Below are 288358 nucleotides of genomic sequence, written 5' to 3'. Positions count from 1 at the left end.
TTCCCAAAGGAAAATTAAGCAGTTGAGAGACAGAGAAAGAGAGAAAACTGATTTTCAAGGGTGGGCAGGGTGCAGACTCTTGTTTTCCTCCCTGCACTCCTCTGCTTTGACAAACCCAATCTCTCCCCCCTGAACATAACGATCCCATAACAGATCCCATAACTCCAGTTGGAAAAGGCTGCTGTTCCCAGCATGGGAGAAGGTGAAGAAAAAATGACACCCCAGCCTGCTCTGTCACCACACAGAGATGATAAATCCTGGCTGGGGTGATCCGAGACATTTCATACGGTCTCCAGCAAATTCAGCTGGATCCCTGGGCCCTCACTGGCACTTGCAATGTGTCCCAAGCAAATAAATTGAATACTGCCAGCATGGCCTCTCACCCAGCAGATGTGCAGCTCTCACTGCTGCTGCAGATACAATATAATCCATGTGCAGGGGATGACTACAATTTAATTTACACCAGTTGTAGCACAGAAATCTAAGCCACCACACAGAGCTGAAATCATGGGATGGTGCCATCTGTATGTAATTGTCAGGGTTACGTTTTCCATTACATTTTCTTCTGGAGGAAGGGGAGGATATACAACTGGGTAGCAATCATAACAGTCAGGGCTTGCAAAATATCAGTCAGAAATCACACTTTGGTTTGCTAAAGGGGTGATTTGCATTTCATTCTGACACGTCAGAACGGTCTATTTCTAAACAATGTCAGAGAAAATGAGATGAAATTCAATTTTTATTCCAAATATTGTAAAGCAATAGGCCAAACAGATGGACAGGTATGGCATTACTTCATCTGTGGCATGCTAAGCTTGGCCACGGGCCTACAGAGCACAAATGTTTCAGCAGTCCTCAGGGGTTAACAGGCAGCACGTTCAGTGAGGCCCAGAAATTAAAAGATCTAGCAATTGTTGCTTTTTTACTTTAACCCTGCAAGAGGCTGCTAGGCTGGGAAAGCAGCTAGCTAGACTAATCTGCTTGGCATTTTTAAAGGAAAACTTCATAAAATGTAATTGTAACAACTGAAAAACAACCCAAAATACGTTAAGCCTGAAATGATTTCTTCTGCTGCATGTATTTTCTTAGAAAGTGAATACTTAAAAAGACACTGAATACTCCATATAGAAAGATAATTATTATATAAAGACCCTGCCAAGTCTTTAATCTGTTTGCATGCCCTAAAGAATGCTCTGGGAGATTACAACTGGAACCTGAGGATGCAGTTCCATGTATATTTTCTGTAGCATCAAAGGCACCTAAAAACGATCCTGATGGACTCCACAGCATCTTCCCCTTCACACCCTACATGCCCTTGTCCTGCAGTTCACTTCTGAAGCACCAAGCTCCGTGAAGCTCTGCTAAAACCCATCCTTGAACAGAGTATTTTCCTTCCAGAATCCCTGATGGCATCAATTCCTGCAAGAGAGTTCTACACAGGGATGTGCAGAGAAAAATAATTTTTAAGTACACTTCTGCTGTGTATATTTACATAACGGTCATAAGTTATGCTGATAAAGCCAATAATTTTTCAGCCCCTTCTAAAGTTTGCCCAGGTCTTGTGAGGACAATTTTTTTCCTGTGAGCACGTTTCTGTAAAACCTGCATCTGCTCTTTGCATTCGTAGCCAGAAAAGGGGGAAAAGGAAAAACTACCCAAGTGCACAAACCATGTGCTACAAACTGTCTGTGCTGTTTGACATAAAGACTCTGGGATAGTCCAAAACAGGGATTAATTTCTTCAAAACTCTGACCTCTGACAATCCCTTCAGGTCTGGAAATACCAACACTCCAGGAGAGAAAAATTCTGCAAAGCATTCCCAGCCCAAAATCACAATATACCTGTCCTGCACGGCCACTCTCCAACATCTGTCAAGATAAACATCGTGGCCAATGTGCTCTTGGAGTTAGAAAAGTCTCCAATAAACACTTTAACAAACATTTGCCCATCCATCACTCTTCAGAACAAAATCTCTGGCAAAACTGTTGGCAACAAGACCTTGATGGATAGAGACAGGATGCCCTTCCAGTGAAATCCAAGAATTTCAGCTTAATTCTTTTAACTGTTGAAGTGGCTGTTTAAGCAAATGATGCTCATGAGATACTACAGAAAAATAATTTTTGTTATGTTTAGGTTAAAAAACTATTAAACACCCTTCTAGACTCATACATTCAGGTAGAAAACTCTAAACTACTCAGGCCTCCAGCACGTAAGGGTTAAGCTCCTGTCCCCTTAATGTTTGGTTGTTAAATGCTTCCAGAGAGCCTGGAACTACAACTGGGCACTAGACACTCCAAGCCAACTGGCAGACAAGTGTTGCTTTAGGCTTAGAAATGCTGTCTTTTCACTCCTGGGACCTGGGTTTGTTCCAGCTTAATCCAGATACAAATTGTTGTCTTCTAAAGTCTTCAGCTTCTTTTAAGTGCCTCCCTCCTCCTCGCAGCCTATAATTACCAGCAATTACCATTCTTGTTTACATGGGGCCATCTCTGAGTGGTGTCAGTGCGTGTGTGTTTGTGGAAGAGATGGAGCCTTTATGAAAGGCTGCATGAACTGACCCAATGCTCTTGGGAAGGATAAGACAAATTGGCATGGAAAACTGAGAGATCTGAATCATCCAAAGGGGAGTTAAGTACTAAAACAAAGCACAAAAATAAAATATCTGGGTTTGCTTCATTTCTTTTCAAGACCTACCACAGAGTTATTTCCACCACCTGATGTAAATAATTGCTTCTGCAATGCTCAGCCATTCAGAGGCTGTTGTGCTGGAGCAGTTGCTGGATGATAAAGTACTTTGGAGATAAGTTTATATAAAGAGAAATTAGACCTATCCTGCCAGAACAGTGACTCAGCCTAATGTGTGAGTTTATAGGCTGCCCTGGTCTTAAAAATCATCTTTCAAATCTTGGCAGCAAGCACCAGGTGAACATTGTGTTCTTCACATGGAGCATCAAATTTCTGGGGCTTTGGCTGTCTGGAGCACGTGCTTGGAGAGGCGCTGCTGCACGGGCAATTAAACCCTGCTCTGCACCTCTGGTGCCTTCAGCAGCTGCAAAGATCCTTCAGAAACAACCCCAGACTCTGAGGAGATGCTGCATTTCCCAGGAGCACGATGCTCTGGTCTGCAAGAGGAGCTGGGAGTGCTGCCAGACAAGAGCAGGATGGAAGGAGGGTGTCTCTGACACACACCAAGCACGGCCCACAGAAGTGAGCTGGCTGTGCTGTGAAGCCAGAGGAGCTGGCTGGCACCAGGAGCTTCTGGGGACACCTGGCCATCACCTCTTGCTGTGAAACCAGCAAAACATTAGTGCAGGAGGGGACCAGAGCAGATGCTGCAGAGCCAGAGCAGTCCTGTTAATGCTTGTGACACACTCACAATCCTGTTTCCTCAGTGAACTGCTGCCTCATAGATTTTCTGTTGTCAGACAGTAAAATGTGCCCTCTGCTCATGGCTCAGCATCTCCTGCAGGCCAACAGGGTGACTTCTGTGTCAAGAAGGAAAACAGGCAGTGACAGAAGAGAATTCTCAAATTAATGAGTAGAAGAAGGTGAAGCAACTTTTCTGCTACGTGAATTTATATCTGTCCTATATTTAAATTCCTATTTGTCTTTCAAGTAACAAACCAGAGGCTGATAAAACCATTTTAGGAGTGTGGCAATAAATTGTTTTCTGTGAGCCTCTATATTGAGATTTTTTCCTTCTGTAAAATCTCAGTACTTGAGACACCAAAACTCTTGTGACTGAAAAAAGAGGGAATAAATCCAGCCTCATGGGACTGGAGACAGTGCACAGGTACATTAAATTTGTGCCCCAGCAGCTCCCCACTGTCCCTCATGATGGCTCTGGGATGCTCAGACCCATCTCCAGCCATTGGCACCTTCCTGGCATTAGTCTATTGCTTTTTTAAACATTCCCTTTTTCCTAAAGGCCTAGGAGCCCCTTTTCAGTGCTCTTCTGCCCCTACTGCTTCTGGAAAAGACAATAATAAATTAGACCATGGTGAACTACAGAAATACTTTACTTACAAACTCAAGGAGCAGCTTTTAACTTCTCCTGCATATCCATTCCTGCTATTGCTCCTAATTTCCTTCCTTTTCTCCTCACCTATGAGCTCCATGTAATCCTGCCAGTGCCAGTTCTTTAACCCCTTCTGAGCGAGCTTCCCTGAGCTGCAGAAAGGCAGAAATGCAGCAACTGCTCCCACTGGAAGATCACAAGTCAAAGCAGCAGGTGCTGAACCCCCTCTGACTATGATTAATGCCCACACTGAGAACAACTGAGCTCTTTTCCAATCTTAGTGCATATTATCAATACTAATATTTATTTTCAATTGACAGTAATCCAGAAAAAAACCCTCACATCCCTTTAATGTGCACAACAAGACAAAAACATCCAAAATAAGAGAGAAAAGCAGCAATTTGGATCTGCAGTATTTCAGAGCCTGCTTCAACACCCTTTGCTCACATGACATGGGACTCATTTGCAAGAATACTTGACATGATTAAGCAGTCAGGTTGTGAAGCTCTTTAAAAAGTTTGAATCTTTGCAAAATAAAAAAAAAAAATTGGGTTCTGCTACAAATTTTGAATGAATCCATGCATTGTGCCCACACCAAAGGCACACCATGATTTAAAAGTCCATGAGAATTCCTTTGTCCTTTATTATTTCTACTTGTCTTGAAGTACAACCAAAGGTCAGTTTGAGAGGAACTGTTTGTCTACAGTTTGGTTTGGGGTTTGAGCCATGGGAGTGTTTTCAGACATGGAGGTATAAAGAAAGCTCTGAAGGAAATACTTCATTCAAGTCATGAGGGGAGATAAGGTAATGGGTTTAAAAATGTTGCACTGCAATTTAAAGATTAGAAAAATGCAGCTGTGAGGCATTCACTGAAATAACAACAGGAACACTAATAATAACAAACAATAAGAAGAAGAAGGACACAAATGGGAATGCCAGTGTGCATGTAGGAAAACATTACCAAGCCGTGAAGTAGCGACCCAAAACTTCGAAACAGAAGAAGAAAAAAAGCTCTAGATCTGTAGCAATATTTGGCAGGCAGAATTTGGCACTTAGGACTCAACATGCTTTTCTAGTTAAGAGTGCAAACGACACTATTTGTACCAGAGGGGGATGACTCTTTGGGATGCAGCTGGAGGGAGACTCAGACTCCCCTGAACAGCCCTAAGGGTTTTCAAGTCTGCCTTGAGAAAAAAGCATTTTCCTGTGTCTTAAATCATCTCATGTCCCCTCTCTCCTGCCACTGCCCCTTCCCTGAATCTTCCCTACTGCTCTTTTTCTCTTGGCTACAGGGAGAACACTGGGGTGAGTTCGAGATAACAGCTTGGCCCAGTTGTTGCCACTTGGCCACTCAGAGAGTGGCAGTGCCTTCCAGACACTCCTGCTCCAAAAGCACAGGCGGCTGTTGTCTCACAAAGAGTTATTGCAACACAGCACTTTCCTCACCCAGAGTTCACTGACTCCCATCCATCTCTCAGAGGCCACCAATCACATAACCATGAAAATATCCCATGTTCCAGTTATTAAGTGCCCCAGAACTGTGGTTTTGTCTTTTGAGGTTGGAGTACATTACAGGTTGTAAAGAGCTTTTTAAGCTGTAGGTGGACGATGCAATAGAAGGTGAAGTAATTCTATTTTTCAAGTGTGAGGTGTAGGTGAATCCAATTACAAAGCAGAAAATTCAGCTGTGATTTAGTCATTACAAAACCCTACTGCAAATGCAGAAGAGGGGACTCACCAGCATTGTGGTGAAAGCATGAAACACCCCAAGAAACAAACCAGGAAACTGCTCCAATCATAAAAAGAAAAACCTAATGGGAATTGAATAAAATAACATAATCTCAGCAGCAAAAGGCCCGAGGTGTTTCATAGGCGAGCGTAATGCTGAAACCACCCTTCCCCAGCCTCCAGAAAAGCCATGCGCTGCAGCAGAGCTGAGAACTCGCTGCAGTGGATTTTCCAGAGTGCAGAGAGCCAAGAATAATATAACATCACCAGGCAGACTTCAAAGCCCTGCTCCTCCACTCACTCGCTGCTCCTGTGCATCCCCCCGGTGCCAAAGCACACAGGGATCGCAGGGCTCTGCTCAGCAGCTGCTCGGGATGTTTGACACATTTCCCAAACTCTTACAGCACTTGTAAAAGAAGTTTCCAATAGAGGCAGTGCTTTGACCGTAGCATTTACAAGAACCAAAGATAAAAACAAGAGGGAGTTTTGTTTATTGATTGACTGACACAATTTGCAGATATTTCAAGGAAAAAGGCATCACTGTAATTGTGCAGAATCTTTTCCTGTGGGACTGCAGATGGTTCACAGAAGTACAAGGGAAGAGTTATTGCTCTAGTAGGGAGCAAAGTCATTTTGGGAACCATCTACAGATAATGACAACAAAGACTCACTAACTCAGTGCGTTAATTACGTTATGAGCTTCAGGTTGGCAAAGCTGAAAGCATCCTAATTTAGGATCAACTCTGTTTTCAGAGACAATAAATTCATACTCCAGCTACAAAGACTTTCAGAAGTGAGAACACTTGGTATCATGCTGTGTGAGCAGCAAGCATATTGGCAGAATAAAGATTTCCAGTCAAAACTGAAGACCCAAACATACAGAAGCATAACTTAAATCCTCAACTTCTGTGCTAGACCTGTAAGTACCAAATTTTCCCGAGGTTTAATGGTGTGGGGTGTGGAGGGCTGGGGAAGTGTGGCAGTGGCCGTGCAGAAGGGTCACAGGGCTCTGGGGGCTGCCCTGGCAGCCAGGATTTCACAGTGAGGTCACTGCAAACCCACAAATATGAAGGTTTTGATTTGCAGATTTTTAACAAAGCCTAAAACCTAAACCAGATCTCAGTTAAGATCATCAATTTTCATCTGGGTTGTTATTACTATTTTTAGTTTATCAAATTTTAGAAATGTGTCTGAAACTGTGTGGGAAAGAAAAGGGAAAGAAACCCCTAACCTAAAAAAGCACCATGAGCACTTCCAGGGCCAAGTGATGTTTTGCAGCTGCCTAATGAATCAGGGCTGAATTCACAATCAGGAGCAGATATCACAACCAGGTCACTGCCACAGAGTTTGGATGGACATAACAAAACAATGTGCCTCATCACCCCCATCACCCAACCCCAAATATCCCATTGCACTGCCCACGCAGATACCTGGATGGGAAGCAGCTTGCGTTAGACTGGAGCTGATTTTTTTTTCCAGTTTCATAAAAGGTAGCATCAAAAACTCATTCTCACCCACAAATGCCACATGTAGCCAGCAGCATGAGCTGGCAGGGAGGCTGGAGATTAGCTGTGCCCCCAGAAGGCACTTCCAAATATTCCATTTAGGCCATTGAGGCCACATCAGTCCTTATGCTCCCTGACAACAAAACTGGGGTGAGGGAAATTGATCTTGGATTTCCTTTTGGTGCATTTTGGTAATTTTGCCCATTTTCATAGGGGTTTATAACTTGGCAGTAACCTTGGGAGCTCTGGGTTGCATGTAACAGATTAAAGGCAGAAAGCACATTTGCTGAACAGAAGTTCACCAAGGATAACATCTTTTTATATTAAAGCCACCGATAAAAAAGTGAAATGCAATAAATAATAGAAGCCATATGAGCTGAGGTTAAAAAATCAGGGTCCTTGAAGGTGCCCTGATGTTCAACACTTGAGAGTTTTCCCACCAGCTCTGCCACTGGTGTTTTTTATTCATCAGTTTCCCTCAGCTGTAAAACACAAAGTGGTTCTCATGCTCCAAAACTGTTCTGTATTTAATAGGTTACAGGGTTTAAAATGCTTTAAACTTGTAAGCCATATGCATCCACCACTGAGGCACATTCAGCTTTAAATAGACAATAACTGAAATTAATTTAATGTGTGACAATTTCCAGTGGCATTTTAGAGAAACCAAACCACCGAAGGCATCAAGCCTTGAGGGACAACTAAAAGCTTGTAGCATGAACCAGTGCTATTAGGAATAAGCATCTGGCCTCTGCTCCATTGTTAGGGGTTTTCTGAAAACAAATATTTTTATCAAGCACAGGAGAAGGCAGTTGTGCGGCTAAAATTCACATGGATCCTTCAGCTCGCTCAGACAAGTGATGGCCCAGGTCCTGTTTGCAGCTTTTGCTCCTGAAAGACCTTTGAAGGACCTGGTCAAGTGCTAAAAGGTTTCCCACTCACATAAAGAGGGCAAGAGAAGAGGAGAAGCTCCAGACAAGAGGATTTTGAACTTTAGAACATGCCTTCAAAAACCACAGGAGCTGTGATCATTCTTTCCTATGAGTGGGACCCCAGAGTGCACCACCAGGATGTCCTCACTACTGACCCTGTTCTTTCCATGCTGTGATCTCCTCCTCAGAACCCTGAAATCTCAAAACCCTGCTCTCAGTCTAACAAATAACTCCAAGTGATCCCAGAGCCCTTTTGACACTTGTCCTTTAAAGCCTTCCTTTCTCTTTAGGCACTTTGGTGTTGATAATTTATAGCTTTCCCTGCCCTAAACATCTCATGGGTGTCCGGCTTCTCTGTTTATTTCAAATTCACCTGTTCTGAAGTGTGTTTTTAGTGGCATTCCTTCAGCAAATACACATTAGTGCCTTGTGTGTAGACAAAATAATGGTTTTACTTCAAACAGAAAATTCAAACCCTGTATACTTGAGATACAATTTGCTCCCAAAATTAATTATCTACACATGTCCAGCTGGAATTTCACTTTCTTCACACAGTGTGCTTAAGCATAATAGACACTAAAACAATTCTTTATACCACAGACTGGAATTGCTTGGGTAGAACATTGAGAATCTTTTAAAAAACATGTTTATAAAGATAAAGCCAACTAGCTTTTCGGCTTCAAATTTAGGTTTTGCAATAAAAGACATTCTACAAAACATTATACCTTTGGAAATGCTTTAAAGAAATAAATTTAATTTAGAAAGTTCATAGTTATTTTTGTGAAGGGAAATGTGGTGGGGAGTTTGGATTCAAGATCGCACGACATTGTAAGTCTTGGAATACTTGGAATTCTTGAAAGAAAGTGGAATTTCCAGAGGACTAAAAGAAAGCTGGTGGTGTGCCAGTTTTCTAAAAAGGGTAGGTTGGACAGTCTGGCAAAGACAGCCTGGTCAGCCTCGCTTCCCAGACAAGAAAATATAGAGGAAACAGCACATGTTTCAACACATGCAGCTCAAAGAGGATTTGTAATTAATCCAAATCAATAGAGGTTTACAGAAAACTGTTTTGGCTGAACGTCAGCAAAAGCTGTTTATTGAGAAGGGAGAAAGACAAAATCAACATGGTAGATATTAAGAGGATTTAAAATTGGTTATAAATGGCATTTGTCTGCATTTAAATGGGGAGTCAGAAATGTACCTGCCTACTGAATCCCAAAGTAATTTTGAGAATGCATGAACATATTCTGTTGTTAACTGGAAGAAACAAACAATAAACATTGGCCAAAGGTGGGTGCAAAGAACATCGTGGGAGGAGAAAGCAGGAAGAGACTGGTCACTGATTGTGATCTGCAGCACGTGGGAAGCTGAGCAACAGCAGCAGCCCTGGAGCAGCCAAATCCCATGTCAGACACAGCCTCAGCCCTGCTGCAGCCACTTCCTTCTGCTCCACAGCCACTCCACACCCTCTGCAGGGATCCCACTGCATGACCCAGTAACCAAGAATGCCCAAAGATGGAACATCCCATATGGGAAGTGTGGTTACACCATCCCTGGGTATGGTACTGGTGCAGGTACCACCCCAACATTTGGTATTGACAGAATCTGCCTTGATCTTAATTTGATTTGATTCAGGATTAAAACCAAAATTTGTTCTGGGTAAAGAAGTCTAGGAGCAACACTGGCTTAACTTATTAAGGAGGGGATTCTGTGCTAACTTTTAAGGTACCTAAAAAAATAGAAGAAATCCAAGAAGAGGAACATTTCAGTCTAGAGAAAAGAATGCTTTTAAGTCCAGTGGGCACAAACACAGAGTAGGAGTTAAGGAGCAAATTTAGACGCTCTGGTTACCAACCATTGGAATAAGTGGAGACAGACTGTGATGAATCAGTGGAAACTGTAAGATCAGGATTCTTCCTGCTCAACGGGGATTAAGCCTAGTGATCCATAACTGCTGTATGTGACCACAGGAGTTCACTTCTGACTACAACCTTGATGATCTCTAAGTCCCCAGATATTATCACCTTCCCAAATCTAACAAAGGGCAGTAATGCACAATCCAGCCACATCAGAGGAGCAGGGTAAACAGAGCAGAGGCATCAAGACTGGCACGCTTATACTGCATTAATGTGTAACCTGGCCTGTGCCTCCCTGTGTCTACATGGAACTGCTCTGTGCCATCAAAGCAAACCCGCTCAGAACAGTTTTTATTGTCAACATTTGAGCAAAATTTGATATCACTTTCAAGAAAAACCAATACAACATGATTTAAATATTCGTATTTTAGTAATGCGGAATGTTTTTATTACTAACACATGCAAAAAAAAAAAATATTGCAATGTTTATGTGAATATCACATGCTTTAATAAACAGTGATAGAAGTTTGTATTTGTGTTCATTCTTGTCTCTAGAACAAACCTTCTGTGACCTTTCTGAGACGCAGAGCATTTTAGACTAGTGTTTATAAAGTTCATAGTTACCTAACAGCTTTGAGCTGGTATGAAGGCACATGGTGCAGAACAGGGACTTTATACATTTTTGTGAAAGATCAAAAGAAAAGAGGAAAACAGCCAGCACCAAACAGGCACACACATAATGGCAAAGAACAAGGCTGAAGCTGTTGTGACCAACACTAACCCAAGGGCTTGGACATTGAACTCTTATTCTGAGTGCCCAGAGAGGATGGAGTGAGGACCCGAACTTGGAATTTCCTGGCTGTCGTCAGTTCTCTTACAACCGTAACTTGTTTCAACATGTTTTCAGCTTTTAAATTTTTTCCCTCCTCCTTAATATAGTCTAAACTAGACATAAAATGGAAAAAATGTACTATTTCCACTGAGAACTGATGCCTTTGACATCTGCTTCCAAGTGTTATTCATCACCACACAGTGCAACAATCTTAGAGCAAGCACAAGGTACCTTTTGGAAAAAGTGAGTCCCTGGGATTGCTTCTCATAACAAAGCCTCCCTTTCCCCAAGGAATTGCAGCTCTTGGATGTCCACAAAAGAAAAGCACCACAGCCCACCTGCAGTCCTAGCAAGCAGCAGCATTAGCACTGCTGATTTTAGGGTCAACCCTCCCACCTCACAGATGGCAAAAGGGATGTTCCTTACTCCCTTTTCTCAAGCATAGTTTCCAGTATGATTTTTTTAATCCCATCTCACAGTGGCATAATTTTATGCTCATGACAATTTTTACATACAAAGGAAAACAGCAAAGAGAATTTCTGAAAGGATGAAGGTCCTGATGGGCATCTCTGTCATGAACCCGATGGCCTTGGAAATCCACTTTGTGTGTCAGCAGCTGGCAGCTGGCTGCAAATACTACAGAAGACATCTACAATTGTGAGTTTGGGCTCCATCCCTACGGAATAGGGTTACCAATGCCTACAGCGTCAAACTCTTCACATGGAAACTACTGATGAAAACGCAGTAAGAAAAAATTTGGGGTTAATCTCACCAGCAGATTCCCATCTAAGTCACTGGGCTGAGTTACAAAGACTCCAGATAACTGCCAGGCTATTGCTATAAAAAATTAAGGGGAAAAAAATGCCAGTTTTACTGGGAACAGAGGAACAATGGCTGAGCAAAATCACAATTACAATTAATTATTTTCTGTATCAAAAACTCTATGCAAAGTATAACAAGATGGGTATTAATGGGTCCCTTTCCAGGTCTTTTCTGTTTTGCTAGACAAATTTGAAATAACCAGCAGCTGGAATTGGCTCTGTTGATATTGGTCCATCACAGCTCCATCAAGAAGGAACTGTTTATAGCTAGCACTATTCTCCCTTGGAAATCTCCTCCATTTCCATACAAACTGAATTGTCCTTTGTTGAATACAGGCAATTAAGGATGATTCACGTAAAAAAAGAAAGATCTGACTCTGCACAACTATTTTTTCTCTTGAAGATAATACTTGATTGCATGCTAATTCTAAGCATCATTTCAAATGGGTAAATGACAGGAAAATTAAGGTTACAGTGATGTTTGTCCTTGATTTTTACTCTCTGTACAGAGTTGTGATTACATGAAGTTTCTGCCTTCATACTTTGACAGCAAAAGCAGGGAAGTGCAGGAAGAGATGTGGAGCTCCTTTGTCATAGGCAGCACACAAGGATGGTCAGGAGGATTTTTATTTATCTTTTAAACACAAAGTATCACAAACAACGAATGGCAATTACCACTGGTAATTTCACAGCTCTTCACTTGCTGATGTGCACAGCAGTGAAATGAATTTGGACAATTTCTGAGACTAGTCATAAGTCAAGCCCAAGTCTGTGAACAGCTCACTGCTCTGGTTTCACACCGGTCCTGTGCGGGACACTCACACAAACTCTGCTGCCAAGGGCTACAGAAATCCAACCAGTCATGCTCAATGTCACTCTTTTGAAAGAATCTGGGCTCTGACCTGGGGTGCAAATTAACTTCAGCATGCTCTCTACAAAGTGTTGACATGGAGACATTACTTAATTCTTGTACAGCAAGGGTGACTTGTATGGATCATTTAGGACTGTCAAAACAAAGTGCTCTGTGACTAAGGGCTTGCTCCATGTGAGCTGTGCTTGCAGGATTAAGTTCTTGGGGAAGAAACCACGAGCCTGTTGCTCATATGTCTGGGGAACAGGTCAATTTCAAGTCCTCTAACACAAAAATAGTGGGTTTTTTTCAAGAAGAAAATGTTGCATAAATATTTTAAAAAGAAAAAAAGTGAGGGCGTTATAACAAAATGGTTTTAGCAGCACTCTGAGGTGAACAGACTGGTCAAACAGAACAACAGCAACCACCTGTGCCAGTGGGGATTCATTGTAAGGATCCATTCTCCTTTGGATTAATTTTGAAAGGAAGCAGTTTATTTATCTGTATTTGCTCTCCACTCAGGAATAACAACTCCCTGTGCTGACAAATCCAAGTGCATTCCATTAGTGCTGGTGCTCTACTGACAGAGTGGCTGAATTCAGAACAAGCTGCCTGCCAGGGACAGGTGCTTAAGGACAAGTACTGGAGTCAACACTGAAAATTTTGATATTTTAAAGGGCAGAAACAGGAGAATTTAATGTTTTGCAGTGAGCAGCAGAAGGTTTCTCTTCTTCCATAGTAAGCACAACTCTCCTGCTGACAGTTTCCAGGCAAACACCTATGAGTAAAGCTCATTCTGAAACACTGATAAAAGATTTTTCTAGAAGACCTTATCAGATTTTAATAGAAGAAAGAAGGTGCTTGGCAAGATGACTAAACATGGCAGCACATAGAACAGACTGGGAATTGGCATATTTAGTGAATACCAACAAAAATTTTGGATCTAAACCCCCAAATAACTCACTTTGGTCCAAGGCACATTTCAACGAGTAGGGGGAAAATTCAAATAAATAAGTAAATAAAAAATTTGGACCAGACTAGCTGTTTGATGGGATGTTTTGGTTTTTCTCCCAAGAGACCCAGGTTGATGACCCTTTGACAGTGGAAGTACCTCATCTCAAACAGGGCTCTGCATTGAATCCTCCAAACAAGACATTGCAGTGGCTTGAAATGCCCCTTGGCACACATGTATGTATCACACCCTGGGCCAGCCTGCAAAGGCCAAAATTCCTCTCTAGCTGTAGACAAAGAGTAGAGAGACACTTGCTAGAAACAATTGTATTTTGCTTAATTGTATTAAGTCAGGTGTCCTCCTGTTTTTGATACCTTTAAGATATCCACCCCTACTGAACAGTTTAAGTTCTACAGGGCAGTGACTTCCTAATGGCTATAGCACAACTCTAACAATAGTCTTTGCTTCCTGTCCTAAGACAAAGTGAACATCATTCTGGACTATTAAGTTTCCTAAAAAGCATAGCTGGACAAAAAGGAAAACTTTCTTCATGTTGCCTTTTAATGGAAATGTGATGTTTCATTTCAGCACAGACTCATTATATAATCCACAGAAAATGGAGCTCACCCCCAGATGTGGTGCTAGAACAGCCCTACACAATTTTAGCAGGTGTTTATCCCAACAGGATTTTGCAATCCACAACAATAGAGACTCTCCTTAAAGAATGTCTTCTGGTGAGCAATTATCAGCATTTTAACAAGTTTCAAAAATGTCTAACTCTGGAATTCTCTTGCCTGCTGGCTTTTATTCTGTTTCTTTGCTTAGAGCAGTGTGTGTCCAGCCCTCCCGTTACCAACAGCCCAGCATTGCCTGCCCTCAGCCATCACACATCCCACAGTGCCTCAGTAGCTCCTCAGATGTCACTCATACCCAGATTTCTGTGCTCTTTGCTGGTCCCTATTTTTTTTTTTTTTTTTTGTCAAGGATATTTTTCATATTTATGACAATTCTTTGCCAGAGACAAATGTCAAAACAGCAGTAAACCTGCTGCGTGTCTATTAAATAGCTCTGCTGTTGATAAATCCCCAGTTTAATCTGCTCCTTTCTTGCAATAGACTAAAGATCATTTAACTTGCACAAATCAGTGTCTTACTATCATCCTTTCTGTCTTTGCTTCATGCTTTGTTAGGGACCTGCAAGTTCTCCATCACTCACTATTCTGAATTTGTTGAAGTCCTTGTCTACTCCAGCAGCCCAGGGGTCAGAAGGTCTCCATCTTTCCTTTTACTCTGGAATATGGTGTCAAAAAGAGCCCTGTGACCAAACTGCCCCTTACACCTCCCACAGAGCAGCTCTGCAGAGAGCAGGACCAAACCCATGGTCTATTTTTCACACCGGCAATGATAACTCTGCTACTCATGGCTCCAAAATACTCTCGAGTGCATTGGAAGAAACTTTGTTGTTCACTGTTTGTGAACCACAGTGTCAAGGACTAAGTTTCTGTGCTTTTGAAAAGATCTGGGACATTAGGAACAGGAGCACCACCATCTCCAAAACCCTTTCCAAAGTTTTCTGAACAGTTTTGTTCTGTCTTTAAATAGAAAAAGAAAAAAGAAAGAATTTCACTGTTCCTTTGCCCAGTACATAGTGTGAGTATTACTGTGTTTCTGTCCCCTTCCCCTGGAGTGGGCACAGCAACATTCTGGGATGCAAAAAGGCAAAACCAAATGTGTCATTTCAGCTGCACCTATCACTGCTGCTAGACAGCAAAAAATCCTTTGTTGAGGTTCTGCCTGGGATGACATTAGAGGGATAAACAAAAGGCAAACCATCCCCAGGCGCAGCTGAACAGCTCTCTTAAATTCATGGTGCAGCCATTTAATCAGAAAACAGCTGGGATGGAAAATCTGATATTTCTTGGCAGTCTGTGTGACATTTTCTTCTCACTGGTGAAAGTTATGACCCTGAGGGTTTATAATTAAGCAATAATTAATCAGGCATACAAGCACCTCAGCAAATGACACAAAGCTTCAACATCTCTAGACATTCCTTCTTTCTGCTTTATCCAAAATACACTGAAAATCAGACTCCAGAGTTAGAGATGGAGAGGCTGCCAGGTGAGCCAGGGAAGTCCACAGCACCAGTCAACAATAAATCTGCCACATGTGAGCATTTCTGCTCTCCAGCCCATCCACGAGGGGAAGGCTCACACATACAATGGCTTTGTAAGATTTTGCAGTGTGAAGGAGGATTTGACAAGGACACTGACAAAGAGAGGTGCCCCAGAAACCAAATTTGAGCTCAGATTCAAATGGAGCACCTTTGTTCAAGCTTTAATTCAGTCTGCAATGAAGGAAGAGCTGCCTGCACAGTCTGGAGCTGAACTTTTCCAGAGATTAAAAGGGCCCAATATTCAGTTCTAGCTCTTGGAACAAGTTGCCAAAAAAGAGCCCCAAAACCTTCAGCTCTTCACTCAGACTAACCATTGCTTTGGATGATACAATATTCAAACTCTTGAAAATCCCTGCTCCGTTTCTTGGCACAGTATCCCTACCCTACTTAGAGCTGTGACAGTTGGAACTTTTTTGTAGCATTGTCTTTTCTACCTTTTCCTATAACATTTCTTGTTACCTTTTACTAGAGAGACCCACAGGCAGAGAAGGAGAGTGCAGGTGCACTTAAACCCTCCATGGTTCTGTTGTGCAGGGAGTTTCCATTACCTCTAATTTCCATTGTTCTGCAGTGAAAACAGGCAGGCCCAGCTGGAATGGGCAGCCTGGGAGCTGGAGCAGTGGCCTGAGGTTGGACTGTTTTCAAGTACAAAGTCAGATCTTTTCTAGCAATTGCTGTTTCCAACTGTTAAGTGGCTTTTGCCACCTCTCAAAAGTTTTGGTGATCTCCTCTGGTGACAGGCAGGTGATTTGTTTATGATTTTGATACTTTCTTTTTGGAGGTGAGGACACATAGCCTGAAACAAACATTTTTCATTCCTGAGTCCTGATGAGATTTGAAATCACTGAAAGACTGTGATATATAATGATCCAGATAATTATTTGGATTTCAGCTTTTGCAAGGAAATTCTGTATTGCCATTTGCATCCCAAGAGGAGCAGCTGGGAAACAGAAGTGACAGAGATTGTCCTTGCTCTGTTTCCCAGATTTTCTGGCTCCCACACAGCATGGGACCAGGCTCTTAAATTAGTTGGCATCCACTAAAAATGGTTTAAGAGTTGTCTGTTTTTCTGGCAGATTATCAGTGAAATATTGACAATCACAGAACTTTATCTTCAGGCTTTTTGTCTGTAATTACCAGTTCTTCAGAATCAATGCTAATGCTGGTGTGGTCTCACTCTTTATTCACAGTAATGAGCAAAGAGAGCAGGGGGGGCACCAAGCTCCCTCCTATACACGGGATCCCAGGGAAAGCTCTGACTGCAAAAACCCCTTCGTGGAAAATCTTTTGGGTCATGTTCACGTAATAAATACCACCAGGCAAAGTGCACTGAAAAACATCTCTGGAGGCACAAACACCTCCTGTAAACCCTGTGTCTATAGAGCTGGTACCACACTGGTAACCAGCTGCTCTCTGGAGCGTCTTGGATGATCATCTTTCAAGCCAGACACAGATATCAGCTGTTGGGCTTGCCAGCTAAAGCGAGGGAGTTTGAAAATGAAACTCTTCCTTCATCTACAGGTGTTACAGGACAATTCAGCCAAAATAAAGGGGGTTAGGCAAGGTACCCCACCCTCCCAAACTCATATAAATACTTAAACCACACAATTTCCTCACTAGAACTGCCTAGAGAACAACACAACAATTTCTATGGGATATTTACAGAAAATGTCCTCATTTTATGCAGGTCAGGTGGCACGAGAATAGCTTTGCTAAAACTCAGATTATCCTTGTCAAAACAGCCAGGAAATTCCCAGTTCCATGCAGTCAGGACCAGCTCAGGGGTTGTTTCACATTGGTGAAGTGTTGGGCACTACAGAGGCATTTTCTGCCTGTGCCCTGAGTGAGCAGCAATAATCACACTCCAAACAAGGGGTGACGAATTTGATGGATGTCAAATCTTGTTTTTACATCAAACATTTCATTCCAACACTCACAAATGACTCCAGTGCCACTGAAACAGAACCACGCTCGTGGCAGACGGTGGCAACTAAAAACACATCGTACAACGTCTGAGGGAAATCAAACGTTGGCAAAGATAATGTTGTCAAAACTCCATTTCTGTGAAAACTGCTCTGGGAACTCTCAAGTGCATTTCAAACACACACAAGTATTTTCAATTTATGTAGTTTCAACTACATAAAGCAGAGACAAGACCTCAAGATTCAAGTTTAAAATTTCCTTTCACTCCTCATCCTAATAAGCCACACTTTCCTTGGAATAAAAGGAGTAATATTAAATTTATACTTTATCTTCTCCAATTCAGTGTTGTGACCAGCTGTATATCAAGCTGAGGAGGAACTAATAGTATTTTCTAAATATTTGATTAACTGCAGGTAGGATTTATCCCAGAGAGAGGTGGGAATAAGAAAATTGTCTCTTGGTCACTGATGGGAATACATAGGCAGGAGCACTGAAGCAGATGTGTGCAATCACCCTTTTGGACAAAGCTCTGATATAAGGAACTGCACACCCAGGTGTGTACAGAAATGAAAATATAACCTTGTCATCTGAAAATTAATCAAAGTATATAATTATGCTGTAGGCTGGATCTGGAGAGAGATTTAGGAACAAAAAACAAATTGGCTGAAAGATGCATCTTTAAAGGAAAAGAGGAGGGAGTGACAGGATAACAAAATAAAGTGTTGTGAGTTTTTATTGTCATACTTTTGCTTTGAGCTCGACAAAAGGAGGATTAGGTCACTTAGGAATAAAACATTTATTGTGAGTTTCTTGGAAAACAACTTAAGATGCCCAAGAATTCTTCAATTCTTCTGTTCAATCATCCCATCCACTGCACCCAGTGGAGTCAAATCTGGGTATCAGGGAGCACATCTGTGGGTGATAATTAGCCAATAATTCTCTTTTTAGTGAGGAAAAAACCTGCTGACAAAGCCTTTTGGAGAATATGGAAAAGGGGAATTAATAATCATTGAGTAAAAATCTCCAGCTCTTTCCTAGTGCACATTCTGTTGGAAGAAGTAATGTTGAATTACTATCTCTACTTGGTCACAAAAGAGCATAAACAAAAACTAAACAGACTCCAGGAAACAAGATCCCCCTTTTCCATGTGCTGGATGTTTTGGGATTGCACTGGGGCTGCTGCTTTGCACAGCTGGGAACACTCTGCAGGAGGGCTGAGACTTCTCACCCTCAGCTCCTTGGTGATCAGGGCAGAAAACTACGGCCAAAAATGTTTCTTTGGGGGGGGGGGGGGGGGGTATCTCTGAAGATATCAAAAATAAACAACATCTACAGGCATTACAGTGTGCCTCTTGCAACTTCAGCCTTATCCAGTTTCCCCAAGTTGCCAAGAAATGCCATTAGAATTTGGCAGAGGCAGTGAAGAAGCACTATAGTGCCATGCCTTGTGTTCATGGCTCTTGGAGAGTGCACTGGGGCTCCTCTGCCCTGCTTTGTGATGACAGAAATCCACTGGCAGCAGGGAAATTCTTCCTCGCTTGCACTGAGTCAAAACGGGCTTCAATTTACACCAAAAGCAAATTTCCCCCTTTCCATGGTGGGATCACCCCTTAGAAGTTTTGTTGATTACTTTGAAGAAACATTAGAAGCAGAAAAATCAATTCCTTAATGCAAAACGGGGTGCTACCAGCAGTCTTTTTGTCTTTTTCACCATAAAATCAAAGATATTAAAAAATTTTGGTGCCCCCTGTGCAGGTTTCAGCAGATTTTAGGGGCCTGACCATTGTAAGCAGCCTGTTCTCATCCATCTGCAGTCTCTGCAATAGCAGAGCTGTGGGAAGGGATTTAAACACGAGCCCACACAGCAGCAATGAAGGTGGCACTTATGGAATAAACAGAAATTCATCATCAGAAATGAGAGGAAATTCTATCTCAATACCTTTTCTAATCAGTTCAAGACTATTACAGACTAGGAATTAAATGCTGCTGGCTGAAATATGTGTTTTCTGTAGCTAAAATCAAGGAGTTTTCAATATAAATCAAAATATAGCAACTTATCTGTAGTAAATAACTTCTATAAAGCAAGATATACAAATCAGAATGTAGCAAGGTGACACAATAAAATCCCAGATCTACAGAAACACAGATGTTAGCAACAGAAACACAGATTTGGGTTAAAATAGTGAAAAAGTAACCATAAACCATGAAGCATTTAATGAGAGATGCAACTGGAATTGTTAAAAAGAGAAGATGATGAAGAGTTAATATTGGTATTAGATGTAAAAGAACAGCAAAAATGCATTTGAAATTTGGTAATTTGGATAGGCAATAATTTTATTAATGATATAATATCTACCTGCTGGTTTGTTCTATGATGGGAGTTCAGTTAAAAAATAACTATATTCATGGTAACAATCCATTGTATTTGATTAGATTAATATAAGGTTATTATTAAATTAGACAGACTTTGTAAAAAATGTAAAAGTTAAAATTTTATAAATAGTAGAATCTATTTTTCCTGCTGAATTTCTCCTCTGTCCCTCCAGGAGTTTAATATTGTTTGTGACTAATCAGACAGATGTAACATACCCTATAAATATATATATTTACATGAATATGCTAGCCAATTTCTGTGTTTTACAGAAATAAACTTATGGTATCTTGCAAATTGTTTCATTCCTTACTAAGGAAGAATTTGATATGAGGACAAATCCAGACAAAAAGCTGTGAAAAGATGAAACAACTCTGTTAAACTTTGAATAATGGTATGACCTCAGAAAAACATCTGTGATAGACATCTCTCTAGAAAGAATGATTTAACACCTGGTAATTAAAACATTCCACTATTTCCCTTCCTACCCCTTTAGCTGGTAAGATTATCAGTCCTCTGATGCCCTCCACCACCAATTTCCTCCTTCACACTGCTCTTTATTTTAGTAACCTAAGCAGAACAACACTGAGGATTCGTGTGATTTTTAAGAACTGGTGTGGCACACGAGCAGATGTGCCAGCAAAGTTAACAGCAACATCTCCACCGGACAGAATGATTTGTAAAAGGTGTGTGAAGACACTGCTGCTCATGGTTCCACCTGTGTATGTCCTTAATTAAAACCAGGGATGTGCAACAAAAGAATGGAGCTCACTGTAAAGCCAAATTTTATCTGAGTTGGTCTTCCCTCAGAGATACCTGGGAGCCAGTGAGAGACATGAGCTGAACCCTCAGTTCCATGGCCTTGGAGGGAGCGTGGTTTTCTGGAAGATCCCCTCAGAAATGTTTTCCTTAAGTTTGTTAAAGCAAGTGAGGCCTGCCCACCCCTCGTGCCTTGTGTGACTGGTTCCTCTCCAAGCATGACACCATCCCAGTGCATGTGGTTCAAATTAGGGTGAGGCACTTTGCAAGGCTGTGACAAAAGAGAGGAAAGTCACAACAAGGCCAAGCAAGTGCAGGAAGATGTTCAGCAAGACCACAGTGAGGATTCCTGATTCCTACAGACCGGAGCCATGGGAAGTGCACTCATGGATCACACGCAGCAGTGGCTTTTCCTCCCCCATCCCAGCACCATCCATGGGATTCCTTTGCTTCTGTTGAAGGCCTCATCTGCCTTCCCAGTCATTTAAATCCCAATTTACACTCAAATTCAGTGAACATCTTTGATGCTGCCTCTTAGTCGATGAAACTCCAAACGGTGTGGCAAACCCAGAGGTGTTTGGTCACTTCTGTGCTGTAATCAACCTTCAAACCACCTCAGCTTTCATGGCTCAAGCTCTGAAATCATTAAGGTGTGATACCTTTTACAGATGGCTCCAAGGTCACATAAACTTAAATTAAGATGGGTTACAACTCAGGCAGCCAGGCTCTGTAGAGCAGCACAGAAATTAGTCAATGAATATATGGAAATAAAACAAATGAATTGAACATTGTCTCAAGACAATAGCAATAGCAGTTGAAGAATAATTTGAAAATGTGATTAACAAAATAAAAGGGACACTCCCCCATTCAAGTATCCAAAGACCCAGCTCCCCAAATGCAACAGCCACAGGAAGCCCTCACAAAACTGAATTCTCACGGAAGCCCACAACAAACTTGAGCTGTGAGGGAATGGGAACATTCTCCAAAAGCATAACTTCTCCCAGCATGGTTTTGGGGAAAGGCAGACATTTCTTAGCTCTATCTACACTGTCATCAATAAGTATCTGGGATGGACATGAGATGGTCCCCAGATGGATTTGGGAGCCTTGATCCTAACTGAGCACAGGCTGCCAGGGTTTGTGCCAAGGGGAGCCCTGGGGAAGTTCCCTGGTTGGGGTTTGCCTCTGGACAATCTGCCAGCTACCAGCTTCCCAGGCAGCAAGAACCTGGGGCAGCAAGGCCAGACTGAGCAGGAGCTACAGGCTGATCAAGGACTGCACTTCTTGCTTAGTCCCTGAGAACACAAACCCAGCAGTTATTCACTGTGCATCCCCACATTAAGGTAGCAGTGTCCCTTGGCTGTTTGTCCAAACCTGCCGCCTGCTCTAAGAGACCAAACTTACACCGGTTTCCCTCCATGTGCTCTTGTTTCTGCTGGTGGGATTTCCTGGTTTCCTAATCTCTGTGCAGCCACTCACAGCACTCCTGGGAAATCACACTTTAGTGCAAACATCAGTATTTTGCTTCCTAGTGATGGCTCCCTTTCCTTGGGTCATGTGCCCCCAGTCTGACACCACATAGCCCATTTTTCAGTTTCCCTTTCCAGGACATCACCAAGCATTTCCAGTTGCCTGCACTGCAGCAGCAGCAGCATTTGAGCAGGACAGAGGAACTGAACCCACCAGAGACTCCTCAGCCACTCCTCAATAGGTCCAGCCACATCCCAGGCCCACAGCTGGGTTTTGCAGGGCCAGCAGAACTCCGTGTGACTGCTAGGGGAGGCCGGCCACCAGCACTGGAATGGATCTTTACAGCTTGGCACTGCTGCTGCCCTCTGAGGAAGAACAGGATGATGAGGTGGGAGAACAGAGCCACAGCCTCTTTTGGACTAATAGGTAAAAAATGCAGGCAAACTATTTTTAGATGAAAGCATGAAAACATTCTGCTTGAATTAATTTCAGAACCAACTTGAAAAAGCAAGAACAGATGCAAAAATACTTTTAGTAGAAAAATATGTTTAAAATTCTCTAAAAAGAGTTTGGAAGATGCACTTCCTTACAGAGTTAGACAAAGTTTAAAAATGAACCAACAACCACTACTCTCTAACCTTCAAACACTCCTTAAGGCTGTCTGCACTCCCACAGGAGTGTTGGGAATGCTTTGAGTGGGCACAGCAATGCCATGAAGCAGCATCCATGTAAATGAAAATAGCAACCAGACATTTGGCAAACTGGAGCAAATGAGTGAAGAGCTTGTCACAGCAAGAATAGACATTTGTCAGCTGCAGTCCTTTCTTTCAATGTATTTTCCTAGGCTTTATTCAGGGTAAAGGTCTTAAAACCTGAAGCTGGGCAGCAGAGCAGAGAGGGGAGGGCTGGCAGGGAGTCAGCCTGTGCTTTCTCACAAAGGTTTTAGCCGAAAACAACTGGCTGTGCCAGAGATCCCCCTCCTGCCACCTTTGCTTCTGGTGCCTACAACTGAGTTTCACATTGAGTTAGGGATAAAAATTTCATTTAAAATAAAAAATGATGGCTACATGACACCCTGCGGAGACAAAGGCTGATAAACTGGTGAGAAGTTAAAGTATGGATAACTGCTGGGACTGTATGAGTTATCTACAGGAACTTTGTTTAAATAATGCTATTCTTCAGCTCAGAAAATGTAACAGTGCTGCTATTTCATCCTGTGCAAGATCCTTTACATGTAAATGCTTGTGGAGTTGTTTTCAGGAGAGAAACCACTATCAGTCTGAGCGTACCAGGTTCATCTCCAGGTTATTCAAACTTACACCAGCACCAACACCAGGTCATGCACTACCAGATCACCCTGTGGCACAGTTTGATTCAGATCAGGTGTGGGCACGGGATCAGATGTTTCTAAAATTAGCCAGAACCCCCAAAGTGCAGTTTGTGCCAGTTTTCCATGGCTCCCTGCCAGCAGCAGACCAAGCATAAAAGCACAGCAGTACCACAGAGAAACCCTGAACCAGAATAAAGTCAATCAGCATGAATTTAACCTCCTCTGATATTTTGAACACAGTGATCTAAACTAGGAGAATACTGAATTCTTATCAGCTACCAGGAATCTGAAAGCCAGATTTATTTTATTTCTAAGCTATGGCACAACTGCAAAGCAGAAAGGCCAACCTGATAAACATCTATAAACATCTACAAACATCTATTTTGGTGTTTGGCAACAGCTGGAAACCAAATCCACGGCAGGGCTGGAAATGCAGCTCAGCAGAGAAAGCATTGAGCAGAAAGCTATAATAAAGCAGAACTTCCCACCACAAAGCAGTGCTCCTCACATCTACAAGATTCCTGGAAAGAGATGATCTATGAAGCCAGAGGGAATAACACTCTATAGAAGGAGGCCAGTTATGTTTATTTTACACACTGCTGAGTGCATTCACTTTAGTCTGAGTAAAGAAGTGTTAGCAGCAACATTTTTGGTTGGCAAATAAAGCTGATGCCAAAAGGTCCCACCTAGGACAGGCTGCTGCACTCAAGTCAGGAGCTGTTTACCCTCCCTTGCCCTGGACCTTTCACTCACAAACTCCTTGGCAATGGAACAGGAGCTTCTTGCTCTGAGGCAACTGACATCCGTTGGTGTGGATAGGCTTAGCAGCTGCTCTGCAGGGCAAACAACTGAGTTAGCAGAAGTAGAAATTGATAAAATAGGGCTTTATCCATGGCAAGGAAGAAAGCAAGGCTGTTAGCATGGGTACTGATAAAATAGACACACAAGGGATATTTGCAGTTAGAGGATATGTGCCTTAATAATTTGTTGTAAACTCTTACCAATTAATTATTGATGTTAATTGCTTTGTGCCAATGAAATACAATGAGCTATTGCTTTGTCCAATGAATAGAATGAGCTGTTTTGATGTAACTAATGACTTAAGATCATGCTTTGTTAAGGGTATAAAACTTGAGAACAGCTTGTAATAAAGTAGTAGCCCTTGTTGTCTCTTCACAACTGTGTGTGTGTATGCTGTGTGACCATCTTAACAGTGACACATTGGGAAAAGGAGAAAAATTATCCTTCCTTTTTGAATCAAAAGGATTTTTTTTTTTTTTTTTTTGGATAGCCGGAGCTTATTAATGAAAATACTGGGAAGAATGTAAGATGAAGCATCATTTCACTCCAGTTTCTTCCCTGGGCATTGTATTTTGGGCCCTGGATGTAGTGAAGTCACTCTTGTTTTCTTATTATACATACATATATTTTTATACACAGTCTCAGGATAAAAGAGATGTCCCAGAATCTCTACAGGCAGCAATGGACAGAAGTAGGTTATAGGCAGGAATAACATAAAGCTCAGCTCTGGCTGGGGAGCTTATGGAAATAGCCTGCATTTTCTTCTAGTGAGTTTTGAATTAAAGTTTTGCTTTCTTTTTTCTTTCCTTAAATCTGTTTTCAATAAGTGTGGAGCAAAAAAGTATGATGATAATTATAGCTGTCTGTGCAAAACAGAAATGTCAGACCTCACATTTCCCAACTGACCTTTCATCAGATGAAAATTCCCACAGCAACATTCCCCAAGCACAGAGTTGGGAACTATGAAAATTTGCAAAACAGCTTTCTGTCCAATAACTTTGTTCATGTGGCAGATGCACAGGTGGGTGTTACTGTGATTTACATGGGAGGAATAGCTTGAAGGTAATAAAAAAGTAATCAAACCTTAAAAGCTGTTCTATGAGAAAGCTTGTGCTGAGCAATCAGAGCACAGCCATGCTGAGGGACTGCTGGTGAAATCTGGTGTGCTGCTGCTCTGACTGCAGGAGAGTGAATGACAAAGGCAGATAAAAATGAAAAGGGAATATTTGTACAACGTATCTTGTCTTGTCTGGCTCCTTCCATTGATTCTCAAGTGCTGCACTGAAAGTCTCCTACGGGGGGATCATCCCCAGGAAAGATGGAAGGATGAAGGGATGAAAGGGTTCTCAGGAACTAACACTGGGATAGGAGACTTGGCTTCAATCAATAAAAAATGAGAGAAAGTCACACAAAATCTCAGACTAGCTGGAATCAGCCGAGTACTGGATATCATAAAATCAATGCTTTTTGTTCCCAAAGTGCTCCACTGGCGAGATGTGCAGATAGCACATGGTTCATGCACTGCAGGAACAGAGCATAGACAAATGTGTGCAAGTATTTTCAGCTGGCTTGGGAAGAGTTTTGGAGACTCCCAAGCTGCCTCGTGCCTGACACAACTCACCCTGCAGCCACAGCTCTATCATCCCATTTTTCCCAGATGGGTGCACAGAATCCCAGAATTGTTTGCGTTGGGATGGACTTTAAAGGCAATCTCATTCCTGCCATGGGCAGGGACACCTTCCACCAGACAAGGCTGTTCCAAGCCCTGGTGAATTTGTCCTTGAACACTTCCAGGGATGGGGAATTCACAACTTCTCTGCGCAGTAAGAGTTCCCTCCATAAAATACTCCAGGCAGGAATCAGTCACAACTGCAGCGCCTTTTCCCTAGAGCACGCTGAGCCTCCCAGAGCAGTTTAGGGAGCTGCCAGGCGAGCCAAGGTGTCCTTCACCCCTCTGTGCTGTCCCTCACAGCAGCACAGCCCCAACACCATCCTCACTGCCCATCCCACACCACAGCCTGCCCAGCAGCACTGGGGAGCACTTCAGAGCAAACTCAGAGCCAGTTCCAGTCCTTCAGCCATTTCAATCTCTGTTACTCATTGCTTTTTTATGAGAGGGCTGGGGCAATTCCTAAGCCTTTCTCTTGTTGTAACAGATTCTCAGCTGCTCAGGACACAGCTCCCCTGAGCCAAGGGCAGTAACTCTTTGCAGCTGAGCACTGGGCCCACTTTGTAAGGAAAACATTCCTGGTTTCCTCTAAGAGTCAGCCTTCAGATCCAGAAGTCTTTTTCCTATTTAGTGTGTAAGAAATTAAGTTCTGTTGGGCACTGTGTGACTGCAGCAGTGCAGTCTGAAGGGCCACATGTCCTCCTTCTCCTTCAAACCCAACTTGTCCTGCAGTCCCCTGCCACTCTAACACAGCCATAACACTCTAACTCCATCACAGACCTCCTTAGCACAATTCCAGCAACAAACACAGGCAGCTTGGGCCTTTCCACACACATTGACATGTTACTGATGCTCCTAATTGCTGAATTAAAAGTGTAACGTGAATGTGTTTTCTTCTACCTGTAGAGGTGCTCTCCAAAAAATTACCATCTCTTTTATGGAAGTGTTTAGTTGTCATGGAGTCAATTATTCAGATTAGTTCTGATAGAAAAGTTCTTTGTGAATTTGTCTTAAGCAGTTAAAAGGCAAGATATATTTTTAAAAAGCACCAGATCTAACCAGAAATGGACAAAGTAAGAAAAAAAATCAGATAAGAAAGTTAATGCCTCTCACTCTCTCTCTAGAGAAAAATATGTGATTTAAGTGGGTTTTTTACTAATTTTAGCTTCTGCACAAGCTTACCCAATCATTACATTTTAAGGGTAGCAAAACACATTTTAATTATTATTTTTTACTCTTTATTTTTATTACTATAGCATGGAAAAAGTATTTTAATATAATCTATAAAGTCTTTACAACAGAACAAGAAAATAAAGATAGGTAATGGGGTTTGAAAAAAAAAAAAAAAATTAAAATATTAATTCATTATTATCAGTTTTGCCCACCACATTTTCTAACACTCCCCAGCCCATTTTCAGGTACATCACAAGCCTAGGAAGATTCTGAAACCAGAATTTAAAATCCAAACTTCAAGTGAAACAACTGCAGCTGCACTTTGTATCCACATCTTTCTAATTTGTTTTGGTTAATCCTGCTCCTAGAGGTAATTCACTGAAATCAGATGGAGCACTGGCCCAAACCTGTTGCCTGAAAATAACAAAACCAAAATGTAGCACTTATTCTCTACTTAGTAATCAAACTTTCTCCTCCCCATTTCTTACAGAGCAACGTAACTTCCAATGCAAAAAAAATGTCAATTTTTCAAACAAAGTGTTGAGTTCTGGAAAGGTTTTACTGTTAAAGAAAAAGCTCTGCCAAATTGTTTTGGCTGACAGCTGGGGCTAAGGAAAACCAGGCTGCAGAATTTTTTTGCAGGACTCTGATAAAATTTTTAAATTCCTGCCATTTTCTGATAATCGCAGTGAAAGCTTCCACCACTTCCAGCAATCCTTCTGCTCAGAGTGTGATAGAACTCCTGTGAGCATTCCTTGGGAAAGCTCCCAGTGGGAGTCAGAGACACCCTGAGTGTTCAGGATCACCCATCACCATGGGTTCAAATGAGCCATGGCTGCTGCCACAGCCAGAGCACCCCTTTTTCTTGGGTTATACTGGGATAAAGTTATTCCTGTAGGTTTTTCTGGGTCCACAAGCCACTTCTGTAGCACTAAACATGGGCTCCATCAGAAACATTCATGGAATGGGGAATGATAATTAAAAACCCCCTGCACTTGCCCACTTGTGTAGCATTGTTTTCATTAGACAAGGTACAAATCTGCTCAGAAGTAGCAAAATAAGAGGTGATAGATGCTGGAGATAAAAAGCAAATGAGGTCCTTAACCTCTGAAAGGGGTTCCTAATGCTCCCTCATCCTGCCAAAGTCCAAGTCTTAATAATCCCATGGCTGTGATTTATTATCCGTGTATGGCCACATTCTGAAAGAAGTCCCAGGGGGTCTGTAAATTGCAGATGTAACCACAGATTAATGCTCATAATCCCTGGTAAAAACTCTGCAATAACACTGCTATAGCCTAAAGAAATTCTCCCACTAATATTCCTAATCCTTTCCCATTGGACTTTATGATCCTTCTGTGATTTTCAGGCAGTCCAGCAGTGACTAAACAATATTTATGATTTAATTCTCCTGGTTTTCATTTCCAGACCAGAGGACTTTTAAAAAATTTTATTTTAAGGTACACCCACACACATAAATGCTCCCTCCTATAAATCCAGGAAATGACCAAAAGAAAAAATGATAAGAAACAAGAAGATGTTCTATGTCCTTTATTGCCTCTCCTAACATTGCAAACCCATTTGGAAACTTGTTTTTCTTGTCAGGCTCTGGAAAACACACCTGGGAGCATTAGTGACCTTCCAAAGCTGCTGCTGTAGCATCACACCTTCAACTCCAAACTCACAAACAGCAGGACAAGAAGAAGGAAGAGCTTTCTATTTTTCCCTTTTTTATTACATCATACTTAGTCCGATTCTTTCTTCTGAGACTGAAAAGCTGCCAGTTTTCAAGTGTCCCTCATTAACTTTTAAAACCTAAGCTCTGCTAAAGTCGAGTTATTAGTTTTTTCCTGGCACTGCCTGAAATTGCAGTACCCACATAAGAGCACTAAATCCTAATAGCTACTCAAGGCATACCAGGAAACACTGCCTAGTGCGAGACGTGACATTAAATATTTGTACACAATGGGTTCTAGGGGCAGGAATTGGAGCTGGAGGTGATTATGGGTGCTTTTGGAAAGACAGTGGTCAAGCTGTCTCAAAAGAAAATTACCTTTAAAGGTCAAACTATAAGAGAATGTAGTCAATAAATAACATTTCTGTTATTTACAGACATGCAGATATCTTGTAGAGATACAGAGAATGAGTTTCATGCTAGAGAGAGGCTGAATTAAGGGGATTCCAGGAATGAAGGTTGTTAAGCACAGGGTTGAACATGTCTTTAAGGTGAATCCTAAATAACAATAGAAACATAAACAGAATGCCACAAGCCAGATTCTGATCCTCCACAAACCACTCAAGGGCTCTGCAGCACCATCAGTTTGATCAGTTTGACATCTGTACTCTCCTACTCTACCAGGAACCTGGGATTTAATTAATAATTGTCTGGAGGAATCAGATTGAAAGATGCCAAGTCAAATATATTGAAATCTCTCTTTGACAGAATATAAGACTAAAATATTCTAAACAACTTCTACTGATTTGCTCTTCCTTTTATAGTGGAATTACAGCCACCAAAGCTCAGACTTTCTGATATCTACAGATCTGCAGTTTCAGTACAACAAGAACAGTATGAAACTTAGTAAGCATCTTGTTTTGAAGGTGTCTAAATGCAATAACACAGGAAGCAAGCAGCACAAAACAACACAAAAAGCCCTGCTTTCAAAGAAAAGGTCTGGCCATCAGCTTTTTAAGAAGCTGGACCTCATTAGAGTCAACCATCTCTAGTCCTTGTGCTTGTAAATGCCACTTTGTGGACACATCTCTCCAATAACTACTCTGCTAGTCTTGGAAATCATTCTGTGCTTCTCTTCAGTTAGAAGGTGGCTGTTAAAATGTGCAGCCAAAGAATGGTCATGCTGAAAGGTTCTTACCCACCTTCCACCCAGCCATGTGGAATATCACCAAGACAGACTTGCAAAGGATGTATTAAAAACAAACTATTATAAGTGCAAAATCCAGGAATTTATGTTGCTGCTGAATGAAGCCACATAAATAATTCAGTATTAATAGGACTTTAAACCTTCCTAGATGTACTGAACCTGATAAAAAATAAACTTCAGCACCTGACTTTTACTACCAAAAAAGTAACATATCTTTTTTCTTCCTTTCCTCTTGAAATTGATTCTCTTACCTTCCTTTTACTAAACTGGTAAACTGCCAAAATCCCCAGACTGGAGTCCTAGATCAATAGTCTATAACCAGTTCCCCAGCAGTGATGTCCTTAAGCAGAAGGAAGGATCTTTCACTGCTTTCACAGTGCTTTCATTTCAAATATCCTGAAACCTGCAGCAGACACCTTCTGACCAAGCCAGATCCAAGCACATTCTCCAGATGAAGGTTGCACTTCAGTTCTGGAGAACACTGGGGATGTTTGAGAAAATAAAAGTCAAGTTGAATGTCTCAAAATACCTCCTTCTACACCTGCAACATAAAAATTTCACACTTCTCCCTGTGACACCTGCTAAATAAAGGAGGGTCAAAGATTCATGAGCACGCAGACAGAAGCTTGGAGTTACAAGAAAATACAGGATATTCTTGGAAAATTAACTTGGGTTTAGTTCTGTGTCACAGTCAGAGGCAGCACAAAGCCAGGTGAGGATCTGCCCTTTCAACCACTGTCTGTGACGTACAAAGAGATCCCAAACAACCCCAGAACTTGCTACCCCTTAGAATTTCACACTTACATGTACACCCACACACTTTTTATGAATAGATTTTTTATTTCTGGAAAGTTGCTAGAGAAGCCTGATGGGGCGTGCTGGCAGACGGCGACCCACAGGATCATCAGGCTTTGGAGAAATCCCAGATGGGTCAACCCAATCCATCATCTTCCTTCAGAGCAGAAGGGAGCTCACCAGCCCTAAACTCCCCCCAAGAAGTGGTGTCAATCTCTCACCTGCTGGGGCTTGTCACCTCCCCTGGAACCTCATTGCACTGACCCTTCTCACATGGTTTTTCCTAAGCCTTCGCTGGCCTTATAACCTAATCAAAATAATTGGTCTCTGTCCTTTCCCTAACAGTCCTTAAATATGTTTGCAGACACTTAGAGTTTTCTTTTGGTCTAGACTGAGCACGACCCTTGAGTTTTCCACAGAGATTCCAAAGGCTGATGATCTCCCTGGGGCTGAGAGCAGGGCCTGGCCTTGGCAGGTAACAGCTGCTGGGAGGACTCAGCCATCAACACAGCCCTGCCACTCACACAAACAGGTTCAAACATTCCTCACATTAGGGGGAAATTTCAGTTTCTCCAGACCCACAACCATAACTTATTTATTGCTGCTTTGCCTCTGGAAGCCGTCTGCTCTTAAGAGAAGTGCATTTGATTCTGCTGTAGTACGTGGGTTAGAATGTGCATCCATACTTAAAAGGAGTTTGAACAAAGAGAAAAACTTCAGGGAAATGTACCTACTAAAGGACCTGAAAGAGCCTGATGTATTCAGTTTGTCAATTAAAAAAAAAAAAAAAAAAGTAAAAAATTTGAGTGCAGACTTTCAGAATTACTTTATAAGGAAAGAGTAACTCATCCTGAACTTAGCAAAGATATAACAAGAGCAAGTGCTCAAGTCCCTACCTTCAAACTAGAAATGAGATGGAAATTTTTCACAGACAGGTTACCAAGGAATGTGTCAAGATCTCAGTCACACAGGGTTCCTTAGTCTAGACCAAGGTCCTTCTAAAAGAGGCCACTTAACCACACGTGCAATATTAAGAACTGTTTATGCACGAGAGATCATAATATTAATTTCTGGGAATCAAGTCCCTGTTACACAATTTGCAGGTTTCCTTATGGGAAATCAGCTACAGAATATTTGAAGGCAGACTAGACTGCTGAGCTGTGAATTAGCTTAGAAGAAAACACCAAACTGCAATTCTATAAAATTTTATGAAAGGTATTGCAATCTTTTCTTCTCCCATTGGTAACTGAATATCCTGCAGTTCTGGTAGGCAGACAGAAAAGGGAGGAGAGGAAATGGCTTTCTTAGTAAAATGTAGCCTGAAAGAAGAAAAGCCCATGGCATATTTAGAAACTTTTCCCAGATCTTTCTGCTCTCTTTTTCTCCCCTAATTTTTCTGTAATCCTTGAGGAAGGCCTGCTGTAACATGTTATGATCCTTTCTCTAGAATCATAGAAGTAATACACTAATTAGAACTCTCATTTGATTAAGCACAAGAGCTTCCACTTCCCTTCTATTGTTTTGTCTCACTTATTCCCTTCTCCCATCCCACTCTCCCTGCAGTTTTCCTCTCAAAGTCCATTTTTTGGTTTCATGGGTTATTGGTTGGCAATTAGACATCTCTGTTATTAGAAAGGTTTTCCCAATTCTTGAATGAACACTTCAGGCAATGGAATTCTTTCCTTTACCTTATTAATATCAAATACTACAGTTGTTGTGGTGACCACAAGGCAAATTAAATCAGATGTTTTTGGGATCTAAAAGTGGTTTATAGTCTAACTACCTGTTAGCAATGGAGGGCAATAAATAAATAAATAATGCCCCACAGCTGGAGTAATTTACAAAACATAATAGGGAAAGATTGGCCTTGGCTGTTAGAGCATTAAAAGGGTGTCACGCAGCACAAGGTTAAGGCCTATTAAAACATTGCAATTTCTCAGCCTTTAATGTTATCAGTATTTTCCACTCGACGCTGCCAGATAACAACTAAGAGTGGACAACAAATATCGTGCCTTTACTGTCAGGGTATGTGCAGAGAATATCCCCAGCCTGAACAAAAGAATCCATTCCCTACATGTAGGTAAGTGCAAGTGATGCCAGCTCCGTGCTGAGGTGACTCTTGCCGTGCTCAGGCAGGTGCTGTCAGTGCTCCCTGCCCTGGCAGCCAGGCACAGGGCAGACCCCAGGAACTGCCTCAGTTTGTCTCCTCCTTTGAGCCTTGCTGAGCAAAGAAACAGCAGCATGGATTTCAAAGTCAAACAAGAATCCATAGGTTGACATTTGGCAGTTGGGATTCTTTTTTTCTCCTTGAAAAGATCTTGTATTTGTCCTTATCTTTAATTGAATGTTGGCTTTGTTTAGTTCACACACTGCTCCATTGGCTGGGGAATAATTTTGGTGGATGTTTTCCTCCACAAACTCTGAGAGCAGAGGTGCAGCAGACTTCCCAACAGCCAGGGAAGCTGAGCAGCACCCTCTGACAAACCAGAAAAACCAAGAGTTTCATGTTCTAAGGGGTTATTCCTAGGGCTGGGCAGTAACGTCAGCAGCCCCTGTGCTCAGAGCTGTAGGACAGCAGAGCACAATGTACAGAGGCATTGTCATGGCACAGCACAATATACAAGAGACATCAAGCCACTAGGGAGTGTCCAAAGGAGGCTACGAGGATGGGGGAGGGTCTGGAGGGGTGTTCTGAGGAACAGCTGAGGGCACTTGGTTTGTTCACCTTAGAAAAGAGGAGGCTGAGGGGAGACCCCAGTGCACTCTTCAGCATCCTCCTGGGGGGAAGTAGAGGGGCAGGTGCTGATCTCTGCACTCATGGCCTGTGACAGGACTCAAGGAATCAGCATGAAGGAGAGCTTTAGGTTGGAGATCAGGAAAGGTTCCTCCCCCAGAGGGTGCTGGCACTGCCCAGGCTCCCCAGGGAATGGGCACGGCCCCGAGGCTGCCAGAGCTCCAGGAGTGTTTGGATAATGCTCTCAGGGGTGGCCAGGGTGGGATCGCTGGGGTGTAGGAGTTGGACTGAGTGATCCTGAGGGGTCCCTTCCAACTCAGGATATTTTATGATTCTAGGATAGAGCCAACACTCTGCAGAAGACCCAGCCAGACTTGCCTACCCTGCCCACAGCCGTGCTTGCTGGGGCTGGTACTTGGCTTTGTTCAAGATTTCTGGTCTCGGGGATCCCTGCCCTGTTCTTGGGACCTCCACACATCAGGTGGAGCTCCTGCAGGACATGAGCACTTTATTCTCCCCCACAGCCTCTTCCTACAGCACAATGGTGCAGTTTAGGTAAAGAATCAGTGAAATTTTTCCTGTTATTGACATCAGTAAATAAGAATAGAAGAGCACTTCCCAAAGGAAGCAGGATACATAAAGAAATCTATTAAAAGTTCTTCTACCTTTATAAATTTTTGCCTTTATCTCTTTCCTCAGAGTTCTGTGAATCACTTAAACTATGTAACACCATAGAAGATGGAAATATTTATCACGAGAAAAGTGATATGGTTGTTAAACAATATCAAGGACTAATAAGGAAAAAAATATCAATAATGAGTCAGTGCTTTAAGGACCAGGCAACATTGCATCTGTATTAGATGGATGAAGCTGTTGCAGCACTGGGTAGGGAGGGGCTGTTCCTTGGCAGGGAAAGGCAGCAGAGGGTGTAATGCTCAGGAACTCCACTATCCCTTGCCCAGCACAACACCATAGTTAAGAAAAAAAAAAAAAAGGGATGGAAAAACAAGGCAAGAAAAGATGATCTTGGCTGAGCACATAAAGGGTATCTTGAATAAGTGATATTTAAGTCATGCTCTTGTTTATTCTTTTAAACATGCTTGTGGTGAACAATCATTCACCTGCTATAAATTACAAGCAACTGATAAGTCTCCATTTATGAGTCTCCAGTCAACAGTGTTCATACTAAAAAAAAAAACAACCAAAAAAACAAACGCAAAAGCAAAGCCATCCAGAACCAACAGCATTTTTCCAGAGCTGGACCACATAGAAAAGTTTCCAAAGCAGATATGTAGCAGATTTCTTACAACTTAGTAGCTCAAAAGAGTCCCAAAGGGTCAGGAAAATTTCACTCTCTGACCGTTCTGTTGTGGTTCTTTGCTAGATGTAAGTTTAATACTAAAAATAAATTAATCTGTATGCTTGAAGCCTGTTCTTTTTAATCTTAATGAGTTATGATTTTACACAGTGTAGAACCTTATCCAGAATAGCTTTAAAAATTGAAAGGAGTAAGATCAGAGAGCTGAGAATATGAAGTGGGGTTTTATCCAACATATGACTTGATGTTTCCAACTAGTATTCCGTGCTAAGAAGGGGAAAATGAGCCATTAAAAAAGAAGTATTTTCATAGGAGATCGTCACAAATATGTTACCTCTGCTGACCTTTAGATAAAGGTAAAAAGGTTAATGCAATAGTTGGGAAATTATTAGCCTGAAAAAGGACCAACGACCTTCTCAGGGTTCTTCCCAGATTTCTCAGTATAGCTTCTAATTCCTGGGAGATCACTTGAGCCATGCAGAGACCTTTCTTAGTCAGAGTCAAAATATTTTTCTGCCTTTGTAGTGGCTCTCCGAATCTATAAAATGTGGAGTTTCCTTTTGTTCCACCTCCACCCCTAGCTGGGGAGGGTGCCAGTGCAGGCTTTCATTCATGGGGCTGCAGATTTTCCGACCTTACGCCGTACCAGAAAGAACAACAGCTGGGATTGACTTCTCCCTGACACGTCCTCTCACTTCTCAGGGTTTGTCCACTGAACCATCAGCTCCCTGGGTGCATCAAACAATGCAAGTTCATTTCATCCATTTACATCACTGCTCAGTTTGGCCAAGAGTTAGGAAACTCCTGATTTAAATCATGGCAGTATTGATAATGGAGACCCAAACTAGGAGTGTGGAAGAAATGCAGAGTTCTGGGTTCTTTCCCAGCTCCTTCAATAACCTGTAATCCAGCTTGAGCAAACAATTAGATTTATTTATACCACAATTTGCTTTTAAAGTTGATGTTGGAAAATAAAATATATCTGGGATGGATGCAAGTCTCAGACACTTTCACAAAAACACCTTTAGAAGTTGGACTGGGCAGTGCCAACTGTAAAGAAACATGGAATGACACCTGAATGAGGCAAATTTCAAAGCAGGACCTTCAGAAATGGCAGCAATACTATTTTGAAGCAGAAATTCTTTACTATTCCAGCCCCTTAGTTTTTCAGATCTAGATTCCTCTCAACCCAAGTTCTTTCAACTTGTCATTCTGCAAAACACACAAATACAAACCCCAAGAGAAATCTCAGTTTTGATGCACCGTGAAACGCTGTCATTTAATCCTTCAGTCCAGCCCTGGAAACTGAAATTTCCTTTAAAATAAAAACTACAGCAAAGCAGTATTACTACATACATCACACACAGTGTACCCTGTGCAGAAGGAAAAGCTGACACAACCTGCACAATCACCTCTGAAGGGAGGGGCTTTTGTGAAGATTTATTTTTCACAGTCTCATCACAGCAGAGCTGGTTCCTGGTCTCTGCCACGCCGTGGTAGTGGCAGTAACCCACCACAGCCACAGGCTGCCACCAGCCTTTTAAAAGCTTTTCCTGCTGATGCTGTTCTTTCCCTGGGAGCCAGAGGAAGGCTGAGGGCAGGATTTAGCCCCAAGTGCTCTGCCAGCCCTGACAGGGGAAATCAGGAGCTCCCACCAGGACAAGGATTGTCTAGAAATGAGACACACCAATAATGGTGACACACACACACCAGCTTCAGGAGCTCAGATGATTTCTTTGCTCTCCCTCTTGCCTGTGTGATTCCCAGTACTAACCACAGTTCATTGGTGTAATAGTGCAAACTCTTTTCCATCTGAGCTCTGGTAAAAAGGCAAATGGTATCTCAAGGAGCGAGTTGACCCCATTATCAGAGCCTTTGGGAGTTAAGAGAGCAGCCAGCAGTGGAGCCAGCCAAAATGCCTGAGCTGAGGCCAGCTAAGAAGCCAGCCAGGCAAATCCACGGCTGCTGGAAAAATACATTCTGGAGCTCAGTGTCTGGGACCCCGAGCTACTATGCACACCCTGCTTTAGTGGATATGGGTGTTGGCTTGAACAGAGCAGCACAGAAGAGAGGGTGAACAGGAGAAGCAAATTAGATTGGAGTTACATAAAAGGCCTATTGACTTTTTAATGACTTTGTTACTTGGAAGTAGCAGGTATATTTACCAGAACATCATCTCCTCTTTTACAGTAAAAGGTTTTTTTACAGGGAAAAAATATGTAAAAAGGGATCTTACAATATATTGTTACAGAAGTGTAGAGGGATAGAAAAGCACAAGAGAAGTGGCATGAACCTATTTACAGTCTTTCCAAGCTTTGGAAAGTGTATTTTTCAGTCACTGTTGAGCATAATTGCTCTTTAAAGCCAACTGAGAGAAGACCTTTGCCACTAAAAGCAGCAGAAAGCAAGAAGATCTATTAGGTTCACAAATAATTATTCACTCACATCCAGATCTTTATTTTAATAATAAAGAAAATTGTGTATGATTTTTCAAATGCAGTGTAGATGACAGGACACAAGATAACTCAGAGACACAGGGTCTGTCCTCCCACTAATTCCAGGAACTGCATTTTGAGGCACTTCTGTTGGTGGGATCCCTGCTTCAAGCTTAGCCAAACACCAGGACAGTGTCATGGCAATCTGTGAGCACTGTGGAACAAGTTGATATCCAACTACAATCAGTGGATCAATCACTTACCTTGCTGTACTGAAGTGCTGACCTGTCCTAAGGTTAGACCACCGAATGCACAGAGCCTGGCAACCTCTAAGAAATCACTGATGAAATTAAAAAGTCTCAATCCTAGATGACATTAAAGCTATTTCTAAAAACACTGTTCTGTTTTTACCTCTGCCATCAGGTCTCAGCTCATCACTGGAAAGCTGTATTTTCATGAAATTATTAAAGTCTTGAAAAATGTTTGTTCCAGGGATCTCTGCTCCCTTTTCTGGGGAAGCATTTTGCTGAAGCACTGTGTAAGAGGAAAAACACTATGCCTAGAGCTGCTACAGAAATGAGAATCCCATAAGAATCTTGGGAAACTGAAAAGTAGGTGGAAATATCTGATACAGCTTGGGACTAAACCACAGTGTTAAGTCCATGGCCACTTTTTAGAGCATATAGCTTTTCACTCCTGTGCCATCTGAAGCTCAGGCATAACACCTGTCCAAGAGCTCAGGCTGAGGTTTGGACTCAGCCCCTGGCCTATGGGAACAAAAGATGATTAAGACACGAGACAGAAGGCCTCACGCAGAAAGAAAATAGCCTGAGTTAGAAGCCTACAGCAAAACAGAGCATAAGGTGCTCAGAAATGTTTCCGAAGATTGTCAGTGCTTGCAGTGCTTCAGGTTGGAGTGAGACTGCTACACAAAAATATCCTGTAACACAAAACTTTCCTGCTGTCAGAAATGCTCTTTTTAATCATTAGTACTTTAGCAAGAAAACACATGTGCACATACACACAAGTTTAACGTTTCTCTGAAAGTCTGATCTCTTGTACTTTAGACCAAATAGAAAACACAGAGCAGGCCAAATTCTGACCAGAATCTGCAGCAAAGTTCAGCTGATCTGTGGTGTTGAAAGCCCATTGCTGCTTAAAACAAGTATTTTACAAGGCAGTGAAATAAACTTTAGATAAACACAGGCAACTGTTGCTTTGGCATGGAGGAGACCGACACGCTGAAGAAATATTACTCCTGTTTTCTGCTCCCAAGACCAAGGAGAGAACACCACTGTGCAGAGGACACTGAGACTTCTGGTAGGAGAATCTTACACATCCACAAATGTCAGAACAGAGCTACAGCAGCCTTGAGTGAGCAGGAAGATGAGAGGCCACTGGAGAAATGGTCAGCAAAAAGTCATTGAGAGTGTTTGTCACGAATATTGCTGCTTTCCCTGGAGGATGGAGGGTTTCCAAAGACAGGAAATGTGGGGATGTTTCCTCTGGCACCTGGGGAAGTCCCATATAGGGCTGGAAGCTGCACAAGCCTGGAGGAGTGTCTGGGAATGTGGCAGTGCCATCAGGGAGGTCACCACTGAATTATGCACTCAGAACACACTCAGCATCGTTTGCACATTTTGCTGCTAAAAAGGAAGGGTGTCAGCCCTGCCTCCAATTTCCAAATTCCTCCTTTATGGTAACACTCAAGAGTGGAAGAATCTCCATAAAGATACAAAATGAACTGAAGCAATGGAGCAATTCAAGGTGCAACCATTAATTTCCTTCTGCTGAAGCAATAACCTCTGCCCCAAAGACAGCCAAGAGACCCAGGTACAATGACTTCAAATACTTTGGAAAATATTTCCTATTATTTCTTTTGCTAAAGCCTTGAAATTGCCTTTGCAATGGCCCTCTGGGGATATATGGGATGTTTCAGGGCTTGAAAGCACCCACTTTTAGCTTAAGTAAGAGAACAGATGTTTGGCATTGAACTTGTGCTTCCCATATTGCCTGTGCCACATGATCCAGGGCAATGTGCATGAGAAGCAAGGCAGGGCACTGGGTTTTCACTTCAACTAACTTTCACTTAATCAAGGAAAAAAATCAAACCAGCAAATGCTGCAAAATATAGGGCACATTCATTCACAAGGAAAATCTGGTTAATCTTTGCAGTATTTACCTCGATAAAATTACACTTTTAAACTAAAAGGGCAAGAAAGAGGGAAGAGAAGCCATTTTTTTCAAGTTTGAATCTTCCTCGTGCAATGCCAGAAGTCACAGATGATCACTGCTCATCTCCCATCTTTTTTATTTGGAGGTTACCATTAACAACAGACAGTCACATCAAGACCTGGATAAGTACTTTTCTAACTTTAAAACCAAACAAAATACACTCAGATGTAGTTCACCTCCATATTACTGTGAGGAACAAAACACAAGAGGCTTGCCAAGCAGAGTGTTGAGGCAATTGGACAGCAAAAAGGCATTTATCAGCATAACTTTCCAGGCTGATAACCTCAGAGCCAATCTAACAGCTTTCTGGTAAAAAAATAACCAATTTGCATTTATTGATAGTATTTTCAATGGTGAATAAACATTAGGCATTTACTTTTATGATTGCATAATCCATGTATGTAAGCATAAAGTGTCCCTTTTACTCATTTTATTTTTCTCACTGTGGGTGACCAAAAATTTAAAAGCAACATTATCATACATCATTTGATCAAATGGACTTGACACATTTTTGCCTTCCAGATAAAATATTCAAATTTATATCTATCCATTCTATCTCCGTCTCTCTATATAAATACATATATATATATATATATGGAACAAACAAACACTCAAAATTTTTCATGGATCCTGTAAGTAATGCATTTTTTTAACCAGCTGTCTATTTTAAGTAGGAACTCCCTAGAATGGGCAACACATGAAGTTATGCTAAACACACATTTAAGAAAAAAAGGGATTAGCCACTGAGTCTGGGCCACAAAAAAGTGACCATGAACTTCTTAGGTAACCATGTTCTAAAAAGTGTGTCCAAGCCTCTCTGGACACACTGGATCTCATTATCAACCATTTCACAGTTGTATGAGACATGAGTCAATATGAAAACACTGGTGTAAAAGCAGAGCAAAGAAGTTATTTATTATCATAGAATCACAGAATGGTTTGGGTTGGAAGGGACCTTTAAGCTCATCTCATTCCATTCTCCCTGCTGTGGGCAGGAACCTTCCACTGCCCCAGGGTGCTCCAAGCATCCTGGCCTTGGATACTTCCAGGGATCCAGGAGCAGCCACAGCTTCTCTGGGCACCTGTGCCAGGGCCTCCCCACCCTCACAGGGAAGGATTTCTACTCAATATCCCACCTAACCCTGCCCTCTGGCAGTCTAAAACCATTTCTCCTTGTTCTATGAGTACAGATCCCAGTCCAAGTCCCTCTCCAGCTCTCTTGGAGCCCCTTTAGGTACCAAAAAGTTGCCATAAAGTACCCTGGGGCCTTCTCCAGGCTGAACACCCCCAGCTCTCACAGCCTTTCCCCACAGGAGAGGTGTTCCAATCCCTCAGTGGCACTCAGAATGTTTCAGCTGGCTTTTCGCTGACCAAACCAATCAGAGTTTGGCAGAAAAGGAAACAGATTCTCCCATTTTACCCAGGCAATCAAACCCTACCCATCAGCAGTGCTAGGAGCAGGACACCACCAGCTTTACCTTCCTTTAAAAGGGTTTTTGCACATTTCCATGCACATCTAATGATCCTGCTTCAACAATGACAGCCAAAATAAAAATTGGAAGGCTCCACTCCCTTGCAAGGAAGCTGCAGTTGTGTGTGGAGACATCAGGACAGCTTTGGGTGTTCATCTGGCCCTCAGATCTGCCCAGCTGGACAGAGGGATCATGGAAAAGCAGAGATCCACCCGGACACGTACACCAGCATTGAATGGGCCCTGAAGGATTTGATGAATGAAAAATGCTCAGGATTGTGAAGTTTCATTTGATTTCCACTGCTGAAGGAATAAGGCTGACCTTTTGGTTACCATGCAACCTTGGAAAGTGGGAGCTGGGAGAGCGTGTGTCACCCCAACGAAGGGCTTGAGTCAGCTCTTGCTCAGCATCTTATGGACCAGCTGCTGTCTGGACACATGTCCTCATTTAAAGCTGGTCCCCTGCCAAGGAAACAAAAGGCAGTCAGAACTACTTCTTCCTGAAAATCCGATTAAGGAACCTTGGAAGAAAGGAAAGATTGTATCATCTTGCTACACTACAAAAATCAGCTGAAACCCAAGAAATAACACTTAGATAACAAAGACAAATGAACTGTAAGCACAAAGGGCCATCAGAGAATTAGATTCTCACCTCAGATTCTCCAGGGGATAAATTCCCATCAAAATTCAGGAATCAGAGCCTGATATCAAATGAAAAGTGTTGATGCAGCTTTATAACCCCCTAAGATGAGAAAATCAGGCATTTCATCATCCAGAAGAGACAGCCATTTCATACTACATAAAACAGTTGAGGTCTGATGGTAAAAACTCTGATGCAACTTCAAGGTAACCGATGTCCTCAGCTAGGAGAACATCACTCCCAGTATTAAAAAGCAGTTTTTAATGAAAAAGCCTCCCATTTTTAGTATCTACTTCACCTCAAGCGCCATTTAACATGCAAATGAATACATGGGCAGTGAAAGACTGCAGGAGAATCTCCAGTAACAATTGTCAACTTTTCAGCAATTCAGTTGAATTTCAGCATTTGATGTCCTCAAACAGGAGAACAGGATTGCAGCCAGAAGCCTCTAAATAGTACAAACATTTGTGCACTTTTACAAGGCAGGTAAAAACCTAAATTATGTTGCTAATTAATTTTATATTTCCTTTGGGTAGCCAAAGAAACCTGGAGCTGCTCAGCAATCATCAAATGATGGGGTTTTGCCAAGTATTCAGGTATGTTATTAACAGAACAAGCCAGAAGAACTGAGATCATGCTTTTTGCAATACCTACAGGGAAAAAAGTCAAATTCAAAGCAAGCTCATGCAAAGCAAATATCTACATGAGGCAAAAAGGGAGAAAGGAGCACCAAAGCACCCAAGACATTTAAATACAAGTAAAAAAGCCCTTTAAAACATTTCTCTAAAACTAAGTCAACAAAGCCAAGCCTATAATTCAATGGCAGTGAGTGCCAACTAGTCCAAAGAAAAATATTTACAAGAAATTGAGAACAAAATGCTAACTTGATCAACTTGCAAGAGATATAAGATCTGATTTGCAGTATGCACACATTGTCCAAATAGGCTACATCAGACTTAATTGATTTTTGTAATTGAGCATGGCACGATAAGCCAAACTTTCCTACATACCTGCACTGTGTAGGTGTGATTCCCTGGAGAGAAATAGGCAGGACATTAAATAGAATATTTTTACCTTCAAAGCCCCTTCCCTGTCTCCTTTTAACCTGCACAGTCTTATTTGTTTTCCTTACAAAGATTTTTGTAATTCAATTGAGGAACATCTGTGTTCATATCAGCTTTTAAGATAGTTAAACCCTGATCACCATACACAAATATTCACTTCCCTCTGCACCCACCAGTGTAAAGCAACAGCTTCTCTTCATTCCCAGGGCACAAATTAAAGCCAATTCTCTTTTCTTCTTAACAAGTTCATCTGTTCAGTTGATGTTAAAAGGCTATCAGCTATTAACCACAATATGAGTGGTTAATAAATAACACTTAAAAAATAGATTTTAAAAATATGTAAATAAATAATAATTTTTCTCCCCCACAGAGCCTTCAATCACCAGTCCTCTTGAATCTATTGTGTGGATCTATTGCATATAAAGGTATATCCTGACAGGATTTCGAGATTTCCCATCCTAAATCACTCCCCAGATGAATCCCAGAGTCTTCACTCTTTTCATCAGTACAAGTGCTATAGTGGAACATTTGGCTTTGTTAAGCAGCGAAGGAAATCCTTACAGAGGCAGATACACAGATAACAACTTTGTCTGTAATTCACAACCAGTTCCCCTTTCTCTGCTGGGAAGGGGATTAATATGGCAAATCCACCTCACCATTCCATTATGTTTCAAAAGGGCCAGAATTTCAAACTGCATTCTCTAAAGGAAAATTTAACAATTTATCTCAATCTCTGATGCAGCATATTTTCGTAAATATCTTTGCGATTTCCTTCAAAGGAAAGAAAAACATACCAAACACCTTGCTCCACCTACTCTCCAACAGTTGAATTTCAAAGGTTTTGGCTCCTTCAACATCAGCAATTCAAGAGTTAGCACCAGCCAAACATTTTGAATCACTGTTTTAAGACTGGATCGATCACAATCATATATTGCCAAAATTGTTTTTAACTGATACAATTCCATTCCACTGAAAGATCTTAATTCTTGATCAGGTTCCACTACCTTCATCTCCAGGTTTTATGAACTAAGAAATCTCTCTTAATTGCTGAGAGACTGCTGCAGGGATGAGGTTCCCCATGTCTCTGCATCCTCTGCCTCCTCTCCAGCCTTGCAGCAGTCCCAGATTCTGGAGGAGAGGCCATTGTTAACAAGGTGCAATCCAACCCCACGTGTCCAGAGACACCAATAACCAGCTGAGACAAACGGCCTGGAAATGCTTACGGGAAAAAGTGGAGCTGTGCATTAAACCCCAGCAGCTCCTGCTTTATGGGCCCTGAAGAAATGGATATAAACGTGCAAGTGCACAGAACATTAGCGGCGCTCTCCTGCCCGGGATCTGCCGCGCTGCAACGCGCGTCTGGGCTGGAGGCAGCTCTGTTCCCATGCCAAAAGCGTGTGGAATGCACTGAGAGGTCAGCCCTAGGAATTTATGTGTTTTGCAGTTATTTAGAAATTACGGGAAAGAGAACTTGGCTGCTCGTGCCCCTGCACAGGTGTAGTTAACTCAGAGTGCTCGGCGGGTCAGGCTTTTTCAATCAAAATTCCACTTGGGCAGAAGCAATGGCTCCGTGCGTGTGAAAAGATGGCTCAGTCTGGGGAGACAAACTGAGGGATCACCTTCAAAAGGCTTTCTGTGAACCATCTTTCCATCTCACCAAAAGCCAAGTCCAGGCTTTAAGTTAAAGGACAATTATCTCAAAGGTAATGATAAAATATTAAGTCTATGCATGTCAAAAAAACCCCTGAAAATATTACTCTAAGTTTTCATTTGGTTATACTCTTCAGTGGAACAAAACCACTCAAAAATCATCACAGGAAATGTTATTTCAGCTTTTAGCTGAATAATGAGTGAAATGTTTCATAAGCTGAATGGAAGAGCTCACTGGCTGCTCTATCCATGAGCAAACCTGCACTCCCAAACCTTTATGGCTTTGTGCATCTACAAAGAGCCTTACTGATTTACTCTTACACTTACTGAAGGGAATACAGGTGTTGTAGAAATGCAGAATCGTTGGGGTTTTTTTTGCCAAAAGAAAAAGAATAGGAAGACAAAAATACAACAAGAAGCAAAATAGATGATGGAGGGAATGAAGGAAATGTGAGAAAATGCAGTAAGAAAATAGAAAAGGTAAAACACACAAAAACCACAGCAAAAACCAGCCCAGACAATTCTCCCAGGGGTGTGTTAAGGTGGCCCTGACCATCTGTCGCCTATGTGGAACTGTCAATTTTTTGTGCTCTCAATATTGAATCTGTAAGAAACACTACTCCACATGACAGTTTCTCAGGAAATAAACACAGTAACAAAAGCTATAACATTGAAATTCAGGAATTAATTTTTCCTTCTGAACACAATAAACACCTAAGAAAACCTTCTGGGTTGGTGGCAGCTCCTGAGGAGTGTCCCAAGGTGGCTTTCCAAAGCAGCACACAGCTTGGCTTGTGGGCACAGCAGCAATCTTTCCACAAGACAGAGTGTGCTACTCCAGTAGGAATCTGTCAGTGCATGGAAAGTTAAGAGTGTCTGGACAGCACAGTGCTGGGTAATGTGATACAGATGATTTCACCTTTAGGTCTCCAGTTCAAAAAAACTCAGCCCAAAAAGTGTCATCACCTGATAGATTTTACTACTTCTATTTACAGTACAAAATTTCCCAGGGGGCCAAACTGAGATCAAGCCTCTCCCCACTCCCTCCATGCTCTAGGGATTGTGTCTAAACTGAGGAACAGACTTTCTCTGCAGATCCCATGGTGTAAACAGACTGCAGATACGAAGGGAAAAAAGCACAGAAGACTGAAATGTGTTGTCAAAATTCAGTAAGTCAGACATAAAAGCGAGTCTGACTCCAGACCTGATGACATTTTTACTCTGCTTTTTGTGTCAGGAGAGTTTCTCTGCCCTGCCCCAAAGGCAAAAATGCACATGTGCAGCAAGATCTTAGCTCCAGGATGCATCAAACTTCCTAGACAAGGATATATTTTTGTTTCATCCCATGTGGATTAGGGCTGATACCTCCCAGGAGCGCTGGGCTGACTCCACACAGGCTGCAGAGGTGATCAGTGAAAAACACATCCAGGATTCCCAGACATCCAGCAACATGGTCTGAGCCACCTCTCTGAGTGCCTGGGAATCCTCAGCAAAGGCTTAAAAAAAAAATAAATAAAAAAAGCAACAACAAAAAAAACCACCAAACCTCAAAGTTCACTTTTACCCAGATAAAGTATCCATATCCAAGGTATAATAACCTGAGAAAGCAGTTTATCTTAATTTGAATAAAAGGAACAAGAATCCGTGATTCTACTTTCCTCCCTAAAAACAGGGATTATTACTAAATATTACTATGATTATTACTAAATATGAGATCAGAAAAGCAACTTTTGCATGAATTCTCTTCTAGCTCTAAAGATGGCCTTTTCAGGTCAGGCTGGCAGGGTGGGCAGGAATCCTGCTGAAGCTTAGATCACAGTATGCATCAAACTCATTCACTCTAGAAAGTTACACCTATTTCTCAGCAGCATAATAATTTTAAAAAGTATTATAAAAAAATTTAAAGCCACAAAAATGAGGGAGCCCATTCAGAGTAAAGCACCAACAGCATCAAAGAGTTATCTCTCCACAAAAATATATAAATGTATCTCACCATATTTTATCTCTATACAATCAACCACCTCCTCTCACCATTCTGCAATAACAAGCAGTAATTCTATTTCCAATGTAAATCATTTCTATTCTGACATCCTCATTGGGGACTAAATAACATGTGACCTTATCTAACTTAAATCTGGTATTAATTTTAACAAGGAAAAAAATGCTTTATGAAATTCAGGAGCTTAAGGGTAACTGGGGGGATACAGGTCTGCCTCAAAGGGTAGCATATGGATTTCATTTTCCCTACATTTTTCACCAAATTCTAGGAACTACAGTAATGTTTTACTATAGGGTGCCACAAAACTAACTCTGAATCTTGCCCAGAAGAATCAGGGTCTGAATGCTGCACTGGGCAAGGGAAATTTGGAATATTTGAACAATTGCTAAACCTTACATAGATTTGATTTCTTTTCAAGCTTTTTCCACGTAACTTGCAGAACCTTAAAAAAAAAAAAAAATTGCCGTCTTTGAAAAGTAGGAGTATGACCCTATTATGAAATACAAAAAAGCCTGGTTCTGCTTCCAGTTATGCTTTTAAGTGGGGAATGAAATTCAGTTAAGCTGCTATGATCACAAGTCTAAAAACTGATCCTTCAGAAGACCTTTGATATAATTTGCCAAAAAACTTCCTGATTCTTCAACACCAACTTTCTGAACTTCAGTGGGAAAGACTTCTCCATCCTGAAGATCTTTTCATCTCTCTGTACACATAGTTTTCTATTGCTTGTTTTCTCCTAAATGCTTTCATACCACCAAGAGAACCTGCTGTCTGTCCATACCTTTAGAAGCAGGGAAATCTTCACTTGATTTGGCATCTGGTGAGGACAACCTGGACACCCACATGCTCTACTACATATTTCAGAGGTACTTGACTCAGGGATCTCATTATTCCATTGATTTTACTTGTGTTATTGAAAAAGTGTCTTCATTGTCTCATTTTAAAGTTTTCACGCAAGTTGTCTAAAAAGCACTTGGTTTTGTTTGTCTTAACACCTCACCTATTAATTTTCTTGCACATCCCCCAATTCTTGTACTGTGAAAACCCCCCAGACAATAACCATGCACTGGGGCTCCTCCCTGCTCTCCCTCCAAACACCTTTCCCAATCCAGACAGACTGAGGCTGCTCCAGCTCTGCTCCATTCTGCACCCCTCAGTATCACTGGCCCTTTTCTAGATTTTTCTAGTTCTGTTCCATGCCAGGACAGAGGAAACCAATCTGCTAGAGCTACAAGTGCAGCTGGCACTTACAGAACTGTGCTGCTTCCATGCTTTGTTCTGATTCCTACCACCACAATTCTTACCTGCCCTTTGTGGGTTTGATGACCAAAAGTAGGTTCTCCCTTTGTAGTTTGAATGGAAGACACAAAATAACACATTGATATGGGTCAGAACTGATTATCATGACAGACATCATTGAAACTCCTGTGGGGAAGAGAGGAGGAACCTCAAAATAGCAAGGTTTGGTTTGCAGGTCTTTTCCTGTGCTTCTTTCTGTTCATCAGGTGCAACACCTAAAAAAGTCTCACTGTGGGACTTCAAAAAATGTTCAAGGCCAGGCTGGGGCTTGGAGCAACCTGAGACAGTGGAAGATGTCCCAAGGTGGGAGGAATAAGATGAGCTTTTAGGTACCTTCCAACCCAAGCCATTCTTCTATTCTGATAAATGTAGTGAGTGTTAAAATTATAATGCTAATAAAATACAGAAATTCATCAACAACTGCAAGTTGAAATCTCTCAATAAAACAGTGCTTTTCAAAATGGTTATTAACTTATTTATTAAATCTGGGAAGAATTGAAGCAGAGTTCACATTCTTCCTTCCCACTAGAAGGTCAGGCTTCATTTTGCGGCTTCATCAGCTGCCACAGAATGGGCTGTGACAGCTTCCATCAGGAGCTGCACTGTCTCCCAGGTCATGGGTTTCTATAGGTAGGAAAAAGGATGAGACCTGGAGCACCTCCCCTCCCACAACAAACCCTGCACCATGCCAAAGCCAAGACAAGCACTTTTTCCCACTGCAAGCAGACACAGCTCTCCTTCAATTCATGATGCATCAAAAAACTCAGCTGAAAAGAGTACCAAACATAGGCCTCTAGAAGGAAAGACTCCTTACACAGCATCTCTCCCCTGTGCCCACCAAAAAAACCTCAAACAAGTTCAGGAAAGGCATCCTGCTGGACTATTAAAGAGCTTGGAGCCAACAGTCAACACATTAGGTAACCTCATTATGCACTGCCTAGTGCCAAAGGCAAAACAGGTGTGAGGATACCAAAGCAAGAGGAAAGCACAGCCTGTTAAGAGAAATCTGCAGTTTTAAGGGCATTAAAATATTTCCAAATGTTCAGAGAAAAGCCTCACAGTGGAGCAGACATTCACTAATGGAAAATTAAAGAAAAATGGGAACTGCTGGAAAGGTGCATCACCTTTAAGACACAGCTTGTTTTTCCCCTTTTTTGGTTCAGATTATCCCTGAGATTTAAGGACTTGACTTTTCTTTTGTTCTCCAAAGTGTGGGACAGCAAAGAACAATCACTATCTTTGTGTCACATTATTGAGTTTACCACTTCATGGGGATGGAGCACTATGGCTTTTTCTGAGACTCAATAAATGAGACCATTCCACAGGAGAGGTCATTTCACACTCACCACCTTGTCCCTCCAACTTCCACTCATCCACCATTCCCAGTTCAGACCTGGAAGTTACTGCTCTCAGAAATAGCTGCTAAGCAGTAGCAAGTTCTGGTGAAGTTAGTGGAACTACACGACTGCAGAGACAAAGTGAGAATCAAACTCTTTTTCTTCAGCCACCACAATAATCAGATCCTGGAATCTGTCTCTACTGTATAGAAATATCTGGGCAAGAAAATCAAGTCTAGCAGAATTCCAGAAGTCAGAAGTTTACATCACTTTGAGTCTCTGATGCATTTCCTGAGGCATTTAATGTCACAATTTAGCTGAATTTAGTTTTGTCCGTTCCCTCAATCTCCACACTCAAACTACACAATTCCCTTCCCTTCACTACCAGGTACATAAATGCCTTAACATGGTTCCTAAGGAGTAGTGCTCTTATGAGACTGAAGGCCTCAGACTCTGCTATTAATAACCACCTTCATGAAGAAAACCCAGTAAGTTCCAGAATCATGATGTAAATATATTCTTCTATTTCCACTCTGTATTCAAAGTACAGCTTATTTTCACCAAAATTTGCTTCCACACACCTCCTGCAGATGCTGCAGGACACACTGATGAAATTTTACTGTCAAAGGATACCTGATGCCCAGAGCTTGCAGGTTGAAGACCACATGGGTTTCATTTATAAATGTTACTTATTTATTTCAGTGAAGCCATAGGATTTGCAGAGGAGACTTAAGCTGGAGAGGATGATGCCTGTATGTGAGAGGAACATTGCACCACCTGAGAGTTAAAATCCCATAAGAATCATTTACTAGCACTTTAGATACTCTTCACCTTCAAAACACGATAACAAGGTTTAATTAGTCTTTAACAGCCATGATAAATCGGTTGACAAGGATAGACAGAGAATGTGAAGGACAGAAGGGGAAAAATAGTTTTGACAGCATATTTACTTGCAAGCTGTCCTCAAAGTGTGGTTTAGTGGTTTAAATGGAAAACTCAGCCCAGTGGAGTCTGGTCCCTGACCTCAGCCATGCCATGGCTGGGTTTCTTGGGATTGTTTGCCAAAATAATTTAGCAACACATTTTGTCCATTCTTTCCTTACCTGTGAAAAATGTGACAAAAAGTCTAAAGTTCCTTATAAACTCTTCAATGGGCCAGTGGGAAAGGCTGTGCTAGCAGGACATGGGTGACACAAAATCCCCCAGGGCCAGGGGTTCTTACACAGCCACTCAGGAAAAAATTCACCTTGCAGGGAACAACTCTGAGCTCCAGCCTGTGGATCTCCTCACGGAGCTGCTTCCAGCAGGTACCTCTGCTCTTTAACAGGCCAGCAACAAAATCTCATTTACCATTTAACAAGAACAAAGTTTCCTACACTTTTTCTACCCTTCCACCATCAATCTGCTCCAGCACCAACCTCTGTGTCATTATTTCCACAGAGGCATGTGGACTGTTTTATTGAAAAAATCTTTCCAGAAGTTTTTGTTGAAACATCACTTTGAAGACAATCAATGTAAAACTCAAATGCCACATTTGGGGTTTTTTTTCAGCTGTCACTGTTTTTCTCCTGGCTTTTAAGAACTCATGAACATTCTTTTAATTAAATCTCTGGTCAATCCAAAAACGTAGAGTCTCAAGAAGCATCTGAAGCAAATTCTAGGTTTCCAATCATGTTAACCTGTACTTGTGTGTTTCAAAACAGCTCCTTCAGAAGCTGTAAAATCAGGAAATAAATAGTGAGAAAAAATATATAAAACCATTACTGAGGAAAGAAGCATAATATGTTACTGAGCTTTCCAATGTGGATTCAGTGCAGTAATTCAACTTCTCTTATCCTGCTGGACAAAGGGGAAGGAATGGATTAAATAGGAACTTTGAAAGGGACCATCAAAAGATGGCAGAGGCAACAACATTGTAGGAACATGACAATGCCCATGGCTGTTGACATGCTGGGAACCTGCACACTAAATAATGCTCACTAAACCTAAACTGGAATTTGAGCCATTTAGGAGGAAATTCTCTCAAAACAGAAAGTGCAATGGAAACCACAGATGAACAAAATGACTGCAAGTAAATCCTGGCAGTAAGTCCCCCCTTTGCACACACACTTCTCTCATGTTTCTCTTGACTGACTCTTGTGCTGAAATGAGTTCATATGACAAGTCTGATTTTTTCCTCTACAGATCACCACACTTTTCCAGCACAAATAACCCTGAGTATAAATCATATACTTGCTGAAATGCTTAGATTGGCATGTTATCTCATGTAAGAGCAAGGTACCAAGATCTCAGTTGTAGAGACATAGTATTTTTTTGTTAGGCAAATTGCACTGGTTTTTCCTTTATATAATGCTTCTGTAGGATATTCAACATTTTTCCCTCCTCTGATAAAAGATACAGACTGATAACTCAGTATGTCTGTGCTGTTCTTCACTCATGTATTTCAAAATGCAGATAATTATCACCAATTTAATAATGAAAATCCTGATAAAAAGATCTTTCTTCTCATTCCAGCAGTAAAACATGGAACAAAAATTGTGAGTCTGAACACTCAGTTCAATATGTTTTCCAAATAATTTACATCCCATTATAAAATAATTAGACTGGCTCAGACTACAAAATGACCTTAAGGAAAGTTCAGGAATTTTGGGTCCTAGGATGTGTACCAGACTCCCACGCCTCCTCAAAACAAGTCTTAACATCAACAGCTCAGCAAACATTGAAACTAAAAATTTCTGTATTTAGTCCTATTCACTCCAATCTCAGCACTTATTTTCTCCAAGACAGTCCTTGTTTCAGCATCCCCTTTCCTTTCTTCCCCCAGTCACATCTCCCAGGCTTTCCAGCTCCCACCCTTTCCTATCTGTCTGGAGAACAGGCAGCCATTGACACTGGGAGCCAGCTCATTGGCAGGATGATGCCTCAGAATGGGTAACATTTGATTTCTCTATATATGTCTTTTTGTAAAAGCACCAGTTCCCTCATCTTTCCTTTATTCAACTCTTCTTTTCCACAAAACTTGCACAAATGTAACTCCCTGGAGATGCCAAGCTGAAAAAGAGTACATGATATCATTCTGTCTGGAGACAGGGGTGGAGGCAGATGGGTAACTGTCTTCAGACACATCCCTGCAAAAAGGATGAGTGTTCCATGAGTAGGATGAGAAGAAAGAAGGCTGAATTTCATCACAAAACATTCAGCTTAGGCATGTAAGGAATTACCCAACACTTGTAGCTTAATTAACTAAATTGCCCATAGAAGTTTGGAATGGCATCACTGGGGCTTTCAAGAACAGGTGAGTTGAAAGTGCTGGAAGGAAACCAGGTATAGGTTGGTTGTACTCACTTGGTGGGCAAAACACCTTAAGAAGCCACCCATCCTTATGTGCTGGGCCTCAGCTCACAGCAGGAGACCAGGACAGACATAGGCAGGGTACAAACCAGCACCAGACACAGCACGAAAAGAGACAGGGATCTCTTGGGGCAGGTGCAGAGGAGGCCACGGAGATGCCCCATGGGCTGGGGCCCCTCTGCTCTGGAGCCAGGCTGGGACACCTGGAGGTGTTCAGCCTGAACAGTCTGGGGACAACTTCTTGTGATCTTTCAGGACTTAAAGGTGGCCTACAAGAAACATGGGGACTGTAGCTCTGACACCAAATGAAAAATTTAAGTTTCTAAATCTGTGAGGAAGAAAATAATCAATATAATTAGCTTGTGAAAATTAACTTGATTCATGTCTGGCAGTCTTTATTCAGAACTGCCCACCTTATTCATTACTGTCCACTCTCACTCAAAGTCACTGAATATTTAGCCAGGAGTTTCTTTTGTTACCTTACCAGTACTGGGCTTTTTCCTCCCCATTTGTGTGAAATTATTAAATGAATCAGTTTCCCTTTAAGAGCTGGATGGCCCTGCCAGCTTAGCCAACATGAAGCATTTCCAAAGAGGTTTCTTGCTCATCGCAGTATGGAACAGAATATTTTAAAACCCCAAACTTCAAAATCCCAGATGGTCTTGAAGCCCTTTTAAAATAAACTGTGTGAGTTTACAGTCAGATCTGCCCAAGAAAATCTTCTAATGGAGACTGAAAACTATAAATGCTCTCAGTTTATTAAAAAATGATTTGACACCAGCACAGACTATTTCAATTTTTTTCCTCACATTGCAGAACTAGACACACTTTTCAAAATATTTGCTTTCAACAATGTGACAGCAGCCCCTCAAGAAGTGTTATGTATGAGCCAGCATTTGATTTTTTTTTGTTATATTTCATATTATATTGTCTGTTGAATAAGATGTTTTAAAAACATTAATGTAATATAGAATTTCAGACTCTTAATCATTTTGACAGGTTTTCTGAAACTCTTCAGAGCAACATTTGAGTAACGACCCCGTGCAATACGCGACACTGAAACGGGCAGGACTGGGGGAAGGGGAGAGGAGGGCTGGAAAGGTCTCTGCTCTAAAACACATGCATTCATTAGAAGAGAAAAATGCCTAGAAATTTGGCAGTAGGAAGAGTGTTTAAATGAAGTCTGCCTGAGGGGATAGCCCTGACTTGCACTCTTACCAACGGGATGGATATCATGTGAACGTTAACAAGAATTACGTACCAGGTTAAAAATCTCCCCGTAAGAAACCACAGCGCCGTGCCACGCTCTGCACCGCTGCACAGACAATGCCTTCTGCAGGGAAATGACTCCAGACCCAGGCACAGGCTACAACAAACTCATCCAGACCAAAATGGCAACAAGCTAAAACCAAAATTCACTGTATTCTGTACTTGTGGGATGTTTGCTACGAGTGAATTTGGATCAAAGCTTATTAACAAATAGTCAGGGTTTAAGGTCAGCTTATTTTGAATGCTGATTATTTTACACCTTAACTCCAGTTTTTCACTGTGTCTTCATCCCAATTTTTTAACTTTTAGATGTGCATTCAAGTCTTGCATTGCAGCTCTCTGGAGGGGCTATTTAAATGCCAAAGTCCATGTGCCAGTCTATATGCTCCCATCTGAAAAATCAAATCCACAGCTGAAACACAGCAATGGACTCAACATGTACTTGGTTTTCCAAACCACAATTATTCAAGAAATACTTGGGGACCAAAACAAAGCAACCTTCATTCACACTACAGAAAAATCCTGTATTGGCCTGGAGCTTTTGGTATTCATTTTACCCCATAACTAATTTCAAATATCTATAAATAAAACATATAGTCTTTCATACAAGCATCTATTATAGCTCAAACACCACAATAGGGGACATACATGGAGCTGTCAAATGGAAAGGATTTATAGTTCTTTGCTCTATATCCTTCCCCTTTTGGAGAAAGTTTGAATGAAAAGGACCTCATGATTTGCTTTTCAAAATAATACAATTCACAAAACAAACTAAAAGTTTAATACACATTTTTAGTGCACGTTGCAATCTAACGTTACATTTAGGAGGAGACAATTCCCTAACAAACTACAAGTTAACCAGCCACCTTCACCCTTTTTTAATTTATGATGGATATTAATATTCTGTATGAGCTGCTTCCCCAAGCAAACTCCAGTCCGATTCAGCATCTGGAGGCTGATGAAATTTCACTTTTGCCCATTTTCACAGCTGCAGCAGAGCAGCCAGAGAAGGTCGAGCGATTAACCTGAGGCTGCCGAGTGAGTCAGTGCAGCAGGATTACAATCATTAGCACTCCTGGCTGCCAGGCTCGGCCCTGCTTCTTCTACTACCACATGCACAGCCCTCACCAGCTTTGGCACACAAAAATGATGGACTAGTCAGTGCCAGCACTGAGAAAAAGGGCAGTTTTCCCTGGACACAGCAGTGTCAGTCCACTCAGCCTTGATCTGTGAACACCTTCCAACCCCAGCACAGCTCTGCCAACACATCTCACTGCTGGCCTGTCAAACCCCAGGGTTTGTGCCCTGGGCCCCTGTTGAACAGGGACTGCCTGCTGAGCCAGATGGAGAGATGGCTGTGGAACCAGACAATTAATTGGAAAATTCAACACCAACTTGCACCTGCAGCTAGCAGTTCACTGACACTGCAGGAAGCAAAGGGAGTATAAGCAAGCTAAGCCAGAAATGGATAGTGTACTCACCTCCTGCCCACAGCAGCACCTGACTGCAAATACTCACCCGTGGTGCAGCTAGAATGACAAGCACAACTTCACAGAAAGGTTGCTTCCATGGTGGAGATGACAGCAGCTCCACATCAAGATTTGGGCAATCTTACTTTCTCAAATCAAGGTTTAGATCATACACACAGCTCTGGCTGTCCCTTGCCCTGCACCACAGGGCTTTAATCAGATTGGTGCCATCATCCTGCACACAGCAGGGCAGAGGCTTTGCCCACTGAGCCACCAACAGTGCATCCACAGCTCCTGGTGACCATCACCTGCAGGCTGGAGTTTGCTTAGCTGAGTGTCTGTGGGATTACAGGCAAGGGCTCATAGTATGTGAATCCAAAATCTCACAAAAAAATCTTCTCATAACCCAGTTTTGTACATCCAAGGACCTGGAGAACCTTAGAACTGTCATCTTTTGTCAGATTTGTGAGTGCTTTTCTGAAACAAAACTCCAAAGCCTCCCCTACTGATGGTTTGTAATATTAATCAATCACATCTAATACACCTGACTTCCTGCACAAAAGCCTGGAATTGGTTTCACTGCATTGATTCACTACCAAAATCCTGCAGCAGGTGTCACAGGGTGGTGGCATTTGTCACGTCACAGCACTGCGTAGGAGGCAGATTTAACAGCCAACTTACTCTGGTCTTCAGCCAATGGCACAGGATAGAGGTGGAAGACTTGAGAACCACTAACAGATGGGAAATATATCTAACTCTAGAAAGGATAACATTTATCTTATACCAGGGTTTAATTAATTTCAGGTTTCGCTCAGGATGCCAGAGCTCAGAACAACACAGAGAGAGTGACTCTCAACAACATGCAGAGATGTGACTACAGGAATCCTAAGCCCTGTCTGTGTTTTTAAGTATCACCCCAGGAATCCTGGACATCAGCAGCAAAGGGGAAGAGTCAGGTGCAGGCCAAGATAGCCAGAGTCACTGACGCCATCCCAAGGCCACTGTCTCTCTTCACTCTCACGTTTACTGTCTCTTGAAGATGGGACTTTTCCAGAGAGATCATTATTCCTGCTGCAGCCCCAAGGAGTATTTCCAGAGAGTCCAGAACTCAAATGAACCCCAAGACAGCCAAACATGCACAAACCAAGGGAGAATAGCTGTACTTGTTTATCACATTTTATAGTAGGATTCTTCAATAAAACTATTGAATAAACCAAATAATGCCTTTTATTTGAATACACATCCCTCAGTCATTAAAAGAATAATAAAACAACAAAAAGAAAATGAGCACAGTGCATAGGCCATTATTTACAAGCCATATGTCCCCATTTCAGTTCTGGGTTAATCTTTTAAGCCAGATAAATCTGCTACTTTGCCACACTGGCACACTGGCAAGTACTTTGAATTCCTTGGGTCCCAAGCATTCAGTAGACCTCAGATTTCTTAAAATTCCAACTGCACACAGAGCAGCATGATCACATCTACAAACTCTATGTTCTTCACTCAGCCACCCCCTTTTGGAAGGTTCTGCATGGGGAAGAGAACTAAGCACAGTCTAACCAGCAGAAGGAATGCTACAGCCAAGCAGAAACATCCAACTCTTCACCAGCTCCAGACCAAACACTCCCAGGAAGGGACCTCATTCCCAAGTAACAGAGCCCACACAACAAAGCCCTTAGTCCTTAATTAGTATATAATTTAGGAAGATATAGATTCTAAATCAAGTGCTTAGATGGCAGTGAAAGGCAGGTGCGCATTTGTAATAACAGGTTTTTACAGAGGAAAACCCAAAGGTTTTTCTCTAAGTTGCACAAGGAGTGGACATTCCACCTGCTCCCAGGTGTCAGCAGTGACCCAACCCCAGCCCAGCCAGTCTCTCGTCTGAGGGAATGTGAGCCTGAGCCCACCAGGGACATTAGGGACACAGGGCAGGAACAAACACCTTGCAGCCCCTGCTGGGACTGATCTGGACACATGGAAGGAGGCAGGGATGCCTGGGTTCTTTTTGGCCCAGGAAATGCTATCTGTGATACCTTGTCCCATCTGGGTTGCCAGGAGTGATGCCTTGTGAAGGCTGACCTAGAACAGAGGCTGGATAGAATTAAAGAATAAAGCAGGGATTTATTAAAAGGATCTCCTCCATGGATCCACCTTGGGCAGCACAAGAGCCCAGCCAAGGTTACACCCAAGATGAACCAAAATGGTCCCAAAATGCATGACTGGTCACAGGGTCTCTCACTTTGATCAGTTCTGCTCCATTTGCATGTTGGAGTTCATTGTCCAATTCCAGCTTTAGGTCATGAAGTCCCGTCCTAATTGTTTTTCTCTCTTCAGTCCACGTTGTTTATGCTCTCGGGCCTGAAATTTGGGTGGTTGTGCCTGGTCCCAAGCTAGGAAAGGAATTGTTTTGTCTCCCTGCTCTGTGCAGAGAGCTCACCATCCCTTAATATGAAGCTTAGACCCACACACTAAAGCAGCACAGAATCTGAAAAATAGAAAAGCTGAAACCTGAGGCATCATTTGCAGCTGTGAAATTCACTGAGTGGGTGAAGGAAACAGGTGGCAAACAGGAGCAAATGGTTAAAATGTTCCCCTCAGTGCAACACATGTGAAATCCCTTATTCCAATGGGCTGCAACAAACCTACCACTGTCAGTACACATAAAATGGGTTGAAGAATTTTTCTTCACAAGGAAGTAAATCTGATTTTTATCTAAGCTGGCAGTAAACAGGGTCAAATATTTAACTGTTTCTGTGGCAACTTCCCCACTGCTTTTCAAGCTTTAATTTTTTTTAATGATGCCAACAAGGCCAGAATGCTGCACAGCTACAGATCACAAGGATGTGAACAAAGGTGAAGGGGGTCCATGGCAAACACCAAATGAAGAAAGTAAATGTTGATTGTAAAGAGCAAACAGTGCTACCAGATAGAGGAACTCAGCTTCACCAACACTGGATTTATTGTGCATGGTTCAGTCAAGTGATTTATATGGATTACACCACATTTTCCCTTTTTGTAGCTTGCCTTGGTAATCAAAAAGTCTTTTTGTAATTTACATTAATAGCTTTGCAACATTGTGGAAAATATTAAAAAAGACCTTTATATTTCTGGCACCTCCTACTTCAGAGGACTGCACACAATCAAAGCTCTTTTGAACTGTTCCAAAGGGTTTGGCAAGAATTTGAGGTACACCCAAAATGTCATGAAAGACCCTGTACAGAATCCTCAGAAAAGCTGGTCAGTGAATGTCCAGGTCAATAGTTTTCTTAGGCCTGAGTCCGCAGCACGTCCCTGCCAGCAAGAAAAAACATTACACATCCAAGGCACTTCCATTATCTTAAATCACCGGGTTTGAATAATAATAATAAGACATGCTATGGAAGTGTTATTTCCACAGTCAGTGCATCCCAAGCTGGGGAATACTTTCAGGCTATAAAAGGATGTCACCACAGAAGATTTCTTAATTAAATCAATTAAGAACTACCACTTGTTGCTGCCTCAACAACACAAGAAAACAAAGCACAACCAAGTGTAGTGCAGTGACCCAAGGATGGAACTCAAAAGCCTGAGTTTTTGATTGTATCCACTATTCTGGACAACCATGCCCTTATTTTCATATCTATATTTTCCTATCCATAAAAAGATCCTATCTCAGAACGGGGTGGAGAGAGTGAAAGGATAAAATGGAAGTTTTGTAAACACAAAGATGTTAATTGTTGTTGAATTTGTGTCGATGCACCGTGCAGTGCTGGTAGTGATCTGTCACTCACAGTTCAGCCTAGTGAAAACTGTCACAAAACTGCCATCAAGAGTGTGATGCTGGAAAGAAAACAAGGAGAGTTTTGGTGCATCTTACCTGTCAATTCATAAAATATTACTTTATTACTGCTCCTCCAAAGAATAGCATAAAATGCTGGATTAAATGCATGGTAAGAAAGAACAGGAGGCATGTGAAGCTGAATTCATGGCCCCAAATTCCAGCTAAAGACAATTTTTTTCCAAAACTTCCCATCAGGATTATGTGTTTCTATCACTTCTGTAAATGTAATTATCTTTTTCTTCCACCTCTTCCCTGCTGTCTTCATGAGCTTGAGGAAAATGTGAATCAGAACAAGATCGGTGCCAGTGCTGGGCACTAAGCAGAGACACTAAAAGGCATCTGCCCATACACTGCATATTTGGAACTGTTTAACAAATTGCAAAGATATTTTAAAAAGAAGTAAAATCTATTAGTACAAGAGAATGCAGATATAACAACTAATGTAAAATGCACCAAGAAATACCCAACAAAACTCTGGTTCCCAGAAGAACTGGGGATTTCCCACGTGATTCCCAAACCAGTGAGGAGGCTTTGGAACACCAGTTCAGTTTCCTAAAGAAGATGAACTGAGAAGAGCCACAAAGCAATCCCTTTCTGCTTTCCAAGCTGTCAGTCTCCACACAGGGAGAAGAACAACATCTGAGCTCAGAGCTCCTGCTCCTCCGTGCTCAGCCAGGGCTGTCCACGCCACAGGAGGATGAGGTAGAGCTTGCAGCAAATATTTGCTATCACTAAGGTACCAGGCCTACACACAACCAATGCCTACATTTTCTGGTTTAAGAACATAAAATGAGAGCTTTCATTATTAAGCTAGAGCCAAACCTTGTTCTAAAGATATGCAAGGCCTATAGCAGCTTCTCCCAGGGCCAGGATTCAGTAACTCTAGGCGAAAGCTAGGGACGTCTAGAATTTCCCCATATACATATTTCATTTTACACACAGTGAATCATCCTAGAAAAAATGCCTTCCAAACACTTCGAGACAAGCTGGATATGTGGTATTTGGATAAAACAGTATTTGAACATCATGGAATAAGAGAAACAAAAAGGATTTTTACAGACTAACCCAGACGAAAAGTTTTAAAAAAACCAAACCCTTCGTATCTTAAAGAGGGACCTGTTTCCCTTGCATTGAATATTAAGCAGAAATAATCAGGAAAGAGAATAAACCTATGTGTTTAAAAATCAAGCCACAGACAGCAGTTCCCCTCCAGCAGGGTGACAGTGATCAGATTTGTAATTCCAGGCAGCAGATAAAAGCTGTGATGAATTAGGCACTGAATTTTCCCTGGTTCTCACTGTTCTGCATCACTGGATTCCAGGAGTTAGTTAAAATCTCACTACATATGAACAGGATTGACTTCCAAATTTTTGCAGCTTTTAAGACACCAGTTACTGCTAACATCTGGATCAGCCCAGCTTCAGAATCCACCCAAGCCTGAGCTAATTCCATATTTAATCATGTTGATTCCAGCTTTAACAGTGACAATATGTAAACCTTGTCCACATGCTGAACAAGAAAGGGAGACAGGAATTTATCTCTTAAAATAAAATAGCAGTGATTAATAAATCACATGTTTATATCTCTTTGGAGGAGCACTCCTAATACAAAGCAATTCCAGCCAGAGCATTCCATGCCAAATCAAATTCTCATATGAAAAGACAATTTCTGCCAGTTTCTATGTCCAAAAAAACTTTAAAAATTGTAAAAATGAAAGCATTTGCCCTCTTTCCATGAAAACCCAGAGTCCTGGGCACCAGGAAACAATGTTCCCACCAACCTCCAGGAAGTGAGGTGAATAATAATTCCAGAGTTGAGAAGTAATTTGATGCATTCCACTGTGTGGAAAAAGCAAAAAAAAAAAAAAAAAAACCCAACACAACCAAAAAAGAGGCAACTCCTTTTGATGCTGCAAAAATTTCCCTACAAAGATATCTGCATTGTGCAAAAATTCAGATTTCTTTTCCCCCTGTATTGTCCAGCTGAGGAGAAGATACGTTCCCCTCCCAGAGGATTTGGAAAAGCTGTCAGAGGCACAATGAAAAGAAAGCATGAGCTGTTTGCTTATTTATTTTTTAAAATTAAGTATTGTTCTCCCTTACTCTATAGGAAGCTGATAAATATGACCAAGTTAAAAAGTTCGGGCAAGAAGAGGAGCAAGCAGTTGCAGAAACCCTTTAGGCCCTTTAGAAACAGAGCTAGTGGAAATTGTATCTTTCTTCCCAAGAAAACATACAAGTATTTTCCAGAAATACTAAAAAAACTTTGAGTCAATTTGAAATTTAAACAAAGCAAACCAAACATCCAACAACCATCAAAAAAAAGCCCAACTAAACAAACCCACAAAGGCACGCAGAAACAAAAACAAGCGACTGTGAAAATAAAATGGACCATAACTGACAACCAGCGTTTTTAGTTCCATCTGCATTTATCATCAACCTTAGAATCTGCCAGCCCATATGATTTCTGACATAAATACAGATAATATTGATAAGGACAGCCTTAACAAAGAATAAGAAACATTTAGAGGGTTTTCAATGAGGAAGTCAGATCCAGCCTCATATGCCAGTGAAGTAAAGGGCTCTGGAAATACATCTTATGTTGTTTAGAGTATCTCCATCTCAGGTATATAATTTATCTCAAATTTTATTTTTCCATTTAAAGTTTCATAGCCCCCTGGTTAAGTCCTCGTGTCCATGCCTTATTTTACAACAGCAGCACCGGTATATAACATTTGGGGAGCCATTCCCAAATAACTCCTCTGACTTTGGGGAACTGGAAAGAGATGCAAACCCTTCAATTTTTTTTTTTTTTTTTTTAAACCAATGCATGTAATTCTCCTGAAAAAGCATCTCCAATATTGGTTCTCAGACAACCTTCACCAGTCATGGGGAATCTGAGCTATTTCAAAGTTTGCCTCTGCTCTTCAAGGATGAAGCTATCTGATAACACTGCCTCAGCTCCAGCCCATTCTTTACTTGCTGAATTACCCCTGCTTCTCAATGTTTGTTTTTACCCATTTTTCCTCCACTATGGCAACTTTGAGTTTATAAACTATACTTTGATATCAAAAGCAGAGATCACACTCAAAAACTAAAGCCCAGACTGAGCACCCAAATAGTGAACATTAAGTTCCTGACAAAATTATCTCATTGAGACAAACTTGGACTTTTTAAGCCAAATGACTCTGAACAGAGAACCTGGCAAAATATTCAACTGAGAAACATCAGAAGTCTCATAATTAAAAAAATTTTTCAAATATTCTGTTGCCTGACTAATTTCGAATCCTCTAGAAAAAAACTCCACCATGCCATAAGTTCCACTGCATGAAACACGAGCCATATTGAGTCAGTCCTGGCAAAATCTGCAGGAAATGCCAAGAATAAGTTTTGATGGAAACGTTGTTTAACAGAATTACTGAGAACTCTCTAATGGTACAGAGCAAAGAGGCCAAACAGAGGTAAGAAAATGCTAGTGTCTCCTCTCCGTTGTAAGGCTTCAGAATCTGCTGCAGCAGCAGAGTCAGCAGCTGTGCTGAGATCTTCGCTTCAGAAGGACAACCAGCAAAGAGAGGTGGCATCTTCCTCTGAGGGGGAAAAAGCCACCTGGAAATGATACCTGCAAGAAGGAGACCTTTCCTTTGCAGGTGTAGGTGTCACATCTCTTCCAGGTGTGTTCCTGCTCTCCTGGCTGCCCAGGGCAGCCTGAGGTGCAGCCAGGTGGGTGTTTTTTAACATCTCTGCAGACAGAACAACTCTGATCCTTCCAATGGAACAGGAAGCTTTTTAGTCCGCTCTCCCCAGCTGTACACAATGTACAGGCACTGTCCAGAGAAGGGACACGTGTCAGATTGCACATCAGAGCAGCTCCAAGGTCCATCCAGCCTATCTCAAGTACTTGTGTTAATTGGAACATGTATATTACACTTCCCTTCCAACCTCAACCTATTTTCCATTCCAAATTGCTAATCCTCAATAGGCTTCTCCTCCATGAGCTTCCTCTGTCTGTTCTGAAACCTCTGAAGTTTGGAGCATCCACAGTGCCCTTTAGCAGGCTCGACAGGTCTGCTCCTCATCCCATGAAGACCTTTCCCTTGCTCCCATTTTGAGTGAGCCCCAACAGCTTCATGAGATACCCCTTAGTTCTTGTATCAAGAGAAGTAATAAATACTTGACCCACTCTGTGCCATTGAGACTGTGCAAATACCCATTTTATTTGTTTCCTTCCAGACTGAAGGCCTTACTCATTTCTAATACTGAATTGGCTCCACCTATCATTTTTTTCACCTGTTTTGTCCTTCCCCATTACATATTCACTTTTATGTCCTTTTAGAGATACAGGTAGCACACAAGAAGCAGGCTAGGCAGATTTTCTAATCCAATACTACCAATGCACAAAAAGCCACAATTGGATTTTCTAATCCAATACTACCAATGGACAATTTCCTTTCTTCCTCCTGCTGTTGCCAGGGACTAAGGAGATTTTCCCTTGGAACTGTTCTCATCACCCCCAAGATCCTGCCTCACATTTTATATGTGAAGGTACTATTGTCATTTCCCCACATGCATAACACGCACAACATTCATTTAAGCTGAATTACATCAGCCGTCTCATTGCTAAGTCAGTCTCAAAGTCTTTCTGAAATTTGTCCTAACCTATGTCATTTCTCTAGTAACACATAATCCTAAACAGTGTGATACAGGCTTGAACTTTTAAGGACAGGGTTCATCTGGGGTGATTGAGTATATTTTTAGAAAGATATTATAATGAATTATTCCAGAGAGAGAATACATTATTACAGGAGGATATTCAATTCCACTCACTACTAGAAAAATACATCACAATACAAATTTCCAAGAGTTCTCCAAGGTTCATTGCTGTATTTCAAAAGCAAGTCAGCTGCAACTCCCCTTCCCACTGAGCACATAGAGCTTTTTTTCTGTAGAACAGTTTAAACAGTTGTACAGGAAACTGAAGCAGAACGTTTTGAGTCCCTCTATCCTACATTCCCTAAGGCAGACAAACGAGCCTTGTAACTAAACCCAAACCGAGCTGCTCTGTGGGGCTGGAATGTCCCTCTCGCCTCTCGTGAGAGCTCAGAGACAGAACCAGAGCCTCTCTCATTCCACCTTTACACAACACAGGGAATTGTCAGCTTTTCTGCCAAGTGGAGCAGCTTCAATAGGTGAGGAACTGTTCCCCTGCTTTTCCCATGTTCCATATATAAGGGAGAGGAACAGATGCTTTTCCTGTTTTACTCACAATGAAGACACCAGGGTTACCAAAGCAGGTAACCTTAAGCATGGTTAACTCTTAAATATTCTCTCAGCACAGCTGTAGGTCAAAACCAGAATCTCACACCACTTTTTTTTTCTCAAAAAGGAATTTTTTTTTTTTTTTTGCCAAAAAGGAATTTAGGCTTCTGTTGAAAATATTTGAATGTATCTGAATTTTACACAGCTCCTCAGTTTCACAGTACAGAACCTACAGAGTGGAACACTTGGCTCAGAGAGACTTGTCTGTGCTGGAAGTTTACAGAGTTCAAGGGAAGATCAAACAAGATAATGAAAGAAATTCAGAGGGGTTTAAGGCACAATCAGTCTGAAGCAGTTCTTGAATTCAGAATTCTTGGGAGAAAGTTTGGGAAAACATCCCTAAAATAATATTGTAATATTTTGCCCTAGACTTATCACTAGGTAAAATGAGGTCCTGTTCTATAAGGCCTCACACCTTATCTAGAGTAATTAATTCCTGTGTCAGCAGCAAGGCAGACAAATAATATAGATAAATAAATAATCCTGTGGCATTTCCATCCCTGAGCAGGCAATGCAGCCTGGAAGATGATTTAGGGTTCAAGTCCTGCAGCTGATTGGTTGGACCAGCCTGCTCTCAGGCTGCACAGTTATCTGCTGGTGATTACACAAAGGGCCTGGAATGTCTAGGTTGCCCTCCCAGCCTGTCCCAACAGTTCTGTGTCTTACAGGACCAGTCAGGTTATTTGTTCATGCCTCACTTTCCTCAGTGGGATAAGCTTCCACCTTTAAAGCAGCCATGCATTAAAATAAAAGTTGCAATCACAACACACGATCTGTTTCCTGCAGCTATTAAAAAAGATGGATGTATTTTCTCCCTGTGTTATTCTGGATTCTTCTTTACCAATTCTGAAAACCCAAAGCCATGTGGTAGCAGTTGTGCCTTGACTGCACACCTGTGCTCAAGCTGAAACGGGGTAAAGTTCAGTAAGGATTAGACTGTAGGTGCCAGAACGTCTCATTTATTCCAGAAATATCTCACAGATTTAGTATTTCCCCCCATTTCCCCCTGCACTGGTTTGTGCGTTACCCAGAACACAGATTAGAAGGACAAAGCAATTTCTGGAGCGCATGGAGCCCTCGCTGCTGGGAGCACTGCAAGAGTTTCCATGGATCTCTGTTGATCCTGGACCTGTGCTTGCAGAGCTCTATTGATTCAGGACAAAAATAGGTCTCTGGCTGGGCACCGTGGCTTTCCATGGATATCTGCTCACCAGCAAGCCAAAGCAAACTGCACTAGCAGAGAAAAAACACCGTGCTGGGGAATTAGACAACACCAAGCCTGGAAACAACTGTGGCCTCAGGGACAGCAGGGGCAAGTGCATTTAGAGAATACTCTCAAGACAGCATCTCTATCTCCTCATCTAGTCATGACTTTAAATTCAATAAAATAACAAAATTGTGTATGCAGGACACAGAAAGAAGAACCTGCCAACCTACAGAAGAGTTCAGGACAGGACAAGACAAACAGGCCATTAATGATTCTTTTTCTATAGCCCAGCACCACTTCACTGCTGGTGATTCCCTCGCTTTAGTTGCTCTTGCAAGGACACACATTTCTGTAGTACTCTCCAGAGTTAGGCAGTTTGAAGTGTGAGCTCTGCCCCAGACTTTCATCCTGTGACACCAGTGCTACTTGCCCTAATCTAGCACTGGCTTTAAACCACTGACTTGAGCTTCAATCCCTTCCCCAAGCACCTCCCACCTTGTCCCCATCCCTTCTTTGTCAAAGCAATGCCCTGCAGTTTCTCCTCCAACTCAGTGCCCAGCCAATGCCCGAGCTTGGCTCTAAGAATGCTGTACTGTTATGACATTATCGTTCAAATTATTCTCCCCCAAGCTATCCGCAGGTAATTATTTATGAACCTATGGCATTCCCTGCTCCATCCATCTTTTCATCCCCAGAATCACCAGTAAGGCTCTGGAACCAGCAGCATCCTCTCAAATGGCAACTTGCAGAAACTGAGCAAAAACCCCAAGGTTTTTTTTTTTGTTTGGTTTTTTTTTTTTTAATGCTAAACCTTACAACATTTCAAGTTAGGCAACTATTTTACCTCTAATAGTATTTGTGAGTCTTGTACTTAATCATTGTATAGATTTCATGAGTGTTCAACAGCTGGACAAAGTGCTGTGGGATTTTTCAGCATTAAATCTCTGTGAGATACAATTTCCTTCTACCCCCTTTTGTCTTTATTAATCCATCAAAATGAAGCAATGCAGTATCTAATCTAAGTTTAGCTGCTCTCAAAACCCTTCACTAGAAAACATTAGTCACACTTAGATGCCCTCTCTGTAAAATCCATGGGCACTTCCATTCTCTCCAGGAGTGATAATGAATCACTCGCATGAGTGAAGTAAAAAGCATTCCCTGATAAGAACAAAACCTTTAATAGAATGCAGTTTTCCAGAAGTGGAAAAAAGCTTTCTTCCAAAAACCCCTCAATGTACAACCAAGAGCAAGTTTCAATATCTAGAGCAGCTTTCAATAGGAAGTTGTGGAATACAGAATTCATAATTTCTATATCTTCCTTGAAAATCGGTCTAAATTCAATTGCTTTGCTAAAAGAGACAGAAAGGAGGTAAAGTATTTCTCATCATGAAATTTAAATCAAACAAGAGTCTTGGTTTTGGACAAAGATGAAGAAAAGTAGAGTCTCCCTTGAAGGACAGAATGCACTGAATGAACTTCCAAGAAAACCAGATGGCACTTCCATTCCCTGTCAAGTGAAATATTGTATTATAGAATCACCCAATGGTTTGGGTTGGAAGGGACTTTAAAGATTATCTAGTTCCAACCCCCTGCCATGGACAGGGATGCCATTCTCCAGATCACATTACTCAGGGCCCCATCCAACCCAGCCTTGAGCACTTCCTGGGATGGGGAATCCACAACCTCTCTGGGTAACAATTAAAAACCACCTCCTAGAATGAAAACTGCAAGGTTATAAATGCTTCTCATTATCTACAGAGGAGCTCAGGCCAAACCCCAGTGTTCCACCTCCTCTACCAAAGGCAGCTGGTTAAAGTCCAAGCCCAGACTCACAAACTGAGCGTGTTTTAATGGCCAGCTTGGCGTGTAACATCACCTTGGAACACAAGCATCCTTCAATTAATGCAAGCTCTTCTACAGAAGAAGTTTAAAGCAAAAGTATTTTATATGCATTATCTCATTCTGTTCCAATAATTTTGATGATGCTCCATCATGACATCCAAGAAGGAATCACTCAGCAGCACTGATAAAGGCAGCAGTGGCTGGGCTGTGGTAGCACTTTGGGACCCAGTCTAGAATTGCACCCCTGCTGTGCTACTCTTGTAGAATGGAACAAAAGACAGACTTGGGCCAAAGAAATTATCATCCAAGTACTCTAATTCCTATTTTGCATTTGTGGGAAGTGATTCACTTGTAATCACTCAGTAAGTTAACAACACAAAGTGGGATTCAGCCAAGCACATGGCTTAATCCACCAGGGCTTGCAAGATACTGTGAGATCCTGTAATAAGGAATTTCTAAGGAGGACAAGAGATTAAAGCAAAAGCTTTAAGACTGTCAAAATGCAACAGTTGCCATTTGCTTCCACACAGCTCTACTTGGGAAACAGTTCCCAAGCCAGAGTTGTAAGGGCTCACATAGTATAGTTTTTTCAAAAGCCATTAGAGCCTTAGAAATCCCTTCATGGTTATTTCTCATGGCTGGAAAACTTCCATGCCAGAAAAACATTCTGCTCACCAGCCTGAGGTAGGGGAGGCTCCTCTGTAATTGGGCTGGTGACCAGTTCTCCTTAAGGAAAGACTTTTGCTTTGTTATTTGAAACTGCTTCCTTCTCCTTCCTTGAGGGTAAGGAGAAAATTCATCATGTGAGCAGCCTGGTCAAAAAGCAAATGCACAGCAATGCAGTAGCAGATCAGAGGGGAGTTTTCCATCCAGCTTTCAGAGACCACTTATTGAACAGCTGTGGGGAAAGCAGCTATGGATTTTTTACTATTTTGAAAAGCTCTGTTATAAAGAGAGACAAAAAACACATTGAAGAGGTGTCAGGGGTACTTACAGATATTTCTTCCATTTTAATTTCCTTTCAAAAACAATGCAGTTATCTTGATGGTACAGAAAGAACGGTTGTGCCCATATTTATAAAGTTGCTTACAAGATTCTTCTTTAAATGCACATTTGCCCCCACTTCCAACATTACCTACAGTCAAGTAAGTTTTAAGAAGTTCTATGTTCATTGAAATCTCTTACCATGGTGCAATCACATTCTGATGCAGCTCAAAACTGACACCTGTGATGGTTCAGCTCTTATATTGTACCCTTAAATCACATTTAGCAATTCATGCCCCCTTAAAAAAAAAAAAAAAAAACAAAAAAAACCAAACCACCCAGTAAGAGTGTGAACAAATTTAAAGAGCTGCTAAACTGCCACCAACCTGCAATGTGCCCTAAGTTTAAAAGAAATAAACTAAATCTGCCCCTTTCCTTATTTTCTCAGTTCAGTAGGGTTCTTGCATGGAGCTCATGAATGAAAGAACCAAAACAGTGAAAGAAGTTGCAAAACTTGGAAATCCAGATTACACTGAAGCCTCAAGAGATTCCTCTACATTTGGATTAGCTCCCAAACTCCTAGATGCTTACTTTAATTGAAGCATGATGAGTTTATTCTTTTTTTTCTCACACTGCTCTCATCAGTAAATGTGTCTTAATCTCTTAATTTTCAAACAACGTTATGAGGTAAAGAATCAGCTCCTTTAAGTTCAACCTGTTGTGATGTCGTGTGTGTGTATATAAAATGTGTATATAAATGTGTATATATATATATACACGTGCATATATATATATATATTACATATTCCTCTTGCAACTCCAACCCAGAGTTTCTCAGCAATTCATTCAAATCATGTAAAGTTCAGGGGGAAATGGGTTCATGGTGCATTTCCAGTCAGCTCATTCATCTTCCACGCCTGCCCGGAGCTTTCCCGAGGAAGCCCCGGAGCAGAGGGGTGACAGGAGCCGCGGAGGCTGCAGCCATCCCCGGGTCCTGCAGCACTAGGTGGCACCCGAGCATTCAGCTCTTCAGAGCTTGTACAGCCCTCTGCTCACCCCCTTTTCCAAATACAGGCACCTGAATTTTAGTCGGGTCAAGAATGGGGATTTTTAATTCTTTACATGGGAATGTGTCCTAGAAAATACCGTCTAATATAGCAGTGCCTTGTTATAAATAAAAAATTAGAGCATTCTTTTGTTCTACATGGGTAAACATTAGTTATTCTATTTTTTAAAAAAAATTAAAAATGGACAAGCAGTATCATTCACTGCAAGCAACTTTAGAACAACCTTTAAATTACAGGGAAAATATTATGCTGACATGTTTCTTTACTTGGTGCCACTAAGCAGTCAAGAAAAAGTTGTGATTAATTTCTGAAAATCTGATTGCCTCTGTAAACACTGGACGAGTCAACAGAGTTGATGGCATGCAAAGATTTAGCTGCCCTGGAACAGCAAGGTCTTTGTGCGTTCTGCCAAACAAGTTGGCATGCACCTATTTCCAGAGCTGTTGGGATGCAAGGGGGCTCTGTTATCTCTAGACAGCACACTGATAAGGAAATCCAGCCTTCAAGCAATTAAAATATATGGTCAGAACCACAGAGGAAATCTGTGTCAGAGGTAGGAAATGAAGCCATTCCAGGTCAGTGACTTACCCAGGAGGTAAGAACTTGCTCAAAAGTTCTCACATCCAACTGGGAATAGGCAAATTCCCTTCAGGACTCATACAGAGCATCCAAGGATTTGAAATACAGTAGCTAGTTCTGAACAGGATGCCATGACCCTCCTGCAGACCATCCTATACAACCAATATTCTCGAGTTCTGAAGCAATGACAAAACAGGGTGCTCTATCCAGTCTCTGAATTATTGCCATGAAACTTTACAAAGGCAGAGAAAAGGCAATACCAAGACAACACACACATTTTAGGTACATTCCATACCACTAAAAGAAGAAAGGCTCACAGAAGACAAACACAAAGCTATTTTATGGCGGTATTATGAAAAGCAAGACCAGCAGAAAATTGATGGCTTAGAAAACTGAGAAATTGGAAAGAAACAAAGGTTATACAAACAAAAAACAAATGTGCTATGGTTTTATTTAAAATAATAAAGAGCAGAGAGGTCTAGGCTAGCTAAAGTTTAAATCAAACAATTGAAACTGATTTTTCAAATCCATGTAAGTTACACCAGGGCACATGAGGTCAGAATTGGACCCAAAGTGCCCAATCTCTCACCTTATCAACAAGTTAGCAGGTGTCAAGACAGTCCAGCTGGAGAATGGGCTCAAATTTTCAGTGAGCTAATACACACTAATCTTTCACTTCTGCAGACCTGGATTCAAAACTTCAGATCATGAACTAAAATTACTCTGCTGGTTTCATTCTGGTCCCCATTGGTGCACAGCACAAAACCACCATAAAAAGTGTCATGACTGGCAATCCCTGAGCCAGCCCCAGCTCTGGAAGAGCAGGAAATGTTGTAAGTTAGGACTGAAGCACATTGGCACAGCTGTGTTTGCAATTTTATACTCTCTACCCACACTATGCTTGCCAAAGCTAAATGGTTTTTTCTCCTTGATTTCTGCAAGTGTCACATTTATGCTAAAAAAATAAAGCAAGGAAAGAAAAAACTGCAGGATGAATCACTGCAGTCACTGATTCACACTGTTCATCTGTGGTAAAGGCAGTGATACTGCATGGGATAGAAATTTGCAGGGCTTGTTTACAATAAGTAGAAGTGGTTTGGTTATTTTGGATTCTTTTTCTTTAGCATAGTAAATGCCTTCTTTTTGTCCCATAATAATGGTGCAGACTGCTAGGCTGGGTTTGTAACTTTTGAACTCAACTAGGTCTAACCACTGTAAAGACAGAAGATGCTCCTCCTCAAGTGACTATCCCAGCTCAACTGCCTAATTGACCCAAGCTGGAAACACGCTTCAGTTTAGTAACACAAAATATTCATAGTTACCCATGACAGTTCACTGTACAAACTCCAGCCACATAAACCAATCAGCCACAGGTCAATAAGGAAAAAACACATCCAACTTCTAGGTCTAAGATAACATCATGTATTCACACTGGATCCCAGATTCATGAGTTAGACTCTAAAGGAAGGACTCCTGAGCTATGCCCTGTCCCTCTGAAACCTTTTATTGCTGAGACAGGTTTTTGTAAGTAAAATTTCTTGGTGGAATCACAAAACTCCCAGTCAAAGCTGGCAGTGAAAACAAAGTCTTCAGTAACACAGAAGGGTTACAGAAATATGAACAGCTTTGGGCAGCTATGATATCTTTAAGATAGCAATAAGGGAACACACTAGACTGAGTTAAAAGGGAATAAGCAGGACTCAACAGATTTAGGGACTTAATGAATTGTTTTGTTTGACAATTGTGGGCCATAAACCACATGGCTTCACCACATCACAGCATTAAATGGGACTGACTGTAATTAACCAAAGCAGGACCATCACTTGCCAGGAAAAACACAAACACCAGATAACAGTAGCAGCAGGAATTGCTGCTAATCCCAGGAAACACTTTTCCCCTTTTGCCAAAGCCCTTCTCCATGGGAGCAATTCTCACTCCGAGGCCAAGGTGGTGCTCAAATATAATAACAACCTCTGGTAGCAACCACCTGCTTCAACTCCACCCCTCCCCACAACCTCCAGAGGGGCAAGAACCAAGAAAACCTCTTCTTTTCCTTTTCAGAGGAGGACTTGGACTTGGTACAAAGGAGCTCATCCACACAGCTACAAATGTAACAATGCACACAGATTCAAAATTCCTCATTCCATGAATTTACCCACTCACCCAGAGAGCACATTTCCTAAACACACGTCACGTTCTTTATCTCAGCTTTGAGAATAACTTCTATTTAAGATTTGTCAGCTCCTGGATAAACATGGCAACTACCCCAACTGGGTCCTCACTCACCTGGTTTTGGTCTGTATAACCATCACCAGAGTTGGCTTCAAACACAACAAGGAACCTGAAATTTCCCTCCCTTTATTGTGTGAATACACCGAGTAGTCCTTGCTAATTGGGTGGACTTAACTGGTTTTTAGATCTTGTAGGCTCAATGCCTCTAGAAACTCCCTCCTCAGGAAGGGGAAAACCCAAGGTGGATACCCAGGACTGCAGAGCAGAAAGAGAGCAGTTCTATTTCTGCAGCAACAAACCCCAAGGAATAAACATTAAATACAACGTGAAACCAGCCACAGAATCGAGATGCTTAAGCTGTGCATTTGCAACAGGCTCACTGTTCCCATTGCTCACAGAAAACATGGAAATCTAAGTATGCTCTCTGCACATTGAGCAGGTTGGACAGCGGAAGGTGATTTTCAGTGGCCCAATCTAAGTGGGCATGGGAACACTTGGGTTCTCAAATGTTTACAAGGCAAAAGTCAAGAGAATTTTTTTTAAAAATAAAACTCGCAATGATAAAAATGGTCAATCCCTTTCTTGAAAGTTCAGTTTTTATTTCATGTTCCCAATTGTTACTGATGTTCATGCAATACACAAATATGTAAAAGCAACAAAGCCTCCAAGGGCAGAGACCAGAGAGTCCAGTTGATTTCCTAACTGGACAATGAAACAAAAATCTCACATAAAGAGCCCTGAATATACACAACATAGCCAAAGCAAAAAACCAGAGACCCACATTTATAAAAATTATTTTAGTTTAGAAGGCAGGAAACTGTTCCTGGTAGCAGCTCCCTCCTCAGCCTCCTCAGTGCACAACAGTTTGAGCTGAGCAGTTTTTGGCTAATTCACACCACTCTACCTCAAGTGCTTACACAGGTGGGAGCTGCCAAACCTGGCGCTTTTGCAGGCAGCTGTGGCAAGAAAAAAAAAAAAAACCTTAGACTACAGCCCAAAAGCAAAGTAAGGAAGAAAGGAAAAAATCAATTGACTTCTGCTACCAAGTAAAAACTTTACAGCTGTTTTAAAAGGTACTGAGCTACCAATTTGCTTTTCTATCACACCAGTTATTAGGCACTCCTGGCTTTCGTGACCATTTTCTGCTCCAACCATTTGTGTAATACAAAAGGAGCACAAGGGCAAGCACAACACGTTTAATTAGAAATGCTGTTTGCTAAGCTTTCAGAGGAAGTTACTGAGTAGTGTGTTTCACCATAATGATATTGAATATAATGAAATTTAAAAGTGTCTTTAAAACAGGTTTTGTCTCCTTTACATGACATAAACATGTTGTTCATGGTTATTACAGCTGATTCACACAATAAAGCAGCCACTAGAAGACTAAAACAGAGATAGATGAGCAAATCGGCACAGAGTAAGCTGCATTATGAACCTTTAGGGTGCATCACCTGTGCTGTGGGAACATCATGTAAATATTTTCATCTCATGGTAAATTAAAAGTAGCTGATCCTTACTCAAAGAACTGTTGAAAGAATTCCTGCTCCTTTGCCAGCAAGTCTTCTAGCTTTGAGCAGATGTGGTCAGAGTGCATGAGACCAAGCCCTGGCAAGAACTACAAATTAAGATACAGCCATTAAGCAAGAAGCAAACACCAGCCCTGCGTAAAACATTGTAAAGCTATCACAGGCTTCAGTGAAAACTCAATTTTGCCTGCTCTTTCTGGGTTTGTTTCTTAGAAACTACCTATTCAAAATGCTTAGAGAAACAACCTGGCCCTTGATTCAACAATTTAGTGGTTACAATATACATTTTAGAAAGCTCTGGTCTGACAGTGCATCAACTCACATTGTTCCTTTACCAAAATCTTTACATGTGGGAGCATCATCTGGCAGCTCATGAGGACCTCTGGTCCACAGGATTTGCTCTTTTAACATATATAGTTCAAAAGGCAAAGTCAAGAGCAGCTTGTGTGTATGCAGAGGCATGGGTGAGTTTCCAAGAGTCTCTAGGGAATTCTGACATACAATATAAAGAACTATAATGAGCAACAGAATTATCTGAATCTTCCTAGACTCCCCAATAAAGTGTTTCTCCTCATATATGTAACATTTTGGATAATAGCAGTAGCACTTAACAGAATGAAGAATTCCTTCTATAAGACTGGGATTGTGTCTAATAAATACAAACACAAAGGCTCTGGAACAAACCAACTGATAACTGACAGAATATTATCTACTATTGATCCAAGAACTGAGCTGAAATTTGGAAATTTGAGTTATTGCAGTTTGAATAGAAAATATTTTAACTTCCACAGCCATGATTTCAGATTTCAAAATAAGTGTCAGATATTCCCTTTATCTTCTTAGAAGTAGGTTATGGTGACATTGGATCCCTTGATCTGAATCACATTATTAAAACCTTTAATGCCTGAATGTGTCTGGCATTTCAATAAAGATATTAGTCATAATAAAATACTAGTTCATTCATTCATTTTCATATCTACAAAGATTTTTTTTTTTTTAAATCCAGAAGTCCATTTTTTAAAAACAGTTCAGGTTTTGGATGGGCATAAGTCTCCAGTTAGTGCCTATATCTAATGCCAATTTGACAACTGAGATCTGGAATTTATCTTCTCATGTGTCATAAGCTGGGTTAGGATCAAGTGATAAAAGACAAAATTGCACAAAAATAGTTTCCAACTTCCAGTCTCCTCATTAAAGACATTTTCTTTTAACTTCTCCAGTAAATGATTAGGATTCACTGATGAACTCAATGGTCTCCTGAGGGCATCCTTGGTCTCCCTTTCCTGATCTTGCTCTGGAAGTCCAAATTGTGTGATTCTGTACAGCCATTCAATTGAGATGTTATAAATCTGAATCAAATATATCAAGTCAGTTTTGCATTATTTGGACTTGACCACTTTGGCCTCCCCCCTTTGGAAATCCCTCCATTACCAAGAAGGCTCAATTAATGTTCCATCACATTTAAGTCCTTTTTCTTTCTTAGCCCTTTGCCATGGCAGGGCTCAGGGAGACTGGAAGCTCAGACCCCAAGGCAGCCCCATTGCAGCAAGTGTGTTAATTCACCCCTCTGCCACAAGAGTTTCACCACAGGCAGTGCTGCCCTGACTTTCTGACACTCCCCATCCATGGCAGGTTGTAATTTTTGCTCACATAACACAGCTTGATCAAATTTCCTTGGCTGAGCACGTGCCCCAGAACGAGGTCTGTCCTCAACTACTGACCACTGCCACGTCCCTCAGGAGGAAAAGGAATCCAGAGCTCCTCCCTGGGCTGCTCAGGCTGAACACCACATCCCCAGGCCTCCATAACCCTCTGCACAAGACTCAGCTTCCCTCAAAGGAAAAATCAATAATGGAGAACAAAATTCTAACAAAAGTATTATTTTTTAAGTGCTTGAGAAAGTGAGCATCTCTTTAGCTGTCAGCTCAATTATTCTGTTAAGAATTAATTTGTTGGTGTTTCCACAACTCTGGCTTTCCAAAGACCACACAAGTGGGGTGGGAGAAAAAAGGGGGAAAGGTTTTGTTTGGTTTTACTGAGAGTTTAGAGTAGGGTTCAACAATTGGGAAATATGGAGTGTATAAGGACTAGTGCAAAGTGATAACCATTAACATGTTATTCTATAGAACTCTTAGATAATGGGAATATTTTCCAGCTGAAATCCATCCAAGTTTTCTGCTATCCAATGCTCCATGTTTAGTCCAAGAACATTAATGCTGAAAATCTAGACAGCGTTACACAGTGTGAACTATTAGATGTACACTGATGATACCTGATTTTATATTGCCTTTGGCTGAGCCAGTCCATAGAATTTAAATGAGCTGAATTCTGGCCTGCATCTGCTGTTGAATGAGTAAACAGTAAATCAAACTTAAGACTTCATTACAGAGTTGAAAGTCTGTTTTCCTCCAGACCTGGTGTACCACATGATGCAATCAAACACATTATTATCTGTCAAGCATCCAAAAATGAACTAAATGACTCATAAAAGCAATAAATAAGACACGGTCTCTGCCCCTGTAATTCTTTACATTGTAAAATTAAAACAAGACTCCCAGAAAGTCCAAATCCTGAGGAATTAATCCTACAACGGAAAGGGAGGATATGGGTTATACAACATGATAAAGCAGTTTTTCCCTGGATGAAGGTGCCTCTCCTCCCTCATATTTAGTGTAACCTACATGTCTATGAGGTTGTTGTAGGACACTCCTGAGTGCAGATGTGTCTGTTGGATTTCTCAGTCCATAGGTACTGCCAGCAAATGGTGCTGAATCTCCCCCAGCTGCTGTTCACTCACAAATAACGCAATACAATCGAGCTCCTGAATCTTTAAAACACCAAAATCCTAGTCCAGAGCAGCAATAACCAAAAATCCCACCTCAGCAGGCATCTATCCCTCTGATTTACAATCCAGCCTAATAAAATCTTGGCTCAGGAAGAGGGGCGAGAATCCTCCTGTACCCCAGCAAGCCCAGCCCAGGAAGCAGCTGCTCCCAAGAGATTTTGCAGAGGCACAGCAGGTTTCAATGACACATTTAAACATCCAAACACAGCCAGACATGCCCAAGACCACAAGCACAATAAAAATATTGAATAATTACAGAAATCTCCATTATAGTTATTTACATTTTGCAATTAGATGCTAAGCCTATTATATTTCAAATATTCATTGATTATTTCTTTTTATTAGGAAGGTCTTGTAGTCATAACAAAAATGCTTTTGCATTTTGTTAATGAAGACTTACTAAAATTACCAACTTTTAAGTGAAATTATTTGGTCAACACCAGGCACAAAGCTCCAAATTTCAGCTTTGGTTATGACAGCCAAGAAGTCCTACAGTGACAGCGGATCCTGAGCCTGCTGGTAGTGACTTTTTAAAATGAAATTAGACCTTCAGCACCTGGCAAGTATACTGGATGTTAAATAGTTCATGGTACCAATGAAGAGCATTAATAACTACTTTGAAACAGAATCAGATACAATTTTGCACTGCATTTTATGAACTCTGAAACTTTCACTACTGCCAAGTAACTTCTATATGGATAGACATTTTTAAACTTTGGTTCTCAGACGGCTTTAAAAATTCTTCATCCAGGGCTCATGTGGGGAATGAGGAGAAGAACTTTTTGAATTTTTGTCTTACCTCCATTCTTCCAATGCTGCCACACCCTTCCTCTGCTGTAACCTACCTGAAATCTTTCTTTGGGACAAAAACTGAGGTCCTGATGCACTCCCCACCATTAATGCAGGTGTGCCTATAAGGGGTGCTACTCTTTTGGGATCCCACAGCCAAAGAGTTGCTATAATCTATCTACAGGCAGAAATCTTCCAAAATGCTGGTTTTGAATACTCAACGTTATAAAATGACAGTCTTATAATAAAAGGTGCCCACCAAGCTTAGAACAAATATATGCATTTTTTAAATGTCAATAAGACTTGATAAAGCTTGAGAGGCCTCGGTGGATTTTCTTTCCAAACCTTTACCAAACAGATTTTCCTCAATGGACATAGAAAGTCCTTGAATCACAAAGTACCAAATCAATATTTTCATGCTAGCAAACAGAATAAAGGTGTATCATCATTCCTTTATTCTGTTTGCTAGCATGAAAATATTGATTTGGCACTTTGTGATATAAATCACATTGATTTATAATAGGGATTATATTCCCAATATCATAAGGAATAAACCTGCTCATGAGAACTGGTATCTTGATTGATATAACGTTATTTCAATATACACCTAGTAACAAAAATTTTACTCAGACTGTTGCCATGGTATTTGTCACTAGAAGTAAAACAAGGAAAAGTATGCAGCAGTTTTCCTTTCAGATGCAATAACCACAAGGCCAGTCTACCTTGGGACAAGAAACACCTAATTCCATTAGTAGTCCACAGAATTTCTCCAGAATCAGGCCCTGAGTATTCCCTGCTACCTGCTGTATTCTTTACAATTTTTATTTTAAAGTACCTATTCCACACTACTGGGCCCAGTGGTTCAAATTGATGGAGTAAAAGTAATAATATAAAATGCAACAAATCCAAGTATTGGCTGTGTTTTCACACAAGTGATCTACATTTATTAGCCCTTAGTAGGACAATCCTTAAAGGCCCCCAAAATTACTGGATCTGTGCTCCCTCTTGGATAATTTACACAGGTTCCAATCAGTTTAACAATTAACACAGAAGGCAAAGAATACCCAACACTGGCATTGAGCAGATCCTCAGCCAAGAGACAAACCCACACAATGAAAAGTGTGCAAAGGATTTCAAGCATGTAAAGCTCCATGTGAGTGTGCTTACACACTAAAATGAAGCCTCTGAGTGCCATGTTTACAAGTGTGCATGGTTTATTACATCAAACAGGGTGTAAAAATGCACAGATCTTGGCTGGCTGAAGTTGAGAGCAACACCAAGTACCCGCAGACGCTGCCTGCCTTGAGAAATCAGTTCTTGCTGTAAAATACCAGACTTTGGCACATTTGGGAGAGCGACATCACCCAAAGTAGCCTGCCAAAAATGATACTTTCACATTTCTTCAACGAGAAGATTTCCTTTCACCACGCATGTTAATTTTTTTTTCAATTATGCAATCGTTCAAAAACCTGAATGTTCCAAGTATTTCCTATAGGTGAGCAGCTTTTAACACGAGCCAGTGACTATGCCTTTTAAAAATGTTGGTGTAAATGTACCTTTTCTCCTGGTTCTTTTTAGGAGATTTATATTTGTAACCACGCTCAGCTAAAACAATACCATTTGCTGCACTTACCATACTGAAATGACATTTTTTTGCTTTAGATTTATCCCTATTGCACTGAATAACATTTTATGAAATTATGTCTGCCTGCTTAGTGAGCTGTAGATAACCCACTGGAAATACTGAACATGAATAATACGATAAACCAGGGAAACCAGAATATTTTTTCATTTTCAAGAAAGCTTTTTAAAGGTGACAAGTGCAAGTACTGCATTCCACTCCTCCAAACAGTGTAAATAAACAACAAAAATCACTCAGTTGCAGAAATTACAGTTCTGTCACTGCAATATTCAAGATAAGCTCCTCCTTTTAGCAGTTCTGATGAAAGTTTTGCATTTTACCTTGGTGGAAGCCACAGCTGAAGTACACAGGAGCTTTCAACCAGTGCTCACTAGTCTCAGGTGTTTCTCCTTTCTCTGTCAGTGTTATCAAGTCAACACCCAGCTCCTCACTGCAGAAATTGCATCTTCATTGCTAGGTTTGAACCTAAATAAGATAATTCCATTATAGCTTGTGCTGTAAACATTGGGATCATTTCCCTTTTGAAGAAAAGGGGATAAACTGCAGCATGGTCAAGGTAGGTAGATAAATTAAAAGCTGTCTATGCAACCCAATGGCATTTCTTTGGTGCAAAGGAATGCTCTGTATTCATCTTTTGTAGCCCTTGTTATTAAACAAATGACTAGAAATACTACTGAAATTCAGATGCCTTTTTTTTTTTTGACAGAAGATGAGCTAGTCCTAAATATAAGCATTTTGTCTGGTACAGAAAATAAAGCAGCTTTCAGAAAAGAATCCAGTGTTATCAAGGGGGAAGACACGAGAATTCAACACAATTTCCTAATGTAATAATCCTGTGCTAGAATGTCTTCAAAGTTTTGTCACCAAAATTGTCATACTTCACATAAACATTTATATGCTCAATAGCTACACAGTATCTTTCAAAGATACCTGCGGAGGAAACATTACCCTTTGGTTCTTTTTCTTAATGCTTCCACAATGATTTTTTAAGTGTAGATTGATAACTTTAGAAAAAAAGTAGGGCAGACAATGAAGGCAGCTGGTTTGATTTGGTTGTAAAGTCATAGCTAATGTTCTCCAAGAGCAGGTTGCAGTGCTTATGTAAGAAACATTAAAATAAGTTACCGCTTCGTTATTTTTTGTTAGAGTCTAGACCATAGTAAATTAAGAACCCCAAATTTGTGCTGAACTGTCATCCATAGCCACATTTTAATGTAACCCTTAAGAAGCTTCCAGAGTTATTTTGGATTATAAGTGAAGGAGAACAAGGTTTTAAGCCTAATTTCATGACTCGCTGCTCTTCCCTCTGCATAGCACCCAGTTACAATTCCTCTAGGGATGCTTTCTACTGCCTGGTCTCAGATGACTGAGGAAAGGCTGATACCACCCAAGTCATTCTGCTCCCTTGGGACAAGAAAAACTGCATTAATTCTCCTCATATTCAAATATACTGGTCTCAGGATGGTTCTGTGAAGTGAATGGAGACTTAAGCAGTAATAAAATGAATTCTTGTTTGCTCTATTAACTCAGCAATTCCAGGCATCAGAGGATCCATTTAGATTAAGTGTGTTTATACAATGAAAGGTATTTTTAAAATGCAGAAGGGGAGGAAAAAAAAAACAAAACCTCAACACACTGGCCTACAGCAGAGAATGGGAGATTTGATTCAGCTGTGTATGTGATATAATATTCTTGTGAAGTTAAAATACTTTTATTTACAGTGGCTTTACTTGCAGATTGTAGTTCTCTTTCTGCAGAGGGCATCACTGCAAGATGAGATTAAAGATAAACTTTACAACTCCCCATTTGGTGGCATTAAGAGAAGAAAACAGAGGAACTTTCCCCTTCAGTGCTTGTCAGGGCTGCCCTGAGAAGTGCAGTGCTGGGTGCTCGGGTTACACATAATCCCCCAGCTTCGAGGGACAATTAGCACCACAATCTCCAGAAAAGCTTTCAGCTCTCGACAGGTGCCTGAGCATTGTGTTCAGGTTTAAATCAAAATCTGGCAGAGGGAATGACCCACCTCCTGCCACCCCTCCTCTTTGAAACAACTCTTATTACAGTCCAGCCAGAGCAGCTCCACTCTCATTTTCTCCAAAAAGACCAAACATGACTTTCACCCCTTTGTTTGTGTGCTTTTTTCCCCTTTATCTTCCTTCATCTCTCTGACTGAGAGATCTGAAGGCAGGAAGTGGAATTTATTGGTTGCATATTATGAGTCTACTACTTCTCTCCTGACTGGTGAAAATAGGAGCAAATCCTTTGAGATCTGTATAATTATGTTGACAAAAATCAGAAAGCCTGTCCCTCTCTCCGGGCAGTTTCAGAAATTAGAGTCCAGAAAAATGCACCAGTACATCAGTCTAACATTAATATTCTGTCTGCATTAAGGTGTGAATTATAGATCTGAGGGGGTTTTTTTGTAATATTGTGCATTATAAAATCTCCTTCCCAATCAAAAATATTTTTTGAGATTAAAGATTTATTCTGTCTTTCAGAACATCTTCTCAAGGTAGGAATGGCAAAGTGCCTCTTACAACTCCAGCTTGTACAGTAAGTAAAACAACTCTGAACACTTCTCAGAAATATTCTCTTTTTTCCAATGTAGAGTCATGCTCACCCAGAAGAAGCATTTATAAGGAAGAATTCCCTCCTTAGCAGTCAGTCAAGCTTTTCTGATCCAGTAACAAATATTTTCTGGCAAAATAAGCAATTTAGAGCTGTGCAATACTCAAGGGAGGCCGGCTGCCTAGTGAATTAATCATTTATGGTGAATAAAAAGAAAAACGTTATGAGAGATATCAAAAGATGCAGTAAAACACAATGGCACTTAAAAGAGTAAGAAATCTTGACATTTGATCTGACTTGTTTCCATATGGAGACAAGATTGATAATATAAACCAGATATTCCTTTGGCACAATTCAGATTATAAACTCAAGTCTCCACAACACAACGAGAAAACAGTGAGTAGATTAATCATGCACAATTTCCAGTTTGCTTTCTTCTCTGCAACTTGTGGAGTCCTATCACCATTATCCTGGGCCATGCTCATGATGGTTTCTCCCAGTTTTTTTGCTGTCCTCTGGTTCCTCTGCTCCTCCTGTGGGCAGATCCCAGGGCTCACACTCTGTACCTGGCAATCAGTCCCCAAGGAGTCCCCAAGTCCTCCAGCATCCTAAATGGTTGGACTTGCTAAACCTTTAATAGCAGTTTTAATTAGTATTTTCCTCCATCAATCTAAATTTAGTTTCAACTAATTCTTAATTACATATCTCCTTCCTCCCTTGGATCTGAAACCTCCCCTGGATCAGAAGTGATGAATACGTTGAAAAGGAAGGTCACAAATATAAATTTGCACATACAACTGAAGCCACACATGACCAATCCTAGCAGCCACTATCTCACGGCCAGAACATGGAAATAGCTCCCAGTTATGCTGCAACATCCTTCCATTCCTGTAGGATAGCTACAGAAAGAATTCATCTCCTGAATTGAAGCTGGCAGCTAAAACAATGGGAACCCTGAAAGTCAAGACCCTCTGAGTGGGGCCTCACCCAAAACCAGAAGGGCAGAGAGGTCTGCTGGGCCCAAGAGACAGCTTGGGTACAGCAGGTTTGGAAAAGAGGTGCAGATGAGAAAAAATGGTCTGAGAAAATTAAGTCAAGACAAGAACAGAGAAGAAAAATCAATGTTCCTGGCAGTTTGCCTTTAGCATGATAAGCTCTGTATTGACATCAGTATATTTCTGTAATTGCAACAAAAGTAATTTTTACAGCTCTGTCCAGTAGAATTCATAAGCTACCACTAAGTAGCAGAATTAAACTCTTGTTTTTAAAAAAAAAATCAGTCTCAAGTTTAATATTTCAAAATTGAATAAGACAAAAAATGGCAAAACCACTGCAGTGTAAAGAGCTTATTCTCTTTAACTGAGTTTGTGCAACTACCATGGCTTGCAAGAAGAAAGTTCAGAGTCTTTTAGTCTATCATTAACATTCTTATGCTTTTACAAAACAGAAAATCTATACTAAAATAAAAGTCTTCACCTAAATGTTTCCAACCCACTTTCCCAGAGAGAGGTTTCATGAACAGATGTTGCAGGATGACAAAAAGCTCATCTTGCCTATTTATTTCATTAGTCAGGTAATCAGCAGAACACACACAAAGCCAAAATGACAGGATTTGGACTCCCAGCCATGCTGGATTTCATGCCAGTTACAAAGATAAGTAGACAACTTGAGGTCATCAGTATGTTTCACGTTCCACTGGAAAATATTCATCTTTTTTATGGATTCTCAATGACTGTAGAAAATACCTTACATAGAAAGATGAGTTTCACTCTGCTGAATTATTTTGATATCAGCAGAATTCACTGTGAATCTTAAGGACAAGCCAAAAATTAATCATGCTAGTTTTCAATAATTGTAATAAAAAGACAAGACCCTGTTCCAATTTATATACAACCAAAACAAGACTGAAAATAGCAAGGACACACCAAAGAAGTATTGGTAACAATAAACAGGAGTAATCTCAGGAAACCAGAAGCTTATTGCAGTTGATTTTTGTTAGTGTGAAAACAGGAAGTTTGGTTTATTTTGAGGTGCTTCTAAGGAGCCTCTCCAAAAATGTGAAGGAAGCAAAAGCAAGAACATAAATTTACTTTACCTGGAATATCACTGAACAAACAGCAGAGCCATAGCTCTAAAAGAGGGGCAAAAAACTAAGGAAGAGACATTAGAAATCAAGACACTAAAAAGCAAAAAAAAATTAGCAAGCAGCTGTATGGGGAAAGAAGTGGATAAAGGAGAAAAGGACATTTAAGGCATGAACTGGAAGTGCAAGGATTGCTGGACTTCAGATGGGCAACTCTGCTCATTTCCAGAACTTCAGCTCTTCTGCTGAGGAGAGAGCAGGAGTGATGGATGCATCCCAGTGTGGGATAATTCTGAAGTCAGAGAACATATGCTTTGAGTTTAATCCAACTGCAGAGTTCTGGCAAACATGCTGCATTTAGAGAGGCAAATACATCAACTCCAATTTTTTAGCAGCTGTGCTGCCCTTTAATTCCTCACACCCTGAAGTGTGCACTTGTACCCCTCTCCCTCACCTCCAAAAAGCTGATCACTTACAACAGCCCAGCCTTTCTATCTGAAGCCAACTAACAGCTCTTGCCCACTGGAATTTTCTTTGAGACATACTGTTATTTTCCACTTGTTCTGCCCATTTTCTTCTTAATTAAACACACATTGAAGTGTCTTCTTAGGAAGGCTGAGCCATACCAGCAGGAACCAAGACTCCGTAGTTCAGCTGGCAAGCTCCTCCCTAGAAATCCCAAATTATCTCAGATCCAGATAGTCTTCCCTCTTTCACAAATTGGTTCTCCTCACAGAGCCACCAGCTCTGCTCCATAACTCCAAGCCATTCAGCATTAATTCTACCCAGTGTATCAGACCCAACTAAAGTCAGCAGCAGTATGAGAGCCCCTCTAACTCCCCTTTTCCTTCAGCCCTCGGTGGGGTTGTACTCACACACTTCAAGTCACCTCTACAACCTCTCCTCAGCAAAGCCAAGCTGCCTTCCAGCAGAGGTGAAGAGCAGGAAGCAACCTCTATATCTCTCCTCACAACCAATCAGGCTCTGGCACCAATCATTGGCACCAGGTTTTTTACATTCCCTCCTAATTATAGCAAGCACTCTTTTAAAGCTACAAACCTTTAAATGCGAGCAGGCACCAGGTGCCAGGAGTTAAAGGGGTGATGGCAGTCAAGGTTGGAACAGTCCCCTTGAGGCCAAAGGGGAGAAAAGGACGGTGCAAGAGAGCTATAGAAAAGGAAAAAGTGTTAATTTTGTACCTGTTTTTTCCTTGCCCTGGAAGCTGAGGGACAGGAGGCGCTGCTCAGAGGGGAGAGGAGCAGAAGGAGGGGGATGCTTTATTTTAAGGCCACTGGGGGAATGAAAGGAGCCTCTGGCAGAAGCAGCAAATGCAGAGGGTGAACCCTGCTCCCCTCGTGGCCCATTCCTCCAGAGCCCCTCTGACTGCTCACCCCCAGCCCTGCCTGTGCTGCAGTGGGTAGGGAGGAAGATCCCACAGGGAATGGGAAGGGACAATAATCCAGAGTCTGGGCTCCCCACCACCACACACAATGAGGAGAGAGGCAACCCTGGCTGCTTCCTGCTCCTCAGGTTTCCATTTTGCTTTTGCCACCAGTTAATACCTTGCTGTGGCAAAGCCCTTCTGTAAGCATGACTGGTAGCTGATTATGGAGGTGTTTCCCAGGGCTAGCCTCTTGTATAAATGCATTTATTCCCTATATCATACTCAGGACAGGAATGAACTGCTGTGCTTGCACTGCAGGCACCTATAAATCTCACCTGCAGGCCTTGGGGTTTTGTTGGTTTGTTTGTTCTTAGCTGCTGGAACTCATAGCACCCCCCTGGCCATGGCTGGGTGCAGGAGCTCAGCAGCCCTGGGCTCCAAAGCACAGGTACAACTCATCAGCTCCTCGGTAGCTCAAAGCAGATGTCCCCAGCACTGTCCCACATGCTCATCCCTGCCTGAGATGCCTTTGGAGAACAGAACAATCTCAGCTGAGGCACATCCTGTGAGTGCACCACATTCCTGTCCACCTCCAGTACCCGGAGGAAGTTCAGCTGGCACGGAGTGTCGGAAACGGCCGCGGTGCAGCACGACAAACAGGCTCCCAGCACTGCTCCATGAGACACAAACTCAATCTTGTTTGTTCAGAACCCTCTGCTCTTGCTGTCGCCAAGAAAACCCAGCTCCCCGTAACACAGAAACTAATTATCTATTAACATCTTGTTTGGCTCCTCTCAAGCTTTGTATTTTATTTTCATTTGTCAGATTGAGTACTGCTTGGCTGTATACTGAACTACACTATGACCCCTGATTCACTTTTCCACCAATTCTCTTCATATCTCTTAATTGTCTTGAAATAGCCAGACTTCTACATGGTAATTAATGTTACTGGACGCTGGAAAGTTGAAAATTATTAGATTTCTGGAGGCCCTGAATGAACCAGTGTCTGTCACTGTAATGGTGTGTAGTGATCTGAGCACAGAACTTGGAACTGTGAACTGCTGACTCCAGAACCTGGGTCTACCTTGTTATTCCACCTCTGACCTTCCCTCTGCAGAAGGAGAATCTCTCTCTTTATTTACCTACATCCCAAATTTGGGAATAAATTTGGAATGTGACATAAGTGTTAACACTGTAATTAGTAGGAAAAACTTTCCCTGTTCATCTCAACATATTCAACAACAGATGCCTATCACTTAAAAAAAAGACTAATCAAAATTCTGGGCAGAATATTTTTAAAACAGAAAGTATTCAATATGGAATTATCTGGACAGTGCCTGCTGTAGACAGACTCAGGACAGCTCATTTTGTTTAAAAAAACTATTGAAGGGTTGTGGGATTTGCTTTTGTATTTTTCTGTTTTAAATTTTAAAATGTGCTATAAACAAAGAGATAAAAATGAATTTTCTTAGTGCTGGTAGATTAAGACATCATTTGTAATGCCCAGGAGGGGGAAACTTGGGATTTACTGCTTTTGGATCCAAAGTGTCATGGAGCATTAAGAAGAATCCTGCAAAGCTGCCTGCCCTCAAGCTTTGTGGAATTCCCTGTTCCACAGCACAGTGAGGCTACAGACCTGCTGCTCTGCCTTGTAGTAGCATCCTGAAAATGGATCCCACATGATTTTGGATAGAGGGTGGAAAGGTGGCTGCTGTTTTGATCATCTAATCTTCAGTTATTGTACTTCAATTCATGCAGAAGAGAAGAAAGGCAAAGATCATTGCCAAGGAAATAAGGATGAACATTTTCTGTAATATACAGACAGGTCACATATAGAGAAGAAAAAACCTGAAACACTCACAAAACTTCCAAGGTAAATTCCAACAAGCTTCTGGAGAAACAGAAAATAGCCCATGCTGTTCTCATTGCAAAGGTGAAATTGTCAGATTTAATCAGGATTTCTTTTCTTTTTGCTGTGAGACTGTAGATGCAGGCTGTAAGACAATAAATATTGGACAACAGGAAGAATAAATATTCCATAATGTCCTATTCCAAGAAAATGACATTTCAAGTTTCAGGATTGTTAAAGGCTTACTTTAAAAATAAAATATAAAGAGAATCTGGGTATTCTATAAATACATATGCTGGAGCCAGGCTAAAAATGTTCTTCAGACTTCCAGTTTCAAGCAAACAACTAAACAGCTCTTGCACATGCACCTGGTGTCAGCCTGTCTCTCAAAACTTAGCAATAATAGAGCTGGGCCTCACCCATCATTTTCCAGGAGATGAGATCCCTAAATCCCAGTATCACATTTTCTAGAGTTACTGATACAATACAAAACCAAAATTTTCCATCCATAAAGACATCAGCACCCAGCTCTGCCAAAACGAGGATCCTCCCCTACTGAGCAATGTGAAATAATGCATGAGCACAGTCTTATACTCAGACAGATACACAAAACAAAATTATTAAATGTTTTAAGGTCATCCTAGGAAAATTATATGACTGGAAGGTCATGACTGAGAAATTATTAAATAATTTCTAATCTTTTCATGCACATTATGGAAAACTGAATGCAGAGTTATTCAAGATGATTTGGCACTCTGAGAAATCCGTGTTGCTCTTTCATGTTGCTATTCTATGTTGCTATTGAACAGCAGACAGCCAAGTCTACAGGACCAAAACTTTTAAGATAACTGGTCTGTCAGCCACCCCTCTGATTATAAGGCAATGACTTTGGAGAACTGAAAATCAGCAATTGCCATATCAGCTATCTGTGAAGGAAAACTAAAATTTTTGATTTAGGCGAATAGTCACAGGATGAATATTTAAATTTCATAACATGACTGCCTACATCAAGAGTAGATAAGAGTAGAGATAGTGATTAAAATGTTTGATTTTTAGAGAATATTCAACAGTTCCAAGGTTTCACCTTTAAAGAGGTAACATCTCCTGGTTTGCAGAGCACAGCCAGAGTGCGTGCGACTCCTGATCCACTTCAGATAAAAACACTTACATAAGTGCCAGGTCTGGAGGAAACAAATGAGTTACAGCTCTGGCCCTGTGCCAGATCTCCAGGGTTCAAGCTCTGGGTGAAATGGGAACGTGAATATGTTACAATATAAATCTTGTGGTGGTGGATGTGAAATCACTTTAGTGATCACAGAGCAGTTTCTGGTGAACAAGCCCCTGCTGTACAACTGCACTGCTGGCTCTGACTGTCCTTTTTTTGCTGACAGTCTTGGCAGAACTAGCGAGGACTCACTGATAAGAAGGGAGTCTTATCTCCAGAGGTGGTCCTCAGGTCAGAGTTGAGGAATGTTGGCTGGATAGCACTGGAGCATGTGCTGCTGCTGCTGCTGCTGCCTGCAGTGTTTATCTGTTCCTTCCATGAGCACCTAATGCTCCATGACATAATTAGGATGAAGAGTAAAGCTACGTACCAAAGAACCAAATATTTCATCAATGACAACACCACTAAGAACTACGTTACTAAGAAATAAAACATTTTTGAACCTCGGGAGAGAATTAGAATGGAAATAAACCCTAAGACACAATTTTTTAATTACCAGATATCAGGAAAGAATGTTTTCTTTGGGGAAGTTTTTCTGAAACTAGCAGCTGTCATATTCCTTGTGCCTTTATCTCAGTTTTGGAGGCACAGCACCAGCCTGGATGAATAAAGGCAACACTTGCCACTGCAAAACTCACCTGTAAGCAGCTTATACCTAGAGATCATTTGGAAGTTTCTTACTGTCAAAGCTATTTGAGCAGCAGAAAAGAAATACAGCAGAAAAAAAAAAAAAAAAAGCTTAGCAATTACAAACATCATTTAATCCAGAAAGATAGAACAGGGAAACCCAAGCTGTTTTTAAGCCAAGGCTGAGCCATCCAGTGTAACCATGTGAGTGCCATGAATATGAGAGGAGCTGGAAGGGTCAGAATCAAAACCCACACATGAAGTGTCCCCTGCAGCAGGGACTGTGCTCATGGCAAAAAGGGATTGCCCAGGATATCCTGATGTGAGGTCACTGAGATAAAATATACTTAACTATAAAAATTTGTATATCTTTTTAGTCATCTGTAGAAAATCTAAACTGAAATCTTCCTGATTTTTAAGTTTTTGGCAATGTTGCTTCTCCCTTTTTCTCCTTGACTGAGCACAAACTAACCATACACTGTGTCAGTTAAGGTCAGGCTTATCTGAGCCGTCTCTGAACTCCTAATTCTTCTCTCTCCCAAAAGTGAAATCCAAACCTGTTGAAACTGGCCTCTCTTTTCACAAAACAGGATGTGAAATGAAGGCTGATAGCCCTGAGAGTAATGAAAAAAAAAAAAAGAAAAGAACTTTGCTTTTGTAATAGTGTTAACAGTCTAAATATCACAAGCTTTAATATATCAAATAGTCACAGAATATTACAAGATAATATTAATCAGGGACAAAAAAAATCAGAAATGCATATTTGAGTCAAATGTTGTACTTCTATATAATACATATGTATATACATAGACAAATAGAGTGTGTTTGTGTGTGTCTGTGTGTGTATCAGGACCACTTCTAGCCACCTGCATAGAAATGAGTTAAGTATTCACTTTGTGCACAAAAATAACCTGCTGCCAGGTCCTTAGAAGAAACTGTCCCCAGAGAACATTATTTAACAAAATTATTCTTATCATAGAAACCTATGGCCTGTATCAGGTTATATGCAAACAGTTATTAGCTTTGTAGTAGAACTTTGATCAATGCTTTTGGAATTTGATTGTAAAATTTCAAAATGCTGGAAAAGTTTGGTGGACCACACTTAGCATTGTCATTAAACTACAAAATTCAACATACTCTACATATGTGAATGAAAAGGCTAATGGGGCTATAGTTATGATTTCCTGTCCTCTATTCCCTTGTTTGTTCTTCTGTCCAGTGTTTGCTCTCTGATCTACAAAGCAAATGTTCGTCAAGGAACATGAGTGTCCTGACAAGTGCAATGTTCAATTTGTAAACCACTTGCATCCAATTTTCTGCAGGTGTTTAGCTCTGGGGATACGGAAACACACCCAGGGATGGTTTCAGACACTCACATCACTCCCAGGCCATGTCATGCACACAGATAAAAAGTTCAGAACAAGCAGGTGCAGCCTGAAGGTGCTGCCTGCTGCCCCTGCAGCTGAGCTTGACACAATTTACAAATCTCCTGCATATTCCCTGGATGTTCCATGAATCCTATTGCAAATAAACAAACACAAATAGCCAGGGTGGCCTTTAATTTGAGATGAAAATATTTTTATCTATTTAAATATGCATTATTCTGTGCTTCAGATAGCTCATCTCTTAACTTTGGCATACCACGGTGGTAGTTCGTGATGAAATTGTGTAAATAACTGTAATGAATTTTGTATTGTGGATATCTGACTTATGCAGGCTCTTTGCATTTGCCCAATCCCATTTTTCATTCAGAGGGACAGTTGAGTGTCCCAGAAAAGGAATGCCTGTTGTCTTACTCAAAATCAGGCTCACAGATAACAAAGACACTATTGTTTTGGACGTAGAACATGAAGTGATGATTAATCGTTTCCCCATGCATTCCTGTCAAGTGCTTACTTCACCTCCCACTTTAGTCAGCTCTCAAAAACCATCTGGCCTAGAGTTCTTTTCTTTTTTGGTTGTTTTTCTGTTTTGTTTTGGTTTTGGAATATGTTGCCTAATTTTTGTTAGTCATGATGAAAAGCTGAAACCAACGGTGATGAGTCTGCACCAGGTGCCTGGTATTACATCATGCTGGACATTATCTTGCAAAACAGTCAAATACTTATTTTGGCTGAAGGGTTTTTTTCCAGAGCAGGACTGGATATTCTTCCCACCCACAAGTATTATTTTATATTCTACTACCTAGAGGGCCATGAAAGAGAATGCCACTTTATAAACAGACAAAAAAATAGACAGTTGTGCTCTCCTGAAAATGTAAAGTTCATTCTTTCACTTGGACCTTCACGTACCAAAACCAAGTAAAGAATTCCCTAATTTTGTACATAATACACTGAATTGCAATTGACATAATCTTGTAGAATGACAAGCACAAGCATGGGTCAAGGTAGAGAGGGACAAACAAGAAATGTTATGTTCAAACCCATCACCCCATACAAAACAGAATGTCTTGAGGCTCTTAAGCACAGGGAGCCATCTGGCCACAGCCAAGAAATGCTCTTTTCAGGAAAGGCAACACTTTGCCTTGATATATAGACTTGTCCCACAGCTAAAATGTTATTCATTACACAGATGTTGAGTTAAACCATTACAAATAAACAAGCCCATTTCCCTATCTGGGCATTCTTCTACCAAATAAAAAATGGTTTGCTTTGTTTCAGGTGAAATCCCCTCCAAAGTGACTTGCCCAGATAAGAGTGTTTACTTGAATTATTTTACCATGCAATTATGTTGTTTTCCATCCACAGTCTAGCTGAGATCCAAGATTCAAGATCATTCTGTTGCCATTGGATTGTGATGTTGGACCAGCACTTGCAAAGGACACTTTATCCCACCGGGGCACAATATCTTGAATATCTGAGCCATCTCTGTGTAGTGTGATGGATCATCCCTGTCTTTCCTTTTTGGCTACACAGGGAACCCTGACAAACAGAAATCTAATTTTTTTATCTGGAACTCTGGCTGATTGCCTGATCTCTTTTAAACTGGCTGCTGACATTAGAGAAAGCCATCCTTCTCTGAAAAAAAGGTTAAAACCCATCACCAGGAGTTATCTTCAGTGTTAAGGACCTTTTATTTTCAACTAAAAGCTCTTGGCTCTTTCTTTTTTGAGACCTTTGATGTTTGTGTGTTTGTGTTGCACATTTTCACAAAATTCTTAGTTAATTGTTCTGCTCTGGGACTATATAGGAGTTGAGACATCCTTTTTGTTATTCATTCGCCTTCCCAACAAACTGATTAAATTAGGCCTAAGCCCACACATTTTTGTAAACCAACAGCTTTGATATCAAATTGTCACAATAGGTACACCACTTTTACAGCATTATTTTTATGTTTCTCTTCAAATTAAATATCTCTTTCTTTCTAAAACATTAATGAAAATCTTTGCAGTAATAAGCACCTTTAGCAAGGCAACTTTCAAAGGACTGTGCAGCGACAGGATCAAGTTTCACTGTGACATTTGGGACTCTGGAGCCATGACAGACACAGTTACACAGTAGATTAGATCCTAGATGACAATCCAGGACAGATAAAAAGTAATTCTTCCTCTGTCTTTCTGCACCTTCTTTCTCCTCTTTTCTGTTTTTTTTTTTTAATTTTATAATGACCTGATCATACATAAATCCAGACTATTGCACTTCCTCACAAACGTTGCTAGATTCGTACTATGCCATTATTAGAAAAGTGACATTGATTTCAGGACTTTCAAACCCTGTGTAAAATGAGAAAGTAGCCCAAAGTCAGAGAAACTAGTTCCCAAGCAAAAAGAAAAAAAAAAAAAAAAAAGAAAAAAAAAACCCTAAAAATAAAATAAAATACATAACAACATAATACATGTAGCAAAAATTACTATTATAAAAATTACAGATTTACAGCCCCAGTTTGTGATCAAAGGTTTTTAAGTTTCTCTCACATAAAAGCTCTGCTCTGTCGTGGAGGAACAGCTCCTCTATTGTTCTCAAAAACAGCTCAGGTCAAAGAAGTAGCATAGCAAATCAATTAATGTCCTACCTGCCTCGCTCACTAATTAGAGACTCAGCCTCTCTCTCTGCTCTTGATATTTGAAACTTCTCAGAAGATGAAGATTAAAGTAGCAGCTCTCAGGCTTTTCCAGAGGGTTTCCTTTTTAAGCCTTACCTTCCCTGACAAGTATGGATTCAGATGAGGTGAAAGAGCATTAGGAAATTTTACCATGTCTACTGCTTTTATTTATTTTTATTCACCCCCGTAAACACAGTCTGTTAAACACTTACACAAAAGAACATCTTTATTATCTTACCTCCAATTCTGGTTCTAAATATATTCAGATAATCCAGAATATTGAACCTAATTGCTGTTAAACCTAATTATTCATGTTCCTCCCTTTTCCAGGAAATGTGGCCACGGTACACCTACAGTAAAGGTCCCATCAACATCCCTAGTGGTTGTAATCACCTTTCAGATATAAACCAACATTGTCCTTCTTTTTTTTTCCATAAGAGAAATTCTTCAGTCCATGTGTCTGAATTCCCACTGGACCATTCAGACATATGTTTTCTACTCCTTCTCCTGGTCATTCCACTCTGATCAACGAGGACATGGACATTCTGTCATTGTTATTTGGCTTCCTATATTTTCCATATCCAAGGCTATGGTCTAGAAAAACTTTCAAATGCCTTTCCTTTTACTCTCCCTTTTTCAGGCATGGGGACCATCCACCAGCACTTGGGACTAATCCAATGTAATTATCAAATACGCAGGTTTTTGCTTCCATTACACAACTTGTCTGTGTGTAATAGAAGAATTTGCTCAGCTTCTTGGACAAGCACATGATTTGCATATTCACACACAATTAAATGCAATTAAATGGACTGAACCCTGCAAATATGTGTATCACACATGAGTGAGGCTTCTGAGCACGTGAAAACTGCTCTGGAGTGATCAGAGCATGATGACACCTGGTAAATCCTTGGATATACAAACCTGAGACAAGAAAGCAGGAGTGTTTTTGCAGGAATTCTGGGTTTGGAAGGGTTAATCCAGGGCTTCAATCTCCTTCGAACGCAGCATTTACGAGCCCTATCACACACCAGACTGTGCACTTGCAGCGTTCACCGAAGCCACTGGGAGCCACGGCTTCTTCCAGCAGCGAGCCATACACACAGAAACTGAGTTAAAATACATCGTTTACATACTGCAAACCTAATAATTCACAGAACTGCTGGCATGGCACTGCAGGACTTTCCCGCAGACACAGCCACTTCTCCAGAGCTGGTTTTGCACGTCTTGGTAGCAGCTGACCCTCGAACCATTTTCAGACGTAAGTCAGTGTTTTCTTAACCTGCCCGCGCCCTGCTGTAAGCGGCCAGGGGGCAGCTGCACTCCGAGCCAGAGCCCGGGGAAGGAGCCGCGATCCCGGCGTGGCCGCGGGGATTTGGGCGCTGTCAGTGCAGTGCTCCCTGCTGGGCTCCACGGAGCTCTGCCCGGCCCCAGAACGTGCCCAGCGCAGCCCAGGGAAGGGCAGAGCTGCCTCTTCTCTCTGTACTCATCGTTTCAGGCTGTTCATCAAGAAGCTGAGCAAGAATAGCAAGCAGAGCCCAGCAGGGTGAGGATTAGTCCTGACAAGTCCCAAATGAGCTGCTTTCTTTTTCTTTTTTCTCAGTTTAGGTAATTTTTAATGTATTTTATTACTATAGGTTTCTTCATTCCTTCCTGATTTCCAACTATCTAGAAGTTAAAAAATTTAAAAGTACATTTGATTGAGTCAATCCCCCACACCCAATTTATCTTGGCCTCAAACATCTTAACAAGTTCCAATTACCATATTGGTTGACTGCTTCATTTTACCTGGACCCTTACTCACAGCAGCCTTTAGGTTAGGAAGGAATTGTTCCCTGGGAGGGTGGGGAGGCACAGGGTGCCCAGAGCAGCTCTGGCTGCCCCTGGATCCCTGAAGTGCCCAAGGCCAGGTTGGACAGGGCTTGGAGCACCTGGGACAGTGGAAGGTGTCCCTGCCATGGCAGGGGTGGCACCGGATGAGCTTTGAGGTGCCTCCAACCCAAACCTTCCCATGATTCTATGAAACTTCCACTTAATGGTCCAAATTTATCTCAAGTCTATCAGTTCCAAGCTGGAATAACAGTTTTAAGAACTGGCGGGGGCTTCATCCATTAAACCACAGTTAGGGAACAGTTAGCAAAGGCTTCATTACCCAATGTTTAAGATGAATGATGTAATTGCAGCATAAGCTAATAAATAATTGATATCTAGAGGGAAATTCTGACATCATTCTCAAAAATGCAAGTCTGTCCAGTTATCTTTCTCTATGAGCAGATTTTAGACAGAAAGGTGAATTTTAGTTCTCACTTTTCCTAAATCTTTCTTAGATGACACCTCAAACAGTACAAAATGTTTTAATAGAAAACAAGTAACTAGCAAGATAACTGTATAATTATAAAATATTCTGATTTTCCAAAAGCAGGTGGAAAAAGGTTATGCTGAAAGACATTTTTCAGGAAATGTTAGAAACATCTCTTCAATGGATTTCATGTTGACAGAAACATAGAATTATATAATGAAAAAGGACAGAATCCAATTATTCTAATACTTTATTTCTGTCAGAGGCCAATTTTAGGCATTCCAGGGAAAGGCAGAAAACCATTTCTGAACAATACAGAGACTCAGTGGAAGAAGTTAAAAAACAGAGCAGGTGTTGGAAAATTGTATATGCCCTTTTTTCTGTTTGTTGTCCAAAAATGCAAATTGCTTTTTACCAGAAACCTTCCAGCTACATTTTAGCTTGACAAAATTTAGCATCTATTCATGCTAGTGCTGAGAGAGAAAGCCATAAATGTCAGCACACAGCAGTCTGGATTTTATAATCACATGTCTCTCAACATCCTTCTACATAATGCCTAGGACCAGGTAATTACAGCACAATTTTTTAAAGTCTCCTAATTAAATAAAATTAGGATAGAAAAAATAGAGAAGTAAGGAAACTTTTGTATTTGGGCTGCCAAATATAGATTATTGGCCCCATTTTCTTTAGTAACTGAAATATGTGAACACCAAAGCTATAAAATTCAGCAATTTACACTCACATGTAAGATTCTTTAAAATTTATAAGGTATCTCTGCTTTGTTAATGGCATAAATAGTCAGAGCTGTGAAGTCTAGGAGCCTAACATCAAAATTCCTTTTTGCACAGTCCTTAACAAAATCCTTTTCATATTAGAGACATTCTCACCCAGTCCTCCAACTTAAACCAACACAATTTTCTCAATTCCTACGTCCAGAAGAATGAAACTACAGAACTCACATCCTTCAGTACCTTTCCAAAAATCCCTGTCCCACCCAGCGTCTTCACTGGATATTAACTGGCCTGTTTCATGCTGCTTTGGTGCATTTTAGGTACCTCAGACAGGGCTCTGAAGTGCTCACATGAGAATCTGATGTGGCTTTGTACCTAAATATCCAAGTGGAAGGAAACCAGGACTACCAGAGTGGAAGGACCAGTATAAATCTAAAAGGAACAGCAAAATTCTCTTTTTCTTTTTCTAGAACTATGAAATAAGTGGGATTCCTACAATTTGGAATTCACCTAAAGTTGTTGCACTGCATGCTTTGACAGATATTAACACAGCACCTGGACAGCATTCCAGAGTTAAAAGGTTTTCTATAGATTACCCAAGAATTTCAAAAGAAGGAAGAATATTCATTCTACTGTATATGAAGTTGAAGATTTTACTTGCAAGTGTGTTAAATATACATTTTCCATTCGGGGTGCTTTATTTTATTTCCAGAGCTGGACAGTCTTGGTTATCCAGAATATCTTGCATCCGTTTGGGAATTGCTTGCACAAGATTCCCCTGCTGACAGTTCCCATTAGCACACATTCATTTATACCTATCTTTTTTTTTTTTTTTTTTGGCATTTGTGAAATTCCTTTCTTCAAGTGGATATGAAAGGTTATTGCTTTAATAGTCCCTTCCCCACAGGTAGATAAGTCTCATTCAAGGAAGCTGTCGCTCAGCATTGCCACAAGATCAAAGGGGCTGCAGCAGAAAAGTCTCTGAATCTGTGAGGGGTCACTTGTCCCCTAAGCCCTGGCTGATGTTCACATCAAATGATTGTCCAGGTCCATCCCAACCATTCTGACATTGTGGCTGGAAAAATGGGATTGCCAGGAATGCTGCCTCAGGTCAGCTTACATTGTAATCAGTCACTTCATAAATTAGTGCAAAATTTATTTGATCAGTGTAACCTCCTTCTTCTGGGCACTAAAACAAACAGAAAACCTTGGCTAGGGCCCACAGGTAGGGTGAGATGATTAACTGCACGTTCACCCTAAGTGTGCTCTGGGGCCACTGGCATGTCTCAAACCACAACTGATTCCTGGTTCCTCTGAGCACCAAGTGCTGACAGTGAGCTGAAGGCAGATCCTTCCTGTAAAGGCTGAGTTGCAGGAGTTGTGCAAACCAAAGCAGGGTCTATAGGAGAGAGGAAGTTTTAGTCCCTAATTTCTGTGAGAATGGATATCCCATCAAGGTACTCATTTCAAACCTGTGCAAACCTCATTGAGAAGGGGGAGGACTTCTGCAAATTAGATCTGAACCTACTGACATACAAGGAGTTTTATCTGAGTGAAACCCAGCAGTTTTAGCCTCTTTCTGTATTATTTATATTAAAATGTAGCAAAAACAAGAGGTATTGGAAAGGTGGCTCAGGGACAAAATAGTCTAATAACTACTAGTTCACAGATAAGGGTAAAGAATACACTGAATTTATAAAACCTTTCAGTGTTTAAAAAAACATCAGACCCTTACCTGTATTATGGGGCACAACAGTTTCTGTTCCAAATGAGAGCTGAGTCCCCTCATGAAATGCAAGATCCTGCCTCGGGAAGGAACAGTCTGGAAGCCCAGGGCCACGTGAACAGCCCTGGACTCTCTTGTCTTCCCTTGATCACTAGGCAGTGCTCCCCATTGACTTTGGACAGAAAAGATGATACTTGGAAGATCTTAAAAGGTCCTTGGCAAACAGCAGAATTAGGGCCAGTCAGGCTCTGTGCCCTCAGTATTTTGTGTTATCCCAATTTTAGAGGTCTGTCAAGCACCAGGCACCCTGAGTGGACAATTCAATTGCCCAATTTGCCTTCAATTTTCTTCTTTCTGTAGCTGAGCATGAGCTGGGAATTCAGCTGCAAGCACTTCAGCATTGATGATTCACTGTTTGAAGGACCTCCAGGGAAGCCCTGCAGTACCTCCAGACAAAGTTCTCACCTCTGGCTTTTCTTGGCTTGCATATCTATTACCCACCAGGGAGTTGAGAGGTATAATACATCAAAACACAAACTAAATTCCAGGCTTGTACATGTGCTGATGAACCCTGGAGCTCCTAATTATAATTACATATTAATATCAGCTGAATGAGATGCTAAATCAGCCTTGATCTCACTCTGTGCCTCTGCACAAAGCCACAGCTGATGTGGATTCCCAAGTGGAAGAATGGGAGGGGGTACAGGAACATCCAGCTGTTGTGCATGTGACTTAAGAAATCATCTATTTTTTGATGTGCAAAATGATGAGAATAAAATAATGGGAGTAAAATAATATTCCCCACCCTGTGATTTACAGAAAAATTGCTAATGACCTCAAACCTAAGGCTCTAATGAAAGGACAATAATGGCAATAATAATAGGAAATATTGTTTAAAAGCAAGCCTTTTTTCAATTAACACACATTTTTACACTTTGTTTCCTCCTTCAAAGTTTGGCCAAAACAAATCTTACTAAAGTTAATTTGTCTCAGGAGTAAAAGGGTCGATGCAGCATTACATGTTCATGCTCTGGATTCCAATAAAAGAGTTGTTACCATAGCAAAAAGTATTGTTGCAAAGACAACACACACAACGTAAGATTAAAGGAAAAAACCTCCAGAAATACTCACAATGCTTAACAACAAGGTAAGATACTGTGTCATAATTACATAAAATGAGACTTTGCTACTGCTGTGATACTGGCTCCTTAAAGACCCATTTTTCAAAAAGCAAATCTCCAAATTATTTGGGTTCTTTCAAAATTGTATAAATTACTTTTAAAATTATGTACATCATAATGGCCTGAGGCTTGTCAAGGATTGGAAAAAAGACTTATTGTATAAGATCTGTACATAACCTGTAAAAAAAAAAACAGGTCACACCTTATATTCAGGGTTGCTTTCAAGAAACAGAGGAATGAATGGGGGAAAAGGCTGAGAAATATGAATGGAAAGACAAGGCAGCAGAAATCAGTAGAGATGCTCATGCAGCTTGGCATGCCAGGATTGTTCAGCAAGCATTTTGATAAAAGGTAGTTTTAAAAGTTTCAAATAATAAACTATGAGCTTTGTAGGCTTTCTTAGACACCTCAGATTGCAAGAGAAAGCATGGAAATGATTGCAGGAGCAGAATTCCCATGTGGGAAAAGCTCGCACTGCTGGGAAGTGAAGACAGCTGTAAATGATGCAGCACCAGCTGAGACACAGAAGTGGAAGAGAGAAGAGCAAGACAGCAGAATGTGTGAAATAGGATGAAGAGCCAGGAAAATTATCTAAGGAGCAGAGCTTGAAGGTGATGCCTCAGGTTTTAGCTTTTATATTTTTCAGATTCTGTGCTGCTTTATATGAAGTCTGAACTTCATATTAAGTGTTGGTAAGCTCTCTTCACAGAGCAGGGAGACAAAACAATTCCTTCTCTACCTGGGACCAAGGACAAATGACCCAAATCTCAGGCCCAAGAGCACAAACAACGTGGGCTGGAGAGAGAAAAACAAGCAGGATGGGACTGCATGGGCTGGAGCTGGAATTGGGCAATGAACTCCAAGGTGCAAATGGAGCAGAACTGATCACAGTGAGAGCCCCCGGGAGCGGTTGTGCATTTTGGGACCATTTTGGTTCATCTTGGGTGCAGCCCTGGCTGGGCTTTTGTGCTGCCCAAGTTGGATCCATGGAGGAGATCCTTTTAATAAATCCCTACTTCATTCTTTAATTCCATCCAGCCTCTGTTCTAGGTCAGCCTTCACAAGGCATCAAAGGGACTGTGAGGGTGAGGCTGCTGAGACCAAGGGCAGAGGGGAGGGCTTTGCCTTGGTAAAACCTGAGCCAAGAGGAGCCCAGAAACACCTGTGCAAATGAGGGCACCTGCTGATGGACAGGGCAGGGGTTCTGCATGCCCTGCTGGAAGAGACAGAAGGATTTTCCCAGAGCCAGCCTGTGCCAGGCTAGAGAAGAGATGAAAAAGAAACCAAGATCCAGCCTTCAGCAAGGGGAAAATGTTCTGTCTGCTCATGGGAGTGAAAGGAAAGGGGAATGCAACAGAAAGTGTAAATGTAGGGACTAGGATCTGAGGGAAATGGTCTAACAAAGGGAACAAAACACTAATGGGAAAAATGGGTATGAGGGAAGGAGAGTAGTAAAGGAGTTCACTGAAGAGGGCAATGATGAGATGGGAAATGGGAGCATGGTGTGGGAGGCACAGGGTGAAAGCTGTAGATTCATGGCAAATGGACATAAATGAACAGCACACCCCAAGATATTAAAATAATGTTTAAGTTCTTAATTAACCATCATAAGACCTTTGACTTCACATTATAAGGATTATTTTAATAGTTTGTAGAGAGAAGAGGGTTATTTATGGACTTGAATAAATCCTTCAAAAAGCTTACACTGCAAATCAAAAGTCACAAGGCAGAATTCCTAACTCCTCCAGGTGGTCAGCCTGCCCAGGATACACAACACGCTCTGCCTCATTTGCCACTAGAAAGAGGTGGAGAAACAAACCTCCTCTCTGGGTTTCAAGTGCAGAGGTGTAATGATTATAAAGCACTTCTGTCCCTGTTTCTCTGCACTGTCTCCAGAACATCCTTTCCTACTTTTCACTTCTATTTTTTCCAGGGTTTTTGTACCCTTGCCTTCCTAAATTCCATTTTTTTTCCTTTACTACTCTGCTCTTGCCCTGCCATTCTTCTCCTCATCCACTGCCCTCCAACTTTTGTACCTCAGCAAGGCAGACTCCTCTTCCCCAGTGCCTTAGCACAAGCCAAGAGGAGCACTGGGAGCTTAGGAGCATCAGCTATTCCTATTTTTCTCTGTTCTGACCAGACTTATTACAACTACAGTGTAACCAGGGGTATGCAAATGCTTGCCAAGGCCTCTCCAGCCCATGCTCAATTTGTCTGCCAAAGGGGCTGCATGTGAGCTGATTCCATATCAAAACATTCTGCTGGCACCTCCCAAAAATATAGTTGAAAAATTCAAATTACTCTCACCTGAGCATGTTAAAATTGTCCGTTTTCAGATTCAAAACAAAGTCCTCATCTCCTCGCTGCAGACCATGTAGGCACTAATATTTCTCAGAATTTCTTGGGTTTCTTACACATGGCCATAATTACATACCTACACAGAGCCCTGTAAACATGGGTAAACAATATCTCTCTCTCTTTTTTTTTTTTTTTTTTTTATTCCAAATTGGAGAAATGGCAGAGGACTTGGAGTGTAAACTCTCAAAAATATCTGCCCAAGATAGACAGCATGGAAATAATTCTGGCCAAAATTTTAAGTTTGGCAAAGCTATAAGCAATAGAAAACAGGACCTTATAATGGAAAGTGCTGGGCAGCCTTATGGCAGACACCACGATTTGTGCTGCTTGTAAGACTTCATTTTCATTAATAGGAGCTGCATGGCAGCGCTGGAATACCCTGGGGCTTCCTGTCTTTAATTTCCTTTGAATATAATCTTGGTCTTAAGCCTTCCTTCCTAAATAACCTGTCTTTAATTTATTTTTTTAAGCAAATTACAACTTAATGAGCACACATTCTCATAAGGCAGAGCCTCTAATTACCAAAATGACAGTGCTGCTTAGAATCTGAATTTCACAGTCATTCAGTGACCAATTCCACAGGTCAGTAAATAATTATACACCATCCCTGTCAAAAAATAATTAAGTAGGATATTATAATGCATCACTGTGTACACCTACACCTTGCATCACTCAGTCACCTGGATGATTCTTGCAGAGAGGTTTTCAGGAAGGAAGCAGCAGGGAGGTGCAGATGTGCAGTCCCAGCTGGCCACACAATTAATGAACATTTAGAAGGTGTTTCTCAGCTGTCACAAGTGCATGTAGGAGACACCAGGATGTAGCTCATGACTAGTGGATACATTAGGCAAAATTATTCTGCTAGAAATAATTTTGTATTACTTATCTTGCTAGGAATAACTTTTAGATCTTTAGAAAGGATGGTGTAGTTTTGTAGGATTGGCTTTGCAAGTTTTCTAGACTTGCAGTACTTACATGTTTCCTCATCCTCTGATGAGACATAGAACAGTCACTGGTTATGAAGCCAAAGACTTTTAAATATAAACCAAGTGTGTTGCAGAGTCCTTAACTCCCAAATCTCCCAGGGCAGTACATTTTAAACTGGAATATGGCATTTGGAATGGCTGCTGGTTGCTTTGGGCCTCTACTGCAGCATTAGTGCTCAGAAATTCCAGCACAGTTTCTTTACACTGCCTAAAGAAATGTGCCCAACACTGACCCTAAATGCCCCCATTATTAATCCCTGCATTTCCATTTTTACACACATCCCATACCTGAGGGGCTGAGATCCAAGCAGTGAACCCAGGAAAAGTGGGTACTACCTAAACAGCTGGGGAGTTCTGAGACCACCTCCTCTCCACAAGCTACCCCCTCAACCCCCATTTTTCTCTTTGCTACCATGTGTGCAAATCCATATTACATTTAGATCTAAGAGGAAAAGAGCCATTTTCATGGTGTTTCTCCTTTGCAGAGGCCGTCAAGACGGTTTTAATTTCTTGTTCTGGTTGCAGACTGCCTGGGGTGCCTGCAGGCTGCCTCACTAAACTCTGCTAACACACTTCTTAGTGGCCAGCAGCCTTCAGTAGTTACCAGCTTTGGACCAATGTTGAATTAGAACAGTATATTTCTTCATTCCTATGCCAATTTCCTCAATTTAACCATACAACTCCTTTACAATGTATTTTTAAGATTATTCTTTGTGTGATTTTAGGGGTTTCTGTATATAAAAAACCCACATAGCTTTTCTTTAGTGCCTAACAAAATTATACAGCAATACCCTTTGAAAAACAACTGCCAGTTGTTTCAAGTAGTCATTCAGAGTGAAAATTAGTCTAAAAATCGTAAATCATTCCTATAATTTATCAGCAAAATTATACAACAAAGCTTTTAATCCCTGCTTTGAATATGAATGAAAATTCCTGAAATACTTGAGTTGCCTTATTCAAGATAAAGACCTGACTCGAGGAAAATTGATCCATCTTGAAAGCAAACTAGAAAATAAGGGCTACACACATCTTCATGTGTGTTAAGCTAGTCTAAGTAAAAAGATGACTAACATCACCCTAGATTCAACTTTTCACAGCAATTAGCTAAAGTATCTCAATTTATCTTTCCCTGACAGTTTATGATTTTAAGGAAATTTGAGATGTTTGGGTTGTTGGGGTTTTTTCCCCTTTTAATGGACATTTTAGCACCATCTGCTGGTGTTAAAACTTGCTCTGGAAACTAAACACCAGCTTCCTCCTTCATTTTAACTTCCTTAAGGCCTACTTCTGGCTCTTATTAGGAAAGGTTAATTGCTTGCTTTTCTACTAGAGATCCCAGGATTGGATAAGTAATTCAGCTGAATGAATCATCCAGATGGAGGATACCTTCTGAGGCCATAGATCAGTAGCAACACACTATTAAAGAAATACCTCATCTACAGCTACATCCAAGGGTAAGTGCAATAGGTTTTCACTGTACAAAAATTACAACCCCCAGCCCTCATTCTTTAAGAGGTAATAGAAAGTTTTTTTCCACTGATTTATTCTGGGTTCATACTGGTATTTAGACTACAGAATTATGCTGTGGTATTGGAGATTTAATGTCTGGGAGCACAGTCAAAAACTGACTTGCTAGAATTACCTCTGACTGTATCCAGTTATATAATTATATTACTTATTCCATCTAATTCATCCAGTTGCTTTTTTATTCCCTTAGACTGCTTCTGGCTCAAAGCCAGTTCCTCTTTCAGAACCTCTCAGGGCAGAGATAGTCTGAAAGCACCTCAGGAAATTGCCCCATTAGGTCTCAGCTGCCTTTGTGCAGCTCCTGTCCTGAATCCATGAAACACCTTCAGTACAAATTTGACCTCTGCCTTGCTGAAGCCAAGCTCAGAGAGTTCCTCTCTGCAGGACTTGCCAAATGTTTGCGTTTGAGTGACAACATCGCAAAGCAACAAGAAACCTGCCGTGCACTCCATGGTCTCTGTAGAGGAAAAGAGGATCAGCCCATTTGAGTTTAGGCAGGTCTAGCAGGTAAATGTGCCAGGGGAATTCAGATTGCTCTCATCAAGGACTCCTGTGACATGAAAAACTGGGAATGGACCTGGGGTTCATTTTTGCAGTCTCCCCTTTCAATGCTCAGCATGACTTTTAATGGCTGTAGTACAATCTCAGCTCCCAGCCACCACTATCCCAGCCTGTCTGTACATCTCTCAAAGTCCCTGCCCTCCCCCACCTCTGAATTTCTGTTGTCTGAACCTTAACAAGGTATAGAGAAGCAATCTCTCAAAAAAAAGTGCATTCCAGATTGCTGTGAAAAGCTGATGTGGAAGCAGCTGACAGGATGAAGTGCCAGTTTACCAGCATGGGGTGTCAGGATGTTACGGGCCACCAACAGAGCTGGGAAATGAGTTCCTTGTCCAGCAGCAGGGTTATGGGCATCCCTTCCCCTACAGATATCAGTAGGCTCCAGTACAACTGGACCTTGCCATGGTCAACTTTGGCAGCAGTTGCCCCATGGAATCTAAATGGCCAGGAGACAATTAATTATCTTTTGCTTCCAGTCACACAGATCAAATTAATCAAATCTCAAACCTTGCTTGCCCATAAATTCTCTATCCTAGAGAGTGACTGAAGACTTTTCAGATGGATGTTGTTGGGTAAGTTTTCAATGTTGTGCTTAAAAGGCTCAAGTCAAAAAAGAAATCCAGTTATTTGTTAGAAAGATTCATGTCTATATCTCTCACATCCACTGCTTTGAAATGGACCTCTTAATGCCATTAGGGGATACAAAACCTAAGGTTCTCCTAAGGTTTCAGAAGCAGGAAAAAGGCTGTGACCTTCAACAATTATTCTGCAGAAACAGGACCACTTCCCTTTGCATAATGTTTTACAAGATAACCTTGGAAAAAGATGCAGTGCTGTGAGCTGAAATGATCCCCTAAGAGCTGTAAAGAATCAAGGAGGGCCTTGAATATATTGAATGTATTGATGGAAAAACTATGATCGAGAGATCCAGGCCAGAGATGGTTCCACTTACAGCACCCAGCCTCTGGATTGCAAAATAAAGAGGCAAATTTGGTATAATTAGTCCAATTATCTTTGCCAACAGTGATGAATGTGAATTTAAACCCATTTCTGAATGTACTTTTTTCACATGAATAGCATTTATATCTAATTTCTGGCAATATCAGTGAGATTCAGAAGGAGGTTTATCAAGAAGAGAGTATTTGGGTGGGGAGGTACAAGACTCTCTGCTGCTTCAGCAGAACAGAAACTGTGGAAGCAAATTAATTTGGGCAAATTTCCCATCAAAACAAAGCCAAAACCTTTTGAAACTGTCCCAGTGTCCTTTCCAAAATATTTTGAACAAATGAGTTCCTTTGAATTGCAATCTAGTTCTGCTTTTCAAATTGAAATGAACATACATTCAAATAAAAGGTCAAAGTTGAGATGAAAACTTTCCAAATGTCATAAAAAGAATTGCCCTGATCTCCTAGATAGCATTAATGACAGGAAGCCACCACATGCCCTGGAACTCACTGTGCACTGAGACAGCAGAGATCTCCTGAGCTCCACCATGCTCACCCAAATTTGCTATTTGGGTTGTCAGAGCACTTGAAGCAGCTCCACGTCACTCCCTGTCCCTTCAGTGTCTGGTTTCATGTGTGGTCACTTCGTTAAAAACAAATGCCATACTTACACATCTCATGGATTTCTTCATGCATTGGAAAAGAAGAAAAAGATTTTTACACGTATAAAATATTTTAATGAAACAACTTCTGGCTTAATTATGATTTTTTCTACCCTAAGAAGTACCAAGTTGCAAGCTGTCAGCCACTCAGAACCTCAAATTGCAGCAAAGAATGTTGCTCAGTGTGACAGGTTTTCCCCCACCCTGGAGTGCTCCAGCCCTGTCCTTTGGGGCTTTGTGCCCTTCAGTCCTCTCATCTTCACATTAGGCTACATGATATACTGACAAAAAAGAGTTTAGGTGGATGAAACAGACAGTTTTCAGTCTGGCGAAGAATGGGTTTCACTGGATGAACAGGGATAGTGTTGGATCAACTGCCTAATCCAAATATCCCTTTTTGTGCTCATTGCCTGTCCATGGTTGATTATCAGCCAATCCAAGTCATGACCCATCTTCACCTCTAACCTAACAAGGGCACTCTTCCTCCATGGCTGTGTTTGCTGCTGCTGGGAGAACACAAATAATTTCCTGTTCAAATTTGATATAATAAATTATATGTTTCCTTTCAGAATTAACCCAGCTTCCTCTGGAGGCAACAATAAAAAAAAAAAAACACTAATAAATGATGAGAGCCTTTAACAAGTATTGCTCTGGAATTTTATTAGCTCACTTCCTAACTAGCACTATTGTTCAGATAACTTCTGTTCCTCAACCTCTCACAACCAAACTGGGAGTTTACTAAGCCTGTAATTAGTTAGTTAGTGAGTTAGTTCATTAATTAGTCAGATATTCTGACTAAGGTAACATCCAAATGTTCCATTCACTCCAGCAAACCCCTGCTTCCAAATATGCTCCTTACCATAAAACTATTTCTTAAGTGGCATTTAAATCAAAATGCAGTTGCAAAACTGAAACCTGGATTTCAAACTTTTTACGTTTATGGTGAATACATGCACTTTTTCTTCCAAAAAATCATCCTTTGTGATCAGAAGAGTTTTCCTCTTAACCAAGGCAAAGCTTAAGTATTAGAAAAAGGAACTACCAGTACTTTGCAGAGAAGCCATGTTTAATGTGACAATGAATTCAGCAGCCACAAAATATTACCTTCCTGAGGGTTTTTATTACCACAATATAACCTGATAGCAGAAAAGGTGGGCTCCCTCCCCCAGCTCAACATTCTGGTGAAAAAAAAAAATTAAAATCTTGAGCAGAAATCCCTTCAAACCATCAGGAAAAGGTCTGTGCGCAGCCTTGGTATAGTGCAATGAAATTAAAAAAGATGTCATGTAGCCATGTCAGCCACATCTGTGACCCATATGGTGCATGTAACAAGAGCATATGTCTGCACCTAAAGAGAACATTATATGCTGGATAAGGCTGGGACAAATGTAAAAGTGAAGTAGAACACCTTCACATTACAAACACAGTTTGTTATTTGTGTCACATCAAAGAAAGAGTCTCTAAGAATTATTGGCCTCTGAAGTAATTTAATTATGATTAAGTGAACTAAGAACTAATGTAAATGGTATTTTATACCCCAGTGAATTAAAGTATGAGATCTAGTCAAGGTGAATAAGATTTACAGCCAAAACTCAAGCAACCTCACAGTAATTTCATGACACTTTTACTACTAGCCTAGATATTTTTGTTCTTGAAATAATTAATAGTACATGAGCAAATTTTATTTTTTGGATGCTGAAAATAAATGAGAGAAAAGAGATTAAGTTGCGTCTCAAGTGACCCATGCACTTCTACTTTTACTTTAAAAGGAACAAAGATTATGCAGGACAATCTCAATACAAACTTCAGTTTTTACTAAAGAAAAGGAAGGAAAAAGAAAAAATAAGCATAGCAGAATGTTCACGAATCTCTTCCATTTGGACTAAATCTGACACAGATTAAAGTCTCAAAAATCATCTCTGGCTAATCCCAAATACCTGCCTGCCAAAGAACATATTTGTTATGTTGAGACCCTATGTATAATAGGAGCAAGTCAAATCAGCCAACTCACTTTAAAGGTACTAACAGTCTTCTCACAGATTTTTAAGGAAAAGTGTTCCCAGGTATTTGCCTTCAAATAGAATTAAGAGTGTCCAAGCAGAAGTGCATAACATATCAATGAATGAATAGTTATATTTCACAGCTTTTCCAGCTGGAAGTAAACTCATTTTCCAGTGACACCTGTTAATCCACTCTCTTCGAGAGTGGCTGTTTGAAAGGCTCCAGGTAAGGAACAGAAACTTGGCTGACAGAAGAAAGTACCAGATGGCTGCTGGGATGGGAAAAAAAATGAACGGAAGAAAATGGTGAAATGTGAGTTGTAGAAATAAGGATCAAATCACAATCACAATGTAAGTAGAGAACCAGAGCCTCGGGTTTTAACAGGAGCCATGTTTGCACCGAAGCATCTCTGCAAGGCACAAACTGGGCGGCCTCGAGGGGCCCTTAAAATGCAACAGAGCATCAACAAATTGCATAAATTAAACAAATAAATAGTGCTCTTTCAACAGTCTCTTTTGGCTCATGTGGCCATACACTTTTGCACAAACTGATCCCCTTGTACCTCTTACACATAAACTGTGCACTTTTTCAATCTTTTAACAAAAATTTTAAATTCCCAATGACCTATTTAGGAATCAAAGGGATCAAAAGCCACGTGCTAAAAAAGTACTAATTTAAATGGCCATGCTGAGGTAGTAGACCTTGTCTTTGGTAGAAAATGGTGTGGAAGAAAAGGAACTGTAGGGCCAAAATGTAGCTCTAAATATAAAACATGTAACTGAATTAGGAGTGTGGCAGGCACATTTCTCTCTCTCTCAGGATTTTTTATTGAGGTGCACAGAGAGAAATGAAAGAGAAAACCATTTCTATTTCTGCTCCTTGTTTTTCTCATGTGGAATGTGTTTGGAGAATTGTTTACCTGGAGTGATTGCTTGATTGGATCATGGTGGATTGTTTGGGCCTGACAGCCAGTCGGATCCACCTGTGTCTGGGCTCTGGAGAACAGGGTCACGAGTTGTGAGTTAGTTAGATATGATAGTTAGAGAAAATAGCATGTAGTTTTTAGTATCCTCTTTTATATAGTATATTAATGTATTATAGCATAATTATAATAAAGAAATCATTCAGCCTTCTGAAATGGAGTTAGACATCATCATTCTTCCCACTGGGTTCACCGACATCTACAACATAGGAGCACCAAGGAGAGTGTCTGGGTTACAAAATACAATCTTGATTCATTGAAAACCTCCTTCTGGCTCTGGACACTAAAGTTAGTAAGTTTATTCTGTCTCATTTTAACTTGCCTTCAGAAATACTGTCCTAAAGGAAGCTACTAATGCTCCATTAACATTCATAAGTACCCAGATTTGTATAAATTTTGGATATTTATAGAGCAGCCACCAGCAGGGGACAAGCACAGTGATTGTGGGATATAATCCCCTTAAAGAATAGGGCCACCACTGTCAGCTGTGCTGAGTCACAATAGCTCAGGCCCCCATTTTATAACCATCCTGACAAGCTTTGTTTTAGGGGGGTTTCTTTCAAATAGTTACTGCTAAAGCTGTTTGGGAAATAATGAGCTCTGCATTTCCCAAAGCAAACTCAGCACAGCGTGCTTGTCCTGAGCTAGCTCAGACACCCGGGCTCATCACAGCCATCCTCATGATGCCTCAGGATTTTAGCTTTTATATTTTTCATATATTTGTAACCCTGCATTTCTTTAGTGTATAACTCTAAACTCCATATACAGTGCTAGCTACTGTCTTCACATTTTGGTCAGACACAGCAATTCCTCTCCAGCCCTGGGAATCAAGAACACCTCACTGCCTCAGGCCCCAAGAGATGGAAACAAAAGTGAGTTGGGGGGAACAAACTGGGGGTAAATCACTTCATTACCTGAAGCTGTAATTGGAAAATTAACCCCCAATATGCAAATGGATCAAACTTATAAAAGTGTGAAAACCTGTGACCCATGGTCCATTTTGGGTGTAGTCCCTGTGGGGGCTTCGTCTGTCCTGAATGTACCTGAAGGACCTTCAATAAATATAACTGCTTTTCATTCTCTAATTTTGTCTAGCCTCTGTTTTTAGGTAGCACCAAAAGGCATCAGTCATACACTTCAGACATCTCTTCCTAGACATAGCACTGCAAACCAGCCTTCCAGAATATCCCCATTTTCCCTTGCCTTTCCTTCCATTAGATGATCCTCAGCCTGACTGGTATGAGAGACTTCATTAAAACATTCCAGTTGAACTGAACTAGCTGATTCTTCCTGCCAATGAAATTGCTTTTGAGAAGAAGTCTGTGTAAAAGACCAGCACCTGGAGACAGGAGATTGCTCAGGGGATTGGTAACAGGCTGTGGAATATTTAATCTCTAGGGCACTGGCTCCAATCCAGAGTCAAGACCAAATGAGAAGCATCAGTCTCTTAGGCAGGCTGCCACACGACACCTTTAAAAATCATAGAGCCTCACTCGGGAAAGCCCTCACCAGCCCTCTGCTGAGAAACTTTCTCCTCTCTCCAGTCTGAACCTCACAGCTGAGACACGTTGGAAGGCTTTAATTCAGAAATGTGCAAAATGGTATGCCAACACAAAATAAAAGTTTTTGGGTAACAGCCTGAGCAATGCCATGAACTAGATTTAGTGGTCTTTCAGAGGAGGGATGTGGAGGCTCATGATTCTTCTGTTCAAAAATAGTCCCACTATTACACAAGAGACAAATGACAACAGTTCTCTATGTCCAGAGCAGTTATGCCAATAATCTTTAATTTCCTCCATACTGAATATTTATGGATCAATAACCCAACTAAAAATCCTTAATAATGGCTAAGTATAAAAAGGAGAAAATAATTTTAATGGAAATTAAAACTTAGGGACCATCAAAACTTAAAAAAATCACTTAAAGCCAAATGACACAATGGAAGTTGAGTCTGTTTTAAACAAAAGACATTTCCCTGCACCTTTTCCTATACACAGCAGCAGCAGCAGCTGTCTGCTCCTTCTCTGTGATGGCATCGGAAAGAAAATTCCTGTGCCACTCCCTTCCCTCCTCCTGTGTTATCATTGTCCACAGCAGATTTCTTCACACCCTTCATTAGTCTTGATCCCCTTACTATTTGAATAAAGACAAAATTATTTCCACTTGATGTTTGGTATCACTGTTCATCTCAATGAAAATCCAGTAACTGCCTCTATTAGTGACTGAGGAGGTCTGTGACTGTATAGTATCGGTGAAAGCACAGCTGGAGAAATAAAACCCATGTAAATAGCTGAAAAGATAGGTAAAAGTCTGGGCAGGGATCCAAAAACACTAAACTACAGACTCTCAACATCTGGTTCAGGGTGGATTCCAAGAAAGACAGAAAGAGAGAAAAAGAAAGACAGGGGGAAAAAGAACTGATTTATCTGTAGAATTTTTACATAAGGTTTTAATTTAATTTTTTAATTCATCAAAAATTGTACTCAATTATTGTGGTTTAATTTCTTCACCTTACTGCATCCTGTTGCTTCACTCAGAAGGAAGCAGTGCCTTGGACAAGAGTTATAAGCAGCCCTCAGTTTCATGCTTTCATATTTTACTGTGATAAGAGCAATTACAAGTAAAAACCTCTAAACCTCATTGTTCAGCCTCTCTCTCTTTTCAGCTAGGACTGGGTTTATGACACATGCATGAGAATCCTGTACTGATTTCATGGCCTTTCAGACAAATCACTACAACAGAGCTAACGCTGTCAGCTTCTCAGCCTGTCCTGAGCACCACCTCAGCCTGTTTGAGCAAAACCCCCCTGGCTGCACACCCACCTGGGCTCCACCCCTGCTGTGTGAGGAGTATTTTCTGCTTTGAACACCTTTATTAGCTGAGAGCTTCTGCTGAGGACTTCAGAGACAACATCATTTTCAAAAGCTCACAGATGACTTAAAATCGTAAAAGCCCTCTGTTTTTCAGGGATGATTCCACTCTTAATGTACTGGAACTCTTCCCAAACTCCTGCCTCCCCAAGATAAAAGAGCAGATCACCCATCCCACACAGGACTGCCTGTTCTGGCCACACAGAATGCCCCAGGCTATCAATGCTGTCACTGTGCCCTGCTGCAGGTAGGACTCTTCCCTCCAACTGCTGCCAGTGGCATCCAAACCTCAAAAATTGCACCCACAAGAATCATTAAATGCACAAATGAGATAATGAGAAGCTCTGAAAAGTCTCCAAACAATTTTAAATTTGCCTACTTTGTGCTTCAGCACTGCCTCTCTCAGAGCTGAGCCATGAGTGTTTGTGCGCTTTCCAAGTGTTATTATATTCAGATAAACACAGAAAGAGAAATAAATTCTCATGGGGTAACTGTGTGATTCTCCTGCCTGAGGACAAATTCTCCACTACATTTAGGCAAGGTGTGCATTTTCCTACTTTCTCCTCTCTCCAAACAGAAAGAAAGTTCAAGACAGAGTACAGGACTTGGCACTGAGCAAGTGCACAGCCAGGCTGGACACAACTCTCGTGTCTCTTCACCACTGCTGTGCCCTGGCCACAGGCACCCCAGGATGTATTTCCACCAGAAAACCTTTTATGCAACAAGGTAGCACCTTCCAGATAGTACAGACAGCCAGGATGATGGCAATGGGCCACCACTCCTGCCTCTGAATCTGTGATGAGCTTTTCACTCAGGAAAGGAGGCAGTGACATTACTGTAAGGGAAACGCCTTAGGGCAGTGACAGGTAAAGAGGAGATTAATTCTGTCCCTCAGAAATAAAGTCCCTGAGAAATAAGAAAACTACAATCCTTGAACATCAGTGCATTTAATTTTTTAAGTAGGGAGCCTAAAGGCAAAAATTACATATGCATATCATTCAATCCTGAATTCTTTTCTTGAAACTCTCTTTTAATCATGCCAGTTTACAGGACCATCTTTTCTACCTGCTCCCAGCTTGATGCCACAGAAGATCAGCTTTGTCCCCCTACCTGCCCTTCCCCTGCCCACATCCTCTCACTTCTCCCTTCACTTCAGTCCTGGCTTGAAGTGACCCTTAGGAAGCACACTAAGCTCTCCAGACCACCAGAAAACAACTGACTTTCACTCTGAAAATACTTGACTGATGCTCCACTGCCCCAGGCAGAAGGAGGAGAATAAAGCAGCTTGCTGCATAGTTGACAAAGCATGAGTGCTTTGAAAAATGACTGATGGGCCCTCCACCCCATACCTTTGTGCTACCCACATCAGTCTACATGTGTATTTTCACACCCAGGCACCCAGATCACACACGGAAGGAAAGGAACCGTCCCAACTGAGAAAGGCAGTTTCAAATCAAACAGCATCTCCCTCTGGGATACACTAACACCACTTCATAGTAGAAGTGACAGAGAAGTTGCATGAAATGCCCTACTTCAATCCAACACCTTTTACCCCATTTCCTGCAGTTATTAGATTCTTCTGCAACCAAGAAATTTGGCAGAAAACTAACTCCAAAACACAGGACAGGACAGAAAGTTTTCACCTGAAGTTGTTTGCAATGGGTTGGAAAGTTGGTTGGTTAGTTGGTTCGGAGATTGCAGGTACCAGCTGATATACAGCTTTGGGTTAAAAATGGGGCAAAGGAGAAGAGGAAAAATGTCTAAATTCAGCCTTTATGACTGGCCCTGTCAGGAAGAATTAATTAAAGCATTTCACAAGTAGTTACGTTAGACTAGGTAAAAATCTAGCATTATACACAATTCATTTTTGCAGACTGTGAGGCACTTGAACGGATGAATCAAGACAGTCAAAGGCAGATTTATATCCTTCCTTTACAAGGATTCTGCTTTATAGGCAGATCTCTACACAAACAGGCCAAAACCCTCCCCAAGACAGTTCGGCTTCATCCCGTGCAGTTAAGGCAACACACCAAGTCAGGCAAGTTGAAAGGAAGTCCCTTTTTTCTACATCTCAGCCCTTTGGCTTTCCACCACCTGGACACCACTTTTAAAACGATGACCTCATCATTTATCATTTTACCTTTCATTGCTTTACTTAATACATGACCTGCTCAGTAAAATATTTGCAGACTTGGTACTCTGGTGCTTTATCCCATTGCAAAGGCACGCATAACATTTCACATCTCTCTCCTGCAGGTGGTCCTCTGTTCTGACTCAAGGCCAAGCAGAATATAAAGTTAGGCCAGTTCAGCAGTGCAGGGGAAGGCATCTGAGCTAAGGGAGGGGAGTACAGTAACAAGAGATGCCAGTTGTGGCTATACATTTCAAAGATAGCACTAATTTATTTATTTGGCTTACAGTGACCAAATCCATCTGTCCAGTACAGATGATCTACCACAAGATGTCTAAGAATCACTACAAATCAACATTTTTTTATTCAAATTGTTCACATATGTACCAAGGAGCCACAGAAAGGTGTATTAATGGTCCAGTTCTTTCAGGCAATTCCACTCCATTAAATATTATGAGTACACATGTCTGGTAAGGAGAAGAACAAAGGCAAAGAGTTTCCCAGTTTATTTTTAGAGTGTTAAACATGCAAAACATAATGCATTTTTTAGTCAATTTCTCAATTTTTTTCTTCATGCCAATAAAATATTTCCTGTGCTAGATGATCTCTCTCTCTTAATAGTTCTCAACCAGATCTGTTTGCAAGTATCTTCAGACACAGTGATTTTGATTTACAGCCAGCAAACAGAATGTATCGATGAAAGTACAGACAGAATTTCAGTGCAGGCAAGAGGCTTTTTTTTGCAGCTTATTTACAGAACACATTTGCCCAACTGGTTTTGATTTCTATTTGTATTTCTCACTAAGAACATAGATGTGAAATTTGTTACTTACGGCACTGAGAGGTCCTGGGACTACTGCCACTCTCAAAGATGACACTGTGAACTGGCCCTCAGTGACACAGAGGGATTCTGACCTTTCCAAAAAGGAGCAGAGCAAAGAAGAGTCGGAAAGGAGATTCCTTCTGAAGTCCAGCTTTCAGAAACACATCCCTTCAATTCTGGTCCAGACCCTGCCTGACCAAGGACTGGCACAAGAGCAAAAGGGCAGATGCAGAGACACACAGGTGACAGAATCTAAGAGTGAAAAGTGCCTTACAGAGCTCTGTATTATGAAAAGCTGCTAAGGAAATTTTTGGGTTCACAGTGACTGCCTTCCTATTCTTTCTCTTTTTTTTCAAAGCCTCAGCTATTCTGCTCTCAAATTAAGATCTGGCTTCAGCTTTTAGAAAGACATGAATAATAATAAAACCATATTGCTGCACATATGACTTATGATTAAGCAGCTCTCTGGGTTATATACAGAGGAAATGTCTGAAACGGCACTGGCTGACACTTATCAGAGAATTTGGAAATGGAAATTACAGCAAAAGAAAGTAAATTAGCCAAGAATTTAAAAAGAAACAGGATATAATGATCAAATAGATGACATCAAATTAAAAACCCAGATCAGGAACAAATGCACTGACCTCAGGAAGACATGCTCTCAAGCTGGTGACGTCATATTTTTATATGTCCTGTGTCATTCAGACATTTTCTGGTGGTTTCATTAAAGATATAAAGCACATAATTTTGAACTCCTGGGGTTTTTGTCTGTGTTGTATATCATCACCAGTTTTCCAGGGCTTTTTAGGTTACTGAAGTAAACCCACACTCATAATTCTGTTGCTCAGATCCTACTTCAAGTCAGTGTCAGAAGGGAGAGCTTTCCAGCAGTTTGCTGATTGTGAAGAAAGAGTACAGCATTTTTCAAGACATGAGTAAATGAGTCACAGTGTTTGTGTTTCCCAAATAAATTAATAACAACAACTAACAATTCATTCCTAAAGTTCCTGCATGCCCACAATTGCAGTGGAAGCCAGAAATGCTCTGCAGCTCTGGAAATGAAAACTGTCCTCTGTCCTTTCCAGCAGAAATTTTCACAGATGAATCCAATGATGGTTAAAAGGGGACACTTAAAATCTTTGGAAACCAAATTTTAAAACCAGAAATCCTAAACCAGTAAAACACAACAAGCTTGTTTATAGAACAGAGACATCTGAGACTATTACTCCCTTTGCATGTGCAACCTGCCATTGAGCGGGAATTTCTTTATTTATCAAGGGTACTGCCATTGACAACACTATCATTAGAATTATTTGTTACCAATTATTCCCAACAGAATATTGAAAGCATGGGTAGAGCAATCCAAGTAGAAAAATGCTCACTCGGCAAGAAAAGTTGATACCTGAATTCATGTCCTGCATAAATATTTTAGATGTGTGTAGGTATTCTTGGTACCTAAAGCAAATCTGCATGCAAGGATCTCACAGGTTTGGGGGGGCTGTTTGTTTGGGGGGTTGCTTTTTGGGTGTGTTTTTTTTTTTTTTAAACAAGCTGAGTTAGCATTCCCTTCTCTGTGGGAAGGGAAGAGGTGGCTCAGGACAGTGTCCAGGTTTGCTCAGCATGAGGCATTTCAAAGCAAACAGCGGCAGCCTCATGTGCTGGGCTCAGCTTTCCAGCACCCACACTGCTCCAGCCTCCTGGGTGGGCAGCTTTGAGGAGTTCAGTTCAGGAATGTACAGTAACACACAAAGCCACTGGGGCTCCTGCAGCTGCCACACAAGTGCCTTAACTCTGCCCTGAAAGAAATCCCCCGAGCCTGGCACTCTGCTTGGCCATAGAAACCAGAGCACCGAGCCCGCAGTGCAGCGCGGCCGTGGGTCAGGGCGGGGAGCCGGAGCCCAGGGCAGCCGGCACTTCACCTGTGCGGGGAGAGGAAGGCAGGGCAGCCGGGGTTATGTAAGCAAATTCCCGGCTGGAATGTGCAGAATGTACACAGAGGGTGTGCCGGGCAGGCCGGGAGCTGGGGGCCAGGGAACAGCTTCCCAGCCCATGGGCAGCAGGTTCCCTGGCAAAAGGCGTTCCCAAAACGCAGCTCGTGTTCTCTGCTCTAGCGGCTCTCTTCTGCCCTCGCACTCAGAGACACAAAAGTCATCAGGTAATACAAGCGGGGACAGCACAGTGAACTATTTAATGATACCAAGATAATCATGAATAAAACAGTCAACATTTCTCCATGGCCTCATCTCCTTCCTGAAAGGCAAGACTTCTGCAATTGTTGGCAAAAATAGTGCAGGCAAGATATACAATCAAAGGTAAAGAAAAAAATCTCACACCGTTTCCGGAGCAGTCTGGGTTTTAGGCTCTTGCTACTTTGGATTTTCTCCCATGACTAATTAACACATCCCTTTCTTAAATCTACTCAAAACCCCAAGCAAGCAAAGGCAAAAAAAAAAAAAAAAAAAAAAAAAAAAGAATATTTCAGTACATTCAATGAGTCTGGCCTAACCACTGAAATGCTTCTTTTGTTTTTCTCCTCAGGTGGCACTTGAAGTAATAAAACCCAACTGGTAAAGGTATTGAAAGTAAGTCTGCTTTAAATTTACAGATGTTTGTAAAGCAAGTACTTACGAAATCATGGAATAAAACCTCATCCAGCTGAGAGACAGATTTATCTAACTAAAAAAAGGAGGGATTTGAGTAAATTTGTGTGTTGAATACATTTACTAGATTCTTAACCACTGGCTTTGCAAACCTGCTGTGGGCATCCAAAGTGTGCCTGAATATCCTCTGACTTGAGTACAAAGCAAGTTAAGGGCAGGAATCCACTCCTGCCCAGCTACAGCACTGCATCCTGTGAGAGTTTTGTGACTGCCAACAAGAAATACGAGTTAAACTATCTGCAGTGGTACTTGAACTAGCTCTACTGATCAGAACTAATTATAAGAAAAGTTCACACATTGAATGTCAAAGATGAATCCACAGAGGAAATATAACACATGAAACACATGTTCCAGACATGCTGTTCAAAACAAATCTGAAAAAAATAAGGTCAAGGCACCTGGAATATTTCTCACAGAGATTCTGCAAGCTAAGTAGTGAAGTGGCGTTAAATAAATTACATGGTTTCAGATTACTCACTCTGCAACTACAGACTACAGAAGAGTCTGGCTCTTTGGGGTACATGCTAGAGCACAACAAAAGTGTCTGGAGAAACACACAAAGAAGAGCAGAAACTCACAATACTGTGTAACTCTTGGCCATGACTTTCTTTCTGTTTGACAAACAGCAGTCTCTTCTTCAGGAGCAGCATGTTGGGTTGGACTCACTAAGCAGCTCTGTACTGAGAAATTGAGAACAGAAGCATTAGCAGGAACTGGACACAGACATGCAGGCTCACAGGCTTCTCTGAAGCCCCCTCACACCAGCTCTGGGCAGAACTCAGTGAAGGATTGGACACTAAGGTAAATTTAATTTAGAACCAGATTTGGTTAATTTTGCAGGTCCAAAGCTTTACCCAATTGTGTGACCACTATTTCCTGAGGTAACAAAAGGGATTGTTCACCATGCATTCAGCTTCTGTTAGAAAAGAGATCCCGAATTCTTCTGGAAATTTCATATTCTCAAGTGCCATTTTTCAAAGAAATGGCCTCATTTTTGAGTTCATAGACAGCGGAAAAAGCAATAAAACCTTTAGATGCAAGGTGATTTGTCATCTTGCTAGAACTACTTTACCACAATTCTAATTCACCACCATCCCAGGAAAGGCTGCCTATAACACACTGAGAGCCAGCTTGGGCTGTGAGCCAGCAAAGCACTCCAGCATGATTTCAGCTTTCACTGTACCACTGCCTGGAGTGAGATGACTTAAAAACCATTACAATTAGAAAGCTTAAATGGCTAATTTAGAGCCTTGGTATGAACTTCCTAGAGTGAATATCACAGCACACAGCTACACCATTTTGAGTTTATAAAGCCCTACCACATGGCCCAACCTGAGCAAGGCCCTACAGATGAGCTCCAGGTGAAATTAGATGGGAATGGACAATACTTGCAAAAGGCCTTCAGCAGAGGCCTTTGTATTCAAGAGTCTTTTATCCCACTGTAGGTGAGAGTATACTTTATACATCCCAGGAGGAAAATAACTTACTCAGAAAGCTCTCAAGGAAAGATAAAGAGTACAGACAGAAAAGCTATTGTGCATAAATCCAGGTGGAATCATAAGTCTTTCTCAAAATGCTGAAAGAATAAATCCCTCTTCCACAAACTACAGGAAAAGATGTGGTTCCCATACACATCTGAGTGGCAAAGCAACTTCCCACATAGTCACATCTGCCTCCTTTTTCCTCTGTTCCATTGCTTAAATTCTGCCATGAGAGTAAACACAAGAGCGGGCAAGGGGCTGCATAGGCACCTGGCCAGGGTAAGGAGAAAAGGAGGGAAGAGGATTTGTACCTTAGGTATTTGCATATGAATTTGGCTTCAGCCTTCATGGCATTTACATGCCTTTGAACACTTTCTGTTTCTTTCTGCATTCTTCACTGCTCCAATTTATTTATTTTCACCTTCTGTTTCTCAGATCTTCTGCCAGCCTGCTTATTTAATTCTACTTGCTGCACTGAAAACACCATTGTTGTCATCCAAATTAATCCCTGAACATAATAAAAACCTCAATATAGCTCAGACAACCAGTTTTCCATCCTTTGGTCTCACTACAAGTACAGTATAAAAAGCCAGGACTTGGGAGCTCTGACAGTTTACACAGGACCAGTCCTAGGTACATGGCATTTTAGCAGGCAGAGGAGGCTTTTCCATCTCCACCAATCTTTTCCTTTCACCAGTTGAGACTGCTCAGAGTCCCCCACCATCTCCAGCCCAGTTATCCCCTCTGCCCAAGTAATCCATTGCAAGACTTCATGGTTTTCAAATAAACTTGGTACTTTTGAAATATTGCCTTCTGTGACAGGTTAGCTGAGAGGCAAGATAAACTAAGATTACCTTTGCTTTTAGGGATGAGGGAAGGGAAGCATCTCTTAAGAGCCTGTGCTGAAGCTGCAGGACACTCTGGCGCTACAGATGCCCTGTTGGGTTTTCTATGTTCCTCTCTCTTCAAACTGCACAGTGGGGAAAAAAGGAAAAAAAAAAAAAAAAAGTAAGAAAATAAGACCAGACCAAAAACGGCAAGACAAGAAAAAAGAAAAGAAACACAATAGGACCAATATTTTCCCCAAACCTATATTACCATTGTCTGCCCTCAACCTTTTTCTCTTGCAGCCTTCCCAGAGATGAGAAGGGCTCTGAAAAGACTAAACACACTTTTTCTTGTTGGCTTCGTCCAGTCTCTCAGTCCTGTATTTTTTCAAGGATAGCTCACTGATTAACCTTTAGTGCTTTTAGTTTCCTTGATTTGAATTAGATTGCAAATAAACATAATGTGAGCTTAAACAATGCATAGTGAGAAAAATATTCACTTGAAATATAAGCAAAACAATCACACTGAGAGTATAATAATTTTTGAAGCTGTTTCTAACTTTCAAAGGGCTACTTTAGACCTATTCCTACAGTCTCCACAACTCCCATTTGATTTTCTCACATAGAATTCACAATTATTCCTACCATTTATGTCATCCAGTAGCACTTTTAAATTAGAAAACCAGACTGTAACTTCAGCAGGCTGTCTGAGTATTAACCAATCTTAGCTCCTCTGCTCTGACAAAGCCCTGGCTGTGAGATAAAAAAGAATCACATACCTTACTTGTTAAGAGCTGCTCCTGCCAACTCTTCCTCTTGCTGCTCTGCACTAATCACAAATTAGAAAGCATTTTCATGTTGTCAACACAGAGACCTTATGTGAATACAGATATGAGAAATAAATCAAAAATCTATCAAAATCTTTAAATGTATGCTTATGTTAATGTACCAAAGAATTAATTGGTCAGAATTTTGCAGTCTGCTCTGCAGTCTGTGGATATGTAAGATGCTATTTTAGCAAACAGTGTATTTTTAAGAGTGAGTCTTAACAAAAAGCATGATTAAATCCAAAACATTTTAAGCATCCGCTTTTTACAGTCTCTTGATTGTGCCATTCACTGATTTGGGGAAGCCAAACTGTAGTTTTCTGCTTCATTTTCTGTTCATACCAGGTTCCCTTTTTAGCTCTGACACTAAACACAGCAGGACTGCATTTAAATAAAAACATGCGGTTTCCAGGGGTATTGTGGATGTATTTTCCAGCTCACAGATATTCCCACTCATATCAGACTCTGTAAAAAGCAAAACAAAAAGCCAAGTCTAACCCATATTTTAATCCTAAAATATCTGCCAGTAGTCCTTTAATCCTGAAAGATAAACCAGAATAAGATCATTACATTTATGCAGAACAAAAAGCCCTCCTAAAACAAAGCCTTGTAACTGTGGGGAGTTTCCCTGAGTATTTTGCCACACACTGAAATAGCCAATTGCTTCAGGAGGTCAGAGGCACGAGCAAAAGTTCAACACTGACATTTCCAGCCTCAGCAGAAAAATTATTCTGTCATTTGAAAAAGTATTTACCACCTTGTAGCTGCTCTTTCCCATGGCAGTGTTTCTATCCTCTCAGAACTGTTTAAGAGAGATACTCTTCCTTATTTTAACTTGGCTGCCATCAATAAGGGCTAACTGATAGAGAAGAAAGTAATGTGCATAGCTGCCTCTCCACAGCTCTGGAATCCTTTGAACTAGAAGCCCCTCAAAGCTTTCACTGAAAGGCAGATTTTTGCACTTGGACTGGGGCTGATATCCTTGAAACCATAATATTTACATTCTTTCTCTTTTATATTGCTTTTCCTAAATGCTTCCACGAGACAGTTAAAAATAGAAGGTGAGACATTCGAGCTGTACAGAAGGCAATCTGTGCTCCCCATGTCTTCTCTGTGCCTGTTCCTTTTTGATGAGTAGGGGAAATACCTCCTAGGTCAGTCCTGCATCTCCTCCTGCTCCTGCCAGGGAAGGTTCCTACACTGCAGCTCTCCACCCTGGCTCACGCCCAAGAGGCTGCAGGATCTCCTGCCCAGGTTACGTAACGAAGGATGCTGAGAGCTTCGTGTGCTGACCTAGAAAACTCAACTGGCTCTTCCCTGAAGGATCTATTTGAGATCCTGCCTCAGTTTATCTGACTTCCACATCACCTCGTCTGCCATCCACGCCCCATGCTGGAGTTTATCTGACATTGCAGCACTTCGAGTGCATCAAAACTTCACGATTTTGCTTTCCTATTGCATGTTGTCAATATATTTTTCAAGCAAATTGAGTTGTCTTTTCAATATCACTTTCTTAAGGTCTCCTTGTAGTAACTCATCTCTTGAATACTGAAGTCTAATACAGAAAGATGTTTCATCCAATCCTGGGCCTTTCCTCTCAGAAAGTTGTGATCTGCTTACTGCGGGGACTCTCCAAACTCTAACCAGTGTGGGAAGAGCAAGACCTGTCACTCATTTGATGTAGGATACAGCTGAAGGATAGTACACAGAAGGAATGGTTCTTGAAATCTCTAGTCTCAGTCACCATTTCTTTATAAATAGTAATTTCATGGTTTACAAAGCAGCAATGTTCACATGCTTCTGATGGTTTTTCATTCCAAACGCATTTCTTTCCTATAAATAATGTTTAGATCTGTTTAATGGCATTTCAGCTGTGAAAAGGCAGATGTGATTAAACTATTTAACTGATTTTACTTCTTCCTTGCTTTATTTTGTAACTGATTTTTTGCTGTTCTTTATGCTTGATTATTCTTTCATTTTATCTGCCAAATGATCTCTCAATTTAATTCCTCCTCAAATCCAGTAATTTCTCCACTTCTATGCTTTCCTTTAAATGCAACCAATGGCTTGTCTCTCTCAGGCTTTAAATCTTTTCACTAGGCCTACACTCTCAGTGTTTATTTGTACAATATCTGATTAATTTGCAACCCTTTGAAAATTCTTACTAATGTTTTAGTAACTTTTTTTCTCCTCACACTTAGGAGATGATACAGTGGTTGTCTTTTCTGAAGCCAGAGAGATAAAGCAGTGATCCATAACTCCATGGACAAATCTCAGTGGAAAAATCAGCAGGTTTCAGCCAGAAAAACTAACAATCAAGAACCTTTTGGCAGGTCTGAATTTTAACTTAAAGCTGCAAAATACATCATTTGAGACAGTTTCAAGAATTGACCAAATCTTTACTGGAAATTACAGTAGCAAAACAAAGCAGAGTCTCCTGAGACACCCTCACATCTCAGTTAACAGAGTTAATCACCTGGCAGCTTGCAAACATTTATTTCACGTAAGAGGGAATGTTCCAGATGATTCTGGAATTTGATGGAAAAGATTGTTGAATTCAGTAATATTCAAACTCTGGCAGCATTAGCCAGTGTCAAACTTGCTGGGTCCAAAGTATTATTTCTCTTCAGATATTATTTCCTTCTCATTGAATTTAAACTCCATGAGGCTCCAACTTACACTTGTTCTCTGCAAGACCAACTGGCAAGAAATTTTACAGACAAAGCCCAAACAATTCACCCTGGGGCCTCACCATAAACAAAGTCATATATGAATGCTATTTTTATTACAAAAGCTGTAAAGATTTCCTGGAAGCTCATCTGTGAAGCTGCTGAATGCTACATACCTAGCTGAGGTTTCCATCATGCTGCCTCCAACTCCATGGACTTTCCAGGAGACAGGAAGATTTTGAATATCCTATTCCAGGAGTGGTGTTTAGGTTGAAGGAGAGTGTCAGTAGCCAGAGTTTAATGAATTTCTTATTCTGATCAAGCATTAATTTTTTTCTTCTGGAGATGACAGTAGCATCTATGCACAGATCACTTAGTAGCCTTTTCATTTGAGTGCATGAAGAGAATAATTAAGAAGTGGAATATGTGACAGAGAGAGAGAAACACTTTTGCAACATGACAAACTGGTTTCATTCGCTCTCCTCCCCATTTTACATCCTCAGCACAAATCATGTCTTCATCTCTTCTCCAGTTTGTTTGGCAATCATGGCTGCTGTCGGTCACCTGCACACACAGATCACAAGCTCTGAAAAACAGTAGGTGCTCAATCAGACAATTCTCATGAAGCTGACCTTTTCAAATAAATTAATTTCATTTTTCCAGATCAAGCTTGTATTAAGAATATCCCAACAGATAAACATAACTGAGGAAATAGAGCCCAAACACCATATGGGCAAGCTGCAACAATGCCATTAATCTGCTCACCTGCTTGTCCTGCCTCCTCCCACCCCAGCCCCACATCAACCCCAGATCTTTCAGATGTCTTTAATGTTTAGTTAAACAAAGAAGGTCTTTTCCTCTGTTCCAAGTCTTTCAGTTACTTGCCTAAATAGTTCTAAGTGACAGTTTTTTACATACAGCTCTCTGCCTCCTTTCCAGCATTATGCAGACCACCCAACACTCAGCTCCTTTGCCCTCCCTTCTCCTCCTACAGCTGGTTGCATCTTGGGTTGAAATTTCTCAGAGGATCAAACACCACACGTGTTCACCTTGTAATAGATTCAGCATGTAACAGACAAAGCCCTGGTCCTAACTGGTCCTTGGATGCTATCAGAATACAAAGCAACACCATATATTTTTGGTTTTAAAATAAGCTTCTGATTCATGCTCCCCCGGTATTGGCAAGGCCACGTGAGTGTGACAGAAATAAACCGTGTGACCTCCACATCAGCAGGGGATTTGCTTCAGGTTGTGCTCACAGAGCAGAAATGGGAGAAGAGGGAGCCAAGCAGGCAGCACTTCAATCTCTCTCCTCCCCCTCTGTGCTATGCCCTACCCTTCCAGGGCAATGCTTCCACCCTCCAGGCCTTCCTTCTGGCCTAAACTTCTGTTTGCTTCACAGCGTCTTCTCAAAATATTTCCAAATTCTACAAAATAAGCAGCATTATTCAATTTTTTCTTAAAATCTACAGAAGAGTGTCAGAGAACAAGCTACTGTCAAGCAGGCAAGCTCTAAATGTCTTTCCAAACACGGATTACTTTGTTGAATAAAAAGCATTTCAGAGCCAAGGAACAATCATGTTTATTTTCTTATCTCCTTGATGAAACAGAACTAATTTCTCTCACGTTCAAAGAGATTGTGTTCAGAGAGAGCTCCATTTTTAGAACTGCAACTCCTAACATTCCCATTAGGTTCTCCTTGCAGTTTAAACTTTTGCCAGCAAAATACAGACAAATCTGTTGGGTGTGGTCTGATGCCTGTCCAGGAGGTCTCTCAAACCCATATGTTTCTAATGGTTCTAATCTATGATTAAATCAATCTAAAAGAACAAGAGCTGTGCAAAAGGAGAAAAGAATTTTATCCAGAAATGAAAGAAAATTCAATCAAGTGTCATTTTCTGAGATTCAAAAGGTGTTACATCTCCCAGCAGGTGCTAAAGACAGGAAAGCCTCACTCAGTGATGAGTGCTTTCCCTCCTGTGTACAGAGCAATGGGTTCTGCTCCTCATCCACAAACCCCAAGATCAGTGAGCAGCTCTTGTAGCAGAAAACATGGAAGAATTTGCCTTAAAAAAAATTATATATAAATAAAAAAGACAAAATAGACCCTCCCACAAAAACTTCATCTGTCTTTTGGAACCCTTTAGAAATCCACTTGTTAATCTTTTCTTCGTGTTTCCAATTGTAGAAATGTTGAGAATTACAAGGCAGTAGGCAGGTTTGAACTGTGTGTGTGTGACGTGATGCACTCATTTGTGCAGAGGTGCAGGTTTACTTACAAAAGAGGTACAGAATTTGCAATGGTAGTGTCACAACATTTTAGGGGAATACAATAACATGCAACTGCTGCACCTTAAGTCCTTGAGATAAAAACTATTCTAACCAGGAAATATGCTTTTCAGAATAACTATGTTTCTAACCAAAAAAATTACATACTTGATTGTTCTGTAGTGGCACCAAATTACAGCGTCCAAATTTGGGGATCCCACATAAAATCTCCTGTACCGGGAGCTCATAATAAGGGAGTAAATTCACAGCTGAAGCATCTCTAGTCCTTGCCTGATATCGTCCCTCTGGGCTCACCCTCCCCTCGCCTGGGCAGCGCTTCCATGACACCACATGGCTTTTGCCTGGCTCTGCATCAGGCAGGTACAGCATCTCTGGACCCTTCTCTTGTTGCCTGCAGAAGTGTCCTGAGGACATGGCCGTGCTCTGAGCACCCAGACAGGAGGACAGAGCCCAGTGAGTGCAGAGAGGCACCAATAAACACTTCAGAAGAGAGGCAGCTCTGCTGGTGTCCCTGTGCTCTGAGCCCTGCCCTGCTCATCCCTGAGGAGCCAGGCTCGGCCTAACCAGGGAGGTGGATGAAAAGGATCATTGGCTTCTTTTACTCCATCACAGCACATTCCTCGGACCCCAGCCCTCAGGGGCTTTACTGAACTTGCTGTGTGTTACACACACTTGGCTGTCTCATTAAACACCACGTTTGGCAAATCCTACCTGCCTTAGGCCATGTCTACGCAGTAAGGCTTCGCCAAAGTTTTGCAATCCCAAGGTCAGCTCAGGGCATGGAAAATACACACCCTATAGCTGACACTTTTACAATGGGGGGACTCTGGGGACCTGATGTTATCTGTGCTAGAAGCAGAATCCAGGTGAGTGCACCTTCTTGCTGTTCAGGAAGGTGAAGTCCCTAAGCCACCAAAAAACCTGCTGGCAGAATATGCTGTGCCTCCACGAGGTTGTCTGTCCTGCAGCCACAGCACAATAAAGAGCTTTTGCTGGGTGCACAAGACGTACTAATTGCAAGCTCTACCTGTAGACTCGCATCTGGCATCTCTTTGTTCACTTTCTCTTCCTTATACACCATAGAGCTCCTTAGCCTTTACTTTGGAAAAGACTCACAGTTGCCTCAGGATGTAACAGAAATTCTCTGAGAATTTTTCATGTTGTGTTTACAAAATACACAGGTTAAAACATGCTTTTGAAGCTCAGTTTCTTGCAGATATCAATTATACAAAGGCTTTTTTTGTCAAAAATACTAACTACATTTCACTGGGGGAGACACATTCAATACCAAGTATGCAAAGGAGGCAGTGACAGGCAAAGAGGGCAGCACCAGGTCTTTGGGATTGTCGATGACACATCATGACAAACATTCCCAAGCAGGTTCTGTGCAAAATAAACTGTGCCCTTTCTCCTTAAAATAAACATCTTTGATATACTTACTGAAACCAGGAATGTGCCATTATTAATGATAATGTAGTGCAGGAGACAGCTTTTCTTAAGGTTACCAAAAATATTTTTGCTGCTTCATCAGATGTATTGTTAGAGCTCACCAAACCCAGAGCTGTGGTGCACCTGTTTTCTCTCAGACACATCTTATTTTTCTTCCTTGGAAGTCCCAGCTGGCGTCCAGGTTTTCTTAAATTGCTACCAGAGCTAATTGCTAAATTGCTACCAGAGCAATGCCCCAGAAGATGGGGAACTGCTTTCTGTGGGGAAAGGTGAACGAATGGGTGCACTCAGTGGACCAGAATGGCCAAGGAGAGGCAAAGAGCTGGTGCTAAGACCAGCGTGGGAGGGAAGAGGGGATGTGACAGCCAGGCAGGCAACCACAGCAGTTTCAGGGGCTTTGTTTTGGGGGTGCTCAAAGCAGGAACATTTTCAGGAGGCTTGGGGGAGAAAGGAGTAGCTTGGGACTGGTAAAAAACTGGCAAACAGGTGGTTCTGTTGGGAGTCGCTCAGCTATGAAATCACAAACCCAGGGAAAATATTTACTGAAGGCCAGATTTGCTCCACCTGAAGGCACAGAAGGCAGTCTGGTTTTTTCATTTGTTTTTTATTTCTTTTGCTTGTTTGGATACTGTGTGATATTATTCCAATATTATTTTTAGGTGGTTTCTCATTTAAGGAGACACTGGATTCAGCCTAACGGAATAGCTTCCCAGTCTCTGAGTGTTCTTCCCTCACAGAAAAATTAATCTCAAAGTAGTAACTGCGGCAGATCCAGCAGTAGAAAGAGCAAATGGCCAAAGCTAAGTTTTGAACTTGCATCCAGTTGGGGAAGAGAAAGAGAGTTCAACTCTGTCAGCAAACTTATGACTTGGTAAAGGCTTTGCTGAAAGTCTTTCAGAGAAATTATTGACCACAAAATCATGTATCATGTTAAAGCCAACAATAACAACCACTAATACCCCGTTATGAGGGGTCTATAATACTAGAATAATAGTGACAATTTTAAAAAGTAAGTAAATCTGGGCAATTGTGCACACACAATGGAAAAGACTACTTTCCTGTGATATTAATCTCAAGAGGCAATATCAACATTTTCACTCTCTGGCTTCAGGAACCACATCAGGAAATCAAACAAATATTATCCCATGTGTGCAGAGAACTTCTTTCTTCTTGTAACAAGCAAACAAAAAATTATTTTCTTAATAAACATTCAACAGACAAAAGCACTACTGAGAAAGATCTTAAGAGTAAGAAAAAACCCTGTGATATTGATGAAAAGAAAAGCTTTCCTCCTTCCAGTCAGGAGTTTGCCACGCGTGGATTACTTATGGCTGGTGTTGCACAGAGGCAGCTTTGCAAGGTGCTCTGTGGATGGGACTGAGATGAGCCCATCATGCTGCTGGGCACACCTTGGAAAATACCCATAAGTAATAAAACCAAAGTAATAGATGATGCAACCAGACATCTATAAGCTCAAAATGCCCAGTCAAGGCTACATAGGGATTCTCTTTGGGCATGGGATCCAAAGAAGAAAATGGCTGTGCAGGAGAAAACTCCCAGGCTGAGAATTCCAAGACTTGTCATTCTTCAGCAAATACACCACTCAAGGGATTTCAGGGAGTAGCCCTAGAGAGCCTGGGACGTGCACCCTGAGTGCAAACCTGCACAGCCTGTTAGAATGTGATGGGTATTAGAGGGGACAAAACTGGATTAAAACCTCAGTCCCACCACTGGATGTAGATTATTATCTCTAAGAACCTGAGCACGGTCAGGTCATGTTAAACTTTGTCTGCATCATGCTCCTGTTGTTTTTACAAATGAAAGAGAGGTTGGGATATTGCATTAGCAAGCAAGGAAAAAAGCACTAGAGATGGGCTTAAGAGTAATTCTGGGGTGGGTTCTTAGAAGTCTTCAACCCAAGGACCAGTAGCTGCTATCAGAATAAACCACCCCGAAAACAGCACAAGGCAATTGTTGCATTTTTCTAAGCAGAGCAGCATCTCTAGATTTCTATTTGCCAGGTTCCCCACCCTCATTATCTGCCTTATGTTAGGGAATGGAGTCCTCACCACACAGGATTAGTCTCTCCTGTGAGGGTCATTGCCAAAAATAATAAACAAGCAATAGCAATTTCAAACTTAGAAAGATTTAAAATGGGATTCAGGGAAATGTTTGTTCGCTGCTTTCATTTTCAGGAAAAAAAGGGAAAAAATCTTCAGGGGAATTAAGGGGGAGAGGGCAATTCTTCCCTAGAGGTTCAAATATATCTCCCAGGCAGCACAAAAAAAATGTTGGTATTCTGTACCACCCAGTGCCTGCCCACTTCTATGCTTGATTACCCTGATAAATCAGAAAACCTGTTTGTTACAGACTCTCCTTCCATTACAGCTGCTGCTCTGGTTAACATCTTCTGAATCATCCAATTCATCAGGATCACATACATGGGGCTTTAATCCTTTGATTTTTTAAGTTACTTTGTTCTGAATTTTTCGCTTCATCCCCTTACTGACAGAGGAACTGGATAAAGATAAATAAGTCAGAGTAGCATTGTTTTTCTGCCCTGCTTTTTATTCTGCAAGGGGAATAGGAAGGGGGAGAGGGTAGCTCTGCATTTCACAGTTCTTTAGTGATATCATTCAGTGTTAATTGTGCAGCTTCAAATTTGTAGAGTCTGAAAACCTGTCCTGAACTTCTGAAGTACAGTCAGCTTCCTTGTGTTCTCCCAAACATTAAAATGCTATTTTTTAAAAGATTTATATTAAATAGACAAATAACTTGGTGGATATCCCAAGCCCTCCATCACTGCTATGCCTTTCAGTACTAATTTCTGGAAAAGGAACAAATCTGGGAATTGAGTTACAGCTGAAGTGTAATAGCTACATAAATTACAGGGAGTGTCAGAGTGGGAAGGGAAATGGGGAACACAGCAGGTCAAACGCTCACTAATGGGCTCTCGAGTCATTCACCTGCTCAAATCAAAATCAGACGTGAGAGTACAACACTGGGAGGACACAGGAGAATATACCCCAGAGCACTGTTTCTCTCAGCATGATTTTAGGATTAATGCACACAAACACCCCCCATGCTCATCCCCATGTCCCTGCCAGTCACTCCCAGGATGTGTCTGGTCAAACCCACCTGGGCTGACTCCTGGGTTTGTCCCAAGTGAAGATTGTGCTTGAGAGCAGTGACAACACAAACCTGCCCCCCTTCAGGGGAACTCCAGCAGCAAGGCCACCTCCTCCCCAGGGAGGGCTGAAGCAAAAACAAGGAGGCTCCTGAAGGAGCCAGCTTCCCCCTCTGCCTGCCCAGCACTCAACACATGGGAATCCCAGCCCCTCGGCATTGCCACAACGCAATAAAGCATAAAAACAGCTGTACCTAGGGGGAACACAAATCTCTAATGGGGAACACAAATCTCTAATTTTTACATAGCACATGTATAACATGCACAAATGTGAGAAAATAAAGGTGCTGACTAAACCTCAGATGGTCCCATGGTTTTATTATTGATCTGACACCCTTTGTTTTGAAAATAGGACTGAGTGTTTCTTTGTGGAAGTGACCTCTACAGAGGGTCCTGAGACCGAGTTGTTCCTATCTTAGCAACCTTCAGGTTAGATTTCAAAATCTAATACAGACTGTTTATGAGAACAAAAAATGAACTTTGATAGAGAAGGAACATCTCTAATATTTTACATATCTCATGCTGGAGAAGCCTCACATCCATGTTTACAAGTTCTTTAAAAAGAAAATATCACAGCCTTCCTTTTGTATCTTCCTCACCTGCTTTTTTCCATCTATTTTTTTCTCTCCTTTCAGTAATGGCAAAACCTTATGCCATTTCAAGGAAATATTTTATTAAGCAGAATAATGGACTCAAGATCTGAATCCAAGGGTACCAAATGAAAAGTACCTGTCTAGCCATATTATGTCAGAAGTTGCAAGCCCTTCATTATCTAGTTCCTATAATTATGATCAAGGATTTTGCTTCTGAATAATTTCACAAGAGCCATAAGGAATTATGTATCCAAAAAGAAAATTCCATGCTATCCATAAAAATACAATTTCTGACCTGTCATATTTGAGGTAGAGAAAGACAGGCAAAGAAAACATGAATAAATGAAAAAAAAAAAAAAAAAACCCAAAAAAAAAAAAAAAAAAACCAAACAAAAAACAAAAACAAAAAAAAAAACCATAAAAACATAAAAATAAAACATATACCCAAAGCCTTCCTCCAAAAATATGGCTGATATTTTCTACTGAAAGATTTAAATAGATGCTTCTGATTAAGTTTATCTCTATTAAGCTCTCAATCAAAATATTTTGTACTAAAGGCTTTGAGCTCTTGTGCTGGTTGCCCAAAGTTGCACAGTATAAATCTCACTAGTGGAAAATCATAAAATAATCAACTAAACTTGAACAGAAAGAAGTTTGTGAAGAGCCTCAGAATCAAAGATAGCTGTTTTTCCACAGTATCTCTTTACCCCAGAGCTTTCACTGAATTAAATAGATTGACAGAACAGGCAGCTGCATTAAAACTATGAGAAATATGAAAATAAAAGCAGTATTTTAACTCTCAAAATCCAAGCAGTGGACTGAGAAGACAATATTGGTTTCAGGAAAAGAGAGCACATTCCTTTTATCAGAAAATGCCACCTGCTTGCTATGGTAGAAAAATTCCCTTTAAGAGAACAGAAAGATCCAAAAGGAGCAGCACCATGCAACATCCACCTCCAGCTGGGGAACAAACACAGACCAGGGCCAAATAACAGCTGTAAGGATAAAGAAACAAGACCCACACCAACAGGGACAGAAGCAGCACATGGAAAGGGGACACAAATAGCCCATCAAGAACATTTACCTATGACAAAGAGGGCTGCAAACAGAAATGGCATTGCTCAGAAAACAGACTGGGGAAAATGACACCGTTTTTTAGAATCACTTGTTAAAAATAAAGTAGAAGAAAAAAAGCACAAATAGTAACATCTCTGAATATCTGACTTTAAAAATAGGGATTTTCCAAAATGTCATTTCAAAAATAATGACATTTACCAAGTCCAATAGAGATTGGACTTGGTAAATGTCACTATTATTCTTTATAAAACAGAGAAGACTTTTTAATTTTAAGTCTATAATTAGACTTCAAAGGAAAGTTACATTGTAAGTACAAGAAAATTGCCAAAGTTCTAATATAATATGAAGAATAGTACAATCTTTATTCAAGGCTGCTCTGGACATGTGTTGTATTTTAACAAGTACTTTGCACTGGAAAAGTTCTCAGTCACAGCAAATTTTTAGTACCACTGGAACCAGATATTTCAAAATATGTAGAGAAACAGGTCATTGTAAAAGAGACATCAAAAGGTTTACCTTGAAGCTGTCCAAGGCATCCAAGTGCAGTAGGGATAAGAATAACACAGCCCTACTGCCGACCTCATGTCCCCCACCCCATGGGACTGCTGATCTTGGAGTCCTCCATGCATGTCCCTGGCTGATGGAGGCCTCAGTGAACCTTGGGTCCTCATCACATCATCATCATAATTTTCTACAGTTGGCACTCTGTCTTCCAAGGAAGTCAGAACACATTCAGCTCAGATATCGAATTTCCTTTCACCTCTCCAGAGTATGGGCTTTCCAGCTCAGGGTTAAGCTTGTTTGCAGTTCCTGGGGAAAAGGATTGCTGCAATTGCTGCTGTCTGCACTGTGCATGGCTTGTGAACAAAGAACTCTGGTTTCTAGGGCTCTTGCAACTCTTTAAAGAGTCACTCCTTCAACGAAAGTTTCCTGAAATCCAACCCTCAGATGTGAACCTCTTGAAAATAGAGGATGAACAGGCTGGATTTAAAGTCTCTGAACCAAGTACCATGCTTTGGTTTTAATTTATCCAGACTTCGATTCAGAAGAAACACAGAGCTGATTCCAGCATGACCAAACCAGAGTCCTGCCTTAGCAAGTCTCATCCCATGCTGACAGGATCCTCTAAGAGGCAGAAAGTTACTCCTGCAAGATTTCTGCCAACTTCTACTCAAATCATGCAAGGTCAAAGGCAGGATTTCAGCAGTCAGTAGTCCAAACTCAGCCACATCAGTCTGAACATGCAGACCCAAGGTAAACACCACCTGTTCAGGACCTCTGCAATTCCACAGCACTGGGAACTGGACACTTCTGCAATCAACAAAGTCATAAGCACTTCATTAAAAATTACAGTGTCTTCTCCCCAGCTCAAATGCAATTGCAATAATGTTAAGATATTCTTTCATATTATGCACTAGTGCAGACATTCCATAAACACCTAATCCTGCTCAGAAAACCTTTATTAAAGTTTAAATTTAGCTGCCATTCTCTGCTACTTTCCAGCAAGCCAAGGGACTCTCTCCAGAGGCAGTTCTGATTTTCCAGACAGTCGGGGTCTACAGTGGTCAGACAAGAACCTGAACTTTGGGAGCTCTGCAGCATTCTCTCCAGTCATCATAAACCAGCTGTGATGGGTTCAAAAGGAAGTTGTATCAGATGGGACTCATGGGAAGTTACATCAGACCTTCATTTGCCCAAAGAAGGTCAGCAAGTCAGACTGTTCGGAGAGAGCATGCAAAACATGGCACACATTGCAGGGTGTGGATAAAGAGGAAGGATCTTTCATAAGAAAGAAAAATAATTGACATGGTATATTTCATCTGACTGCAATTTTTCCCTATTTCCTGGACAAACCAAAGCACAAAGATAACAATTTGCACACATTCATGCACAGCGAGTGTATCAGAGCACACATCTCTTGCAGGACACATCCTCTCTGTTTCTCCACTGCCTGGAAAGGAATGACTAGATACTCTGTACTTCTAAATCTCCTGCTTTATGTGTTACTGTGTTTATGTTTGTTACCCCATTGCCTGAAAACTGAAGTGTTTCTGACTGCTGATCTTTTTAGTCACAAAGCTGTTTGGTTCCAACTAGCTGGGAACTATTTACACTCCAGAGCTGACTTGTTGGTCAGATACACAGGAGACTGCAGTGTGAAGCAGCAAGGCCTCCTGGCTGACTTCCCAAGGAGGAGGTGGATTCTCTGCTCTGGCACACCCAACACCTGTTGAGGGACACTGATCTCATAGGGTAGGAGGTGCTGGCCCAGCTTCTCCTGGCATTCCATAAGGAAGTGGCTTCATTACAGATTTGTAAGGGCTGGCAAATCCAACATCTACTCCAGGTTCTTTGCAGAAACTCAGTCCTGAAGAATGCAAAGCCCTGCATCTGGATCAAGGCAACCCCTGCTATCAGCACAGGCTGGGGTGTGCAGAGACTGGGAACAGCCCTGCTGAGAAGGACTCTGGGGGTGCTTATGGATGAAAAGCTGGACATTCCCTGGCCATTTGCACTGGCGGCCCAGAGAGCCAACTGTGTCCTGGGCTGCACCACAGGCAGCATGGGCAGCAGGTGAGGGGGGATTCTGCCCCTCTGCCCTGCTCTGGCCAGACCCCACTTGCAGAGAGCTGTGTCCAGCTCTGGGGTCCCCAGCACAGGAAGGACATGGACCTGTTGGAGTGAGTCCAGAGGAGGTCATGAAGATGCTCCGAGGGCTGGAGCCCCTCTGCTATGGAGATGGGTGGGAGAGCTGGGGATGTTCAGCCTGGAGAAAACTCCAAGAAGACCTTTCAGTACCTAAAGGTGGCCTATAAGAAAGATGGGGACAGACTTTGTAAGAGGGCCTGTGCAATAGGACAAGGTGCAATTGTTTTAAACTCAAAAAGGATGGATCTCGACTAGAAATAAGGAAGACATTTTTAATGACAAGGGCGGTGAAACACTGGCATAGGTTGCCCAAAGAGGTGGTGGATATTCAAGTCAGGAATATTCAGGTCAGATTGGATGGGGCTCTGAGCAACCTGATCTAGTTGAAGATGCCCTTGCTCATTGCAAGGGGGTTGGACCAGATGGCCTTGAAAAGTCCTTCCCAATCTAAACTATTCTATGGGAAAAAAACCCTGCCAGTCTGCAGGTAACAGCATTAACTGTGTTTTACTATGGAAAATAGATTGAATTATCACTTGCTATTTGTTGCAAGGTATCCTCTTTGCCAGATTTCTATACATTACCAACACACACTAGAGTTCTACTCTGCCTAAATACTTGATCCAGACTAATTGGCAACAATAGAAAAGCTAAGCAGGCTTTGACAGCACAGCAGAAGTCACCCAATAATCCTTTCTGACAGCAGTACAGTCCCCTTACTGCACACAACTGCCAGGGGTGAATTTTAGGGGCAAATGCTCCCGCAGACAGTCAGAGAAGAATGGCACCTACAAATCACACAGGTCCCTATGGCCTCAGATCAACACCCTCTTTTTGATCTGGAAAAATCAAGCTCAGCATCTCTGTCTTTCATCTCTTTCACCTCCTCACTGAAACTGCCAATAAATTGGCTTATTGTAGTTCTGCCTATGAATAACAACAACAATCACCCCAAACACCCCTTGCATTTGTCTCCCAGAAAACATGTATGTGTTCAGCAGCTCTTTTCACATCAGTTACTGTAACACAGTAACGTCGTTTTGTTCGGCCAAGACGTTGAATGGAGGTTCATTAGGGTGAAAACTCACACTGTTACTTAATAACCTCTCTAGGGTCTGAAGATCTTCTTTTCCTATCTCAGTATCTTTAAAATCCTCTACAATGTATGTAAGCCTGAATTCTCATAGCACTAGGAAAGCATAGCTGAGGTTTAGGGAGACCTATTTAAAATGAGAGATGAATGCACCAGAAATTCTATTCTGCTGTTGAAAGCACACTGACCTTGAGGCTCCCAATAATGTCCAGAATTAGCTTGTCAGCAGCCCGGAGATCCAATCTCAGTTTTCATGGAACTGTTCCCAGACCCCGAGCAGGTAGATAATGCTCAATCTTCAAAGTAACTATGTCTCAAATTTATCAAACAAGAAGGGAAAAAAAAAAAAAAAAAAAAAAAAAAAAAAAAAAAAAAAAAAAAAAAAAAAAGACACACCAAAAGGCCTATTCACTAAACAGTGGCTTACATGAATCAGCCAAGCATGTGAAGATCTATTATTCTTTCTTGGGTGACATAAATGTTGCACTACACAGGGCAAGAATACAACTTGCAAGTAGATTAGGTGGGTTCAGCATGGCCAGAATGAATTATTTCAGCCTAGTCACAAATCTACTTTGAACATCTGAGTTTAGAATTTGATTCAAGCATTAAGTTCAGAATTTGATTAGCAGAGACCAAAAACAGGAAAACTATGGAGGGAAAAAAGAAAAAAAATCTAAAGAAAAATGTACACTATCTCAGTAGCTCAAGAAAAGCAAATTCCCTTAACCCAGTGTAACACATGCTGCACATTTCTAATTCATGAATGAAAAACTAGATGCTTCAGGGTTTAGTTAGACAAAATTTAAACCTCCTCAAAGAAACAAAAAACTACAGCATAGGCCTGGCTCATATGAAATAAGCATAAAGGCCCCACCATAAGCATAGACTTGGATTGTGCTATTTCTTGCTGTTCCTACTTGGCATAATGAGAAATACTGTTACTGAGAGAAAAATTAAAACCATACAGTGCACACCAGCAAATATCAATGCAAAGTAGCAGCAGAAACAGACTGGATCAAAACTGCAGCCTGAATGGATTTGTTTCTATATTTAATAATAATTATTATGGCAACACATTGTACTGAGGATATAAAACCAAAATCCTCTCCCAAGAAATTACTCACTGTCTTCACTCCCAATGAGATTCCTTGGAAAGAATTTAAGATACTCAATGTGCAATTCCCTTTCATCTCAAAAAAACTGTCAGACCCTGCAGAGTTGCAGAGGAGTGTTTCACCACAACCTCACACCTCTCTCTGCACCTCCTTAGAGCCACTGCAGCTTTGTTGCAGAGAAAACACCTCTGAGCTTCAGGTTAGGCTCCCAGGATTTCTGAGCATCATGACAAAGATGGAAATTTCTGAGCATTAAAGGACAAGTTAAAGGAACTGTGGTTTTAAGCCAACACCTATTGCACTCTAGTGGAAAGCTCTGCAATGACTTTCTTCATGGTTCACCTTTTTGCACTCTTTTCCAGGATTATTACAGAAATACAGGACTAACAGCCACCTTGTTTCATCACCATCTCTACAAAAGTAATTTATAATGGTGTTAGTGTTCCAAATGCAGTTCCTGGGATACATCCCTAGAAATACAACAGGTTTTCTTAGGCTTGGCAGGTCTACTGATGTTTAAGTTGCACAGACCCAGGGTTCACACCATGGCTCCAATCATGCCCAAATGGCTTCCATCATTTGACATTTATTTCATTTAGTGTACGGCATCTACTAAACCCCTGGAGAAGTCACACTGAGAACAGTATTTTTAAAAAAGTAGTGTTTATCGCTGAATTTGGGCATTAGGTATAATGATCAATACCCAAAGGAATTACACTGCATATGCACAGAAAGCAAATGGATATACCTTCTGAATTAGCCTCTGGTCACAGCACCCAGAACACCTACTGCTCATGACTGTCTTACACACTTAATCTCCTCAAGAATATAGTTCCTTGAAGGTGGAAAATAATTCACATTTTAGCCTAGATGGACCTCAGTGACTTTCTACCAGACAGTTGTCTATCTTCCCAGGTTTTATATCAGTTCTAAGTACTGTAAAATTAAGAGTATCCAAGTCTTGCTTAGTCTTGACATTCTCAAAAACAAAACTGAAAACATATATACAGTCAAAGAGAAAACATAACAAGCAGCCAATGGTTTGCAGGGCCAAATCCTGCAAACCATCTTTATGACCATCTCTTCAATTTACAAAACCCCATGTCAGCTGCAGCAATCGAAAATGTAACTGAGAATAGAGCTGGTTTAAGGGCAGCCAAGTTGATACTTCATGTAATCTTTCACAGTGATGAGATCATATTCTTCTACCAAGCTAACACTATAATCAAGATAAGTCCCAGTTTTAGAGGGGCCATGACTGACACATTCCTTCCATCTGCCTTAAAGGCACAATCCTGCTTCTACAGCAATCAAGTGTCCAATGTTTTTTCTATCATTCATTGGATTTTAGGGGGGAAAATTCCTTATTTTGCCATTACATACAAAAATAGAAGAGCAAGCTAATTTAATAAATAGAATATTTTTGAAATCCCAGATCAGGTTTTAGCTTGTGTAAATTTAGATAATTTCCACAGTGGCCCACAGTCTGCTTAAACCTGAGCACGTGGCTGCCTCAATATCCAGAAAAGCATTTTTAAGAGCAACTCCCTTTCTTTCTTCTGCAGGAGGCTCTGCTCAGACAATCCCTGAAGAACTGGCACTGCAGACCTTTGTGCCTACCCAGCTTATTTAGTTGTCAATCTGCAAACAGGCAAACGTGTTTGTAATTAACAGAGTCCTTCATTTACTGTATATAAATCAGGAAAAGGGAAAGATACTGTTCAATGAAGACAGCTATCAAAGGAATTACTTTGCTTCCAATTAGGTTCATAAGGCAAAAGCCTTTTCAATGACCAGTTTCCGTTGGATCTAAGAGATGCTCTCATTTGTTTTGCAGGGGTCCAAAGATTAGCCCTTCATTAGGGCGAAGTTAAGTGAAATGGCTAATTTAAAACTCATTCCCCTACTCCATAGATTTTTGTCTTCCTTTTAACTGAGAGGATTTGCTGGTAGGTCATTTATCTTCTCTGACAGATGCTGCCATTTAGCTCTGATCACTTTGGAAAGTGCACACACACTCAAAAGCAAAAGATTTCAAGGAAACTTTATGTCATGGAAACAAGAAAAAAAAATGAGTTTCATAATGGTGTTTTTTTTCTAAGACATTATCCTGCCACAGTAATTAGCCAGCTATATTCTGCTTGTTACAAACTCGCCTTCATTTTCCTTTATCCCCTGTCTGCTTTATATTTCAGACATAACACTTATAACTAAGCAATCACTCCAACAGGCACAGTCAGTATTTGACAGAGTAGATGGATTTCTAAAAAGCTCTTATGAAGCGCTCTGGAAATTCAGGTAGGTAGACTTGACACACAACAAACTTTCCTTTCAAAAATTATTAAATAAAATCATTTCAAGTGAAAAACAGTAACTCTCACCATTTGTGGCCTTTAGGAAAATATTTTTTTTCAGTTGAGAGAACTCTTTTTTTTTGGTGCAAACCATATTTCAGAAGGCTTCAACAAGGAAGAAAACAACTACTTCCACAATCATATATGAAGGAAAAGCTTCCGTACCCTAACAGGGCACAAGAATTGCTTCCACGTGCCCAGACTTGTCCCACTTGACTTCCTGGCTCCAATAGCTCAAGCCTGGGTGCTCTGGGAAACCTCTGCAGAGGCAGCAGCCACACTCAGGCAGGAGAAAAAAAGAAAGCTCTTTCTCCAGTTCCTGGGCATCCTTGCAGGTAAGCGCTGCTGTTCCTCACTGCAGGAATGAACACAGCCGGTGCCACTGGCTCACTCTCACCACACAAAAGGCCCTCAATAGCACACAGTGATCACACCTTGCCTCTCTTCCCTGAGCTTTGATACAGAGAGTTTCTCCCTTACCCAGAGGAAAGCTGAGCCGAAAGGCACTGATGCTGTTTCACAGCCATGTGCTATTTGATTAAATCCCCATTTGTTGTGTTCCTTTGCCACCCCTTTTCTCAAGGCTGTATCTCTCACACAGCTGTTCCACATTGACTCGGGGAATTCATTTGGAGACTCAGGGAAGCAATAGCTTGGCAATTCCAGCACTGCAAAGGCAAAGCTGAAATGCCTTTACACAGCACCTGCTGAGGGGACCTTTTACTGCTTTCATAATATGGAACAGGAATCTGGCCCCAAGGGGAGGATTTTGCTATACACATGCAAAACCCCAGGTTCTGCCTCATTATAGTTATTGGCCTCCCAATTAACTTGCTTCCTGTGAGAGCTGGGAGGAAGGCATTTTGCTCACTGAGATTTGAGGCTCTACAGTTTGTGAAGTCTTTTGCCTTAAGGACTGTGTATATCCCTAATTGGTGTTTGTCACTAGCAATTCAAAATACTTTTCCTAGGCCAGTTTCTATACATAGCATCACACCCACTTTTTACAGATAGGTAAACTGAGGCACGGGCCAGAACATCTCACCATGGTAGTCCAGCATGTCCATAATCCAGCCCTCAAGATTCAAGGCACTGTGTGCAATCTGCCTCAACACAGCTTCTCTGATTACTCAGGTATCTGATAACTATTTGTACATGGTTTCAATAAGGAGCGTCAGAAACACCCATTCCTGGAAATGTTCTGTGTTTGAGAAATAACTGGGATACCCAGTCCTCTGTGAGTTTAATCTAGGTCATCTAAAATGTCTTTCTGGTACATCATTCAGAATCATCCACTGGGAATAGCATCTGCAACAATGGGATATTTCACTTGTAATTACATTAACAAACGTAAAAATGCCTGAAATAAAAGGTATCCTCTAAATAAGCTCTAAATACTTGCAGACTATTTAATATAAACAGCATCTGGGATGCAGCACATACCTACAAAGTGTTAAACAGTGCTACTGTAGTAAAACTGTCAGCCTTGATTATTTAAAAGGTGTCTACCTGCAGGCTTTGCTTTCATTCCCTGTTGTTGTTAGTACATCCCACATGTCTGACCAGACTGGCCAATGCTCTGTTCATATTACACTTGGCCCCTGTTCCTCATTTATCAGCCATAGAGACAAAAGCTTGGCTTCCCCCTTCTGAACAACAAAGATTTATTCTTGATGGCATCCCTCTGCAGTCAAATAAAATCCTTGTATGCATTTCTCAACAAATCCACACCAATGCCATAAACTGACATGAATGTTACAGCCAAGACAATGACTACTTGTTCTGATAAAAGATGGGGATCATGCAAGTGCTGCAGTTGATTTTAACATATAATAGAGTTGACATTGCATGAGCCATAGTTTCCAAGCTCCCTCCTGTCCACCTCCTTCAAGTTTCTTTCAGCTCTGCAGCCCCCATCTCATTCTGCACATCTGCAACTCCCATTTCACCTCATGTCTAGTCCATATGAATTCCTTGCATCACTGAAAACATGAATAATACCTAGTCAATCTCTGCAGCAGAGTTAAACAGTTTATGCAGCCTTCATACCATGGCAGAAAAAATGTCTATGCAATCTTTGTGTTTCTTTAAAACATTAATATGCATGAAGCGATGTGGGCTTATTGTCCCTGGTGGACTTGGGGAGCAAAATACTCTTAAATTTTCCAGAATCTGTCCTTTCACAATCACTAAAATAACTTGAAAGTTTAAAGGGAGCTCTGCCTGATTCAGCAGCTTTTAGCAGAAGTTTTTTAAAGCAAAACCTTAAAATAAATACAGTCTAGATTACATTTGATGTGAACCTATAGGTGAGATTTATTTTGCTTATCCGTATGAATTAGACTAGACAAAATTTTAAATACCATTTTGCATGCCTAGGAGAGACAGAAAGATAAAGATTTAATTTTCTCTGAATGGGCCATTACTAGCTGTGAAATTGCTCGCTGTTATCTACAGCAAAGCTCTTTGTGGTCTAGCTGCATTTGTTCTGCATAATGAACAGAATGCCAGTGGTTTCCATCTCCATACAGCTCCTCACTCCGGGCACTCCACAGACACGGCTGACTACCTTTGCTAGTTAAAAATGGAGTTACCAGAGGCAAAGAAGATTTAGCGGTCAAAACCCAAGTCTGCGGCAGAGTCAAGAATAGAATTTCAAGCTTCTAAACTATTCCCAAAGGCCTGTTTTAACCACTACACAGCACTGTGCTGGCAGGGTGCAACCACAGGTCGAGCTCTGCGCCAAAGGGAGAAGCCGTCTCTGGTGCTGCGAGCTCCACGCGCGGTGCCGAGCATGTGCACATTTCCTTCCCATCCCCCAAAGCTTTACGGAGTTTTTCGTGTGTGTCACAAGAGAATAAATGCCTGAGACATTATCTGCCCATTCCAAGAGTTCAGAGAATGCGTATGACATCATGGGCATGACTCCCCCACTAATCACATTATATGCTGTTTAACTTAACACTGCTAAGCTTTGTCTGATAACATTGTAAATACCATTTTATTGCAAATTAGATTATACAAACCTCCTCAGAGTTTAGGTCAGTTCTTGCGTGCGGTCCTTGTTCCCCTTCCTCTCTACTATCCCAAATTGAATCATTTAGTGCCTAACCAAGGCATTACTACAGAAGGAGGCATGAGAAGAAACAATGGCTTAAGTCGGCACTACAGATTGCAGCGAGTGGACAGAAGACTCCACACATCTGTTCTTTTTCTCTCTCTTCCCTTGGAATAAAATCAATAGGTTTTGTTTTTCCCTTGAAACTGTCTGGATTTCATTACAATATTCCTGTGAGGTAGTATATATCTGAGATCTATCATTTCTTTCTATGAAGCCTAAGCTGAGTTATACCAGTTGGTAGCCACAGTGTTCTTCTCCTGGCCTTAAGGTTTCAGATTTGTTTACAAAGGAAGCTGCAGAAGTGTTATTTTAATTTTTTCATTTGATTCTGATTTTTCTAATGACAGAACCAGACTCCATCTACACTAAACCAGAGCCCCAGCATGATCTTCAAAGTCATTGCCACACTGAAGCTCCCAAGTTTTTGAGAAGGATAATTGAATTTTCATATTTTGACTAGTTTAATGCCGAGGGAGGTATCTGAGAAATTTCTAATCCTTTAGAAAACTTCAGCAACAGGATTTCCCAACACTACTGCATGAGAAGATGCCCCTCATCTTTTTTCCCAAATTTTATCAAGGCCATAAATAACCCATGCTGTTAAAGCAGAGGTTTGAGAATCCAGACTTTTGCTTGCTGCTCAGGACCCTACACAACCTCAGGGTAACCTCTTTGCAGGACATGGAGTTAAGGAATGCTAAGGGAAGTAAACACAATCCAGGTGACTGCTCAGACCAAAGCAGAGCTAACTCGAGTGCCAGTAAGGCACCAGTTAACTGCACTCAAGACAGATCCTCATGTCCTTGAGCAAACCACCTGGTTCCTGCATTCCTGCATGTTCCCATCTGGAGAAAGGCAACAGCAACGCTGCACAAACACAGCAAAGGATGCTGTAAAATAAACATTTTGAGATCTCACATGAAACTCAATCTACCAGAACTGTGATTACTAAATACTGCATTTATGAAAGGTTAAGACTATAGAAACTGTTAACTCCTGATTTCTCAAGACAGATTTTAAGGAAGCTCATGTTATGAAATTCAAGTGGCTCTCCTGAAAACAAACACTTCTGTCGGTGTCTTGGGATGCAATCAGGTCTGTACTCCCTTTACTGTGCCCTCCCTATGCTTTGGCTGTTTGCAGAACTCATCACAAGTACACCTTTACAGTGTTTTTCTCAGCCCATTAATTCCTCTCTCCACAAAGATCTAGCGATGAAGCATCATGATTTGTGGGGCAGTTGGTTGCTTGATTGTGGAATTATCATTTCTCTAACCAAGTTTGCAAAGTACCTAGATTCTATTTAAATGCTGCATTTTAATTACCTGATTCATTAGAGAAAAGAACAAACTTTGTATGGTATACTGAATTAATATACAGAAGAGAATAATTACAAAATCATTATCAAATCAGGTTATTTATGTTTTTAAAGTTTTTATGTGTCTTTTTATAAGCATGCTATACAAATTAACCCAGTACTGTACAAAGGAACTTGAGTAATGTTATTCACATGAACAGCAGTAAAGCTGAAAAGCTTCAGTCACTAAAAATGCACAAACTCGAGCTTTTCAGCATAAGTAGGAGACAGGTTGTTTTTTGGGTTTTTTGTTTGTTTGTTTGTTTTTGTTTGTTTTTGTTTTACTTTATTTTTCCCTTTTTTGTCCCTCTATTCTTTATTTTAGATGTCCCATCTAATCATCCACTTCTAGAATAACCCTAAGTTCAGATTCCTAACTCCACCTCACACACCAATGTATTTCAGTTTTAGTCTCCAGAGAGAGACCAAGTGTCATCCCTAAAGACAGAGATACTGGGCCAAAACTCCCAAAGCAACTTGACCACAGAAAACTACAGACTCTGTTCCACTGTGTAAATCTGGGCCTCAGTCTGAACAGTCACAGCACCAAGAGCTGCCTAAGGTATTGAAAAGACAATCCCAGGTGAAAAGGTGATAGCAAGAAAACTCAATGAATCTTTGTACTGATGTTCAATACAAACACCTACAGCTATTTTGCAAGGAAAATGTATTTAAGGCAGCATCACAGATGAAAATAGCACAATGATATGAAGATTAACTGATGATCCCTGCAGGTATCCCATGGGAAATTGCCAGGCCATTAACTTTGGTATGAAATCCAGGTCATGAACAAGCCTCACTGCAAGAATGAGAGAATAAGTGACATAACTGGTGATCATAACCAAGAGAAATAAATGTTTGATGTCAGGAATGTTGGAGCTCCCTACAGACTCAGAATAGGGTCTGTGATGTGTCTCCTGCTGCTTCATAATCCATAAATGATCTGGAAATGCTGTGGGTAGGTGGCTAATGATACAAGGCCAGTGGGTGTTAAAATAGCAAATTTAACTCTAAGTCCATGGATAAAAAATACTGGATGAGGAAAAAGCCATTCTTGCCATACTTAAAATCCTCTATTACCAGTAATGAAAGAAATCTTGGAGAAGTGGATGATTCTCCAAAAAGACCAGCACAGTGTCAGCTGTCAGCATTTGGGGAAAACTATCCTGTTAACAATTATTTAGAAGAATGAGAACAAAGCAGAAAATGGTATTATTCCTCTGAATAAACCCACAGTATGTCCATCTCTTCAATACTGAGCACAGTTCTAGTAACTGTGGAAATACAAAGCCACAGAAAGGGCAAGAAGCATAATGTACCAAAGCTGCACACAAGGTGTTAGAAAGCCTTAGCACAAGAGAAACTTAAGCAAGCCAGAGCCTTTCAACCTGGAAAACAAAGATAATAACAATTAAGTTCTAGACAAGTTGTTACAGCACAGAAAAGGTAAACAGCAATGATTATTTTAAAGTATTCTTAACAGAAATAATAGGGCACCAACTCAAACTGGCAGGCAGCAAGCGGGTTCAAAAGCAAACAAAAGGAAGTTCATTTTCACACAATGCCTAATGATGTTGTGGAACTCATTGCCACGGGATGTTATGGCAGCCAAAAATACAAGTGGGTTAAAAAAAAAAAAGATTAGACAATTTTATGGAAAAAGGTCCATCAAGGACTATCAAAAACAATGATACAGCTGCAGTCTCCAGCTCAGGAAGGTCTCTAAACCAGAAACCACTGGAAGCTGGGAGGGTTTACCAAAGGAAGTGTCACTCTATACTTGTCCTGTTTTCCATATACAAGTTATTAGCCATTATCAAGAGGCAGGATATGGGGCTAGACAGAACTTTGCTGTGACTCTTTTTTGTATTTGACTAATACTCACTGATGCAAATATAAAGACACACCCCACCATGGTCACAGATAATTCCATAAGAAGCTGCTACAGTGAAAAGGTGCACACTTAGAAGAGTAACATTATAAAGGACGGCATTTTTTACTTGAGGAAGACTAGAACCAGTTCTTGTATTTAATTTTATGTATTCTGTATTTTCTAAAGAGGAGTTGCAGTGTTAACCTCCTTTTTATTCCCTAATTACAGCAAAAGGGGCAAGCTTCAATTGAAAACCAGCTCCAAATGTCAGCTGTTGGGCCTAATGACTCAGTGGTCCTGTAATTCTAGCCCAAATCCCCAGGAAAAAAGTTACAAATGAAGGCAACAGTATTATTCACCACTTTACCCCAAGAAAGGAGCCTTCCCCATTCCTCAGTCAGCATCCAGCACTTGGAGATGTATTAACATGAACAATTTGAGTCAGGATTCAAACCTGTCCTGAGCCATGCCAAGGAACCTGCAATTTTCAAATGGGACAGAACCATGGCAAAACAACCTACCTGAGGGTCAGCAAAGCTCCCGTGTTCATTTACACATGATGCTCATTTGCACATATTTGTCCCTGACTTGTTCTCCTAAAGACTGCAGGTCTCAGTCACCACAATCCTCTCCAAATGGGAGTTTTCATGAGTCAGAGTTGAGCCAGAACAGTTCTGCTTTTTACTGTTAATCCATACTGGGATAATTAAAACCAGCAGATCCATGTTTGACACCAAACTATCAATAACTGGAAGAGCTGGGTACTTCCTCTTTTGAAAGTCACATCATTTTTTTTTAGGCATCTGATTCCAAGACCCAGGTAGGCAAGTTCAGAGCTTTATCCTTTAGACCCTTACCTTCATTCTGCCACCAATTCTAAGTGTGTCAAAACCCCATACTTTTACACCTAGTTCTAGACCTTGATGGAGATTCTGTTGCCTTCCAATAGGAATCCTTCCACAAGGCAGAGCAGTGAGATTCCTCAGGTCAAGCACTCAGGTTTGTTACACACTTGTTAACAAAGTAGGAAGTGGTACTACAAAAGATGATAATAATAATAGTAGCTTAAGTAAAGCCAATCAAAGATAAAAACCAATAAACCATCCTCTGTTCCCCTTAAGAAAATTTGTTTATTCACCCCCTCACAAAGGAGATTGCCCTATTTATCTGCCCGGAGAGCTCAGACATTCCTTGCATGCGCAGCACAGATGGTCACCACACCACAAAAGGGAGAAAGGCTCACAGTGGACATGTCTGGTTTCTGGATACACAGAAACCTGGTCAAAGCTTCTGCTCCAGCAGGGCTACTATGCATCCAAAATCCCAAACAAATACAGAAAGCCGTCAATATCCTTTGGACAACATCTCTTAGTGGAAAAGGAGACTGTCCAGGGAAAAGGAGCTGCACAGTGACCTTGTGAGTCTTAATTAATTACGGTAAAAAGACTGTTGTAAGGTCTCAAGGTGGGAAGTGCTAAGGAAGCAGAAGTATTATTTATTAAAGCTCAAGGCTCTGTTGTTTTTTTTATCCTCAGATATTCTTCACCATTGTTACTTGTCTTGATCTTTTCTTTACCAAATGGAATAGCCCCAGGCAGAGGATATGCAGTATCTAGTAGCTCAGATACTGAGTTGGCTCATTGCAGTTATTTATCTTATTCTTTTCTAATTTATTTACTGTTTGAATCCCAGTCCTGCTCTTCCTTTGATTTTATAGCCAGATACCAAATGTGGCTACTCTCCATGGATAGAAATTACTCTGACAGTAAATGCCATTGATATTTTTACTACCTCACTAAATACACTTCTACGGCGTCTGGAAGGAGTCTGCAAGGTCTGTTTTAGCAAACTGGGTATAAAAATCATTGTTAATTCTTCTGAAAACTGAAAGACAGAGCAGTTTGGCAGTAGCCATTTTCATTCCCAAGGTGGGCAATACAAACTGTAATCAAAGGATAAACTTGGCAGAACTGAAAATCAACTAAAACAAAGCAGAGCAGAAAGTTAATTTTGTAACACTCTGTGTTCTGTGACACAAACTGTATGTAAGTTTTTGTCCTCCTTTAAGAAATTACTGAGTGCAGAACTGTGTTCTATGTCATACATAAAACAATCACTAAACTCTTTTCTGCTTTTGGAGGAGTCATTCTAGCTTTCAGTACTTAAAATACATCCCTCTTTCTCTTCAAAAACACAGGCCACAAATCTCTGCTTTTTTCCTCAGCTTAGTAAAAACATAAATAAACCAGGAAATTAAAGACAAAAAAAGACAGAAAAAAAAGAAAGATGAGAAATCTTAGGCACACATCCTGTTGTGCCTAAATAGAACATGTTGTACCAGCATGTATGATTTCTCAATAAAATGTATCGCGGACACTTCAAAAGCTGACCATAATCAGGAGAGTTAAGTGAGGAATGTCAGCTTGGATGGGGGATTGTGCTGCTTTTGTTATACATTAGTTAAGCACGACGGTTTGTGGGTTTTTCCTTTATCTTGGATTTTACTGTACTATAATTGAACTCTGTTACCTTTTCCAGTTTCCTAAGTGTTCCACTAAATGCTTGCATGGATTTGGGTTTAAGGATATAGTAGACAGATCCAGAGGAGATTGAAGTCTGCGGCAGAGGCCTCTGCAGAGTTTGGCTAGTCCTCCACTGTGGAAACTAGGTCTTTCTCGCTTCTTAATCCCCCTGGGATCAGCCCTCAGACACGGGCAGAAATAAGGATTCAAAAACATGAATTTGCTATGGATCCACAGGCAAACCTCACACTTATATCAGCAAAACCAGGTTTCACAGAAGAGTGTCTTTGACTGTAGCAGGATCATTCACTTTACATTAATCTTATGCTTTAAATTCATAGCCTTTACAGGATTACATCCTTAACAGTAATTCCAGGTCTGGGGTGTTCCATCAGCTGTGTCTGGCCCCTCCCCATCTTGGACCTCTGTCATTTTTCACCAAAGAACAATTTATTTCCTTCGGTTATGTCACCACACCTCAGTCTTCATATAGATACTACAGCAATAAAACCATAATTTTTGCAGTGGGACACTTGCACTCCTCAGACAGTGGTATCTCCATGTAACCAAACATGATAAATAGTCAACAAACACACTTCAGTAGATTTTACTACCTCTGGAACAGCCTGTATTTTTATAAAAAACATAAGTTTAGGCTTTATGTGTCAAGTTCTGCATCAACACCCCTTTTATAGCCACAGCTCTGACAGGAAAACCACCCCAAACCCCATTTACAAACCAGACTCCTCACCTACTGCAGACAGACAGGCAGGTGTTTCACATCACTGTATCACAATTTCCTTCATGTCTTCACAGGAGAACACTGCCTGGGTCTGGGGGAAAGGACCTGCAAGCAGGGACCATTTTAACCCTCCCTCTAGGGTGATGTGGGGAGCAACACCTTACTGAGGGGAAGAGACCTGCTGAGGGGAGACCCACAATGGCGGGAACCCAACTGAGGGGGAAAGACCCACCATGGCAGGAACCCAACTGAGGGGGAGAGACACGCTGAGAGGAGCCCCACCATGGTGGAAACACTCTGAGGGGGAATCTACTGCGGGGGAGACACAGTCTGAGGGGAGACTCACCATGGGATAGACTTGCTGAGGAAGAGACCTGCTAAGGAGAGAGACACTCTAAGGGGAGACCCACGATGGTGAGAACCCGCATCCGCATCCCACGGTGTGGGAGACACTCTCTGAGGGGAGAGACTTGCTGTGGCAGGAACCCCCTGAGCAGGAATCCATTGTGAGGGAGATACACTCAGTGGGGAGACACCCATTGAGGGGAGACCCCCATGGGATAGACTTGCTGAGGAAAGAGATGAACTGAGGGGAGACTCAAAATGGGGGGAACACACTGCAGTGGAGACCATTTCTGAGGGGAGAGACGCGCTGAGGGAAGACCTGCCATGGCGGGGACCCTCTAAGGGAGAATCCACAGCAGGGAAGATACTCTCTGAGGGAGAGAGACCCACTATGGTGGGAACCCACTGAGAGCATAGCCACAGTAGGGCACACACTCTCCAAGAGGAAAGACCTGCTGAGGGCTGAGATCTCCCATGGGATAGACTTTCTGAGGGAAGAGACCTGATGAGGGGATAGACCCACTGAGGTGGAAACCCCCTGAAGGAAAATCCACTGGAAGGGAGAATTTCTCCAGTGACAACCTACTGAGTTCTCTTCCGCCATGTGGTAGACTTGCTGAGGAGAGACCTACTGAGAGAAGAGAACTTGTGAGAGAAGACTTGCTGGGGGAAGAGACTCACTAAGAGGAGAGACGCTGCAGAGAGATCTGCTGAAGTAAGAGACCAGATAAGGGGACAAACCCGCTGAGGGAATACCCACTATGGGGGGACTCGCTGAGGGGAGGGACCTTCTGAGAGGATACCCGCTCGGGAAGAGACCCCACGGTGGGGACACCCCGTGGGGGAGACCCGCTGAGGTGGACATCACCGATGCACAGCTCTGCACGCTGATGCCACCCGGGGGAGCCGCTGCAACAGAGCAGACTGGTAGCTTGGGAGCAGTTTTGGGTGCTTCTGGTTGTTTGTTTGTGGGGTCTCTGTCCCCTGGCGGGGCAGGGCAGAGGGCACGGGTGACACCCCGCTCCAGGGACACGACAACCCAGTCCCGGGCCCATCTGGGCCCCCTCAGCACCCGCGATGGGCCCAGCGCCCCGGGGCGGCGCGGCGCGAGCAGCAGCGCCGCCTGCCGGGCAGGGCGGGGGCGCTCCCTGCCCTCGGTCCCTCCCGGTCCGTCTGTGCCCGCTTCCCGCCGGTTCCCCCGCTCCGCCCGTCTCCGTCTGTCTGCAGCGCGGCCGCAGCTGCCGGCACAGATACGGTGTCGGCGGGCCGGGAGAGCGCGGAAACACCTGTTTCCAACATGGGGAAGGTGGGGAGGGAGCCCGCGGCGGGCCGGGCAGTGCCGCTCGCTCTCCCTCTCCTCCCGGTGGCTGTAACCCGGCCGTACAGCCCACGGGATCGCCTTTCAGAAAGATCGCATTCCGTTTTTACACATTCGGCTGAAAAACGCGACTCGACCCTCTCCTCAAGTGTTGTTTTTTTCCACCGTGTAGGTTCCGGGGGGTGGTGGGTGGGGGTCACGCTCGGGGCTGAGGCAGTGGCGGCACCGACGGACCTGGGGCTTCCGACAGCTCCGGGGCCACCGACCCACCCGGACCGCACCCCGGCCCGTGCGGGGTCTGGGGTCGCGGCTGCGGGGCCGGGAGCGGGGCCGGGGCTGCCGGCGGTGCGGGAGCGGGTGCGTGCGGGGGCTCCATGATTTCATCGTCGGCTGGTGGGGACCTGCCAAGAGCTGTTACGCCTCACTGCGATGTGTAGCTTTTTCCTGCCATTTTTTTCATAATAAAAGAGGGAGTGAAGCGGGCCTCTTTTTTTTAAAGGAAAAAAAAAAAAGCCAAATGCATCAGAGAATGGCGGGGGGGGGGGGGGGGGGGAGGGAAGCAATAGCCAAAGGGGATGCCAGTGAGGTGTGGCTTGCATTTAAATATCCAATATGTCAATGTAAGGGGAGTGTGTACGTATATAAAGTGCAGTTCGCATCCGACGGCGGGACACTGGATCCAGCGATGGGAGGCGCGGGCGGCGCGGGGCCGGGCCGGGGCCGGCAGCGCGGGGCCGGGCGGCCGCAGCCCATGCTCTGAGCGGCCGCTCTGCCCGCGCCCCCGGGGCCGCTCCGCTCCGCGCCCATGGCCGAGGTGGGTGGCTTCCTGGGCGCGCTGGACCCCGACCTGCACGGCTTTCCCCCTGCGCTGGGCGCCGGGCTGCCCCTCGCCGACTCCCCCGGCTTCCTCAACGAGCGCCTGGGGCAGATCGAGGGGCGGCTGCAGCGGGGCTCCCCCACCGACTTCGCTCACCTCAAGGGCATCCTGCGGCGGCGGCAGCTCTACTGCCGCACCGGCTTCCACCTGGAGATCTTCCCCAACGGCACGGTGCAGGGCACCCGGCAGGACCACAGCCGCTTCGGTAAGGGGCCGGGGGGGTGCCCGAGCAGGTGCCCCGCGCGCACAACTAATTACCCCGCTAATATAAATCATCCCGGGATGGATATAATTGGCCTCCTAAACAAATGCTCTCACTCCCCAGCAATGCGGGAGTTTTTATTTCCAATTTCCTACTCTCCCGGCGCTCAGCCTTTCTGCAGGTGCACTAAAACATGCCTTTGCAAGGGGGAAAAAAAGAAAAAGTAAAAAAAAAAATTAAATAAAGAAAAAAAAGAGGATGGTGACCAGCTTTAGCTCTGCCTCTGAAGTTGGTGGTGAGGGAGGCAAAACAGAGACGTTCCTCGTTGGAATTTCTTGGAAATTCCTAGGTTGGAAAAAGAAATTCCTTGCTTTTTTAAGCTGTTTCTTTTTTTTTTCTTTTTTTTTCTTTTTTTTTTTTTTTTTTTTTTTTTTTAACTCCTCCTTTCTGGCATCTGTAGATATTTGTGAGCTGCTTTCTTTTACATGCATGACTTTGATTAGAAGAGCGTCTCCCCAAAGCGGGCAGGGATCTGTTGGCTGGAGGAGTGTCAGGAGCTGGGTTTGGGAAGGCTGTTGGAAAGGAAAGGGGGAAGCTGAAGAGGGAAAAACACTTAGGGGACCTCGGAAGAAAGAAGATGGAACAATAGGCAGAGTACCGTGGATCTACCTTGCTGACCAGGATACAGCTGGAAGACTGCAGTGCCTGTATCAGTGGCATACAAGAGCAGTGACCTCTAATGAGACTATATGTAATCTTCAAAAAATGCATCCCAAGCCACAGGCAAAAGAGTACAGTCAGTTTAAGCACATTAAGAAAAATTCCCGCTACTCCAGCATCTAGTACAGGTGTCTGTATAAGCTATCAACAAGTCCCATGCCAGTGATCTCAGCTGTGTTGTCAACAGGTTGCAAGACGTGCTCGCAAGACTTTTTATAGTTTTCAAGTGATTTAACTCCTCGGTGAAAGCAATTCTTTTTTTGCCTTTACTTGTTTGCAACCAGTCAGTTCTGATACTCCTGGAAGTGCTGCCGCTGCTATTGTTGGAGGTGTAAGGCAGGTTTTTGGAACAATTGGGGAAGCTTATCTTTCCATAAACACCAGGTGTGTGCATGGCATGTCCCTGCCTAAATCAACAAGAAAGTCATAACCTGCGGGTCAGAGTAAGGCACTAATATGTTCGTGGGGCGAGTGTTCTTTAATTACCTCCTGAAAACACCCATCTTTTAACCTTTTGTGCTGTAATACGCAATGGGTTTCCACATTCAAAGAGTTGAAAGCAAACCCATTGCATCTGGTTGGTTTTAGTTCAAGCTGCCACGTAGTGTTTCTAGTCTATCAGTCCTTTTTCCTTACCTTTGTAGAACTAAACAGCCAGTTTCAAATGCCAGTTTCCAGCATTTGTTTCAGGTCCATTTTTTATAAAGATTGAGTAAAACAAGTATATTTTTCAACTTGGAAAAAACATGTTAGAAATGCTAAAACTTTTCTTGGATTTTGCACACTGAAGTTTAAGTCACACAGTGATTTCAATAAATCGAAACATTGGCATTCCCTAAGTGTTTTAGCAGTCCGCATCCAGCTCCGTAAACTAGACCAGACTTCAGATATTGTAGTTTTCTGCTTCAGGGTTTTCCCAGAGGCGGTGTAAAATAAATAGTTATTTGTTGTAATTGCAAGACAAAGCCCCAAAGGATTAGGCTGGAATCCTTGCGTTCAGATCAAGTTGGACTAAGCCTTGCTTCAGCAGAGACTCAAAGCAATAACGTATTGGCACACAGTATTCACCATCTGCGTTCAGTAGCCATGAATATTTAAATTCCAATGTTACTGGTATGGTTCATATTAGGATGTCATGTATCGATGCATTCCTAAATTTTGCATGCATCAGTCAGAAAGAAGTAACTTATAACAGGAATAGGCAGCCTGAGTGATTCTTGGGACTCCAAAGCTATGGCAAGGGATGCAGAGGTAGATGAGGGGTTCAGCGAAGCACTTTAAAGCTGCCTTAAATCTTGAAGCACCTGGAGAAATACTTAGAAATCCAGGATCAAGCCCACGTGGCTGGAAGGTGCTCGCTGGTAACATGAGCAGATAATTAAGGTGCTCCATGGATGGCTGCGATGCCACAGCCCAGGCACGTGTCCAGCTGCAGGTGGGATGTAGGGTAGAACTGGACTTGGCATCCCCGTCGCTTAATTTGGAAGGGATTCAGGAATAGACAGGCAGTATCTGCACCCTCCCATGTGCAGCCATCCCAAAAGCTACCAGATGTGCAAGACATCCACATCTTCCAGAGAGGAAAATAGCCAAAGCCCTGCTGATGCAGAACGGAGTCCCAAGGTCCCAACAGTGAGGGTTAAAAGAAAAGATTCTTTTGTACCACAGCATTTGGGGGTGTGACTGTAGGACATGGGAGGTACTGGTGTCATCCACCCACACTGCCTGAGCAATCACAGGAACTACTGCCTCTTATCTGTCAAGGACTGGAGCTTTCCTAAATCACACCTGTCTTCTGGAATGTGATATTTTATGCTTCTAAAAACACAGATTCTTGCAAGAACAATGGAGTGCAACTTATTTTTCCTAGAGGAGCTTTAATGCAAATTGTGGAAAAGCCCTCTAGGTTTCTTGGAAAAAAGCTCATTCTCACACTACAGAAGTGCCCAGATTCAGTCTCTGAACTGGCAGCTCTGGCAAGGTCACCCCCAAAAGAATAAAGTGTTTTCCAGAATGTATCTTTCTCACCACATCTGCTCAGAACCTTCCTCTACAAAGAAATAAAGGACAATCAAAATCTGGACGGTGTCTGGACTGACATTAACGCCCCAATGACAATCCTTCTCAGAATGAAACTGAGAGAAATTTGCCAGGAAAATCCCTGCCAGGAAGAACTGCTCCTTTTCTGCCTCTTTTACAGCAGCATTGAAGAACTGAACCCAACGGTGCTACTTACTGCAGTGGAGGAGAGAAAGAGGCCTTGAGGTTGCACTGCAGATGAATAAAGGCAGAAAACAAAGCTCTTCTGGGGTACAAACCTGCTCATGGATATGTTACACAGACTCCTAGAGAAGCTGCTGAGACCTCCAGAGAAAGTTTGGCTGTAATTCTGGCATTCGGACCACAGTGCACCTGTTGCTGAACAGTTGTTGAGGTTTTTAGCCGAAGCTTTAGGTTTGTAGCCATTAATACAACATCTGATGTTTCTGTACCCCAGCTCCTGAATACAGTCATGTAAGAAGAGACAGGTGCAGGGAGCTGAATTTTTCTTTGAGGGATGGTTTAGAGTAAGGCGAAAGTGTGTGGGTCTGGCCATGGCAAAGCTCAGGAGATTATTCAGTGCTTTAGTGGTAAATGAATCCAGTCAGAGTCTTAATCAAATCTCTCCAAGTCTTATCTGGAAAGACTCAAGGAACAAAGAGAATGAATAATCAAAGTGAGGAAAAAAAAGAGGCAAGTCCTGGGGGAAAGAAAAAAAGAAAGCAAAAGAAAAAAACAAAAGCATGGTCTACCACAAAAACACACCGCTACAATTGGAAAGAGAATTCTTGAGCTGGCCCCAGTGGCCACTCCCTGTGCTGCTGGAGATCAGATGTACGAAGCTGCAATTTTGTCTAGAATTGGAGTGAGTTAAGGACAGGATGGATATCCGCCCACATATTTTCAGCCTTCACTCTGTCTCCTGACTTTTGTGGGCTCAAGTTACGTTCTTAATGCTCTTTCAACATAGTCATCTTCCATGCGTGTCTCCAAGTGCCACTCAGAGATCAGAAAAGAGGAATACTACAAGGGATGTTGTCAGAAGAGATTGTCATGGGCACGTCTTGGAAGAAATTTCATTTGCAAAACCCATATCTACCCAACCTGCACCAGGTGAGGGATGTCTCATTGCTCAGAGAAGGAAGATGCTGATGCTGCTCCTGGCTTGGTCCTTCACAGGTCTTTGGAGACCTGGACTGATGTGCCTCATACAGAGCATGCGTGTGGGCATACTCAAGAAAAGATGTGAGTTCCCCTGCCTTAGACATCCTTCAGTTTCTCAGTGGAACCAGCAACATTTTCCTGCTTCTCAGAAGTGACAGGAGACAAAAAAAGTGCTGATGCTGAGGACTGTGTCTATACCTACAGGAAGGTATATCCCTTCCTGTATATCCCTATCCCCTACTTTCCTGCCTGCAGGAAGGTCCATCTACCATTCTCCAGTTACTTGATATGTTTCACTTGAATATTCCTTGGTCTCCAGCCTGGGAAAGACTTCCCCATTCCTGGGTGTACTCCTGATTTACTTCTTACGCTCCCTGTAGTTGTCCATCTTTCCTCACTCCCTTCTTTTCAAGAGTGGCTGTGCTAATTTCTGGTCTGCAGATGGGAAAAAGCACTCAGTTCAGTAACTCCCTCATGTCAGAACTGGTGGGTAGTGAAGGGAGGAAACCACCCCTCATCCTCCACCTCTCTCCTCCCTGTTTGCGATTCTTTTCAGCTAAGAAACCACAACAAGAACCGAGAAGAGCAGAGCCAGGGTCTGTGCCTGTCTGGCTTGGAAAGGCTGCCTTCCTTGCCTAAGCTGTCTGTTCCTGATGTTTCTGCAGGCAGGATGTGTCCCCAGGCCAGGATGTGTAGCTGGGTATATTTCTGCCTGTTAAATGTCTGCTCCCATCCATAAAGTGTGTTTTGTGGTGTTTGCTTCCCCGTTTGCCTCTAGGCATTGCCACTCCCAAGTCCATATTTCATGTCCTCTAGCACCCACTGGTTTCAGGGAGGGCTGGATTAGATGCACAAACCCCAGAGCAGGCAGGGGGAAAGGAGGAAAGAAGGTCTGAGGGTAGGCAGGAATTCCTGCAGCTGGCTTAGCTGCCAGCACCTGACAATGAGTCTGCACTGCACAAAGTGGGTCAGGGGTGTCCGTCGCCGTCTGGGATGTCCTGTATTTAGGCAGTGATGCAGTGTCATCTGAGAGTTGTCACATCCATGCCCCAGGCTGTGGGGTGACCCAGAGCTGTGGCTGCCACTGAAGTCAGCTGGCTCAGGTGGCCACTTGTCACGTGGTGACAAGGCAATACTTAAAACCAAGGTAATATTTTAAGAGGAGCTCTGGGAGGTAACCTGATAGGAGCATCAATTGCTCAGGGCTAGATGTTTTGGGAGCTATATTAGGAGAGCTGGAGCCACGCTAAAGGTTAGAGCAACTTTCTCCTCCAGTCAATGGAGACATGCAGTCATCAGATGAGATGAGGAAAACCCTCTTCCTTCTGCCTCCCAGCTAATTAATCCTGCACTGGACACTGGCAAAACTACATAGGTAGTGTGTGAAATCCATAATAACAGAGTCCCACCACTGCCTTCAGGCAGTCTTGCTGGGAAGACTGAAGGTCCCCACCACTTGTGGTGTTGGGTAGGGGCTGTTTGTTTTTAAGCACTTCACCAAAGGTTCTCCTGTTACAAGTCTTTCCCCATTGAAACAGCTGCAGCTGTGGGGGTGCAGCAGCCAGACCCTGCTGTTTCTTTCCAGAGGAAATGAGGCTGCTACCATCATAGCAGGCTGCAGCCCATGGGTAAAACAGTTGCTGTTGCAGGGCTGGGGATGGCTGGGACAGATGCTGCTGGACTGGGAAGAGGCTGGCAGGAGGCTGGGACAGGCAGCAGGACATAGTGGGCAGGAAGGGGTTCTGGCAGTAACAGTGGCAGGAGGTGACAGAGAAAGGACTGGCAGTGCCATGGCTCCGAAGGCTGCAGAGGAAGATGGATTTTTACCTGTGTGCTTTGAAGCTGGATTTTATCCCTATGGCTTGCATATACATTTTGGGTTGGCAAGTATGGCACTGGAGTGCCAGGATGAAGATAGTCCTCACAGACATCTCTTCTAGTGCTTTTCACTTCTTTTTACTGTACCCATGACTTTAAAACCTGTAGGACTATCATCTTATTCTAGAAGACAAAACGGCATTTGTTTTGGTGAAGAATAAAATGTAGCATGGTAACAGCCTTCTGACATTGCTAGTGTCCAGGCCCAAGTTTCTACATCTGTCTTCTTGGTGATAATTATGAAAAAAATCCAAACCCAAACCAACAAAACCTTGCAAAGCTTTTCTCATTAGCAAAGACAATCCCTCTTGGGCAACTCAAATTCACAATGCTGGGGAGAAGCCCAGACTGAAAATCAGAAGATTGCGCACAGATGGGACTATAGAGTTAAGAACTGTATTGTTACTGGGAATGGCCAGTTTGTTTTTGTTGCTGGAGCTGGGCATTGTTTTTTCCCTCTGTATGATTTGCAGGTTTTTTTCTTTTTTAGGGATTTTGGAGTTTATTAGCCTGGCAGTGGGGCTGGTGAGCATCCGTGGGGTGGACTCCGGACTCTACCTCGGCATGAATGAGAGAGGCGAGCTCTATGGGTCGGTAAGTTCAGGCTGGGCTGATTGCAGCCTGTCACAAGCTGCTCTGTCACAGGCCCTCCATGTCCTTGTGGTGCCAGTGATCTCCATCCTACCCTTGATGCCACTGCTGTTTGAACATAAGTGTTAGATAGGAAATTGGGTTTTGAAGGAGGATTCACTCCTGCTGTGGGAACCCACAGTGGTGCCCAGCCCCCAGACATCCCACTGAGGTTTTGCCTTTCACAAATGGTGTGGCAATGGCCAGGTAAAGGAAGGGGGACATTTAGCATAAAGCCAGGAACTGTTTATGTGTTTTCCCAGCCTGAGTAACACATCAGTTGTATTCTCCTTGTGGTCAGGTCTGCACCTATCTGCAGGTCTTATCTTTGTGTTATGGCTGTTTAACCAAGAGAAACTGAAGTTGTGGACTGAGTGTTGCTGTAAAATTCTCTGTAACTCCTTTTAGGAGTTTAGGGCTGCTGTTCATGATTTCCTAGAAGTCCCCTTTTCAGGCTAAAATTTTCCATGTTTTGACTAAAAACCCCAAGTGTAAACTCATTAATTGTTATGACTTACAGTCAAAATGCCAGGTCTTAACAGGTGGGCAGAGGTGCTTCCTACAGGTTAATTTAGCTCAATTCCTAATTATTTAGCTCAATTAAGGGTTGATCACATTAAAAATAAAATGAAATAAAATAAACCAGTTTTAAACCAAAGCAGAAGGCAGCACTTCCTCTCACCATCAGATAAGCCTCATTGTACAAGTTAAAACTCATGTACTCTGCATACACAGAAGCTGTAAGAAAACCTTTGTTTGGCAAACAGTAAACCATGAGTTCAGCTCATTTTTCCCTGTCCCACTTCCACCTGAGACTACCACAGACCCTTCCACCATTTAAGACACAGCTGCTGATGTTTATATGAGATAGTTGTCCAGAGAAGCTGTGACTGCCCCATCCCAGCAAGTGTCCAAGGCCAGGCTGGATGGGGCTTGGAGCAATGGGGGATAGTGGAAGGTGTCTTTGCCCAGGGCAGGGATGAGCTTTAAGGTCCCTTCCAACCCAAACCACTCGGTGATTCTCTGATCATCAAATACTGCATGCACCAATAACTGTTCTTTTCCCATCTCATTTCTGTAACAGCTTCTGCCCTGCACAGCAGTTAAATGCAGAAACAGTGGTTAAATTAAAAATGTGCAAAACAGAAAAAAGAAAAATCACCAGGATTCCATAAAATACAAAATCTCCTGAAGCACACTTCGTAAAGCAGAGCTGGAGCAGCACCTCTCCTGTCAAATTCTAAAGGCTGCCGAGCAGCTCCTGGAGTTTCAGCTTTCACTCGTGCCTGCTGGAGAACATGAGCCCTTGTATACTCCCCCTCTTTGCCTTCAAACCCTGCAGCTCTGATTGTGAATCGAGTTTCATGATGGGTTAATTAAATTCTAGATCCCATGTTCATGTTACAACACAGAAACAAAAATAGGGTAACATTTTACAGCACTGAATCTGGAAACAGAATTGACCTGAAGACAGTCGTGGGAGCTGTCCCTGCCCATGGCAGGGGTCTGTAATGAGGTGATCTTTAGGGTTGTTTCCAACCCAAACCGTTCTGGGATCTTGTGCACCAGGCAGGACGCTGCAGGGACACACTCAAAAGGCTGATCCAAACTTCCGGCGTCACGAGCCAGGTCCCCAAATTACCCCGGAGTTTTAAAATCTGGGCCACGTGGGTTGTACAATGATGGCTTTTGGAACTCAAAAGCCACTACAGTATTCTTAATTAAAGGTCCATAAAACAGCGCCTGACAACAGCATTAGCATTACAATGGTATTTTGGGAGATCACAGTACAGCAGTATTTTTAAATTTTCAGCAAGTTTATTATTTCCCTCTGTGCCAATTTTACCTGATGCCTGTGTTGATGCAGCCAGGGCCAGCCATCCCCACAGCGACACGCAGAGTCCCCTCAGGACACAGAGCTTTTCCGCCTGTTCCTGTTGACCTCGTGCCAGCATTTCTGTAAAGCTCCCAAAGGATTTCAGAAATGCCACTAACACTTAGGGCAGCAAAAGTCATGGGCAGCACCTTGCCTGCTGCCTGTGTGGTGTCAGGTTCAGTGGGGACATCCCGGGGCTTGGAAAGGAATAAATCACATCTTGCAGAATCACCCCAGACTCGCCAAACATTTTCCACAAGCACTGTACTCCAAACTGCCCAGTGTAGCACGGGGGAATGGGGGCAAAGCAACAGCCAGAGTTCAGCCAGTCATCAGGTTCCAACATATTCCAAGTAGATGGCATCTGAGAAGAGGGAAAAAACCCAGCCTGTATTTATTGACAGAGCTGGGAAGAGAAGCCTGCAGTTCTGTGGGTCTCAGATGGCCAAGGCTGTGGCCTAGGACTTTTGGAGGGCTCACAACTCACCTCAGGCTTTATTTAATTAGCAGTAGAACATTGAAAACAGGTTCTGAGCACAGGTGAGCTCCTGGATTGTGTTACAAAACACATCTACTGCAGGCAGTAACATTTACTGAGTACTCAGTGTGCCACAGAGGGGACACATTCCCTGCCCAGATAGTTTACAGTGGAGGGACAGTGGCTGTAATATTAGAGCCTTCTACATTTGCAGACTGCCTTTCAGCTGAAAGGGCTCCCAGTCACCCTGGCAGTACCCTTGTGGGATGGGATGGGGTGGCTGGACCCTCGGTGACAGCGCAGCAGAGCTGGCAAAGCTACATGTGTCCTTGTGGGGCAGAGGGACAGCCTTGCTCCCCACTGCAGCCAGGCATATCCCTGTAGCTGACACATGGAGATGTAGGGAGAGGGAAGGAACACTGGACATGAATGAAAAGTCCATCATCAAACAGCCACTGCCAAGAGCCCCCAGCCGTAAGGGCTGGATGGGAAGGCTGGCTCTGTCTGTGGTGACATCAGTGCCATCTGTCCCCCCACACCAGCGTGGGATGCACCAGCTGCACACCCTCATCACATCACCTATCATCAACCTAAATCTTCCCTGGGGTCTGACATCCCACATCCCTCTGGGTCTTGTTACAGCCTCCCATCACAGCTCACTGCCACTCCAGGAGGAGAAATCCTGAGCCATGCTTTCATTCCCATCTCAGTGCATCCAACTCTGTGCCCTGAACTTCCAAAGCAGTGCTTGCTCCTTCAGATGTGCTGCCTGCTGCTTCTCTCACCCAAAAGAGGGGATTTGGGGTGTGTGGTACCTTGGAGGGGGCTGCTACAGGGGGACGTGTCCCTGCCTGGTGGCACGACCACCCCAGCAAGCTCAAATTCACACCTGGACAGGTTTGGAGCTTTGTTGTGTGCCTGTCTGATGTATTCCTGGAGCACCTTTGCAAAATCCACACCCACCTTCTCCTGCTTTTGTCCCCTTCCTCCTCCAACTCCAGAGGTCCTTGGGTCTTGACTTATGCCCATTTCCAGTTCTCATACAGCGGAAGCATCCCCAGCAGCACAGTCTTTATCCTCAGGGGAGCCAGGAGAAAGCAGCTGGAGAAATGCTAGAAAAGCAAAGTAAGGAATGGTGACAATGTTTTCTCTTTTACCTTTTTGACACGAGTGTCTCTTTGTTCCCCTGCTGCGCTGCCCACGGCAGAAGAAGCTCACCCGGGAGTGCGTTTTCCGCGAGCAGTTTGAGGAGAACTGGTACAACACGTACGCCTCGACCCTGTACAAGCACCCCGACTCGGAGCGCCAGTACTACGTGGCCCTCAACAAGGACGGCTCCCCCCGCGAGGGGTACAGGACTAAGAGACACCAGAAATTTACCCACTTCTTACCCCGGCCTGTGGACCCTGCCAAAATCCCTGCCATGTACAGAGACCTCTTCCACTACAGGTGATGGTTCCTGCGGTGTCAGTGTACATACTTGGGCTCCCAAGCTTTTTCCCAGAGCACTCTATTAATAGTCATTCCATCATTCCTGTAAGAGTAGATGACCTAGGGAAGCACTTACATTGAATTCAGACACTGCTGTTCCTCCTTGTTTCCAGTGTATATCGAACCTGGGTTATTTATGGGGCGGGGGTAGGGGAAGGGAGGGAACCCTACATTTAATCTTCCATTTTCGTTCACTTTTGTTACCCGGTTGCTACAAGAGAGGCTGAATATTCAATGTTACGATTGCTTAAAGGAATGAGCAGGTGAGCAAATGATCACTGGGGAAAATAAGGCCCCAAAACAAACTAAAAATGAAGAGAAGAGAAGAAAACAAAGACCACAGAACTGCTGCAGATGCTGCTGCTGAGCTGGGATAGTTCCCTGCTAAGGAAAAGCCTTTGAGTGGTGCCCTGCTTAAGCAGCCTGGGAGTTTGCTACATGGATGATGCTCCATGGACTGGTCCTGATTTGTGGGGTTCTTCCTGCTGTTGGGGTGGGAATGGGGCAAGGAACATTATTCAGATGTAAGCATGGATACTGTGCATAAGGACAAAACTATTTATAAAATGTATATGATATTTATTTTATATATTTATTTATTTCAAAATAATTTTATTTTTAATGAGAGATGCTATGACCGGATTTTCATCAGGAAGAATAAGGTCCTACTGAAACAGGAAAAAAAAATGAGTTTTAAGAGCTTATCGGCAATAAAATTGTCTTTATATTACAGATTTCTTGCTAGCCCTTTTTTTTTTGGCACTCTTCAACAACTAATCTGGTATTTCCCCAGCAACATGAACAATAAATCCACCTCTGAAAGGGCTTTGTGCAGTAAAGATCAATTACCTAAGCCCCAGACTCCTGCAGGAAGATGACATCAAATCACAGGTCTGGGAAGCACCAGCTCAGTCTCCGTGGGGCATGAGGTGCCCCCGTGGATTTACCGTCCTGCTCAAAACCAAGAGGACAAACATTTGGAGCATCTGCTGTGTTTTGGGTGGACCCATCAGTCCTGCAATAAAACCAGCACATCTTGCATGAGGTTTACCTGCAGCACCATGAAAAATCCATGGAGAAATAGAAAGCAGCAACAGCAATTCTAAACCCCCTCACTTTTAGGCAATTACCATGGATGAGGGTCATCCCCAGATGCAGGCAGTGCCTGGATGTTCATGGCTGTGTGGCATTTTCCTCTGCAGAAGCTGCCTGGTCCCACAGTCCTGTCACCTTTCCTCCGCTTCCGCCTGGGCTCAGCAAACCTGATGACATTTGGCAGCCCTGAGCGAGTCCCGTATTCCCAGCTGGTGCCCAACAGTGCCAGGGAGCACAGCCCTCCTACATCAGACCAGGCCAGGGACACTCGTGGGGGAGGCTTGGCTCTGTCAGCACAGGCCCTCAAGTGACACTTGTGCCACGTCTGCCCTTTGCTGCCTGCTTGGGATGTCACAGACCCGCAGGGAAAGCTTCCAGCAATTGTGCCAGCTCATGTCTTGTCCCCTGTGATCGGCAGAGAGGGATTTCAGCACACGGTGGGAGCAGGAGTGTGTGGTTGCAGAGGCACAGGCACTTTGCAGCACGAGGAGAGGCTGACAGCAAACAGGATTCTCTGGAGTGTGCAAAAACCTGAACAACTACAGCTGTGGTGGCTCTGGCTTTTCCTTACCACAACTGCTTTGTCCAGTGTTGTTTCTTAACCTCCTCCTTGCAGAACAGTCATGGTAACACCTTCAGCTCCTTCATCTTCAGCCTGTGAATTCCCAGGACATTTTCACTGACCTAGAGATGATCCACACCAGCTTCTTCATGAGCTACATCACTAATGGAGCAGCAGCCCTAGAGGCCAGCTCTGCTCCTGACTGCCCTCTCTGCCACCTCCCATGTCCCTGCCACGTCCCTTCACTGGCCCAGCAGGTCCAGCAGCCACCAGACGACAGGCTGGGGTTGGCAATGAGGAGATTACAGGAGCTTTACCTTCAATGATCCAGACATGAAGGAATTTAATCCCGTGTTTGAAATAAAAAGAGTTTATTTAGCTTCTTCCTCTGAGTCACTGCCGAAACATCTCATCCCTGGCTGCTGTGTCGGGGGCTCGATCGCTCACGAGACGTGTCCTCAGGTGCACTTTTGACCTTCCCCTGCACGAAGGGAAATCCCTCAGCCCTGGAGCCTCGCTCTGCCCCCTGGGATGATCCTGCTCCCTCCAGCCGGGGCTTTCCGTTGTGCTTGAAGATAAATCTGGTGGTTAAGATCCTGCTCCTTTTCAAAATGAAGGTCAAAACCTGATCTCAGCAACGCCGAGTACATTTTTTACCAACTCCAAAGGGAGATGATTTTGCCCATGGGGGCAACGCTGGATGTGTTCTTCTGATACCCAACTCAAAGAGCTGCTGCAGCAGAGCCTCCTGCCACAAAGGGACACACAGGTACCAGGGATGCTGTAAAACACCTTTTCAGGATATGGGTTCAAAAAACTCATACTTGCAAATAGCAAAATCCACTAAGAATTTACTGGAAAGCCCTTGGTAAAGGCTGGTGTCCTGTCCTGTGTGGTGCATTCATTAAATGGGGAATTCAGCACTGCTAAATCCCACCCAAATTGTTCTTTCACAGGAATTTACATTGTTTGGTTCTGGTTCAGCAAAGCAGCTGAAGATGTGAGTGACCTGGGAGCTGAGCAGTAGCAGAGGGAACCACCACAGACATGGGGTGCATTTTGAGTGGCACAGAAGGGGGCTGTGATGCGCAGCGGGTTTGTGTGGACGCATTCATCTCTCCACCCCATCCCGTCCCCCCTGGCCCAGCTGTTACCCCAGCTGAAGATGCCAACTGCTCCTTCGACCTGGATGTGTTACAGGGCTGGCAGATGGACCTTGCTAGGAAAGTTTGAGAGGAAAACATGTTTGGGTTGCTTCAAGCTAACAGAATCTTCCAAGTCAGCAAAAGAAAACAGTGTTTGTTTGGGGTCTCAGCTCATGTAGATTCCATGGGATTCAAAGTCACAACAGCCAACTGGAAACTTCTCTCAAAGGGGAAGCAAAGGCTGGTGCAGGGGGTGGCTGTGAACCCCAGAAACCCCACTGTGCCCCTGACCCCAGAGCTGTTCTGAACAGAAGGCTGTAGGGCTGGAAACACCATAGCAAATGGGACAAAGGCATCTCTTCAACCCTTCTCCTTCCACCCAAGAGGGATGGGCCTGTTCTGTGGGAAACATTATCCTGGGACAGATGTGCAGAGCAGCAGGGAGGAGGCTCCAGCAAAGAGGTGGGAAAGTGCTGGAGTCTCACTATGGAGGGTGCAGAAACAGAGGGGAGCTGCCTGGGAGAGGCCAACGTGGAGCCAAGCACAGCAGTAAGTGCCTTTCTCCCTGGTTTTGGCTAGTGATCCAGGGCACAGGGATGGATTGTCTGGAGACTGACATACAAATGGCAACATCCATGTGCCCTCAGGGACATCCCCATGGAGACCCTGCTGCCTGTGGGGAGCTCTTCTGGGTGGAATGCACAGCCTGGGGCTCCTTTCTCCAAGGCGGAAAAGGAGAGGAGGCCTCAAAGACTCACCTCCTGTGCAGAGAGTGATGGAGAGCCCAAAACTGCAGAGGGAATCCAGAAACTCAGAAGAAATCCAGAAAATCCAAAAACTGTTGGAAGGCAATGAGGGTGTCCTGGTGTTGTTCCACCTGGCTGGACATCCAGAGAGATGTGCTGCTGCTGCCAGACTGTGCCTGAGATGTTCCTGGAAGGGCACCCAGGGGTGGAGCATTCCTGAAGCAGAAGGGCTGAAGTTCCTGTGTTGATGTGGAGACAAAGACATCTGCACACCTTGGGACAGGTCTGGTTTTTCCCAAACTGCCCCAGAGTAGCTGAATTCTCATCGTGGAGAACACCAAGGCTGTCACCTCACACCTGCACTGGGGTTGGGCAGGAGACCTGGGAAGCAAATTCCAGGGATTCTCAGGCTCCGCCCTCACCGTGCCAGGAGGTATCTGGCACCGAGATGCCACCGAGCAGGGCAGGTCACCACACCAGACATGGCCAGGGCACACGTCCTCCACCGCTGCTGCTCGTGGGCATGGTGAGAATCCAGGGAGGTGAGCAACACTGCATTCCTAAAGCAGCTGGTGTGGCTGGATCGGGCTTTGAGGAGTGCCTCAGGTACCAGTTCCCGTCTCACTCATTCTCAAACAGGTTTTGTGCACACAAGGCCAGGGTGGTGTTTGAGATCAGACCTTGGAAGTGGCTGAGCACGGACCCAAGGGGTGACCCCACTTCCCCCTGCGCCCACCTTCCTGAGCCCCTGCCCTTCTCCAGGGCAGTGTCCCCAGTCAGGCTACAGCCCCTTCCCAACACTCTCCTCCAGTGACCCCTAAACCATCTCCTCCCTGGGGAAAGCAGGAACAGGAGCTGTGGCTGGATGAAAGGGTCACACACAGGATGAACTCACCCTACTCATCCCAGCCACACATGGCAGGGCAGGAGCTTGTCCAGACCCTTCAGAGCAGCACAGCTTTCCCAAAGCCACATCCCCAAGGTGGGTTCCACAGCACAGAGGGTGCAACAGGGGGTTATCTGACACCTGAGCAGTACAGACTGGGAAGTACAGACACCACATGATTACTGGTGCTGGTGCTGCAACACCAGCATTTTTCCAGGCTCCTGCAGCTGGGAACATTTAGGACATTTGGCTTTCCATAAACATTGAAAATCTATCCAACTTCAAAACTACTTTTTGCTTGAACTGATGAATTTAGTTTTATTTCCTGTGTGCAGAATGGTTCTACTTTTAAGATAAAGGCAAAAGCTGCTCAGGCTGGGCACAGCTGATACAGCAATGGGGCTGGTCAGTGTTGGGACACCTCAGCACAACATTCTGGACATGGGACTCGTCCCAGGACACTTCCCAGCCCAACACAGACAGCCACATCTAGCCTGAGCTGCCCACTGCCTTCCATCAGTGTTCAGCCAAGCTAAAAGTCACAGGGATATTTAAAAACACGTTGCCCACAGGGCCCCTTGGAGCACAACTCCAATATTTTCACCTCAGACACCATTTCCACCTCCCTCAGCTTCACCAAGGCCAGCCATGCCCCTGAGCAGCCCCAGCAGTGGCAGGGAGCGAGCACAGGGCACCTTTAAACACAATGATTACACTTTCCTTTGCATAGGAAAGGGGGTGTTTTGCCCAACAGGTGGGATTTAATAACTAAGGAAGGAAGAAGTACAACTATGAGGTTAAAGTACAGCAGCACCTTACTCTGATTTGACTAAGCAGAAGTTCACCTCACTTTTAACCATCTCACTGCTGGACAACTCATTTAATTTTTAACAGACAGACTGGCAGAAGCTGCTATTAATAAAGTAATTTGAAAATATGGACCACAGCTATTTTCCCTAATGAAATCAATGTCTCTATCCACTAAAGTCATTGTAGAAAACAGTTAAGAGCTTCAACTCACAGCACAGTTCTCCAAGGACACATTCCCAGGTTGAATCCCTGTGGAATTAACACTGGACTGTGAATGTAGCACAAGGCACGTTGATGTATTTTGGTCACTTTATTAAATGAGATATTAAATAGTTTAAGTTTCAACTACTAAAACAGCACTTTGAATGGTGAAAACACATAGTATATCATCATACTTGAATGCTTCTTCTTTTTTAAAAACACATTTCCAGTCCTTATATATATTATAAAACAGCCTTATAGGAAGAGGGGACACCTTTTCTATAGTACTTAAGATATTTAATACAGAACTGAAAAGCCATCTAATAGAAACAAAGGCAAGTCTTCACAGCTGTATGATTTCAGCAGCCAAAGCTGGTTGATGGACTGAAACATTACTATACAACTGGGACAAAACATATACAATATCACGATACTAAGCAAAAACGCTTTACATCCAAAGGAATAAACAGGTTACAAAATGTGGATAATTTAGCAGGCAAAACTGTATTACAAGCAACATATTTGTCATCTTAAGCCATTTTTATCTAGTTAAAACATCTAAAACAAATATAAAAATGAGCCTTTTATTATCTTACTGACGTATGTTCTGTCTTTAAGTACTGGTTAAAGCCTGATGTTATACTCAAAGCACGTTGTTATGCAGCTAAAATGGCGAGTGAGAAACGTAAGCAAAGTGGTCCAGGTTTTACTTCAATGCTTATCTTCTATTCCTTCTTGTGCATTAGTCTTCTGTTATCCATAGGTTTGTCCAGGATGAAATAAAATGTGCCTTTCAATGTTGCCTAAAACTTCCACATTTAAGTCTTTGAGTTACTGTAAAACTCCACTTAACATTCCCAGGTTCGGTAGAAAGTACTTCTCTTATTCACAACACGTAGGAATCTCAGTGACAGTTACCCAGAGTACATTTGCCTTCAAATGTTTGTCTCAACATTTCACTTTTGTCTCTTCTAGTGCCAACACGTCTCTCTTTGCTCCCTCCCCCAGACCAGAGTTAATTGTAGAGCTGGCAGAGCACTAGAACACACTGAGGGTCTTTTGTGGTATCTTGTCATCAAAGAGTCCAAGACAGAAACTTGTCAGCCGGGCTTCCAGCAGCCCAACCAACCTCTGTCCTCGTCACAAACCAAGTGTGAGTCACACACCGAAACATCGTGGAACATCTGCACGTTTAGATGCAAAACTTGTCCATTCAGGGCAAGAACTCAAACTCTTGCAAGAAACTTCCCAGAAACCAAAATTATTTTAGTTCACACCAGCATCAGAAGAGTCCAGCACAATCTGGAGCCACCACCTCCATCTGTCTCCAGAGCCCTGTGTTGTCCACACACCACCATCTCCCTGTTCCTGCCACTTACTTGTGCCCCCAGATGATCAACGGGGTTTTTTTGGGGGGTAAGAATCAACCAAACTCTATGCAAAGGAAAGCCCTATTTGTATTTAATAAGAACCTGACAAGCACAAGTGTGGGCAAAAAGTGTGATAATGGTATAGAATAAACCCGACATTTATCTCTGGCCTACATTAAAAAAAAAAGCAAGCCAGAAGAGAAACAAAACTAAAATCAAGCTCTTTGTGTCCTAACCCATGTTTTCACACAACTGAAGGGATGGGGAGGAGTGCATAACCACATCTCTATCAATAAAGTCGTTCCACGCTTCTGGCAGCTCCAGAAGTTGCTACAGAACTTTCTCTGTATCGATTTTCAATGGGCAGTGCTTGTGCCACGTTAAAGGGGGTTCTGACAGGCCACCTGACCCTGGCCACCATCACCATTTTACCCCAAAAGACAGGAATTGAATTGTGTTGGCCCGTCCCCCATTGCCGGCAATGGGAGGAGACAGTAGCACCAGCATGAAGGAGTTACCAGAAATGTGCTTTGTGCTGGACTCCACAGCGAGGGATCAGCGAGGGAAAAGCATCTCCCACTCCCACACCATCAGCCGTTATTCCATCACGTGGAACTGAAAATAAGAAATGGCAGCAGACTGGGGAAGGCCCAGTCACGTTTAAGGCTGGATGCACAGTTCCCTGTGTCTCAGAAGGTTCAGAGCAGTAGTAGTTACAAATATTGCACTCACTTCTGTTTCAGAGAGCATTTTCAGCTCCTGTTCCATTCAACACAGATGACCCATGAAGGAAACTAGACTATTTCTGTTACAACGTTCCCACTAATAGAAAGAAATGGGTAAGCAGAAAAGTATTCCATAATTTGAGGAATCAACTCTAATCAAGAACTCAGCTGTTTTCAATTCACATATGTCAGACTGAACTTACAGACCTGCAGTCCTTCCTAAGCTTCCCAAAGCTTTGCAGCCACAAAAAGCAAGCGTAGGAGTTTAGACAGGAAACCTGTGGAGATGCTACTGTAACGGGAGGACTTGTTTTCACTGAAAACAACTTGTTATCTCCTGTACTCAACATATGTAAGAAGATTCTAGGCAACATCACTGACAACAGGGAAAACGTTGTGACCTATTTAAACAAAACTGAAACACTAATATGGAACATGGTATTTAAGGGGAGCAACCGAACTATTCTTTTTAATTCTTCTTTTTTTTTTTTTTTTTTTACAGTTGAGTTCTGTTAGGCCATTGATTCCTAAAAAAATAAAAGTTCTTTCTCTGATTTTAACAATCCTTTAGGCTTTTAGTGCAAAATCACATTGATTTCCCTTGGGAAGGCCCTGCATTTTTGCCTCTCATTGGGGGTGGTGCTCGTTGTAGGGGTGGTGGCTGCATCCCACCAGACACTGACTGATACATTCCTCTCACATCTATGGCTGGGTAGCTGGAAGGATTCATGATTAAATTTGGAGGCTTTGGCATCATGAGGTGGCCCATGGCTGCTTGCTGGTAGGACATCTGCTGCTGCTGCTGCTGGTTGTACTGGTGCTGGAGCCGCCTGTTCATCAGGATCCTCTGGACACAACCGATTAACTGTGGAGGGAAAGCAGAGCTGGCTGAGTGCATGACCCGTCCCCCTGCTCCCAGGATCAGGTTCAGAGCTGAAATCAATTTGTTAGGGACAGCATGGCTGGGGGAAAAAGCCCCATTGTTATCACCATCCCTAATGTGATGGCATTCAGCAGCCCATTACTGGAGAAACCATTTAGTAACAGCATTTAGGGCTCAGTTCTCCCAAAGACTTGGCTATTGTGTTGCAGGCAGCATTTAGGTGAGTTGCCATGGCAACATGTACTCTACTGTGAAATTATTCCCAGGTATAAGTTACATCATCATTTGTCAGGTACCATTCGTCTTCCTTTTGAAAGTCCCGCCTGTGGACTGTCAGTGTTTGTTTGCCTGAGAGAAAAACTCTTCCCTCTGACATCATCTGGGCAACTTTCAGATTCTGCAAAGTAATTCTAAGCTAAAACAACATTACCAACACTTTCTAAGATGTGTTTCCTAAGTGGCTGGCTGAGCTCTGGGAATCAGATTTCTCTTTACGCCTCATGATCTTGCAGCAAAGCCCTTCAGCTCAAAAACCTGGTGAGTTGCTTTTTCATGAACTTCTCACTGAGGCCAAGCAATGAACTCCAGCATACTGCTGACCATTCTGTGAGGGATATTTATGTGCCTAAACATACACTTGTAGCTCAGGAACGAACACACACAAGATCCTCATTCAAACGCTGATAGATAAATAAATGTACAATATTTTACCATCTGCTGTTTCCCGAGGACATCGTTGTAAATGGCTTCTCGGCGCTTCACATCCAGCTCCTGGCTCGCCTGTCTGTTCAGGGCCAGGGCCTGCACCTGGCTCTCCGTCAGGGTTAAGTTTTCTTTCCACTGGAAAGCAAAAAACCCAAAACCTTCTTGGCACTGGTTGTTTGAACAAAAGCCTGACAGTAATTGAGGCCCTGTGTCGTGTTCGCAGTTGCACCAAGAGTTAAACCAGCCCAACTTCCAGTCAGTGCAAAACTGCTTCACCAGAACCAGAACCAGGAGTTATTAGTTCTTCTAACTGGCAATTAGCAGTCCACAAAATACAACAACTACTTGCCTGTAATTGCTGTTCTGATTTCTAGAAAAAACAGCATTTTCAGAGCACGGCAAATACTTACGGATCTAAACTGCCACTCCTGTAAGGCTCTGTGCCAGCTACACACCACCAAGGGTTACTGCAGGGACAAAGGTCACTCCCAACTGGAAATGGTGCTCATTAATAATGCAATTAATTAGCTGGATGACCATTTGCAGCAGGAGTATCTTTGTTTGATAATGTTTAATGTTTTCCACTCCTGATCTAAGCCCAGGGTTATCCATTGCACTCACTATGGCTGAAATGATGTCTTCAAGAGGCTGGATTCTTGCTGCTGCCACACTGTTGGTTGCTTCCACTACCTTCTCTCTTCCTTGATTAATGAGGTCCTGAGAAAACACCAGAACATCAGTTATAAAGCACAGAAACAACAAACACATTTCTTTCCCAACCTTCCTGATCTTTCTCTTGTACACACGTAGACTTCAATTACCTTTCTGCTCTCAATTTGCACAAGTCAACGAGTCTAAGCTGCCACCCATCTGAATTTCAGCACAGAGCAGTTGAACAACATGTATAAACCTGGCAATTGTAGACAGCACTTGTAAAAACCTATTTTTGCACCCACAGGTTGCAGCATGAGAATGGTAAAAACTCAGGTAAATTTTCTACCATACAGACTTAAAGATGTTACAGTTTCAAAAGTGGTAATTAAAGTCTGCAAAGAATGCAGGTGATGCTCCAGAATCCTGACAATCTGCCAGGTATAGGTTTATGTACATGCACATTAAACTTCAGTACAGCTACATGTTAAAAAAAAAAAAAAAAACCAACAAAAACCCCAAACTTCCAAACTATTAAAAATACAAAGATGTTTCAGACTGACATTATCCACAATTTGTGACAGAAAACCCCTGCAGCAACACAGGCATGCTGTGCTCCTTACCTCCAGCTGTTGGTTACTCATTGCTGACAGAGCACCCAAATTGTAAGGAATATATGTCTGAGAGTTGAAATTTGTGGGCATGGTGTTGGTCCCTGTGGGCATGTTGAAACGCATGGTCATGCCCTGAAAAACATAAAGTGCACTGGTCACTAACTCTGATAATTCTGCAATAACTACACAGCCAAAGCAGCCCCTGGAGACAGCCACAGGCCCTGACCACTGACCATGGAGGTTTCCAAACCTCAGCTCAGAACCCCATTTCAGTCACAGAGAAACCCAAGCTCCAGTCTTGAATCATCTCTGAGTTTAGCTTGTCAATATTTGGTATATAAAGGACCACTGCTTATTAGTACACCTTAAGTTGGTTAAGGTAAATTTTATATTGAAAACCCACTGCTTAATGTTGAGTTTGACCAGCCTGTAATGAAATTCTGAAAAAGTAAAATACACAATTTATTAGCAGGAATAAAGCTCATTGCCCATTTGCATTTCTCACAGGGCAACTTCAGATTTTACTCTTTATCTCCCTGTTTCTTTTCTCTCCCCAGACCTTTTCATCAGTTCACTCAAGGTAGTCAGTGGCAATTTATACATCCACTTTTTGTACTTTCAGTGGAAGGCTTTTGAGGGTGCCTGGCCCACGGAAATTCAGAAGGTAGTTTGGGGTAACACCAACAAATCTGATTGAGAATTTCAACCTTGGTAGCATCTCATTAACTTCCCTTATGACCCTGCCAAGGGTAAAGGCACAGCTTTTGTTTTAGCAACGCCAAGAGCTTTGGTGCACCCCACACACCCAATTAGTGAGGATAAATCACCATCAACTGTATCTGATACAGTGCAGGGCACAGGGCAACAAAATGGGAACAGGGTTCCACCTTACTGTCATTTCACTGATTTCTGTTATATTACCAAGTATTGGTTTGTATGTTACTGTGTGTATTAGCTAAGGAAGGTAACACTGTCACACAGAGCCCCTGACAGGAACACCCTCAAATGGGAAAGGGGGGATTACACAGAACATCAGTTGAGTTTTATCATAAATTAGAAAAAAAATGCAGGCACAAAAGTAACTTGTAATTAAAGTAGCAAAGCAAACACACAGAAAGAACCAGAACTGAAGGAGCAAAAAAGACACAGTATCTCCATTTTTTCTATGTCAAGATTTGCTTTCCATATTTATTTCTTGGTCTATAACAAAATTTAATTATCCAAAGAAAAACTGAAAATATAATTGGAACTCTAAACCTGGAAAGGTTGTTTTCAAATACATAAACCAGATTAAACAGGTTTACCTTCTTTTCTGCTTCATATTCTGCCCAGGCTGCCTTCCTCTCTTCTTCAGTGAGTTCCTCTTCCTCCTTATGGTCCAGGAGTGAATCATGTTCGTGGTACCCAACTATGTACTCCTTGTTGATCTGGAGCAGCTCTGCCAGGATCGTGTCCTGTTCAAAGGAGGAGATGAAGGAGGAGTCACTCACCAGCTCTGCCGGGTGTTTCCCCTCCCCATTCCACACACAGCAGCTATCAGCACTCCACAGCACAACAAAACTTGAAAATCATTTAAAAGTACAATTGTCCTCAGAGGGACAGCAATGGATTAACAATCTGTTGCAGAGATGACAGTCCAGTCACTTAATAAACCACAGGAATGCACTCAGATTCCACAACAATAAATGCACCTAAAAAGAATGGAATGTTCTCAGTGCCTCTTCCTTTGCTTAGGCTGGACAACAGACAGGCCCATCAATACATCTGCATTTATTATACAGAAACAGCATCTCTACAGCTTTCAAACACTGACCAGTACTTTGAGTCCAACATCTCCCATTTTTTAAAGTCAAGTTTTTCTGCCTGACCTGAGCAAGGTGGTGCTGCAGAAGATGAAGAGAAAGATCCCTACAGGACTATGAAAAACTGCTCCTGCTGCACCTCAGGAGCTCCTTTTCTAAGGTCATTACTGAACAGGGATTTTTACACGACTTGTGTGGCTGATGAGCTTCATGGATTAAGGAAGCTCCAACACACCTCAGGAGTGTTAGCATTCAGGCTAAAATTCCTGATATGAAAACATCACTGAACCATTCCTGAGAGGAATTCCAGTCCAGCAGTTATCTGAGTCCCTCCAGGTCCTGCCCTCACTGTGCCAGGGTCTGCACAAGCAGAAATCCAGCCCGTCCCACCCTGGCATTTTATAATCTCAGCTGAACCATGACTGAAAAAAGTACCCAGAGATTTTTGCAGCCACTCTGGGAACTGCGTGGGGAAGTCCTGACCAGGGGTTCTGTCACAGCAGCTCCACAAAGCTGTTTGCTTCTGTGTGCTTGGGAAGTTAATTACATTAACCAATTATCAATGAGCTGCTCTTTGTCCCACCCTTCTCCTATCTGGTGTGAATCATTGTCCTCACCACCAGCTCCTCCCAGAATATCCCGGGTGGGGTCTGCACCAGCACTGCTGGGCACAGGGACCAGAGCATGGGGGGTTTGGGGTGCTGGGAGGGAAGCAGGGACACCCCAGGGATGGGGTGACACAAAGCCCAGAGGAGGTGGCTGAGGAGGCTCCTGGAGGTGCAGGAGCTGCCCTGGGAACAGCAGGGCTGCAAACAACCCTGGAATATAACCCAGCCTCCCTCAGCCTGCACAGCCTCCAAAGGGCTTTAAATGACATCCAGCTGGGGCTTTGCTTTTCTTTGCCTAAACTTTATTTTGTGCTGTCTTTAATGATGGGAGCTTGAAAACAGGGATGCATTTAGTTCAATCTTAGAATAAAAAAAATAATATATCCACATTACACATAAAAAACAATCAGAATAATTATTTATTACCAGAATAATTATTTCATGTTGATAGAATAATGATTATCAATTGGTTTGTAAGCTTTAGGATGAAATCCTCGTGGATGAAGGAAAATATGAAGAGAGACTGAAAAAAAGAGGTTTGAATTTTAAAAAAGACATTTGTCTTTTTAAAATCCTGATGGAAATTAAATGCTACTGAAAGATCAGTGTATAAGAAAGGAGATCTTCCATGAAGGAATGCAAGTTATGTTGTAATTCACAGGTTTTTCTCAACCAGCTGAACATTTAATACTAAAGTTAAAAAAAAAAAAATTAAATAAGAAGCAAATTCTTCTAAGCCTGAGATCAAAATTCACCAAGTTGTCCCTGAGTATGGAACCACAGAATACCACATGTCTCTGTCCTGAGGTAGTATAAAACACTGATATCCATATCCACTGAACCTGATTTTAATCTGCTTTTCCAATCTGCATTACATGACCTCAACTGAGCCGAGTTTTCATTTCACATCAATAAAAAAGTGACTTCAAGTCTAATTCCCTGCATGAGGAATGGGGAATGAGCCCAGGGCCAGTTCTGAGGGACACCCAGAGCCCCAGCACTGCCTTTGTCCAGCCCATGGACTGTACTGAACTATTCTGTAAATTATAATGTCCTTATTTCCATGCTTAAATACAGCAAAGGTGACCAAGTGACCATTCAGCCTTAAGACACCTCTTTTGGACTGAAATTCCAAAGCAGCCCTTTCCAGCTGGGCAGGGATAGGGGATGAATGAAATCAAACAATGGAAGTTTAGAGCAAATAATTCATGTGAACCACACTGGTATTACAAATATTCTGTTAACCCCAGGTATTTGCAGAGCTGAAGACCAGAAGCTGTTTCTGAGGGGTGAGGGCAGAGCCCTGGAGCTCTGGAGTTGAGGCTGTAGCACCACAGGCACTTCTTCCCTGAGGATCTCCACACCCTGAGGTCTTGTTAGACCACAGAGGGCAGAAAATTGCTGCTCCAATTAAAACTGGACATGAAACTTGAATGATCTTCCAGGAAAAACAACAGACTGCACATATGTCATTTTTGTAGAAAATAAAAGCATTCAATACCTTCTCCCCTCTTAACAGCATTTCCCAAGAAAACTGCTCTTGGACTCAAAGCTGGATGTTGTAAAGCCAAAATTCTCAAGGATCTAGTTTAAAACCAAGCAGGCTTTGTTTCTTCACTTGCTGACTTTTAAACAATACAGAATGAATTCTCCCATCCCATTTAAAACACAAGAATTAAATATTTGGTTTTTTCTTCCATCCAGGAAGTTAAAAAGAAGTCAGAAGAACCCAGCACTCAGCTCGGAATGATTCCTCCTCAACCCACACAAATCCTGGCTCAAGGACTCCTGAAGACCCTTCCCACTCCAGTGGGATGCTACTGGAGCCAGGCAGGTTTCTGAGAAGAAAACCAATTATCCCCAGAGGTTTTTCCACATTCATGCTCAGATGAAAAAGGTGGAACACATTTCCCCTAATTCCTGTTCTCATTTCTCTGCAGAAAGGGGCGGCTCTGAAAGGTGCATTTTCAAACCTCCTTGTCCCCATGTTCTCAGGACTCTGCTCTCCCCTTGCACTCTAAAAGCACAAAAAGTGATATTTTTACCCTGCCCTCATGTTAGAGGATCTTAAAGAGAATTTTTATCTCTAAATGCTATGTAATTACTTGATGTCACAATAAAATGTGCTCATATCAATACATTTTTTAATCAACCTAAAAAAATGCTGTGTGTTGTTAAATTACTTGTTCAGGAGATTAATAACCAAGCTGAATCATGCAGCTTTGCTAAAATCACACTGAAATAAGGAAGAGCTAACTGAGTTCATGGCTGAGGGACCTTGCACAGATGAATTTACTTGATTATTTACAGCCTTTTCAGCCATCAAACAAAAAGGAATTAGAAATTTGCACACAGCATGTACTGAGATGCACATCTTCAAAAGGACAAAATACCATCTGCTAAAACCATGAGACAACACAAAAGTAATTCCAGTCCCCAGATTTGCTCTATTTACAGGCAGGAAATGGTTAAAAGCTCATATTCCACTTGACTTGCACAAACCTTACACTGATGATGGCATTAATATGGAACTTAATACATAAAACTGAGTGATGGAGCAAGTTTTGAGTTTATAAACACATTCATTAACTGATTTATTTTGTAATAGAAAACCAGAAGCCTTCAAAATATAATTATTGCATTGGATTGATCAATGTTTCAAGTAAACAGATTCAATTGCTTCACAAGTTTTTGAGTTATTTTTACATGTTTTAAAATAAGAAGCAGCATCAGCAAATGGTGATGCATTGGCTCTGTTTGTGGAGGCACAAATGCACAAAGCATGAAATAACTAAGAATGTAAAAAAAGATAAAATACTACTAATCATATAATATAATGCCCAGACACTGCAGAGTGAGCAAACCACAGAAATTTAACCAGTTCATGAACTATTGCCCACTCCCTGATGTGTTCCAAGTGGCAAGAAGCAGAGAATTCCACAGCAGCTAAAGGATGAATCAGTCTTTAGCAGCCCACAAACACAGAAACTATAAATGAAACATAAACCCACAGCCTAATCTTAAATATAAACTGACTTGGAGAAAAAGAATAATAAAATAATGGAACCAGTTATTCTTTCCCCTAAAGTTTATTCTTACCTAAGTGCAACTCCTCCCTTATCTCTACTAAAGGAAGTTAAACTGGGAACTAAAACCTAAAAAGTCCTGGCAAAGGAAAACATGGATTAAGATGACTCTTACCTCCAGTGCCACCTCACAAACTGAGGTTGTGCTGGGTCTCACCAACACCCACTCAGATGCTAATTTGAATTTTCCACAGTTTCATGCAGTAAAGCTTCTATTCATTCAAAATGTGTGAAATAGGGTCTTTGTTCTGACTTAAAAGTTGGGTCTTTTAATGAGTATCTTTCTCTCATTGTGTCAATGACACTGAGGGGAAACTCCTCACCCAGCTCATTACAGAGTTTGTTGTATTAATTATGGATTTTATTGTGTTTCCTGCTCTTCACCTCCACTCCATGTGGCCAGCACTGCTCTACGCTAAAAACCTGGAACACATTTAAACAGACCCAGGTTATTTTTAGAGCACAAAATTCCTGCTGATGGCCACCACTCACTTTTGGCAGCATGGGGGTGTCCCTCTTCTTCTTCTTCTCGGAGTTGGGGTCATCCAGCAGGTCTGGCTCGAAGGTGTAGAGCTCGGTGAGCTCGTTCATGGTGAAGTGCCGCTCCACCTGCTGCTGGTCCACCACCCTGAAGGACAGCGACTGCTTCGTCACCTGCCGGTCGTAGATCTTGTCCTCCATGGTTCCCTGAACACACACACAGCCACTGCTCACCCACAGCAATACTCACAGGTGTAAAAAAGCCAAAATAACCAGCCAGCAGTTCTCTGTGCCTCGTTTCTGTGACTGTGTTTGTACCACTTTCAAGCCGTTTGTTTGCTGAGCAATAAAAGGAAAAACCTGCTGGAAGCAGCACAGCAGGGACTGTGCATGGGACAGATGTCATCTAGCTGTTGACTAGAGGAAGAAAATTGGTCTTTTAGTGGTGTTTTTAAGAGATCCAGTTTTGCTTTAATTCCCCAAAGTAGGATTTTGACCAAAAAATGGCAATTTTCACAGCATGTACCTTATTTTGCTGCTTTGAGCAGCCTGTGAAAAGGAAAACAGATACCCTATCACTGTGGTGGAGGGGAGGGGGGAAGGAAGGCAGTCAAACCTAATTCACCACAGCTGTGTACAAAAAAATTAGATCTTTGATGGAAAAAAAAAAAGAAAATTACTTATTTTTTGAAAAAAAAAGACGACTGAGAAGGACGAGAACAGCACAGCCTGTTCTGAACAGCCTAATTTAAAAAGGATATCAACAGTTCAAAAGTGCACAGAGAAAACTATAAAAATAAACTGAAGCCTGAAGAAAAACCCTGTTTGTGACAGTAACATGTCCCAGACAAGGATCTGCTTCAGCTGGGATGGAAAGAGTGACTGGATCAAGGGTTAAGTGCTACTGGGAAAGGGCTCCAGGCTCCTGTGTCACACCTGAGGAACCAGAAGCTGAAGAGGCACTTCCTAACAGAAACAATGGCCTTACATAAAGCAGAGATCAGTGTCCACACGAGTTATTACCCATCTTAAACATCTGTAGGGTGTGACATGAGTTTTCAAGTCAGGACTGGATGCCTTTTTATTAGAATTCACTTGTATCCATGTGGTTTCATTGCAGTTGGACCATCAGGGTCTGCAGAAGGAGCTGCCCTGAGCAGGGCTATTCCCTAACAACACCAGCACCATCCTCTGCAGGGACTGCTCCATTCAGAGATTTTAGTGGTGTGCAAATTAAAAAGGCTCAGACTCCTGTTCTGAGTCTGGACATGTGAATCACTGCTGGAATTCCAGAATTTGGGTTACACAAAGTGTCAGACAAGGGGGACTCTACAGGAAATAATGTGTCATTTATTTTACCACTCTTTCCTTCATGAGCTGCTCCAGATCAAAGCTGGAATATGACTGGATCAACTTGGATCACTACAGACCCCAACACCAGCTCATAACAGGCACAGCCCCCACAGTCCCAGCTCCCAAATTTGACTGCAGGATGAAACAGCACAGAAACTGCAGCCAGGAACATACCTGAGCCAAAAACCTGTACACAAACACAGGCTTGTTCTGCCCAAAGCGATAAACCCTGAAGATGCTCTGGATGTCATAGGAGGGGTTCCAGGAGGCATCAAAGATGATGACTCTGTTAGCAGCCACCAGGTTTATTCCCAGGGAACCTGCTTTAGTGGATATGATAAACAAGCGGCCTCTGGAACAGAGAAGAGTTGCAAAATTTGAGTATTTTGGAAAATAACTGTTGTTCATACACTGAAATAACTCTAAAACTTCATTAAAATAATGTATTAAGCATAAAACAGATGCAGATTTTAGAAGAACAACGCTTTTAGCAAAACATACACTCCCAAAAATACACATCAAGGCCTTTTGCAAATTAGCTGTTAACAAAAACTGGCGGGGAAGAAAAAGCTTTGGGGTTTGCATTTTCAAGCTCTAATGAAATTAGTTATATCAAATTAAACCATAATTTTAAACAGGCAGATTCCATGCCATTGAAACTCTTCCCTGGCCTGCAAATTTTCAGGTTTTTTGAACCTCACTCAGGTTCACCTTGGAACCAGTTCTTGACAGAGACCTGACAGAATAAACTATTTAAAAGTATTAACACTGGATTAGTTCACTTCTTAATTTAACATTTTTCCCCTGCACATTATAAAAGACTGCACCATGATTACATACTTTATTTTTTGAACAAATCTAGGAAGGTGAAGCTCCTTTACTTCATTCAAATACAAGTTTGTACCTCTCTGTCTAAATCAGACTTGAAAATCCCATTTTGGAGGAGCAGTGGAGGGCTGGGAGCCAGTTCTGGAGGCAGCTAAAAGAATTCATTTGCTCCTGAGTGGCCCAGAGACTGCAGCCTCCTGGCCACCCCCTTCCTAGGTCCTTGTATCCATTAAGTATTTGCAATAAAAACACTGTCTCTGATTTAAATTGGTTACAATCTACAGGACAATGAGAATAGCAAGGGAACACTGCTGAGTACAATGGGATTCATCTGAAGTCAGGAACACATTCCTGCAGGTCTTCTGTCTGAGTTCTGATCATTTGCCTGGTCCTGAGGTCCTTAAGCTAATAAAAGTAATAATAATTAGGGAACAAAAGAAAGAAAAAGGAGAAAATAAAGCATATAAATCTCAGGAGAGATCTCACCTCACATTAGTTTCATCATTGAACTCCTCAGCCCATTTCTTTCTGGACTGAGCTGTGGTTGAGCCATCCAAGCGATAATAATCAATATTTCTGAACCATTTTCCTTCACCTGTAAATGCAACAGCCAAGTTATGAAAATGCTGATGGTGTAAATAACCAGACTGGTAACCAATTGGAACTTAAAGACAGAAATTTATAATAAAAAATAGTTCTGAGGTTAAATTTAAATTTAATTATTTGCAAATACCCTGAGCTTTTTTTTTTTGGTGGGGGGAAGTCCTCTTATTTTTCACACTTTCTAGCTGTATTTATAAATTTGCAGAGCTATGCCTTAACTTGGAGCCAAAGTTAATTTTAGATGTCCCAAAGATGTTGTTACATCTCATCTTTAGGTGCTGTAGCACTAATTGCACTTTTCCAATGGATCCAGGTAGGTTCACATTACAGCATCAGTGTCAGCCAGTCTCCCACACAGCCAGCACTGAGAAGTCAATGCTCCAAAGGAGATTTCAAAGGTCAAACTCATTTTGGAACTGAAATCCAGCAAAATCTTTGGGTTGAATGACCCTGTGAGTTACAGCAACTTCTTGTCAGACTGGGGGGAAAAATAACTACAGCTGATGGAGGATTTTCTTCTCTCAGTAATCCTCCATTTTCTCTGGCCATCAAGGTATTTGTACACAAAATTAATATCCCTGAGCCATCACTCATAAAGAAAACAATGGTTTTGGGAGCACCACTGCTCAACTCAATCCATTGTGAGAGGCAGATTGGTGAGTTCTGCCAGGAAAGGTGAACCTTGCCATGATCTAATTTTGCTGGCCAGAACTACCACACATGAAAAACCCCAACCTCTTTAAAATCTCAGAATAAAGGCACAGCTCCTAAAAAAGACACCTTGTAATGTCTGAGATGACAAAATTCAGAATAGGAAGCAACAGGCAGGAACAATAAATCTGTGAGAGACACATACTGGAGATCTCCAGTCGCCATCACTGAGACACTTCTCCCTTGTCTCTTAAATACAAACACATGGAACAGTTGGTGAGAGATTGGGAAGGAAAGGCAGAATTGAAGGAGTTCTTCAATTCACATGTCCTGGGAATGAAACTCTGGGAAAGGAGGAACAGCACCCTCAGGAGCTCTGGAAACATCTTAGTGAGAATAGCATTCCATGCCATTTGAGCATCACTAGGATAATAATTAATTCAATACTTGCTCCCTATGAAATCCATAAGCCAAACTGCTGCTGTGCATAAAAAGCCTAAATTCACATTTTCCATGTTTTACATGCTGGTTTAAAGCAACCTCATTTCCCTTCACTTTCTCTCTCCCAGGAGGAAGGATCAGGATTTGCCACACACCAGAATTTAACATCATTTTTGTGCAGAATTGAACAAAATGCCTTCTCTCAGATGTGAACATTTAATCTGCTTAGGCTACAAGAAGCTTGGATGATACAGAGTGAAATCAGAGAGTCCATAATGGGACAGCAGAAACCTCCCTGCAGGGGAGCCCAAGAACCCTGCCAGCCTCAGGGGCACTCCAGAGCATGCAAATCCTAATGGAAACACTGTTTTCAAACCATTCCAGGGGCACTGAACAGAGACTTGTGAAAGAGTTCTGAGCACTGCAGCTGTTGAAGGGGATGCTCACCTTTGTAGATAGGAGGCTGATCTCTCTCAGATTTCTCCCTGTTAGCCAGCTCCAGGAAATCTTCTATCAAATCCAGAGATATTAGGGACTGGCTGAACACTAGACTGATAAAAGAAACAGGGAAACACAGAATTCATCTCTGGAGTTGTTTGAATCATTGCACCACTTCATTTTTGTTCCCTCCTCCCTCTGATACGACCTTTGAGACAAACAGAGCAAGACTTCAGTGGAGCACATGCAGGTGTGGGAAGATCCCTGACAAAAATGAGTGTACCATGCTTGTCAGCTTCAGAAAACAGCAGAATGAAGAGTGGATGGATGGGGAGCACTGTCAGACTAATATATTTTATATGTATATGACTATAATAGAATATATTCCTGAAGTCTTTAATGACACTTCCAGAACTTACACTTTGTCTCCCAGCTCCTCTGCCATTCGAAGAATTTCGAAGAGCAGCACCATTTTCCCAGAATGCTCCAACACCTCAGCATCTGCATCAGTGACAAAATCTTTGTACCAGTCTGGAGCTGGGCTACCAGGATTGGAAGAGGATGTAGCTTTGCCTATAAAAAAAAGGAAAATAAATAAAAATCAAACACGAGAACACAGTCTTCATTTAAATGCTCTGAATGTCTGAACTACAGAATTGTTCCCTCATTATCAGATTTAACTGGTATGAAAAGAGTCAAAGAAAAAACAGCCTTTGCACTATCAGCAATTACAGGAGTTAAATGTTTAAGGGATGCAGAGACTGAAACTCAGCCTGCCTGTAATGTAATTCCTTTAACACATTTAATCTCTGTAAATGTTTTACATACAACACCCTGCACCCTTTACACATTTACAAGATGTTGCCATTGGGATGGGGGTAAAAAAAAGATTTCTCACCTGAACTCTCCCAAAAATTTTAAATTACTTAGGGAAAGAGATTAGACACATATGAAATAACAGAATCAGAAAATTATCTCTGTGATACCAGATACAAGACAAAAGTTAGATTATTACAGGAAAAAAAAAAAAAAAAAAAACCAAAAATTAAGTGTGCAGCTGTAAGAAGTTTGAATAACAACTTTAAAGAGTTCTTGTGTTCCTGCTGCGCTGGATCTGCTTGCTCAGCATCCAATTCAAATTCCAGATGCAACAGCTTATGACAGATATATTTCCTAATCTTTCCATTAATCTTCCAGGTTATATAATTTTGTACTTGCTGAATTAAAAAATTTCACTGTGCAGCTTCCCTGTCTCAAAACCCCCGAGTTCTAAGTGGATGCCTCTTGTTTTTCCAGGATAAATACATAATTAGAAGTAGCAGGAGCTGTAACTGTGAATTAAGGAATTTGCCATTCTGCCACACAGCAGAATTCCTGACAACCCTCTCAAATTGCCTTTTGCAAAATGAAGCTGCCTCACATTTTCATCACTCCGTGTCATCCTCACCTTCCTCTGACTTTGTTGATGCTGGGTTGTTTGTAAGATCTTCCACATTTCCTTCCCCACCTCCACGTGATCTTGAATTCCAGACTTTAATGACTTCAACATCATTATCACTGCCACTTCCACTCGAGCTGCACTCTTTGGTCACCTTTTTCCCCTTGGATTTTTTTTTCCTAAAAAGCATCATACACCCTATTATTTTTTTTAAATCCCACTGAAAGAAAACATATTCTAACAGACACATAAATTACAAAATAAACGTTCACTTTATAGAAATCACTTCAGTTCTATAAGGGAAACAACACCAACAAACTAAATAAAAGGTCAATTACTTTGCATAATCATCAGAACTTAAGCTCATGGAAGTTTCATCAGAATCTGAAGCTATGAAGTCATCCATGCTGTCTTCATCAAAGTAGCCCTCAAAAGAGAAAAAACAGAAATTATTAACTGTGTTCACCTAGGAGCTTTTATTAAACCTTTAGCCATTTGCTTACTCTTCATTTAAACAATGCTAACTTCTACAAAGGCCTGGCCTTGCAGAATGTTTTAACAATGACAACATGCCCAGCAAGAAAAATATGGCAAAACCAGCAGCAAAATGACCCCACAGCAACAAAGATTTCCATTAATTTGACGAAACTTTACCTAGAGTTTGGCAGAGCTTATTTGGAAAGCTTTCAAGTGAGAGTATTTTGATATATCTAATTTACCTTATTTTCTTTGCTAATATAGTCCAGCTGCAAACACCAAGGGTGAGTCCAGATTCTGCTCAACATCTGGAAATCCTGGAATAGTTTAGCTCCAGCTTTGCCTCTTCCACCTTCATTGCCACCACCTACACCTGACAATAAAGTTCAGGTTTTAGAGTGAGCCCTGAAGTGAGTTTGCCACACTCTGCTCCCCTTTGAAGAGCCCAGCAGAGCACATCTGAGTGTTCTTTCCAGCTGCACATCATACTGCAACATCTCTTGTAAAAGGGATCGAATTACTCACTCACAGCCATTTTTTCTCCTAGTTAAAGCTGTCAAAATTAGATTTTCTCCTTTTTCTTGATAATGGGAAACATGATTATATTTCTTACATAAAAGCACATTGCTCCCCAGGACAGCAATGCACACAAATCCTCCTAAGAAGACAGACTTGACTATTTAGGTTTTGTAAAAGCAGCCCAAGGGGGAAAACACAAAATAACATTTGCATTTAAGTCTCAATGAATCTGACTAATCTGAGCTACCTTTAATGACCAGTAACACTGCAGTATGCTACTACTACAAAAAACCCCTAAAAACCCCTGCCTATTTTTTTTGTTGTCCAAGCACTTTAGTGCATAGGACAATGTTCAAAAAGTTGATTTTTACCTAGCAACTGTGGCAAAATGCCCCTTATTAAATGCCATCAGAGCTGCAGGCACATACCTGTCAAATGATCCAGGTAATACTGGTACAGCTTGCACTGGATCGGGGTCATCCTCACCTCGAGCACGTACTCGTATTTGGGGGGCAGGAACTTGGTTAATGCTGTGTAATCCTTCCTCTGCAATTTTACAAACACTGCCTCAGTCACAGAAACATGGCAAGTCCTGAGAGCTTCAGGACTTGTGGCATCTCAAAGGACAAAGCACTGTGGATCAATGATAGTGATCCAGGTGCTTTCAGCCCCAGAGGGGAAAAATCAGCCCAGGAAATACAATTTACTCCAGGCCCAGCAGCAGGAACCCACCTGGCTCACTCAGGTGCTTCTTAGGCCAAAGTCTATGACCTGCTAAGCCCATGCCCAGTTCCAAGTCCTTGCAAAGTTCACTGCAACTCCAGGAGCTGCTCTGGGAACTACTTTTTGGGGTTTTTTTTAAGAATACTAAAACCAGATTTTACTTCTGTTTTGGGCTTTTTTGGCTCTGACACTACTCTTGCTCCCCACTCACCCAATGACCACAAAAGAGAGCTGCTCTCTATGGACAGGATCTGCTCTGCACAGGGCTGGGAGAAAATCCATGTGGGCTCCATCCAAAGCTTTTTTTATCTAAGGTCTATAAAGTAACAAGTTCTTCACCCTTTTGAACCTGAATAATTTTCATTCTCTCTTTGTTTTCCTTTGTTCTGATTCTCGCAGATGAGAAAAAATACATATTGAGAAATAAGTGACAAACTATGGACCAGCAATGTTCTGTGCAGACTTTAAGGCAGCTCTTAAATGTGCATATGGAATTAAACTGGAGTATTTCAGAACAACTTGTGTCCTACTCTACCAAAAAATGTTCTCGTCTCCCAGCAGGAAGTAGCTGTATCCTCAAATACTTGTATTTTAGAATATACTGACATTTGGAGAAAAACCATGAAGTTCTTCTAGTCACAAATAATGCAGGGTTCTAACAATCAGTGAAAATATTTAAGTTAAAAGATTTAGGGAGCTCTCAAATCAAAAGTTTACCAGCCTTTGGGTGATTTCATCGGAGTGAGACAAAAGAATTCCTCTCCTTCCCTGCAGTGGAATGAAGTGATGAGTTAGGGACAAACTGTTCTCACCTGAACACAGCCAGCCAACATCTCATAGAGGATGTGAGCACGTTTCTTCATCACTCTGACATCCACAGGAGTGGAGTCTGCACACTGCCCGTTCTGGATGGGATTGATGAATCGGTTCCGGAACTCCTTAATTGAGCCAAGCAAATTCTCCTTAATGAAGTTAACCATGCAGTGGTCTAGGAGAAACAGATCACACATGAGTGGTTCCAAGTGGAAAGCACAGTACTGGGATTAATGCAAACAGAAAATAAATGTGCCACATCTAAATACAGAGAAATTTAGCATGCAGCTGCACTGCTTCAAGTCCTTTTCTTCCAGTCAAACTAAATATATCTTCTATGGCTGACAGGAAAAAGTGTACTGAAGGAAATAAAAGACAACTACTCACATTCTATGAGATTATTCTGCAGTGGTGTTCCTGTCAGAATTATTCTTCTCCTAGATTTAATAGAATTCATTGCCTTAGAGACAGCAGATGCTTCATTTTTCAATATGTGTCCTTCATCACACACCACAAAGTCAGGACCTGGAAAGAAACAATATTAAATCTCTCCACAATCTTTCATTGCCACAAAGAACCTGACAGCCTAAAGTATCCAAAATTTGTTCAGCCACTGTTACTTTGGGTTTTTTTTTAACTTTTTTTGTGTGTTTTATGGTGAGATTTTTTAGCACTGATTGAGTTCTCACTCAGCCTTTGCACAAGCATTCAGAGGAGCCACTCTGGTAAAATCAAAGCTGTTGCTTGTAAAGTCTTCATGGCAAGGATTAAACTCAGATTTGCAGCATATTCCTGTTTAAATGGTCTATTCCTGCTGCTGGTTGTGCATGGCTGCACCTCCATCCATCCTGTCACAACTCAGTAAAACTTCCTTCTCTCCAGCTTTAGGCTGCCATCTACTGACACTTGGGCAATCCCAAAACACCCAAAAAACAGGTAACCTGAAATTTTTCATTAAGGCAAGAATAACAATTGGGGGACAGAGTGCAATCAGAAGTCTTAGATAATATAAAACACAACCAGATTTGATCTGAATTACAGACAAGTGAATTGCCACCTTGCAGCTGAAAGTCACCTCAGGAATGTCCTCAGCTTTCTTCCAGGAGATAAAATATCAGTCTGGTTTAAGTGAGCTGCACAAGGAATGTCAAAAACACACCACATTCCCACAGTATGCAAAGCAACTCTAATAATAAGATAAATAATACCCAACTTGGCAGAACAGACTTCCTCTTAATTGTTTTCAGACTTAGCACAATTTCTGGAATTTCTTTCCTTGAAAATGAAGTAAAAGATATTCTAGGATCCAAGTAGTAACTCAGAATAAATGTTTTACCAGCTCTAAACCTGACCTCAGTTCCAGCACTCTCAACTCTGAAAGCAACTCATGTCAATTTGCTGCACCTTGGATAAAAGCCACCAGCTGGGTTCAGCAATTCAGCACTAAAAAGGCCAATATTTGAGGAGCAAAGGATGATTTGTCAGCGAGGACAGTTTAATCTTTTATAATTTACTGAGAATATTTTGTCTCAGGCTAAAACCAGACTGCCTTCTAAAGAATAAAATTAATTCTAGGGCAGTGATCAACAGCAGAGAATTGATTACACCTCTGACTACACACACACCAGTGCCAGTCACATTAATCATTCCATTTTAAGGTCATTTAAAAGTGATTTGAATCTTACATGTGAAGAGAAAGGAATAAAGAAGGTATTTCTTTCCAAGCAAAAAATCCAAACAAAACAACCCCCAAACTTTCAAAATAAGTCTAGAAGACAATTACGAAAATCCACAATTATGAATTCCAAATGCATTTAGGCTTGTCCAAGCCAATGCATTTCTGAATTTCCCACCTGCCACAGAAACATTTCCCCATACTATTTCATGACTTTTGTACCTTCCCAGTTTTGACAAGAATGAAAACCACTGAGTGGCTACACACAAAGCCTTCCTTTAATTGGAAGTAACCATCTCCAGCAGTGACAGATCCTTTCTCTAGTCTTCATTTCATTAACTACTGTGATTCATTCACGTGAAGTTAAAGAAATTAAGTTTAAAAACCGCCTCAAAACCTGTTCTTTAGAGTAAGAGAATGACAGTAAAAATATGAAAAAACTCTATCTCAGTACAATTATTCATGGTTTGTTTGGCAGAAATGCAGCACTGATATCTTGAACTAAAATCTTGGCTACAGCTCAGCAGCAGGGATTTTCATCCATTTGTGGGGTTTTTCCCTTGTTCTTCCAAAACACAAATGCAAATCATTATGGACAGAACATTCCTCAAAATATGATAAAGGAATGTAAAGCTTAAAGGGACCTCAGGGGAACATTTTAGATTATCTTCTCCATCTGAGATCAGGGTTATGCGAAAGGGGCAGACCTGACAGAAGTGGGAAACTCCACAGCCTCTCTCATGCTAAAACACTGCAATTTGCTACAAATCTGAATAAATTCTGCCCTTTCCTTTCTCCTAATCATGTCAAAACCAACTGACAGACAACACTCCTTTCATTAACCAGCTCTTAAATGGTGGAAAATTTGTCAGTTTAACTGGTTTTTTCTTCTAGGCTAAAAAGCCCTACTCATGCAATCCTTCCTCAAAGTCTTCATCTTCTCACTGTTCTTACTGTACTTGCACATGTTAATATATTAAAATACATAAAGGCTAGATAGATATAGATATATACACAGAGTTCTCCTGTTCCTCTAAAGACTACAAGAACTTCATATGACTGTGAGTTAAAGAGAAGTCTCCGAGTTAAACAGTACCAGAATTTTTGTTATTAGCAACAAGTAAAAAAAAAAAAATTTAAAAAGGGACTGAAGTTCTTCAAGCAGAGCACAGCAGTGATCAAAAACCAACAGCCCTTCAGCAGTGGCACAAGGCAGCCTGGAAACCCTGCATGTGCATAAAATCCTGCCATTCTTCCACATAGCTGAGCTGGTTAATTAATGAAATCACTCCTCCACCCATAAACTTTGGCTAAACCTTCCCCCTCTGCTCCCCTTGACAGTGCAACACAAGCTTCTCCTATACAGTATCTCACCCCAGCAGTATTCACCAGACACATCTCGTTAGATTAGCACTCAAATCCCAGATCTGCAGCTTTTGGAATGGGAAGTGGTCCCAGAGGCCAAGGTTTCCCTATTTCGAGTCCCAGCAGAAGCCAGTTTGTGGTTTTCTCCTGCACTGGAATCTGCAACTGTCCATGCTGACCCACCAAGAGAGCAAGAAACAAGTGAGAACCTTGTAATGCACATTTAGCCAATCCAAACAGCTCCAAAAATTAATGGGCAAAAAGACACAAACACTTCTGTCTTTCTGCAATTAGTTAAAATAGAGAAAAGGATGAGACAACATGAAATGCCCTCAAGTAGTACCAGGAGAGTTCAGGCTGGATATTAGGAAGAATTTCTTCACTGAAAGAGTGGTTAAGCATAGAAGGAACTGCCCAAGGAGGTGGTGGAGTCATCACCCCTGAAGTGTTCAAAAAATGAGTAGACAGAATCACAGAATCACAGAATAATGAGGTTGGAAGAGACCTCGAAGATCATCAAGTCCAACCTATGCACTAACACCTCAACACCCAACACCTCAACTAGACTATTGCACCAAGTGCCATGTCCAGTCTTTTTTTTAAACACATCCAGAGATGGTGATTCTACCACCTCAAGATCATTGAAGATCATGGCACAGTTTAGTGGGCACGGTGAGTCTGCACTCCACCTTGGAGGTCTTTTCCAACCTTAAAGTTTCCATGATTCTACAAAAATAATTAAGGAGTTATTTCAAGGCTGACTTTCCCAACAGCCTGATTGCACTCTATCAACCAGTCCTAGAAGGGAACAGAACAGGAGGCTTCATGTTCATATGGAATTATTCAAAATCTGTGAGGGTCCTGTGCTGCAGCTTCCACACTCAATTCAAACTGCACAAAGCCATGACCTAAGCCCAAACACTGCTCTGTCCCAGTGTCTGAAGAGCTCTGGAAGGAGAACAGGAACACAGCAGGATGGAAAAACCATGGGATGGGACAGGGAAGATTACACCAGTCACTGTCTCCTCCTAACATCCCACAGTCCAGTATTTTTGGGGTTACACAAACACAAATCCATGAAGGGACAATGTTGCTGTAAAGACACGTGGTAACAACCCTTATGTTTGTCCTCCCTTACATTTTGCACCAGGAAAACCCCCCCAAAAATTAGTTACTGTATAACATTTTATCACTGTACCAGAACAAGACCCACTGAACACAGATTTACTGTCCTGTCACCACTACTTTGAGACAGCAATTCACACATTTCCTCCCTTAGCTTTCACTTCCTTGACAATATTCCCAATAAATGCAATATCCTGAGAAAATCAGATACAGAACGGCACTGACAGAATAGGGTTCCCCCCTCTTTTTTGGTTTGTTGCTGGTTTTTTTTTTTGTTCTTAATAACTACAGCTTAGGTAGAACGAGTCAAAAAACCCATTGGCAAGAAGTGCATTTCCTTCACTGCTTAAATGATGTGTGTGGAATCAACACATTATATATCAACAAAAATAGTTACAATAGTTCATCAGCTGCTGTACTGGAGCTTCCCTGACTCCACAGCCACTGTATAACTTAGTCAAGCTGGCAGAAAATTAATGAATGTTTTAGCTGCTCCAACAGCATTTCAGCAGAGTTGGAGATGCCAATTCCACTTGGCCAATGCCAAAAATCATGAAGTTATTTTCCCCCTTAGAATAAACTCTTTTGTCTGTTAGAACAGAATTCACAGCCCTACTTTAGTAGGAAACTTCACAAAAATCAAGCTCAACAAGTACAATTACCAATCATAAAAAGGAAACAAAGAAGAAAATCAATCACACACTGTCAATGTGAAGTCCAGTCAGATAATTAAAATCCAAGAAAACTCAGCTCCACTTACTCTGCCTTCCATACTTGCATTCTCAAGGAGAAATACCAACAGTACAGCAAAGTTGTAAAAATGCTTAAAACCAGTTTTTAAGACATTCTGCATAACCCTATATTATTTTTAAGTATCAGTTGCCAGTTCAGAATTTCTAGGGAAATTTTGCTATTTCAGTGAACCTTGCTAATGTTATAATTTTTTGTCCTTTTTGGGGACCACCTGAGAAATCAGTTATATCAACTTGGAATATTTTCAAGTGCTTCCATACATGTTGACATAAATTTGCTAAGCTCAGCTCAAACCAGACATCTGTTTCCCAAGGCTGAAAAAATAATTAACTGCTTTATCTGCATTCCCTTAATTAGCACTTCATTAACACTGTTTTTTCACACTTGTAAGGTACATTGTCTACTATTTTCATGTGTAGTTGCCCCCTTAGTGGTAAATTTCCATCAAGGACAAAAGAGCTTGTGGTTGTAACAAATTAACAGATTAAAACAGCCTTGGGTTCCCAACAAAAACCTCAAATTTGCAAAGGAAGCAAAGGCAGCAAATAAAAATACTTAATAGGAAAAATTTCTAGAATATATTCCTTGCATTTGATTTTATAGAAAAGACTGTTACAGAAACCTATTTACAAAAGCAGATGGGGGAGATTCTGAACAAATTTCTGTAACTCAGCAAAAGCCCACAAAGAAAATCTGACGAATCTTACCAACACTGTTTATTTTCTTTGCTCATATACATAAACCTGGAAGTCCAAACTATACAAGCTGTATACATTTTCACTTACCTGGGTCAACTAAAGCTTTATTAAATATTTCTTTAAGTTTTCTACTCTTCACATTCCTGCCTTGTGCCAGGTTTCGATACATCTCGTAGCCAATGATCATCACACCTCCCTCATCCTGCCAGTGCTGCAGCATGTAGCTCCTCTCCTGAGGCCTTTTCACAGTTGCCAGCTCATAGACCTTCCAAAGGGAAAAAAAAACCCTTTAATTCCTCTTAAAATATTCTATAGTGGTCTAATTTTTAATCCTTCTGATGTATTAATGCAAGTAGATTTTTCACACAGTTAAAGCACATTTCTTAGCCTTTATTTTAAGTGGTGGAGCTTCCCAATTTTGCAAATCATCCAGTTATTTCATGAAGAACTCTTTTTAAGACTCCTACCTCTAGTTTCTCCTCATCTTCTAAACCTTCTTGCCATTTTTCAAACTCATTCAGCCAGTTCAAGGCAGTGTTGAGTGGACACACGACCAGACCTGTCCGAAAATCCAGTTTGTCACACAGCAAGACTGTGTGGAGAAAACTTACTACCTGCAAGAGAACAAACAGGCAAAACACCAAATAAACACCAGGAAAGAAAGAAAAATGTTATCCATTCAATTATGTAATTAAATTAATAACAACATTCTTGTTTAAATATATTTTTGGTTAAACAAATAGAATTTTTTTATACATTTTCATGCAGGTGTATTTGGAGTTCATACACTTTTTACTTTTGTTCCATGGCTGCACACATCCTTCACACATTGAGATACTTTTGAACTGCTGAATGATTTCATAGAAAACCCTCCTTTTACATTCCACCAATAATTTTCATAAATTAAACACTTCCATCAGGTTGTTTTTAAGCTTTCTCCCAACATTCGTCCCAAACATAAAATAAATTCACAGTTAAGTTTCTTAAAAGTGAACTTCAGTCTTAAAGCAGTTTCTCACACTTTTTTCAAGGCATTTCAAGGGAAATTCTCTCAGCAGAGCTCTGCAGCAGGCTATGGCAGTGTTTTCCAAGGACTGACCCTGCAGCCAGCCTGGCTGTGTGCTGAGGATGACAACACCTCCTTGAGGCTGGGAAAAACCCAAAACCTTGTGGTGTCACTCAGTGCTTCTGCTGGGCTGCCTGTTTTGAGCAGCAGCAAACAAAGGCAGGACTAGAGGAGAGTCAGTGATCCCAGGGCAGCTCCAGCTCTCCCACTGGACTTTGGATGTACAACAGCAGAAGTTCCTTCTGCATCAAATCTTGGCATGTGGCAACTCTGATTTAATAGAGGGATTTTAAACTGCATGACTGTGCTTGGAACACTGGGCAGCAAAGTGCTTTTAAAACAAAAGGATTTACTGGTGCTTCTGTGTAAGACAAAACTCCCCAGGAGGTCTCATGACCACAGTCCTCTGTCCTGGCCAGCAAGTCCCCACCTTCCCTGATTTCACTGATCTCTACTCACTTGGCAAAATCTGCTAGAACTCATGGCTGGTTCTGCTCTTTTAAGAGCTAAACAACAATCACAGAGCACAGCAGTGACTGGCAAATGGACACATATGGAAAAAACAACCACCTCAGCTTCATACACCAGCCTTCAAAATCACTTCTATTGATATATGTTTCTAACTATGGCTGTCTTTGATTAACAAGAAGTTACAGCCAAAATTACTGTCATTAACACATCTGGATCACTATAAAAATACCTTCTGCTGTAACTATTTCATCAGACTACATGGTGTGTAAAGTGTAGGTGGAAAAAGTCCCCTAGACAACAGTTCTGCAAAACATTGCAAATCTCCACTAAAAGGTGTGATTAACTCCCCAAGAACCACACCAGCTAAGCTAGGATCAGGTCTGTAAAAATACACCTTTCAAAGGTGATTTCTGAAATGCTCCGTAAAATTGCAGACTGGGTGTCTGTCACCCCCATTTCCCTAAACAAAGCACATTTTTAGATATGCTGGAGCTGGAGATAAAATCCTGCTGTGCACCAGCCCCAACCACAGCTGCAGCCTGGGTTTGCTGAACTGGTCATACTGTGAGTGACCTCAGCTCGCTGATCATCCTCAGCTCTGTGCCACTGAAAAATCCCCACAAACCCACCAGCACCTGACTCTACACACAAGGTCAGGCATTAAAAATAAAAACCAACTAAATCTGATAAACTTATACTTCAGTAGCAGCAAATTAATTTTAAAACAGTCAAGAAAATAAATCATTTAAGGAAAAAAAAAAAAAAAAGAATGAGGAGGGCAGAAAAAACACAACCAGCTTAAGATTATTCCACAGTCTTAGAAACAGGTTCCTGGAGCCTCTCTCCTGCCAGCTGTATTTGTTTTCTTGTTCTGAGGTGCAAGAGAACTACACAGCACTCGGAAATGAATTTTGTTTCTTACCTGTAATGTCTTCCCCAGGCCCATACAGTGAGCAAGAATGCAGCCAGAGCCAGGAGATGTCTTGGTTTTTTTTACAGATTCACAACAGCAATCCCACATGAACTGAACACCTGAAGAAAATTATTGAAAGTTTTCTGATTAAACATTCATTTTATTAAAGTTTACCCAATAAGAGACAGCTGTGATCACTGAGATCATGATAACTCTTAGGAAAGCAACTGGATGATTATTGATTCATTTCAGTCCAGTGGGTTGTATGTGGGATGATCTCTGTCTTGAATTTGATTATATTTACAGCTTCATTGAAGATGTGGCAACTGGGATGGAAAATGTTCCTGTGAGGATGCAGACTGCCTGATCTTGGGCACAGGGAGAAGAGAAGACCCATTCTGGTTTTGCCAGTCAAGGAGTTTTTATTATTCTAATTCAATCTGCATTTGCTGCTGTGCCCCTGGAGAGAAAAAAAAAAATCTTTCTTTCCTTTAAACTCTTTCCTTACCATCTACTTGGTGTGGTTTCAGTCTGGTCACTATACTCCTGTGAACCTGCACTAATGGTTCTTTGGTTTCTTCATCTTCATCTAAAACCAGCTTGGTTGTGATGGGACATTTCAGAGGTGAGGCATCTTCAATCTCTATCACCTGCACACAGAAACAGGGCAGCAGAGCAATATTCTCACATGAGTAACACCCAGCATTTGAGACACTTCAGATTTACCAGAACTGGAAGTCATAATTTATTTACTAAAGAGAAACCTTCAATTCTTTACTGCCTCACAACTTACTCTGGCACTGAAGTGAAGCAGCAGGGAACTGAAACAACTGTCTAAGGTCACAGCACTCAAATAAAACTTACCAAGGTCAGCCTGCAGGAAACTGAAGACAAAACATGTTGCTTATAAGGCTGTATGCAAGTGATTCTCAAAAATTACTCATCAAATTACACTAAGGTTCAAATGAAGCATCATCAGGAACTCAAGTTCACAGAATTTTACACAGAAACCAGACCATACCTCTCTCAATTTCTCTCTCTCTCGTTCTCTCTCTGCTATACGCTTTCTTCTTTCTTCTTCTTCTTTAAGTGCATTTTGTGTTTCTGTTCTAAGCTTATCATCTTTAATAATTTTCCTGATCTTCTTTCTGCCTTTTCCAGGAGATTTTGAGTCATCATTGTCCTCATTCTCAGAGTTACTCTATTAGAAATTAAGTGAAATACACATTAGCAAGAAAATTATGGCATAGACCCTCAAACCCTTCTTTCTTAGACAAGCTCCCAGAAATTCTTACACACACAGGTGAAGTTCAGCTAATAAGAAAAAAAATGCCTTTTTTAGAAGTCTGACAAAAGAAGTGCCACCTTAACTGTAATGTATTTTGAGATAAGCTCAGCTGTGCAAAGACAGTACTGAAGGCACTGTTATCATTTGATAGTAGCTAATGATTATTAACAGAGCACTTTTTTTCCTGTGTGGTGCTAAATCAGATCAGCCCCTACTTACACCAACACTACCAAAGCCTTAATTTACAATTTGTCTCATCTACATTTAGATGAAAACTTCCATTTACTTCAATATCATGCATTTTTATCAAGATCTAGACAGGAAAAGTTTTAGTTCAAACACAATGCTTTACCTCCACAATGGCATTTTACAAATTTTAGCCTGAATTGACACTGAGAAAAGTTTTAATTTTTCACTGTACTTTGTGCAGAGGTTTTTGAAATACCCTGAGCAGCTGGCAGAAGAGACAGGAACTCCCTATTTATTATTTCAAAACATGATACAGCACCTTATTTTCATTTTCACTCGATGAATCCTCTTGAACCTTTATCCTCCTTCGTTTCTTTTTCTGTTTGTAGCTGCGCTGGTTTTCCTCTGCCTCAGCTTTTTTGGCAGATCTATTAAAAAAGCAAAAAGGCAATATTACTGATTAACCATAATAATCCTCTGCCTCACTGAAAAATAATGGTAAAAGAGTATTACATCATTAATTAATAAGATATGCACTCCTTTTGTGCAGTTAGACTTCTAAATTCCTTCCTGCTCAGCCCACTGGATACACAGAGCAATGAGAAAACCCGACAGAATCTCAGAACTATAAAGCATTACTTTTATACTGCAATCCATCAGTTGACAGTGATGTATTTGGCATTAAAATGTCCATTTTTTGTTGATTTTTTTTTTTGTAGTGGCTCATCAAATTGTTGTGTATCCCCTACTGTGGCACAAATTCAAAATTCCCACATTTGTTGCAAAATAAATGAACGTTCTATAATTCCTACAGACAAATATCATCAAGGGTTTTAAGAACTGCTCCAAAGTGTTTTAACTTTTACAATCTCCCTGCATAAACTGCACTATTAAAACCTGAAATAAACACAGGGTAAGCACAGTTCAGCTTTGTTCATACCTTGTCCTTGGCCGTTGGTCATCCTCAGACTCACTGACCTCCTCACTCACTGCAGACTCGTGGAACTCGGAGTCATTGGAGTCATCACTGCTCACTTGAAAAAGAAAGCAGCATTTATTTCATTGTATCACTGCAAAGCCAGCAGCTCCTCACTGCACAACAAACTGCTTCAGAGCAACAAGCACTGCCAGGGTTCATTTCAGACAATATGGGACCCACACTTATAAGGAGCAAGAGGGATAAAAGGGGCACAGAGAAGAAAAGGTTAAAATTTAAGCACTAGCTGAGTCCTGGTGGGTGGCTTATTGTGCCACAAGCCTTGAGGTCCTTGTGCATGAACATCTATATTTATTTCAAGAGCAAATGGAAGAGTGCATTAAATGATGGAGATGTGTGGGGAACAGTAGGGAACTTCAGAAAACAAAAGGTGATTTTTAGTTAAAAACAGAAGCTTTTGTTTCAAATGCTTCACGTGTCATTTTATAACCATACTTGGAGAAAAGGGCCCTAACTTACACACAAAATGTAAAATTGCATCACTACATTTATGGCTTGGCATTTCTTCAGGTAATGCAAGCTCAAAACTGCCTCAAAAAGCAATTAAAAATACACCTAAAAGAGCAGCATTAGCAAGACTCTCCTAATCATTTTGAGGAGCCAGCACTGGCATTTTTAGGTAATGAAGACACCAGCAAGGTATTTAACACTTTTCATTTCAGCCTGACCTTGAACACAGTGGAAAGTTTAATTGTTTTATGAATGTCAAGGCTTAAAACATGAGTTGTTCTACATACATGGGAATGGTAACATTATTAACACAGGGCTAAAAAGGGCAAACTGAAATCAAATCTATTGTTCTGTTTGAGGGCAGTCAACTTCAAAGGCGTGCACTGAAGAACCCTCAGCTGCCTCTTACTTGCACATTAGTTCATAGGTAATTTACACTTATTGCTCCTGCATGAAATGCTGTAGGTAGAGTTTTAATTCAATAAGAGAGGAAAAACATGAATATGCAAACAGATAAAAATGAGAGTTTTCAGAGAGGAAAATGCTAAACAAACCACATTGCATCTTTTATTCTGTGGAAGACCACAAAAGTTGGCTGGCATTAGTGCAACCCAGATCAGGGAAGCCCAGTGCACCTTTCCTGGCCAGGAAACACCCAGAGGTTCTTTGTTCCTGCCTGCAACAATGAAGGCCCAGCCCAGGCTCATTTCACAGTGCCATCTGGTGCTCAGCTCCAGCCTGCTCCACTGCAATTCCAGCATGGACACATTCCTCAGGCACTACTGCCACTCCAAGAGAGAAATTACATAAAGGACAAGACTGATTTTCCCAAATTCAGACATCCTGGCCTTGTCTCTGGATGGATATTCTAAGATTCCACAGGATTAATCTAATTCAGAGGATACAGCAGGTAGAGAGAGCTGCACTCATATTTGACATTTCTAATTAAACTATTTATCAAACAAAGGGAATGCTAGATTTTATACACAAGGAAGTTTCTACAGGGATTTTAAAATCACAAAGGTTGAGATCTCCATTCTGACAAGCTCTGGATTTATTTTACAGAAGTACTTTTCATGACCAAAAAAAGGATGTGCATTATGTACCTTTCCTTCTATTTCTGCGCTTCCCCCCTTCTTTTTTGTCTTTTGGTTTCACCACCTTCTTTTCTTCTCCAGACTCCCCATCACTCACAGAGAGCTTCTGCCTCAGCAGTCTGTGTCTGTATCTGGGCTTCTTGGATGTTTCTTCCTCCTCTGAATCTGACTCAGAATTAGCTTCTTCCTTTTCAGACTTCTTGTCTTCCTTTTCCTTCTCTCCTGTCACACAGAAGAGTCAGTACCACATGCATACCAGTCACTTTCTTATCTTACAAGAATTAAAATCTGAATTAATTTAGGCTAAATCCTGTGCTTTTCCAGGGAATTACAAGCAACAACATACCAGTTTCCTCCAATGTTTAGTATTTCCCACTGCCTGAATGCTTGGAATGCCTGTTCCAATGGCTGTGTTAACCAAATCTCTCCTGGGCACTTGCAGGACTTACTGTTCTGTACAGGTAATAATCCCTCAGAAACCCCTAGGACTTCTTAATTGCTTACAAAACCCAGACTATAGCAAAAACATAAACATACAGAAGACTAAAAGAGATGATAATCCTCATGACCACATACATTGGCCTCTATGTGGAATTACATATCAAAACAAGTAATATTTTTTGCTGAAAACTTTAACAATCATCATTTTCCCAAGTGACCCTTGAAATCATGACAGGTGCCACAGCACCACTTTTTCCCAGGTGCTTTTTGGTGCTTACCATCATCTCCTGTGTTTTCAGTTTGCTTTGCAGGTTTCTTTTTTTCTTCCTCGGGCTGCTCATCTGAAGACGTATCCTCATCAGAGGAAAGATTGGCTTTGATTTCTTCTAAAAGCATTTTCTTGGCAATTCTTTGAAGTAAAACAGAAAACACTATTTATTCCATTGTTCAAGTAAAGCTATGAACGACAAGTGTAATCCTACACCATTCAGAACTTCAAAAAAAGGGCTGAAAGCTGAACAAAAAAAAAAAAAGACACGTGATGAAAAGTCATTGTGGCAAGACAGGATCTATCAGCAAAAATCTCACATTAAATGTAATGTGTTGACTTGCTTTTAGAAAGCAGGTCTGTATAAAGCTTCTTAAAAAGAAGTTTCCTGCTTTACAGCAGACTTGAAATGGTTATAAAATGTACAGACTTAGAGATTTCATTTTATTCATGGTCTATCTGGATAACTAACCACAAGCACTTCCCTTACAGCAGCTCTTGCAAAAACCCTTCTGTGTTTATACCCAAAAAGTCTGACCAACACTACAGGACCTGAATTTCAGATAAAAATCATCATCTTATTTCCTGCTCCACTCAGCTTCCCATGGTTTCACTGCAGAACAAGGTTCCAGCTAATGTACAAGACTATGAAAAATTATTTCTTTACACGCACTTGCAACATAAAAACCTTCTGAGTCTATCCAAGGCAGGTATGTAAAAAGCACAGGAAAATAGTGGACTTACAGGGGAAGAAAATAAACCAAGTTTTTCTCATATAAATATCAGGAATACTACAGTTTTCATTCATCCATTTTAAATGAAAGATATGTTTTCTAGGTGAAACCTCATCTGTCTTGCATTTTGGGAGAATTAATGCATGCTGTGTGTACATAGCTCAGGATGGGAAAGCTCTCACACCAGTCAAAACAACAGCTCAAAAGCCACGGACCTCAGCCACAATCCAGCCTCCACTTGGGAATGGCAAAAGAACAGGGATCTCTCAAGCAAAACTTCCTACACAACAGAAATCTGAATTGTTGCTTCTATGGAGCGCTATAAAATAGGCTTTTAACAGTCAGTATTTCATTTTCCAGCCTGCAATGTGTCCCTAAGACATAATTATTTTCAAAGGGACTCTTCCCAAGCTATCTTTCCTGACACTCCACACAGTATTTTCTAATTTTTGAGCAACAGTGTAGTTTTTAAAAACACTCTCACGCTAATTTATATTCAGTTATTATTAAAAGACAGAAGCAAAATATTTTAATAAACATTTGTGATTGTTCAGTGAGTGAGACCATCCATCAGCATACGAAACATACCCTCCCCCTCTCTCTTGAAAAGAAAAAGCTGATTAAAACTTTACCAAGCAGTACCCTTGGAGAACTTTAATTCCACATCTATCAAGAAATTGCAGCATGAACCCAAAGAAAACGTACTAAAGTCCACAGATAAGTAATATCCTCTTGCAATTGCTTTTTGCATTAGGTCCTCCCAGAGGATATTTGGAAAAGGGATTTAGGGTTTGGTTGATTATTGATTTTTTTTTAAAACCCAGCATACCACGTGTAACAGCAACAGAAATAAACAGCTCCTCATATAAGAAACTCCAACTATATTTCTTCCATCTCTTAATGGTCAGAATTTTTTCTTCAAAATGAAACTGCTTCAAATGTCACAGGTTGGCTTCCCTTTAACAGCTTTCAACATAAATTGATTCCTACTCCAGAAAATGCAGAGAGCAGTGGTCTGGCTACTCTTCTTGTTTAATAAAAACCCAGAGTTTTGAAAGAGAAAAAACTAAAAGATCTGAAAAAAAAAGTTTAAATTGAATCCTGAAAGTCTTGCCTTTGACTTATTTTGGCAAGTGCATGAGCAAAGTTAACACAGCTTGTGGATGGCAATACTTACCTCTATACAAGTCACCTTTAAAAGGCTGACTTTGGTTCTTAGCAAAACAAGACTTTCATTTTAATCTGTTCTTTAATGAAGTATCTATTTTTTTAAGAGCTATAGGAAACAGCAAACGTATCTAACACCTAAAAAGACCATGCACAAAATCTACCATCCATCAAGAGAAGATGCTCCAATTTTCCTATTAATCACCAGCATAACCAACAACCAGACTGGGCAAACTGATTAATTTCTAATTATTTATAATAATATTGATTAAGAAGTTATTGCTATGATAGAGAATAAGTCCTGGTTTTTTTTGTCTAGAATAAAGACTTAACCACTTGCACCCAAATTGAGATGGGACTGTTTGTTAGCAAGAAAAGCTGCATTTTCTTCAATGCTTTTACTGGTATGTATTTAGGCCAAAGAAGTGAGACATTATTAAGATGTTCAGGATTTAAAATATGCCCATTTTTAATTAACTACATATCTGATAGGAATGATAAGTGTAAGCAACATTAGACCCAAAGAGATTAGGCCTTGTAAATGCATGTTGACAAATGGCTGATGTAACAAATGGCTTACATGAATTATTATAACTTGAGTACAAGACTCTGGAAGCTGGGTTTAAATTAAAACACAATAGATGTTGACCAGGATAACACATCATATTTCTATTTTATGATAAAACCCACTTAAAGTCACCAGGTTTCTCAGCTAAGAAACTTCACATGGTAGCTTTAACATTTTAGTATCTGCATTAATAGCAGCAAGAAAAACAAGCTATGATAGTGTGAAAATTCCCTCCCTCATATCCTTCCAGAGAAAACCATGGAAATCAAAATGGACTGTAATATTTACTCAGGTCAATGACATAAAAGATTCTTGGCCATTCAGATGTAACAGTTGAGCACCAGCAATGGATTTAATTAAGAGACACAGAGAGCCAAATGACCTCTAGCACAGGGTTTCAGGCAGTAAAAAAATAAAGTAAAAAATAAAATAATATTAAAAAATCCCTGCATTTTACTCATTCCTGCACTCATCTGCTGTGACCTTGAGAGCATGTCAAGTTGCCCCACTCCATCTTATCTAAACTTATGGTGACATTTGTATGAAGGGCACTCTCCCAACACACATTTATCCAGTGCCTCACAGAATGGGGCTGCAACCTCAACCAGGACACGCAAAACCAACTCTAGAATAAAATAATAGCACATAAGCACAAATTTGTATCAACTGGGATTTAAAGATATTTCCCCTTTGTCAGAACAACCCAGCAGAACACATTTCTAAACAATGAATTGATTACTATGGATTTTTAAGTCGTGCTAAAAGAAAAGAGTTTTCACAAGAGACAGACTGGAAATTACCCAGGGGTTGCTTGGTTACACTGCAGGACTACTTTAAAAGCTCCTTCAGACTTTGCAGCAGAACTGGAACAGCAGGTGCAGCCTCTCATGATGTGGAGTTAAGCCCCCATGGTAATTTGCACCATTCTTGCTCAAGAATTTTACAGTGCCAATACAATGACATTGTTCAAAATCTTGGTGAGACAATCCTGCCACTGTAAAAATCTTTTTTCTTAAAAAGCCATGATTTTAAATTTTAGTTCACGATTGTGATGTTTTATTACCAATTTGATTACATCAACTCACACTCAGTGTTCATAAATACCTACTAATTCTATGTAGAAATAAGGTTGCCCAAAACAAGCCCTTGGGTGGGGAAGGATGGTGGGATGTGGCTAATAAAAGCCACCAGAATTCCAGCTACAACACTACTGGCTTAAATGGGCCTTCAGGACACTATGAGAAAATTCAGAACCCTTTAAAATATACTTTAAGACATTAATATTTGGATGAAATGTCATACATGTCTAAAAAAATGAGTGAAAACTGCCAAACACCTTGTTCTAAATACTGTGCTGTCTTTGTTGGAAGAGGCTGATTTTCAAGCTGTCAGAGTTGGATTAAATTAAATGCTTGGACAAGAAAAACGTTTTACAAAAATTTATTGTAACCATCAAATACTTAAAGGCATTCTGCATTTTATACACTATTAACTTCTTAATAAACAGAACTACTGCAAACATATCAAACAGTACCATTGAAAAGATCAGAAGGACCAATAATAGTTACACAACAGAAGATGAAAGCATACAGCACTGTATAGCATAGTATGACCCACTTGGATATTGCATTTTGGCAAAAAGATGATTTCAAGGCTCTTAATATTCATGTCATGCACATCCCCAGGTATGCAAATAACAGAACATCTAAACTAGAGACTTGCAAACAGGAGAGTTCCCACACTACAAACACCCAGCAGGTACCAGGTACCCTCTTTGGCCTGGAAGAAAATAGGCAACTTTTCTAAATCAGTAGGTAAACTATTTAAACACTTGGTGTTGAGTAAACAGAAGAACAAGTTTTTAATTTCTCGAAATTTGTTCCATCTTTTTACAATTTTTAGCTCTGATTTTGGTGCCAAGTACAACACAGGATGATGGTAAAGTCAGACTGCATTACCAGTTAACATGTCTGAAGGTTGACAACACTGTTTATTGACAAAATACCTCCCCATCTCATAAACAGATGTTCAAAAGGTCCCCTAAATAAAAATTTAACAAAGAGGCAGCTTCAAAACAAAGTACAGAAACTGATTTTTAAAGCCCGAATTTATATTACTGTTTGTTATCAATTTAGGTTCATTTATTTCCCAATACTCTTACACTAGACCATGACTGAGTTCTGTCAGAAACGTTTGTGCAGTAAATACTGAACTCCTGACAAAAGTGTATTGGTTCAGTTATCAACCAGAAACTCACAACAACAAAAAAAAGAAGAAGAAAAAAAAATTAAAACAGGACTGAAATTAAAAGATGATTTTAAAAAAATCTTGTTATACCAAAGTTTACATGTTCTGCTTATGACCCTGTGCTGTCAAGTCCCTAAAAAGCATCTTTCTTTAAAGAGCTGAATTACTGGGTTAAATTTGATGACTGAAAACACACAAGAACTAATTCAGCAGCGGCATTTTGATGCCAAACTGAGGTCCGTAAAGGATATAAGACAGTGTTTTTAAAATTTACTTCAGCCACATATCAAACATACAACTCTGTGAAACAATATTCTAAACTAGTAAGGCTCAGAAGCAGAAAAAGACTCCACCAGCAACTGGTCCCACACATGCTACATGGCCAAAACAACAAAAAAAAAATCAGTTTCTGAAACACTGTATAAAAATTTGTTGAGCAGCTCTTCAGTCTAACTACAGTAACTTCCAAAAAGAACCTGTGGCTCGGAGTTGAGTGACATTTCATGTTGTGCATTTAGGAAATGAAGCTTTTACATTTCTAGCCAGGCTGATTTTGATAGCTACAATGGTACTGGTAAAGTATGACACATCTTAGCTAACTGTATCTTACAGTGATTCTTTTTTATTCAATTCCAAACTGAAGCAGTACATATAAGCCACAATTCTGAAAATATCTATGCAAAGACTTAAAATATATAATTAGTCTCTTTGATACCAGTTGAGCCTATGCACAGTGCTTGTAGAATCATGGCCTTAACTCACATTAGTCGCTTCAGGTACTTTTTAGTGGATTAAAACTCAGTTCAATTAACAGCTGAAAATACCTAATATGGTTTTCCCCACATTTGTGCTTTCTCTTTATTGAGAAAAGGCGTTTCAATTAAAAAAGCATATTAAGCAACAGTAATAACCAAATTCATTCTGAAAATATTGCAGCGCTGCATACTGCACAGATGCAAACTGTCCCCTTCTACTCCCCACAACTAGCTGAAGTTCACATTTAGCACAGCAGCTTTGGACCTGCCTGCAAGATCCTCGCCACCAACCTCCCACGTGCACCCGGAACCCCAGTGGGACACCGCTGCTGTGCTTTTGGAATTCCCCCTAGCCAGGTGTGTCAGCTACCACTTCTAAACATTTGCTTTGCATTCCTGGCTCTGGGCCTCTGTTTGCTGGCCCCGTGTTCACACTTGCAGGAGGCCCGTGAGCGAGTCTTTACCGGGCAGGCAGCCGTGCTTTTTACCACCTGCTTGCTCCTCCGTTGCGCCGGCTTGTACCCACACCTAGGCTGTGTTCTAATCGTTTTTAAGTCCTTACGGAGGGTATCATACCTATTCTCAGGGTCGTCATCATCATCATCTTCATCCTCCTCCATTGGGATAGTCCTTGATAGAGCATCTCCCTCATCTCCTGAAAAAAAGCCCAACAGAAAACACTTAATACGCGTAAATACAACAATAAATTATACATGACAGCACAATAAACAACACAACACATGAACTGTGTCTCCATCAACAATCCCCATTTAAAAACAGCTTGGTGATACCACTTTTCTACCAGTTACCTGTCTTGACAAATAAAAATAAATCTAGTTTCTTCAGTTCTGCTCGCTACTACACACAACTTGCAACTCATTCGTAATTACATACTGTGAATCTGGGATTTTACACCAAAACATAAGAGACTAAATACTCTGTTCAGAAACCAGAAATAAGTTCCCTAAGAAGTTATTTGCTCTGTCAGAAGCTCCACGAGTGAGTTTGTGCAAACTGAAAAGAAAGCACAAACAAATACAGGACAGAACTGCTTCCCAAGCCCATGGGTTGCCCTGCTGCCGGAAGAGAAGTACTGGAGAACATCAACCCTTCCTATTTTTGCTTTCACACTATGAGTGTGTGTAAAGAGTTGTATTTTGAGAATTCCACATGCTATCCTTACTGCAAATATCCAAACTCAGCTGCATTACATGGCACTGTCTCATGTACAAAGGACATCAAGACCAACAATGTAGGACACGTGGCAGAGAAGCAACAGCACAGTGTGAGTCCTGCCCTGGAGCTCCTCTGCACTCTCCTGGCTGGACTGAGGAATTTGGATTGTTTCTAGCACATTCCCAGGCCTCCCTCCTTCCTTTTCTCTCTTTTTTATCTTGCATGCAAGTCAGACAAATCTGCTAGGTAGTGAAATTAAGGGAAAGAAACCTCGCAATCCTAATGAGCTGAGATCCCCGCACTGATAATTTCTATTTATTTTCTATCTGTGGGGACTGGAGCACTGGACTACAACTAGGCTGTAAGGGGCACACTCCAAGGTGATCACAGAAAGTCCCTCATGTACATAAATAAAAGTATCCTGTTGGTTAAACCAGATCCTAAGTCTCATTCAATGATCAATCTACAATACACAGCTTATTCAGACACAGAACAGACTATTTTATTAATTCACCTATTAAACCAAAAGCAAACTGCAGACAAAGGCCACATTCTTCTCCTCTGGAAATACACTAACATAGGCAGAATTTCACAGAATCAAATGATAACTAAAGCTGAAAGAGACATCTGGACATGCTCTACTCCAACTCCATCCTCAAAGCAAAGCTAACTCCAAAGTCAGGTCAGTTACCTCAGGGTCTTGGCCAGTCAAGTTTTGAGCATTTCCAAGGACAAAGATTCTGAAGTTCAAGAGGGCAACCAGTTCCATGCTTTCACCACGCTCAGTGTAAGAATACTTCCAGGATCTGTATCAGTTTTCCTTGATAAATGCTGTATCCACTGCCTCTCATCCTTTGGGCACACATCCAGCTCAGCCCCCCTCTAAAACTGCCTGTGAGGTGATTTGCAGACAGAAATTCAGACACCCCATTTTTTGCATTCTGTCTCCAGTCTAAACCAAGCCACTTGTCTCTCAGTCTAACTCTCCTGTCAATCATGCCACACCACCATCTTGTTCAGTTTGTACCCTGCTATCCAACTCTCCAATAATGACCCAATCTTTCCATTGTGACCTGCAAATGAAATGCTCCCAATGCCTCAGATACCTTCTGAAATATTAAAACCACCTTTCTCCTCTTGGGCCATTTCAATGCCAAGTCCATGAACTGTACAGGAGCAGTTCCATTTTAAGGCATTTTTCACTGATGGCCCAGTGGTGCTGAAAACTCTCACTGAGTGCCATCAATTATCTGTCTATAGGAGAGTTTTAATGGCTGTGGCAGCGACCACATGCAAAAAAACCAATTCCTTACTATGCAAACCACGAATTATCTGCAATCTCCCCCAGCAGTGACATCACTAGAGAAAACACTGTTAATGCAGCACTTACTGAAAAGCCCTACAAGTGCCAGTATTATCTGCACAGAGACACAACATATGAAAACAATGGCAGATTTTTAAGTAGCTGTTCTAAGCCTACATGGCTCTTGTGAGGCATAAAAATCATCTGCTTGATTTTTAAATGTGTATTACAATACCACAGGTCTCCAGCATCACCTCCAGTGCACAGACAGGAGGTGACAAATTTGAGTTCACGTTATCTACTCCTTCCAAACCAGCTTCTGCTACGTAGTCCCAGGGTAGGTGAGCCAAGGGCCACGCTTTGGAAACCTTGACTGCAAGGCAGTACCTGTTGTAAATACTGTCTGGAGTTTCCAAAGCACCTCCATTTACAGTGACATCATTTTTTTCCTCAAGGCACAAGCTGCACAAACTGAAATTGTGGAATCTCACAGCCACAGGATAGTTTGCCTGGAAGAGAACTTTACAACATGTGCTTCCAAATCCATATCAGAAAACCCGCCAGGTTGCAAACATTTAAATGTATAATTACCAACTGATGAGTGTTTTTTGCTTCTAGATTATTGAATGTCACCCAAATGAACAAATTTTGCACACCTGATGACTGACAAAATCCTGCATCAGCAGACAGCATCAAGCTTTCAGTCACGGGCCTGATCTTCTGCTCGTCGCTGCTTCCATCGCCTGTGGAATTCTGATCATCATTTCCTTCCTTATCAGACGGGGAAGAGGAAGTGACAACCACCTTCTTTTTTGCCACTTTCTTTTTTAAGTTGCCCTTTTTACTTTCTTTTACTGATCCTCTTTTAACCTTTTTCTTAGTGTCTTCATAAGACTCCTCATCAGAAGAGGATGAGTCATTCTGTTCTTTCTTAGAAATCTTCTTTTTGTGGCTTATTTTCTTCTTTTCTTTTGTTTCAGTTCGTTTTTTATGCCGCATGGCATCATCATCAGAACTCTCCTCTTTTTGGGGAGATTTCTCAGTATCAGAGGATAAATCAATGTGTACTCTTTTAGCTACTCTCTCTCTCAACTTTCTCTTTTCTGTAAACACAGGCTCCTTTTTAATTTTGTCGTTTTCAGAAGAATTGCTACTTCCTTTCTCTGGAGATGACTTATCAAGATCAGAAGAGGAATCATCTTGTTCTTTCTTGAAACCTTTCTTTTTCAATTTTTCAGATTGCTTTGCTTTGCTTTCTGATCCCTTTTTGTTCTTGAGTATGTCTTTTGAAGACTCCAATTTGTGCTCTTTCTTTGCCGATTTCTCAGTACTCTCAGAAGAAGAATCATCCTGTGCCTTTTTCTTTTTCGAATCCTCCTTCTTCTTAACTTCAGGACTCTCCTCTTTTTCCAGTGAAGACTTCTCAGCATCAGATGACTCATCACGTTTTCCCTTTGCAGATTTTTCTTTTGAGTCTCTGTTTGTCTTGTCCTTAGCAGCTGACCTCTTACCCATTTTTTTGTCTTTAGGAGAGTGATTAATTTCCTTCTCTGGAGAAGACTTCTCAGCATCATCATCTTCAGAAGATTTATCTCTCTTCTTCTTCAGATTTACCTTTCTTTTACTGCTTACCTTTTTCCTCTGCTCTTCTTCAGAGGAATCATAACTATCATCTTTTTTTGAGAATTTTTTCTTTGATTTCTTTGCAGCCTCAATTTTACTCAACATTTGTATCTCTTTTTCCAACTCAGAATCATAGTTTGAAGAATCAGAGTAGTTTTGTCGTTTCTTTTTAGCGGCAGCAGCATTTTTAGGTGATTTGCCTCTTTTAGCATCTAAATCTGAACCGGAACTGGAACTCTTCCTTTTTCGTTTCCCATTTTCATCCTTTACTGGTTGACTCTTTTGAAAATCCGAAGTCTTCTGATTCTTTGCTGGCGCTTCACTATTGCTCTCACTGTCTGAGGAGCTGTGACTCATCATCCCTGCTTCTTTAAGGACAGCTGGCACCTCATCAGAATCTGAGCTGTGATCTAAGTCATATGGCTTTTTGGATTTAGAAAGTTTGTTAGGACTGGGACCATCAGCAGCACTGTCAGAAGTATTTCTTTTATCGTTTTTCCTCCTGGGTTGCTTGGATGGTTTCCTCTTCTGTTTCATATTGCTTGTGTCATTGCTGTCCTCTTCTGAATTGGATGTCAGGGGGCTGATGTCCGTAGGACGCCTCAGCGGGGTGGTCTTGACACGCGGAGACCTCCGGAGATCCGAGTCCTCCACAGGCACAGTGTCGTTCTCCATGGAGGGCTCACTGCCAACATTGTGGTTTTGTTTTCCAGAATCAGAATCTGGTGCCCTAGGTTGAGATGGATCAATGTCTTTAGATGCATCAACGTCTTTAGATGCATCAACGTCTTCAGATGCATCAACGTCTTCAGATGCATCAACGTCTTTGCTCTCCTTTGCTAGGCTGTTGTCTTGATCTTCAGCTTTAACAGTGGATTCTGAAAGGGAAACCGGAGTCAATTTTACAATCAGTTCTTTTGTTCCTTTAGCCGACGATTTTAACTTGGTACCGCCTTTGGTATCTTTCACAGGAGTGTTCACTTTTGTATTTGTATTTGGAGCCTCATGATCTGCTGCTGTGTTTCCACTGTCCTGCTCATCTGACGGCATCTGAATCTCCATAGCAGATTCCAGAGTCTCAAAAATATCTTCAGGAACGGATGAGGGGATGGACACAATATCCATGTCTAAAGCCTCTGTACTGTTGGGCTCATACTGTGGTTCTTCATTTCTGCCAGACTTTTTCTCTTCCCCAGGAGCTGCCTTGTTATCTGTCTGTTCCACTGAGGGAACGCTTTGATCCATGGGCTCATTGTCAGGCTGCTCCGACACAACTTTTTTCTGTGTCTGTGTGGCGTCATCCTCTTGTAATGCCACATGTTCCTTTCCTTCATCTTTTTTCAACTCATTTTTTTCTGACCTAACCTCGGGTTTTTTCTCTTTGGTATTTTTATCTTTGATTTTAACATTCAATGCTTGAATCTCCAGGTTCAGGCCTTCTTCTAGTGACAGATGAGCTTTTTTCATGTCACTCAGCACAGATTTAAAAGCTTTCAGCTGGCACAGTTGCACAGCTGGGCTTATTTCTACATTTTCTGCAGCATTTTTCAGAAAGCTTACAAAGCTAGAATTCAGATTTGTTGTAGTTTCAATCAGTTTTTTTGTTTTCTTAAGCAAGTCTTTTGGCACCATTAGTGCTTTATAAGAGTATGTTAGTGAACCTGAATATGAATTATCTAATTTTTTTTCTTCCCCATTACAATTTGCATTATTTCTCTTTGGAGAACACTTTACTGTGTGGTCATATATTTTACTTTTTTCATTTTCAACTTTCATCTTTTTTTTGTTTTGTTGAAGTAACTGTTCTAAATTTTCAAAGACACTGTCACACGCAGTGACCAAGTCCAACAAAGGCTCTGGGTGGCAAATATAGCAGTGCCACTGGTTATTTTCATCCAGGATAGTCGAGAGCTCCTTTCGGCCCAGGTTGCGCAAAATGCACTTTTTACAGAAGGCGTTATGGCAAAAGTCACAGCAAATCAAATTTCCACCTTCAGCACACCACCTGCAATGAGATTGAGAAAGGTAAGAGTTTTGTCTCCATGCCAACAAGGTGATATATTATTAAGTTCACAAATTTAAAAATTCAGGTGATGAACAGATATCCGTTACTTGAAACCGTTACTGAGAGTGTGTCTGAAAAGCTCAGTGGGGAACTGCAAAGTCAGAAAATTCATGTTTTATATTAACAGCTCACAAAGCTGAAATGGTCAGCAATTTTTAAACAGAATTTCAGCACTGATTTCTTTAAAGAAGAGAAAAAAATTAATGAAAACTTATTTTTCCTGTTTCTTCTGAAAATCTGTGATTTATTATACAGCAAAATTAATAAGCTTCTGTCTTTCTAGTCTTAACTAATATATTACTACTGCAGTACACAAAGACTGAGAAGTGGTGGACAAAAAGCTCATAGAAACCGCAGACTGCACAATTTTTACTGAATTACACATTTAGATATTTGACATTAGGACAGAGAAGCTCTTTGGTATTTCAAAAGTGGGAGATGCATCTGGAGAACTGAGTTTCTCTGGCTCATAAAGTTTAGAATGTCAGATTCTATCCCCATCTTTAAGGTGTTAGGAAGGTGGCATGTTATTTAACTAGAAATGTGATACCTTACAAGTGTTTGTTATTATGTTTCTTTAAAAATGTTTTCCTGTTCATTACTAAAACAATCAAAGTTAAAAAAATCCTGAGGTTCAGTATTTCTTGTTGACAAATAATTGTTGATTCAGCTCTTATGTACTTGTCTTTACTTGTCAATAATGTCACAACTGCAAGAAAAAAGATCTCCAAACCAGTAGAGCGCTGGGTGTTACTTCAGTTTTTGTACACTTTCCATTTTGCACACACTGCACTTTTTGCACACACTGCACTTTTTGCACACTTACCTACACTGTTCATCCATCCCATCAGAATCACGACTGATGTCATCACTCATGTAATATTTGTAGCAAGTCTGTAAAGAAAGAGAGAGGACAAGGAATTCTTAATTAAATCTCAACTGGGCTTCAGCAATTCATTAGATTTCAGCATGCATTAGAAGCAAGCCAGCAAAAGCAGCAGCTGTAAGGTCTTCAGCATTCTAAACCTTTTACATTTGTTTAAATCTAAAAAACATCTTCCATAATCCCAAACCATGACTTATTTATATGGCTCAAGGTCTGTTTGAAAATTAAATAGGCTTTTGTTTGATGGCTGCATATTTGTGTATTTTAGAACATCAGCTGAATACTTCTCTCCAGTCTGAATGTTTCTTCCACCTATTTCCAAAGTAAATCAACACCACATCCTCCCTGACACAATTAATCCCACATAAATTACAATTTTCAGCTGGATGCTCCTTATGTTACCATGTGATGCCATAATAAGGCTTTAGATTAAAAGCCTAATAAGATCTAAAGTCTAATAAGGCTTTAGATTAAAAAGTGTGCAGCATTTATCATGATGTTAACATCCAATAATTCCATTTCCGGATGCAAACAAAGCACCTTCATTTGAAGTTTTGGTAATGGTAATAAAAAAATACAAATGACTCAGCTAGGAGTACTGATGGCTCCAGTTGCTGAATCTTTGACACCAAATTTTGAAGGTTTGGTGTTATTTTTTTCCCAGCTGTTACTGAAGAATGTTCTCCCAGACTTGTAGCTCTAAACAGGTATTAATAAATTCAGAATGCAGAAGAGGCTTCATCACCTGAACTGACAATGATGATGCCCCATTATCTGGAACAGACTTGCACATCTGTTCAACTAAACCATCCAAACAACCAAAATCAACATAAAACCCCAGTAAAATCTGATGCTTAGACACTTGATGGAATATTCACAGTCAAAGGAAAACAGCTTCTCAGGCCTGGGACTTTCACCTAAGCCCAAGAAAAATAAGGGCAGAACTAGGCACAGAAATAGTGGAAGAGCTGGAGATGAGGGGCTTCCATTCCTCCCTCTCACATTCACATAAGGCCATGTTCAATGAAGTAAAACCAGAGAAAATCAAGGGGAACAACCCTTGATGTAATTCCTGTAGCAGAGCTCACAATCAAGAGCTGCTGTTGAGCCCAGCAGCCTGACCAGGTTACAAAAATGACCCAGGTCACTGGTCACACTGCAGGAACACGGGTTTGCAAGGCCAAGAACACGAGCTGGGACTCCAATGGAGATGGGAAAAGGTCACCTTGTGAGCTGATTTTTGTAAAGCACATTTTGTAAAAGAAACAAGCCAGAATGCAGAGAAGAACCAGCCTAGATGGGCATGGCTGAGTCTGTAACACTACTGAGGAACTGGGGAGGAGGAGGAGGAAGAGCAGGGAAATGCACCATGTACATTATAACACATAACTCTACCTCTATCTTTAGCAATATCTTATAATTACAAAATCTTCACCACTATAGAAATATGCAAGAGAGATCTCTGCAGCTCTTTGGAAGTTAACAGAGGTCTCCACAGCAGGAGGCAGGGACATTTCCTTCCTGCCCTGTCCCACCTCTTCCCTCTGCTGCCAACTCAGGGCCTGTGTGGAGCCACCAGGAAGCCACACAGCTGAGGACTCAGATTATGGACTAGACCAGCATTGCAAAGCTGCCATAACTTAAAACAGTCCAGAAGCCGGCGGAAACAGAGATGGCTTTGAAGCTGCTTTTCTGCTCCTTATTTCAGTGCTGTTTCACATTGAATGCTTTACCAGGAGATGCAGACTTGAATCTGTTCTTAAAATACATTATGAGTAGGAAGAAATTTCAGACAGATCGTTTTACATTAAAAATTCACTAAGATTATGTCCTTAAAACTGTAGAAGTAAATAACAAAGTACCACCAGTTTAACTGGGATATAAGAAAAAAGGAATATAAATTCATTAAGTATATTTGCCTTTTTTCCCCCTCCTTTTAGTTTCCTTAATTGTAACAGCTAATGACTGAAAACTCTGTTGACTAATGAACAAGAATTATTCCCACAAAAATCCCACCCAAACCAACTAATATGACATTTTGAAACAAAAACAAACAGAACTGTTTACCACATACCTTACAAATAAGCACTTTCAGTGTAGGGTGTCTATAGATTGAATCCTTTTGAAAATGGTTCACCTGCTGCCCACAAGCTGTACAGCTCACAATTCCATGGAGTCCTTCTTCTATGGAGAGGATTACAAACAACACATTAATTGTTTTCATTCTTATTTAAGAAATCTGTATATACCTAAGGCATTTTCTTGCAATATTCTGGCCTGACAGGTTTTTCATAGGCCTTTGTTTCTGCACCACCCAGCACCAGAGCAATCTTTCTGTAACCATTTGCCATTTTAAGACTGAATTTCCCCCCGATTTCTATGCTGCACTTGGACTCAAGATACAATTCCTTCCCTTGGAGAGGTTTAAGTTGGGTTAACTCATCACCTCATGAAACCACACCTAAATTAGAGTCATCACTAAAGTTCTTTCAGAGCAGCTCTGATATTCTGGACAATGTTCCCCATTTAATCTTTGTTCAACAAATATCACTGCAATTTGTGTTTGTATTATAGCGTTTCTTTCACAAACAGTTTTAGCTTCTCAAAGAAAAACATAGAAAACTAACAGAAAATGCAAGTAATCCTTGTAATAGTGACTGAAAAACCTTTTATCACATTTTGTTCCTTTCTCACCAGTGGGTTTTGGGTTTTTTTGAAACTACACGTTTGCTGTAATCCACATACCCTCCCCATGTTGCTGACTGCTCCCATGGTGTGAGCACCACTCTGCTGCTGCATCTACATTTGGTCAAAAAAGCTTTTTTTTAATGCCAATGCCCCACTTCACTTCAGAAGGGGTGAACTTGGGCCTGGCAGGCTCACCCCATGCCAGGCTCTAAATTAATACTCAGAGACCTTTTTGTTTTCAAAGCAGAAAAAGGAAAATCATTGGTGAAAGTTCTGCACTTCCAAAAGGCCAATTTAGGATCAAGCAGATACAGGTTTGGTAAGAGATCACTGAACTGTGACTTGTCCTTTGCTGTCATGCTCAGTGATTAAGTCAATAAGGAAATTAACTCAAACAGTTGCATTTAATGATTACGATCTGAGTATAGACTATGTATTTTTGGTTTTTTAATGAAATAATCACTACCCCAGAATCAGAACCAAGCTCCAACACCAGCATGTTAAGGAACTGAATGAACATTCTCAAGACATAGTACAAGCTCCCAGCAATCTGCTGCTGAAGCACAACCTTAGATGGCTCAGGGAGCAATGAAACATCTGATCCACGCGCATAATTCAGTGGAATTCTAGACACAGGATGTGTTTGTACCCTCCAGCCATTCCTGACTGCACATCCTGCAGACCCTGTGGACCTGCAAGCCCCTCTCAGGAGCTCCAAAGCAGCTCAAACCCCACTTTCAAAGCTGCTGTGACTGTGGGTGAACACACCCATCCCATCACACTCCTTGGGAAAGAATCCCACATTCTGCAGCCTGACACAACCACAGTCCTTAAACTGCTGCAGGAATCACTGAGGGGCCCAGCCAACCCAGGGAGAACATGGTATTCCCTGCCAAGCCCTGAACCACTTCCTCTTTTCCACAACCAAGGGGAAGCACTATGGCCTCCTTCCTCAAACCTGCAAGCTGGCACCAGGAAAAGAGAGAATTTATGAGGCAAGCCTTTGTAAAACATGTTACTACTAGAAATGATGATGAGCCCAAGAAATTAAACTACCACTAATTCATTAGTACTGAGAGACTACTTGGTTAAAAACATTCCTAACTAAATGTATTAGCAAAAATACAACCACAACCACACTGCAGACACAAAACTTGAAAATAAGGACACAATGCCTCTTACAGTCTTACGTAAGAGCATTTGCATGCTAGAAAGGCAAGAGTTCTGCTTCTACCTCTATTTCTAATACACACAGGACATATAATGCCTACTACAAATGCAAATATTAAATATATATATATATATATATATATATATATAGTACATGAGTAACCAGTCCAGATATACAAAGGAAGGCCTGCAAATTCCCTAGGGATGGAGATTAAAAAAGCTGGAAGGGCAGGTGATACAAACTGTCCTGGGGATATAGACACAGGCCACAAAGCTCAAGCACAAGTGTCTTATCTTTTTAACACTGTACCCCTGAAGACTTCTGCTGGACCATATGTAAAATTGTTACAAGCACAAATGGAAAAAGCATTTTTATATGAACAGGACATCTTGCATGAATAAAACAGAACCGACTTCCGAAGTTCGTAATTTAGAGAAAACATCAACGCTCCAAATGTCACTGACACCACACGAGCCCAGGTGTATGCACAAGCACATTTCCACACAGTCACGTTTCACTCCCCTTCACCCACAGAAACAGCACTCCATAGATTACTTTAAGGGAGAGCAAGGATCTCAAATGATACAATGGGTTGGATGAAGAGTGTGTGCAAGAGCTGTTTGTATGAATACCCTGGCTACTGCTGGAGGTATGTGAGCTAAGGGTTAACAAAAATATCTACCTTCTTATTTGCTATATTATACATAATCCTCCCTCCTCTCCTTTGCTTTTGGGGAAAAAAAAAAAGAGAGAAATTAATTTCTGTTAGTATTATAATCTACCTAACTTCTCAGTTTTAACAGCAGCTATGGAAAACCAGCTGACACAGTAGCTTTTCAAAGGTAATCCTTAGAAGGGCCCACTGGTAGGGAATTTCCCACAATTTCAAAGCAAAAGAAAGAAGTCTTTGTATTGTTTGAGGGCTTAGGATTTTTCTTAGCTCACTGATGGATAATCTGCCCATAATGTCCCTGCTCAAACATGGTTGCTTTCCTGGTCAGTCAGTGAACGTTCCTATATCAATTCCATTAAAAAAGGAATACCTGTAACACCTGATTGCAACCAAGCAACTGCACCTAATGTAGCATCCTATACCTATTGAAAATAAGGAGTTTAACAGGAACTAATCTTAGCTTTCACTGCTGCATTGCAGGGGCAGCAATGGAGGCTAATTTCTATCAGCTAAAATCCTTAATGAACAAAAAGCCAGAAGAGTGGAGGTATTTTTAGGATAATTTATCAGAAATATAGACAATTTTTAGATGCACCAAATGTGGTCATAAGCAACAATTTAAACCCGTTTCAACAGATGTTTTAAATTGTATTTACCTCCACGCTTTTTGGGAGCTTCAGGTTTCATTTTAACGGTATTTCTGCTTCTAAATTCAGGCCCTTTAAAATCATCTTTGTCTTCATTCAGCACTGGCTCAGGCTGTACAACCACTGTACCTAGAATAATTTTATTTAGAAATTGGAAACCATTACACATCCAAGTGAAGTGCAAAAGTTCTGATTAACAAAGCCAACAAAAAAAAAAAAAATTGTAATCTGCTGACTAAAACGCAACGAAGTTTTGAATGCACAGATGTTCACAGAAAAAAAAAAAAAAACAAAAACCCAAAACCAACACCACACATTTCAAACTGTATCTGTGTTGTAGCTGTAGGACAGAAGCCAAGGACTGAATGGGCTGAGGAGCAAATTCTGCTCTTTCTGCTCTGCTGTGGCATGTGCAGGACAGGACTGTCACACTGCTGGGGTTGCAGGACAGGAACTTGATACCAATAAAGGACAGCACTTAAACCCCTCAAAACCCTGTGCTCTTCTCTCTTTGCCCTTCTATTTGGTTTCCCTCATCTTCAGTTTGAAATACACAAAAAAAACAATACAATAAAACCTGTTTTGTCTTTAACAAGATTCAAAATCTGACATTTTCATTTAAATAAAGTACTAATCAAAATTACATGAAGGAAAAACCACATCTTTCCTATTTAAGGGCCCAGTTTTGTTGTGAGGACACTGAAAATAATCTCATATTCTGAAAAAATAATTTTAGAGGGACTGCTCTCAATACTGCTACTCCTACAGTGAACAGCAGCAATTTTTTCCTATAACTTTCATAGGTAAGAAATGGAGGAGATGAATCCAACTCACACTGCAGCTAAGAGTAGAGGGATGCAGGTGTACAGTATTAACTGTTTCTAAAAGGAGCTTAAAAATAGATCCAATAATGGCATTTTCCCCCAGAGTTAGTTTTGCTTTTGCTGATCTAATTGCTAATAAACCCAAAGATAGAACAGACCTCCACGTGACAGAGCTTGAGACTCCTGCAAAACAACAGAATAAATAATTTCCCTGGTTTTGTGATGGTTTTATACAGATGTCAGCAGGCATTTGAAATTAAGCCACCAGCACATCCTTGTGCACCCACAGATTAAAGTCTGCTGGGTTCCAAACTGAAAGTGCTCAGTTTTTGTGGGCAGAAAATCAACAGGACCTTCAAGAGGCATTTTACTGATACATGTGCATTCTAGTGAATTATTTATGCTGCATCATAATCTTGGCTAATTTGCTGAATTCAGAAGCAAAAAAAAAAAAAAAAGAAAAAAAGAAAAAAATACCCCACGACCTACCTTTAGGCAAGCTTTGCATATCTACATCATTCTCTGAGTTCTCATTTGAAATATCTTCATTTACAGTTTCATCTACTATTTGTTCATCATCTGACCCAACATATTTTGTTACAACTGTAGGTTTCCTGCATAGACAGAAAAAAACCCCATTCTCTGACAAACAGTACAAACTGCAATTCAGGTAAGCTTTGCAGGCAAAACACCACATGAACTGTGAAAAATGAAATTATTTTTAAACTAATTAAAGACATTATGAGCTGGGACGCTCCAAGTTATTACTATACAATTGTAGGATAATTTTCTGGCTTGGAATAGGATTTCTCCCCTCCCATGTGGAATAGAAGTATATACTAATAAAATCTTTTTGTTGTAAAGTCAAGGTGTGATGTATTTTTAAGGAAGTCACAATTCCAGAAAAGAAGTCTAAATGAAGCACAGGCGAATGAATTTTATCCATCATTCCACATTTAAGAGGCAGCACAAAGAGAACACAAAGATATTAGCAAATTACAAAAAGCATCTTGGCAGAAGAGATTCTTGCAAGAAAATGAAGGAAATGCAGAAAAAAATTTAAAAGCCATCTACTGAACAAAAGGATCAGCTGATAGAATTCCACACAAACAATTTAAAACTGAATCCATGAAAAATAATGAATTTACTATGTCAGGATGGGGAGAAAATAATACAAAATATGGAGCAAATTTTTCAGTAGTCTGAAGGCAATGCATAAACTCCTGCAGGATACTGGTTTTGTCAATATAAGGTACAGTATGATAAATGGATGAGCGAAAATCCCTTTAGTGATAAGACCAGAAGCAAAAAACAGGACTAAAAAAAGTATATAAATGAAAAGAGTTCAGCAGGACACTGGATTCAAAAGATGAGGGAGAAACTAAAGCCAAATATAAAATCGCACTTGCAAATATGGCATCAAGACAAACATAAAAAGGAGACTGAAGAATATTAATTCCAGCAGACATGGTAAAATAAAGCAACTTTGCTAAAAAGGAGAGTGAAAAGAGATACAGACTTCTAAAGAGCAGTACTAAGGCAGCTGTTGAAAGCTCAACTCCCTGCACTGTTCACTGGGATTTAATAAAAATCACAGAGGACAGAATTTGAGTGAGCACCAGCTGAGAGCAGATGAGGAGGAGTTTGACTGGACTAAGTCTGCTCTTACTTGGGACACAAAAGCAGTTGGTAAACAATTCACTCCATACTTTTTATATCAAAGAAGGAAAAAGAAAAAGCAGGGATACAGCAAATGCCAGTTTCTGCACAGGACAACTCAACAGCAGTCTGATGCTGCACTCTCCCAATAGTGAAGGACATAAAACCTTTTTTTCTTTATGACCCAAATTACATTTTTGGAAGAATCCTACATGTACAAATAGCAAGACTGAAGGAACTCTTGTAAAAACTCCTTTGTCCTGAAGATATGGAATAATCTTGTCTTTGTAAATAATAATCAAGCTTTAGCATCTTAACCTTTCACCTTAGAAATGGTTTAAATTTTACGTGTATGATGAGGCATTTATTTTACCAGCACTCCATAACTTCATGGATTTATACTGGTGTGGACCAAAAATATTTGACACAGTGCACCCACTTTTCTATAGCTTCCCACACCCAAAAACTGATTTATTTGGTTTTATTTGTTTTTATTTTCCAAACCAACCTTTTGGAACGGGATGATCCTAAGGATTTGGTTCTTTCCGAAGAACTACTTCCCTAGAAACAAGAAAAAAATATAAAAGTCAACACATTTATATCCAAGGGAACTTTCAAAAAACAGTTTCTTGCATTAATTAGAAACAACTCAGAAATCACCAGTGCCCTTATAAAAATATAATTTAAAAAGAGCAGCAGGAAAAGCAGTAACTACAAGTGACAATTTCAACAGTCATGCCAGTTCAGTTCAACTGAATCTCTGGAGTTCCAGGTCAGAAGTCAGCAGCTCACACAGGGTTGGGAATGCTCTTCTTGCTACGTGAAGAAGCCATCCCCTTGTCCAACACAGCCTTGCAGAGGGCCCTGGCACTCAGGAGTAGCAGCAGCCTGCACCCACAAACTGCCAGCAGAACACTCTTGGTACGTGGCTCATGGGCCAGAAAGCACCAGCTGCCTTCAGAGCAAAACTGATTTTTTCAATTGTTTTTGCATTCAGATCACAGCTAGGTCTGGGCAGTTGAAAATACCTGAATTTACAGCAGTAAAGGCAAACTAAGGCCTGACACTGGCACTTGTGTTTTCTCTACAATGTTAAGATCTTGTCCACCAGAATGTTTCCAATAGGAGAACAGAGAGAAGTAAAACACCACATGAAAAATTTCTGCTCAGTTTAACATAGATCCAGTGTGTCCATTTCTGTTTTTTTTTTTTTCAAAAAGGAAGCATATAAAGAACAACTAAGTACCTACTGTTATCTGAGTAACAGGGTGAAGGGGGATGACATTAATGGGTGCTTCTGACAGTATTATTGAAGTATTTATTGCAAAAGCAACAGAGTGAACTCAGGCACTGTGCACTAGACATGCAAGTAAAATTCAAAAGCATTTTTATTCCTACCTCGTCCCTGTTGTTCTCCATTGAAGCTGGACTTCCTTTAGGTTCTCTACTTTTACCTATGGAGAGAAATTAAAGGAGTCCATTGAAATGCAAGGAACATCAGAAGTTCTTCACACTGCACATCACAGCATTGTTTATGTTTCACCAGCCTGGACAGAGAGAACTGTGACTTCCAGAGACAAACTGCTGCATAACAGAAAAGACATGCCATTGTGTGGCATAAATTTTACAGAAATAATTCAGAAATCCCTTTTAGTTCAGTCCCTGGGAGCCTTGCTGCTGGTGAAGAAATACTGAAGCACTGCAAGTGCAACTGCATGCAGAGATAATATCGTTAGTGCATTTTTGCTGATCTCTAAGAATTTACTACAAGTATTTTCTCTCACACATCTTGACATAAGAAACAAAGTATTAAATCTGGCATCATGGAAGCACAGACAAAAATCCTATTTGATCCAAGTTCTGATGAGAATTCCCATCTCTCAAGTTTGGGAACTGTGGAATATAAAACCTAAAGACCTGCAACCTATTGGCACCTGCTCCAATCCACCAGTCTTGGAAATGGAAGGGAAAGTTTGCAGTTCAGTGATTGAATGATTCATGTATGAAGTTGCTTCAAAAATTTAGGAACGGCAGGTTTTTATAAGATGCTTCTGAGTAGGAAGTATAATTACAGGACACTTATGAGGATTATTTGTGATTTCTAACAGAAGACTACTAGCACTGCAACCTCTTTTATCCTTAAACTTCAGTTTTGGGGAAAACCAAACAGTTTACTTCTATACTTTGAAAAAACTGAATCACTTAGAGAATTCAATGCTGGATATTTGACCTCTGCAGAACTGAGTAAATTGCAGGGAAAAACATCCAGCCATTTCCAAATGTGAAGAAGGAAATACAAAATGGAAGCAGACAATGTTTTTGGCCTTTTTAAGTACCTGAAACAACTTCTCTAAAATATTACAGGCATTCCCTGTTGTGAGGGAGGAACCTGAGATGTGGAAGGAGGGTGACATTTCTGCTGGAGCTTGGATACTGCCCACCTTCTACTCTTGACCAACTTTGCCCAAGTGATAAAGCCATGGAAAATAGCAGCTTGGAGATCTTGGCAGAGCTTTCCCTGCTCTGGCAGCCCCAGTGAGTGCAGACTCTGCACTCAGACTGGCAGCCTGATGCACATGTGCTATTCCAAAAGCAGCTGAACGTGCTGCAGTGCCAGTTTCTCCGCGTGCCCGCCGAAGGGCCCCGTGTGCTGCAGCCGTCCCCTCCCAGCTCAGTGCTGACCTGGCTGCTCCTGCCCAGCCACTCCAGGGCTGTCAGGGAGCAGAGCTTCCCCTGGGATTGCTGCTCCACTCTTGGAACAAGAGCAGGCAGGCTGGCTCTCCTGAGCTCTCCGTGACTCTCCTGCTGGCAGTGGGAAGGAGGGAGACATCCAGTTCCAGAGCAGAGGGGATAAAGAACATTATTAAGGCTATAAAGCAAGTACTGCTTCCTGTTTTAAGTGACCTCTGTCTGGCAGGGACAAAAGTTTAAGGTATGAAGTAGTAGCAGCTAATACCCAACTGATTTCTAACATCCAGCCTTCCTGGGCCACACTTAACCACCTTCACCATCATCTCCCTCCTCACAACACTCTACCCAATAGTTCACATATCCTCCAAATGCTGGAACAAAACAAGATCCATTACTACATAAATCTGATTTGGCCCCAGTCACATCCATAACTTCTGCTTGTAATGAGCACTCTCTGGATTAAAAAAAACAACCAAGCACAGTTGCTAAAGACATTTTTGTTATGCACAGAACTCTGGGAAGGGAAGGAAATTTGCACAGTAAATTCTGGCATTTCCTAATATTTAAGCGTTTAATCCTGACTCTTCGACTTTAATATGTTCTTTTAGATCTCAAAACCAACACTAAAATATGTCTGCTATGAATTTGCAAGCGTATCCATTTCAAAGACAATCTGTGTTTTACAGCAAGTAACCAAATGCTAATTTTTAACTACAGAGGATAAAGAGAGAAGATTTCTTTTTCCCAGTGTGCTCCTCAGAAAAATTTCACTTTGAGATGCATCTACATCACAGTTTATTTTACTGTTCTGCTGAAGCACCACACGAGTAGTTTGTTTTTCCTGTGCTAACAGTTCAGTTGGATGCTGACATGAGGAGGTGAGTGCCACAGGCAGCAGACTCTCTAAACAAAGCATTAAAAGATAAAAACTACACATCAGAAAGCCCATGGAAGATATTACTTAAGACAAGAGGAGTTTGAAAATAAACTCTAATACAGCCAGCACACTCTTCTCCTGCACTCCACCACATCAACACAACTTTCAGCTCATTAAGTAGTAGAGTGAAATGTTTTGCACCTGTATCCAGTCCAGGTTAAACTAAGAAACAAATTTAACCAGTTACATTTGGAAACAGATTTTATTCAGTACTGATATGAAATAATTTCACTTTTAATCACTGTCATCAAAGTGTTTAAACTTTGTTACCTATTTCTAATATCAATTTTGACCTAGTGCAGGACTCAAGTTTTTTTTTAAAGTATTTTCTTTTCAAATGTTTCCAGATTATATGTAGAAATCTTTTTCAAGTTACTATGAAAGCATGATCTCCAGAACTTCTCCCACACCTACAAGGACTGCAAAAGTGTTACTACAGCAGAAAAACCAAGACACTGCATTTATAAATTCAGGAACACTGAAAAAGGAACTCCTAGCACAGCAAATACCTGTGTGTCTGATAGCTCGTGTTTCAGAGAAGAGAAATTACCAGAAGATTAGATTTTTTTCACCTTTAGAAAGATTCAGAACTGAAATAAATATTGTATCAAAGGCCTATTGTGTATTTATCAAGCTATCACCACTTAAATCACATTAAGACTTGGTAAAATTACCCCAGTAAAGTGTGATATAGTGAAATAACAACAAGTTATTTGACTTTAGAGTCACATATACATTGAAAATGAACATAAAATGTCTTTTTACCTATACTTTTGTTTTTAGATAATGCTGGAGGAGAGTTTGTGTCCTCAGATTCTTCTGATGAGTGAGCCAAGAAGTCATGGAGTTTCTGTACCAATGTATTCAACTTGCTTTCACTGTTAAAATACAAGTAATACTCAGAGTTACCTACACATCTCACTCCAATTAATCAAGCTTGAAAGCTTATGTTTTATCTCAATTAATACACATCCACAAGAGATGTAAACATTTGTTTCTGCATGAGTATATCAGAGCAAATAAAAACCATGTAATTTTTCTAAATACTAAGTGAAACAGTAGGTGCAGCCTTATTGACAAAAAGCATAAAAAGTCTATTTTAAGTAATTTTCACTGTTTATATACAATTATATTCAAAACAATTATTGACAAAATTCAAGAAAGTCTGAGTGGTAATGCTGCTATGACATGAAAGCAGCAAAAAATTAATATTCTACTTGTCAGAATCCAGACAGGTAAGAATAATAAAATCTTTATTTCATTACTAAAAATGTCACCTTTGGGATATAAACCACTAGAACTAACAGAAGAGTTCCACCTGCAAACTTAGAAAAAAACAGGTTCACTGAATATGACAGTGAATAGTTCAGTGAATATGACAGGTCCTCTGAATATGAAAGCTTGCTGATGCAAAACTTTTATTAAATCTACCATCTACATACAGGTTGTGTGGTGTTAATTTTGTCAAGAAACAACCATGCAGAACCAGATCATTCCTTGATCCGTTTGTTAGAGTGCTGATGATTAATTCATAAAAAATAATCCCCTGGCAACTTTCACTAGACACCTTTAGACCCCAGGAACAGTTTTGAGTACATTTACTGACTACAGTAAAAAGCAACATCTTGATGGCAGGCTTGCCTTAAAAAGCTGTTCCATTTCATAACCTCCATGCTACCCCTGGCATTTCACATGGTTTATTTCTCCCAAAACACCTACAATTTCCCAGGACAAGGCTTTTCCAGCTGCCCTGACCGAAGCCAAGGGTGTTCAGCCCCTGTTCAGACGGTGCCAGGGAGCTGTTTGCTCCCTCCCCTCCTTATCAGCCCTCTGGAATCTGCAGCTGATCTGTCCTGACTCATCAGCCCTTATCTGCTGCTCCAGATGCTTTTCCCACTCCTGACCTACCCTATCCCCAGCAGAAGTGAGCCCAGATGAAGAATAAAGGCTTTCCACCCTTCCCACTGCTTGTTTCCCCATTAATTTCAAGATAGTCTTCTAATAGCACGAAGAAATTACATTTTCTGTGCCTGTTTTATTGGTCATAAGAACTTTTGAATACTCAGCTTGAGCAGTCACCTTTACCATCGCTACTGTTTCTCTGAACACATCGATTTATTAACTTCTGACTTTCAATTTGTTATTGCTAGATTAAAAAAATCTCATTTTATCAGAAGGATGTGTAGCTGAGTGCTGTCTTGAGCCATGAGTGAACATCCTCACATCAGTGCCAGTGACTATTCTAACCAGTGAAAATAACCACATAAAACAGCATAAACCATCCATTAAAAAAAAATAATCTGCTCTTTCTTTAAATCACCTGAGGTACTCAAAATAAAACAAAACAGCACTTTGCAATGAAAAGATTTTCTGCATGAGTGAAGGGCACTTTTCTTTTGAGACTACATATGTACCATCAATCACTGGGGCAAGCCTGAAAGAGCAGAACAAAGCTCTTTAACTCTCAAGAGTACCTTAAAATTTTTCTCTCAATCTGTCCAAAAGTCTTTCCCTCTAATTACTGGACTCATGCTGCTACACAACTGCCAGCTCCCTAATCTTGGGCTTCCCTTTTTCTCATGGATAGAAGGCATACTTGGAAAACATTACAGAAGATGATAATGGTACACTGCAGTCTTAACAGCTTGCATGCTCTCCTTTAGAAAGGAGATTTAATGATAATTTACTTGCATTAAGTGAAAAAAAATTAGAGTTGTTCAGAATTATTTGATAGTAAAAGCATATAAAGAGATTTTATATCCATTCCAGATGGCCTGAAGAAATAAAGCACATTTAGAAAGGCCACAAGAAAGTACATTTTTGGTAGTAAAAACAACAACAACAAAAAAAAAAAAAAAAAAAAAAAAAAAAAAAAAAAAAAAAAAAAAAAAAAAAAAAGCCACACATGTGGAATTCTGTTCATTTAGTTTATAAATAACTTGTTTTGGTAACAGCATTTTAGAAAGAAAATGGGAGCTACAGATGAGTTCAGTATTACTACTGTCAGCACAGAATGAATTCAGAATAGTATGCATGTGTCTTTGTGACTAATACTTGGAACATTATCTACTACCATTCATCAACTCTTATCCTAACTAACGTAAAATTATCATTTTCAGAGCAAAGTGTTCTTGCTGACAACCAATCAAAAAAGATCTAAAACTAAATAGTCTTCTCTACTTGTTTTTTCTCTTGATTATTCATCATTTTGGACCCTAAGCCTTTGTTAAGGAATACCAGGTCAAATCTAAGTAAAGGTGTTACACTTATGAAATATTAATTTAAGGCAATACTTCATCTGGTTTTGTAAAAAAGTGATTTTATGTAATTCATTTATACTTGAGAAATAATAATCTATTATTTTTGTTTAAAGCTTCTACTTGAAAATGCTTATTCTTTGCAGTACAGACCCAGTCAGTATTAAATTGATCACAGCCTATGAAGCTGTGGTTTTTAATAAACATGGAGCCTAAAACTGTAGAACCATCTCTGAAGCACTACTGAGGCAAACAGGCTCCTCTCCACTGACAGTCCCCACACTATTTATTAGTGTTTTCACACTTGAGTTTTCTAAGCAAATGGCTTCCCCGCCACTGTAGAGCTATTTCAACACTGTTCAGCCTAATTAAAACAGGACAGAAAGGGAAGGTGCCCTGCTATTATTGGTTTGGCCATGAACCTGATTTGTGACCTTGGGAGCTACCTTGGAATGTACCATTCCTTGTCTACGTTCAGAGCAAGTGCTGTTGAAGCAAACAATAAATGCCTGGCCCCCTTACAGGATAACAAAACATCCAGAGTAGGCAAATTACCTATAAATGAGTCCACAAATAATTAGAATAAATAAAGAGCCAGACAGGTTGTGTCATAATCTAGACATAACATGCTTCACTCCAACAGGCTGTTGAGTGCTGTTCCCTGGATGTTCTTACCTGTACCAGGTTTGTGTGGCCAGGCTTTGGTAGTGGGGGGCTACAGGGGTTACAAACTTCTGTGCAGAGATGCCAAAACTTTCCCCAGGTCCAGCTGAGCCAACACCAGCCTGCTCCAAGATGGATATGCTGCTGGCCAAGGCTGAGCCCATCAGCAGTGCCCATAGTGCCTCTGGGATTTTGTATTTGGGAAGGGAAAAAACCTGCTGCAAAACAGCAGCTGGGAGAGAGGAGCAAGTATGTGACAGCAACAACCCTGCAGACACTGAGGCCAGGGGGGAAAGCACATCAGGGTCAGAGGAGAGACCCAGCTGCAGCCCATGGGGGTCCACAGGAGAGCAGAGACCCAGCTGCAGCCCACGGAGTGATGCCTTAAGTTTCATCTTTCCTATTTTCCAGATTCTGTAGTGCATTAGTATATAACTCTGAACTTCATATAAAGTGTCAGACAGTTCTGCTCACAGCTCAGTCACACAGAACAATCCTTTTCCAGCCCCAGAACCAAGAACACCGCTGCAGCTTCAGGCCCAAAAAGTGCAAACAACAGGGAATTGAGGAGAGCAGACTGGGAGGATGGGACTGCATAACCTGGAGCTGGAATTGGACAATTAACCCCAAAATGGAAATGGAAAACTCCTGACCCAGGGTCCATCTTGGGTGTAGCCTCAGCCGGGCTCTTGCACTGCCCAAGGTGAATCCTGTGAAGGCCTTTTAATAAATCCCTGCTTTATTCCTTTAACTCTGTCCAGCCTCTGTTCCAGGAGCCTCTCAAGGCATCAGGAGGACCCCATACCTGCTCAGGGTGATGCCCAAAGGAGGCTGTGAGCCCACAGGAACCCTCTGCTGGAGCAGTCCCTTCCTGAACTCCGTGGGATGGGAAAGGACCGCACTGGAGCAGCTCAGGAAGAGCTGCAGCCCATGGGAAGGACCCACATGGGAAGGAGCCACATGGGAGAAGTCCATGGAGAACCATCTCCCGTTGGAGGGACCCCACTCCCTGCACTGCTCACCAGGAGGAGGCAGAGAATGAAATAAAGTTGAACCTGGGAGAAAGTAAGGGATGGGCAGAAGGTATTTTAACATTGGGGATTTATTTCTCATTACCGTACTCTGATTTGATTGGCAATAAATTAAGCTGATTTCCCCAGGCAGAGTCTGTTTTGCCATCACTTGCTGGGTGATGTCCCTGTCCTTATCTCAACCTGAGCTTTTCGCTGTCCTGTCCCTCCCCTGCCCAGCTGAGGAGGGGCAGTGACACAGTGGGCACCCACCACGAGCTCACCCCCTGTGCCAGCTGGTGACTGTCCTTCCCCAAAGCTAATCACACCACCTTGGACAAATCAAATTTTAACAAACAGTCTTCATTTGGATCCAGCTTGACACACATTGACATGATCGTATTTCTTCTGAAGGCAGGGGAGGTGATGAAAATTCATAACCAGGGCAGTGGAAGGAGCAGCACTGACCACTTCAGCAGCAAACCCAGGACACACTGGACTATCCTCTGAAACTGCACTGAAAACCTTGTTATTGCACTCAGTTTCTATTTGCTTCCTTAAGACACTTTAAAAGTGGAAGTTGGGAAGTCCCAGTTATTGTCAACATCTGGAACAATAATTTGAAAGCTGCATTTTCTTTAAACAAACACCTACCAACTATTACTCTAAACAAGTGTCCCTCATGTGCATTTCAGTGGCTCCTGAAAGTGGCACAGGAGTCCTTTCCAGCTTTTATCTATCCCAGTGTTGACAAAGATGCTTTTTTTAACCATATGTCTTCCTTAAATTCAACACTTATCTAAGATTTTTCTATGTTTAAACTTTTCAAATAGTTCAAGGCACAAGTTTTTTCAATTCATGTTTACAGTTGCTTCAAATTAAGTCTCAGTCATTTTTCACTTTTGAAACTGAAACTCTGCAGAACAGCTATTAAGCAGACAAAATTAAACAATCCTTAGGAAAAATAATTAAAGAAAAATAAAACCAGATGTACTTTTAAAATGCTGGCCATGCTCTGCTTCAGACTGCATCCCTGTGTGAACAGCAGAAATCCAACAACCCACAGCAAAACTCACAGTATTTTATTTAGGATGGTGGGAAGAGATTACTCCTAAGCTTTGATATAATCAGGCCAGTATTCTGTCACCTGCTGATCTTCATAAAAGTTTTTCCTTATGAGAAGGAAAAGGGTTAGAATTAGCTCAATTCAAAGAGTTCAGTTACAAGGGTAGAGCCTACATTGTTGTTTCACATAAAATATGTCAATATTGTGGCTGAACACACATGAATGAAATAGCTTAAAGCTGTGGGAAAGAGCAAAAGAGGAAAAAATGTCCAGTAGGAGTTGTTTTATTTTCTTGTCCCAGTTTAAAAAATGGAGTGAACACACGACACCTGCCATGTCCTAAGAAACCTACTTCCATCAGAAAAAAATATAAAACCAGAAAATAAAATCAGCCTACCATTATATTACTTGAACAACAAGTAATACGGTTTTATAATGGTAGGAAAACAGAGCACTTCATCCCAGTGTTTGTATTTTAACTCAACAATGGTTTTCTGCAGGCAAAAGCAACATGACACTGTAAGTCCTAGATCAGATTCATATTTTGGACTTTACTTACACTGATACACCAATTCTGCCAAACCAAGTGAGGTTTTAACTCAGGATTCACACAACGTGTTTGTGGTGGCATGAAGCAGCTCTGCTGCCCAAGGACACAAACCCTCACGCCCTGCACACACCTGATGCCATCCACACTCAGTCCCCTCCTTCCTCCTCCACTCCACACCAGGGACCTCTGGATCCCTTAGTCCAGCCCCCAGCACAAGCAGAGACAGGTCCAGGGGCCACCCAGGACAATGTCCAGCCAGGTTCCAAGTGACTCCACAGATGGAGGCCCCACAACCTTTGTGGCTGAGCTGCCCGTGTTTGACCATTATCACAGCAAAGCACTTCTCTTGTGTTTAGGAGAATTGTACCACACTGAACTGACTAGATCAGATACATCAGAAAATACCTGAACACTAAAGCTCTGACTGAAAAGAGATGGAGGCATCCAGCACTTCATCAGGGATTCTGTACCTAACACTTTGTTAACACACACTCACTTTTTTAACTTTGTTTAGAACTGACTTTTAATCCATGGGGGCTTAATCAAGTGATACCTGGTGCAGTTGAAGACACTCAATAATGTGGATGAAGTAATTTTGAAGCTTAAATACAGCATAACAGGTTCAGACAAGTAAACAGAATTATCTTCCTCCAGACACACAAGGGGAATGAGAAAGCAACAGTTCAAAGTCACTAAGAGACCCTTTATTCTGTTCAAGGAAGCTTACACAATTTCTTTCTGTTCACATGGTGTGAGTTATCACACTTCATTCACTAAGAAATAAAAAAAAAACTACTTTGTTTCTAACCTGTTTCTTTAATAAGATCTTAAAAAAACCCAAACAAGCAACATAATCACAAATCCACAAGGCAAAAGTAAGACAAACAATCTCCTTGTTAGCTTGGTTTCAATGCCACACTGAAGTGTAACTTCAATGGTGAAACACTCTGCAAGCTGAGAAAGACTGAAGCCACCACTTGAAAATATAAACACAACATTTTCACCCTTATGAGACAAAAATCATGTGAAGTGCACACCTTACTCTGTTGCTTCAGGAAAGGAAGCTCAGTCTAGCACATGTAACTCCAAAGCACAGGTTTTCATTTTACAAGACAAAAGCCACCTCAGTCTCAAATTTATTGCCTATTTTTTAGTCTTGCTTTATATGACAGATGCATTTGCCCAACAAAGCTTCTAGGCTTTCCCTGTCACAGGTGTGCAGAAATAAAGGACTGGGGGATTGCTGTTAGAATTCTTGGGAAGATGTGCAAAAAACCTATTAAAACCTACAGCTGGACCCACTCAGATAGAAATTTCTACAATTATGCAGCTTTTGGACTTGCAAATCAACTGCTTCAATGGCACTACAGCTGACATTGGTCAGCAACCTGTGTTATCAAGTTCTTGATTTTTTCAAGGTTTCACACCTTTTCTAACCAAAAATAAAAATTAAAAAAAAAAAAAGCAAAAAAAAAAAATCAATCCATCATCCACCCTGAGTGACAACTATATTTAATCACAGACTATGAAAGCTTTATGCTCCTCCTTTAGTAAATAAATCAGGACACTTCACCTCTTTTGAATTCAACATAAAATCTTCCATTATATTTGCATATTTGCCACTGAATTTCTACAATTTCTGCTTTCTCCTGCTGCCGCACTAAGGGAACAACCTGCCACTGACCCATCCGTGAACTCATTCATGTTTCCAAATCACCTGCAGGCATGAGCTGAGCTCCAGCAATACAAAATGTGATTTCATGAGGTTCAGCACTATCCTTAGGCTTTCCCTTTATAAAAGACACTTCTGGTAATCCAATTTAAAATGTTTTTGGTCACAGGCTGCAGACATTTGTTTTTATGACGAACACAGCACATTTTAGCATTACTTTGATATTTTCTTTTGGTGAGGCACATAAAAAGCAGTCTCTTTTCCACCCTTCAAGCAGAGGGTACAAGGAGTTAGTCTGTAACAGAAAACTGAGAATTTCAAATCCCCACAATGTTAAGGTCACCCTGTTGCAGAATCTGTATTACAAAACCCTCTGACCCACCAAATAGTTTCCTAGAAAATTAAGATCCCTTCAGGTGAGCCCTATAAAGACCCTGATACAAGTTTGCAAAGCCCTAACAGACAGTATTGTACAAAACCAGAAATAACAAAGTCTCTGCAGTAAGTTCCTCTGCTAGAGAATTTCATTTAAGTGCTGCAGATACTGGTTCTGGGGCACAGCTGGCACTGAAGATGACACAGTTCTGCTCTTCTTCGGGAAGAGCTGAAGAATCTGCCTATGCCCATTCCAGAACAGTGTGGAAGACAGAGAACTTTCACTGTCCCTTTAGGGAATACGGAAGACTGGTGTTGACTTACTTCCAATTATATCATTGTGGCATCAAGTAACACATGTCAAACAACCCTGCAATCTCACTCAGAACAAAAACATTCAACTAATTCAAAAACATAGACAATTTAATAAAAACTTTAAAACCAAGAGACCAATATCACAACGCGAGGTGAAGAATCTGGATAAAAAAAACCCAAGAATGAAGCCTATTTTGCCTTTTTTTTTTTAAACCTTACATTTATTGACTGCCAAATAATTCAAGTGAGGAAAATTCAAAGCCTGTTTTATTTTCCTATTGCTGTGCTTATGTTGTACAATGTATGAACTGGTAGGAACAGGTTAGGTCACTACGACAAAGATTCCTCCTCCTGGAAAGGAAAGGACAAGAAAAAAAAAAAAACCAAAAGAAGTTTTTGGGGCAAAAGTTATTGAGGCATCTTTATATATATTTACAGAGGCAGCACTTTTTAAAAGTTTCTTAGGTTACTCCAGTTTTCATAATTCTAAATTTCCCATTTGGGACGTGGGAGACTCCTAAGATCTCAATATTAAATGAAAGTATTCTTGTAACAAAAGTTGAAAACTTCTCTGGGAGCAGACTAGTATGGATTGATGATTTTCCTCTGAAACACTGTAAATCAATCTTCCACAAGTGCTGGGAATAGATTTTCCATCCAAATTCAGTTTTTTGCACATCTTCCCAAGAATTCTAACAGCAGTCCCCCAGTCCTTTATTTCTGCACACCTGTGACAGGGACAAACTGCAGAGAGCAGAGGATGAAGCGACACAAACGCAGGCAGCTGACAGCCAACAGCACTTGTGGGAAATGGGAACAAAAGAGGAAGACAGGGTGTGTTTTTCTTCTTCATTTCCTTCTCTCCACCTCCAGTTTTAAGAAGAACTGGACAACAAGGCAAAGCCCATGTCCAGCTCCTGGCACAGACCTTGTGAGTTACAAACTGCTCCAGATGAGCTCTACACGAGATGGGAATTGCAACAAACATTTAAACTGATTGAGAATTGAGTTCATGAACAGAAGGAAAGTTTGGAGCATCAAAAAATTGTTATGCCCATCTACTTAAAAGCAGTTTGTCACAGGGCTGCTTACTCTGTGGGCAGATCCCACCCAAAGTCTGCACATGATCTCAGATCTATTCTGTCCATGCTTTTTGATCTGCAAGACGACAAATAACCTGAAATAATCCCATCCTCTCTGCAGGTAATCTAAGAATTACATGGAAAATGGATGAGCTTCTGTATCCTCTTCCTCCAAAGCAGCCCCTTGGTAGTAACACTAATTGTGGCACTAATAACAACATAAGAATATGGAAAAGGTTAAGTACAAACCCTGCATATTACAGACCAGGAACAAGTGGTTCAAAAGAAACCAGACTATGGACAACAGGGAACAAAATATGACAATCACAATAAAACAAAAAAGCAAAGCGGTCCAAACAGAAAAGCATTTTTCAGAATATAAAATACTAATGGTGACTGCAAACCAGACCATAAATATTAGTAACTCAGATCTTTTTGTTCTACAAAAATAAAATCCTACGCTTGATTTCAAGGGCTGGAGAAGAAAAAGGAGAAAGCCCCTTAATTAGCACTTCAGTCTACACAGCAAAATAAACACTCCAACAAAAGAAGTTGTTTAAACTGTCAAAGCACTTTAAGAACACAAAGGGAAGAAAATGGAACTAAGAAGCAGAAAAGATGAAAGATGGACAATCTTTCATTCCTTACAAAATAAGGAAAAAATACATGCAGAAAAAATTGCTAACTGCTGGGAAGTCATGCACCAAATAATGTGTATTTGCAACGCTCATGACCTACATCAGCATGTGATCAACATCAACAGTGATGATAATCATCAAAACCTCTTTCTTCTAGATTCCAAATTGGAAATGTTGAGGCTTCAAAAACAAGCAATACAGAAGAGTAGAAAAACCACTACCCCTTCAACTTTTGTCTAAAATGACACAGTAGTTATGAACTAGTCAAAATAAGGCGGGAGGTGAAGATACACATAAATGACCCCAGAAAAAACTTTACCCAAGGCTCGGCACTAAAGGCAGAGTGACGAGCGCTAAGGACACAGTGACGCTTCTCTAGCAGGGTTTGAGGACACGCGTGGGTCAAGCGTGAGGGTCAAGTGACAACACCCCACGGTTCGGCAGCGCCTCAGGCCCGCGGCGCGGCTGTGCCTGATGGACTGCGGGGCTCAGAGCCCCGGGGATCCGGACAAAACGAAAGCACACAAAGACAACTATTTATTAACAGTTTAACATGGCGCCTCTCTCAGCGCGACTTCCCGGGCGTTTGTCCGTTGCTGCCGTTCCGCGCCGGCCCCGCGGCCGGACGGAGCGGCCCGGCCCGGCGGCCGCCCGTGCCGTGCTCCCGCCGCGCTCGCACGTGGGGCGGGGGCCGCCCCCGGGGCCTTCCCGCCGCACGGCGCGGTCCCTCCCGCCCTCCGCGCCCGGCCCGGCCCCGCCGCCCAGGCCGAGCGCGGCGCTGCCCTCCCGCCGCCATCCCGCCTCCCGCCCCGTCCCGCCAGGGCTGCGCCGCGCCGGGCCCGGCCCCGCCCCACCCCGCGCGGCCGCAGCGGGGCCGCCCGGCCCGGCCGTACCTCACGGGCTCTGCGGTCATGACTCCGCCGCCGCTGCTCGGAGCGGAGCGGCCGCCCGGGCCGGGGCCGCGCTCAGGCGCTGGGCGCAGACAAAGCCACGGCCGCCGCCATCGCTAGCGCCGCCGCCATCTTATCGGAGGGAGCCCGAGGGGACCTGCCTCCTGCCGCCGTCCTCCTCCGCCGCCTCCCATTGGCTCACGGCCGCCCACAGCTATTTTCTGATTGGTCGGCGCCGCGCCGACTGTTGCTAGGGCAGTTTACGTCACCATCCCAACCTTCCCCGCGCTGATTGGCTGGGGCGGGGCTGACGTCACGCTGGCGTCATGGACCGATGCCCATGACATCATTTTGTAACAAAGTGCACTGACGCCTGTGCCCAGCAGGGGGCCCCAGCGCGCGGCTGCGGCCATGGCGGCGGGAGCCAAGCGCTGCCGCAGCCCGGGGATGGACAGCGGGGACAGGAGCCGCTGTCACACCGGGACAGGCGCGTGGACACCTCATTGCGGGACAGCCGCGGCCTTGGGCGACTCTGCAACCTCGAGCCAACCGCGGCAGGCGAATCACAGCGTTCAGACACGTCACCCTTACGAACAGTAACACGGAGCAGATGCCCAAACTCCTAGTAACAGCTCCACAACGACCCTCCTGCTCCGTAAGGATCCCCAGAACAACTCTCCACCTCTACAGGGACCCCCAGAACAACCCTCCTCCTCTGCAAGGATCACCACAACCACCCTCCTCCTTCACCATGATCACCATCCTGACCCTCCTCCTCCATGGGCATCACCAGCAGGACCCTCAGCCTCTCCAGGGATCACCATCCTGACCCTCCTGCTCCATGGGCATCACCAGCAGGACCCTCAGCCTCTCCAGGGATCACCATCCTGACCCTCCTCCTCCATGGGCATCACCAGCAGGACCCTCAGCCTCTCCAGGGATCACCATCCTGACCCTCCTCCTCCATGGGCATCACCAGCAGGACCCTCAGCCTCTCCAGGGATCACCATCCTGACCCTCCTCCTCCATGGGCATCACCAGCAGGACCCTCAGCCTCTCCAGGGATCACCATCCTGACCCTCCTGCTCCATGGGCATCACCAGCAGGACCCTCAGCCTCTCCAGGGATCACCATCCTGACCCTCCTCTTCCATGGGCATCACCAGCAGGACCCTCAGCCTCTGCAGGAAGCAGCCCTGGAACTCCAAGCCCACAAGCAAGCTTGGGAGCAGAGTTTCCCAAGCACAGCAAGACAGGGATAACATAAACCACACACAGGCTGAACATGAGCAGCCCCAAGCAACCCTGCCCAGGGCAGCTTCAGCCCACCTTGGCTACAACTTTTCCTTTTTGATCAGAAAACTCTCTAGAAAAAGAAATGCATCATTGGCAGCTACACCTAAGTATGCCAAGACAATTTTGCCTGCTGGTACTAGCAGCTTCTACACTCCTGTCAGATGTTAGAATGTTGTGAAAGGAGGAGGATTGGAACGCAGCCCTCTTCAAGGGAAAGTTGTTGCAGGCTTTTGTGAGAAGATGACTGAAGTCAGCAGGCTTCACCAGGTTCAACAAAGCCAAGCCCAGTACCACACAGAATCTGAAACAGGTGACAAGCATTAGCCACTTACTGTAAAGAAAAACAGTTTTGAAAATTAATATCTTTTTCTGCGGAAACTAAAGGAAAAAAAAATGTACCTACTTACCTGGTTTCATAAAGCAATGCATGAAACATGAGAAAGTACCCAAGCAAATAACCCCTAACACCCATTTCATTCTGTGATAATAGAATCAACAGCACTTTCACACTCCAGCACATCCAAGCCTACACATCTCCCAGGGAAATTCTCCAAACAGGTCTAAACACAATTTGCTTTAGAATGTAATATTTTACCCAAGAACTGCACCCTGTATCTGCTGAATTTAGTAATAGCAGAGAGCAGATTTAGCAGCAGCTTTGTTACCAAACTCCATCTCATGTTGGAGAAGACCAAAGCATCACCTGCCTTCTCACTCGATTTAAGGAGAAAAAAATCCATATTAACTGACTGCCACAAATTCCATTAAAAATTGAAAAAGGCCATTCTAGGTGTTCTGTCACCAGTGAGATGAAGGAAACAGGAAGCATTACCCAGTCTTAGCTCTGCATTAGGATACCAGCTGTGTGATTAAAATAAGAATACAAAACATTCATTTTCCTCCTCAAAGGATTTAGTCAGTGTTACCAACTAATATCCCACTGATTTAAAATAACAGATTTATTACTATTACTCTGTAATATTTTATTCTTTCACTGTTTCCTTGGGGAAGGCATTTGAGTTTAAAAACCCAAATTGAATTGCCTCCAGTTCATAACTTCTATCTGAAGTCACAGATGTAAAAGGAATCCTACTGTGAGAAAAGGTCGAGATAAAGTGAAAATGGAAATGCTTCCATCTCCCAGCAATTACTCCAGAAGACAAAACATGAAATCGTGAAGTTGTCAAAAAACAGTTTGAAGGAGCACAGACCCTTTTTGTACACTGAAATCTGTGAACAGGCAGATACTGAGTGCATCTACAGGGAAACACTTCACATCCACCAGAGCTGCACCCAGTCACGTTTCCCCAGGACTCTTCCCCCTGCTCCAACAGCCTTGGCAGTCAGGATTCAGAGCTCGGCTTGCAGGACAAACCACTGCAGAGTCTCATCACACCCACTGTTTCTCTTCATAATGATAGCAATTAGCTCTCTTAAGTACATATTACCCTACTTTTAAGGAACATGGCTGAAAGACATGTATAGCTATCAACTGACAAGAGGATATTTTAATAACTTGATGTGCTCCTGACCTAGAAATACAAACTACATATACATCCCTTTCATATTATTATCTGTGATAAAAGTAGCACAATTAATCCAGACCAATAAAAGGTTGTGCTTAAATTAATTTTGTAGGAATGATCAAGATCTGAGCTGTTAATTGGAACAGGTTATGTGCAACAAAACTCTCTATTTCTCAGACAAAAAGCATGATAAAACTGAACACAGATGATGCTCACTCGAGGGCCTGGGTTTGTTCTTCGTGTTGCTGTTGCTCTATTCCCCTTAGGAAAGACCAAAGGAATGGTGTGGAGTCACTTGAGCAGTGGTTTGTAGTTGAGAATTAAACTTTTTCAGCATGAGAAAATAGCAAACACCAAGGTCCAACACAGAAACCAAGTGCCAGTACTTTCTCAAATCCTTTGTGAGAATTATTTCTCACAGCAGATGAAAGCACTTGGAAATTTTAACTTCTTAAATAATATGATTTTAGTTTAAGTATTTTCCTATTATAAATGGGTATTTTTTAAAACAAACTACCACAAACCACTGCCAACAGCCATTCTTCTCTCCCAGCCAAGTTTGGCTACAAGATGCCACGATTTGGCATCATCTGATATCATGGGCAGCTGATATCATATTCAAACAAGCAGAAGCCATGTACATATCTGATTTTCTTTGGATGTTCCAAATGTTTTGAAGGTTAAGTTTCTTCAGTACTTCTAAAACTCCAACTTCAATTTGCTGGGAATCAAAAAATCCCTGCTATACTTTCACACATTTTGAGCAGAGCTCAGAACAAACCTGGCTGTACATTTGCTTACACTTCCAGTGGTTGTGACCATAAAAACACCCACATTTTCCTCCTGAAATCCCTAGCCAGCCATCATCTCATCATATTCCCCAAGCATGGATGGCCACCCCCCTGCCTGCCAAGAGGCTGAACTTGTTCTTACCCTCATGGCTGAATCTTAACCTCATGGCCATCACCAGCAGGGCATTAATTAAGGTTATTTGCATGAGCACCAAGAACACAGCAGGTGCAGAGCTGGGCACATCTTCAATCTTGCTGGAGGACTGGGCAGTTCTGGCCCTGAAGAGCAGGGGCTCATGGAGCAGCTGTAAAAGGCTTAGCTGCAGGAATGACCACCAGGCAGCACTATCACAGAATTTCACAGTGGTTTGTGTTGGAAGGGATAGTAAAGCTCATCCCTGCCATGGGCAGGGACACCTTCCACTGTCCCAGGCTTCTTCAAGCCCTGTCCAACCAGGCCTGGGACACTTCCAGGGATCCAGGGGCAGCCACAGCTTCTCTGGGCACCCTGTTCCAGGGCCTCATGAAAATCACATTCTGTCCTGAACACTGGAATGGTTTGAAGGCCGGAACATCCAGTAAATTGTACATAATGCAAACCATTACACAGATTAATCCATTTAACTTTACTGTCTTGCCTTGTGCTTAGTGCAGAGAGCTCCCTAAATTATTTCTAGCTATTATTCCAAAATATCTTCTCAATACACCACAGTTCCTTCTCAAAAGCAGAAAAAGGCAGCATTCACTGAGGCCAGCCACATCACCAAAACCACAGAGTCCATTTTCAGCTGCAGAATGCACCGTTTCCTCCCTTTATCACAAGTGTTCTCTCACAGTGAGCTTTCAGGGCACTCCTGAGCTATTTAATGATTCACTTTCTAAAGGAGATGTCCTCAGCAGTTCCCAGCTTCCCCACAGCAGATCTTGAATGCATTGCCCTGGCCACCTTTGTTCTGCTGGCCCCAGCTGTGTTGCATTAACCAGCCAGTGAGCTGCCAGTGCCCCTGGCCCCAGGAATCCCCCCTGTACCAATCAGAGACAGCTGTTACCGCTCAACTGCGGCACAAGTCAAACCCTGGCAGAATTCATCCCCTCTAAACCTGCCACTGGTCCTTGCAAGTACTCCATCTTCTGCTCCACTACCACAACTGTTTCCTCCTCCATGCTTCAGTTTCAGCCTAGAGAGCAGAAAAACTGTTGGAAAAAAAGGAGCATTATTTTCATCTCAGCATGGAATAAAAAAGAGGAAAATCCCAAACTCTCAACATCGTGGCCACCTCAAATGGAAGGCAAACATGACTCCAGCATTCACCTGCATGAGGTGCCACTGTTTAAACCTGTCCATATGGAACTGGAAGGTTTTAAAAGGACAGAATAAATTATAACTGAAAAGATTTATGGGAAGCATTTTACCAGCTAGGCAGGAAAACAAGCCACAAGTACAGCATTGCTGAGTTGTTCCAGGCAAATCTACAATGCTAACAAGATTCCACCTCCAGAAACAATGGGAGTTGATCTGTCTAGAACTCCAGGAATCCAAGATTTTCACTGCATGACAGCTGCCAAAGACAAGCCAAAATCATGTAATCTTTATACTATCAGTTGGCTGCATGAGCATCTCTCTAGTGCTGACATTCTGGGCTGTAATCCTCCACATAAACACATACAGGCTACTAATCCAGTCTACTCATCCATACTCAGGTTACTTACTCTATGCAGACAGGCTGTGATTAACATGTTGAAACAATAGTGGAACAAAAGAGGTTGGCTTGTTTTATGTCAAAGTTCAAAAGACACAGGAGCATGGATTAGACTAAAAAGTTTTATTGAAACTTGTCCAAAATCCAGTCAGGCACACAATTTATCTGTTCCACTAAGGCTTATCGTTCTGTATGGCATAGAAAAATGCATCTCAACAAGTTGAAACATCAAACAACGAAATGAGCGACGTTAAGGCACTTGAGATGTGTATTAATTCAGCAAAACTGCATGAGAATAACATTCTGCTTGGGAGTGATACAATCCCTTCTGAGATTCAGTTTCAAACACCCAGATGCTGTAACCCCTTGACAGAGGAGAGGCAGAAGCAGGAGACAAAAGTCTCTCTGACTATGAACCTCTAAGGCCACCAGAGCCTACGGAAGGAAGCGTTGCTGAATCAGGCTGCAAAGATTTCCTGTAGTACAACTGCTGAATTGCACAACAGTTTTTGCTGAGGCACAACGTTTTCCACTCAAGAATTCTTAAGGCAAAGTATCTTTGTGAAGTGAGAAAACAAAAGGGGAGAGCAAGCAGCACACGCATTCAATTGTAAGGCTATCAAATGTGTTCTGGGGAAACAACATTTATCCCGGGAGCAGGCATCTCTGCCCAAAGGATAGAAACGTGGAGAAAACAAGTGGAGAATGCAAGAACTTATATAGTGACCACAAATCTGGCATCTGTTGGTTTGCCAGGGCTCTAGGCAGTAACTTGGAAGCCAATTAACAGCTCTGAATTCATGTAACACATAGATAGTTAGACTTGCATTTTTGGTTCGTATTTTTAAGAGTGAGTGTTGGCCAGTCTAAGAATTTTTTTCCAGCTTTGAGTCAAAGTTTACAACTTAAACATTGCAGTTTCAGCATTTGGCAAAGAAAGATTTAACTAATTAGTAACTCCGTTCTACATGTTGAAAACTCGCCCTTCATCTGTGAAACAACCTCTTGCATCATACAGCAGTTGAGAACTCTTCTCAAAAATGAGACACAGCTCTAGGATACGCACATTCCACACTAGAACCTGGAGCATGCTCCAAGGGTTGCACACAGGCTGAAGGAAAAGATATCCAGGTACATGAAGCTGTTTCCTCAACCATGAAAAGGCACGACAGAGAAGCTGCTGTCACCTGCTATGCACAAACAGGAAATAAGGTGATAATTCAAGGGAAAAAAACCCCAAGGTAAAAAGATTATCCAAGTGATGGAAAGTACCATTTGTAGTTAGTCCATGGAAATGTAGTTTTAAGCATTACGTTCTGAATTTTGCTAGAAGTATAAGTAGAGCTGCTTAAGAAGATGTAAAGCTTATGAGATTGCATCTTAACACTCTGTGTCCTTCAGAGCAAATTGCTTGCTGTATTTAAGGCACCACGTTGTCTTTGGTTCAGTGTTTAACTGTCTCAGTGTAAGCAGAGGTAGCACAAACCAAACACGTTGAGCTCCTCATTCCACCACATCCAAGTTCAGAGCCACCACCTTCCTGATGTTACAGATTCTGGAATCCTTTAGCTCATTAGGAAACTGCAAACAGCAAAATAACAAACATTCTTACTGATTTTATAAGAAACAAAGGTCTGCAACATTCCACTTAGCTTTTATGAATGCCAAGAAAATCAGAGTGAGAAGCTGGGCCTTATTCTGCTACAACAAAAGTTGTAAAAAAAATTCACTTAAAAATTAGTTTCTAGTAACTCAAAATCAAAGACAACCATATCTTCCCTTCAATAAAGTCAGCAGGAATACCTAAGATCATTGCAGAAACCAGAATAAAAGCTGACCAGTTATCAAAAAGCAAATAATTTCAGCTGTCTTTTGTTCTTGAGAAAAGTCTTCATAAAATAATAAGTTTTATTATTTAGATATTTTTAAATGAGAACACATTTATTATGCCTTAGAGAAGGCATAATATCTGTCTGTGGGTTTAGCTTCACAGACAAACTCAGCTCATTGCAGATGGTGAAATCATTAGAAACTGGTCCTTTAACATGCACTTATTGCTTCAAAATGCATAAAAGCTAAGGTATAAAATGCATGAAGTACACCTAAGGTATCTGTATCAGTCAGATAGAAGTGGTCAACTAACAGTATAAGACTCCTTCCACAAGCAATCCCCAAATGTGGGCAGCTTTAAAGCATCAGGTATCCTCCCCGTTCTCACAAAAAGGCTTAATAATGAAGATAAATACGGAAGACAGAAAAATAGGGGGAAAATACATTTGTTGGCAGTATAAACTGGCTGAGATATCATTCTGAAAATAGAAGTATTTTATACCATGCAATGGCACAAAAAGTAGAGTTCCACAATCTTTGCTTATTATTTTTTTCCTCTTATTTCTGCTGACTTTATCAACTAATTTTGCTACTCTGAGAAACTAATGGAGGATTTTTAGAGAAGTATTTCGTGCCAAATGAGCCAGCAGAGCTGCAGCAGTGTAGCTGTGCCCCAAAGGCCAGGAGAGCAGGAGCTGCAGGGCCCCAGGCTGACATACCTGTAGGGGTAGCCGTGGTATTTGGATCTGAAGACAGACAGCAGCCAGCTGAAGAACAGCACCACCAAGCCAATGCCAGCAATGCACATAACTGCAAGAGATGCACAGGGAGAGGCTGTGATGGGACAGCTGCCCCTGCAAACATCTCAGTGACTCAGGTTTTCAAAGCCTTCTGCAATGTTTACAGATTTGGTCAGATGAGGGCTCTACTCGTGTCATTGAGAAACACAAATTAACACCAATTTTACATCAATTTTAGAGAAATGCTGTGAGAAAAGTCCCTTCTTCTCCCTCTTACTACCAAAACACTGCAAAGCATCTTTATCTCTCTCCATCTGCCAAAATGATTTATCTTGCAGTTTGCTAAGCAACTCCAAAAACTGTCAAAAATCCAAATTATTCTCTCAGCTTAGAGGTGGGGAGTGAACAAAACCCCCCAGTGCAAAAGCATTTCTGTTAAATGGTGTATCAAACACCCTCACTGAATATGCCTTTGCTCAGAGAGCAAACTATCAGTACTTACTTTTTCTTTTCCCCACATCCATGTCAGAAGTAGCAGCTTCATGGAGAAGGACCATTCCTAAAGTAACTCCACCATCTACAAATGCTGTTTAAGGCTAACCAACAAAGTACAATAGACTCAAAACAACACTCCTAGTCCCCTAAATTCAGCTCCCACACCATACCTGGGGCATTAAAACTCACTGGAAAAATCAAACACTTCCCAGCCAAATCAGCAACTATGGGGGAAAAAAGAACAAATGGAAGACATTCATATTGTCAGCTTTTAAGAGAAAATAAATGCAAAGCATAAAATATAAACTGGAAAGTCTTCAGGCAAAATTAAAAACATGCATTTATTATCTCAGCTTGTAATGTAGCAGCATTCCTTCCCAGAGAGTTTGGTCCACTCCTACTGCTGTTCTCCACTGGAAAATCCCCAAAAGAATTCAGCTTCTGCAACTCAGCCACCAGAACAAATAAGACACATGCAGTATTTAATCTAACAGGCTGTCTTTTAAGTGGCAATATTTCTTTTCTAATTCTTCAAATTAAAAAAAAAAAATAAAGATCGTAAAATTAAAGAAGCACAGACAACACTAAAGGCCTGATATTTGCCAAGAATGAATCCTTGCAAAGCAAAGTAGTGAATCCAGTGGAATGAAAGACAGAATTCCCAAGGTTTCATTCCATGTCACTACTAATGTCCAGTCCCAAGTCTCCTCCTTAAAGGAAAAATATTTATCACTGACTGCATCAAGACCATCAGGAATCTTTCCATTTCAGACACAGCCAACCTTCAGCACAGGAGGAAAGTGACTTGAACCCACAGAAACCTCAACGAATTTAATAATTTAAAATGTCTCCAGCAATGGGTGGTTTGGGTCCATAATGTGACAGATAGCAATAACACAAATAAACATCAACAAAAAGTCTCTACTTTAAATTTGACCAAGTGGATCAAAAATACAGTAATAGAAAAAGATCAGAAGTTCTCAAAGTGCTTGTTTTAAGTTTAAAAAGTTAAATACAAGAAAAGGTCCTGAATAAAACATAAAGGAATGCTGACACAGGTGACAAGACACAGAAGAAAAGCTCCAGCCAGAAATTACTAAAGCTACAAATAGTGGATCAAAACATACATGTGGGAATACAAAACCAGAACATTGAATTTTAACCCCAAAGAAGCCATTTTTTGTACAAATGAGAAAAGTAAAAGCTCTCAGTCTGAAAGTTACACTTGCCTTTCTGGACAGCATAGCAGAATCCTGCATCATTAGTACGAACAAATGGTAAGATTATAAGAAGGTAAGCAAAGAAATAAAATATCAGTGATAGAGGAAGGAATTCAACACCAAAGCAAGAAACTAGTGACATTGAAAAGAGACATGCACAGAGGAACAGGGAGTATCCTGAAGAATCTTCTGATTCCAAAGAGATCCACATCTTTAGTGATGTATTCTGCTTGGTACATAAACAAGAAGGTGAGAAAGCAGTAAATATTTTTCAAGTTAAAGATCAGAGGCACAGGAAAAGCATAGTTGTCAGTGCAGAAAGGTTTTACAGGCTTCTGCATTAGTGTTAGGTGGCAATTAAAGCCATGACAAAGCACCACAGAAAAGGCAGCAGCGTTTGCTGACCAAAAATCTGTCACCAACCACATGCCTCTCCCAGGAAGGATACTGAACAGCAGAACTATATGTGTTTCTGCCACAAACTGGGCTTGGCTGCTTCCATGGATATAATTCTGTAAGAGACAAAGAGTAATAAAATTTAGAAAAGACTGGGCACAACTTTGATGTGACTAACAACAGCTACAGAGCCTGGAACTGAGGTTTGCACTGTTTTTTTCAAAAGAGAGCAGAAGCTGGAGCACGAATAATTTCAGCTGTTGATCACTGATTTTTGGGGGAGCTGCAACAGAAGCAAAGATCCTTCTTCTACTACCATGCACAATCAGCCTCATTCAGATTACAGTAAGTTACTTGCACTTACTGGACTACACAACCTTTGTGGTCCAGATTCTCAGTCCAGCTGAGCAACATACCACAAGATTAGGCCCTCCTGCATCCTAATGTGTTTTTCACTTCCAGGTTAACAGAAAAATTGAAATTTGTGGAAAAAATACCATTTTTAACCCCTATAGAACACCCTATTATGGCTATGATATCGTATCCAAGTAGGAAAAAAAAAGTTTTATCCACTTTCTACAGAATATAGAGGGCTTGATCCATCTAACCAGGCACAAAAGGACATTTCACCAAATTAATTCCCTGAGTAAAAACATGGAAAAAAACACTGTGTGATATGTAAGCACCTGAGCAGATGCAATGCTCTCAGAACACTGTGACTACTTTCACAGTGCATCTCATTCTAAGTTATGAACAGAGCAGTATATTTCAAATAATGTTAAAAGAAATTTTTCCCAAGAAAGAGATTTCATAAATCTGAGGTCACTAGATATTAAGTTACCTCAAGTATCTTGAGGAAAGATGGTTTTACATGGAAGTCATTAGATGAGTGTGTGAGTTAACAAGACCAGGTTAAAACATAATTGCCAGGCTCAGCAATAGGAATTTTAGCATCTAAGACTCAACCTACAGATACCTTTATTGTGCTGTAAGCAATTTAGAACTATCACATCCCTCCACCACTGGAGATACAATACATGTGCAAGACATGTTGATTTGTCTTGCTCACTGCAGGAGAGGTTGGTCTCGCTCACAGAGAGAGAAGCCAAAAGCGGAACTTGCACTCTGGTTTGTCTCTTATTCTGCAGAAATACAACAGAAATGCAGAAAAGAAAGTGAAGGCAACACTCACCACTTGTCCCGTATGGGGATTCTTATGAGCATAGGGGGGGCCTCTGATGTGGTTCCACATCTGGCCTGATGTCATTGCTAACACAAAACACTGAAAAGGAAAGAAGAAATGCTATTTAATAAGGATTCTCTTCTATTTTTAATTTAACCTGATATCTTTGCACTTCATACCAAAATGTACTGGTTTGGAACACAGGCTAAGAATTTACTTTATGAACTTTATGCAAAAGGCATCTAATCAAACATTCAGTGAGCTGAAGGAACTAAGATCATATAATGTTACCAATCTATGTAAAAGCAAAGCTAACTGTACCTCATTTTCCTCTTCCTCTACCAGTTTTAAGAATTTTGAAATACAGAAGCTTTTGAAAACCTGAACTGCTACAAAACTCAGTGTTACAGGGAAACAAAAGTCATGACGACTCACCAGAGCAGCAAAGGCCCAGCCAGTTTTGTTATAGAGAAAATCCAGATTGCTGCCCCGCAAATACACGAGGCCTCCGATGACAGCCAGCAGCAACCCCAGCATCAAGGGTCCAGCATAGTTTGGTGGCCTTATCACACGGATCTGAACAGAGGACAGTGGAATTATTTTCTCTCAGTAGGATCAGACATTATACCTGCACTCCTGCTGAAAAATCCCACAACACATTGAGTGGAACAACTATGGCATACACGTGTTTTCTAGGTAATAAATCTGACTTGGGAAGTAAGCAATGCTTCTTCCACCAATACTGTAACTTCAGTTTTACACAACTTTATGCTGTTCAATAATTTAGAGATTGTTTTTCTTCCACAGGAACAGAGAGTGAAAAGGAAGGACACGAGTTTTACCATCTTCTCAAATACAGCATTACACAAAATACCAGCACAGAGACTGTAAGGAAATTGAAAGATGCAGTCGTGAGTCTGAACTAGATTTTGTAGATGAGCTCTTTAGAGCAGCTCAGGAGGCACAGAACACAAGTGACGTTTCCCAGGTGGCCCTGCACAGGGGGTGCTGAGGGAAGGGGTGCTGAGGGAAGGGGTGCTGAGGGAAGGGGGGATGGCCCTGCACAGGGGTGCTGAGGGAAGGGGTGCTGGCCCTGCACAGGGGGTGCTGAGGGAAGGGGTGCTGAGGGAAGGGGTGCTGAGGGAAGGGGTGCTGAGGGAAGGGGCGCTGGCCCTGCACAGGGGGTGCTGAGGGAAGGGGTGCTGAGGGAAGGGGCGCTGGCCCTGCACAGGGGGTGCTGAGGGAAGGGGTGCTGGCCCTGCACAGGGGGTGCTGAGGGAAGGGGCGCTGGCCCTGCACAGGGGGTGCTGAGGGAAGGGGTCTGGACTCACGTGGACGTCTGTCCTGTCGGCCACCCAGCGTGCCAGCTGCTCCGCCGCGAAGCCGCGCACCTGCAGCTCGTAGGTGTCCCCCCGCTTGGGCTTCCCCTTGGCAGGGAAGTTAATGAAAGTGGGAGCAGAATTCATGTTCAGCTGCAGGGAGAGTTCACAGAGGATATAGCCTATGAAAGGACTATTTAGTGACACAATTCTATGTCATTTCTGGCTTGCAATATTGTTACTAAATCAGAAAAGTTAGCTCTTTGATTTAATGGCCATGACTTTAAAAAAAAAAAAACAATAGGCAGCACACAGCTTGCATTTCTGTATTTCATGCACATTTTTTTGAATCTGTTTCTTCTCCAAATACTACTTTTGATAAAGAAATCTGAAAATTAACAATATGTGATTCTAAAATATGGCCTTCTAGGAAGGCCATAGCTTGATGAATGCATTTTTAATGCAACACTAAGGAAAAAATTAACAAGAGTAATAAAGAGACATCTCTCTTCAACTCTCCAGTTCAAAAGCTTCCATTTAATAAAGTATCACTGCCTAAACTGTATAGCTGTTAAATAGAGATTAGTACCTCTTAAAATTAACATCTGCAAGACTGTAATGAACTATTAATGTGACCTACAATTCCAAATGTACATGGAATGTTCTCACAGCTGGAGAAAAAAAAAAAAAAAAAAAGGTGGTCACACAATGTTAATAGAAGAGAAAAATGGCTGGGTACTTGAAAAGAAATACCAAAAGGCTAATTTATCATTCCCTAGTAATCTAAAAATTGTAATAGCTGCTCCTAATGGCATAATGGCATCAGTGCTTTCAATCTTGCCTCTTCACATACCACAGAAGAATTCCATTAAGAATTACACCATAAGTTGTTACAGGAGACAAATTCAGGGAAAAAAGTCAAAGAAACCAATTCACTCCTTGTACCTATTCCACATCTGTCAGTTCTGTTAATATTCTTACCAACATGCTCAGGCCATCTTTCTTTCAAGAGTGACAGCTTTTAACTTTTCATTCCTTTGTTCACTGTTACACTGAATTATTTAACATCTTTACCTTCTTTCCCAAAACCCAAACTAAAAACAATGTTAGAAGACAAAAAGACTTTACCATCTGAAAGACGTCTGAGCCTTCGTCAAAATCTACCATAGCAAAAAAAATCTTGTTGGTAAATGCACTGGAATACCTCCAGGAGTTTGCCAGAATCTGGTATTCCTCATCAGCTTGCCTGGAAAACACACCAAGTGAGATGCTGTATCATGGGTTTGTCCACAGCAGCTGTGCCCACCTACCCCATCCAGGGGTACATCTGTCCTAGGGTGATGGTATGGTGTTTGTATCCCAAATCGTGTGTTCTGTTTATGCCTGATATGATGTTTTGTGCCTTCAGGACTGACTCTGAAAGTGAAGGATTGTTTTGTCTTGTTATCAGCCGGCTCACCTCCCCCCAAGGTCTGTGTCTAGGAGAGGCTTGGCTGGCTGGGGTTTGCTAGCTTGCTGGCTTGCTTGCTTGCTGGCTGGCTTGCTTTTGCTTTTGCTTATTAGTTAGTTTAGCTAGGCAGTCCAATTTTTACCCTGGACTGTTTCTTTTTTCCCTTCCCTTTCCTTTTCCTGAATACCATCTGAACCTGCTCTGGACCTGGGAAACATCAAGAAACACCAAGAGTCTGCATTTTGTGACCTGCAGCAGCCATCCCCAGCGCCGGAGGCTGATAGCTGGGCAACCACTCCCAGGAGAGACTTTCTGAATTTGTCATCTCTTCAGAACGGTGAAAGGGTTTTGTCATCTGGGGTTGATTCTTTTTTTTTTTTTTATTGGGGAGTGTTTTTGCTTGTTAAATAAACAGGTTTTTTTCCATTTCTCTCTGAGGAAATCTTTCCCGAACCAGGTGGGGGAGGGGCCGTGGGAGGTTTGCTTTCTGGGGGCTCCTTCCGGAGGTCTTCTCCCAAATTTTGCCCTAAACTAGGACACATCCCACACCCACCCCATTAACTTTCTAGGGTTCAAAAGAAAGTTTAAGTGTTAATGAAATCATTAAAGCACAAACACTCATCTACCATCAGGGGAAGCATTTGGCACCTGCTTGTTTAAATGGAAGGGTAAGATATTTTGAGTCCATGAATACAAGCTGAGGTAATTCTTACTGAAAGGTGAACTGGAACTCAGCTGCTCATGATTTGTCAGCCCACAGAGCAACAAATGTGGCCAGGTATGCCCTTTCTTCCAGGTCAGATGGTGGGAAACCAGTAATTTCAACGAACTAGGTATAAAAATCACCCTTACAGACCTCTGCCACCTCCAGATTAATACAAGAAAGCTAAAATATGGTTAAGGATCCAGGATATTGGAATTGTAAATAACTGCTAAGCAGTATTAATTAAGAACAATGTTTAAGCTCTATGGCCAGCAATAATTCTACAACCATTTCTCCATCAGCTTACAACAAGAAAGTTGAGCTTTCACTGTGCCTTTCTCCAGAGTAAACACTGTTTCTGCAAAGCAGGGATTATTTTAGGAGGGAGATAAAACTGAGGATTATGTTTCCTCACAAACACATTACATTACAAATTCCCACACATTAAATTGCAAAGACAATCCTACTGTAACTTGCCCGTGTATATTCCTCCCACCTGTGTCAAAGTGCAACCCTGCTCTTAAATTTAGCATCCTACAAAGCACGAGATGACTTCCAAGTTCTAATTTAGGACTAAAGGAGCTCATACTTGCACACAACACACTGTCTGTGAGGCTGAAGAGCAGTGAACATCACAATCACTGAGTAGTTCCTGGGAGGTGCCTTCACGAGGCGCCGGAATTTGTCTCCGTTCATTCGGATCACGGATCTCTTACTGGCCCACTCCATCAGCTGGTTCACTTTTTCTGATAACACCATCTGAAAATCAGGTCAGAGCAACTTTATTGTTTTGGGGGTTTTTTTCAGTCTCACAGTACGGTCTTAGAAGTTTTTAGATTTGATGTAACAAACATGTACACTGCTTTTCGTAACACCACCCAGGTGATGTGATACTTCAGTAAATTCTGCAAGGCATTCACAGAAGCTTTTGACTGTCATGTTAACATAATTCATTAACTTCAACCACCCAGTAACACACAGAGCTTTAAGCACTCATCAGGCTGGCGAAGATTCAGCTCAGCAGCCCTTCCTCACAGTTGCTGCAGGATTTCTTTCAGCTGTACCAACCACCTCCATCCCCTCCTTTTTCTATACTATCATCCCCTTTTTCTATACTAAGCATTAAACTGTTTCAAGCTTTCAAAAATTGTGGCAGTGGAATCAACACCAGAGATGGAACCAACCTCAAGATTTCATTTTCAGCACTAGTGGAAAAAAAGAACCATAATTCAGAATATATTTGAAAAACTCTGGGGTGCTTAACACAAAAATATTCCTTAAAAAGGAGACAATAAATTCTAAAACATTATAAGAAGAGATATTAGTTTGACAAACTCACAAATGTTACATTTATCATAAAGCACCTCTCTACTCACTAACAGATAAACATGTTAGAGGAAATCACTATAAAATATCCTGAATTGGAAGGGAGCCAGTAGGAGCATCAAAGTCCAACTCTTGACCGTGCACAGGGCAGCCCCAAGAATCTCGCCATGACAATAATAGTAACAAATTATTATTCTCTGACTCACAACTGACTCAAGTATACACACTTATACAGGAGGATTTTTCTAAACCCTGCAGGTCAAGTGCGTGGAAATAAGTTGCACCTTAGTGACTACAACCAAAGACCGCTCATCCTCCCGCCCGCAAATGTCATACACTAGCAAGACAACACTCGTACAGTGCTCCTAACAAGAACTGAAGAACCTGGAAACGAGGACCTTTCCTCCCTGCGGGCTCCCCTCAGAACCGGCCGAACCTCAGGGCGGGGACCCGGGGTGAGGCCAGGCCAGGCCACCCCGCCGGGCCCCGGCCGGTCCTGCCCTCATCCCGCTCCGCGAGAACCCGCCCCAGCGCAGCGCGGGGGCTCCGGGCGAGTCTCACCTCCTTCCGCCTCTGCCCCGCGGCGCCGGGCCCGCCACATCCCGCCAGCAGCAGCAGCAGCAGCGCCAGCAGCGGCACCGGCACCGGCAGCGCCGCCATGGCCGCCCCGCTTCGCCCGCCCCGCCCCGCCCCGCCGGCCGTGAGGCCCCGCCCGCGAGACGCCGATTGGCGGAGACGCCGGCTCGACAGTTCCTGCCGGCCTTCGATTGGCTGAGCCTGCGGGAGCGCTGCGAGCTGGAGCCGCGCCATTGGTGGAGCCCCGAGGGGTGGGCGGGGCGGGCCCTGAGGCGGGGGCGGAGCGGGCCCTGAGGGAGGAAAGTGTGGCGGGAGCACGGGAGGTGATGGCAGCTCTCGGCGTCTCTGAGCCGCATCACAGAACCTGTACGGCTCGAAGGTGTTATAAATGAATCAGTCGATTTAATAATGAAAGGAATTTATTAAACCAGATCAAAGTAAAATTGGAAAAGCCACAATCAAATCAGCACCGAGCCAGGCGATCGGTGCTGGGTGAACTGGGTCCGGACTATGCAGCTCCGTACCCCTGGCAGTTCACAAGGTACTGATTTCACAGGGTCTTTTTTATATTGTTTCCAGACTTGGCGGGATTCTGGCGGGGGGGGGTCCTCCTGTTTCCTTTTGTCCTTTTTCACATATGAGTGCATGTTCTTGTGGTGCTTCTAAACAGAGGTTTTCCTGGAATACTCTGACTGCTGAAATCCTGTTAGACAGTAGTCCCCTCGAATATCCTGTTCTGGCGACGAATATTCATCTTATCGTTCAATGCATATCTTCTAGACAGAATAATCCTTCAGAATAACCATCTTTTGAGACAGGAATTCATCCTGTGTATATTGTTCTTTCCCATCACTTGGTTCCATTTAAAAGGATACTGTGTTTTTTTAGTCCTGAGCACGAATTTATTCCAAATCATATATTACAAAGGCATCTCTGCAGATCACCCGAGACAGGCTCTCGTGGCGCAGGTTGCCCACTAAGATACCGAATTCCGGGCCCGGTGTGCAACAGGGCAATAATTACACACTCAGAGAGAGATTGATTTATATCAGAGTTGTGCTAGCCTTGAGTGCTCAGTGGTGTTCCACAAATCAAGCACGCCAACTCTCAAAACTTTTTACTGCTTATAGGTTTTAACAAACAAAAGAATTTGTGTTCACTGGGTACAAGTAATGTAGTTCTCTTATTAATTAGTATTCTATCTTCTATTGGTCAATGCTTCTCTTTGCTTCCCATACTAATTAGTGCACAGGTTGCAACTTTCCCTTCTTTTTGGTTGGTGGGTTGGTGGTCGTGATGTGCTCCTGCTGGAATTCCCTTTCATCAGCTGGAACTGATTTCAGCCCAGTTGCTGAGTTGGCTTTGTTAGTGTCTTCTTTATCGTGGGAGTTCTGCAAAACGCCCTTGTGGGCTATAAATTCTGCATTCTTTGTGTCCACGATCAGTGGCACATCCTCCTTCTCAAGCTTCATTAACCTCCCCCTAAGGCTGAGATAATTGAAACATGTCAAGTCCTGAACCTTAACAAGGCAGTTCTACCAAAAAGTAATTATTTTTTCCAACATCTGGACATCACTTAGAGCTTGATACCTGCTGTTTCATGGATTAAATCTCCTTCCTTGTTGATTAGGCTAGAAAGTACCCAAAGATTAAACATCAAAGAACATCCTTTCTTAAGAAAATTTTATGTAATCCACATTTTGAAACAACACAATTGCTTGCAGATGGGTTTTGAGTTTCTTCAATAAGGGGATTCCACACCTTGTCCAGGCAGCTGTTCCAGTGCTCTGCCACCCTCAGTGTAATGAAGTTCTCCCTCTTGCCTCAGATACATGCTTCATGTTATACACACATGCTAAAAATTGCTGGGTAACGTGTTACAAGTGTTTTTAAAATCCAAATGTACAGGGGAATGCCTCAGCAGGTGTGTGGTGGGTTAAGGCTCTGATGCAGAATCCCCAGGGAGGGAGGAGGATTTACTCACGCTTGAGCTTTTATTTTAAAATTATTTCTGATTTCTATTTGCACTGAAATCCCAGATTTTTTTTAACCCAGACCGGGAGAAAAAAAAGTGGTGTCAGAAGTGGGATTCGAACCCACGCCTCCATACGGAGACCAGAACACCCAAACCCGCCGCGGGAAGGCGCGGAACGCCTTGAGTCTGGCGCCTTAGACCACTCGGCCATCCTGACACTGCGGGTGCAGCTCGGTCTGGGACACACTTAGCACTGTCGTCACTGCTGTAATAGCTTCTTTCCACTCTCTGGCCCAATACGGAGAGCCCGTCTGTACCCGGGAGGTGCCGGAGAGCAGCCAGGGAACGGCTAGCTCGTCCCGGCCCGGCCGCGGAGTTCCGCCGCAGCGAGGAGGAGCCCGGCATTACCCACAGGCCCCTGCCCTGCCGCCACTTCCGCCGCGACCATTTTGTTCTTCACCGGCGTCAAGGGTACGCGCTCTGCTCTCATCATGTTCCCGGTGGCCAGGGCCGCGCAGAGTCTCGTCGGTAAGCACAGGGGCGGCTCTCGGGGTGTGGGGGGTTCCTGAGGGGGTCTTCCCCGGTTTGTGCCCTCCCCTGTGCGGACTGTTCCTCAGCCCCCGACTCGCTGTGCAGCCGGGGACGGTCGTGAGGGCACCTCAGGGGCTGCGGGCGGCTCTGGCGTCCTTCGCCTCCCGCTTTTTTTATTTCTTTCAGCCTTTTTTTATCCCCTAGTTGCTTTTTGGCATAGGACTCCTTTCCTCGGTGCTTTCTTTGCTTAGTACGTGAAGGCACATTCTGGCCTGCGGTGACGAGGGGCAGTCAAGGTTAGAGTTACCCCTTCAGAGATGCAGACCCCGCAGGGTCTGTTCCTCTGGTCCTGCGGCCCGATGTGCTCATCCCGAGGTGCGGGCACCTACAATAAACCTATCTCCGTAGATACTCAGGCTCTTTTGTGTTAAAAAAAAAAACCGCCTTGTGCCGCCTTGCAGAGCATGCGAGGGATGTAAGGAACATGGGTATCACCATCATCTTTAATCACGGTTGGGTAAAAATGCAAACCATTGACCCGAGACTGAAAGGTTTTATTTTGTAATATCTTTATGTACACATCAGCCTCTCATCAAATGCTTTGTACACAACTAATGGGCAATCTGTCCTTTGTAGCTGTTGCTTTGATTTTGCACTGTTGCCTTCTCTTTAATAAGTGTACGTTTTATAGTGTACACTTAAAATGTACATCATCTTAAGGTATCACTCTGTATTTTTTTTCCTCTATTATTTATCTCATGCCCATGGGTTGTTTCAGTTTCCTTCCTCCCCTCCCTTAAAAAATCCCAAGGGAATGAGGCAGGTATTACCCACACCTGCTACCTGCAACCTCATAATTTGATGGTGAGCTTCATCCTGACATTGCTCGGGTACATGTACTGCCAGGATAGATATTTACATATAGAAACCTAAAAATGCAAAGCACTAAGCAAAATATTTTATTAGAGAAATACGAAAGAAAACATATTAATGAAAAAATTAACTTAAGGGATTTTTTTTTTTACTGGAATTAGACTTAAGGAATAACTTTCTAGAGAGAAATTGAGAGAGCTGAAAAAAAATAAAGTATTTGTTTATATCCCCTGTTTTGGAGTAATTCCAGAGTTCTAAATCCAGATTAGTATTTTTCCGGAATTTTTACTCTATTAATACTAATGTTTGCCTCTCTGTTGGTGGGAGATGAGGATTGGGGATGGTTTGAGCATATATTTGAGTTGATTTCTGTACTTGTTAACACTCCTCAGCTCGTGGCATCCAGCACACTGCAGTCAGACATGCTCATCGCAAGCACGAGCCAACCTTCCACGACAAATATGGAACCATGGTCCTCCTTGGTGGAGCCACCATGTTCACTGCTGTCTGGAGCTACGTAAGTTGGTTTTGTCACCACTCTCTCGTGACTCGAGCTGCAGACTTTAAAAATGTCAATTTTGCCCGTTTGAAAGAAATTCGGTGGTCAGGATTTAGGAGCTTCTTACATAAGTAGATAGTGATGTGATAGAGGTGAAAGTTCTTTTAATTGCCAGCTTGATTTTGAGTTGTTACTCCAATTTCTGCATAAATCTATTGCCTGATTTGGAAATGTATCAGAAACACAAGTGTTCTCTATTTTACTTGGGATTTCAAACCTCTGCAGGTACAGCTTTCAGCAGCAAAACTTCTAGATGAAAATATCAGTATGGTGGTGGGGTTTTACATACCAGATTCTTTCTTCTGTAGTTGGATATTTTGAAACAGAAAACTGAAACATTTAAATACTATTCAGTATAAATGTATTCCACTTTTTAAATTAGAAAATTAATGAGATGTCATGTTCTAATAACAAGAATTCTGAACTGAAAACAATAAAAATAACCCTATGTCCAAAGGTTTCTTTGATTTCAGAGTTAATAATCTTGAGTTTTGTCCCTTTACAGGTGTTCACAACGCTTAAAATTGAGTGGGGCGTTTCACCTGTTGGCAGAATAACTCCAAGTGAATGGAGGGAGTAACAGCCTCTGCTTGTAATGAACTGGTCTGAACTTTCACTGAGAAAATGGTCATGTAATGGCATTTGTTCCCTGATTACCACTTGGACAGTGGCATTCCTGGTCTAATAAACATACCTAGAAACCTTTCTGGCTCTTCCAGGTTTCCTCTGTGCTCTGCTTCTGCTAAAGTAAAAGAAATAGTGTAAAAACTCCAAGTGACATTACACAGTCCCAGTTGTTGCTGTAAAGATCACTGGTAGATAAAGGACAAGTCCAGAACTTCGTTGAGTTTCCATTTAGCCAGGTGTGTGCGTGTGAATCAGCCTCACTGCATTCCCACTGCAGACTTGTAATGACAAAGTCGAGATCCCATTTTTTTTTCCACAAAAGGATTTTTATGGCTTGTGTCCTGCCAGTAGGCTGCTTCTCCCGTGACCTGAGAGTTGTGAAGAAGTTAAAGTCAGTTTTGAGTTGGAGAGGCTCCACAGGAGCAGGCAGTATCCCAGGATCAACGGGACTTTCCTAATGAATTCTTAGGGAATCCCAGAATGATTTGGGGTGGTTCCAACCCCGTCTCTGCATTTAACTTCCGTTTAGAGCAGAAGTAACCAGCGAAATGAGGTGGGAAAAGACCAGCTACCGGCTCGCGGTGGTGTTTGATGATCAGAGGGTCCCAGGCTGGTTTGTGCTGGGGAGGAGCTCGAAGCCCCGCGGGCTGCGGTGGCTGCGCGGCGGGCGCGCTCCCGTCGCGCTGCGGTGACAGAAACCGCGGCGCGGCCCCGCCTTCTCCCGCCGCCGTCACGTGCCCGCGCGCGTCACGTGCCGGGTGGGCGGGGCGGAGCGGGTGGTCACGTGGCACGGCAGGGGAAGCGCCCGGCGGTCCCGGGCCGGGAGCGGCGGTCGGAGCCCGCGGTCTCGGTGAGTGCGGGCCCCGCTCGGGGCTCCCTCCCCTCCCCTCCGGTAGTGCGGACCCTCCTCGGGGCTCCGCCTTGCTTGTTTGCCTCCGGCAGTGCGGACCCGCCTCGGGGCTGCCGCTCCCCCGATCTGCGGGGCTGTCCCGGGCAGTGCGGAGGCTCGGGGGGTTCCCGCTTCCCTCCGTGGGTGCGGACCGGGGGCGCTTCCGCGGCCTCTGCTGCGTGCGGACCCGCCTTGGGGCTCCCGCTTTCCCCCGTGCTCCGGGGCTGCCCCCGGGCTGTTGTCGCCGTGTCCCCGGCGGGGAGGGGATTTGCGGGCGGCTGCGGCGGTGCCGGGCTGCGCACCCAGGCGGGAGGGGAGGCTCCGGGCCCCAGAACCCGCCCGGCTCGGCCAGGCTCTGTCCAGCCCCTCGGAGGGGCCGTCCGGTGTGTGGGGGTGCCCGCAACCCGGGGGGGGTCGGGGGTGCCCCGGGGCTTCACCCCCAAAGCGCCTCGGCGGCATCTCCGTGTCCCAGCGCAGCCCCGGAGCCCGCGCGGCGGTTAAATAAAAAATAAATAAAAATGAGACCTTTCTGAACGAGGTTCCTGCTCGGCCGCTGCGGCGGGGCAGGGGCCCGGCCGGGCTGCCGGGGCTGCGGCGGGGCCGGCGGGCTGTGCTCGTCGGGGAGCATCCACGTTTCGGGTCTTGGCACGCAGGAGGTCGGCGCTCGTTTGGAAAATTCCCTCTTGTGTTCCTGTCAAATGACCAGAGAAAGTCCCGGAGCTCGTGAGTCACGGAGCTGCTGTTCAAATTCTGAGCTGCTCATCTTGTCCCTCTGAAACTCCTTACTTTGTGTTTATTCTGATGTCACCTTATGCCACCTTATGATGGCAGCACTCTGTGCACAAGTACCTTTTTCTAATTAAAAGCACAGTGTGGGTATTCTAGAAAAGGGTAAGTAGTTGTTGATGATGCTTTGGGGCGAAATCTCGCAAAAATGAGCGAGAACAACACAACTTAAGTGTTGCCTCCCTGTGTTCATGTTCTGGAAATTGTATGTAAGTAGTGTAAAATTAAAATCTGAAAATCTTTTGTGCAGTCAGCAAAGGTTGAGTTTCTGTACTTAAATACTTGTTGAATTGTGTGGATGTAAATAGGCAAAGATTTGGTAGTGTGGGACTTTATGTGTATGATAATGCCCTGTATAAGCACAAATTAATAATTATAACGTATTTTCTTAGTAGAGAAAAGACCTGAAGCTTTTTTTCCTTCCCAGGTGGCAAGGCAGGAAAGCAAAAGCTAACATTAAATGTAGCTTGCTGTCTTACTCTTCTTATTTTTACTGTATGATGCATTCTACCTTGTTCTGCTGAGTACTTTGAGACTAAACTTAAGACCGAGGAGCCCCCATTGACCTTGGTATGCTTGCGTGACAAGGGGTTATAAAGTATATTCTACTCATAATATTTCCTGTGATTCTTCCAAGGAAACATTCATGTTCTCCAAAAATCTGACTTCAGGAGGTTGTGGAAGGCCAAGAACGAGTTAAAGGATTTACTAAGACTTTGTCTCAAGTACTGTAAAACTCATTAGAAGCGAAGCAGAATGTTTGCAATGTGTGCTTTCTTTTTTTCCCCCCATGTAGTTGGTATAGAAATAAATTCCTTGAGAGCAATTTCCATGCTCTGCTGACCAAGCAAGGCTTGTTAAAGTCTTGAGCAACATGAATTACAACCTATTTAAAGCGTCACGTAGCTGTGACATTTATTGCAGATGCACAGTTTCTCTCTCAATGATTAAGCCTCATCTACCCCTGGGCCTATCATACGTATCTCCTACCTAGTCACACTTTCCAGTGGCTCTGTTTGCCCATGAACCCTATAAAACCTCCTTCTTCCCTGTTGGACCCATCTCCTGTAGCATTTTCCAAGCCCAAGGGTGAGATGATGCAGCTTTTTCCCTTTCCTGCCCTTTGCTCTTTTCCATAGGTCCTTTCAGACACTCGGGGACAGGCACCTTTTTTCCATTTAATGTAGAAAGTAATTTAGCTTTCTGCTGCCTTAAATAAAGAAACAAAGTAGCACTTGGCCGTTTAGAAATTTAATAAAATCCAAAGGCTGTAATTAAACCGGAGAGATTCTGTTGCTGGCTTTTGTGTGGTATTTGCCAAGCTGTGACCTCTTTTAACTTCAGCTGCTATAAATTCAAGGTAATTATAAACTGGTGAAAACTGGAGCTGTACAGGTAACCAGAAGCATCTGTCTTCCCTAGTTGTATCCCTACTAGTCCCAAAACTGGCACAAAGTGTGTCTGTGGGGTACAGAGCTTTGCTGCCCTGTGGTGCCTGGTTGTGCTCAGATATCAGAAGCACTAAAGTACCTTTTTAGGGTTAAATGGGCTTCTTGAGTTGTAACTTCCCCTTTGCATTGCTCATTTTTTTTAATAGTGTGGGTTTGTGAATTACTTAACTTTGACTTCATTGAGCCTTATTTCTTCAGTATTTCTAAGTATTTTACTTAAAGTGACTGGTGTTAGCACATCAAAAAACTATTTGGAGAGATGAATGAGTGTCTCAGTCATCTTGTGCTTGATCCCTATTGAATTTTCCTTTCCATAGAGAAAGTAGAAATCATCTCTTTCTATTGCTTCATTTACTTCATAGAAGCACTAACTGACTGCCTTCAAGAAAATGGAACTAAATACAGAGCTGGTAACTCCTAAAGGGAACTGCCATCTCTTTGTGTTGTCAAATCCTGAAATTCTTTAATAATTGATGGTGAAGGTGTTTTATAGATGGAGCAATGCACTAAAGAATAAAAGCATTATTTTTTCTCTAAGACCTGTGTAATCCATCATTTAGCATCTCAGGTCTTTTGAGGACCTCAGCTTCAAGTCTTTTCTCTATAAGAAAATATATTGTAATTAAAAGGATGTGTCCATGCTAACTTGCGCAAGCCATTGATGTGGAATATATGGATTGCTGCAGATATTTTGACTTCTAAGTCTGTTTTCTTGGGAAAATGTTAACCCAAATGAGGAGAACTGGGATTAAATTGTTAATATTTTTCTACCTTTTGTATGCATCTAGTCCTAATTCATTGGCACAACAGGTATTTTCAGTCTGCTTAGTTATGGACGTCAGGAGGAAATATGACAAATATTTCATTCAAGTTCCTGCCAAATTCTTTGTACCTTGAAGCACTTGTAAAGGAGATAGAGCATCAGAAATGAAATTAATATGACAAGGTAGAATACAACCTGAGATTAAATTTAAATTTAACTGGTTGTCCTGGGAATTTTGCAAGAGGAGGAAAAAAGATTTTGTCTATTTAGAGTCATTGTGTATAACCCTGTGTTTCATTGTGAGAACAAGATCTCTTTGAAGCTTCAGGAGCACAGCAAATCCAGACAGTTTGGCTTTTGGAAATTTCAGCAAGGCTGTACAGAAAACAGGGATGGAGAAACAGCTCATTAAAAATTCAGTGTTAATAATATGTGACTGATTGACGAGACCAGTTCTGCTCATTAGATTTGGACATGTCTCATCTTTTAGAGAACAACCTGTTTTTTTTCTAAATTAGTATAGAAGCTGTTAGCAACCTGCAACAAAGCAAATAAAAATCCACATTGGTTGTCTTCCCCACCAGCAGGGAGCTGTGAGTGCTGCTCATGTCAGAGAGGTCTGGGTCATTCTTAATGGAAGGCCAGAGAACAAAACAAAGAGCCAGTTTGGTCCAACAGATAAATTGTAGTGATGGAAGTTCTGGTTTCAGTCCTAGTACTTCAGGGTCTTGAGGGGTAAAAAAGGAAAAATAATTATTTTTTTTTCTTACGCCTTTATGGTTTTGTTTTAATTTCAGCCTCTTCCAGGAAAGGGTTTTCTCTGCTGTGTTTATGAAAGAACAGCAGAAGGGCAAGGAAACAGACTGAGAAAATGGAGGAAACACTTTGTCCATACAAACTGTAATAATTACAGATGTAAGAAGTTTAATGTTATTTTTACGTATTTAAACGGTTGGGTTTTGAATGCGTTGGTGGGCATTTGGTAGCAGTGCTGCTGGTTACTGTAATCACTGCTAATTCAGTGTTCTGTGGGTGTGGCTGCTGTTTGTTTGATGGAGAACCTTTAACTCTGTATCCTGGCTTTGTAAAAATGGATATTATTGTACTTGCAGCTTGAGTCTCTTAAACCAAAGCCTGGGATGGCAGGCAGGAGCTCAGCAGGTTTTCCCTGGCTCACAGCTGTACCCAGCTCTCCTCCAAAGCAGCATCTTGCCAGCCTTTGATTATTTTAGACATCAGCTCACAGCCAAAGTGTGCCCTTACTTTATTTTTGTTTTCAAAGTACAGTAACAGGGCAGTTCAAGTTGGTCATGTACCTGAAATGCTTTTAAATGCACATCTCCAAACCTTACTGGAGCGCAGATGGGTTCTGTCTGGGATGTCTGGTTTTAGTCCTGTGTGCCTGCTTGTGCTCACAAAGTTCCCTGCAAGTCAAGTGCTTTTTGCAACTCGATTTGCATTTCAGGCTTGTGGGAATATTGGTGTGTCCCTGACTGTGGGTTACAGTGCTGCCCTTGTTTGGGTGTGCACTGGGCATTCCTTGGGGATGCTGGGGGCACAGAGGATCACATGTCAATAGGATGACAGCACAGCAAGTGTTTTCTTAGGTTACTTAGTGGTTTTTAAAGCATTTTGTACCTCTGAGTGTGCAGATCAGCCTGAGAAAGGAGCTGCTGTATGAAATTTAAAATAAACTATCTTGTTGGTTGATAATTCTTGTGAGAGTTCTGCACTTCTGTAATGTGTGGATATTCACACACAAATATTGAGTGTTTCCAATAACTCAGCTCTTGTAAGAGCAGGGGAGAAGTGAGATCTGTAATAACTCCTTAGGTAGAGTTGTCTTATTTCTGTTCTTAGCAGGGATGACATGTATTTAATCTATTGGAAAAGTCAGTATTCCCAGATTTATACTTCTTTCACTGCTTGTTAATTAAGTTTAACATTTAAATTTGTGCATCAGGGAGGTAAACCTATTTCAATGATGACATTTCCTTGTATTCTTATGTGGTTTGTGGCATGTCTCAAAGTGAAGGCAGAGCCCTTCAGGCCCTCTGTAACAGGGAACAGTCTGGAAATGTCACTATGGAGCAGGAAAAATTTATTTTACTAAACATCAGTGTAATTGAGTTTTCCAAGATAAGTCCTCGGGGTAAGAAAACAAGTTAAGCTTGTGCTTCACTTCAGCTCCTCAGTTACTCATCAGATTTTACTGCTGCTTCCATTGCTGCCAAGCATTAACTGTGATCATTTCCCTGGTCACTGACCTCTCTGTCAGTAAAACCTTGCATTACTTTTTTCAACATATTAACAAAAAAAATCTGGAGATTTTCTTCTTGTCCCCTCTTTCCCCTTCAGTAATTTAACAGTTTATGCATTGGGCAAAAGAGTCCTTTCCATTAGCTGTTATTTCTACAAATTTCATTTAGGTTCAGTAATTTTTTTTCCCTGGGCTTGTTTTTATGAGCAAAAATAGTAATTAAACTCTTCAGAGGAGTAGAAATGAGACCTTTCTGAACGAGGTGTTGCAAAAAGCTTGATTGGCTTCCTGGGCTAACTTTAGTATTTTTGCAAACAGAGGGCAATATTTGAGAGAGAGATGTGGAAAAGTAGAATTACCAGCTGATGTGCCATCCTCTTGTTTCAGCATTCCAAGAGCTGCTGTCCCTCTCTCTCTCTCCTGCTTCCCCCTATAATTTAATATCTCACACCAATGAACCACAGCTTGCTGTATGTAATTAAATGATCTCTAGTGTGTTCCAAATTGAGCAATAGATCTCTGAACACTTTCCTGTTTTGAGAATTCATGGGAATAAATACGTGGAGTTTTCCATTCTGTTGGTATCTGCTCTGGTTTTGACATCTACCAGAGGTGAAGGAGGTCCTCTGTTCAACCCTAGAATCCCAGAATGGTTGGGATTGGAAGGGACCTGGAAGCTCCTCTCACTCCAACCCCTGCCACAGGGACTCCTTCCACTGCATCTGTTTTATTTCAGTCTCTGTGAAATTCTGTAAGAACTAATGTCCTGATTGGTTTTAGCCACCAGCAATGAGCAGACTCGAGTAGAAATTCACCATGGAGGCAAAATCCGTGGCCATCGGCGTGGAGGGGATGACCTGCAGCTCCTGTGTCCAGAGCATTGAGCAGCACCTTGGGAAGATGAATGGCATCCACAACATTAAAGTAAGAGACTCTAGCACTGCTTCTAGCAAAGGTTTGGATGGGAAACCAGGAGAAGTTGTGCTCTGAGAGAGGAAAATAACGTAGGGAGAGTTTATTCTGAATGTTTCTTGGCAGGCTGATGTTGGAGATGCATTGGTGTTTTTCTGGTAAATTAGAGAAAAACAGGTGCTGGCTTCACTGCAGAGGGAGCTAAGTCATTGTTGCTCTTAATTGATTTTCTGCTTTACATTTAACTCAGTATTGTGAAGTAATGGGGGAAAAAAGCAAGAACTGGGTTTGTCTTAATTCAGACTTTCTTTGCCTGACTTAGTTTTAACTTTTTTCTTAGCTCAGAGGAGATAGCAACATTGTTAGTCTTTCTTCTGTCATGGGCAAAATATTGGACTGTAGAATATTCCAGGGTGAGCTGATCATCCTTGCAGAATACATAATTTTACAGTAGTTTTAATAATGGAAGTAATTTAAAAGTTGGCAGATTCCTATGAATTTTGTAACCCAGCCTGTGGTAAAAAGAACTGTTCTAAGCACAGAAAAATGAGAAGTTTGTTTATTTAGTACCTGTGTTCTGAAAACATCCTATTATATTCTGTAGTTGTTGACTTTACTCCAAAGAAAATATAATCTTCCTGGTTTTATCAACAGTTAACATCTGTTTTATGGGGATGTGTTGGGTGAACACTTCCCTTCCCAGAACTGGGCACAATTTTAATTTGGGGTGTGTGTGATCATTGTCTGGAGCTGGTTTTGCAGGACCCATTGCCATGCACTTCCCCTGCAGAGCAGGTGCTGCAAAGCTCTGAGCAGTTCCCTGTGGCCTGGAATAGGTGTTTGTGTACAAAAATTTGGTGAAAAGCAGCAAAATTTACAAGACAGATTATTTTTCATCTTCCTTCAGCCGTAGAGGAGCTTTAATGTGAGTCTGTGCTGTGACAGCAGAGCCCTGGAGCTCTGAACAGCCCCCTGTGCATGAGCAGATAAATCTCTGGGTGTCTGCAAGCATGAACCCAGGTAAAAGCTAAAAGCAGCCTGTAAAATAATCCCCCCAAACAATCTGATTTCAGAACCTTCTCTTTCTCCTTATTCTAGCAAAAAATGTCATTTTGTCAGCCTTGTGTGTTCTCAGGTGATTTCTGAGAATTCACAGGTGACTTTGGATAGGATAGAGAGATTTATACACTTTTTATAAAAGTGTATATGCATCCCCAGTGCCCTTTACATAAGGAATGAAGTAGGTTTTTAAAAGGACAGTGTTAAGGCTTTTGTATTTAGGTTTTTATGTAAATACCTTATCCCAAAGCTGAATGCTATTTCAAAAGCTACATTGCAAAACCTTAGTCTGAGTAGAGCAGGACTCTTAAGAAACTTTTAAGAGGTCATGTTTAGTAATTATCATTTTTACAGCATCAGAGCTTCAGTCTAGGCAGATGAGTTGATTCAGAAAATTCTCTGGGAATAATAAAACAGGGTTTTGTGTAGTGATTATGAATTAGGTCAGCGAGGGGCATGAATGTTAGATGACTAATACAGACAAACAGCTGCTTTTAGGTTATTCTGCAATGAAACCCGTAAATGTCCATGTTGCTAATTCTGCTAAGGCCCATAATTGGGACAGAAATGAGGAAAGGTGGTTCTTAAAATGATTTAACTGATATAATTTAATAATGTCTGTGGTCTTTAGGTTGTACCTTTGCCTAGAGGAAGGACAGAATTGAATTGATAATGTGTTGGGCCTCTGGCAGGCATTGCTTTTTCCTTTTGGAAAGTGCAGTTATTGTGTTTGACATATCATCTGTTGGGAGCAAATTAAATTGAGGCTATGTGTACCATCAGATGGGAAAGGTTATTACCAAATGAGGATGTCTCTGGATCACCAAAAGGTACAGAGAGAGGAAAAACAGTTTCTTGAATTTCTGTCACATATCAGGTGTCTAAAGTGAATTTTGGTGAAGTCTGATGCAGGTTTTTACTCACAGCAAGTTACCAGCCTGTGCCTCCATTGCCTGGAAATGCTGGGCTCCTTTCACTGCTGCTTAAAGCTGTGGGTTTTTTCAGAGAGTGTTTTCTTCCCTCCTTGTAGCCTGGGGGCAGTTACTCTGAGCTGCATTAGAATTACTGCTAACTGATTCGAATTTCTTCTGTGGGCTGTTTTGCTCCAGGGGTTGAATTGGGTTAGTCATCCTCATTGAAGTGAATTTGGCTTTGGAAGTTTCATTAGGTGCCTTGGTGCTGTCTGGCTGTTGCAAGTGGAACTGGCCAGACAGACTGGAAAAGGATTCTGGAGCTGGGAGTGGGGCTGGGATCTGTTCTCTCCAGCCCTGTTGTTGCACGGGAGAGCAGGAGTTACTCAGTGTGCCTTTGCTCTTTGAGCTGAGAGTGAAAGTTACACTGGATGAGTATTGCTAATCTTTGCAAGTCAGGGCAGTCTCTAGTCTGGTGCAGTGTCAGCCCCCAGCTCTGTGTTGCAGTTTGCTCAAATGCTTTGTTTGTCCCCTCGAGGTCTCTCTGGAGGACAAGAACGCCGTCATCATCTACGACTCCAAGCTGCAAACCCCAGTGACTCTGCAGGAAGCCATCTGTGACATGGGATTTGATGCTACCCTGGCTGATTCAAACCCACAACCTGTTCTACCTGACACAATTTTCCTCACCCTCCCTGCCCAGGCAGCCCTAACGCCCAGGCAGATCTGTGCCACGCTGCTGAGCAACAAAGGGATCGTGGATGTGAAAGTGTCCTCTGATCAAAGAACTGCAGTGGTGACTTTCATCCCTTCCATCACCAATGGCAGGCACATTACCCAGATGGTCCCAGGAGCAGATTTGAGCATCTCTGTGCCAGAGGTAACACCTGGAACGTGGGAAGATTCCAGCTGGTCCCAGGCGAGCAGCGCTGTGCTGCGCCTGAAAGTCGATGGGATGACCTGTCACTCCTGCACCAGCACCATCGAGGGGAAGCTTGGCAAGCTGCAGGGAGTTCAGAGGATTAGAGGTAAAAACTTAGTGTGTTTTTATGGAAAATGAAGCTGGCAAATCGCCAGGAATTCAACAGATGAGAGGTACAACCTTAGTGAGTTTTTCTGTAAATTGAGGTTGGCCATGCTGTTTGTCCTCTGATGGTGTTGCAGGTTTTAGATGAGACAGCTGAGTGTGATAGTGACTCTTTGTGGGACTGGGTATTTAATTACGTTTTTAATGTGGACTAGAAATGAAGAAAGGAGCCCACATTGTGGGAAGCATGTGGCTGTTACATGGGTGATGGTATTCAGTGGTTGGTTTGCATTTGGTAGGCAGCCTGGACTAGTCGTGTTCCATAAATTTATTACCGGTTGTAGAAATCTCTAATAACAGGTGCCTTTTAAATTTGTAATTAATAATAGTTCATATTTTCTGTCCAATTAAAAATCTGAAAGGCAAAACCAGCTGACTGATATAGTTAGCTTTGGGATAAGCGAATTGCCATAGACCCCAAAACAAGGATAAATTCAGTAAGAAGTAGTGATGCCATTTGTGAAAATCCTGGGGAAAGAGCAAAAATTTGAGGAGGAGTTGAAAATTGTTGTAGTATTAGACAAAAACTGGTTGAAGAACTAAGTTGCTTGATCTTTACCAAACCAATGAAATCTCCTTTCTGTTGCAGTTACATTTCAGACCATTTAAAGTGTTGCTGGAAAGCTTTGACAAGATCCTGTGATGTGGTTATTATGCTTAGGGCAGTGACACACACTTATTTTATTGATTAATTTCCAGTGTCCCTGGACAATAAGGAAGCTGTTGTTGTCTACCAGCCTCCTCTAATCACAGCAGAAGAAATAAAACAGCAAATTGAAGCTGCGGGTTTCACAGCAGCCTTCAAAAAGCAACCTAGACCCCTGAAGCTCAGTGGGATTGACCTGGAGAGGCTGAGAAATGCTCAGCCCAGAAGCTCTGAGGCATCACAGAGAGAAGACTCCAGTGGGACTGGCACAAAGACAGTTGTGTTCAGAGTTGAGGGGATGCACTGCAATTCCTGTGTCCTCAACATCCAGAGCACCGTGTCGGCGCTGCCGGCAGTGGCGAGCGTCGTGGTTTCTTTAGAGAACAAATCTGCTGCTATAAGCTACAACCCAAGCTTAATTAGCATAGAGAAGCTGAGGAAAGCTGTGGAGAATGTGTCTCCAGAGAGGTTCAGGGTCAGCCTTCCTGAGGAGCATGAGAACCTGGCACTTTTCCCCACGCTGGCATCTCCAGTGAAATCTCATCCTGCTTCCAAGGATCCCAGCCAGCCCCTCACTCAGGTTGTTGTGATCAATATTGAGGGCATGACTTGCAGCTCCTGTGTGCAGTCCATCGAGGGAGTGCTGTCCCAGAAGGCAGGTGTGAAATCTGTTCATGTCTCTCTCCCAAATGGAACTGGAACTATAGAATATGACCCACTGCAAACAAGCCCCGAGGACTTGAGGTCCTCAATAGAGGATATGGGATTTGATGCATCTTTTCCAGGTAATGACATGTGAAACTTTTAAATTTACAAGGATTGTGCAGCTTTGTTCAGGATTTAGTACCCCCCAGGATGAAATTTAGCAGCTGACATACACTTTGTGCTTGCCAAGAGAAGCTTTGTATCTTCACTGCAGATGAGATCATTAAAGATAATGTGCACATCCTTTAATACATCAGATTGATTCAAATAATTGAGGTGTCTGGCAATATAAATATGTCAGATAAATGCTATTTTATGTCAATAGTTGCAGAAGTGGTTGGGTGCTCACATTTAATCCTTTTCACCCTGTTCCTGCACAAACACAGCATCCCCTGAATAGCTGTAAGGAGCCTGTAGTTCCAGAGCCCCTCTCTAAGGTTAAAAACATTGGTTTAGCTTATGGAACATGCACTTGCTTACAAGTTCAGCTTTGTGCTCCAGGTAAAGTCAATAAAACTGTGTGTAAAACTAAGGTTGCAATGCAGAGGTTTTGCTTCCAGCTACGGGAGAAGACAAAGGACAAAGACAATGAGGAAAGGCAAAAGGAAAAATAGTAACAAACCAGTAAGTTAAGCAGTGGCCCACCTTTGTCTTGTTTTCTTTTGCTGACTCTGAACTACAGAGGGGTGGGTGGGTCAGACTGACAAGGTGTGTACAGCCACAGTTTCCATTTTCAGTCCCAGTGAGCAGCAGTGTGTCACAGCAGCTCATCCCTCCCTGCACTGGCCGTTCACACTGTCACAAACTGCTGTCTCCTTTGCAGCAAAGGCAGAGCTCCCTGTGGCCAAAGCTCAGCCCTGCCCTGAAGCACAGCTGGACTCTCACAAGCCTGAGCCACCCTCCAAAGTGCCACCAGCCCACGTTGGCAGGCAGGAGAGCAAGACCATCTCCAAGTGCTACGTGCAGGTCACAGGAATGACGTGTGCCTCGTGTGTGGCCAACATCGAGAGGAATCTGAGAAGGGAGGATGGTGAGATGGGTGTCAGTCTGGTCTGTTACATTTCCAAGCACTTGTTTGGAGAATCCTTCTGGCTTTTGCAGTGTTTTTAAGGGGTGGGTTGTCAGGACAGATGTTCCTCCTCACCTCTGGCCCATAAGAGGGGAGCTGCTTTATGGATGTGCTGCCCAGACCCTGCTACTGCAAAAGCAGCAGCTGAGTGCTCTGGAGAATATTGGGATCAAATAGGGGATCCTTTTGAAGGTAAAACAGTTCTTTCCTGCTGGAGGGAGGTTCCCAGGTGTGCAGCTGAAAGGCAGAAGCAGATGTGTGCTTGAGGGAGCTGAGAGAAGGGACAGTGTGAGTGGATTAAAGTGGATTTTAGCTCTGCGAGTCAGGGCACCGGTGTCTGCAGGAACAAACGGCTGCATGACTGTGATGTAACAGAGTCATTAATGCAGACTGTGTTTAATTACTGTAATGAAGATGGATGGGTTTCAAGTCAGTCTGGATTTTAATTTTTTTCATCCTAGAAAACGGATGAATCTAAATCCTCTCAGTGCCCAGTAGGATTGCACTGTTAGATCTGCCCTTTCTCATACAGGTTCTCCTGAAAAAAGGCTTCCAGAAATGGTAAATGCAGATCAGAGAAATATGCAGCACTGTAGTTTAGAAGAACTCTTTTAAGGAAAAATAGATAGTTTTTCATATAGCATGGACAGAATGTTTGTAATTAGACTGTTAAAGGCATGCTGCTCATGTGGAGTGTTGCTTTCATCTGTCACACCTGCACTGAGGTGCTGGTCTAGCTTCCAAACACGAGGATGTTTCTCTTTATATACAATAAGGAAGCTTTCCCAATTTCAAGAAATTGTTGTGTTTCAATAAAAATGTTACAATAACTGCAGGATGTTTCCTAAGCCTGATCTGCCACTCACACATGTTATTTCCTAGGAATCCACTCGATCCTTGTTGCCCTCATGGCAGGGAAGGCAGAAGTGAGGTACAACCCTGCTGTCATTCACCCTGCAGCTATTGCAGAGCTCATTCGGGAGCTGGGCTTCGGAGCCACCGTGATGGAAAACTGCGGGGAAGGAGATGGCATTCTGGAACTTGTTGTAAGCTGACCATTAAACCCAGCCACCTTCAGCTTTTATTGCTTTTATCTGTTGGATGTGCCTGTGTTAGTGTCCACTTCCTAGAGTTTAATAGTGTAGTAGAGGTTAATTTATAAAAGGAAGTGTAAGGGTACATCAGGTAAGTATCACAGATTTTACCTTGTCCTACAAACTGTGCTGGCTTACTACTACTACACTGAAAATGCAGAGAAATAGTCCTGTGTTTTTGTTTGCTCTTCCTGTTGCTAGAATTTACTTTCTTTTTACTTTTGGAAGCTGAATGTAGCTCAGTGTCCCCCAGCTCTGAGACTGAACATCCAACAGAGCTTTAGCAATAACCTTGTCCCTGTGCTGCCCTTCCTCTAGAAGGGTTGGAGGGGGCTCAGAGCAACATGATTTTGTGGGAGACATTCCTCCCCATGGAAGAGGTTGGAACTGGATGGTCTCTAAGGTCCCTTCCAGCCCAAATTATTTTTTGATTCTGCAGTGCTCACACTCCAGATCAAAGCAAGAAATAACAAAGCATAGTCACAATGGCTTTTCCTACTCGTTAAGGTGCATTTGCCAGGTAACCTGTGCTTTGCCAACAGGAAGGAACTTTTATTTTCCAGGTGAGAGGGATGACCTGTGCCTCCTGTGTGCACAAGATAGAATCCACCCTCATGAAGACCAATGGTGTCTTGTACTGCTCCGTAGCTCTTGCGACCAACAAAGCCCACATCAAATATGACCCTGAGGCCATTGGTCCTCGAGATGTCATACAAGTGATAAAGGTGAGTTTCATGTAGGCACCAAGTCTCCTGAAATATCCATGTCCTTGGAAGAGTTACACACCCCAGAAGTAGAAGGAAAGGCTATTAAAGAAAAAAAAAAAATAGGTCTTTTTCCTTCCATCTTCTTTCATCTTAGTGCAGGTTTCAGGAGCTAATTTGTGTGTTGTGGTTTAAAAATGCTCTGTTACAAGTTTGCCTAAGTTTTAAAAAATAAATACTGTGAAAGCCAGGCCATGATAGACTTGGAGATACTAGCTATAGGATTGTAGAAAAATCAAGAACATTTATTTTAAAATATGATTGCAGGTGAGAGGTGAAATAAGTTTTTCAGCCTTCTCCTTCAGTTTCTCAATTTCTGTGCTTTAGGAAAACAACCATTTTGGAAAGCCACATTTTAGAATAGTATTTTGTTCCAGAAAGGTTAATTTCTACATCAGATTGCCTTTCTCTTCTTGAAAAGTAACTAAATAGTAGAAACAGACAACAGGAACTAAACAATAGTAATGTTTTATATCAGAAATGTTAATAAAGTTAATCAAAGGTTAGACTGGCATCATCAGTAATTTGGCAATAACTGAGCACAAAGTGCATTTTAGAACTCACTGTTCTCTTTTTTATTATTGTGGGTTTTTTTTTGCCTTAGGATTTAGGTTTTACTACTTCCTTAGTCAAAAAGGATAGATCTGCCAGTCATCTGGATCACAAACAGGAGATCAGGCAGTAAGTATGCTGAACATACTAAGATTCCATAAACATCTTTGAGTCTTCTTTGTTACTCAACCATCAATTTATGATTTTTTTTCTGTGACTGTGCAGACTTACTACTTAAAATATTCTCCAGCACTTGACTGCAATATAAGTGTGTTTTTTTTTTTCTTTTTTTTTAAATCTGAGGTGGAAAAGATCTTTTGTGGTGAGCCTGGTTTTCTGTGTCCCTGTGATGGGGCTGATGATTTACATGATGGTGATGGACAGCCAGCTCTCGCATGCTCACGCACATCACAACATGAGCAGTGAGGAGATGGAGGCCCTCCACTCCTCCATGGTCCTGGAATACCAGCTCCTGCCAGGACTGTCAGTCATGAATTTCCTGTCGTTTTTATTCTGTGTCCCTGTGCAGGTGAGTGGGGTTATGCCAACTCCTGCTTTGTTGGGCTTAAGTGCTCAGATTGGAAGGTGATGACGAAATTAAGTTTGAAAAGTCAGTGCAATTGTGCTGATGTAAAATGCTTTTGAGGATCTTATGTGCTTCTGCTGTTGCCAAAATAATGGGTGCTGGGGACTCCCAGGGGCAGGGCAGGCTGTGGAGAGTTGCTGTGTGCTGGCTCCAGGCTTCTTCTTTCTACCTCTGTCAAGGCTGGGATTGAAGGCACTCGAGATGGTATTTTGCATTCAGACTCAGGTGTTTATTATTTCTTATCTATGTTACAGTCTCACAGCAGTGAGTTCTGCAGTTCTTCACTAACAAGGCACAAAAATGGCTAACAATCATTTATTACAAGGTCTTTTAAGGCTAAAGTATCCAATTAAGAAATGACACCCAAATTATTTTCACTTTTAACCCAATAACTAATCCCCCAAAGTCTGCAATGTGGACTTTTCTGTCCAATTACATAATACTTCCCAAACCCATGGAGAAGAAGGAAGAAGGTGAAGAAAAAGGACCAACCACCACCCTCAAACCTCCATCTTGTCCCATATATATTGCTATATTCCAAAACCTTTAAGTTTTCCACCCTGTGATATTACACCCTTCTAATCAAACTACACACCTGTAATCCCAGTGCTATCAATCAATTTTGGAAGCCTTCTCCAAGGCCTCAGGTCAAATATAGAATTTTATTGTGGGTCTGTGCCCTTCAGCATAGAAAGTTTAAAATTCTCAGCATCCAGAGCTCCAACAGCTGTGCACCTGAGGCAGGTCCTGAATCCCACCGGGAGGGCACTGGGAATACCTGAGAGTGCTGTGGGAGGACCACGGCTAGAGCTGGGATTTTGTTCAGGGAGAGGGGCAAATGGCACAAATAAACCAGAAGAGCTGCTGCTGTGTGTTAGAGACACTGTGAAATGCCATTGCAGGTGTTCGGGGGGTGGCACTTCTACATCCAGGCCTCCCGAGCACTGAGGCACAACACGGCCAACATGGACGTGCTCGTGGTGCTGGCAACATCCATTGCCTTCCTCTACTCCTTCATCATCCTCCTGGTGGCAATGGCTGAGAGGGCCAAAGTGAACCCTGTCACCTTCTTCGACACGCCCCCGATGCTGTTCGTGTTCATCTCGCTGGGCCGCTGGCTGGAGCACGTGGCAAAGGTGAGGAAAGCAGAGACCAGGGCACTGAGAAGCATTTCAGAACCTTGTAAAAGCATCCCGTGCAAAAGCTTTGCTGGGTTCTTGTAACCTTCTGTGTTGTAAAATAATCTTTAGTAACTGAACTAAGAAAAGTTTGACTTCATATCAGACTGTTCGCAGAAAATGTTTTCTTAAAAGGGTAAATTGCAATGCACACAGTTGTCATTTACCCAGCTTTTTTTTTAATGGTATAGTCAGAAAAACATGAAAATTATTATTCTAGGGTAAAACCTCAGAAGCACTGGCAAGACTAATTTCATTACAAGCTACTGAAGCTACTATTGTTACCTTGGGCCCTGATAACGTTCTTTTAAGGTATCTTGCTTTATCATTTGCTTTTTCTATTGTTCCTTTTTTGTTTTTAATATGCTTAATTCACAGACAAATTTTACTATTCTATAGAACTATGAAGCAAATAACTTCAGATTTGCTGGCAGATAAAAATATAAAAATGCAGAATTAACACTGTTCTGCTTTGGTTTATTGCTGATTTTTTTTTTTTCCCCTGTGATAAGACAATTAGTGGATTTTCTGAACTGGAAAGTAAATAAAATTATGATAAAATAAGCCATTTCAAAGATCACTATGACTTCCTTGTGATCATTTTTGTATGCACTAATGCCAGCCAGTGGGGTTGTGCTTTGTGTGTAGTGCCAGCTCCTTTGTTTGGGTCACTCCAGTTTTAGTCCCTTGTAAAACCTTTGCACCATTCCAGTGAGGAGCAAGTGGATGTGGAGCTGGTTCAGCGAGGGGACATTGTCAAAGTGGTCCCAGGAGGCAAATTCCCAGTGGATGGCCGTGTCATTGAAGGACACTCCATGGTGGACGAGTCTCTCATCACAGGTCTGCATTTGCTTTTTCCAAGTGTAAAAATCTTTTTCTTTAAACAAATCTCCAGAGGGGAAGTCGAGGCTGATGTCCTCCCCCCTTGTCAGGAGTTGGCAGCTGTCCCAAAGGTGCCTTTTTCAGCAGTGTTGTGTGTGTTGCTGCCCTTTTCTCAGGTGAGGCCATGCCTGTGACCAAAAAGCCTGGCAATACAGTTATTGCAGGCTCCATCAATCAGAACGGGTCCCTTCTCATCTCGGCCACCCACGTGGGAGCTGACACCACTCTGTCCCAGATTGTGAAACTCGTGGAGGAGGCCCAGACCTCTAAGGTAGAGTGTCATCCACTTTAACACTTGAGGTTTGCTGTCTCAGGCAGGCACCAGCACAGCAAATCACTGCAGGGGTGGCTGAGACTGCTTGGATTTGAATTGCAGCTGCATAATGAAGAATCTTGCTGAATAAGGACTCTGATCCTGTCTGCTGAGCCAAGTCTCATCCTCTTATTAAGTAAATCTGTAATTACAAAGTGTGGCAAGCCAAGTGTGCTGCAAGCAGCTGTGATTCTTCTCTTCTGTGCCTTCGGACACAAACATGATGGTGCTGAGTGATGTTTCTCCTTCCCAGGCTCCCATCCAGCAATTTGCAGACAAACTTAGTGGCTACTTCGTTCCTTTTATTGTGGCTGTTTCTGTGGTTACCCTTTTTGCCTGGATTATAATTGGATTTGTGGATTTTGAAATAGTGGAAAAATACTTTCTGGTAAGTAAATCTCCTTAAACACCTTCTGATATATTTAATAAACAGCCTTACAATTCTATTAGACTGCAGTGGTTCCCTTTCTGGATTACCCTTGTAGGCAGTTGCTGACTATTACTGCTCTTGTTATTACATTTTTTTATATTATGTATTTTTTATATTGTATCATTCTGCATTTATACTTGAAGAGAATCCACAGTAATAAATCAAGTCTTGTTAGGATTTTAAGAAAGTTAATTAAAAGAAATATTAAACATCAGAAATTTCCCACCATCCATCCCTCCTCTGTGGGAAAAAGAAGTCCCTCCTGTCACAAGCTCCAATTATGTATGTAGCTCCGTGTAAATTCATCTTGGCAATCAGTGGAGTTCATCTTTGTTACAAATTCCAGACGAGGGCCAGGATCCCAACTTGGACTTAAGCATTGCTTAGATCACAGGGTTTCTTGTTTCAAAACTATTTCTGATTAGAATTTCTGAGTTCCCAGGAAAGCCATCTTCATATCTGCTTTTTTGTTTCCTCCTTACTGTATATATCTTTGATCCAGTATCTTTTATTACAGTGCATCATTAAAGAATTGTAGCAGGCAGTGTCTTGTTTAGGGGAATGTCCTATAAATAAAACAGTTGAGGGTAATTCACAGAATCACTGGGTTGGAAGAGACCTTAAACATCGAGTCCAACCCAGCCCCAACACCTGAACTGAACCCTGGCACCCAGTGCCACAGCCAGGCTTTGTTAAACACACCCAGGGGTGGTGACTCCACCACCTCCCCGGGCAGCCATCCCAGAACTTTCTCACTCTTTCTTTAAAAAACTTTTTCCTAATATCCAACCTGTATTTCCCTTGGTGCAGCTTGAGGCTGTGTCCTCTGGTTCTGTCAGTGCTGCCTGGAGAAAGAGCCCAACCCCACCTGAGCACAGCCACCTTTAAGGAGCTGCAGAGAGTGCTGAGGTCACCCCTGAGTCTCCTTTTCTCCAGGCTGAGCACCCCCAGCTCCAGTGGGTAGATGCAGCTATCAGTGCAGTATAGAACACAAGTTGTTAAATTAATCATTCATTTAATCATTCATCTTAGGTTTTGCATACTTTGCTTGTGCTTTACTTCAGTATTAATACCCAGCAGACACATTAGCAGCTGTTTCCAACCTCCAAGACAACGCGTAGCCAAATGTGTTGTTCCCGTTGTTTGATTTCTTCCCTGACCGACTCTCCTCCGTGCCCAGGGCTACAACAAGAGCATTTCAGCAGCAGAGGTGATCATCCGCTTCGCCTTCCAGGCCTCCATCACCGTGCTGTGCATCGCCTGTCCCTGCTCCCTGGGCCTGGCCACCCCCACCGCCGTCATGGTGGGCACCGGCGTGGGGGCCCAGAACGGCATCCTCATCAAGGGCGGGGAGCCCCTGGAGATGGCACACAAGGTGAGCGCTGGGGCTGCCCCAGGGGCTGCCCAGCCTGGGGGTTTTGCCAGCTCTTGGGAGAAGATGATGGAATGTCCTGGTGGGTCCTGTCCAGCTCAGGCTGTTCCGTGTTAGGTCATCGCTCAGTGTTCGGGAGTTTGGTTCGAGTGGGCGCTTTTGCAAGGAATCTGCACCTCCGTGCTCGGTTCATTGACTGGAATCTTCCTGCTTTCCTGCAGGTGAAGGTGGTTGTGTTTGACAAAACAGGGACCATCACCCACGGCACTCCAGAGGTGATGCAGGTGAAGTTCCTGGTGGAGGGGAACCTCCTGCCTCATCACAAAATGCTGGCGATTGTGGGGACAGCGGAGAGCAGCAGCGAGCACCCCCTGGGAGCAGCAATCACAAAGTACTGCAAAAAGGTGAGGGGCTCCCACACACAGCCTGCTCCCCGCTGTGGAAGAACCTCTCTGGCAGGACTTCCTCAATACCACAAGACTGTTTATGCAAATTAAGTAGTTGATGTGTTTAATTGGGAAAGCTGAAAATTGTGGAGCCACGTAAATCACACCGTATTAGAGGCACCATTCATACCTAGAGTTTGATGATTATTTCCCTCCTCCTCTTTGTTTAACTGCACTTTATTTTGTGGGCTTTATAATTGCATCGTGCTTTTATCTATTTAAAAACTTCATCAATTTCCATCCTCTTTTTCTAGGAGCTGAACTCGGAAACCCTTGGGACATGTACAGATTTTCAGGTAGTTCCAGGCTGTGGCATTAGTTGCAAAGTCACCAATATTGAAGCATTACTCTACAGGAAAAACAGAATGGTTGAAGAAAACAATGTTAAAAATGTGACACTTGTGAAAATTGAGGAGAATACAGACGAATCAGTGCAGCCTGCTTTGATCATTGATGCTGAACTACCAAGTAAGTTAATTCTGGCTTAGAGAATAAAATGGACAATTTTTGCTTCTGTGTCTTTAGGATCCTTAGGAATGAGGTCATTTATTTGCATCTTGGAGAACTGGGCTGACATCAAAGCACACCTAAAATAGCTGCTCATTAGTTTATTTCGTGCTCACACATCACTCAGAACATTTAAGATAAATACAATTTCAAGTTGCATGTTGAATATGGGACCTGGAAGATCAGACAGGAGCTGTCTGTCAGCTCTCTCTGGCTTTACTTTGCTTCACCCCAAGTTACCATTTACTAGCCAAAATTATGTGTATTTGCATAACTGGTTAGTTTTCACTCAAGAACAGCTCACTGTTAGGTCTTTCATAGAGATCAGAAGCACTGAGAAGGTGACTTGGTCCTTTACTGTCCTTTGACCTGTGGTTTTTGGCCCTCTGACATGAGGTGACTCCCCAGGACTGAAGGAATGTTGGTGTCTCTCTTGTGAAGGTCACACGAATAGATGGTAGGGCAGAAAGTACTGAGGAATTCTGTATTTCTGTTTGGATTCCCTGCAGTGCTGTTCCAGTGCATACTGGGAGAGCCTGGCTGGGATGAGCTGCAGGGGAGCTCCCTGCTTATCCACATAATGGTAGCATTGTGTTTTCTTCCTTCAGCTACTGTGACCTCTCAGAAATACTCAGTTCTCATCGGGAACAGGGAATGGATGACCAGGAATGGCCTCATGGTGAGAAATGAGGTGGACAAAGCCATGATGGAACACGAGCGGAGAGGCCGCACGGCTGTCCTGGCAGCTGTGGATGGTGAGTTCAGGGCTGCTGCTGTATTCAGTTGGATTGCCACTAAATATCACATGAAACATCACATCAACAGAGATTAATAAGTAGTGATGTCATAGCAGCTACACCTGAAGCAGCGTAATGGGATGAAAAGAGATAATTAATCAGTTTTACAGTACTTTCTTATGGGACAGGCTCTTCCTGCATTTCTTAACTGACTGGACAGTTGGGCATAATAACAGAATGCAAAGACTTCAAAGAAAGCAAAAGGGGGAAAAGGAGACAGAGAATTTTTTATTGTGTTTGGACAGTCCATGTTCTATATTGCTTTAAATCTTGGTGCCATGATACCTCTTATCATCCCACTTTTTTCTGTCAGTATGAACTGGTTCAGGAACTGGACTTACTGGGGGAAGTTAGTTTTTGTAAATCAATAAAGATCTTTATTACAAACACTTTCTTTCTGTTTTCAGGAGTGCTCTGTGGCTTGATAGCTATTGCAGATACAGTGAAGCCAGAGGCTGAGCTGGCAGTGTACACTTTGAAGAGCATGGGGTTAGAAGTTGTCCTCATGACTGGCGACAACAGCAAAACAGCCCGGTCCATCGCCTCCCAGGTGGGCTGGTGTCCTGTGCCTGGGGCTGGAGCTGGTTCCAGCAGGAATGGTGGTGTGGCATGTTCATACTGCTGCTAGCTGCTCTGCTGTGAAAGATGGTAGTTTTAAAGAATTTGGAATCAAGATTGCAAGAAGTTTTTGAATGGAAGTAGCATCAGCTGTAAATTCAGAGCTGTTTTCGTATCATCAGCTGAGTTTGCTCTTTAGCTCATGAGTGATAAAATGGGTTTCACTCTTCACATCATTCCAGGCAGGAGCTTTGACAGCTGCTGGAAAAGCCGTGTCCTCTCTCTCTCTGTGTTCAGGTTGGCATCACCAAAGTGTTTGCAGAGGTTCTCCCCTCGCACAAAGTGGCCAAAGTGAAGCAGCTCCAGGACGAAGGGAAGCGGGTGGCCATGGTTGGAGATGGGATCAACGATTCCCCAGCCCTGGCCATGGCCAGCGTGGGAATTGCCATTGGCACGGGCACGGATGTGGCCATCGAGGCAGCTGATGTGGTTCTCATCAGGGTAAGAAATCAGAGTTAAGGGGAGCTGGTAGGAGGGATCAGAAGGCCCAGGATGTTCTGGGTGATGCAGGGGTGCACAGTCTCCATCAGCTGGAGAACTGGAGCAGAGATTGTCTTCACTGTGTTTAGTGCAGTGATTATCCCATGAAGGAAACTTCCACGTTTTCTGGGTACTGCACATTTTGGGGTAATTAAAGTTGGAGAGTAGCAAAGGAAGAGAAAGTGACCTGTCCTTTGGCAAACATAAATTGCATTTGGGTAACTCAGCATGGCACCTCCAGGGTTACAGGCACTTCTTCCTACACATCAGCAATGCCGTGGCAGACTGTGGGCAGTGTTAGGAGCTGTCCTGGGAGGTGCTGTGCACATTACTTGGATTCTGATGGATTGGCACTGAGCAGAGCAGCCTCCAGAGGGCTCACTGTGATCAGCCTGTTACATCCAGTGCACTGTAGTGAGCTGTAACACAGGACTGTGAAGACACCACCTGTGTGCTTTCTGTCTCTCTGAGTGCTCCAATAAATATTTTAACTTGCAGGATGACCTGATGGATGTGGTAGCAAGCATAGATTTGTCCAGGAAAACCGTGAAGAGGATCCGGATCAACTTTGTCTTTGCTCTAATTTACAATCTCATTGGAGTTCCCATAGCTGCAGGTGTGTGAATGCTGCCTGCACTAATTGGATTGGGCTCAGTGGGAAGAAGAGTGCAGTGATTTACTGTTGTGTGGGAGAGTTTCCATTGTCTTTCTTTCTGGCTGTCAGTAAGGGTTCTGAGTTCTCTGCCTGGGGACGTTGCAGTGGAATGGCTGTGATGATGCCTTCAGTATTAGCTTTTATGTTTTTCAGACTCTGTACTGTTATAGTATGGAGTTCTGAGCTTCATGTTAAGTGTTGGTAGGCTCTTTTCACAGAGTGGCTAGACAAAACAATTCCTTCTCTACCTGGGGACCAAGGATAACTGATACAAATTTCAGGCCCAAAAAGCATTACAAACAGTGAGTTGAAGAGAGAAAACCAAGAAGGATGGGACTTCATAAGCTAAAGCTGTAATTGGAGAATTACCTCCAATATGCAAATGGAGCAGAACTGATCAAAGTGAGAGACCCCAGGAGCGCTCGTGCATTTTGGGACCATTTTGGTTCATCTTGGGTGCAGCCCTGGCTGGGGTCTTGTGCTGCCCAAGGTGGATCCATGGAAGAGATCCTTTTAATAAATCCCTGCTTTATTCTTTAGCTCCATCCAGCCTCTGCTCTAGGTCAGCCTTCTCAAGGCATCAGTGAGCTGTCCTCCTCCCACACTATGGCCACTATGGATGTGCTCAGCACATCAAAATAGCTTCAAGATAAAAGGTTTATTGAAAGAGCCTGATCCTGTGAACAAGCAGTTTTTTTACACGGTGGGCAGGACATGCCACCTCTGAGTTTCAGACTGAGGTTCTAGTTGAGATAAACCACAAATCCTTATGTATTAAATATTGGTCCTTTTAAGTTAAAATCCCGTTTACTAATAAAATATAACTATAACTGGACAGTCCGTGTGAAATTGTATCTATTAATATATGAATAATGCAGTGTTCCTGCTCTGAACTTACTGCTGGTGTCATTTTCTAGGTGTCTTCCTGCCCATTGGTTTGGTTCTACAGCCCTGGATGGGATCTGCAGCCATGGCTGCCTCCTCAGTCTCTGTTGTGCTTTCTTCTTTGCTCTTGAAGATGTGAGTAGGAACAGTGTTGTGGTTTGTAACTTGGATTTGAAGCTCAGGTCTTTCATTTGGAGTGACAGAAAATAAGTGTGGCGCTGTGAGAGATTTTGAAAGCTTTTGAAGAACAGTTCACAGATCTGTGTTAAGCAGACAGTAGTGTTTAGAAATGTAATTTCTAATGGGAAGAGATGTACAAATCAAAAGTGTTCAGAATGGGACATTCCTTAATGGCCTTTGTGAGTTTGTGAGAAATCTTGTTGGTCAAATTATAAATGCCTCTGACTTGTGCATAATCAGTTTCTATCCATATTTCAGTGTACTTCAGCTTCAGAGGTAGTGATATATTTTGGTTTTCCCTTCCTTAGGTACCAGAAACCAAGTTCTGAGAAGCTGGAGTTCCGTGCCCGTGGCCAGCTGAGGCACAAGAGCCCGTCAGAGATCAGTGTCCACGTGGGGCTCGATGAGAGCGGGGCTGGCTCCCCCAAGCTGAGCCTGATGGATCGAATCATTGCCTACAGCAGAGCCTCCATCAACTCCCTCTTCTCAGACAAGCGCTCCGTGAACAGCATCGTCCTCGCTGAGCCAGACAAGCATTCACTGCTGGTGGGGGACTTTGGGGAAGATGATGACACAGCCTTATGAAAAACTCACTCCTCCCACCCCACTAAGGCAAAACAAAGAAACCCTGAAGCAAAAAACACAATCAAAACAGCTGTTGTGAGGTCTGTGCATGTCCTGATCCTTGTGGAGGTCTTCTGGATGCATTTCTTCTTCAGTGTAGAGGTAGTTTTTGCAGTGACTTTCCAGGGTCTTTTGTGGTTTTTAATCTAGACTTACCAAAAATATCTGGTGCAGGGCTGTTGATGCTCACAAACAGGGCTGTGTTCCCATTCCATGGAGCTTGCAGTATAGCATTTATTTTGGCAAATTGTCAAAATAACAATTAAGGAAACGAAGCAGAAACTGATTTCCCAGCCTTTTACGCATAGTGGAGTTCAGTACTGTGTTAAAAAATTGTGAATTTGCATCTGCAAAATCCTGAAGGTTCTGTTTGCAGAGAGATGTGCCTTACTTCAGAACTCTCTCACTCCCACAGCCTGCCTTTTGCCAGAAATGGGTCCTCTCAAATGCCTTTTCTTGTTGTCAGCATCTGGTTCCAGCTTTTCACACTCCAGGCTTCAAATCATCTCCGTGGGATCTGGATTCCTGCGTGGCAGAAAACGGGGAGGTTTGGGGCCATACCCACACTGAGCTCTGCACATCCTAACCCAGGACTCTCCTGCCCTGAGCCTGTCTGCCTGAAGGTTGTCTGGGTTGGGAGGTTTGCTCGTTCCCAACCTCTCCTAAGCCAAAAACTCCTGCAACACCTAAATGCAATATCAGTGTGAGGTGGTTTTAGCCAAAGTGTTCAGCTTTAGCAAGGAGCAGTGCTCACCACCAGGATCTACTGGCACTCCTTCAGTGAACCAGAGGAGTTTGTCACAGACTGCCTTTAAAAACTTTTCAGTCCAGGCTTTGCTTGTAAAGTTTCTGTATTCTAGGAATGGCCCAGCATTGGTTGATCCAAACCCCCTCTGCTTGGCCTGTGCAGATCCGGGCTTCATGAATTCAGCCAGTTGTCATTTGTTGCTGAACTGCAGTATCAAAATGCAGCTCTTGATCATGAAATCATTAATATCAAAAACATCCTCAGTGAGAAAGAGATGCTCATCAGCAGTAGCTGGTTACCTGTTTGTTACTCACTGAACCTTGCTCTCCCTATCCCCTGCTGAGGCAGTCGTTGGCAGCAATTGCTGGGTTCAGTAATGTTGAATTTCTTTATGAACTGCAGTCCATGATGTAAACGTGTACCAGTTGTGCTTGTAGAAGAGAAATACTCAGTTTGGTGTGAAGACAAAGAGATTGTCTTTAATGTTCTGCTTTTTAACTCAAAGCCTGATGTCAGGGCATAGATTGTGTATGTAAAAAGTCCTGAGTAAACAGCTCTTGCATTTTATCTGAGAGCCACCAGAAAAATCCTGTTGTGTGAGAGCAGAAGAGCTGTGCTGGGGGATGTGTTGTTAGGAAATCAGGGTACCGGTATTGCAGTGAGGAGAGCAGTATCATGTGTTGCTGGTTCAAGAAACAAAATATTTCTGTAGCAGGACTTGGGTTCTTAATATCTCTACATGAATACAGAGTATTTTTATAAATTAGATTACACCTGTATGTAATATATGGTGTTGTTACATGCTGAGATATATCACTGCACAGCCATTCCATGAGGTTTTGTTCTCAGTTTGCAGCAGCAGAGCTGTTCTTACAAAGCAGATCGTTACCCAAGGCTGTTTGATCGTGTTAGGATGGGTTTTAGTGCCTCACAATCATGCAAAGATTTCAGTTGTCTTGTTTATCCACCCTCCTTCTCCGTGTTCCTGGCACGGTTGTGCAGGTGCAAGGGAGGTATTTACATATTTCTGTCTGTGCTGTGGGTGGTCTCAGCCACTCCTTCAGATGGGAGTTTCAGTGCTGGCTGGGGAGTGGATGGCTTGGAAATGCCACATCACCCTCCCACTGCAGGAAACAGGGAGGTAATTCAGGGTTGAATTCCTGGTTAGTAAATAAAGCAGCATTAAGAACTTGCTAAACAATTTCCAAATATATTTTTAGAGCACTTTGTCTTCAACCTTTCATTGTTCAAATGCTGTGTACGTTGAATGTTTATGGCTTTACCTCCAACTTTTTCCCAACACAGGTGTTTTCTCTAGGCTTTATCATTTTCTGTGAAACTCAGTGTTTCCAGCTACAGCAAAATAAGGGTCTTTTTCCAAAGCAGAGCTCTTAAAGAGGTGCAGGATGATTATCAGGGAATTAGGAACAGCAGCTGCTGGCTGGGAGGGATGTGAGAGCAGCTTGTAGGGACAGCCAGAGGATCAGGCTCTGGGGAGAGGGAATAACTGAGCCCAAGGCAAGGTGGTTGTGATAAACTCAGATTTTTTGAAAGCAGATTCTCTGTCCAGCACTCCCCAAGGGTGAGGTAATGACTTCTAGGATGTTTATCTTGTGATTAAAATATTACAAAAGGTGCTTTACGTTGAAGAACCAAAATCCCTTTCTGTTTGAATGTACAGTGCAAGTGGAATCATGTGTGGGAGCTCAATGTTTTCCCAAATGTAAATGTTTTAATATGTAAATAGATTGCTTCTGTTGGAGGCAGTTTGGATTCAGAAATTTAAACTATCACTTGGAAACACTCAGTTACAAACAATATTGTATTACTCCTTTGTCTATTTTATTGTTTTCTGTGTCTAGCTATTTATAAACCTGTGCTCTATTTAATAAAAAAATACATATGCTCCAGGCTTTAAAAGTTACTCTTTGAATCTTACCAAACTTACTTTTAAAAGAGTTTAAAACACTTGAAATTTTATACAAAAAAAAAAAAAGAATGTGAAGTTGCTGGAACACAATGGAAGCAAGAAAACACTTTTATTTATTAAAAACTGTGCTTTTTTTTTTTTTTTTTTTTTTTTGCTTAGAACTTCCAACAACATGTTTTAAACTGGAGAACTTTTGTTATTCAGTTTTAGGGATGAAGAATGGAGAAGTGAATTCTGGTTGGAATGTTAATGTAGGGCTGTTACAGTTCTTTGCATCTCAGAACATGTTGTCTCACGTTTCCTTTTCTTTTAAGACTGTGCCTCCATCATTCTAATGGCAGTTATAAGCTCTGTAATAAAGATGTAGCATCCAAAGGCTGTTTTAAAGCATGTTCTTTCATCTCCTTTAAGTATTTGTAGCTGTCTCAGCAAAAGGCCAAGGATTGGGGTTTAGGTGTAGTTCCAGCTCTGCTAAACACAACCTTAAGCAAACACTGAGCCTGTAGAGCAGAGGGCAAGTGGGGCTGGTGGAAGTTGGGAAATTGTGGAATATTCTCGTGTAGGAGCATTCCTGTGTTAGCAAATGGGGAAAGAGCAGAGGCTGCTGGAGCTCACACAGTCAAAACCTGTCCCAACAGAGCCCAGGACTGAGGTTTGTAACACCTCCACACCCTTTGGGCAGGTGTTTCCAGGGGTCACTCATCCTCACAGTAGAAAAGGTGTTTCTTCTGTTAGGATTCAATTTCCCCTGTTTTGGTTTGTGCCAATTAACCTTTGTTTTGTCACTGGTTTTACTTAGCAAGTCAGGTTCAAGTTGTATCCAAGTGTTTCCAAGATGAAGAATTTTGCTTTTCCTTAAGATAGAGCCCTGTAATTTCGCCCTCTTTAGACTGTCTCAGGCCTAGTATGCCCCATCAGGTGTGGAAACCCACAGTTTTAGCACTTGTGGTTTGGAAAATGCAGGTTCCTTGCACAAAAATGGTAACCAAAATATTTGGGACTGTTTAATTTAGGCCTTGAGTTATTTTGGGTTAAGGCAGTGTGTGAACCTTCTTGTTTCAAATGGAACTGTTTTGTTTTAGCTCTGAATTAAAAATAAATAAAAATCAAAAACCTCATTAAGTAGCCAGGAGGCCCCAAATCCTATGGACTAAGCTGTGATACAAAAATCTCTGCATTTGTCTGGCCAATACCCTTCATTATTGATTCAAGAAACACCAACATTAATATAGAACTAAAAATTGTTAAGACTCCCCTGAATTTAAAATGCCTCTCCTTTCCTGAAACCTGACAAGTCAATGATGTTTCCTAAGTGAAACCATGAGCTGTCCCAAAGTAAATTTCTTACAAGCCCTTGATTTCAGTTTTTCTTGAGCTCAGTTTAGTAGAGCAGCCTCACCTCCCTTGGTGGCAGTGAGCACATGTGAGGAGCGAGCAGAGCTCTCATATTCCATAGCACTGTATTGTTAGGGGAAAATGGGTAAATTATGTCATCAAATTGAGGTTCATTCTATATCGTAAAAATCAGTGGAACAACTACAACTTTTAAGGGCTCTGATAGAAAATGATACTGTAGATAATGGTAGGATTCATGTTAATTTAAAACAGACTGTATTTGGCACTAGAGAGACAGAGCAATGCTGTGTTCCTGCAGCCTGCCACAGCCAGGGTTAACACTGGAGCCTCTGCAGCTGCTGCCTCAAACATCACTTTTTCAGGCTTGATGGGATCCATGGTCCATTTTACCAGCGTGCAGTTCCTGCATGCATTTTTGAACCGTTCCCTAGATGCTTTCAGTTCAGGGTGGCTACATCATCTTTTAAGATGCTCTTTTTTTTTTTTTTTTTTTTTTTTTTTTTTTTTTTTTTTTCAAGTAACATTTTTAGACCACATCTCTGCAGAGCAGTACGACAAGCTCTTAAGGTTAGACTCTGATTCCAAATTCAGCATCTGCCTTGATAGCAGAGCTGTGCTATGGGCAATGTGAGGGGTTTTTTTTTCCTTCCAGTTGACTGGACAATGAAGTAGTAGCTGTGAATTTGTACCATGTCTGCTTGGTCATGAAGGAAAACTGCTGACCAGGTAAGATTGGGTTGTCTGTATCCCATTAAATACATCTCTAAAATAATTTTTTTAAGGAGAATTGGAGAGCTGTACACACACACGAACTCAGGTGCAGGAAAAAGAGACACAGAGGATTCTTCAGCATTTTTTAATGAACCCCTCATTCAATTTAATGCACGGACAGCCTGAAGCCTTTTGTCCCTGCAGGTGTTGGGAATGATATTTGCAGGCATTGGCCAGGTGAGGGAGCAGCCAGGAGATGTCTGCCTTTATTCTCTGAGCGCTGTGCCTGTTTTTCAGGCAGCTTTTCCCACCGTTCCAGACTGGGTGCTCTTTATCTTTCCTACATGATCCCTGTGCTTGAATATTGACCATCTCCCACTGCAAGGAGAACAGAGCACTCAGACCTTGTGCTGCAGCCTGTTTTTAAGGGGAGGCTTAAACTGCAGCGGGTGGTTCTAAAAGCAGGAAGTTTCTGCAGCCTGGGTCACGCAACACAGATGGAGATGCAGATTATTGGTCTCACAAACACACCCCAGTGCACCAAAGCCTTTGGTCTGCCTAAACTTGCACAGTCTTCTTCCTGTTGGATAAATGAAGCAGGATCACGCAGGAGAGAGATGTGCAAGTCTAAAGTACAGCTGCTGCTTCATATTCCTAGGAATGACTTCCTAGGATGGTCACAGGTCTAACCCCAGCTCCTTGGGTTTGTCATTACCAGCCCTTTGCCCTCCTGGCTTTGCTGCACTGGTTAATTTAAAAGTGCAGGGGTTGAACTGTTTGCATGGGCTTTTTTTTTCTTTAAATATTTGCAGTATATTCTAAGTATTTCACAACAGGAGGGAAGGACAGAGAGGTGACTCAAGCATGGAAGTGAGCTTTGAATGTGTGTCTCTATTCCTTCCCCGTTCTTTGTTACTGCTTTTATAAGACACAAATTCTCCTGCCTGGGCCATTTCCCATCTGTAATTGTGTTCTGCCACCTCAAGTTCTCATGTGACATCCTCCCTATTCCTCTATCTCATGTTCTTCATAAAAAAAAAAAGGGGGAAAAAGCAAACAAGGATAAAACCAGACAACACTGAGTGAGCTGCACTTCTGCCAGAACAATGATCTTTGTAAGTGCACCAAGATTGCTCCGGGCCTCTTATCCAATGCTCTCCTAACCTATGGGATATAGTGGAATTGGTCCTATTCAGTAGAGTACTCTTGGTCATTTCTATTTATGGCTTGCTTGGTCTTTTCTTGCTGAATGTCCTGTCTACCTGGGGATTCACCAGTGTCCTGCTGTCCCTTTTCCCTCAGCTGTGGCACACGGCTGTCCTAAATCGCTGTGGGTGCCCAGGATACTGTGTTTGTGCCACCACACACTGTGACATTCCTGCTTCACACTTTTTTACCCCTAGGAGGTGACAGGCGAGCTTTTGAAATTAAAGCCTTGTCCTAATGAATGAATCCATTTCCCAGGGACAGCAGGAGGTGCTGCAAGGGCTGGGTTGTGGGCTGCAGCTGGGAAGAGCTTTCCTTTCTTAGTCAGCATCGAGGAATTTAACCTTTGCCTTTGGAGAAAGCAGCACAGCATGAAGTAGTACAGGAAGAAGGAAAGGGATTAATTTCAGAACAGTTAAATAGTTACAGCTCCTGTGGATCCAGAGAACCCCTTCCTTATCTCCTCACCGGAGTCCCTCTAAGGTTTGTTCACCTGCTCTCACTTGTGCTCCTGGTTTGGCTTAGGAGTGGCTCTGGCCAGCTGTGTTTCAGCGGGTGATCCCAGGAGAGGCTGGATTCAGGACCAGTTTAGGATTTGACTCTCAGGCCTTGGTGAAGGCTGGATTCACACTGACACTTCCAGGTGTCCCTGTCCACAGGGGACACTGTGAGCACTGTCCAGGGGCTCTGGGTTACAAGGACCCACCTGGCGACTGCAAGGTTGGGTCTGATTTGCTGCATCACAGGAGGGACCCCTGGGTACCCCCCAGGTTTACTCTGCAGTCAACATTGAGACCATTACTGCACCTAATTTAATTTGAACCTTGATTGTAGATTTACAGCAATATGAGATAAACTACAGTGGCACACACTGACAAACAAAAGGGATGTTTCCTGGTCTCCTCCATCCTAACTGGTGACCACCTCACAGGAGATTTCATGTCACCCGTCAGTTTATTCCCACTTTTGTATTTCAGGGTTTATTGCTCTTGGGACCGACACCTTTAACATGTCTTGGAGGCCCATCTAGGCTTTCCTGAGCTTTCTGACAAGTCTTGCAGCCAGAGACTCCCACCCTTCTGCCTCAGGCTGGGTGTTTTCACCCATGTGTGAGCAGTGCATTAGTCTGGCTCTCTAGGTACCTTTGTGTTTCATTTCTTGTCAGTGCATGCTCATTTAAATCAGAGAATCGTTTAGGTTGGAAAAGACCTCTGACACCACTGGACTGTGATCTTTGACCGATCACCACCTTATCAATGAGACCAGAGCACTGAGTGCCACATCCAGTCCTTCCTTGAACACCTCCAGGGATGGTGACTCTACACCTCCCTGGGTAGCCCATTGCAATGTTTAACAACCTTTTCCGTGAGAAATTCTTTCTGCTGTTCATCCTGACCCTCCCATGGCACAACTGGAGGCCGTTTCCTCTGGTCCTGTTCCCTGGGAGCAGAGCCCAACTCCCCCTGGCTGTCCCCTCCTGTCAGGAGTTGTGCCAGAAGATCCCACCTGAGCCTCCTTTTCTCCAGGCTGAGCCCCTTTCCAGCTCCCTCAGCTGCTCCTCATAGGTCTGACTCTCCAGACCCTTCCCCAGCTCTGTTGCCCTTCTCTTGACGCTCTCCAGCACCATTCTGTCAGTAGAGAACTGATTTTGTCACCACCATTTTCTCAGCGGTGTCTGTACATTTTTATGAGCATGGCAAAAAAATAACCCTGTCAGCAACAGAAAGGCCTATCCTATGGGCAAAAGACAAAAGACCACAATCTCCTTTTTCACCCTGTACAGTGCATTGCACTGTGCTATTGTTGCCCAACGCACAGCCCGCTGCACTGTGTTAGAGGCTGCACGTATGTTGGGGCAGGTGATTTTTGAGTGCACCCAGCAGCCTGCTATGAAGGCAAGGGGTGACAGGACAACAGGGAATGGCTTTGACCTGACAGAGGGCAGGGTTAGCATTGCCTCCAGCTCTGGGGTGCCCTGCACGGGAAGGACACGGAGCAAGACCAGAGGAGGCACCAAGATGATCGAGGGATGGAATACTACTCCTGTGAGGAAAGGTTGAGAGAACTGGGATTGTTCAGCCTGGAAAAAAGAAGGCTTTGTGGCCTTCAGTACCTGAAGGGAACCTACTAGAAAGAGGGAGAAAGACCATTGACAGGGGCCTGGAGTGACAGGACAAGGAGGAACAGATAAAAACTGAA

The 288358-nt window shown here is 42.0% G+C and overlaps 5 protein-coding genes, 2 long non-coding RNA genes and 1 other non-coding gene across 13 annotated transcripts; 3 read left to right on the top strand and 5 right to left on the bottom strand.

Annotated features, from left to right (window-relative positions):
- Positions 1-117764: 117764 nt before the first annotated feature.
- LOC128814267 (uncharacterized) lies at positions 117765-119565 on the bottom strand. The gene is made up of 3 exons (XR_008439328.1): positions 119500-119565; positions 118957-119153; positions 117765-117844 (listed from the first exon to the last, which is right to left on the bottom strand). It is a non-coding gene; the product is annotated as an uncharacterized LOC128814267 (long non-coding RNA).
- A 686-nt stretch (positions 119566-120251) lies between these two features.
- On the bottom strand, positions 120252-148550 carry LOC128814268 (uncharacterized). Its single transcript, XR_008439329.1, has 3 exons — positions 148402-148550; positions 123145-123554; positions 120252-120301 (listed from the first exon to the last, which is right to left on the bottom strand). It is a non-coding gene; the product is annotated as an uncharacterized LOC128814268 (long non-coding RNA).
- Positions 148551-150798: 2248 nt separating this feature from the next.
- On the top strand, positions 150799-162145 carry FGF16 (fibroblast growth factor 16). The gene is made up of 3 exons (XM_053989936.1): positions 150799-151137; positions 157427-157530; positions 161128-162145. Exons 1-3 carry the CDS (start codon positions 150861-150863, stop codon positions 161371-161373), a joined length of 627 nt encoding a protein of 208 aa, XP_053845911.1. The 5' UTR covers positions 150799-150860; the 3' UTR covers positions 161374-162145.
- A 4805-nt stretch (positions 162146-166950) lies between these two features.
- ATRX (ATRX chromatin remodeler) lies at positions 166951-237216 on the bottom strand. Of its 4 annotated transcripts, none has more exons than XM_053989928.1 (35): positions 234196-237215; positions 223440-223552; positions 220445-220500; positions 219555-219607; positions 217877-218001; positions 216573-216692; positions 213459-213568; positions 211325-211392; positions 207467-210438; positions 204908-204986; positions 198871-199001; positions 198161-198373; positions 196548-196641; positions 195927-196035; positions 195152-195331; positions 194639-194780; positions 194140-194249; positions 192148-192294; positions 191768-191945; positions 186452-186589; positions 186064-186239; positions 184957-185074; positions 184252-184382; positions 183871-183959; positions 183542-183711; positions 182514-182667; positions 182104-182207; positions 180448-180556; positions 179308-179485; positions 177793-177987; positions 173109-173258; positions 171814-171936; positions 171161-171256; positions 170546-170674; positions 166951-169816 (listed from the first exon to the last, which is right to left on the bottom strand). In XM_053989928.1, the coding sequence occupies exons 1-35, from the start codon at positions 234213-234215 to the stop codon at positions 169538-169540; spliced, it is 7359 nt and encodes a 2452-aa protein (XP_053845903.1). In that variant the 5' UTR covers positions 234216-237215; the 3' UTR covers positions 166951-169537. The 4 variants fall into 4 exon arrangements, with proteins under 4 accessions (XP_053845903.1, XP_053845906.1, XP_053845904.1 ...); XM_053989931.1 differs by lacking the exon at positions 234196-237215 and adding an exon at positions 224394-224448; XM_053989929.1 differs by lacking the exon at positions 223440-223552 and having other exon boundaries at positions 234196-234222.
- Positions 237217-239612: 2396 nt separating this feature from the next.
- On the bottom strand, positions 239613-250976 carry MAGT1 (magnesium transporter 1). The gene is given in 12 exon segments (XM_053989935.1): positions 239613-241085; positions 242054-242144; positions 242577-242651; positions 244238-244301; positions 245378-245467; positions 245804-245944; positions 246700-246840; positions 247816-247933; positions 249430-249599; positions 250728-250859; positions 250862-250942; positions 250944-250976. Coding segments are annotated over 12 exon segments (1152 nt in total). The 3' UTR covers positions 239613-241069.
- A 1841-nt stretch (positions 250977-252817) lies between these two features.
- Positions 252818-252934, bottom strand: TRNAL-CAA (transfer RNA leucine (anticodon CAA)). The gene is made up of 2 exons: positions 252897-252934; positions 252818-252863 (listed from the first exon to the last, which is right to left on the bottom strand). It is a non-coding gene; the product is annotated as a tRNA-Leu (tRNA).
- A 184-nt stretch (positions 252935-253118) lies between these two features.
- On the top strand, positions 253119-255385 carry LOC128814266 (cytochrome c oxidase subunit 7B, mitochondrial). The gene is made up of 3 exons (XM_053989937.1): positions 253119-253245; positions 254514-254638; positions 255186-255385. Exons 1-3 carry the CDS (start codon positions 253209-253211, stop codon positions 255258-255260), a joined length of 237 nt encoding a protein of 78 aa, XP_053845912.1. The 5' UTR covers positions 253119-253208; the 3' UTR covers positions 255261-255385.
- A 732-nt stretch (positions 255386-256117) lies between these two features.
- ATP7A (ATPase copper transporting alpha) lies at positions 256118-283261 on the top strand. Of its 3 annotated transcripts, XM_053989932.1 has the most exons (23): positions 256118-256157; positions 262237-262380; positions 264877-265366; positions 266125-266856; positions 267600-267806; positions 268728-268891; positions 269503-269664; positions 270308-270384; positions 270559-270784; positions 271744-271977; positions 272240-272331; positions 272732-272859; positions 273018-273172; positions 273468-273602; positions 274825-275019; positions 275238-275420; positions 275717-275930; positions 276578-276724; positions 277174-277316; positions 277622-277825; positions 278363-278480; positions 279437-279539; positions 279893-283261. In XM_053989932.1, exons 2-23 carry the CDS (start codon positions 262273-262275, stop codon positions 280167-280169), a joined length of 4494 nt encoding a protein of 1497 aa, XP_053845907.1. In that variant the 5' UTR covers positions 256118-256157; positions 262237-262272; the 3' UTR covers positions 280170-283261. The 3 variants fall into 3 exon arrangements, with proteins under 3 accessions (XP_053845907.1, XP_053845908.1, XP_053845909.1); XM_053989933.1 differs by lacking the exon at positions 279893-283261 and having other exon boundaries at positions 278363-278518; positions 279437-279477; XM_053989934.1 differs by lacking the exons at positions 279437-279539; positions 279893-283261 and having other exon boundaries at positions 277174-277365; positions 278363-278420.
- The last annotated feature ends 5097 nt before the right edge of the window (positions 283262-288358 follow it).

The sequence above is a fragment of the Vidua macroura genome, chromosome 14 (assembly GCF_024509145.1).
Source record: "Vidua macroura isolate BioBank_ID:100142 chromosome 14, ASM2450914v1, whole genome shotgun sequence".
Taxonomy (NCBI): Eukaryota; Metazoa; Chordata; class Aves; order Passeriformes; family Viduidae; genus Vidua; species Vidua macroura.
Note: the sequence above shows the minus strand (reverse complement) of the source record. Positions and strands in the feature narration are given on the sequence as shown.

Bases quoted from the DNA above. Each gene is read 5' to 3' on its own strand.
- FGF16 (XM_053989936.1), top strand. From the start codon at position 150,861: ATGGCCGAGGTGGGTGGCTTCCTGGGCGCGCTGGACCCCGACCTGCAC. The intron at 151,138-157,426 runs GTAAGGGGCCGG...TTTCTTTTTTAG, and splicing joins GCAGGACCACAGCCGCTTCG to GGATTTTGGAGTTTATTAGC. The intron at 157,531-161,127 runs GTAAGTTCAGGC...TGCCCACGGCAG, and splicing joins GAGGCGAGCTCTATGGGTCG to AAGAAGCTCACCCGGGAGTG.
- ATRX (XM_053989928.1), bottom strand. From the start codon at position 234,215: ATGACCGCAGAGCCCGTGAG. The intron at 220,501-223,439 runs GTAAAAAGACAT...TTCTCTCCATAG, and splicing joins ATCTAAAAACAAAAGTATAG to GTAAAAGTAGAGAACCTAAA. The intron at 195,332-195,926 runs GTGCTGTATCAT...AATTTCTAATAG, and splicing joins CGAGTGAAAATGAAAATAAG to AGTAACTCTGAGAATGAGGA.
- LOC128814266 (XM_053989937.1), top strand. From the start codon at position 253,209: ATGTTCCCGGTGGCCAGGGCCGCGCAGAGTCTCGTCG. The intron at 253,246-254,513 runs GTAAGCACAGGG...AACACTCCTCAG, and splicing joins GGCCGCGCAGAGTCTCGTCG to CTCGTGGCATCCAGCACACT. The intron at 254,639-255,185 runs GTAAGTTGGTTT...GTCCCTTTACAG, and splicing joins TCACTGCTGTCTGGAGCTAC to GTGTTCACAACGCTTAAAAT.
- ATP7A (XM_053989932.1), top strand. From the start codon at position 262,273: ATGGAGGCAAAATCCGTGGCCATCGGCGTGGAGGGGATGACCTGCAGC. The intron at 267,807-268,727 runs GTGAGATGGGTG...GTTATTTCCTAG, and splicing joins GAATCTGAGAAGGGAGGATG to GAATCCACTCGATCCTTGTT. The intron at 279,540-279,892 runs GTGAGTAGGAAC...TCCCTTCCTTAG, and splicing joins TCTTCTTTGCTCTTGAAGAT to GTACCAGAAACCAAGTTCTG.